General features: G+C 49.5%; 12 protein-coding genes and 4 long non-coding RNA genes across 47 annotated transcripts in view; 7 read left to right on the plus strand and 9 right to left on the minus strand.

The window, feature by feature from the left end:
* Positions 1-789: 789 nt before the first annotated feature.
* On the minus strand, positions 790-11,984 carry GIPC1 (GIPC PDZ domain containing family member 1). 7 transcript variants are annotated; one of them, XM_045492267.1, is made up of 9 exons: positions 10,731-10,836; positions 8,465-8,555; positions 6,717-6,804; positions 4,210-4,530; positions 3,267-3,452; positions 2,987-3,167; positions 2,123-2,235; positions 1,722-1,803; positions 790-1,591 (listed from the first exon to the last, which is right to left on the minus strand). In XM_045492267.1, exons 4-9 carry the CDS (start codon positions 4,495-4,497, stop codon positions 1,440-1,442), a joined length of 1,002 nt encoding a protein of 333 aa, XP_045348223.1. In that variant the 5' UTR covers positions 4,498-4,530; positions 6,717-6,804; positions 8,465-8,555; positions 10,731-10,836; the 3' UTR covers positions 790-1,439. The 7 variants fall into 7 exon arrangements, with proteins under 7 accessions (XP_045348223.1, XP_045348225.1, XP_045348222.1 ...); XM_045492269.1 differs by having other exon boundaries at positions 6,721-6,804; positions 8,465-8,588; positions 10,731-10,829; XM_045492266.1 differs by having other exon boundaries at positions 8,465-8,588; positions 10,731-10,829.
* Positions 10,967-15,903, plus strand: LOC123605410. The gene is made up of 3 exons (XR_006715753.1): positions 10,967-11,223; positions 11,820-11,998; positions 14,685-15,903. It is a non-coding gene; the product is annotated as an uncharacterized LOC123605410 (long non-coding RNA).
* Positions 15,904-23,204: 7,301 nt separating this feature from the next.
* Positions 23,205-26,957, minus strand: DNAJB1 (DnaJ heat shock protein family (Hsp40) member B1). 3 transcript variants are annotated; one of them, XM_045492262.1, is made up of 3 exons: positions 26,624-26,957; positions 24,854-25,434; positions 23,205-24,619 (listed from the first exon to the last, which is right to left on the minus strand). In XM_045492262.1, exons 1-3 carry the CDS (start codon positions 26,832-26,834, stop codon positions 24,389-24,391), a joined length of 1,023 nt encoding a protein of 340 aa, XP_045348218.1. In that variant the 5' UTR covers positions 26,835-26,957; the 3' UTR covers positions 23,205-24,388. The 3 variants fall into 3 exon arrangements, with proteins under 3 accessions (XP_045348218.1, XP_045348220.1, XP_045348219.1); XM_045492264.1 differs by lacking the exon at positions 26,624-26,957 and adding an exon at positions 26,412-26,598; XM_045492263.1 differs by lacking the exon at positions 26,624-26,957 and adding an exon at positions 26,129-26,261.
* On the plus strand, positions 26,923-33,338 carry LOC123605412. The gene is made up of 2 exons (XR_006715756.1): positions 26,923-27,733; positions 31,529-33,338. It is a non-coding gene; the product is annotated as an uncharacterized LOC123605412 (long non-coding RNA).
* A 674-nt stretch (positions 33,339-34,012) lies between these two features.
* Positions 34,013-59,002, plus strand: TECR (trans-2,3-enoyl-CoA reductase). 6 transcript variants are annotated; one of them, XM_045492259.1, is made up of 13 exons: positions 34,013-34,160; positions 55,869-55,919; positions 56,547-56,598; positions 56,933-56,977; positions 57,072-57,175; positions 57,253-57,368; positions 57,460-57,565; positions 57,705-57,777; positions 57,869-57,912; positions 57,986-58,043; positions 58,126-58,214; positions 58,558-58,603; positions 58,690-58,948. In XM_045492259.1, exons 1-13 carry the CDS (start codon positions 34,146-34,148, stop codon positions 58,815-58,817), a joined length of 927 nt encoding a protein of 308 aa, XP_045348215.1. In that variant the 5' UTR covers positions 34,013-34,145; the 3' UTR covers positions 58,818-58,948. The 6 variants fall into 6 exon arrangements, with proteins under 6 accessions (XP_045348215.1, XP_045348212.1, XP_045348213.1 ...); XM_045492258.1 differs by lacking the exon at positions 34,013-34,160 and adding an exon at positions 38,063-38,098; XM_045492254.1 differs by lacking the exon at positions 34,013-34,160 and adding an exon at positions 48,295-48,759.
* On the minus strand, positions 43,848-45,517 carry LOC123605413. Its single transcript, XR_006715757.1, has 2 exons — positions 45,473-45,517; positions 43,848-45,068 (listed from the first exon to the last, which is right to left on the minus strand). It is a non-coding gene; the product is annotated as an uncharacterized LOC123605413 (long non-coding RNA).
* On the minus strand, positions 46,193-53,790 carry LOC123605411. Its single transcript, XR_006715755.1, has 3 exons — positions 53,417-53,790; positions 52,065-52,229; positions 46,193-46,788 (listed from the first exon to the last, which is right to left on the minus strand). It is a non-coding gene; the product is annotated as an uncharacterized LOC123605411 (long non-coding RNA).
* Positions 59,003-59,026: 24 nt separating the features above from the next.
* Positions 59,027-63,410, minus strand: NDUFB7 (NADH:ubiquinone oxidoreductase subunit B7). Its single transcript, XM_045492272.1, has 3 exons — positions 63,224-63,410; positions 59,646-59,814; positions 59,027-59,222 (listed from the first exon to the last, which is right to left on the minus strand). The coding sequence occupies exons 1-3, from the start codon at positions 63,333-63,335 to the stop codon at positions 59,090-59,092; spliced, it is 414 nt and encodes a 137-aa protein (XP_045348228.1). The 5' UTR covers positions 63,336-63,410; the 3' UTR covers positions 59,027-59,089.
* A 10,267-nt stretch (positions 63,411-73,677) lies between these two features.
* Positions 73,678-85,605, plus strand: CLEC17A (C-type lectin domain containing 17A). 4 transcript variants are annotated; one of them, XR_006715759.1, is made up of 13 exons: positions 73,678-73,787; positions 73,934-74,011; positions 75,317-75,349; positions 75,439-75,489; positions 75,573-75,614; positions 75,774-75,836; positions 76,602-76,742; positions 76,828-76,890; positions 78,909-79,004; positions 79,215-79,366; positions 80,777-80,886; positions 82,667-83,112; positions 83,359-83,678. XR_006715759.1 is itself a non-coding variant. In XM_045492273.1 (12 exons), exons 1-12 carry the CDS (start codon positions 73,754-73,756, stop codon positions 84,414-84,416), a joined length of 996 nt encoding a protein of 331 aa, XP_045348229.1. In that variant the 5' UTR covers positions 73,678-73,753; the 3' UTR covers positions 84,417-85,605. The 4 variants fall into 4 exon arrangements, 3 of the variants coding, with proteins under 3 accessions (XP_045348229.1, XP_045348230.1, XP_045348231.1); XM_045492273.1 differs by lacking the exons at positions 82,667-83,112; positions 83,359-83,678 and adding an exon at positions 84,284-85,605; XM_045492274.1 differs by lacking the exons at positions 82,667-83,112; positions 83,359-83,678 and adding an exon at positions 84,284-85,605 and having other exon boundaries at positions 75,774-75,815.
* Positions 85,606-90,783: 5,178 nt separating this feature from the next.
* On the minus strand, positions 90,784-148,152 carry ADGRE3 (adhesion G protein-coupled receptor E3). The gene is made up of 17 exons (XM_045492280.1): positions 148,048-148,152; positions 138,690-138,789; positions 132,059-132,109; positions 130,341-130,463; positions 126,182-126,337; positions 121,416-121,453; positions 114,532-114,715; positions 111,386-111,505; positions 105,332-105,516; positions 102,756-102,923; positions 99,522-99,719; positions 98,998-99,233; positions 98,639-98,705; positions 98,136-98,227; positions 97,123-97,291; positions 95,504-95,599; positions 90,784-91,139 (listed from the first exon to the last, which is right to left on the minus strand). The coding sequence occupies exons 2-17, from the start codon at positions 138,712-138,714 to the stop codon at positions 91,113-91,115; spliced, it is 1,935 nt and encodes a 644-aa protein (XP_045348236.1). The 5' UTR covers positions 138,715-138,789; positions 148,048-148,152; the 3' UTR covers positions 90,784-91,112.
* Positions 148,094-159,239, plus strand: LOC123605416 (zinc finger protein 333-like). Of its 7 annotated transcripts, none has more exons than XR_006715761.1 (6): positions 148,140-148,272; positions 151,085-151,128; positions 152,403-152,526; positions 155,059-155,141; positions 156,348-157,814; positions 159,005-159,239. XR_006715761.1 is itself a non-coding variant. In XM_045492279.1 (5 exons), the coding sequence occupies exons 2-5, from the start codon at positions 151,126-151,128 to the stop codon at positions 159,089-159,091; spliced, it is 297 nt and encodes a 98-aa protein (XP_045348235.1). In that variant the 5' UTR covers positions 148,140-148,272; positions 151,085-151,125; the 3' UTR covers positions 159,092-159,239. The 7 variants fall into 7 exon arrangements, 3 of the variants coding, with proteins under 3 accessions (XP_045348234.1, XP_045348233.1, XP_045348235.1); XR_006715762.1 differs by having other exon boundaries at positions 156,348-156,853; XR_006715763.1 differs by lacking the exon at positions 151,085-151,128.
* A 6,655-nt stretch (positions 159,240-165,894) lies between these two features.
* Positions 165,895-172,282, plus strand: LOC123605415 (zinc finger protein 333-like). The gene is made up of 5 exons (XM_045492276.1): positions 165,895-166,103; positions 166,718-166,844; positions 167,281-167,376; positions 167,879-167,952; positions 169,096-172,282. Exons 1-5 carry the CDS (start codon positions 165,903-165,905, stop codon positions 170,191-170,193), a joined length of 1,596 nt encoding a protein of 531 aa, XP_045348232.1. The 5' UTR covers positions 165,895-165,902; the 3' UTR covers positions 170,194-172,282.
* A 13,410-nt stretch (positions 172,283-185,692) lies between these two features.
* ADGRE2 (adhesion G protein-coupled receptor E2) lies at positions 185,693-218,353 on the plus strand. Of its 7 annotated transcripts, none has more exons than XM_045492281.1 (20): positions 185,695-185,760; positions 189,476-189,529; positions 189,844-189,963; positions 192,153-192,308; positions 195,408-195,539; positions 196,112-196,258; positions 196,718-196,864; positions 196,953-196,999; positions 197,144-197,221; positions 197,610-197,787; positions 200,715-200,822; positions 200,987-201,207; positions 201,399-201,578; positions 202,137-202,334; positions 202,619-202,854; positions 211,091-211,157; positions 211,435-211,526; positions 212,553-212,721; positions 212,807-212,917; positions 214,745-214,868. In XM_045492281.1, the coding sequence occupies exons 1-20, from the start codon at positions 185,730-185,732 to the stop codon at positions 214,850-214,852; spliced, it is 2,580 nt and encodes an 859-aa protein (XP_045348237.1). In that variant the 5' UTR covers positions 185,695-185,729; the 3' UTR covers positions 214,853-214,868. The 7 variants fall into 7 exon arrangements, with proteins under 7 accessions (XP_045348241.1, XP_045348243.1, XP_045348237.1 ...); XM_045492282.1 differs by having other exon boundaries at positions 202,140-202,334; XM_045492283.1 differs by having other exon boundaries at positions 201,020-201,207.
* Positions 218,354-236,488: 18,135 nt separating this feature from the next.
* Positions 236,489-262,183, minus strand: LOC123605422 (adhesion G protein-coupled receptor E2-like). The gene is made up of 20 exons (XM_045492293.1): positions 262,058-262,183; positions 259,757-259,810; positions 253,631-253,780; positions 251,656-251,706; positions 251,225-251,359; positions 247,362-247,517; positions 246,617-246,793; positions 246,065-246,111; positions 245,845-245,922; positions 245,562-245,739; positions 242,631-242,738; positions 242,246-242,466; positions 241,875-242,054; positions 241,119-241,316; positions 240,599-240,834; positions 240,240-240,306; positions 239,734-239,825; positions 238,721-238,889; positions 238,525-238,635; positions 236,489-237,810 (listed from the first exon to the last, which is right to left on the minus strand). Exons 1-20 carry the CDS (start codon positions 262,083-262,085, stop codon positions 237,769-237,771), a joined length of 2,478 nt encoding a protein of 825 aa, XP_045348249.1. The 5' UTR covers positions 262,086-262,183; the 3' UTR covers positions 236,489-237,768.
* Positions 256,166-256,583, minus strand: LOC123605421 (BBSome-interacting protein 1-like). The gene has a single exon (XM_045492292.1). It carries the CDS (start codon positions 256,495-256,497, stop codon positions 256,285-256,287), a length of 213 nt encoding a protein of 70 aa, XP_045348248.1. The 5' UTR covers positions 256,498-256,583; the 3' UTR covers positions 256,166-256,284.
* A 9,192-nt stretch (positions 262,184-271,375) lies between the features above and the next one.
* Positions 271,376-278,630, minus strand: part of LOC123605420 (adhesion G protein-coupled receptor E2-like) — a 23,806-nt gene continuing 16,551 nt past the window's right edge. For 3 of the 4 annotated variants that reach the window (XM_045492290.1, XM_045492288.1, XM_045492291.1), the window contains 7 exons: positions 277,106-277,303; positions 276,584-276,819; positions 276,225-276,291; positions 275,717-275,808; positions 274,704-274,872; positions 274,508-274,618; positions 271,376-271,924 (listed from right to left, as the gene is read on the minus strand). In XM_045492290.1, the coding sequence (XP_045348246.1) occupies positions 271,838-271,924; positions 274,508-274,618; positions 274,704-274,872; positions 275,717-275,808; positions 276,225-276,291; positions 276,584-276,819; positions 277,106-277,303 (960 nt within the window). In that variant the 3' untranslated portion in view covers positions 271,376-271,837. The remainder of the gene's footprint in view (positions 271,925-274,507; positions 274,619-274,703; positions 274,873-275,716; positions 275,809-276,224; positions 276,292-276,583; positions 276,820-277,105; positions 277,304-278,630) is intronic. The other variant, XM_045492289.1, reaches the window with a different exon arrangement.

Consider the following 278,630-nt stretch of genomic DNA (forward strand, 5'->3'; position numbering starts at 1 on the left):
CCGCGCGCACACCCCAGGCCCAGCCGGTCCTCCCAGCTGCCCTTTCCTGGGCAGGCCCCTCACCCTCTTGTTGGAAATAGGGATGGAAGAGGGGAGCGGGCTGAGCTCACACATTCCTGCCGGGACCTCTGGCCTGGCCCCCCTTGCTTCAATTCCTGCCCTTCCCTCCAGGTCTGGCCAGGGTCCCACCCCCCTTCCTTGATCCCCACTCAAATCCTTGAGGATGAAGTGGGTTGTCAAAACATGCACGCGGGGTTTATGACCAGTGCAAAACATGGTGCGCTGTGGACGCCAGCGGACCCCACACGTCCAGAGCGGGCAGGAGTGGGGGCTCCGTCATGACTGCTCCCCTCGGTCTTGGGGGGCAGGGCTCTTGCCCACAGCATTTGCCCTGGCAGGCCTCCATCTTGGGCCCGCCATCTTTCTTTTCCCAAGCCAGGCTTCCACACCCCTCCGGGCCCTGGTGCTCCCCACGGCCCCGGGCTGGGACGGGCTGTAACCCACAGTCTTGCGCCCACGGTTCGCCTCAGGCTTGAGGTGGCGGGAGCTTCGTTCAAGAGGGAGCAAGACTTGAACCCCGGTAGGCCGAGAAGCTCCGGCCTTTGACAGGAAGCCTGGTGGCCCACGGCCAGAAACCTCGTCAGGCAGAACGGGTGTGGGGGGCGGGGGGAGGGTGGCCCAGGCAGGCTCCTAATTCAATTTGGAGCCTGAAGGGGATGGATTTCAGCTGCTACATTCTTTCCCAGCCTTGGCTCACCCCCTTCTCCCACCCCGAAGCCGCCACACAGGTCCAACGGCAGATAGACTCTTTATGTTCAAGACAGCAAATTCAGATACAAAAGCCCACCGCCATCCTCCCTCCTGCCCCTTCTGTCCGGGGCTGGGCTGAGGGAGACACAGGGGGCAGGGGAGGGAGGGAGGTTGGGGGATTCACAGCAGACTAGTATTTCAAATGCAGAGGTAACAGACTCCACAGCGAGGGGGTTCCTCTGGGGGGGGGGGTGCGGAGGGGGAGGGCGTTATTGCATTTGCTGAGGGGGGATGCCCCCCTTCTGCATTCCCTGCAGCAGGAAACTAGGGAGGTCACGACCCCCAAAACAGGCCCCAGGGAGACAGAGGGACCAGTTTGGCAGCTGATGCGGAAAGTGTTGCGGGTGGGGGGTGGACGCCCAATCTGGCTGGTCCCTCCCCGCGCCCGGCCCGGCTGAGGTAGGTGGGGAACAGGGCAAGGGGGGACCGGGGACCCCACCCAGGGCGGGAGCTGGGGAGGGGTGGTACCGATTGGAGTGGGGCAGGGGCCTGGCCCCACCTCCACTCTGCATCATCCTCGGGCTGCTGAGCCAGGTCCAAGCCGGATGCTGGGGTCCAGGCCACGGTGTCCCTCCCATAGGGGGCTCTCACCAAGCGGAGCCAGGTCACTGAGAGGTCTGGAGGCAGGCCTAGAAGCGGCCGACCTTGGCATCCCCAATGGCACCCCAGACGTCAAAGACAAACTCATCAGGGAAGGCAAAGTCACCAAGCCGTTCGTCCAGGGCCTCCGCCAGCTCATCCGGGTTCCTCTTGTCCTTTCCGAGCTCCACCATGGTGGCCGCTGGACAAGGGTAGGGGGCGGAACGGAAGCACAGATGGCAGAGGTACCCAGGAGACACCCAGCCCCGCAGGACCTAGAAGCCCCTCCCCCAAACTCGCACCCATCCCCAGAGCCAGGTGTCCCCACTCACCCAACTCCGTGTCCCGGATGCCCATGTAACTCTCCAGAAGGTCATCTACCTTCTCAATGGCCTTCTCCTCAAAGGCTGAGGGCTGGGGGGTGGGTAGAAGGAGGGACAGCGACACCACAGCGATGTGAATACGTTTACCGTCGTACTTACTGAGTGCCGCACGATCTTTTCACCACTTCCCGTGTATTGAGCCACAGCTCATCCTCACCACAACCCCGGGTGTTATCGTCCCATTTTACACACAAGGAAACTGAGGCCCACTTGCCCAGCGAAAGTCCCAGAGCTGGGATGTGGCAGAGGGAGAGGATACATCTAGTGCTCCGAGGTCCTCAGCTAACAAAGGATGCGGCCACCTACGGGTGCGCGGGGAAGGAGGGAGCGGGCTGGGCTAGAGCACTCACCACATCCTCTACTGTGGCGGGGCCGCGGGATCTGAGCCGGAGGGTCCCTCGGCCAGTGCCCAGCTGGGGGCCAGAGCCAGGGCGGCCACCCCCTGAGCGTACGCTGATCATGTCTGTGGGAGGCAGGCGAGGGGCGAGTGAGGGTCGGGGAAGCCCAACTCCAGCATGCCCTGGGCGGGACCCCAGGCATCCTGGCCTCAGTTACCCTCTTCTACCTTCTCGAAGCTTCTGCAGGCTCTGGGGAGATGGGGCCTGAGGTGACCCCAGGAGGGCAGGACTCCCGACCCAGGCTTGGCATGGACTGGGGAGGGACAGCCAGGGGCTGAGAATGGAAAAGGCTGGAGGGGAGACAGAAGGGGGCCCTGTTCCCAGGGCAAGAGGGACAGGAAGGGGGTGGGGCCTGGGTCTTGAGCTGCTCTCCCCAAGGCCAAGGAGATATAGCTGCTGGGCCAAGGACCAGCCCTGTCTGCCGGGGGAAGCATTTGAGAGTCCCCCACCCCCAACCTCGGGGGCCTCAGGCCCATTCCAGAGAGTTAGTGAAGCCAGGCGAAAAAGAGGGGGTACTGGCACAGGGCAGCCAACCCTGGCCTCTCCAGGCTGGGGGGGGGGCTCGCCAGGGTTGGGGGCGCTTGGCTGGGCTAATGGTTCCGGGAAGCTGGGTGCGGGGGCAACTTCCTCCTTGCTCTGGCCCTCCGGGGCTGGGCAGAGAGCCAGCACCCCTCCCCAGGGCAGGGCGGGGCTACCCCTCCATTCCGCCGCAGCTGGCTGGGTTTGGGCGCCACCTGCTGGTGGCTCCCTGCCACTGTAGCCTGAACCCAAGAGAATAGGGCGACGACAGGGGTTCCGGGGGGGCAGCCCCCTCACCAAAAGCTTTGCGGGGCTCTGTGAGCTTCAGCGTGAAGGTGCGGCCTCGGGGTAACTCCTTGAGCAGACGGGCCACCTCGTAGTGGCGGCAGCCCAGCAGGCTCTGCCCATTGATGGCCTCAATCATGTCCCCCACGCTGATGAGCTGGATGTGGTCGATCACGCTTCCCTCCTTAATGCGCTGTGGGGAAAGGAGCCGTGAGTCCCCTTGGCTCGGCCCTTGGGTCCTACGGCCAATCTTTACCCTTAGGACCCAGGTGTCCCCATCCACCCCAGGCACCTTGATGAAGGCATAGCCGGCCCCATTGTCGGTAATGGTGAGTCCCAGCGCCTCCTCGGACTTGAACACCTCTACCTCCTTGCGCTGCCCCTTGATGTGGGCGAAGATGAAGTCCTCCAGCCCGATCTGGCCCCCCAAGAGTTTGTCCATGTCCACTTTGTGGGTGTTGAGGGTACAGAACATCACCTGCATGGGGGGAGACACTCAACCCTCACCTTCATCCCTCGCCCTTTGCTAACCATAACCCGGGGGGATAAAGGGAGCCGGGAAAGGGCTGGGGGTCCCCACCCCGGGGCCTGACCACCCCCAGACTGGCCTCCACTGGGATGCAGCTCTTCTAGAGCCGGGATTTCTGTCCTAGCAAAAACTCTCTGCTGGTTCCAGGGCACAGAGCCTGGCACACAGTGGGTGCTCAGTAAAGGGCTTGTGGAATGAATGAAGGGGCACCAAATACCCGCCACCCCTACTGAGACCCCTGCATCTACTTCCTGCTCGGTCCCACTGCGGCCCTTCTTGTCCCCCTGCCTTCAGCCCCCCAAGTCCTTGGGGTCAGGCCTCCCAATGCATCCCAGAGAAACGAACCTCACATCTGACCGCCAGACCCCATAATCAACTGGGGCGCAAGCCTCCCGATGCATCATGGGAAGGTAGCATCCAGCCCTGGCCATCCATCTCCGCAGTCCACTGGGGCACAGGCCTCCCAATGCTTAATGGGAACTCAGCACCCAGCCCTACTCTCCAGTTCCCCACAGTTTGCTGGGGTGCAGGCGCCCTAATGACTGATGGGAACTCAGCACCCAGTGTGACCCCACCAGTTCCTCCAGTAGGGAGCTGGTGTCGGCGTATGCACCTTCAGCAACTGAGCCGCAGCTCACGGACAGGACGCACGCCCAGGCCTCAGCCCGCCGTCAGGGACCCTGGTGCCCGGCTCCCCGGTGGGTACCTCGGCAGCCGGCAGCCGGAAGGCCTCGGCGATCTTGCCATACAGCTCCTTGACGTTGGTGAAACCCTCGATGCGGCCAGTGGGACTGCCGTGGGCCAGCTGGGTGTGGAACACGAGGCGGGGCCGCAGGGCCGGGGGAGGGGGGGGCAACCCCATTTGGGGCCCCCCCGCCCCACCCCCACCCAGGGGCCCCGGCTCCCCCATGCCCAGCCCCCCACGGCCTGGCTCAGCCTCCTCATTCTCCACCAGAGGCGGCGCCTTTTTCCGCCGCCCCAGTCCCAGCGGCATGAGCGGTGAGAAGCAGGGGCACACTCAGGAGATCTGCAGGGCGGGAAAGCGGGCTCAGGGCCTGGGCGGTGGCCTCGGGTCGCCTCTCCCCCACTAGGAGCACACTGCTGACCCGATGAACAGACTGGCCTCGGTTCAAAACCCAGTCCCAGCGTTTCTGTACTGGTACAGAAGTCACCACAGCAGCTAACACCTACTACGACCCCGTGCAAAGTGCTCTGTGACCTTACTTAATCCTCACACGACGTCGTGATATGGGGACAATATTTTGCTACGAATACGCCCACTTAACGAGAAAGTGGAGGCTCAAAGCGGTTACGTTTCTCTTCATTCTTCTAGGTATTTATTCATTACTATTTTTTTAAAGTAGGTTTCGCGCCCAGTGCGGAGCCCAACACGGGGCTTGAGCCCACGACCCTGAGATCAAGACCTGAGCTGAAATCAAGAGGCAGATGCTTCACTGACTGAGCTGCCCAGGCGCCTCCAGTTTCTCCTTCTTTTTCTACTGGTTGCAGTCACTAGTGCTGTGCACAAAAAGTTTCCGACTCTCCCTTCAAAGCACACAGCCAGGTGACATTTACTGACCTCCCTGTGACGGGGCAGGCATATGACTAGTTCTGGCCAATGAGCTGTGAGAGGAGGGGACACGTGGCATTTCTGGGCTGAAGCATTTCAGTACCAGATCAAGAGCCTCCGGGGGTCTGCATCTCCCAGGCAGGGTGACCTGACACATTTGTCCAGGTGGCAGCGCCATCAGCCTGGCCCCGAGTGACAACGGACTATGACGAATGGAACCCCCTACTGAGCTGCAATGGAGATGTAGCAGGACTAAAAAAATAAACCTTTGTGGAATTCAGCCACTAAGATTTTGGAGGTTGTCGGTTACTGTAGCAAAACTTGTCCTGATACACTTTCTTTCTTTCTCCTACTGCTATTCTCTCAGTTTCTCTCTCCCACCCTCCTTTCAAATACGTATCTTTCGCATACTTACTATATGCCATGCACCATTTTAGATACTGCCTTCAGTAAGATGACCAAGGTCCCTGACTAGGGGCACTGTATGCAGTTCCACAGGTTGTTCACTGTGCAAAAGCACCCGACCAAGGTGGCGAGTGGGACTGAAACTCAGCCTCTGCTCTGGCTCGTCGAGCTACATGCCAAGCTGATGTGTTTGCTGGGAGGAAGGCCTGCCTCTTTCTAACTCTCTCCTGGGTGCCATATACGCCAGCTGGGGTTCTGTTCACGCTTTTCCGAAGCATATAGTCCAGAGGAAATGCGCAGTGAGCAAGCCAATGTGTAAAAGCCTAGTATAATTTCTAAGGGTGCTATGAAGACAATAAAACAAGTGCTTCTACCGACAAAATGAAGGAGGGCCTCTCTGAGCAGGTGAAGCTGAACTTGAGACTCGAATGACAGGAAGAAGCCTCCATATAACGACGTGAGGCAAGACAGCTCCAGGCAGAGGGAACCGCCAGTGCAAAGGCCCTGAGATGGGGACACGCTTGGCATGTGTTTGAGGGACAGCAAGTGGGCCTGCACGGTTGGAACAGAGTGGTGAGGGGGACAGCAGGAGGAGGTGAGGGCAGGGAGGGATAGGGCAGAGCGGGCAGGGCCCTCAGGGCCCAGGCAGGACTTAGGCTTTCGCTCTGAGCGAGGGGGCAGCCGCGGGAGGGCTCTGAGCAGACTCGCGGACTCTGCTCACAGAGCAGCAAGGGGCCAGTGTAACTGGAACAGAGAGAGCGATGCGTGAAGGGGGGGGTGGTTAAAGAAGTGCTGGGTGTAGGAGGGGTCGACCGTGCCGGCTTCCCAGAACGGGAAGGAGGTCAGGTTTCATTTTCAAGCCACGCACCCTAAGCCACAGAAGCCGCCCTAAGCCACAGAAGCCGGCAGCACTCTCGGGTCTGTCTGCCCCCCACGTGCAAAGTGGTTCCCTAGGCCACTCGCTCTCCCTGGGCCTCAGATGCCTGTTCTGCAGACGGGGACACTCACCTGGCCAGGCTGTGCTGAGGATCACATCATGCCAAACGATATTCTTCTGTGTAAAGGGGACTTCCCGCTCCCTCCCTTCAACTCTCCTCTTCCAGGGAGCCCTCCCGGATTCCGCCAAGCCCAGTGCGCTGCACTCACACTCACGCATCCGTTCATTCGCTCCCGCATTCATTCATCTGCTCTCCACCGCCTCCTCTAGGGGCACCTGGTCCAGCCCCATCATCTCTCACCTACACTAGTGCGGTTGCCTCCTCTGAGTCTCCCGGCTTCTGCCCTCACCCTCCACGGTCTCCGGTCAACACGGCAGCCAGAATGCTCCTGTAAAACACAAGTCCCGTCTCACCTCTGTCCTCTGCTTCGACCCCTCCCGGGGCTCCCACCTCATTCAGAGTAAAAGTCACCGTCCTCCCCTCCACCCACACGCCCCAAAAGACCTGCCCCCATCGCCTCCCTGCCCCCACCTTCTCCCGCTCTCCCCCTTGCTCGGTCCTCCCAGGCACACGGGCCCGGTCCCTGCCCCTCTAACACACCAGGTACAATCGAGTGTCCGAGCTTTTGCACTTGACTGTGCCCTGTGGCATCCACACAGAGACTGTCACATTTCTTTCAGGTGGGATGTGGATTTCATCCACTGTTCTCGTTCACTGTCTTGGGAAAGGGCAAGGCATTCTGTCTGCCTTGCTCATCCCTATATTCTTAGCACAGAAAACAGTGCCCAGGGGTGTAGCAGGTGTTCAGTACGCATTTGTCGAATGAATGAAGGGATGGATGAAGGAATGATCCTAATAGTCATTAGCCCACCAGTCCCCGTGCCTGGCTCTGTAGTCCCTGCCCTCGAGGGGGTACTGTCTCCCCAGCAAACACGCAAGCCCCACCTCTGTGATCCTCAGCCCTCACTTCCCAGCATGGTGCTGGGTGCAGGGGACTCCCTTCATCATCAGTGATGCCGAACAACTGTTAACACGTTCATGAACTGGTTGCATTTGTCCTGTTGCAAACTGCCTGTTTAAGTCTTTGCCCGCTTTTAAAAATCGCATTCAGTTTGTTTTTTATCGTAATGCCTATCTTTTCTTGATTTGCGGGCACTCTTTAGACATTTCAAGTGACTGGTCTTTTTTTTTTCTTTAATTTTTTTTTAATGTTTTTATTTATTTTTGAGAGACAGAGAGTGACAGAGCACAAGCGGGGCAGGGGCAGAGAGAGAGGGAGACACGGAATCTGAAGCAGGCTCCAGGCTCTGAGCTGTCAGCGCAGAGCCCGATGTGGGGCTCGAACTCATGAACCGTGAGATCACGACCTGAGCCGAAGTGGGACGCTTAACTGACCGAGCCACCCAGGCGCCCAAGAGACCAGCCTTTCATCGGTTATCCGTCTCTCTATCTCCAGCACCCATCTCAGAAGGTGCTCACAGAACATTTGACAAAAAAGAAAATTCTGAATGAACCAAAACTTTTGCCTCGGGGTATGAAGGTATTTCATCACACTCAATGATGCTTAAACAAACAAAACCACCACGAATCCTCATCATCCCCTCCCCTGGTTCTCCTGCTGCTGCTCCTCATACATTTTAGCAGGAGGCCGAGAACATGAGTCTGGAACCTGGCTTTTCCACTTACTAGCTGTGTGACCCTGGGCAAGTGTCTTAACTTCTCTGAGCTCCAAGGAAATCACGCATGTGGGCGCACAATAAGGGTTCCATAAAGGGTGATTTTTCCTACTGGTTCCATCTGTCCCATCATTTTTCAGTCAGTTGCTAAGATTCGAACTTCCCCCTTTTCCCAGGGCCCCCACATCCAGATCACCAGTTCCCAGCCTCCTCACTCTGCCTACATTTGCTGCCCTGGTTCAGGCTAGTTTCCATGGCCTTACCTGTGAGGAGGGAATAGTGGTGGTGAAGAAAGTGAGTGATTAATGAGGTTGCCTTCCAGGCTACAAGAGTCAGGATGGCCTGGGTTCAGATCCCACCCCTGCCACTTACCAGCTGTGTGGCCGTGGGCAAGTCACTTCATGTGATGGGGCCTCAGTTTTCTCATCCGAAAAAATGGGCAGAATTCCTGTTTCTCAAGGTGCTTATGGGAGTCCAAAGAGATCACGCATACAACCTGATTAGCATTAACAAGCATTTTGCCTGACATTCAATTTAAGGAAACCGTTACTATGACTGTCATTATGACTATTGCCTCCTCCCCTGCCCTGCCCGGGAACATCCCAGTCCTCTCTGCCTGCCTGCCGAGGCCTATGCTAAGCCACCTCCTCCAGGCAGCCTCCCTGGCTTGCCCCAGCCAGTAGGAACCGCCCCTGTGGTCCAGACAGCTCAGGCCCATGAACTTAATTACACGTTGCCCTGGCAGAACTCTTGTCTTCCAGTCTTAGGCTGCTATTTAACTTCGTGTCTCTATTTTAAAATGTAAACCCGATCGCGTCACTACCCGGCTTCCAATTTTACAACAGGTTCCCACCTCACAGGGGAAAAGCTCTGAGCTCCTTAATATGAGCCACAGACCCCTGCGGAACTGCCACTGTGGCCTTATCCCGTGCCCCAGCCACACTATTCCAAGCTCGGTCTAGCCTCAGAGCCTTTGCCCTGGCCGTGCCCCCTGCCCGATCTTCCCATGGCTGCCTACTTTTTGTCATTCAGACCCTGTCTCTGAAGTCACCTCCTCCAAGAGCCCCCCCCCCCCGCCTTGCCCAACAGATTCTACCAAGCCACCCCCTCATATTTTATTCATAGCACTTTTATTCGTAGCACGGAGCACGTCTCCCGTCTGCAGGGATCTTTATTTCCTTGTTAACTTGGTTGTGTCCACGAGAATGGCAGCTCCCACAGAGCTGGGAGTTTTGTCTTGTTCACTATTGTGTTCTCTGTCCCAACAACAGTGCCTGGCACATGGTAGGTGCTCAGTAAGTGTGGAATGAATGGATGTGCCTTATGCCCTCGTCCCGCCTACTCTGAGCCCTCCTATCCTCGGAACATGCCTGCCGTGCAGTTGCTAACGGCCACCCCCTCCCTACGTTCCCGGTCTCCCCTCAAACCTGAACATAGGGATGGAGGAAAAGAGCGTCAGCTTGGGCGCCAAGCACATTGGCTGGAATCCCAGCATTCCCACCCTCTCTTCCCTGGGAAGGGCCTGAAACTTAGCAACGCCACAACCACGCAGAAGTGCAGTGGGGGCAGCAGGAAGCAGGGAAGGGGGTTCCTGGGGGCTGACAGAAACTGGGGGAGGGGGGGACACCACACCCAGCCTCCCCTTTCCAGTAGGATATTGCTTTGGAGAGGAGGAGGGAGGGGGAGGCCTCTGATTCAGTCTTGAAAAACCGGCTCCCGGGTGTTTCCGGGAGAACGCCTACTGCCCAGGGCCTCAGCCCAGGCTTCCCAGAGGGGCCTGGGGGGCAAAGGACCCCAACATCCAGGCCCCCTATGTCCCCCACAGAGGTCACTCTCTTCTTTGGACCTTGGCATTCAGACCTTGCCTTTCCAGCTCAGGGGAGGCAAAGTAGGGCTGATGTCTGGTGACCTCTTAGGGGGAAAGCAGAAACTGTGGCCAGATGTGTATGGTTGGGGGCTGGGGATAGCAGGAAGCAGACAGGCCACGGAGCCATGTGGTCTAGTGGCTGAGACTCCAGATCTGGACTCTGCAGCACGAGTTCGAGTTCCAGATCTGCCAGTTACTGGCTAGCTGTGTCACCCTGGGCAAGTCACTCTACCTCCTGGGTCTGTTGCTTCACCTCTAAAAGAAGTAAGCGTACCTTCCATGAGGTGTTTAGACCCACTGATACGCATGGTAAATGCCTGACATGGAAGCGTTCAGCAAGTGCCAGCCGGGGTGATTTTTTTCATTATTATTGTCGGGACCTCGGTCCTCCCCAGGTTCCTCTAGGCCCTGGAGGATGGGGACGAGGCCACCTCCAGGAAGATGCCCAGGCAGGGCTCAGAAATACCGACCCCGCGCCTGTCCCTGCCGGGAGGGGGCTTGTCCAGAGGAGCGCAGGGGGCAGGGTGGCCTGTCGGCCCCGTTTGAGCGGCGGGAAGCGTCTGACCCTGCCCCCAGCGGAAAGACAGGCGCCCCTCTGGGAAGGGGCCTCGGGCATCCTGGCGCCCAACCTAGACTTCCAGCCATGTCCCTGGGGCCGGCCCCGCCCCGCTCGATCCGCCGGATCCCCGCGCGTCTGCGGCCCCGCAGGCCCGCGCTGGGGTCCCCGGAGCGGCCGCGCCGCGCCGCGCCCCGTCCGCGGGGGGCACTCACCTGCGCCGCCGCCGCCACCCTGCGCGCGCCCCGCTCGGCCCTCCGCAAACTCCCGGCCGGGCCTCTCCCGCAGCCGCGGCCAGGGGGGCGGGGCCGGCGCCCGCGCCCCGCCAATCAGAAGCGGCCGTCCGACGCTCGTGGCCAATCCGCGCCGTGCCGCCCCGCCCCGGGTGGTTTCGACGGAAACATTCCAAAGGGATCCCTCCGCCTCGCCCGGCTCTTCCCGACCCACTCCCCCCGCGCCGCGGCGCAGTGGACCTTCCCACCCCGCCTAAGCCACGGCAGGCTGTACCACCGTAGGGCGCGGAGGGGGGACCTGAGGCTGGGCCCCTGCCAATCGCGGGGAAGGAAGGCGACGAGCAGCCAATGGGAAGCTGGGGCCCCTGGACCACGTGCTGGTGGCTGAGTATCGGTCTGGGGTGTCCTGGGTGGTAAGGGGCGGGAGGGACTGGGGGCTGGTCATCAGGTGGCCGAGGCTGAGTTTCGCCAAGAGGTAAACTCTCCACGTCCGGGAAAGCTGACCCTTTAGGAGACCCGGGAGGGGGCCCAGGGCAGCCCCCGATCCCCTCCTCCTCCCGGTCTGCTCCCGACCCGGCCCGGCCATCCTCGGAGCGGATAAAAGGGAGGCATTCATTCCAGGCCGGCGAGCGGGCGGAGGATCGAGATGAATAGGGAGGGTCCCGAGTGTCCCTGCTTCCTGGGATGGACAATGGACAAGGGCATTCATTCATTCATTCATTCACTCGTCAAATATTTAATGTGCTGCTGCTCCGTGCCAGGCTCTGGCCTATCTCTACAGACACACCAACGGGGAAGCTGAGGGTGCTTCTGGTAGACGTAACAGCGCGTGCAAAAGGCCTGGAGGCCGGACAGAGAGATACAGCACATTTCAGGGCAGTGCCGTATCCTAGGAGCTGGCAAAACTGGGGGAAATGGTGTAATGGAAGGGAAGACAAGGGAGAGATAGACTGTCTGCTTGTTGGTTAGGCCAGCGGATATTTACTGAGCACGTAATAGGTGCTAGACTATAAGGGGTACCCAACCAGCCCAAGCCATTGCTCTTTCATGAGGCTGTCTCCTCCATCTCAGTGCTCCCCACCTACGCCCGGGTCCTGAGACTGGCACAGAGCAGGGTGACAGCACACATGTGTGCATCTCACTGTCGCCAGGTTTGGCTTGTAACCGAGAGTTCTCAGGCAGGAGGAGGTCCAAGAAACACAGACACGAACGCACCTCATGCAGACCAGGACGCTGAGTTCCCAGGACAGGTGAGATTTCCTTGTTCTACTTCAAAGCCGGGCCGCTGGGGCAGTTGGGGCTGGGCCAGGGGCTTGCTGTGTGTTCTGGGAATTGTAGTTCTTGGAGGCCCCTAACGGCTGCGACTCTGCTCAAGCTTCATTAAATAACTGGGTCTCTGCAGTCCCCAGGGTGAGTTGTTGCACATCCCAGCCCCGCCAGGGCCTACCGAGGGGAGAAGTGGAAGAGGAGAGTGGGGCCTGGGCTTAGCCGCTGATGGCTTCGAGCAAGACTGGCCCCACCCAGCTGGCAAACACTGCCACTGCCGTGGCAACAGGCACAGCTATTGTCCTTCTCTTCCTGTTCTGCTGACCTCTGCCATCCCCACTGAGTGATCGGTTGCTGTGGCTGGGCCAGTGTCCTCTGTGGGACTGTACCCACTGCCCTGCTTGTGCCTGGCATCTGAGCTGCCTCCCACACACCTGAAGAGGACAGTATGTGGGGCCACGGGGACAGCAGAGTCCTGAGCAGAATCCACCTGGATCCACCTGTTGACTGATGAGGCGCCCAGGGAGGGGTGTGGGGGTTGTCCAAGGGCGCAGAGGTGGCCACCTCTTTACCCAGTGTTACAGCTCAAGAGGCTGGGGGGCCCAGCTGCTAAGGAGCTTAGACCTGAGTGCTACCTCTGCCCCTTTGGGGGGAGGAAAAAGTCTGGAGTGCCAGCTAAAATGTGCCAAAGGAAAGATTGAGTGAGAAAATCCCCATTTTGCAGCCAGTAGAGGAATAATTAATTCAGGCTAGGCTCCTCAGTGGGGGAGTAGATATTCACACAGTCTCAAAGGACCAGCCCACAAATTACTTGTTAATTACAGTGGGAAAAAGATACCTCAGAAAATTCACCATGGAGAAAGTTGGCAGTCACCACTTTAACCAAATGATCAAAATTAACATCATCAGGGATGGGACAGGCTAACCTCACATGCATCTTGCTGTGATGTACTGAGAAGGACACCTGCAAAGTACTTGGTCCTGTCCAAAGTGTTTAACCTGAGTCTAATCATAAGGACACAACCAGATACTTCCCGATTAAGGGGCATTCTGTCGACAAATAAACAAACAAAAAAACCCCAAACCAAAAAACAAAAACCAAAAGTGCCTGGACTCTTCAAACAGATCTATGTCATGAAAGGGAAAATCAATCTATTCATCGAATGAATGAAGGAGTGAATGAATGAAATGCCGGGAAACTGTTCTAGACTGAAGGAAACAAAGAGATGACCGCCAAAATCAATGTATAATCCTTGACTGGATCCTTGATAAAAATTTCAAAAAGAGAAGGATGAAACAGCTACGAAAGATATTCTGGGGATAATCGAGGATATTTGAATGTGGGTGGATCTTAGATAATATCATATCCAGGTTAAATTTCCTGAATGTGGGCATTGCACCGTGGTTGGATAAGAGAATGTTCTTATTTGTGGGAGAAACACACTGAATTCTTTAGTGGTAAATTTGTGATGGTTGCGACTGCCAAATAGCTCAGAAGAAAACCATATGTGTATATATCTTATATGCAACATCGTAACATGGTATACATTAGTATTAATATAGAGGAGGGGAGGAGAGAGAGCATGAGCAAATGTGGCAAAATAGTAACAATTGTCGCTGAAGCCAGGAGAGTAAGTAAGCATATGGGTATTATTTTACTGTTCTTGTGAGTTTTCTTTTTTTTTTCCCCATACATTTTTTTATTCTCTATTTTTGAGAGAGAGAGAGACGGTGAGACAGAGCGCAAGTGGGGAAGGAACAGAGAGAGAGGGAGGCACAGAATTCGAAGCAAGATCCAGGCTCTGAGCTGTCAGCACAGAACTCGACGTAGGGCTCAAAGTCATGAACCGCGAGATCATGACCTGAGCCGAAGTCGGACGCTTAACCGACTGCGCCACCCAGGCGCCCCAAGTTTTCTTTTTTTTAATGTTTATTTATTTTTGAGAGAGAGAGTGAGTGGGGGAGGGGCAGAGAGAGAGAGAAAGAGAGAGAGGATCCGAAGCAGACTCCAGGCTCTGAGCTGTCAGCACAGAGCCTGATGCAGGGCTTGAACTCACGAGCCGTGAGATCATGACCCAAGCGAAAGTCGGTCCCTCAACCGACTGAGCCATCCAGGGGCCCCTCTTTTTTTTTTTTTTTTTAAGTTTATTTATTTATTTTGAGAGAGAGCAAAAGAGCGAGCAGGAGCAGGGGAGGGGCAGAAAGAAAGAAAGAAAGGGAGAGAGAGAGAGGATCCCAAGCAGGTTCCGCACTGTCAGCGCAGAACCTGACTCGGGGCTTGAACTCACGAACCTCGAGATCGTGACCTGAGCTGAAACCAAACATTGGATGCTAACCAACTGAGTCACCCAGGTGCCCCTTCTTGTGAGTTTTCTATACCTTTGGAAATTTGAAAATAAACATTAGGGAAAAATACCCCCCAATTCCCTCCCATCTCTGGTGCAATACTGCCGTGGGCTTATGTGCACCTTTCTGTTTGTATGTTTCCTTGAAAATGTGCCTTGTTTTATGTGAGTATTCTGTTACATTTGGCTTCTTACTTTCCTTTTCCAGTTAGCACTGTATTGCTTGCTTGCTTGTTTGCTTGTCTTGCAGTAGGACTTCAGTATTCATCCGTATTGCCAGTCTCTTGCGTCTGTTTTCTTCTGATTTCTACTTGATGTTCCACAGATGCATCCCTCACGTCTTACGACTCTGTCCCCTGGGGATGGACATCAGGCAGCCTCCAGCTCCCAGCCACTGCAGCCTTGGACATGTCCCTTCAGAGACCTGTGTGGAAATCTCCCTAGGAGAGAGACCTGGTTGCAGAGATGCTGGATCGCAGGGCACAGTCCGTTGCTGTGTGGCCTCCTGGACTAGCTGCCCCCAGCCACACCTTCTGTCAGTGCAGAGGGTCCCATGTACCCACATCTCCACCAGCTGTTAGCTTTATCCAGCTTCTGATTTTTACCACTCTGACTCGATGTCAAGTGACATCACCATTGCTATCTTTCACATTTCTCTGATTTCGGATCACTTTGAGCATCTCCTCATTTGCTTGATCGCCTTCAGTTTCTCCTCTTTTGTAAATTGCCTGTTCGTATTCTTTGCCCTGTTTGCACTTGGGTTGCTGTCTTTTACTCATTGATTTGCATGTGCTCCTCATAGAATCTAGCTGTGCCCTGTCGCATCCGATCTGTCCTACACGAAATCTCTGCTCTCCATATGTAGGTATGAGCACTTGAAATACGGCAAATACAAATTGCAATGTGCCGTAAGTGTAAAATACACACCAGATTTCGGAAACTTAGTACAAAGAAAAGGTGTAAAACGATGTAAAAGATGTAAAATATCTCATTAACTCATTTTTATTCTGTCTACGTTATAATAATAATAATGTGGATGTATTGGGCTGCATAAAATGTACTACTCAAATTACTTTCACCTATTTGTTTTTTATTATTTAAAATTTTTTTAATGTTTATTTATTTTTGAGAGAGAGAGAGATAGAGACAGAGAGAGAGAGAGACAGCAGGAGCCTGGGAGGGGCATAGATAGGGAGACACAGAATCCGAAGCAGGCTCCAGGCTCGGAGCTGTCAGCACGGAGCCCGACACGGGGCTTGAGCTCATAAACTGTGAGATCGTGACTGGAGCCGAAGTCGCACGCTTCACCTACTGAGCCACCCAGGTGCTCCTGAGCCGTGTAACTCTCTTAACAGCCCTGTGAGGTAGGTGCAGTATGAGGCATTGCGAACATATTCTCCCATTCTGCCATGTGATGATTCGTGTCACCATTATATCCTTTCTTGGAAGAAAATTCTCAGCTGCAATACAACAGGACTTACCCGCTTGTGGTTTCCACCCATGATGTTTCATTAAAGGGGCTCTTCTCTTAAGTCACAAAGTCATTCTTCTGTATTTTCTTCTATTCGTTCTATGGTTTTGCCTTGCTTGTGTCTTTTATTCCATCTCTCGTCCACCTCAGGTTGTGGAGTAGGATACAGTCTTTTTTCTCCATCACCTCTACTGGTCGCTGGCTGTGTGGCCCTGGGCAAGCCCCTTCGCCCTGTGTGCCTCAGTCTCCTCCTCTCTAAAATGGGAATAATAATAGGACCCACCTCCTAAAGCTGTTATGATTATGTTAGAATAAAATGAGCTCTTCTTTTTTCAACGTTTATTTATTTTTGGGACAGAGAGAGACAAAGCATGAACGGGGGAGGGGCAGAGAGAGAGGGAGACACAGAATCGGAAACAGGCTCCAGGCTCTGAGCCATCAGCCCATAGCCTGACGCGGGGCTCGAACTCACAGACCGTGAGATCGTGACCTGGCTGAAGTCGGACGCTTAACCGACTGCGCCACCCAGGCGCCCCTAAAATGAGCTCTTCTGTGTCAAGTGCCCATAGTCGTGATGGGCAGATAGTAAATGCTCAATGAACACCAGCTGCTATTACCGAATGGTGTTGCGGTCACAGAGATGACCTCAGTATGTCATGATAGAAACATGATAGAAATAGACACCTTTATTAAGCTCTTACTATGTGCCAGGGTCTATGCTGCCTGCTTTTCATGAATAATCCCACTGGATATCACCCCTATTCTACAGAGGAGGAGGCTGAGGCTCAGAGAGGGGCAGCCACTAGCTCGAAGTTGAACAGTGACTCATAGGTGTGGTGTTTTCAACCCCAAGATACCCCTCTGGGTGGGTGGGGCCTGCTCTGAGCCAGGGGGGACAGGGAGGACTAAGGAGGGACAATGCCCTGGCCACAGTGATCTTGGGAATTTGATGGCCTGTGCTTGGGGGCCCCCTATCAGCCTGGCAGGAGTGGTCTCAGTGGGACGGGCCTGGAGGGGAAGCAAAGGAGGTGGCCCTTCCCAGGTTGGGTCCTCTGGCCCCAGGTCTCTCAGACTCTGCGCGAGCACCTGCCTTTTGCTGCTGGATTCTAGGATGTCATGATAAAACCCGGAAGCAGCACTGTTTCTGGAGGGCCAATGGGCAGCTCTCTTTTTGAAATGCATCGCTGGTGATTTCCCACCACCGCCTTGGCCCCTTGCCTCGTCCAGCCCCCCAAGCAGCTGACTTGTGGCATCTCTCCCAGCTCCGTCCTCTCTCCATTCCCGGACCTACAACCCCAACAGCGGCCAGAGGGCGTCTGAGAGCTCGTAAGTCAGGTCCTGTCCCCTCCTCTGCTGAAGGCCCCCCCCCCCCCAAAAGGCCATCTGCCCACAAAACAACCTTTGCTGAAGTAGCCCATCTGGAGTCAGGCCCAGCCGTACTGATGTACACCAATACCTTCCCAAGGAAAGCTGGGCCCCCACTGAGACAAAACACCCAGGGCCTCAGCCAGGACTTCCAGCAAAGGCAAACCAGGCCCTGTCCCTCCTGACTCAGACTCTTTCAACAGGCTTCTCTTCTGCCTCAGGCTTGTAGGCCTGCCTCAGCAGGGCTCTGGCACCCGGCCTGTCTCACCCAGGCCAGGCCCCGCCCTACCCTGTCCTACCCTCTCTGTTCCAGGCACCCGAGGGCCTCACTCCTCAGCCCAGCCTTTGTCAGCTCACACCCCTTGCGTGCCTAAGAGACTCAAGGGGTGGGGGCTTCGGCTCCCATGGCCCATCCTCGAGCTCTGACAGACTCCTGTCCCCTGGCCTGTTCCCCCAGGGCCAGGCCTCTTCCCTCCAAGCCTTAGGGTCATGGGCAGTGCCTTGCCCAATGTAGTGGGCTGAATGGTGGCCTCCCAAAGATACGTCCGTGTCTCTGAAACTGTCAGTGTGACCCAATTTGGAATAAGGAAGGGTCTTTGCAGAGGTAATTAAGTTAAGGATCTTGAGATGAGATCAGCCGGGATTAGGGCGGGCCCCTGAATCCAACCAGCGTCCTTATAAGAGACAGAAGAGAGGACCCAGAGACAGGCAGGGGGAGGAGGGCCCTGGGAGGGGGAGGCAGGGACTGGGGCAGAGAGGCACAGGACGGATCTTCCTCACAGCCTCCAGAAGGAACCAACCTTGCTCACACCTTGGTTTCGGACTTGTGGCCTCCTGTCCTGTGGAAGAATGAATTACCGTCGTTTCAAGCCACATGGTCTGTGGCACCTCGTTACAGCAGCCCCAGGAACCTAAAACTTCTGACTTGGTAAGGGTTCGGGAACGAACCGCCTCCCCCACCCCCCGCCGCTGGGTCTCTGAGTCTCCTAGGGCTTAGTGTTGAGCTGCCACTTAGGAACTGTGCCTGATGACTAAGCCATGAATCACGAAGTGGGGAAAGGACCCCAGGAAAGAGCGGCTTTTCCTGGAGCCCAAGAGAACAGCCATTTCTACCAGGTGGGAGCTGGGGCAAGTGGGGCACGGGGGGGGGGGGGGACCCTTCCCAGGGCTGGGTTGTCTTTCCTCTGCACACGCCCTAACATCAGTGGTCACAGGATAGATGTGGCCAGTCCTCTTGTCTGAATCAGTTTGTCACTCAATTACTCATTTGACAAACGCTCAGAGGGCAGTTTCTGGGCCAGGCACTGCTGTGAGCACCGGCGATGGAAAGATTGTTAGGGCATGGTTTGTGACCTCCAGGAAACTAGGGTTGGTGGGGGGAGGCAGGGGGGTGTGTGGCAGGGGCTTGAGGCTCTTTCCTGAGGTTGTGTCTCCTCCCTTCATGAGGGAAGATGTCTGACCGAATAATCGTAGTTTGAGAACTCAGAAATCAGACGCCCCACCTCCACCCCTCCTCGGGCAAGTGTGGGATCAGCAGACCAGGGGAGCATGCTCAGGTCGGTGCGAGAGAGCATGATGAGCACATGTACTTTAAGAACTAGATTGTAATAGAAAACACAGATACTTATTGTTTGCGCTGTGCTCTTTTCAGACAAAAGGTTGGTGCGTTGAAGTTTCGAGAGTCTGATGATCTGTCTCAGGGACTCGAAGTTATACAATCAAATGACACGCCCCACCCTCCACCCGAACAGAGGAAAATTAGGACAAAGCAAAAACCAAAATGCAAGTTCCTACCTCACTCAGGAAACGCTGAAGTCCTCCCAGTGGCCCCAGGTCCTGCACCACTGCCTCGTCACCCCCTGCCCTCGCTTCCTCCCACTCACCCCTCACTTACTCTGCTCCAGCCTCACTGGGCTCCTGGCTGCCCCTTAAATATCTCAGACACACCCCTGCCTCAGGGCCTTTGCACAGGCTGCTCCCTCTGCCTGGAACACCCTTCCCTCCATATCCACCTGAAGAAGTGACCTCCTTCAAGTCTTTGCTCAAATATCACCTTCTCGAGGAGGCGTTCGCTAACTGTGTTTTAAAAAAAAATAACCCCAAGGGCACCTGGGTGGCTCATTCGGTTGAGCGTCCGACTTCGGCTCAGGTCACGATCTCACAGCTCGTGAGTTCAAGCCCCACGTCGGGCTCTGTGCTGACAGCTTGGAGCCTGGAGCCTGCTTCGGATTCTGTGCCTCCCACTCTCTGCCCCTAACCCACTTGCATTCTGTCTGTGTCTCTCTCAAAAATAAACGTTAAAAAAAAGTTTTAAAAATACCCCAAACTCTCTACCCCCATGTTTCATAATTTCATCACTCTCCCCATTATCTAGTACATTAGTTGTTTTATTTATTTATCCTTATTCCCCCCCCCCCCCCCCCCCCCCGCTCCTCCCACTCAACTGTTAGCTCTGCCAAAGGCAGGAAGTTTTGCCGGATTTGTTCACTGCTGTGTCCCCAGCATTAAGCACAGGGGCTGGGTCCACAGTAGGTGGTCAATAAATGTTGATGGAATGAACAATACTTATGGCGTGTCAGGTGCTATGCTGTGTACCTCAATAATTAATAACTAATAAGAATAATATTTAAGGCGTGGGACATGGGGCGCCTGGCTGGCTCAGTCAGAACATGGGACTCATGATCTCTGGGTCGTGAGTTCAAGCCCAATGTTGGGTGTAGAGCCTACATAAAAAAAAAGAAAAAGAAAGAAAGAAAAGAAAAGAAAAGAAAAACGGAAAGAAAGAAAAGAAAGAAAGAAGGAAAGAAAGAAAGAGAAAGAAAGAAAGAAAGAAAGAAAGAAAGAAAGAAAAAGAAAGAAAGAAAGAAAGAAAGAAAATTGAAGAAAAAGACGACCCGGGACAGGCTTTCAACTAAGTGCTTTAGAAATATTTGCTCATGTTAATTGCACACTTGCTCTGTGCCAGGTCTGTGGCACAGAGACCTCAGGGGTTAACTGAGTTTTGGCCTGGGGGCAGTGAGAAGGGAGAGCTAGCTGGGATCGTCTTGTTTTACAAGGGAGGAAACTGAGGCTTTGAGAGGTTTTGCCATTTTCTCACAGGAACGCAGCGAGCAGAACTTGAACTCAGCACCCCCTTGAGTGTGCACAGAAGCCAAGTTCATAATTTCATGTGCTCTTCTTTCCTGCTGCATTAACTTACCCACTTTTCACTTGGAACGTTATGAAGTCTGTGCCTCGTTTGTGTCGTTTTTTTAAAGGAGGCCACTGAGACTCCGAGCGGTAAAGTCATGTGCCCAGGGATACACAACAGCAGAGTGACAGAGTTGGGATTCAAGGGGCGAGGGGGCTGCTCCGCTCTGGAGCCTGGTGCTCTGCATCTTTCGAGTGAGCTGGTTGTCACATTGAGATTGCAATGGGAGTGATCCTGCTTCAGGTACAGCTTCCTCAGGGTGCGCTGAATGTCTCAGGGGATCCCCCTGGCAAGTGGGTTCCTGGAGCTCAGCTGAGAGCACTCACCCCCAAAGGCTTTTGGGGTTTCCAGCTGTGGAATAAGAAACCTTCACATAATAACTGGCACACAGTGCTTATTCTTTTTATTTTTAATATTTATCTTTTGAGAGAAAGAGCAGGGGAGGGGCAGAGAGAGGAGGACAGAGGATCCGAAGCAAGCTCCTCACCAACAGCAGCGAGCGAGCCCGATGTGGGGCTTGAACTCACGAATCGCGAGAGCCAAAGTCTGACGCTCAAACGACTGAGCCACCCAGGCGTCCCTCATATGGTGCTTCTTCTATGCTGGGTCCTGGTGTGTGTGTGTTTGTGTGTGTGGGGGGGTGGGTGTATTATCTCCATATCCAGAAAACCCTTACAATCCTAGAAGAGGTACTGTTATTATGCCTGTTTTACAGTTGAAGAAACAGAGGCACAGAGAGGCTGAGTCACCTGACCAAGGTCACACAGCTAGCAAGTGGTTGTCCCGGACTCGAATCTGGAAGCAAGAACAATGGCTAGGGGAGAGGTAGGGGCCACCGAACACCGGTCTGGATCTTCACATCCAGCTAGGTAGTCCTGGCAGGATAAAGGCACACTCTAACAGGAATGAGGAAGCTCGCTATTTCCACCACACGTGAGGGGGAAAATGCAGAGTGCACAGTATATACCCTTTGTGTAAAAGGAAAAATTGATTTGTGCAGCGACTCAGGGAAGGTACCTGAGAAATTGGGGACATTCGTTGGGGGTGGACTCGAATAGCAGGGTGGAGGGGAGGATTTTCATTCTGTCCCCTCCAGAGTCTAGTACTGTCATTGATTATCTGGGCAAAAACAGACTGACATCTTAGAAATTATGCTTAAACAGCCTCTGGAGAGAATGCGCACACAAAAATCGTTTTTCTTTTTCTAAAGGGAAAGCTCTCATGATGCCGTGGCCAGTCTGTACAGGGACAGCAGCTAAGGGAACTGCAGGCCCGGAGGAGGGAGGGGACTCTGCTTCTGTCCACAGGCCAAACGTGCATCTTGGGTTTTGCACTGTTTAAGTGATGTTAAAACATGACTGCTGGGCCGGTGGCTTAAGACGCAGCTCCACACGGACTGACACGGAAGTTCTGGAATGTGCTCAGAGTCCGCGTGGGAAAGAAGAAATCCCCTAAAGGGAAGCCAAGGAAGCGAGGGAGGAGTCTCTTGGGAGATACACCAAACCTCGGGACACACACACACACACACACACACACACACACACACAGAGGCGTGCGCCAGGCCCCCTGTGGCAAAACAACACAGTGTCAGAGGGGCCGGTTTTCTGTCTACCTGGGTCCTTTTGGTCCTTTTCACCACGAACACGTTCCTAAAGAATCCCACTGCCCCACCCACTGTGCCGGGTAGGTGATTTCTAGAAGTTCCCAGAACTGTGTGCACTTTGAGGTTTTGTGTGCTTTTGTGTCGGTGACTTTGACAGGAAGGTTGCAGGGACCTGCCACCTAATAGTGACGGGCACAGGGATGGCACTCCGGGGGAGGGGTGGCCTACGACCCAAGGCCAGGGCCAATTCTGCAGGAAGGGTCATCTTGGTGCCTGAGGTAGCTCAGTAAACATCTGTGACAAGCTCCCTTATGGCTCTGACACGCAGGGTTGCCTCCCAACCGGGACGGCGTCCTCTGGGCTCACTGAGAGCCCCATCTTAGGTTTGGGGGGCAAGCCCTCTGATCTGTGCTGTCCAGCACTTGCCACTAGCTGTGTGTGACTGCTGCCGAGCCCTGGAAATGTGACTGGAACAACGGAGAGGCTGAATGTATTTTGTTGCATCTTAAAGCAGTCCCATTTAAAGAAGACCTAAAACATTCCCATTGCTTGCAGAAACTTCCCTTGGACAACCCGGCCCCCAGTGGTCACCTTTCAGTCGGAAGGGAAAGCCACTCCTTGATTGATTTTAAACGCTGTTTTTAAGACATCTCATAGCAAAGTAGCAATACCACTGTTTTAAGCCTCTGTAATTACTTACTGTGTAATAAAACCAGTTTTCTTAAAAAAAAAAAAAAAAAGTTACAAAGCAAAAGCAACTTCAGCAGCCTGCGAATGAAGCCAGAGCAGGAAATGTGTCTTCTCCAGGAGGAGCTCAGCCCTGGGCTGGAATTCGGGTCTGGTTTGGCCAGGGCCTGCCTGCCACTCTGCCTGTTCCAGCAAGAAAGGAGTGCACGGGGATCACAGGGCAGGCCCTACACCACCCCTTGGCCCCAGCAACCAGGCCCTGCCTGGAACACGGGAAAGTGAACTGCTTAACTCCAGCCCCAACCTTCACAAAACAAAGCTTCAAATCCATTGGGCTCTCTGGATGCCTGGATCGCGTCCATGTAGGTGGTGTGGATGGACGTTTTCTGCTCCCCACGTAGCCCTGGGAGACTTCTCTCCCTCTCGCAGGGGACTCCTGCCTCCTCCCTGACTGCATCTGAGGGATGCCCAGCCACCGCCCCAGCCCCAGCCAGCAAAGCCCTCAAACAGAGTCGCAGGACTGCCCCCCTGAGGTTTAGCATCGGTCTTTAATGCTGTCGTGCTGCACATTGACAAGTCACACGCTTTGGTCTCGTGCTGGCAGTGGCAGCTTACAATGAGTCCCAATGTCTGAGCACCAGACTGGCCTGCAGGGAACAGACACTTTGTTCCCTCCCTGCCCCCCTCCCCGACTCCCAAGGTTCCTTTGGAGTTCCATCATGGCCCGATACAGAAAGCAGCAGTTGCCGGGGGCCGGTTTCCTGTGAGTGCACACCAACGTTACACAGAATTATAAAAACATATTTACAAGCGTTCCACAGTGCTCCTGTAATCAGAAGCAAAGACCCTTTTATCAAAAGGGATTATAGCCAGGGCTGTGCAAAATCAAAAGGATCAGATCCTTTTGAAAGAGTCCAGAGTCCATTAAACACAAAATTACCCGGGTCGCCGGTAAGTCCCAGGTGTGCCTAAAGATTGCCTTACAGAAAAAAGAAAGAGTATGACCCCTAAGTGAGTGCACTTGGCCTCGGAGTCAGGGGTCGAGAAGGCCCCCAGCTCTGTCCAGGGCCCTAGGCCCTCCAGGGAGAAGCGTCTGTGCAGCTCATTCACACGAGGCCGGCGCCCTTAGTCCTGCTGGAACGAGAGGTATTGCTTGTGGGTGCCGGCCAGGCAGTTTTGCAAAAACAGTCTAGGTCAGTTCTCAATTTGAGATGGCGAAAGAGAAAATAGGATTCTTCAGAGGAACAGCAAGACGTGGGAGACAAATACAGAATAAAACACGAACTGATCACACAACAAAAACTGAGGAGCGTACAGGGCCTGGGAACCGAGACGGCAGGCTGATACCAACTAATGGCCACACAAGCAAAGGGCTACAGACGGATCAAGTCCAGCTGTGGGTCTGCCTCTCACCCACAGGCAGGGCCTGGAGGAGGGCGTGGGCCCATGCGAGGAGGGCTGCAGGACCCAGTGGGACAGACTGGAAGGCCTTTTCCTGCGGTCCCCACCACCTGCCGCCCTATCGCTCGAAAAACCACTTAAGTCTAGTGCACGACTTTGAAAGATTGTAATATATTCTCTGGAAAACATTCAGCAGTACGAAAGCCCTCCCTGGGCCCTCCCGCCCTCTCATGGGTCCACAACTGGTGGAACAGTCTGGAAATCCTTGAGCTCTGGAAAGGTCCCCGGTCAGTCCTTGGGAAACCCTGGTGACTATATCGGAAGAACCTGCTCCAGTACGGTTCTTGATGTCTGGGGGATCCTTTCAGGGAAGATCACTTCGAACTCAATAATAAGGTCCCCGCGTTTCTCGGGCGTTTTGGGGAGGGGGAGGCCTTCTCCAGGAACTTTTCGCCTCATGCCAGGCCTGATGACATCTTTGAACACGACGGGTATGGTCCTGCCGTCCAGAGTGGGTACGTTCACCGTGCAGCCACACAGAGCCTTGGGAGAGCAAAGAGAGAACGTTAGACGGAAGGCGGCTTAGGGCGCTCGACTCCTGCCCGGACGCTGTTTGATGTAGGATAAGCGCCACCAGGTCCCTATCGCTAAAACCAGGTCCCAGGATCAGTCTTGCCCGGTCCCCTGAGTGCTCAGAAGTATCTGTCATGAAGTCGAACGGCTTCAAAAACCAACCCCCCCCCCCCCCCCCACATACCACCCTACTTAGCATCCTACCTCCCGAAGGCTGATCCTGGCTGGGTAAATGACGTCAGAGCCATCTCTCTTAAAGATATTGTGTGGCTTGTCCTTTAAAACAAAGACAATGTCAGCTGGAATGTTGTTGGAGGTCTGGTCGCCTTCCTTGGGGAAGGTGATTTTGGTCCCTTCTTTCCAGCCCCGCTTTACTTCGATGGTCAAGATCTTGTCTTCGTTGCGAATGCTCTTTCCATCGGGGTTCAGCCGCTTATGGGAGATTTTCATCTTCTTGGTACAGCCGCTATAGATCTCTTCAAGCGAGACCCTGAGGTCGTGTGTGACGGGGGGATCTTGCTTCTTTCGGGTGGGCTCTTGGGCAGGACGGGAGCGGACAAAGTTCAGGTTGGTGAAGCCACCCATGCCCATGGGTAAGCCAGAGAACGGGTCGTCAATGTCCATGCCTTCCTCCCCATTCCGCTGCCCAAAAAAGTTGTCAAAGGGATTGCGGCCACCGAAGAACTCAGCGAACATGGCATGAGGGTCTCCGTGGAACGTGTAGCTGAAAGAGGTACCGTTAGCACCACCGCTGCTCCCGCCACTGGGGCCACCACCCTTGAGGCCTGAAAGGCAAAGTCAGAAGAAATCAGATGGTTGGCGGGGAGCCTCTCCCCCGTTAAGACCTTTCGCTAAGGGGAAAAAGCTTGGGAGCCATGGGGCGGGGGGGTGGAAAATTCTTTTAGCCTCCCTTCTCTGTCACAGAAGATCAAGGAAGAACCCTAAGCTTTTACCGCCCCTCCTCCAGGTACTTCAGGGTGCCAGGACAGTGGCAAGGGGCCCAAGCGCCCTCTCTGAGGGCCACCCAACTCCTGCCACTTCTTGACTGCCTATCCTCCCTGCGTGGAGGTGAAAACTTACAAAAAACCCATTAAGAGATCAGACGAAAAAGACATGATCCAGGGTCCACCTTCAGTAAGCGCTTCCTCTTAAAAATACTTTAGAGCTGGTCAAGTGTGAAGTGCAGAAGTGGAAGCAAAACAATAAACACAGCTTTTCAAAATCTCACACCCTGACACCAATTGTCACCATCCTTACATAAGAAGCCACTTCATTTCTTAAGACCCAGCGCAGAAACCAGTCTGAGTCATCAACGGGCAACTGGACAACAAGAAAGCTTCCTCCTCCTGCCCGAAGAGGCCTACGCCGAGGAAGCCGGGCAGAGGCGGGCCCCGCCGCTCCCCGCACCTGGACTGCTCCGGCGCCCGCTGCCATCTACGTGCCTGGCACCAGGTTAGGTAAGCACTTTACAGGGATTACCTCACTCCGCCCTCACAGGGGCCCCGGAGCGAGGTCGGCGCTAATCGGCGCGCTCGTCGCAGGCTCGCGGCTCGCAGGTCGTGCCCGGCGCGCAGCCAGAGGCCCCGCCCTGCGCCCCTGGACGCCAGCGCCTGCCACCTCGGCCCAGGTGAGCCCCGGACCCCCGGGGCCCTAGCGCCACCGGTCCGGCTAAGGCTGTCCTCCTTGCCGCCCGCACCCGCACCCCCGGCGCCGCTCGGGGACGTGGGCGGAGGCGCCTAGGGAGGGGCAGCCCCAGACTTGCTAGAAGCTTCTGGGCAAGCACAGCGGCCAGGACTCCTCCTCCCATCGGGCGGCCGCCAATCCGAGGGCGGAGGCCCGCGTGGCCGGAGGGCGGGGGCTGCTCGCCCACCGGGACCCGGGCGTCCCCCGGGGACGCCGCAGCCTGGCCACCGAGCCTCGGTTTCCCCTTCAGTCAAACGGCGGGGGCGCGCCCCTAGCCGCGCGCGCACGCACCTTCTTCCCCGTAGCGGTCGAAGATCTCGCGCTTGCGCGGGTCGCTGAGCACGTCGTAGGCCTCGGCGATCTCCTTGAACTTCTCCTCGGCGCCGGGCTCCTTGTTCTTGTCTGGGTGGTAGCGCAGCGCCTGGCGGCGATAAGCCCGCTTGATTTCCTCGTCCGAAGCGCCGCGGGCCAGGCCCAGCGTCTGATAATAGTCCTTGCCCATAGCCCTCGCCTGCGGCCCGCCGCCCAGCTGTCGCCGTACCCCGGCTTCGCCGCCGCCCCGTCCCGGACTCTATATACCCGTCCGGCGGAAGCTTCCAGAGCCCGCCAGCCCCCTCCAGAACCTTCCGCCCCGCCCCCTGCGCCGCTCCGACCAATCGCCGCCGCCCGGTCCGCGACGCGCGACATCCGGGGCGGGGCCACGCTGCCAACGGCCGCCCGCCCACGGCCACGCCCCTTCCCGCTACATCCCCGGCAACGCATCCCGGCGGCGCGCGCACCGAGCGAAGGAGGCCCCGCCCACTCTCTGCGGGGAGCCAATCGCGACCTTCTTTGACTGCCTTTGCTGACCCGGCCTGCGGCGAGTCCCGTTCGAAGCCTGGGTCGATCGGTTACGACACTGCCCTCCGGCAAGGGGCAGGGCTGGAGGTGGCCACGCCCATCAGAGCTGCCCCGCCCTGCCCCAGGTGACAGTAGAGGTGGTCGCACACATCTCACCGGGCTCCGGGGGTGGGTTCCCCTCCGGGTGACTCTGAGCAAGTTGACTAATCTTTCCTTGCCCCAGGTTTCCCCCCCTACGCCGACTTATGTAACAGGGGAATAAAAACACCCACCGTTCTCTTGGCTGTGGGGAGAATGCAATTAGGAGCCCCAGGACTGTCCCTGTCCTCACCATAAAGCAGGGTGAGGCTCCAGGACCAAAGCTCACTTCTCCGGAGTAATCTTCCCTCCGGGGGAAAAAGGCTCCTCCTCGTGCCTTTCGCTTTACCTGCCATTGAAATCTGAAGTTATCTCGTTCTTTGACTTTTCGTGTTCAATTCACCTCCCTCCCGGCCTGCAGTTGTCAGTGCTGGGTCTCCAGTGCCTGGAACAGTATCTGGTGCCCGGTCACAGTGGACGCTCGTAAGTATTCCTGCCTGTTTCTAATGCATCTGCTTCATTTTTCTCCCCACTACATTTATGATTTGGGGGGACATGGACGTGTCATACACCCCACAGGGCCTCTGTTTCCTCCTCTGTGGGCAACATGATCCCCTTTGGCTCTGACAGTCTGGGGTGCCTGTGGTCAAAGACAGGGCTGATGGCGAAAGGAGGCTCAGAAAGGGGTACCACCTGAGAAGGCCGTAGGGAAAAAGCGGTCGGCAGTGATGGTGGCTGAGGCGGAATGTTCCTGGAAGAACTGCTTGGGAGGTCAGGGTGGTGTGCAGCTGGCTCTGGAGCCAGACAGCAGGTTTCATTTCCAGTTCCAGTATTTCCTGGCTGCACCATCTTGGGCTGGTTACTGAGCCATGTGGGGCCTCAGTTTCCTCATCTGTACAATGGGGGCAGCAGTTAGTTGTACCCTCCTCACAGGGCTTTGAAACTGACATGAGTTGGGGCACCTGGGTGGCTCAGTGGGCTGAGTATCTGACTTCAGCTCAGGTCACGATCTCACAGTTCGTGAGTTCGAGTCCTGCGTTGGGCTCTGTGCTGACAGCTCAGAGCCTGGAGCCTGCTTCGGATTCTGTGTCTCCCTCTCTCTCTGCCCCTCCCCTGCTTGCTCTCTGTCTCTCTGTCTCTCTCTCAAAAATAAATAAACATGGAAAAAAAAAAAAAAAGAAATTGACATGAGTCAACATTTGTAAAGTGCCCAGGACAGACCCGGCACAGAGGAAGCACTATCAAAGGGGTGACTAACTGTCTTGTTGAATGATGGGCTGCTGAGCCACCCCCTTCCTGGCAGCGTCACAGCAAAAAGCTTCTAGAGACTGCCACCCCTGTGCAAGCTGAAACTCCTGAGAAGGAAGACCATGGCTTTCCGCTAATTTCCAGCTGGGGGATTCCGGCCATCCTTGGCCACTCACTGACCCCACCAAGGGTAACTGTGTCAGTAAGGACTGGATTAGTACACACACTGGTCAACCCAGGAGGATGGATCTGGGCTGGGCACCCGTGAGTACACACAGCAGGGTCCTGAACCATCATAGGGGGGAAATAATTCAATTTTTCAAAAAGTTACATAAATAGCTGGAGAGTCATCATCAGGAAGGAAAATCCAGCGCTTGTGGGTTTCATGCTTACATGCTAGTATTTTATAGTATGAATTTAATTTATTAAAACAAAAATTTTTAACATTTATTTATTTTTGAGAGAGACAGAGACAGAATGCGAGTGGGTTAGGGGCAGAGGGGGAGGGAGACACAGAATCGAAAGCAGGCTCCAGGCTCTGAGTTGTCAACACAGATCCCAACGTGGGGCTTGAACTCACCAGCTGTGAGATCATGACCTGAGCCGAAGTCGGATGCTCAACCGACTGAGCCACCCAGGCGCCCCTAGTATGAATTTAGAGTTACAAATATGGCAGCCTCCAAAGGTCTTTACATGACTTTGGGTGTCTTTGTATTTGGGGGCAAACTTAGGGCTGGAGACTCGCTCTTCCTTGTGTGAGTCTGGGTCACGTTCAGGAATTTTTGTTTAACGCCAATGTATGCAAAATAACCCCAACACCTCTCCTTAGGATTTTTTTTTTTTAAACTTTTTTTTTTTTTTTAACGTTTATTTATTTTTGGGACAGAGAGAGACAGAGCATGAACGGGGGAGGGGCAGAGAGAGAGGGAGACACAGAATCGGAAACAAGCTCCAGGCTCTGAGCCATCAGCCCAGAGACTGACGCGGGGCTCGAACTCACGGACCGCGAGATCGTGACCTGGCTGAAGTCGGACGCTCAACCGACTGCGCCACCCAGGCGCCCCTCCTTAGGATTTTTTGACCTGGACACTCATTGGACACTTCAAAATGTTACTGGGACAGTAGCCTCTGCAGAAACCTCAGCCGATCTTGAGCTCTCAACTCTGAGAAGATGGGGTGGTTAATTTTATGCATCAGTTTAGTTGGGCTATAGTCCCCAGATGCTCAAGTAAACAGTAATGTAAGTGTTGATGTGGTTAACATTTATAGTCAGTTGATTTAAGTACAGGAGATGACCCTGGATAATGTGGGTGGGCCTTGTCCCATCAGTTGAAAGGCTTTAAAAGCAAATAATACTTAGGTTTCCCTGAGGAAGAAGCATCAGCTCCTGGCCAAGAGTTTCTAGCCTGCTGGTCAGCCCTACAGATTTCAGACTTGCCTAGGTAGTGCCCACAATCGTGTAAACCAATGCCTTGAAATACATGTCTTATATATATATTTTTTTTTTTGAAAAATTTCTTTAAATGTTTATTTTTGAAAGAGAGAGAGAGAGAGAGAGAGAGAGAGAGAGAGAGCGCACAAAGAGGGGAGGGGCAGAGAGCAAGGGAGACACAGAATCTGAAGCAGGCTCCAGGCTCTGAGCTGTCAGCCCAGAGCCTGATGTGGGGCTGGAACTTGACCTGAGCCAATATGATGTCAGATACTTAAATGACTGAGCCCCCCAGGCACCCCGAAATACATCTCTTAACACACACACACACACACACACACACACACACACACACACACACAATCCTGGTTCTGTTTCTTTGGGAGAACACTTGTGAATATAGGAACAAAGCAGGTGAGCCTAGAGTCAGTCAGCCTCAGCTGAAATCTTGGACCCACTATTTACTTATTTACTGACTGTGTGATCTTGTAAAACTTGCTTGATCATTATAGGTGTGTTTCCTATAAAATGGAGGTAAGAGTGAGATCTTACCTCCCAGGGTTGCTATAAGGATGAAATTGAAAGGGGCCAGGAAATAAACATTATAATGGCTATACTATTGACATGGCCTTACTATGTGCCAAGCCAGCTCCAAATGCTCCATAACTCATTTAATCCTCGCAATAATCCAATGGGGTTGGCCTAATATTACCTGCACGTTGCAGTGGAAAAACTGAGGCTCTGAGAGGTCATGTCACTTGCCTACGGTCACCCAGTGACTGAAATGCTGAAGTATAAAGTGTTCAGCACACTCAGTGTTTATAGGTAAGCCCTCAGCTTGTGTAAAATGTGATTCAGATGATGACAAAGCCTTAATTTTTAAGGAATGCATCACCACTTTTTCAACATTGCTTCTCTTCGTTAAAAAGACCTTCAAAAGCACTACCACCATATGAGCCAACAGTCTCACCCCTAGTGGAATACCCATGTGAAATAAAAACCCAAGTTCCCATAAAATCCCACGAGCGAATGTTTATCAAAGCTTGATGTGTAATTATCAACAGCCATCAAAACCTAAATTTCCTTCAGTGGGAGAATGGATACATAAACTGTGGTCGAGCCACATGATGGAATGCTATTCAGCCATTAAAAAGGACCGAGCTATTGGTACAGACCACACGGCAGATGAATCTCAAATGCCTTATGTTAGTCAAAGGAGCCAGATTCAAAAGACTGTTTGAACCCTACTGCTGTGATGCCATTTTATAAGGCATTCTGGGAAAGGTAAACGTATTGGGGCAGAAAGCAGATCAGTGGCTTCCAGGGGCTGGGATTTGCTACAAAGGGATACGGGGGAATTTGGGGGGGGGGTGATGGAAAATTTTCTACATCTTGAGTGTGATGATGGTGACACAGCTGCTTATATTCTGAGCTGTACCCTCTAAAAGGTAAATTCTACTGTATGTAAATGATAGCTGAATAAAAAGAAAAAAAATTCTACGGACTTAAAGAAGGCAAGACGGGTAGGACTTTGGAAGCCTCTCTCTGGGATTCCTGACACAATGGCAAGTTGCTAACCAGCCCTGGCTTGTCTGCTCTAGGATTCACCTCTCCCACAACTCTGAACCAGCTCCATCACATACACCAAAACAAGCCAAGCCAGGTTCCCAGAGAAATCAAGATCCTACCTACTTGCATGTGGGAAATACAAAAGGAGGCTGTGAGATAGACAGACACACCAGAGTTTCATCATCCAAATGACCCTGGGTTCCACCAGATCCGAGATCAAAGGAGCCCTCGCTCAGCCTTCAGTGCTGCCACTGCACCAGGCTTTTCTGCAATTTCCCCTTTGGAAATCGCCTGAAGGGGCTTGTCATAGTTGGCTCAGCAAACGTGAACTGTGACTGTTGCGAATTAGCCACTGTGCTGGGGATGCTGGGGACAGAAGGAGGGTCTAGCTGTCCCTAACTGACAGGCACAGTGAGAGCCTCAGTAGAGTATCGTGAATGGTTCGAACAAAGTGGCCAGTCTTCATTCTGAAGGTGGATATTATTTCTGACAGCCTGGTTAGTGGAAGCCAGATGAGGCCAATAAGGGGTCCTTGCATCTGCAATATCCATTTAAAAAAAAAAAAAAAAAGGAGGAATTCTTCTTTCTGGGCTAGATCCTGCCTTTTTATGAGCTTCTTGTGGATGAAAAGAGGGTGGAAATTATTTGTGTGCCCTTGCTGGCACACGATATCGTAGGATCACAGAATGATTTTGTGCCTTTTGAGTATAAGGCTCAGGAAAGCAGTCTCAAAAGGTACATTCCAGGATGTTCTGAGTCCGTAGGAATGTACATGGACTCTCTCCAAAATGACATCTGTTTGGACCCCACACACCTTATTGGCTGCAACGCAGCATGACAGAAGACACACAGACCCAGCCCACATTAGAGAAGCTGGAAACTGACGGGCAAAGTAGCAAAACGTGGCTAGATTTTAGCAGTTCAAATGTGCCCCTCAACGCTGCACCATTAAGATGTTTCAAGTAACTCAACTTGGGAGGGTTTTAACTTTTGGTTTCTAGGTGATTACTCCTCTTGTCCCCCCTCAGTGAGGGCAGGGAGTGAAGGCTGTCAGGACACAAAGGATCTCAAGATACTGTGAGCCCTCAATTGCCAATCGAGAAAGACCTGTGTTTTTGAAAGCACAATTATAAAACACATTTAGGTTTTCACCTCTTTTGCCCAGATAGACCTGGGCAAGAAACATCGTGTGTTTCTGAAGACCACAACGTTGGCTTTCTTCACTGGGAGTCACTGGTCCCCGAAAGCTGTAGCTTCAGAAGTTTCCAGAACTGAACCTGGATGACTAAGTGCTAAGCACTGACTCACCTTGCCCCACCCTGCTCCCCGGTGAATCAGTGATCTACCTTTGAGGACTTCTCACCACTGTCTCTGATGTCAGGCCTGTAAATTCCAAAGGGTTCAACGGTTGATGAAGGCTCAGGGGCAGGGTCCGGAACCAGGAGAAAGGAGAGAAGGTAGGTGAGGGCGTGTGCCAGGTGCTACTCACTCCTTACCCTGTCCTGTAATCTTGCGTGGTGTGTGTGTGTGTGTGTGTGTGTGTGTGTGTGTGTGCATGTGCTTGTGTGTGCGTGTATGAGGTGGTGCCCAACTTTCCCAGCCTGCTCATGACAAAGGAGCAAAAGCATGGCATAACCCCAGACCAGCATTGTCCAGTAAAGGCACAACTACCAGCCACAAATGCAAGCCAGGTCTGTGATTCTAAATGTTCCAACAGGCATGTTGAAAAAGGTAAAGAGGAACAGGGGAACTTAATTTTAATAATCTATTTTAATCCAATATATCCAAAATACTATCATTTCAACTTGTAATTAACATTAAAGGTTATTAGTGAGATTTTTATTTTACATTCTCTTCAATACTAAGTCTTTGAAGTCAGTGTGTGTTTTACATTTACAACACATCTCAATTTGCACCAACCAGCCACATTTCAAGGGCACACTAGCTACATATGACCAGTGGTGACCATGCTGGACAGCACAGGTGGACAAGTGTGGGCCCTCCGCCTATGGGGCCGGACAAGGTGGGGCGGTGGGGCTTGCATTGAAAAGGGCAGTGAAGGCATTCCCCCCTCCGATTCATGACAGATTGGGGGGCGGTCCCCTCGCTGGAGAGGCTTCTCCATCCAGGAGCCCAAGCACACGCCCCCAGCTCCTATCCCTTTCAGGTTGCTCCCCTTTACCCAGGGGACTGCCCACCTGGGAGTTCACAGGGAGTTCACATGATGCTCCCCCTGTCACTCAACTTTTTGCTCCCGCCCCCTGCTTTACGGTAACCGTTGCTTCCCTCGGTTTCCACAGCGACGCCACCGAGAGGTGGGCAAGGGGCGCGCGGCGCCGAGGCCTTATTTTGATTGGTGGGTGGCCAAGCACCTTTTAGCTCTTCCCTGTGTTCCGCAAGCTGATTGGCCAGCCTCGTGGCGAGAGCTGCTAGTCCTCGCTCAAGACCTGCCCCGCGGGGCGGGGTCGAAGGTGAGCGCCCCGCGCGCTGATTGGCTGTAGGGGCGCTCGTGGCAGGGAGGGGCGGGGCGGACGCGGAACCGATGTTAGTCTCGCGCGGCGGTCGCGAGCGCGTGAGGGAGCCTGTTCCTTGTCGCGCGCAGGTAGGCAGCAGCGGCAGCAGGGTTAGTAGCGGTCGTGTGAAGAAGCCATGAAACACTATGAGGTAAGGAACGAGGAAACCGGGACCTAGCGGCCGCCGCAGACTCATTCGTTTTTCTTCTTCGTGGGACCCTGGGATCCCCCCCCCCCTTTCTGGTCCTGTGCCCCAAAGGGCGAGCGGGACGGCGCAGGCGCAATGGGCGCGCGTCGTGTCCCGGGGCCACTCGTAAATCGCACCGCGCATGTGCAGGGGGGTATTTCTAATTCTGCAACCTAGGCTGTTGTGGGGTTGCCTTTTCTTGGGGTCTCTGCAGGATGTGGGAAGCTTGCAGGTTCCTAGCAGCTCCCCCAGCGGGCCGGGGCAGAGTTGGCAAGGGGAGGAACAAAGGTGCGGGACCCTGGCTCCCGATCCGAGGGTGTCTTGCATAAGTGTTGCACTATGCTACCTCCTTCGGTTTAGGAAAGGGCTTTGCAATCAGCCTCTGGCAAGATCTTTGGACCCCTTCCCTCGTCCGGGACGTCCGCGAGGAGATTAGGCGGTGAGGGAGGTGCAGTTCCAGGCCTGGCTCCCGCCGAGTAGCAAAGCTGATCTTGCTTTTTGGTAATCTAAGAGATCGTCTCAGTCAATCCCTGCGTGTCACCTGGGAGAAATCTCACGCCCACAGCCATTCTTGAAGCCTAGGTCCCCTGACTCCTAACTTGGGCTGCTGCTTCCCTTAAAACGAAGTCTGATGCGCTTATCGATCTAGCTGATAATAGAATATTAATAATTTAATTATTTGATCAGTACTGACTTTCAAATAACATTAAATAATAAACTAATTTATTCTAAAAACGCATAATAACTTAGCGTGTGATTACTCTTGTGCTATGAGATTATGTTCTCTTATTTTTTATCCTCATAGGCCTATGAGGTTGGGGACTATTATTATTATTCCCATTTTTACAGATGAAGAAATAGTCTCAGAGATGTCAAATGACTTACCCAAAGCCCGCCCCCCCCCTCCCCCCCCGAGGGTAAATGCAGAACCGAGAGAGAAACTCAGGACTCGGGTCTTAGTTGCCAGCCCCTAGGCCATGCTGGTCCCCAAATGAAAACTAGCAGGTAGAGATGTCTTTTTTTTTTTTTTTTCTTTCTCCTCAGTTTAAAAAATTGTGGCAAAATACACATAACATAAAATTTATCATGTAACCATTTGTAAGTGGCATTAAGTACATTTACATTATTGTGCACCCATCACCACCGTCCATCTCCAGAACTCTTTTCTTTTGAATTTATAAAACTGAAACACTGTCCGCATTGAACACTAACTCCCTGCTCCCCATTCTGTCCAGCCCCTAGCAACTGCCATTCTACTTTCTGTCTCTATGAATTTGACTACGTTAGGTACTTCACATATAAGTGAAAGGAGAGATTTCTTGTTTTTTTGTTTTTTTTTTAATTAAAAAAAACCCCTTTTTTTAACGTTTATTTATTTTTTTTATTTAAAAAAAAAATTTTTTTTTCAACGTTTATTTATTTTTGGGACAGAGAGAGACAGAGCATGAACGGGGGAGGGGCAGAGAGAGAGGGAGACACAGAATCGGAAACAGGCTCCAGGCTCTGAGCCATCAGCCCAGAGCCCGACGCGGGGCTCGAACTCACGGACCGCGAGATCGTGACCTGGCTGAAGTCGGGCGCTTAACCGACTGCGCCACCCAGGCGCCCCTTTAACGTTTATTTATTATTGAGAGGCAGAGACACAGCATGAGAGGGGCAGAGACAGGGGGAGATACAGAATCTGAAGCAGGCTCCAGGATCCAGCGGTCAGCACACAGCCCAACGCGGGGCTGGAAATCACAAACCGAGAGATCATGATCTGAGCCGAAGTCAAGACACTGAACTAACTGAGCCACCCAGGCGCCCCGAGATTTCTTTTTTTTTTTTTTTTAACGTTTTATTCATTTTTGAGACAGAGAGAGACAGAGCATGAACGGGTGAGGGGCAGAGAGAGAGGGAGACACAGAATTGGAAGCAGGCTCCAGGCTCTGAGCCGTCAGCCCAGAGCCCGACACGGGGCTCGAACTCACGGACCGCGAGATCGTGACCTGAGCCGAAGTCGGCCGCCCAACCGACTGAGCCACCCAGGCGCCCTAAGATTTCTTGTTTTTATTCTCGGGTTGCATACATACCATTACCTGTGTCTGCCCCCTTTATTGTTATTATTATTTTGCTAATTATTTTTTTAATTTGAAACCTAGAAGTCCTCGCTCATTTTTGACACAGTACCAGGAATGAGGAGGTAGGATTCAACGATCTCTCATGCCCCATTCAACTTTATGATTATAGAATAAAGTTCTAATACGGTTTTCCCTCTCAAACCCTTTTACACTCCCGGAGAAAAAGCCACAGTTTGAAAGATGCGGGAAGGAAGATCCATATGGCATTTTGCAAAATGGAGTTTTAGTTTCCTTAGTTAGCAGTCAGATAAAGTAGGCCTCTGAGGACCCTTGGGGTGAGCACATTTGTTCCAGAAACGGTGCAGGCTGAGGCCTGTGGCTTGCACTGGAGAACCTGCTCTACCTTATGGAAATAAGTCTTTTTCCTGCCAGAAGGAAGGGGGGAGCTTCAAACCCACTGTTCAAAGTGACCTTGGAAGGAAAAAAATTATTTTGCTGTGTTCTCTATTCTCATTTTCTGCTAACATTTGCCAAGTACCCTCCAAGGTGATAGCTACACTTTCCGTGTGGGAGGATCCCTTGTCTCCCAGCAAGCAGAATAGTTTTACTCCAAGTGTCTGTTGCAGAACAGTAAAAATAGCACGGATACTACTTCCCCTCCCATTTAACAAACTTTGAGTAAAGGTTTCGGTTATCTTCATCAAAGAATATATTTCTATTTGAAACTAAGCCCATCCTTCACCCCCAAGTGAGCCCCTGTCCACCGAGGGGTTCACCTCCCTCCAAAGACCTTTGTGGCTCCGAGAGAGACCTCGAGATAATGAAGTGGAGTTTACAAACGATAGAAGTGATGTTCAGAAAAATGTGATCTGCGTGGAGTGTCACACAGGGCGCTGATGGAGGCTGAGGTCTGATGTCATGGCGGTTGGGATTCCAGCTGGAGGGGAGATTTGTTGCTGTTTCAGTAACAGTTTACCATCACTGCCAGTGTCCCCTCTGTGATCTGGGAGGAAAAAGTATCCCTTCAGTGGACTAGTTGAGATGAAGCAGATAGAACGGGTCCCCTTGGGTCCTGGCTGAAGCTGGTTTCTTGGAAGGCAAAGGAGGCCTTGGGATTGTCTTGGGGTCGGATCAGGGTTGATAAGAGAGCTGCTTATCTTACGCTACAGGATTCTTTCCTTTTCTTTTCTTTTCTTTTTTCTTTTCCTTCCTTCCTTCCATTTTTTTTATTGCTGTTTTTGCCATTGCAGATGAGAGCTCAAAGTAATGATCCCAGGCGTAACTGGAAAAACGGCTGTTGTGTCTTGTAAATGAGTCTGTTAATTCCCAGGAAGATCGGGGCCTCTCAGTCTTCTGAGCCCTTCACTGCCCGTCATTGCCCGTTTCCTCTAGATGGGTACCTGGAGACGAGGAAGCCTCATCCTCTTGGGGTCCCCACTGCCCTTATGTAGGATCTTCCACCCCCCCCCCCCCAAAAAAAAGGGTAGCTCTGTTGGTGCTCATTTTGCGAATAATCCTAGACCAACACAGTACCTTGCCTCAGGCAAGTTTTGCTTCCACTAACGCCACAGGAATAAGCATGTGAAAGTTCTGGAAGGTAGAGTTCTGGTCAAATGGCAGTTGTTTAGAGCCAGAAAACTGGGCTGGAAGGCAAAAATTAAGGAGAAAGTAGACCCATGGTTAATGGTGTCTTAAGTGTGTGGGCTTTGGGCAGGGGTGGGGCTGAATCCTGGTTCTGCCACTCAGTACATAACTGTGTCACTGACCAGAGCAGCTTGATTAACTACTTTGAGCCTTTCTGTGACTGCTCATTGGGGACAAATGCAACCTGTGAAGGCAAAGGTCAGTATGAAAGAACATTAGGAAGTTGATGGAAATATATCATCAGAGGGTGCTACAGGTAGCCCTGGTTCATTCATTTTAACTGTTGTGCACAGTTCCATTTTATGAAAAAAAAAATCTACTTTGGCTTCCCAGTCCTTTTGTAAATCTCCAGATATCCTGTTGAGTGGAAAAAAGCAAGCTGCAAAAGATGCTGTGTATTTCAAAAAGTACCAAATGAGAGAGATTTATCTGTACTGCTTATGGATATGTACATAATAAGTGGATATGTTGTGATTAGAGGTTAGAAGTATGTGGGAATCACACAGAGGAACCGTTGCTTGGGGAGAGGGAGTGGGGAGAAAAGGGGTGTGGAAGGCTTTCAGCTATGTCTGTTTTATTAAAAAAAAAGGAATCTGATGTAAATAATTCTTGAATCTGGGAGGTGGGATCTTGGGTGTCTGCTGGGTTTTTTTGTACTTTTTTTTTCTGAATTCTTGTGGCCTTTTGGAATAGGTGAGGGATATTTTGGGTTTCTCTGACTGTTGAGCCCGTTTTATGTGTGGGTCTCCGACTTTCGTACCTTAAATGTGGCGCCTGTTTGCAGAAAGGTGTTGGTGTTCTGAAATGGGGACTGCTTGACCTCTTTACTCTCACACCCTTCTGCATGCTGCATCGAAAGAAAAGGCCTTCCAAAAATGTCTTTGGGACTGGTTTTGCATTTGCAGACAGGCTGGGATGCTGGTTGTGATCCCCTCTTCTTGGGCCGGATAATCAATCCTGCTGGATTAATAGCAGGGACAGGTCACATTTATTGTATCCGAAAACCTGAGAGGTGTGTCCTCTTTGCTCACATTTGTGGATAAGGAACACGAGGCTCAGGTGAAGGAACTTGCCCAACTTACCCAAGGTCATGTTGTGGCAGAGAGGGGATCCAGACTCAGGTCTGTCTGATTGCCCATCCGTAGAAGAGGAATGTGGGGGGGGGGCACCAACAAGCACAGGTGATCGGGTGGGCACGAGTATTACTTCTACTTTGCACATAAGGAAACTGAGGCTCAGAGAAGCAAATTAAGTTGCGGAAGGTCACAGAGTCAGGAAGCCGTGTAGCTGGGCTTGAGCCCTGGGTTTGCGCCTTTCCAGTTTCTGTCCCTGCTGATGCTTCCAAAGGCTGCTGGTGGCCAGGCTGTGCTTGCCGCTCCGCGCCATTGTTCTGAGGACAAAGCGTCCCTGGAGGGAGAGTGGGAGAGGCTCTGTGGGTCGGTGTGGAGTGCTGGCCGAGGGTTCTCTTGGCCCTAAAGTCGGATAGGCTGTCCCTCGGAGTTCTAGAGGGGGGAGCCGGATTGGGATTGGCAGGCCGGGAAAGCCGCCGTGAGGTTTAAAGACCTTCCTTGTGTTGGTGTGCCTTGGCCCAAGAGCCTTGGGTCGGGTTGCGTGGGAAGGGCGGGGCTTAAGTCTGGGAGGTGGGGCCGAGGCGGGGAGGGCGGGGCCTAGGCAGCGGAGGTGGGGCCGAGGGGGGCGGGGCCTAGGTAGGAGAGGTGGGGCCTAGCCGGGGAGGGCGGGGCCTAGGCAGGGGAGGCGGGGCGGGGGCGGGGCTGAGGTTGGGAGGTGAGGGGGAGGATCGGAGTGGTGGGCGGGGTGGGCCTAGGTGAGCCTGGGTGGGACCGGAGCCGCGCAGAGCCTCTGGAATAACCAGTTCCTGAGGAGAGGTAAGTGGCGAGTGGACAGACAGCCCTGAGTGGGGACTGTGCTAGGAAGGGACTCAGCCCTTGAGTTTGGTTGGCAGTCCGTGCGCTTTCACCGACAGATTTGGCCAGACCTTGGGCTGGGTGGCGGTGGCAGCAGAGGATGTTTTAATACCTGGGGACAGCCAGGGAATCCTCCTCCTCACAACGCCTCTACCAGCTTGGTACTCACTCTGAGCGCTTTTAGCTGATAACTCATTTAATCCTGGTAACGAACCCATGGGGTAGGGACCGTTCTTCTCTCTGTTTGACAGATGGGGAAACTGGGGCACAGAGGAGTGAAGCGACGGGCCCTTAGTCCCTCAGCGAGTGGCAGAGCCAGGATTCTGGTGGGCCATGGGGGGCTTCACTGTGGGTGGGCCCGGGCGGTTGTGCGTTGAGGGGGGGATGTCTTTGGAGGCCACCGGCTCTGCCCTTGGGACAGACAGTTCTCCCTGCTTGAGCTTCGGTTTTCTCTCCCATGAATCCAGGGTAAGGACACCTGTCTCGGAGGGCCGCTGGGGAGTGTGACGTGTCCAGCACACTTCCTGGCCCGCAGTCAGGGTACAGAGCGTTAGGTGGTTCAGGACAAATCATTGGATGGATCGGGAGAGCCGCATCGGTCAGGTCTCGGAAATGCTTTCTGCACGTGGCCTCTCTTGAAAGCCTTACGACTTGCCAGTGAACCGGGCCATGGAGGCCTCCTTCACGGAAGCTGCTGGAGATGGGTTCATGCTAAATGGTATGCCCAGAAGAGGGAGGAAGCAGCCGGTGGTCAGTCTTGATACACTGTCACACACGGTGGAGGTCACATTTGGGGACGACCTCTTTCCCTGGGCCAAGTGGAAGCACAGTCAGAACCCACTTTTTGGACTTAGTGGGACAGAGAGCTATCCCAGGAAGTGGGTGCTTCGGGTGGGTCTGCCCATCTGATGGCCGTCGAACCTGCTCCCTTGGAAGCTGGGCAGCTTCTGGCATGTTCCGCACCCTGCAGCGGCTGCAGGGGCTTCTCCCGTGTAAATGGGAGGATCTTAGCACCCGGGCCTCAGAACCGTCTCTCGGGCTCCTCGTCGTCCTCTGTCCCCTGCCTTCCTCACCCTCTACACTTCTGTCTTTCGTCTCCTCAAACACCCGCAGCCCCATTCCAGCCCTGAGCATCTGCCTGTTTCCTCATCCAGAAGGCTCTTCCTCTGTGTTTCCCCGGCCGCTACTTACTGAGAGCTCAGCTTCCACGTCCTGCAGAGAGAGGCCTTCCTGGACCATCTTACCTGGAGGATGACCCCCGCCCCACCCCCTGGCACCCTGCTCCCGTCCATCGGGCCCACCTTGGGCTGTGGTTGCATTTTCACTTGGGTTCTACACGGTCAGACTGTGAGCTTGGTGACGGCAGGGAGGGACTCTGTGTCTTGTCCCTGCAGCTTCCCCGGCGCCTGGCCGGCGCCTCCTTACTGACTGACAAGATGCACGAATGCGTCTTCTCCTGGTGGTCAGGCTCCCGGGGTGCAGAGGGGCGAGTGTGGGGCTGCTGCAGGGACCTGGCTGAGAACTGCATCTCCCGCCTTGGGCCGAGTCAGTCCTTACTGATCATGACCCAGGGAAGCTGGCTTCTTACGGCCCGTTGTCCGCGAGCCCCGGGTCCAGCGCCGCCGCGGCCAGCCAGCCTGTTCCGCATCATCCTCTCCTCCCCATGCTTGGGCCTCACCACGAGCTGCCAGCTCCGCGCCTGGGCCTGTCCCCGGCCACACGGGATGCCTGCGGTCGTCCTGGTCTGAGCGGTCTCCTGTCGTGGGCCTCCACTTATCTGTTTCCTTCTGCCATTTATTCATTCGTTCATTCACTCCAGTGCATTTCTCTGTGCCTGCCACTCTCCAGGAAGATGGACTAACCGCAGCCTCTGCCCTCCAGGTCTTTTCACCGAGCCGAGGCCCTAAGGGGAATGTTTTCAGGGAAGGGGAGGGGACAGCATGTGCAGAGGCCCGGAAGCCTGACTTTGTGGATGGCCCATGTCGAGTGATGAGGCCGACTGGCCAGAGACCTGTGGACTTTATCCCGAGAGTGACGAAGTCCCTTCTCTGTTGATTTTGCCTAAAAGGTCAACTTTAAGAGGGCGGTTTATTTTTTAAGTCCTGGGACGGGGGGGGGGGGGGGGGGGGGGGGTCCTCGCGTTCTGCTGTGTGTTGCATAAATGGGCAGAGTAGTTGTTCCTTATTACTGACTGGCGGGTGTGGATGGTGTTTGGGGCTCCCCCCGCTCCCCCGACCGCCACCGCCCCGCCAGTCTCGTGGTTAGTTAGAGATGGGCCACGAGCCTTTCCCAGCTCTCTGAGGGATAAAGAGCCTCTCAGTAGGTCACGGTGACTGGCAGGCTGGCACGGCCCTGGCCCTGTCCCTGCTCGAACCAGGCTCTTATGTAAGCAGAGTCCCCAGGCCATTCAGTTGGCCCCATAGACTGCAGGGTTTGTGCCATTGTCCGGGTCCTTCTGAACTCTGTTTTTCCTTTTTAAAGGGACCAGGGAGCACTGGCCGGGGCCATGCCAATTTTGTGGTGGGGCCCGTGGGAACAGTGCCTGTCCTCAGGGTGAGGGCGGGCCGGCCGAGTTTGGGGGAGGGCGGTTTCGCACTGGCACTGGGGCATCCTGGAACATCAGGAGGCAGGTCACAGACCCGGAGCCTCCACTCTTGGGGGAAGCTGTTCCCCAGGACCCCTCAAGAGTCTGACTCAGGAGAAGGGTGGGTGAGTGGGAGGAGGGAAGGTTGGGGAAACATACTCTTTGTGGGGAGTGAGGGGAGTATCAGAATTCTTGGGGAGATACGTGTAGTCCGAAAGAGTATGTTGTGGAATATTATTTCCACCAGAGAATAAAGTCTAACAGAATCTCCTGGCTGGGGATGGGGATCCATCCACCATCCACCATCCACCCCAGGGCTGGGTTGAGTCGTGCAACCCCTGTGCTAAATACCAGTGTTTCAGGAGAGATGGCTTTGCCCTTCCTGTCTGGGAATCCCGTCATTCAGGGCTCAGCATGAATGTCACCTCCTCTTGAGAGGTTCCCCCCACCCTGATCCACTCAGGCCACACTCGCCACCTGTCGCCTCTCCTGTTTTAGTTCTCTGCACAGCACTTAGCACCTTCTGATAGTTTGTGTGTTTGAGCTCCTCGCTCGCTGTAAGCCCTGGCCCCTGGCGGAACAGGCGATCATGTGCACATCTGTTAGAGACACTGGCTTGCAGAGCAAGGCACCGGGCACGCTCAGGCAGTTAGCCGCATCGCTGATGCCCCCCACCCCCAAAGACACTGCAATCGGATGAGGAGGAAGGACCCTCACATCGTTGTGGGGTACACGGCTGCCCCTCGGGGCTGGCAGTCCTGACCCTGAGCTCCTGCCTTTCCGTCATGAAGCTGGTCACGGCTCATCTTTTGGCACTTTGGAGTTTGGCCCTCCCCCTCCCCCCAACTTTTTGACCCAAAAGTTACCTGAACTCTGAGTTTTCATGTGCGGATGAGGTGGGGATCCCGTGGGTAGTGCTAAGCCACGATCACCAGACCCTAAGAATGTTTCCTGCCAGGCCCCTCCAGGCGCGGTCTGAGGAGTGGGCCTGGGAACTGCATCTTCTGCCACATTCCGGCTCACCTGGGGTGTCGTGGACGCCACATGGAAGTGAACTCATTGCCAGCCTCCCCGGCTGGTCCTGGGAACGTGCATCACGTGGGGAGAAGGCACGGGGAAGCACGTGCATGTAAAACTCTCGGTTCCTTCTCCCTCGCTTCATTTTGCTGTCGACCAGAGGGGCTGAGCGGAGCCAGAGAGGCCTGCGGGGCTCAGGGTGCTGCTCACAGGTAATGCTGCAGGTGGGAAGACAGCCAAGGGCATCTTCCTGGACCCCTCTGTCAACGGCGAGAGCCACCTCTTAATTCACCTCTCCCTTTAAAGATGCAGGGAGGCCTGTTAAACCTTCCAGAAGCCCTGCCCTCCTCTGCTGAAATCCTCTTGTTAGTGTTCTCCTTCTATCCCAGAATGCAGTTTTCACCTTAAGTTGGGCTGTGTCTTATGATTGATATATATACATGTCATGTTTATATAGAAAGTTCTCCACTCCCCGACCCCCCCCCCCCCCCCCAAATTGGCAGCTTGGTCTCAATCAGTGGTGTCTCAGGATCCAGGAACTAGAGTGTCTTTTTTACCACTTGTCACCTCTGCCCTAGTCCAAGCCCCACTGAGGTCTCTGGCCTGGGTTGTTTCTGAGACTCACTGCTGTGTCTGCTTCCATGCTTGCTCCCAGCAGTGGCAGCGGGAGGGCTCTTTCTCAAAACCAAAGCAGGTGGTGGCACTCCAGCGACTTCCCAAAGTGCTGGTCTGGGCCTCCGTGCACTCCAGCCTCCTCAGCTGCTCAAGACCATTCTGTTCCCGCTGGATGTTCCAGAGCACTGCCAAACTCACTGCTGCCTCAGGGCCTTTGCACTTCCCACAGGGAGCCTCAGGCCGGTCCTCCCTTCGGCTTCTTTCTGGCTATGGCTCAGATAATACTTCCTTAGAGTGGCTTTCCCTGACCACTTCCTCTGGTGCTCTGGGTCCCCTGCCAGGCTCTCTTCACAGCACCTGGTATGTCCCAACCTCATGTTACGTGATAGGTGCTTTGCCCACGTTCCCCTTGAGTGTGAACAGGACCAGTCGAGGAGCATGGCCTCTCTCAGCTGTGCTCACCATTCTGTCCCAGCACTGGGAACACTGCCCGGCACACTACTGTCACACATAGGTCTCTCTATTCATCAAGCCCAGCCCCTAGCAAGGGCCCAGCACGTCGAGGGGCTCGGTAAGCACTTCCCGAGAGAATGAACGGGAACTTCTCAGTCAGCAGAACAGGCTTGTGAAGGTTCCACGTCGCCCCCGGCCCCCCCACCTTATGTGGTCTCTCAGTGAGCTGGAGCTCTCCGTGGGGCCGTTTAATGGGCATTTCAGACTTAATAATGTCCTGACCCGAGCTCCAGACTGCCCTCAAACCGCGTGTCCCCCCTCCGGTTAACGGCACTTCCCGCCTTCTCATCACCGAGCCCCGAGGCTCTGGCTCTGCGTGTTCTCTCACGTCTCGTGTCCAAGTCAGCGAACCTTGCGGCTCAGCCTTCGCGGTACGGCTGGAATGCGGCCACTTGTCATCAGCCCCCCACCATCACCGGGCCCAGGCCAGGGGTCGGCAGGCTTTATCCGTGAAGGGCCAGATGGGAAATACTGTGGGCTTGGTGGGCCATACAGCCCCGTGACATCTTCTCAACTCGATAGTTGTAAAAAAAAAAAAACAAAGCAGCCGTAGATGATACATTAACAATCAGCGAGCCATGGCCTTGTTCCTGTGATGCAGCTTTGTGGATCCTGAAGTTTGAATTTCACGTCACGTCCTTGTGCTGCGCGATAGGCTTCTGATTTTTTTTCCCAACCATTTAAAAGTATAAGGACGATTTTAGTTTGTACAGAAACAGGCGGTGGACCAGAATTGGCCTCTGGGCCATAGTTGGCCGACCCTTTGGTCTCAGACATCTTTTATCCTGACAGAATTATTCCCGTAGCTTCTTACTCGGCTCCCTGCTTCCACCCTTACTCCCCTGTAGTCCAGGTGGATCCTTTAGGAACTTGTCAGGTCATATCCCTGCTCTGCCCAGAATCCCCCAGGGTTCTCACCTCACTTGGAATAGAAGCCAGGGGCGCCTGGGTGGCTCCGTCAGTTGAGCGTCCGACTTCAGCTCAGGTCACGACGTCACGGTCAGCGTTGGAGCCCCACGTCGGGCTCTGTGCGGAAAGCTCGGAGCCTGGAGCCTGCTTCGGATTCTGTGTCTCCCTCTCTCCCTGCCCCTCCCCTGCTCACACTCTGTCTTTCTCTCTCTCAAAAATAAACATTAAAAAAAAAGGGGGGGGGAATAGAAGCCATAGTCTTCGTCTGGAGGGTGAGACCCTGCACAACCTGTTACCTCCCCCCAGCCCCCTCCTTGCTCACTCTCTCCAGCCACACAGTCCTCTGCACTGTTGCTTGAACACACCAAGAATGCCGAAACTCAGGGCCTTTGCACAGGCCATTTCTCTGCCTGGATGCTTTCCCCAGATTTCTCAACAGCTCTTTCCTCCACTGCATTCAGGGCTTGTCCCAAGGTCTCCTCCGGAGGCCTTTCTTTTCTTAAAAACATTTTTTTTTCAACGTTTATTTATTTTTGGGACAGAGAGAGACAGAGCATGAACGGGGGAGGGGCAGAGAGAGAGGGAGACACAGAATCAGAAACAGGCTCCAGGCTCTGAGCCATCAGCCCAGAGCCCGACGCGGGGCTCGAACTCGCGGACCGCGAGATCGTGACCTGGCTGAAGTCGGACGCTTAACCGACTGCGCCACCCAGGCGCCCCTCCGGAGGCCTTTCTTGACCAGTTTGTTTAAAACTGCACACCCCCTCTTCACCTTCCACTCCCTGTCCCCTTTCCCTGCTCTGCTTTTCCTATGGCACATGACATCTTCTAATGTTATGTGCAACTTTATTTGATGGTCTTTGTCCCCCCCCTGCTAAAACGTCAGCTGCACATGGGCAAAGATTTCTGTCTCTCTTTCCACAGCTGAATTCCCAGAGCTTTTAACAGTGCCTGGCATGTAGCAGTTAGTAGATGTTCAATCAGTATTTATGTGGTGAACGAATGAGCCTCAGTTTCCTCATCTGTGAAAGGGGATTAATAGTAAAAGGTAATTTGTGTTGAGAATGTGCCTCTGTGTCTGGCACCTTGTGAGCATGTGGGAGGTGTTAGCTGTTGCTGTGTATGAAGCTGGCCATGGGGGTCCCAGAGCGGGCGATTCCGGAAGTTTCTGGGGTGAACTAACCTGCCTGCCGCACTGGGCCAGATGTGCTGGACGCAGGTGGGGGGTCATCCTGGATGGGCTCCTCCTGCTGCTCCCATCAGCCTGTGTTTGCAGGGCTCGGTGTCTCCTGCCTCTTCCAGCTTCTTGGCCTGATGGCACCTTCCTGCTCAGAGATGCAGAGACCAGACACGGTCACTACCCTTGATCTGGCCAGGGGGTGCCGGGGTGCAGATCTGGGCCGTCCCCCAAGGTCTGGGGCCGGGGACAGCCCTGGAGGAAGAGCATTCAGTTCTAAGGAGCAAATATAGACGGGGTCTTGCCACTGGAGCTCGTAGCCGGGTGCTGTTGGGCTGGTGACTTGTGTTCCTCAGCCTCAGCCTCCTTGTCTGTAAAATGGGGTAACAGTGCCAATCTGGTAGGATCAGTGTGAGCTGGTGGTGGCTGGGTACTCAGGACTCACACCCTGCAGGGGGCAAGGCAAGGAAGGGGTGGGTTGCACCTGCAGGGAATGGTTGAGGCCCCACTGGGAGGGGTTTTGGGCTTCCAGAGGCAGCCTGGGTCGAGGTGGCTGTTCCCATCTGTCACCTGGGAGCTTTTGAAGCTGTGGGCGCCGGCTCCCCCTTCAGAGACCCCGGTCCCCCGCCTCGGCTGCCCAGTCCAGGGCTCTTCAGCGGAGTCACATGAGCAGGCAGGGTTCGGGACCACGGGTGGGACTTCTGCCACGTGTGCCACGAGAACCCTGTTAGGTCTTCTTTCAAACGTTCCCATCGACCAGAGGGAGACGCTGAGGCTCAGGCTGGGAGACTGGGCTGACTCTGGCCTCTGCTGAGGCACTGCTGTGGGGACTCCCTCCACCCCTCCCCCTGGGGCCTGACAGGAAACCATGCAGGAAGCGTTAAGACAGCCGCTGAGCCTGCCTGGACACCTCTGTGTGGTGTCAGGAGGTGACGGGTCTTTCTCCCTTGGGACCCTGAGTGTGCTGGGGCCACGGGAGCCTGAGGCCTGCGAGGAGCGGGCTCAGTCCCTGGGCTCCCTGGTAGTGACATGTTCTGCAGAGTCTGGACCTTCCAAGACGAGTGTGCTGGAGTTGGAGCATCGGGAGGGAAGGGGGTGCCTTCCAGATGATCAGATCCCGGGGCCCCTCCCACCTTTTTTCCCCCGTTGGCATCTAACCCCACTCTTCGGAGCGGTGGTGGTGGTGTGGCAGGGGCTGTGGGCCCAAGCGGGTGCGTCGGCGCCGGCCGCGGCACTTCCTGGCTGTGTGCCCTGGGCGAGGGCCCCCTCGTTTCTGAGCTGCGTAACTGGGGTCACAGTCCTTAGCTTACAGGCCCCGGTGAGGCTAGGTGAGTTAGGCAGGCGAAGGTCTCAGCACGGCCCTTGGCACGAGGTAAGCATCCGACAGATGTTTCTTGGGGAGGCGCTTCCCAGTGGCACAGGCCCCAGGGGCAGCCCTGCTCTGGGTGGGACAGCGCCCTCTGGAGTCCCGGAAGGTGCAGCCTGTGCCAGCCCAGGGAGGTGCGGGGGCTGCGGGTGCCAGTGGGCAGCTGGTCAACGGGCCCGAGACCCAGAGTCCCCGCTGTGTTGGTTCGGTGTCCCCTTCAGGTTGTGCTCTGTGTGGTTGCTGCCACCAACCCGGGGTCACCTGAGCACCTGAAGAATGTTCTCCAGGACGCCGCTGGGGTGTATGGGGCTCCTGCAGCGTCTCCTGGCCCCCATCCCAGAGCCCAGGGACATTGGCACTCAGACCCTGGCTCTTGTTGTCTGGCCAGCGGGGGCAGGAGGTGGGAACTGGCTGGTTGAGGGCCTGGGAGTGGGTGGTCAGCGTCTCCCCGCCCTTGCCAGCCTTGGTGACGTTCTGCCCCCGTGGTGGCACGTCGGGGAGGCTGGTGCAAGCCCGCTGGGCACCTCAGAGAAATGGGGTCACGAGCTGAGGCCACTGGGGAAGGAGGTATTTCTGGCGGAGCAGGTGCGGCCTGTGCTGGCCTCCTGGCAGCTGAGCCCAAGGTCTTTTCAGCCACCCTGGCGCGAGCGGTGTGACTTCGATATTTCTGGAAAGTGGAAGGGAAAGGGAGCTGCAAGTGCTGAGTCGCCGAGTCCAGGCGAACGTGCCCGAGCCTCTGCATCTGTGAAGCGGGTGAGCCGGCCGGGTGCTGTGCCGCTCGCGGCCAGGCCTCCCTCCTCTGGGTGCGGCAGCTCTTATGCCCCGAGCGGGGCCCGTGGGGGCCGCGAGGGCCTGGGCCAGCCGGCGGAAGGACCTGTCAAGGTCTTTGCATCTTTGTCTGGAGTCCCAGGTTGCCCTGAGCAGGGCTTGCACCCACAGCGGGCCTCTCGTGCCCCAGGCCCAGGAGAAGACGTCACCACCAGGGCGCACTTGTCCCTCACAAGGTGGCCTAGTTGCAGGGCCCTTTACTGGCCGGCAGACCCACGTGGGGTCTCAGAGAGCCCGCCCGAGGCTGAGTGTGCTGCCTGTGCCGTCTCTGCGCGGGGCCTCCGCAGAGCCTGCGCCGGCTGGGGGTGCGGCCCCAGAGGCCTGTGTGGGCGGGGCGGGGGGTGGGGGAGCTGGCCTTTCTCAGCACACACGAGCGCGCGTCTGGGCTCAAGTGTTTGCTGTGTGACCCGGGAGCGTCCCTCACCCTTTGGAACACGGCTTCCTTATCTGAGAAGTGGAGCCAAGAGCTCCTGCCCTCTCGGCTGCTGGGCAGGTGAAAGGGGAGGACGAGGAGAGGGGCCTGGGAAGCCGCCGCAGCTCCAGGCCTGCTGTTTTCCACGCGTGCCCATTGGGCGGGTCCGCCTGAGGATGCACAGAGGTTCCAGGGGCATCATCGGGAGCTGGTGAGGGTGACCTGGAATCCGGGCCGACCCGCGGGCCTGTGCCTACCCCTTGTCCCAAGGGGCCCTGGGATGTGGACTCCGCTGCGAGGCCACGGAGTCTTGTTGGCAGATGGGAGGGGCCTGGAGAGCACTGGGCCCTGCGGTGTTTATAAGGTTGGGGGGACACTGAGGCTCGAGAGGGGCCCGGGCCCCCGGCTTGCAGGCCTCGTGGGCGCTGGTGCCCGGGCCCCTGTGTGCTGCGCCTGGTGCAGCCAGGTGTAGCAGATGCAAGTGTGGCTCTTCACACCTGGGCTCAGATGGCTCCTACTCCTCCTGCCGCCTTTTTTTCTGGCGCTCCTTCCTCCTGGGGCTCAGGTCGGACCCCCCGGGCCCCCCAGACCATCATCAGCAGAGCCCGTGGTCCTGCCCTTAGTCTGTCCAGAATGCCACCACTTTCCACTCCTCCGTGGCCACCTCCCTGTTCCGTCCGCATCGTTGCCCTGGTCTCCCAGTTCCCAGGGGAACCTGCCCACTTCCCTCGGGGTAAGAGCCAGAGCCCTCACCTGTGCCGTCTGCCCGCTCTGTGCTGGCCACCTGGGCCTTCTGCTCCTCAGAGCCGCTGAGCGCATCCAGCCACAGGGCCCTTGTACTTGGCCTTCCCTCTGCCTCATGTGCACGCTTGTTGCCTGGCGTCTCACTGGCCATTGCCCGGATGCCCCCCGCTCAGGGAGGCTTTCCCTGACCACTGTCCCGAAAATGGCCTTCCTCCCCACCCCGGACTCCCCCGCCCAGTTCTGTTTTTCTCCACCACGCTTGGTGACAGACGGGTCGCTGTTGTCCCCCGCCTCGCCCCCGCCCCCCTCCCCCACAGCACGCACAGGGTGGGGTGCGGTCCTGAAGGCTGGGATGGGTCTTGTTCACTGCAGTGCCTGAGATGGGGGAGGAGGGGAGGCGGGAGCGGGCGAGGGGCCGAAAGAGGGAACGTGGGGCAGTGGCTCCCGAGGCCTCTTGGCTGGTAAGTGGCGGAGCCCGAGCCAGTACTCGCTCTTGGTCCTGCACTGGCGTTTTCTGCCTGACGGGTCTTCGTCCTCCCGCAGTTGGGAGTGGAGTCCACGGCCACAAGGGGGCAGTGGAGCGCAGGGCAGCCGCCGCAGCCTGGCAGCGAACCGTAGTAGGGACTTCGCTGCAGCCCCGCCCCTCCCACCCACACGTGTCTTGCTATTGTTAGGGTTCGGGCGCATTGTCACCGGCTGGATGGAGCGTCACCACATCACCTCCCTGACCTTGGTGTCTTCATGGCCAGGATTTGGGGAGAAAGGGCCTGGCTGTACTGCCAGTACTGTTTTGCCAGTGTTGGTCTGATGATAGTTAACTCCATGCAGGATCTCTTCTAGGCTGGGTGTGTTTATCTCCTGTTTTTGGGTGTCATTATCTCTGTAAATCTTACGGTAATTCTGCGAGATGGCAGGTGGGGGCAGCCCACATTATAGATGAGAAAATGGAGGCTCAGAGAGGTTGAGTAACTTGTCCAGGGCCACACAGCCAGGAAGTAGGTGAGTCTTCTTGATCTTAGAGCCTAGGTAATGTGCACACAGCCGAGGAGGCCCTTGAGCCCTCCTTGTGTGGGGACCACGGGGCCTGTGGTAGTGCCTCTGAGGGCCCAGGCTCCATAGAGCCGGTCAGCATGGAGCCCCTCTTCTGTGTTGGGCTTTTGCTGGTGCAGAAAGTCAACAAGCTTTCCCTGGAGTTGGGAGCTGGCTTGGTCACTGGCCCTTTCCCCCAGTGAGTGGTGCTCCAGAGCCTGGGAGGAGGGTCTGGCTGCCAGAATGCTGGGCCCCACAGGGTCACAGGAGCCTGGCGGGCATGTGTGGGGGCCTCACAGAGGCTTCCCTGGCACTAGGTCCCTGGCCCAGGGTACAGAGAACTCCAGGCAGCAGCTTCCACCCTGCCGCCACCCTGGGGTTGGGCGAGGTGGGCAGGGCCCCCTGGGGTGTGGTGAAGGGAAAGGCCTGGGCTCAGAGGCCGGTGGTGGGGCCTTAGGCAAGCCCAGGTGCCTCATGCAGGTGCTTGCGGAGCACAGCTCCTTGTTGGGGAGGTCTGTGTGCTGGGAAATGGTCAAGAACGGGGCAGTCCTTGTCCTTGGGAGCTGGTATCTGGGAGTTGCTATTTTAAGTCAGGAAGGACCTCACCGAACATTTGTCTGAAGACCCAAGGAGGTGAAGGGAGGAGCCCTGAGGGGTCTGGGGGAGAGTGGTCCAGGCAGTGGGAACAGCATGTGCAAAGGCCCTGAGCCTCTCCTACAGATGCATAACTGCTCTGCTTTCCCACTGCTCTGGTGTTTCTCATCTACTAGGTGGGGTTCACCCCTGGAGCTTTGCTCTGGGCGCCGACACTAGCTCAGAACGGTGCTCAGAAAACAGCACCCCTGTTTCCACTGTGACTACCTTGATCAGCAGCTTCTTTGTTTCCATGAAGACCATGAAGGCCCTGGGCCCTGCTGCTCAGCAGTGGCTCTGGGTGTTCCCCTTCAAGCTGGGGAAGGCTGCAGCCTGACCCCCGCCCCTCTTTCAGGGTGGCCTGTGGCCCCATCCTTCATCCTGCCCCCTCCCCCAACCCCCATGCCCTGACCTCGTGGTGCCACGAGTTGCTGTTGGCCGGATCCTGGAATCTCAGGCGCCTGGGTGAGAATTCCTCCCGGGCTAGTGGAACTGTCATCGCAGAGCCGTGCTCCCGTGTCCCAGGCCAGGGTGTCCGCCCCGTCCTTGTCCTCTGTATCCATTGTGCCGGAGCCTGCTGTGCCACACCCCCTAGCTATGGTCAGCGGCTGGGACCTCCGGTCAGTGACCCCCCTCCCAGCCCTTCACCTGCCTCCAGCTCCCTTAGGAGGGCTGACCTCTCCTCCCTTCCCCAGGCCCGTCTTCTCCCCAGGGATGGGGCCTGGGCCTGCTGCCTACCCTTCTGTGCTCAGGAACCCTGCCTAAGGGCTGTGCTTGGCAGCTGCCTGCACCGTCTGACCTGGCGTAGGCCTACCCTGGGTCCCCACCCTAGGCTGGCATCAGGCCTGGGCAGCGACACAGAGAGAGAGAGAGAGAGAGAGAGAGAAAGACAGGGCATGGGAGGTATGCTCAGCACAGAGCAGGGGCTGGGGTCGCAGCGGGGTGGGAAGGGGTGCAGTGGGTGGGTAAGCTGAGGGACTGAAGAATGGGAAGCATATGACCATGTCCCCTCCCCTCTGTTTAGGCCCTCAGTGTTGGGAGGTGGATGGGGGTGGGGTACCCTTGCTGCTCCCTGCCCTGGGGCATTTTCTTTTGATGGGTAATTGGGGCCTGCTTCTTAGCGCATCCCCCCCCCCCTTAAAAATAATTTATTCAAGTGCAGTTCGCATAAAATGAACCATTAAAAACGAATCGTGCGGTGGCATTTGGTAGAGTCACGGTGTTGTCTGTCCCACTGCAGCCACCACCTCGTTTGAGTTTTAGAATGTTTCCGTCACCCCTAAAAGACACCAGGTTCCCATCAGGCAACATTCCCCATCCCCCCTCCGCAGCCCCCTGGCAACCCAGTCTTTCTGGCTCTTTGGGTTTGCCGATTCTGAACACTTTACATAATATGGTGAGTCTTTGTGTCTGGCCTCTTTTACTTAGCATAACTTTCTTTCTTTCTTTCTTTCTTTCTTTCTTTCTTTCTTTCTTTCTTTCTTTCTTTCTTTCTTTCTGCCACTTAGCGTAAACTTTTATTTCACTTTTCAGTTTGCAGTAATGATAAAGTCGTACGGAGAGGTCCTGGGTCCTACATTCCCCTCACTCCTCAGGGCCTCTGAGACCTCTCTCAGCATGAAAGCTGCTGGGTCCTGGGATGAGGGGGTGAGAAGTGGGAAATGACCGGCCCAGCCCCAGATCCAGCCGCAGCAGCCCTGAGCTGAGGCAACCCCCACCCCAGTGGGCTGGGCCCCAGGGTGCTGCCCGGAGGGCCAGGCTTACCTCTGTGAGGGTGCGGGCTCCCGTCCTCCAGCTTGGGACTGACCCCGGCGCGGCCGCTGGGAGTGTGCCCCTCGCCCGGCCACCCCTCCTGCCACCCAGCTTCCTCTCCGGCAGCCAGTCGGGGCCCCCGACTCTCCCCGGACCCTGGTCTGGTGCCCAGGCTGGGGGAGAGGGGTAGGATTTCAGCCCTCCCCCAGCAGCTGGCCGGCAGGGAGAGGGGCTGCTTATATTTTAAGCTATTGAGTGGCTCAGCAGGAACTTGGAGGCCTCCTCTCCCAGTGGGCCTGGTGCTGCCTTCCTGCCCCACACGGGCTCCGAAGGCATGTGGGCACCGCCCTGCTGGGACCCAGGAACTATTAATATACCTGCAGCCACAGGGCAGGCCCTATGCCTGCCCACGGCCCTGCTATTCTAGCCCTTTCTGGCACGTTCCAAGTGTGCCCCTTCCCTCTCCCACAAGTCCCCTGGGTGGGACCAGACACCCTGGGCGGTATGACCAGCTTCTTTTTTGGCCCCATCTGTTTGGCCCGTGGCTCAGAGGGGCTCAGTAGGCTGTCCCCCAAGGCCACACGGCTGGCAGTCCCCAGCAGGCTCACTCCAGTGCAGCACCAACAGGCAGCATGGGCCAGGGCTTCTGGGTGTAGGGCCCTCTCGTGTCCCTGATGTGGGGCGGGCGTAGCATACGTGGGCAAACAGGCCTGCAGGCCGCCAGGATCTGCACCCAGGCCTGTGCCCTTCCCACCGGGCCTCCTCACGCCCAGCCTCGTGGCCCCAGGTTTTGGGGCACTTCCTGTCAGGCCCCATGCTGGTGCTCCACTCACATTGTCTCATGACCCCTTATAACCCCTTGAGGCCCACGCCTTCCTACCTGCCTCCTGGACGAGGCTCAGAGAGAAGTGAGGGGCTGGTCACGGGCGACCTTGTGGCATGGCCAGACTCAGTCCCCACATCTTCCGTGTTGTTGGGGGATGTGTGAGGGGATCCCTTTCCCTCTAGGGGGTGCTGGTTGCGGTGGACCATCTGCCGGGCTGTGGGTGGCCGGCTTTGCCCTCAGAGAGCCCTGGCTGGGGCCCTCCCTGGGGTTTCTTGACCGGCTCCTTTCTCCACACTGCCTCTGACCGAGGTCCGCCAGGGGTGGGAAGGATTCTCAGCGCCTGCTTTGCTAGCGGCTGACCTGAGGTCAGACCTAGGCCTTCTTGCCACGACCCACGTCAGTAGCATCTGTGCCAAGCCCCCCATGGGAGCACCTGGGCCTTTGGGGATCCACTGGCCACTGCTGGGCCTCCCTCCAGCTTCAGCAGTTCACATGCTCACGGCCCCTCCCGGCGCCTTCTCTGACCTGCTTGGGATGGGTGGGCCAGACCCCCACCGCCACCCCCCGGGGGGCTCTCTCCCTCCCAGCTCTGCCCACTGCTCTGCCACTGTCTGGGGGCGGCTCTGGGAGAAGGGTGGGGTTGGGGGTGGCCAGGCTTTGGGCTTTGTGGGCTCAGGGCCTAGGCAAGGGCACTGTGTTGGGCTGACGTGGTGGGAAGACTGCCCCGGAGGTGGCCTTGGACAGGCCCGGCTGGACCTAGTGAGAAATGAGTGGAGAAGGGAGGTCAGGGAGGCAGGGGCCGGGGCCAGGGCCTCATCCATCCAGGCTGGGGATGCTAGCTGGAAACTTCTCCGTTTCCTGACCCTTTCCACACTTAGAGAGAGGCTCTCTGCACCAATAACTTCGGAATCTGTCACCTCCCTGGGAACACAAATGCCCAAGGAAAATAATCCGCAGTGTCTCTTACAGCTCAGAAGGGGAAGTGGATGATCTGTCTCTGGGATTCTCAAAATAGCTGGGATTTCTCCAAGCCCCGTGAGCCCTGCGGGCCTGAGCCGGCCGAGGCTTGGGCCGCCCTCGGCCTCTCTCGCCCTCCTCCCGAGGCCCGCCCCGCCCTGCACTGGGCCAGGCGGGAGGTGCCTCCCTGCCTGCCTCCGAGGGTCTCCCTGCCCCCAGTGCTGTCCAGGCGCTGTGTCCACTCAAAAGCCTGTTTTGGGGGACCCAGCCCCCAGGGGTCGCCCCCAGGAGGTCTGTGGCATGGCTCCTGGGGGGCTCGGTCTGGGGCAGTTTTATATTTAGCTGGGCCGTGGCTGTGGGGCACTCGGGTTACATCTGCACAGAAGGTGGCGGTGCCAGGGCAGGCGCGGGCTCCTCTCCAGCACCGCGGCAGAATTTGATCTCGCCCGCCCGGCCCAGAGCCGCTCCGCCTGGGGAGGTCCGAGGTGGGGGCTGACGGCCGGCAGCTGGGGCCGCTGGCCGCAGCGGGCAGAGCAGGGCAGCATGGACCTGAACATGGGCATGGTGGCCCGGGAGGCCGGCCCAGGCCCGGGCCCCGGCCTCGGCCTTGGCCTCAACGGCCTCCCCCGAATCGCCCCCGCCAAGACCAAAAAACCTAAAAAGGCCGTCCTCTTTTTCGAGGTGGAGATTCTGGACGCGAAGACGCGAGAGAAGCTGTGCTTCCTGGACAAGGTACGACCGTGGCGTCGGCGGCCCTGGGCCAAGGACATGGGGTCTGGGCCCGTTACTTCCTGGGGCTCCTGCTTCTGAGGAGGCGGACTCCTTGCGTCCCCCCAACCTGTGTCCTGACACCCCACCTACTCCTCGGGCGGATGAGGGGTACCGTCCCCGGGCCTGCCCCTGCCGGCATGGGGTGGGGTGGGCAGCGCTGGCCCTTGGGTGTGGCCAGGAGCCGGCCCCCTGGTGGGAGGAGGTGAGGCAACCTCTGTGGACCCTGCAGGGCTTTGCGGCCTGGGAAGAAGGTGGGGGTTCGGAGAGCTGCCCCCTGCAGACGCCAGGCAGCGGGGAAGGGGCTTCCGCCCCAGTGAGTTCTGGCCCTGACCGAGGGCCGTCACTGCGGGCAGCTGTGTGGGGGTGAGCACAGGCAGGGAAGCAGGCCCAGCTTCGCAGGCTCATACCGTCTCCACTCTGGGGGGGCCGTTGCTGTGCTGTTCAGCCATGTAGGCAGGGGGGCCTGAACTCCGGCCTTCCCCCTCCCGTAGCAGCGGCCCAGGCCCCCTGTCCGACCCCCCTCCCCAGGAGGGGGCCCTGACCAGGCTCCCCTACCCCCGACTTCTTTGCGGCCTCTGCTTCCCCCAGGTGGAGCCCCATGCCACCATTGCCGAGATCAAGAACCTCTTCACCAAGACCCGTAAGTCCAGGGCCCAGCTGTGCTACCCCTGTGACCTCTGGGCAGGGGCCTCTGGGTGGGACCCTGTCCTGTACATCTGTCCTCCCAGGTCCCGCAGAGATGCCCCCAGTGTGGCCCAGGCTTCTCTTGGCTTGCCTGGGGCAGATGTCCCTGCGTGGCCTTCAGCAGGAATGTCGTTGCCGGGCCTTCGGAAGGATAACATCCCTCTCCTGCCTGGGTTGTTCCCGGCTGGGTCCTAGCACGGGCCTGAGAGGCCTTGTCCTGGGGCTGGAGGAGGCGTGGGGTCCCTGGGCTCCACCGTGCTGTGCGCTGTGATGCCCTGCTCTCCCCGCAGATCCACAGTGGTACCCTGCCCGCCAGTCCCTCCGCCTGGACCCCAGTGAGTACAGCTGTCTGCTCGGCCGCCCCTGGCTCCTGGGTGGCAGTGGGCGAAGTCCTGGGCAGCTCTGAGCCCCGGCCTGGTCTCTCTGCAGAGGGCAAGTCCCTGAAGGATGAGGACGTCCTGCAGAAGCTGCCTGTGGGCACCACGGCCACACTCTACTTCCGGGACCTGGGGGCCCAGATCAGCTGGGTGACGGTGAGCCGCAGCCCTGTCCGTGGCCTCCTTTCCCAGCAGCCACACTGGGGTGACTCACCTGCTCCCCGTACCCCCAGGTCTTCCTGACCGAGTACGCAGGGCCCCTTTTCATCTACCTGCTCTTCTACTTCCGGGTGCCCTTCATCTACGGCCACAAGTATGACTTCACGTCCAGCCGGCACACGGTGGTGCAGTGAGTGGGGCCAGGGGGAGGGGCGGTGGGGGGGGGGGGAGGCCTGCTGGACCCGCCCTAGCTGAGCCTGCCCCCGCCCCTCCCCCCCCAGCCTCGCCTGCATCTGCCACTCATTCCACTACATCAAGCGTCTGCTGGAGACGCTCTTCGTGCACCGCTTCTCCCACGGCACCATGCCCCTGCGCAACATCTTCAAGGTGAGCGCCCCGGGGGTGTGTCCAGCCAGACCCTGGCCTCCTCCCGGCCCCACCCACCCGGACCCCGGGGCCCAGACCCCGCCCGTCCCCGGCCCCACCCACTGCCGGCCCGACTCACCGCAGCCCCGCTCCCTTTCAGAACTGCACCTACTACTGGGGCTTCGCCGCTTGGATGGCCTATTACATTAACCACCCTCTCTACACACCCCCCAGTAAGTGGCCTTGGACCCTGCCCCTCCCCCCCCCCCCCCCCCCCCCCCCCGGGTTCTCCCCTCACAGGCCACCCCTCTGCTTCCTCTTCAGCCTATGGAGCTCAGCAGGTGAAACTGGCCCTCGCCATCTTCGTGGTAAGCAGGCTGGGGAGGAGGGGTCTGGGGTGGGGAGTCTGGGGGCTCCCGGCTGACCCTGCTGCTCTGACAGATCTGCCAGCTTGGCAACTTTTCCATCCACATGGCCCTGCGGGACCTGCGGCCAGCTGGTGAGTGGCCTGCCCCAGGCGAGGGGGTGGGGGTCGGGCCGGGTGAGGGGGTCTCACTTGCCCCTCCTGTCCTGCCCTGCAGGGTCCAAGACCAGGAAGATCCCATACCCCACCAAGAACCCCTTCACCTGGCTCTTCCTGCTGGTATCCTGCCCCAACTATACGTACGAGGTGCGGCTCTGCCCCGCTCTCCTCCCCTCTGCCTCCTGGGGCTGGGGTCCCACACGGAGGGACCGGCCCCTGATAGGGGTCCCTGGCTCACCAGCTGCCTTGGCAGTTTGTAGCATCTGGAGACGGAAAAGCTGGCCTTTCTGGGAGGTGGGAGGTGTGCAAGGCCAGGCTCGCAGCCACAAGGAAGCGGGGGGCGCCTTCATCAGGTCATCCTGTCTACTCGAGGCCTCTCTGGCATCGGCATTTGGATAGTAAGGGTTGGGGGGAGGTGGGCGAGGCCTCCGTGGAGCGGCCGGCACTGCCCTGTCCTGCCCACCCTGATCCCTGACCCCTCTCCCCACAGGTGGGATCCTGGATTGGCTTTGCCATCATGACACAGTGTCTCCCAGGTGAACCCACTGCTCCTCCCTCCATGCCTCCCCCCCCCGCGGCCCGGGCTCTGCGGCCCCCCTGACGCCCCCGCTCTGCCCCACAGTGGCCCTCTTCTCCCTGGTGGGCTTCACTCAGATGACCATCTGGGCCAAGGGCAAGCACCGCAGCTACCTGAAGGAGTTCCGGGACTACCCGCCTCTGCGCATGCCCATCATCCCCTTCCTGCTCTGAGCCGCCGCCGGCTCCCAGGCTCCACCAAGCCAGGCTCTTCCTCTGTCCCAGCAGCATTCCAGGGGAGGAGGGGGGGGGGGCACCAGTGTCCGGCGCTTGGAATAAAACCTGCCTGCCCCTGCCAGACTTGGGCTCAGGCTCTGCGTGTTTCTTTCGGGGGAGGGGGGTGAGGGCGGGGTTGGGGAGCCAGCACATCACAGGAGGCAGGGTTCCGGCTGAGGGGCCCGGAGGCTTTTATTTATCGACTGGTCCACAGGGTGGGGGCAGGTCCGCTACAGGGCTACCTCGGGGGCCACCTCGCCGGGCCCCTGGCCTTGGGCCACGTCTGCCGCCCGCTGCTCCCGCCGCTTCTTCCGCTGGAGCAGCCTCCGTTCCCGCTCAAACTCCTTCATGCGCATCACGTAGCTGCGAGCAGAGCAGAGCACGTGAACGGGTGTCAGGGCCCCTGGCCAGGTCCTCCCAAGCCCCAGGAAGTGGAAGGGCCCGGAATGGGCGTCCCACGGCTTTCTGGGAGGCCTGAGTAGGAAAGACCTACCGGCGAGTGGCTGCTTTAAGTCTGGGGTCTGCCGAGCGGGTGCTGGCTGGTTGACAGCGAGCCCTGGGGCGGAAGCTGGGCCTCCCACCAGGAAGCCTGGCCTGGCCATTCCTCCAGGTGGCCTCGAGACCACCCGTCCACCCATCAGGGCCCTTGAGAGTCCTCCTTCCACCAAGGTGGGGCCGGGCCAGGCTGGGGCGTGGGCCGGGGTTGAGGCCAGGCCAGGGGCTGGGGCCGGGCTGGGGTGCGGGGTGGAGGCCAGGCCAGGGGCTGGGGCCGGGGCCAGGGCTCACTCGAGGTGCTCGCAGTGGTCCCAGTCGTGCTGCTCGTGCTTGCAGGCCAGGAAGTTGGGGAAGCTGTCACGCTTGCACTTGAGCAGCCGGATGAGGTAGTGGGCGCAGTAGTCTCGCTGCTGGAGCACCAGCTGCGCGTCATTCATCTGCTGCTGTGTGGCCACCATCTCTGCAAGGAGCGGGCGGGCTCGTCGGGGTCTCGCTGCTAGACACCCGTCCCCACCATCACACCTGATGCCAGGCGGACCCAGCGGGCAACGTGCAGCTGGCGGCCACGGATCAGGGTCCGTCTCTTCCCTTCACCCCGGGGCACCTCGACATCTGTGCTGGATCCTCACCTCCCTTCCCTGGGTCTCCTTCCACCCGCCCCCCCCCTCGACCCTGGGCTCACTCTCTGGACAGGCCCACCCTGCAGGGCCCACGCTCAGAAACACTTTCTCCCAGCGTGTCCCTCTGCGGGGCGCACCCCGGCGTGGGGCGTGTTGCCTGGCGGACCCGGACCTCAGCTTTGCCCTCTGGGCCGGCCTCCGCTTCCTCCGCTAAGAAATGGAGTCATGGTCCCCCGCCCCAGAGTCCACAGTGAGTGCTGCCTGAGCGAACACATGGGAAGTGCCCAGGCTCGTGACTCAGAGCTGAACACTAGCTCCAGGGTCCTGGTGGGTGAATCCCCTTTCGGGGGGCCCAGTGGGGCTGTTAGGAACTGGCCACATACCCCAGCCTGTGCCCACCGTGCCTGGTGACCTGCGTTCCTTTCTCGGCCTCCGAGAGGGCTCAGGGCAGCATGGGCGCCCAGGACCCAGCCTGCCGGCACCCTCAGGGGCCACCTCCGCTCCCCTCGACATCTTTCTCGGTCCGGCTCCTTCCCATCAGCACCAAAAGGCGTCCCCGGCAATCTCACGCTCTTCCCCTGGCTGGCTTCCCTCCCCTCTGCCTGTCTCTCCGGCCCAGGCCCTCACCTCCTGCCCCTGCACCCCGCTCTCCTCCAGCTTCCACACCCCACCCCAGCACTGCTCACACGGGGCTCTCACCAGGGCCTCCCAAGATGCCAGGACCCCGTGCGTGTGTGTTTCCTTCTCGAACCTCATCCCCACAGCTCCCTGGGGACCACCCCCTCTTCACGTGCCCTCCCGCTCCGCGGCTGCCCAGACATTAAATGTTGGCTTCCAGTGGTCCTTGCTAGGAGCCCTCTGCGCATTCCAGTCGGCGGCTTCGATCGCTACTCCCTGGGGATGAGCCCCAACCTGCTCCCCCCACTCCCTTCATCTGAGCCCCAGGCGGGGGTATCCACCTGCTGGCTTCCACGGCAACGCGGCGCACCCGGGGCTCCGGCATCATCCCTCAGCAGCCAGGATTTACAGAGTGCCTACCATGTGCCGGGTGTTGGGGGTACAGTAGGAACCATGCCAGACAGGGACGCACGCCCTTGAAGGCAGACGCAGACCACACAGATAGAACTACAGCATTGCAGAATGTCCGGCAACGGTCTGGAGTAGGGAGAACAGTAAAGCAAGGGAGGGAGGAGCGGGGTTGGGGGCTGCGTCACAGCTTTACGTGGAGGGGGTCCCTCAGGACTGGCATCCGAAGGCGGGGGAGTGAGTCACACACACACCTGGGGGAAGAGCACTGCCAGCCGTGGAACAGCAGGTGCAAAGGCCCTGATATTCAGGATGCCCCAGGGATCAGCCTGAGCATGCCGTCGGAGCTGGAGGCAGGGGCCCGCTTGGTGGGGGCGGGGAGGGTGTCACAAACTCTGTTTCGGACCTGCTGAGTGGGAGATGCCATACAGGTAGTGCACCTGTGAGCCCGGAGTTCAGGGTCCAGGCCCGGCCTGAGATGAAAACTTGGGAGCATCACAAGGCGTGTGAAACAGGGGGTCTAGCAGACACACCCCCAGGGATTGGCGGGAGTGAGTGGAGACAGAAGGCCCAAGCAGCGAGGCACCTCAACAGTCACAAGACAGGGACGTGGGCAAGAATCCTGAGGGAGCGTCAGCGAGGTGGGTGGGCGTGTGGGGGCCCGGGTGACGAGGGGTTTCCAGGAGGCGACCGCGGCGGGTCGGTGAGAAGTGACAACTGACAACGGGGTCCAGTGGTACGCGCGGCGTGGGGGTGGGAGGGAAGCGGGACAGCAGCCCCTTCAGTGAGGTGGCAGGAGACCGCTGGAGGGGATTTTGAAACGGCAGGAGCAACAGCGTGTTTGCACATTGACGGGAAAACCAATGCCGCGAGAGGGGAGAACGGCTGGGGCAGCCCTCTCATAGGTGAGGGGGCACAAAAGGGTTCCTCTGGAGCGGGGGCGGGGGGTGCTTAGCTAGAGCACGGGCAGATCGTGCAGAGTAACGGGAGAGAAGGCCAAGGCCCAGGGACGCAGGGAGGCCAGGTGAGCTCTTCTGGTTGCTTCTGGCTCCTTGACGGGTGGATGTAAAGTGACCAGCCGACGGAAGTGGGAGGGAGGTGGGAGAAGGTGCCAGAGTCACAGAGAAGGTGGGGGACAGTGGTCTAGGAAGGCACAAGGGCCACCCGAGTGCCAGGGAATGTGGCGGGAAAACCAGTAACATGAAGGGTCCGCCGAGGGGAGCAAAGGGGAGACCAGTCAGCGAGGTTGGGGGTTTCTCTCCCGTGATACTCAGCTGCACCTCCTGCCAGGAGGGAGAGCCGAGTTTCCGCAGGTCAGTGGAGCACAGGCCCGTGGGATTATGGGCAACGCCAGGGGCGACGGGCAGTGGATCAGGAGGTGGGGGGACTGATGGACTGCAGGTGCAGGCGGGGCTGCAGGACTCTCAGGATTCGGGGCACCGGAGGCGTCCGCCTCCTGGTTCTCTCGAACCCAGACCTCTCTGCACACCACCGGCTTCGGTCGCCCTGCCTGTGGCCCGCCCAGCAGCCAGCACAACCTTTTGGCAAAGCAAATCTGGTCAGAAGCACCGACCCTCCCCTCTCCTTGTATGTCATCTGGCCGATTCCTACGTATCCCTCTCAGATCTCGCCTCCAGCCACCGACTCCTGGGAGCCTGCCTTGATATCCCCCAGGGGCGGCGCCCGAGATAATGCCTGGCTCCGCTGTCTCTCCCACGGGGCTGGGGCTCTCTTTAGTCACTGCCTGATGTATGCGCGGTGCCCGACCCGAGACCCGGCCAGGTTGGCCCTCGATGTGCTTGACATTACTCATTTAAAAAAAGAAGCAACGAGCGGGACAGCATGTGCGGCGCGAGCCCCCGTTTCGCTTTGTGTACACCCCCAAACAGCAGCGATATCTGGATAGAGGTACGGTGGACACGCCCCTTCCGTGCTAAGCCCTCCCCTGGCTCCCCAGTGATTCCGGGACTGAGCTCAGCTCCGACCGCCTCATTAGGCCCCCGACTGTCACTCTCGCCCCCGGGCTTTTCGCTCACACCGTGACTTCTGCCTGGGATGCCTCCACACTCAGGCAGGCTCACGCGTGTCCTCCGGACTCTTCCGGGCCGAGACCAGGGCTGAGCCCAGACACAGCACGAGAAGCCCGAACCCAACCCCGGGGACCCCGGGATTCGGGGGTTCGCGCCCCGAGCCCGCCGGCCGCGCCTGCGCACTGGGCCTCACCGCGCTCCTTGCGCCCCGGGAAGCCGTAGTCGGGGGGGAAGGTGGGCATCCGCTGGGGGTCGGGTTCCCCCGACGGATCGGTCACATAGCGCCGGGCGAGATGCGCCCCCATGGCTGCAGTAGCCGCAGGTTCCTGCAGCCGCCGGGGTCACCTCGCTCCTGCCCGGAAGCACTGCCCCTTCGCCAGCCACGGCTTCCGGGTTGTGCAGGCCGCAGCCGGGATCAGGGAGATGAACGACTCCGGAGGACTTCCGTTTTCTCTGGCTCCACCTGGCGGTCAGGCGGAGACAGCACAGGCACAGCGCGTCCTTTCTAGGGATCAGGTGGATTCCAGAAGGGGGGCTTCCTGCTTCTGGAAACCAGCGGGGCAGGCGATGAGGGACAGTGGGGCCAGGGGCCAGGGGCCTTTCCCTCCCCTCCCTGGGCGCCTCTGGTCTCCCGGGGCTAGAGCATAAATGAAAGTTATTTTTCATAGTGTACAGTATTTCCCCCCAAAAACGTTTTTCCTCTAGAACTTTTTGACTTTGTCTTAAAAAACAAAACGAAACAAAAACAAAACCCTGCACAGTACTGGTAATATAATTAGCAAACATCAAAAGTTTAAATACAGTTACTCACAATCAATATTTTAATTGATTAAATTGAATTCAAATAATCAAATAAAGTTATTTATAAATAAAAGTATTTCAAGCTGACATTTTAAATAAATCCCATTGGATACTTCTGTAAAAATAAAATAAGATGCAATTGTAGATGCATTTCTACATGCATAAAATAAGATGCATTTCTACCCTGGTCATGATCCCAGCGCCGTGGGATAGAGCCCTGAGACTGGCTCCGCGCGGAGCGTGGAGCCTGCTCAAGATTCTCTTTTTCCCTCCCTCCTTCTCCCCCCACACTTTCTCTCTCTCTCTCTCTCAAATAATAATAAAAAAAAAAATCTAGGGGCGTCTGGGTGACTCAGTTGGTTAAGCGTCTAACTGTTGATTTCGGGTCAGGTCATGATCTCACAGTTTGTGGGTTGGAGCCCCACCTCGGCCTCTGTGCTGTGCCCAAGGGCCTGCCTGGGATTCTCTCTCTCCTTCCCTCTCTCTCTGCCCCTCCCTTGCTTGTTTGCTTTCTCTCTCAGAATACGTAAGTATTTTATTTAAATAAATATTTTAAATATTTCTCTCTCAGAATAAATAAATACTTTAACTACACTTTAAACAAAGTAATAGCTTTATAAAGAAAAAAGATGCAATTCTACTAGTCCTCTCATGGCCACTCTAAAGAATTGGTATTACACTTCACGCTTGTTACATTAGGGCTTGCATGTATGAAAATTTAAGAGTACAGAACACAGTTTAATGCCGCCGGATACGCTTCTTGGCCTCAGCGTTCAACTGTACCAAATGCTGTGCAAATTTGTTACTGTCCGGAAACCCGCACAGGCTCACAAAGAGGAGTCGTTCAATGGGGGCTTGGCAGTGTCTCGTGCACCTGACAGAAAGGAAGTTAGATCGTGTCATTCCTCGGCTGCAACCCTCTCCTCGTCCCTCATTTCATACGGAGTAAAAGCTGGACCCAGCCCCAAAGGGTCGGACTCAGGAGGTATGGGGTGGGTTCCCAGAATCTGCATTTCTAACAAGTTTCCGGGTGATGGCGATGTTGCTGGTCTGAAAACCACCCTTGGGGGAATTGCTGAGCTGACTTTCACGTGCTGACACGGAGAAGTGGCCTCAATACGTTATTAGGTGGAGAAAACAGGCTCTCGAGGATGGACCCACGGTGTCTGAGACTTCCTTTCCAGGGCTACTTGGGACCTGACCCAGGAGCATGACATAGAGTTGTGATTCTTGTGCTCTTTCGGACTCCAGGGGGCAGCATTCACACTGCAGTCTTTCTGAACGGCGCTCCTGGAATTGTGCAGTGCACCATCTGCACAGCTGTACCAGGCAGCCCAACCTTGTTCTGGATGTCTCTCCTCCCCCTCCCTTTCTCTGGGCTTCAGCTGCTTACCCAGAGGTGACGGGCTGCGTAAGCGTCTATGCGGTCAACAGATGAATAACCGGAGAGCGTGGTTTGGAGGAGTCAGTTAGGTGGTCGCACGAAAAGCGCTCACTGCCTGGTATACAGTAGGCGCCCAGTACTTGCTTCCCACGATTACTCGTGTCTGGGCTGCACCCTAACTGGAAGGCAGGAGGCGGGGAAAAGGAAGCCGCGTTGCAAACGGAGCGGGGCGGCCAGGAGGGGGCGCTCTCGCGCCCTACCGCCCTCCTCCATAGCCGACCCTGCAGGAGAAGAGGTGCCTTGCTGAGCTTTGCTCCCTCCGCAGGGAGGGTGAAAGAGTTCCTTCTTGGAGGCGACGGCCCAGCGGATGAGACAAGGTCACGACTCAGCCAGTGAGAAGCCAGCACACTTGCAACTCCAGATTTGTTCCAGCGGACTTTTTGTATATAAGAGGCCCTCCGACCCCCTCTTTCCTTTATAGAAGAGCGGGCCTCCCCTTGGTTCTCTGGTCTCGCCTGTGGTTTGGCCGCACCTTGCTCATCCCGGGGTGCGATTCTCTGCTTTTTCCAAACACACTCATTTTGCTGGTCAAATAATTGACTGTTTTATTTTTTTTTTTTTTCCGGGTTAACAAAGGGCAACCAGAGAGAAAGCTCCCGGACCAGTCATTTCACTAGAGGCTGAAGGGTGGGGGGAAGGGGCCCATTTTTGTCCCGAGGGCCGTGGACTCGAATATCTCAGTGTGGCCTGTGCATACTCAGAGTTGGGACCTGGGGGAGATGGTGTCAGGGGGACGGTGATATGACGCAGCCTGTGGCGGGGTGAGGAAGGGGCCGGGCCTTGGCCAACGGTGCCACGCAATCTTCCTGTTTTTCTCCACTAACCATTTGACAAAGAGACTTTCCGGTGTCCCCTGCCCACCACCCCCGTCCCCTCTCCCCCCCTTCCCCTCTCCCCCCCCCCCCCCATACGCTGGTTCACTGCTCACAGCCCCCCACCCCTCCTTCCTGCTTCCCTCGCCACCCTCTCCTGCCTCCTGTGGCCTGCCCCAGGCAGGTGCTGTCTTAACATTTCGCGAGCAGAACAGTCTCAGAGGCCCAAGTGGGCCCCCGGGGTGGAGAAGGAAATTCTGGGCGGTGTCTACGCCTTGCCACGGTCTGCTGGATGGGAGATAGGAAGCTTTGGGTAATTCGGTTCAGGGGGAGGAGGAAAAACAAGGTCAGCGAGGCCTAGAAAGCCCCTGGGGCAGGCCTTAATCTGCCCACGGGGCAGAAAAGATGGCATTTGTGATCTGGCCCTGGAGCCGCCCTGGGATTGCGGCTGCCTGCGGGGAGGTTGGCTGGTTGGTGTTGGAGGGATGAGTGAGGGGCTTGGCCTCCTGGGTGGCCTTCGTCAGGGCTGGGCAGGTAGGCCAGTCACTCATTCATTCAACAAACACCCATTGGACACCTACTGTGTGCGGTGTAGCGGAGCTGAGCTGTTAATGGGGGGCAGACAGGCAACGGACAAGAGAAAGAACTGAGGGATATGGAATGTCAGATGGTGACAACGATCACGGAGAATTATAAAGAAGGAGGGTTGGGAGGAGGGTCGGTTGTTAAAGAAACGCTCACGGAGAAGGGGGACATTTCCTGTTTTTTTGAACACACCTCAGGGCCTTTGCACAGCCTGGATTCCTCTTCCACCAGATAGCCAGCCATTATCCGTGGCCTTCCTCCATGTCCTCCAGTCTATTCCAGTTTCAGGCTTTTCCCCGATCACCTTTTTATTTAATTTATTTTATTTTATTTTATTTATTTTTAACATTTTTTTAAAAGTTTATTTCTGATAGAGCAAGCGAGCATGAGCAGGGGAGGAGCAGAGAGAGGGAGACACAGAATCCAAAGCAGGCTCCAGGCGCTGAGCTGTCAGGACAGAGCCCGACGTGGGGCTCGAACCCACGAGCTGTGAGATCATGACCTGAGCTGAAGTTGGACGCTCAGGCGCCCCACCTTTTTCTTCTTTTTAAAAATTGAGATATAAATGACACATGACATCATATTAGTGTCAGATGCGCAACAAAATGCTTCTACATATGTGTATATGGCAAAGTTATTGCCACAGTAAGTCTAGTTTGCATCCACTCAGAGTTACAATTTTTTTCTTGTGATGAGAACTTTATTTATGTACTTATTTGAGAGTGAGCGAGCGAGCGAGCGAGAGAATTCCAAGCAGGCTCCACGCTCCGTGCAGAGCCCAACGTGGGGCTCAGTCTCGTGAACCCCGAGGCCATGCCCTGAGCCACTATCAAGAGTTGGATGCTTAACCGATGAGTCACCCAGGCGCCCCGAGAAAGACGGATCTTTATGAGTGTTCCCTATTTGGCTTCTTGTGAACAGTGTTAGTGAATGGATGGGTAGGCAACCCTGTAAAGAACGTAGAGAATTGCCTAGAAAGATGTTTCCAAGAGTGTTACTCGGGGGAAAAAAAAAAAACGGCCAAAAAAAAAAAAAAAAAAAAGGACTCTCAGCAACTTTCAAATATACCCCATCCCCTGCTTCAACATAAGCATCCGTGCCCTGTGTCGCCCCCCCTTAGCCCTGCTTTCGCTGCACCCCCCGCAGTTTGATATGGCATCCTTTCACTTTTCGTCAGTTAAAAATATTTTTAATTTTCAACTTCCTCTTTGACCTGTGGGCGTGATTTAATTTCCAAACACTTGCGGGTTTTCCAGATACCGTTCTGCGAGTTCTAGTTTAATTCGCGTCCGGTCTGAGAACATGCTTTGTGAGATTTCCATTCTGTGATCTTCCTTTGTGTTGTGTTGTTGTTGAACAAGGTATCCCAGTACCCTGGAATATAGCGTAACACATGGGGAGTTGTCAACACGTATCTGCTGAATGGATGAAATGGACAACTGAATCCCCGATCCCCATTGGGCCTATCAGAAGACTTTTGCTCAGAGATGTTGTTCTACTCCCCTGGGGTCACGCAGCAAGACTGGGGCAGAGCTGGGGTCAGCCTGGGCCCGTGGCCTTATGTATGCCCAGTTGATGGGACTGGATTCCTCTACCAGGTCCTGAGCACCCACTGTGTGGCCGGCCCTGAAGGATGGCCTTGGCCGTGTGGCCATTACCAGCTCCCAGCGAGACCATCTGGCCTTCGCCGCCCTGATCTTGCCCCAGATCCGCTCACCTCAAGGGGCGCCCTTGGTGGGGCAGAGATGCTATCAGTCCTCTTGGCTGGTGCAACCTCACCTTCGTCCCCTCCCTTCCCTCTGACCTCACACATCCTTCTGGAGCCTTGTGGTCCAGGGTATGCTCAGCAGACAGGCTCCTTTTCTCAGGCGAGTCTCTATTTCCCCATCTGTAGAATGGGAACGGCTGTACCTACGCCTCAGGCAGGTTGGGGAAGTTTTGCACGTTACTTCTTGCAGTGTTACGGGGAAAGCCCAGCCCTTGGGGTGAGCTTTCCCTGGAGAGGGAGGCTGGTCTGCTGCAGCCCCCCCCCCCCCCGCCCCAACTTCAGCACACACCTTCCCCATGTGCTGGCAAAGATTTTCCGCTTGTGGAGACTGTGGGTTGCTTATATTGATCTGTGAGGCAAGCAATTCTATTTTAAGTTGATGTTGTTCTGAATGTCTGTTACAGCAACCCAACCTAATATCCTACCCTAGCACACGCCGGGTGGGATTTCCTTGTTGCTTAAGCCTTAAGCCAGTTTGCGTTTCAATGCCTTTTACTTTCAGCAGAAAGCCCTTATGAGGGGGGGGAATTGGGGTCTTGCCCCTTGCGGTATGGAATGGTTTCCTATGGTTACCATGGCAAATCCCCCCAAATTTAGTGGCTTCGCACGACAGGAACGGGCTCTTTTACAGTTCTCGAGGTCTGAAGTTCAAATTGTTGGATGGGGGCTGAACCCAGGTGTCAGCAGAGGATCCCGTGGGAGAATCTGTTTGTTTGGTTTTTAAAAATATTTTTATTTTATTTATTTTTTTAAATGTTTATTTTTGAGAGAGACAGAGCATGAGCAGGGGAGGGGCAGAGAGAGAGGGAGACGCAGAATCCGAAGCGGGCTCCAGGCTCCGAGCTGTCAGCCCGGAGCGTGACGCAGGGCTCGGACTCACGGACTGTGAGATCATGACCTGAGCCAAAGTCAGACGCTTAAGCGACTGGGCCACCTTTTTTTTTTTTTTTTTTTTTTTTTGCCTTTTCAAGCTTCTAGACCTGCATTCCTTGGCTCATGGCCCCTTCCTGCGTCTTCAAAGCCACCAGCATGGTGTAAAGCTTCAGAGGAAGGAGAGAGACACTTGAGGCACAGACACACAGGGAGAGGCCGGGTGACCACGGAGGCAGACACTGGGGGACGCGGCCGCAGCCAGGGAGCATCAGGAGCCCCAGATGCTGGAAGAGGCAGGAGAGGGTACCCCCCTAGAGCTTCTGGAAAGAGCATGGCTGTGCCAAAACCTTGAGTTCAGACTTCTTTCCCGCCAACGCTGAGATAAAATAGATGTTTCGTGTATATTCAGGGTGTGCAAACTGATGATCTGATGTACGTGTACATTGTGAAATAGTTACCATAACATATCCAGCACCTTCCAGACCCATTCTATGAAGCCAGCGTTACCTTGGTTCCCAAACCAGACAAAGACCCACTCAAAAGGAGAATTATGGGCCAATATCCCCGATGAGCCTGGATGCACAAGTTCTGGACAAGATACTAGCAAACTGAATTCAACAGTACATTAACAGAATTTTTCAACCTGATCAAGTGGGAGTCATTCCTGGGCTTCAGGGCTGCTTCGAGATCTGTGAATCAATCTGTGTGATACACCACATTGATAAAAGAAAGGACAAGAACCAGATGATCCTCTCACTAGATGCAGAAAAAGCATGTGACAAACCACGGCATCCTTTCTTGAGAAAAATCCCCAAGAAAGTAGGGATAGAGGGATCTCACCACTCTCACCACTGTTGTTCAACACAGCGTTGGAAGTCCCAGCCTCAGCAGACAACACAAAGAAATAAAAGGCATCCAGATTGCCAAGGAAGGAGTCGAACTTTCACTCTTTGCAGATAACACGATACTCTAGGTGGAAAACCTGACAGGCTCCACCAAAAACTGCTAGAACTGTTACCTTACAGTTACTAGTTCCCTTTCTTTCCCTTTCTTTCTTTCTTTTCTTTCTTTCTTTCTCTTTCTTTCTTTCTTTCTCTTTCCTTTTTTTCTTTCCTCCTTCCTTCCTTCCTTTCTTTTTTTTCTTTTTTCTTTTTCTTTCTTTCTTTCTTTCTCTTTCCTTTTTTCTTTCCTCCTTCCTTCCTTCCTTTCTTTTTTCTTTTTTCTCTTTCTTTCTTTCTTTCTTTCCTTCCTTCTTTCTTTCTTTCCTCCTTCCTTCCTTTCTTTTTTCTTTTTTTCTTTTTCTTTTTCTTTCTTTCTTCCTTCCTTTCTTTTCTTTCTTTCTTTCTTTTTCTTTCTTTCTTTCTCTTTCTTTCTTTCCTCCTTCCTTTATTTTTTCTTTTTCTTTCTTTCTTTCTTCCTTTCTTTCTTTTTTCTTTTTCTTTCTTTCTTTCTTCCTTTTTTCTTTTTCTTTCTTTCCTCCTTCCTTCCTTTCTTTTTTTCTCTTTCTTTCTTTCTTTCTTTCTTTCTTTCTCTTTTTTCCTTCCTTCCTTCCTTCCTTCCTAGAAGATCCAAGATCTACCCTTATAGCAAATTTCAACTACACAGTACAACATCATCAATTATAGTCACATCATTGTACACTGATTCCCCAGAACTCATTTATCTTACATAACTGAAACTCTGCTCCCCTTAACCAACACCTACCCAATTTTTGCCTCCTCCAGCCCCTGGCAACCACCTGTCTGCCTCTATGAGTTCCACTCTATGGAGGGCAAGGGCAGAAGGCAGGCAGACCAGAAGGAGGCTGTTACTGTAATCCGAGCAGACGGCTTAGACTGGGAGGTCAGACCGGCTCAGAAGCTGGTTATGTTGTGAAGGTACAGCCACCCAGGATTCCTAACAGATTTGCCAGATTTCCAATATCTAGGGTATCTAACAAACCAGCCCAAACTTAGTGGCTAAGAGTCACTTCAGTGACAGTCACAGATTCTAGGGGACAGGGCATGGTAGGGACAGCTGGTTTCTGCTCCACAACGTCCGGGGCCTCAGATAGGAAGATTCAATGGGCGGGAGGTTGAATCTACTCTACAGTGACTCTACTGTCCTGGGGGGCTGCAAACATCAGGAGGTGTCTTCACATGCATGTCTGGCACCTGGGTGGGGACAGCTTGAAGTCTGGCCTCAGCTGGGACTGTTGAGCAAACACCTCCATACGGCTTGGGTTTCCTCGCAACATGGCGGCAGGGAGCACGTGTTCTGACACAGCCAGGTGGAGGCTGCATGGCAGCTGTCAGTCACACCACATTCTGTGGTCAGAAGAGAGTCACTGCCACCGTCCCAGATTCAAGGGGAGCGTTGGACTCCTGCGCGGACTGGCGAGGTCACGTTGCATGAGCACATGTAGGACAGATACTGTTGCAGCCATCTTTTGAAAATTCAACTTGCCAGAGCCATGAAATGAGAGAAGAGAGGAGTCATGGGTGATTCTCAGGCCGTTGGCCCCAAAGGCTGATGGCAGGCCTTTGGAGAAACACAAGGCAGGCTGCCCACTTGGGCAGAGCACTCCAAATGGCTCCAGCCTGGTTACCCCACTGTCTTCACTTGGCTCTCAGGGAACTCCCACGTCTGTGCTGAACCCAAAGATGCGGCCACTCCTCCTGCAGCCCCTTCCCACAGGTCCCTGGTTTGGGATCAGAGTCAAAACCTCATCCCTTGCTTTACCAATGAGGTGGACAGACTTCTCTCTTCAACTCTCACTTTTTAATTTTTTTTTTTTTTCAACGTTTATTTATTTTTGGGACAGAGAGAGACAGAGCATGAACGGGGGAGGGGCAGAGAGAGAGGGAGACACAGAATCGGAAACAGGCTCCAGGCTCTGAGCCATCAGCTCAGAGCCTGACGCGGGGCTCGAACTCACGGACCGCGAGATCGTGACCTGGCTGAAGTCGGACGCTTAACCGACTGCGCCACCCAGGCGCCCCATCAACTCTCACTTTTTAAATAACTTCCAGTCCATGTCAAGCTCAGGGTGAAAAACCATCCTTTGCAAGTTCTGTGCATGTGATGGTGGTGACCAGCCTTCAGGATGGCCCCTGATGATCCTCACATCTCGGTGTTCACGCTCTCATGGCGTCTCCTCCCACGACGACTCGGAACCGGTTGGGGTGAAAAAGATAGCAGCGGTCACAGCTTGTGACTTGTGCGGCCAAAGCATCCAAGGGGGCATGGCTTCCACCCTGGCCCGTGCCACATTGGGAGGACGCTCCATCGGCCCTTTGGAGAGAGCGCCCCATCTTGGAAGCAGATCTCCCAGCTTCAGCACAGAGACCTTGGCCCCAGGGAGCCTCTTGACGGGATATGCGAGATCCCGGGGAAGAACCAGTCACCCAGCCAAGCTGCTCTTGAACTCAGCGCCACGGAAACTGCGAGCTAATAAATGCTTGTTGTCGTTTACGAAGCTTTGGGGTAATTTGTGATGCAGCCAGAGATAACTGAGCCAGGAACGTGGAACATGGAACGTTCGCTGTGGGACGTGGGAGTACTTAGCACCTATCACTTTAGCATTTTGTCACAATTGTCACTTCCAGGAGGCCTTCCCTCTTTATCTCTCTACACTAGCCTCTATCCTATCCCTCACTCTGTTTTATTGTATTTTATTGTCATTAAAAAAAAAAAGGTTTGTTTAAGTGATCTCTGCTCCCCACGTGGGGCTCGAACTCACGACCCTGAGATCAAAAGCTTCATGCTCTTCTGACTGAGCCAGCCAGGTGCCCCTGTTTTATGTCACTTTTTAAATGTTTGTACATTTTTGAGAAAGAGAGCATGAGCGGGGGGCGGGGGCAGAGAGAGAGGGAGACACAGAATCCGAAACAGGCTCCAGGCTCTGAGCTGTCAGCAGAGAGCCCAATATGGGGCTCGAACCCACGAACCGTGAGATCATGACCTGAGCCGAAGCTGGATGCTTGACCGACGGAGCCACCCAGGCGCCCCTACGTGATTTTATTTTAATAATACTTGGTGACTATTGGAGATAAAATAAAAAACCGAACCACTTATTTCTATATTTATTTCCTAGGTCCGTGTCTGTTGTGTCTTGATGGCAAGTTCCACGAAGGAAGGAGCTTATCCGTTTTTTCCACCCAGGGCTTGGTGCTCAGATGCAGGCGTTGCCACTTCTGTGCGTGAATCCAAACTGGGGCAAAGGATGTGTGCGTCTGTGTGTGTGTGTGTGTGTGTGTGTGTGTGTGTGTGTGCATGTGTGCGTGCGCACGTGTGTGTGTGGGGGTTTGGGTGGTTCCCCCAAAGGTGGATTTGCATGTGCTTGAATTTTAATGAAAAAGGGAACTGAGAGAAACCTCAGGCACCTGAGCAGGAGGCGTCAGAGGCAGATAGCATCCGGGCCTCTCTTCTCAGGCTCTCGTGCTAGCCGTGGCCGTGCACATGTATACCAACTCTGGATGCCAGGACCTGCCAGGTATGGCCCTGGCCGGGCTGGAGCTGGGGGCCAGCCAGGGATGGTCGGGACCCAGATTACGGCATCCCCACCCTGCGGCTAGAAACCGGGGCCCGAGGGACAGAGGAGGGGCTGGGCTGGGCTCTCACTTGCCTCTCGTCTGGAAGGGACCAGAGAGGAGGAGGAGGATGGTGATGATTACGAGAACATGGCACCCCCCTACAAGGATCTCCCTCCCAAGCCAGGTAAGAGGACTCCTCAGAGGCCGGGTGCAGAAAATGTGTGGCCTGTGGCCCGAGGGAAGCAGCGGCCGGGGGGCATTAGCTGGGCGTTGTAGACGCACGGTCAGCCTCCTGTGTGCCCAGCCAGATGCCGTGATGACAGGTGTCTCTGTGCCTCTGCCCTGCCCCGGAAGGTCTCCCTGTCCACTGGGAGGGGCGGTTCTGGGCACAGCCCCCGGTGAGCAGGTCCACGAAGGGATGGCCCGAGAGAACGGGGGAAATCTCCAGGGGGAATTGAGGGCTCCGCTTGTAGTCGTGGGGAGACTGGGGTCAGAGGGGGGGATATTGGGATGGGGCTTAACGCATGAGCCGGAGTTCGTTCGGCAGAGGAGCCTGGTAGAGAACTGGTGGGTGCATAGGTCCTGAGACACGAAAGCTGGTGCTTCATAAGCAGTGAGTGGACCCTCGACTCCCAGCCTCCTCACATCCACACTCTGGGAACCAGATTTGCCTTTAGGCTCCGTGCCTGGCCCGGGTCTCGAGAAGAGTCTGCTAAGTGGGTATAAAAGGGAAGGCTTCGAGGCTCCCCCGAGGGTCGACTGCGCTGTGCTGGTGTCCTTGGACGCGGCCGGTCCCTGTAGGGCGGGGCGCTGCACCCACCGCTTCTTAGTCCAGTGAGAGGCTGACCCGGGAGGTGCCCGGGGCTCCGAATGAGGCAGGAGGGGCCCTGGGCTCTGCGGCGAGTCGGCTCCCAGCTCCCACTTGGTCTCGACACAATCCTCAAGCCCACCTCCAACATGGACCCCTCGGTGCTGCCGAAGGGTCCTTCCCCGAAGGCGGCCCCTTCCCCATTTCCGATTGCAGTCCGATTTCCAGCTTTATTTCCAAAGCCGCAGTCGTCCCCCTTTCTTCCACAGAACCACGACCTAAACGGGGTTTCCTCCCCATCCCCTGGTGCAGTGATAGTCCCACCCTTCACCCGGACCACATCTCGCCCGCAACCCCGCTCCCGTGTCCGTCACCGTCCCCCCACCCCATCCTCAACCCAGCCTTAGCCCAGACTCAGCTGTGTCTTTAACTGAGGGCGAACAACTGTCCCAGGTTTTCCCAGGGCTGAGTGATTTCCTGGAACGTGGGACTTCGAGGTTTAAAACTGGGCAAGTCCCGGGCGATCCAGGACGGCTGGTCGCTGTAGCTCAACCCGGATTCCGTTCTCATGCTCAACCCTGTCCCTCACCCTCCGCCTGAGCCTCGGCCCTGGCTCCATCACTGCCTCTGATCTTTTTCCGGGCCTCACACCGGCTCTAACTCTGAACTTCTCTTCTACAGATTCGATGGCCCCACCTAGGCCTCCGAGGGCAGGTGAGTTGGGGCTGGGGGTACAGGAAACTCAAGTGCTGCCTTTGTGCTGCTCTGGGCCTAACCATTCCTTTCCCTCCCTCCCCTCCCAGGAAAGAAAACAGAGAACCCCCCACTGCCTTGCAAGTCCCCAAAGATCAAAGGTGAGAATCTGGGGCTGGGACCTTTCAGTTTACCTGGCTGAAGTCCTTCTCTGCATAACCACTGTCTTTCTGGCCCCTTCCAGGCCCGGACCTCACCCCTGTCGTCTGCACATCTCCTCCACTGGGTGAGCGGTGGGGAGAGCCTTCCAGAAGCCTGCGAGGGGACACCGGGAAGCCCTCCAGTTCCCTAGAGAACAAATCGGATGGGAGGGGGGAGGTGTTGATCTTGGGATGTAGAGTCTTGCAGCAACTTGCGAATAAACGCTTCTCTCCCTTTCTCCCAGGTGGCAATCCAGAGTGCCCTCCGTTCCAGCCGTCCCTAGCTGGTAAGTCCACATGCCCCCCAGGTGTGCCCCTCTCTTCCCTCTCATGGTAGCAAGTACCCTTGAGTCAGACCTATAGCTCCAGAGGGAGACCCTGGGGCAGAGAAGTGTGTCCTTTCAGAAGGTTCTCCTCCCTGAGTCTAAGCCAGACTCGAGGGACCCAGGGTCTCTGCCTGATTCTCCTCAGGCCCCACCTCCTACTTGCATAAAGCACGGGAAACCTTCTCTGCCCCTGGTGCAAAGGTCCATAAGCTTCCTAGAAGGGGGGGAGCAGCTTGGGCAGGGGCTGCTGGAGAGTATAGGGTAATGCATCGCAAACGTTCGGAGCTGCGCTGGGTCCAACTCATGCACGACCTCGCCAAGCCCTCCGTGTACTTATTTGCAAACCGAGAATAATGGTGACATCTACGTGATAAGGGTAAGGATCCAGTAATAAGGGTGACAGGATGCTTTGGCACACGGCACGTTCTCTCCCGTGTTCTGGGTTATGTCGTAGTCGTGTTAGGTTGCGGTGATGGTGTTGGATTTGAAAATGGAGATGGGATGGGGGTGGGGCTTCATTTGGAGATGGGGAGGGGGCTCCATTTGGGGAAGCGATGGCCCTGAAGCACAGCATGTGCTCTTCTGGGCTCCTTCAGGGTTCTCTTCCCCTGACCCTCTCTCGCCGATGCCCTCTGGTGAGCCAGTCATGACCACGGGTCTCTGTCCCCCCGCTCTTGGAGAGAGGCTCGAGTGTCTCTTCCTCACTCTATGAGCACTGGTCTCTGTGTCCCCACTCTCTTCCCCCAGCCACCCCGGGGTCCCAGCTCAGTCAGAAGTCCAGATGTCCTGGGTGCTCCCAGGAGGAGAGACTGGTGGTGTTCCTGTGTCTGCTGGTGGTGGTGTCACTGCTCCTGGGCTGCACTGGTCTGGCTGTGACCCTTATCAAGTGTGAGTAGGAAGGGGATGGGGCCTGGGAAGACGCTGAGCATGGGGCGTGGGAGGGCCTGGGCTCAAGATGGACTCTTCCTCATAGACCAGGAGGTGGTGGGAGAGCTGAGAATGTTGACCTTTCAGCAGACGGCATGGCAAGCAAGTGGTGAGTGCTTTGTTCCCTTCATGTTATGCATATCGAACGCCCAACATGACCCCTCAAATGCGACCCCAAGGCCACTTCCGATCCTGCCTTTGCCGGGAATTGTGTAGGTATTGGGGGACGGGTGGGGTAGGGAGCACATCAGGCACCGTTCCTGTCCTTGCACAGCGTGTGCGTGAGCGTGTGTTTACGTGCATGTGTGCGTCTAGATCGCCACTGTCCAATATGGCGGCCATGAGCCACTGTGGCTTTGGGACAAGTAGGTTATTGGACACTGTGGCTATGGGACACTTGCAGTGTGGTCATTCTGAATGGAGATGACCTGTGAGTGTAAAACACACACCAAGGTCAAAGACTTGCTCCCCCCCCCAAAAAAAAGAATGTAAAATATCTCAACAATATCAAGAATAATAATCTTTAATACTGGTTACCCATTAAAATATTTTGGATACATTGGCATAAGTAAAAAAAAATAATACTCAAATTATTTTTGCCTGCTTTCCTCTGACTTTTAAAAAATGAGGCCAGGGCACCTGGGTGGCTCAGTCGGTTAAGCGTCCGACTTCGGCCCGGGTCACGATCTCGCGGTCCGTGAGTTCGAGCCCCGCGTCGGGCTCTGGGCTGATGGCCCAGAGCCTGGAGCCTGCTTCCGATTCTGTGTCTCCCTCTCTCTCTCCCCTCCCCCGTTCACGCTCTGTCTCTCTCTGTCTCAAAAATAAATAAACGTTAAAAAAAAAAAATTAAAAAAAAAAATGGGGCCATTAGGGACGCCTGGGTGGCTCAGTCGGTTTAGTGCCTGACCTCGGCTTAGGTCATGATCTCGCGGTTCGTGGGTGCAAGCCCTGCGTCCCCCTGAAGCCTGCTTCGGATTCTGTGTCTCCCTCTCTCTCTGCCTCTCCTCAGCTAGTGCTCTGTCTCTTTCTCTCTCAAAAATGAATAAACATTAAAAAAAAATTTTTTTAAATGGGGCCATTCGAAAATTCAAAATTATGTATGTGGTTTATATTCTACTTCTGTTGGACAGCACAGGTATTAAGAAGCATTTACCAAATTATCACCCAAATGAGTATAAAATCCCAAATTTCAGCGAATCGTCCAAAGGATGCTGATTCTATGAAAAAAAATATAATAAAGGATCTTTGACCTTATCTTTGGGAAGGTCATATAGGGCTTTCCTAGGGAAAGAGTGCTGTAGCTGAGTGAGGGAAGGGAAAGAATTAACCACATGAGGGGCGGAGTGTGTGCAAAGGCCCTGTGGCAGGAGGCAATGTCGTAAGTACAAGGGAGGAGTATGAGGCAGCTGGATGGGTGAGAGGTGATGGTGGCTTGGATGAGGGTGGAGAGAGGTGGGTGGAGTAGAAAAGCTTTAGTGGGTAGAGAGACGGAAGGGTGTCCAGCTAGAAGTGGGCAAGTGTGGCATGGGAGTAGTGGGAATACTTAGTTGTAGAAGAATCTCATGGGCTAGCACGGCCTTCGCCATGTTTGCTGAAGCCCGACAATTGTCGCATGTTGCATTCAAGCCACTCTTCTGCTCGAAACCCACTGGTGGCGTCTCACTGCCCAGAGTCCAAGGCGAAACTCCAGGCTTAGCACTCGAGGACTTGGACATTGGCCCTCACCCTACTTTGAGCTCTGGCTCCTGTGAGGTTCACCTTGACCTCTACCGCTGTGGCCTGCCCCAACATGTCTGCTTCTGTAAAGGTGGCCCCAGCCTGCTGAGCCTCCCTCCCTCTCTCTCTCGCGGATACTGAGTCACTATCTTCCTGCAAAACCCACCTCCTCCAGGAAGTCCACCATCCCCACTCTTCCCCAAGCCCCAGAGCTCAGTCCCTCCTCTGAGCCACTCTAAGACTCTCTCTGGGCACTGAGCACGTCAGTTTTGAGTTCTAGCACCACCTGCTAGAAAGAGGGTGCAGTGAGGAGCGTGGCTCTCGCTTCTTTCTGGTGTTTGCAGTCAGCGGTGGGTGGATGGGTAAATGGACGTTTGCGTTACTAACCTTCCAGCCCATCCTTGCTGACAGTGACTGGCATGGCAGGGCTGGCTGGCCTGAAGAAGGATATTGACCACATAAGAACTAACACCAACCAGTCCCTGGTAGAACTTCGGGGCTTATTAGGTGAGTGGGACTTGGGGAACTGCCCTGAGATGGGGGATGTGACCGTGCTGGCATGTTGCACAAATCCCCAGGGGGGTGATTCTCAGTGCAGTTAACCCGAACGATGCCCCCTGGAGATGAGCAGTGTGCAACCGCACAACTGTGTATGGCACACCGTGTACATGACCCCGGCTCTGGGGCCATGCTGAGAGCATACTATTCTGTCCCTAGACTGTACCAGGATCACCTGCCCTGAGGGCTGGCTCCCCTTTGAGGGCAAGTGTTACTACTTCTCCCCAAGGACCAAGTCATGGGATGAAGCCCGGAAGTTCTGCCAGGAGAATTACTCTCACTTGGTCATCATCAGTAGCTTCGCCGAACAGGTGAGCTATCCCCTCCAAGCCCTCAAGAGCCAGCAGGTTTCACATATCCTTCCTGGATGGAGAGAAATTGGAAGTGCTTTTGAGCCACGAAGACTTTTTCTATTTTAAAAATGTTTATTTATTTTGTGAGAGAGAGAGGGAGAGAGCAGGGGAGGGGCAGAGAGAATCTCAAGCAATGTCAGAACAGAGCCTGATGTGGGGCTTGATCCCACGAACCATGAGACCATGACCTGAGCCAAATTCAAGAGTTAGATGCTTAGTCGACTGAGTCGCTTCGATGCTCTTAGCCCCTAAAGCTTTTTTTTTTAATTGTTTATTACTTTTGAGAGAGAGAGAGAGAGAGAGAAAAAGCAGGGAAGGGGCAGGGAGAGAGGGAGACACAGAACCGAAAGCAGGCTCCGGGCTCTGAGCTGTCAGCACAGAGCCCCATGGGGGGCTCGAACCCTCGGACCTCGAGATCGTGACCTGAGCTGTAGTCGGCCGCCCAACCGACTGAGCCACCCAGGTGCCCCCGCTGCTAAGGCTTCAAATAACAAGGTTAAGAGGACAGGCTCTCCTTGGGTTCAAATCCGAAGTCTCGGCATTCTCTCTAACCCGGAGATATCGTCACGGCTATTATATTCCTTCCGTTCTCCAGGCTGTGTTCCAAACACCTCGCGTCTTACATTAACGTCCTCACAACACCCTTGTGAATTAGCGTGCGAGTCAGGAGGGGTCACGTGATGCCCAAATAACCGTCCCCGTAGCTCGATGACGGACGCGTGGGTCCTGCTGCGCTTTGAGGTGGTAGGAAAGCAGTTTCACCGGCGAAGGAAAACTGGCTTTTCGTAAGCATCTGCGATGATTTGGTGCTACGACGGTTAGAGGGCCAAACCATTTGCACACGGTAGACATTGCTTGTACTTCGCAGATGGGGAAACCGAGGCACCGTACGTTTAAGAGACTTGCCCGTGGCCATGGACAACTAGCAAGTGTCAGAGCTGGGATTTGAGCCCGGGGGTCTGCATGGTCTTTTTCCATCCTTTACCTGTGTCATTATTTTCAAGCAGATTTCTTGTAGACAACATACAGTTGGGTCTTTTTTTTTTTTAACTGTTCTTTATTTTTGAGAGAGAGTGTGCGAGCGAGGGAGGGGCAGAGAGAGAGAGAGAGAGAGAGAGAGAGAGGGACAGAGGATCTGAAGCAGGCTCTGGGCTGACAGCAGTGAGCCGAACGCGGGACTCGAACTCACAAATTGTGAGATCATGTCCCGAGCTGAAGGTGGACGCTCAACCGACTGAGCCGCCCGGCCGCCCCGGATCTTGTTTTTTAAATTCAGTCTGACAATTTCTGGCTCTTAATGGGTGTTTTTAGACCACTTACATTTGATGTAATTAAGCTGATGGCTCAATGGAGTTTGTACTTTTGCAGAAGTTTGTGGCCAAGGCTCATGGCTCTCCACGGATCTACTGGCTGGGGCTGAGTGACAGGGACCATGAAGGGGACTGGAAGTGGCTGGATGGGTCACCTGTCACTCTGAGGCAAGTATTGAGGGCCCTTGGGGTCTCTGCCCGCCATGGTCTTTGTGCAGTCCAAGCCAGAAGATTCTTTAGAACCCCAGGCCAGGCTGGATAAAGGAGGCCCAAGGGTGCTTTTTTACTCACAGGGAATCTGGTCCCTGTACCTTTAAAATTTTTCTCCATTGCGGGGAGCCTGGGTGGCTCAGGTCATGATCTCACACTCCGTGAGTTCGAGCCCTGTGTCGGGCTCTGTGCTGACGGCTCAGAGCCTGGAGCCTGCTTCCAATTCTGTGTCTCCCTGTCTCTGCCCCCTTTCCACTCACGCTTTGTCTCTCTCTGTCTCTGAAAAGTGAATAAACCTAAAAAAGGTGAAACATTTTTCTCCATTGCAACATATTTGCTTTTTAGCACAACTATAAGGTCAGGTCCTCAGGCCAGTGGTTGGGCCGGGGGCGGGGGAGGGAAGGAGGAGTGGTTACAGGGTGGGAGGGAGAGGCAGCTTCCAAAAGCTTCATCCTTTTGGATGAGCGGGATCTCTCTATCTCTAGCTCTCTGTCTGTCTGCACTCTACGTATATTAACCCATTGATTTAATCTTTTTAATAATCCTATAAAGAAGGTATAATTGTTCCCATCTTTAAAAATTTTTTCTTATCATCTCCACTTTAAAGATGAGGAAACTGAGGCACAGAGAGGTTGAACAACCACCTAAGGTTGGAGAGCTGGCAGGTGGCTGTGCCAGCCAGTCTAGCTTTAAAGCCTATATTCTCAGCCTGTATACTTACTTTCTCAAGGGGTGTATGTATTTGTATTTTAAACAAATATTCACCGATTGTCCCTCATAGTGGTTATACCAGTTTATGCTTTCACTGGCTCGACGATACTTTTCTTCATTAAGCGTTCATCAAACTTTTGTAATTTTGTTGGTTTAATTGTAGATGAAATGGAATCCCAATTTGGTATTAATTTGCATTCTCTTATAATGACTGGAGTTGGATATGTTATTTTTTTTATCACTTGTATGTTTTTTAAAGTTTATTTTGAGAGAGAGCGTGACCAGGGGAGCAGGGACGGGGCAGAGAGAGGGAGAGAGAGACAATCCCAAGTAGGCTCGGGCTGCCAGTGCAGAGCTCGATGTGGGGCTCGGACCCACAAGCCATGAGATCATGACCTGAGCTGAAATCGAGTTGGACGCTTCACCGACTGGGCCCCCCAGGTGCTCCTGGGTATCTTCTCATATGTTTAATAGACACAGGTATTAACTTTTCTGTGAAGTGTTTATTATATCATTGGTATATTTTTACACTGGGATTTTAGCTTCTTTCTTTCTTTCTTTCTTTCTTTCTTTCTTTCTTTCTTCCTTTAAATGTTTGTTTATTTTTGAGAGAACATGAGCAGGGGAGGGACAGAGAGAGAGGGAGACATAGAATTTAAAGCAGGCTCCAGGCTCCAGGCTCCAGGCTGTCAGCAGAGAGCCCACAGAGTCCGATGCAGGGCTCGAACCCATGAACTGTGAGATCATGACCTGAGCCAAAGTCGGAAGCCTAACCGACTGAGCCACCCAGGTGGCCCTTCTTCTTTATTTCTAAGAGCTCTTTATATATTAGAAATATTAGTGTCCTGACAGGGGTTCTCATTTTTTGTTAAAGATTCCTGGAGGAGGGCACCGCTCTATAAATAGCAAAGACATGGCATAGTGGGGTGCTGTGAGGGCCCAGCTGAGACACCCTCATGGGGCTGGTGCAGCCCTCCCCTGGCAGAGGGAACTGACTGCTAAAGGCTCACGGATGTGCTTTCTCTAGAGAGTTGTCCTCAGCTGAACGGAGGCCAGCTCCCCTAGGAGGTTACTTCAGCCCACAGCCAACGAGTGGCTAAGAGAAGCCGGGACGCTTTGTCACAAGTCGAGAGAACTCTGTGGTGCTGTTCACACTCCAGAGCTCCCTCTTGGATCAGGCTGAGGCAAGACCAGGCTGAACCCACATCCGGGCTCAAGGTCTCCCCCGCACCATTCTGCTTCTCGCACTCCTCTCCTGAGAGCATCCCTTAGTAAATCCCATGCACCCGAATTGCCAAATCAGGCTCTGCCTTAATGGAAGAGACTTGAGATACTACAATACCTGGGAGGTTGGAAGGATTCCGAGAAGCGTTCTTTGTAAGAGGCAGAAACTGACCAGATGTAGGAAACGGACTCAGGAGCAGGAGACCGTCCTGGTGAGCAGGGAGGTGGGGCTGAATTAAGACAGACAAGGTGGGGGCGCCTGGGTGGCGCAGTCGGTTAAGCGTCCGACTTCAGCCAGGTCACGATCTTGCGGTCCGTGAGTTCGAGCCCCGCGTCGGGCTCTGGGCTGATGGCTCAGAGCCTGGAGCCTGTTTCCGATTCTGTGTCTCCCTCTCTCTCTGCCCCTCCCCCGTTCATGCTCTGTCTCTCTCTGTCCCAAAAATAAATAAACGTTGAAAAAAAAAATTAAAAAAAAAAAAAAAAAAGACAGACAAGGTGGGGGTGAAGGGGACAACGTGGTGGCTTCAGGTAATTCTGGAAAGCTGAAGAAATGGCTAGCATGCAAGAAAGAGCCTTGAACCGTGAGGGCCTTTCCTCCCCCCTCCCCCCGACTCCCTGATATTCTTTCTTTAATCAATAGACTTTCTTTTTTGCCAAACAATTGAGCAGAAGGTACACAGTTTCCTCTGTCATTACCATCTTGCATTTTTGGGGTGGCACGTTTGTTACAGACGATGAACCAATATGGATACATTATGATGACTTGAAGTCCTCGGTTCACATTAGGCTTCGCTCCAAATGTTGTGCATTCTGTGGGTTTTTTTTTTTTTTTTAATTTTTTTTTTCAACGTTTATTCATTTTTGGGACAGAGAGAGACAGAGCATGAACGGGGGAGGGTCAGAGAGAGAGGGAGACACAGAATCGGAAACAGGCTCCAGGCTCCGAGCCATCAGCCCAGAGCCCGACGCGGGGCTCGAACTCCCGGACCGCGAGATCGTGACCTGGCTGAAGTCGGACGCTTAATCGACTGCGCCACCCAGGCGCCCCTGTAGTTAGTTATTTTTTATTTTTTATTTTTTTCTTTTTCAACGTTTATTTATTTTTGGGACAGAGAGAGACAGAGCATGAACGGGGGAGGGGCAGAGAGAGAGAGGGAGACACAGAATCGGAAACAGGCTCCAGGCTCTGAGCCATCAGCCCAGAGCCCGACGCGGGGCTCGAACTCCTGGACCGCGAGATCGTGACCTGGCTGAAGTCGGCCGCTTCACCGACTGCGCCACCCAGGCGCCCCACTGTGGGTTTTGACGCGTGTATGTTGTCACGTATCCACCGTCACAGCATCGCATAGAGTGCCCTGAAAAAAATCCCCTGGGCCCCACCTGTTCGTCCCTCCCCAATGCCTGCTTTTCCTCTCTGCAGCTTTTGGGACCCAGAGGAGCCCAACAACATCAACGATGAGGACTGTGCCAGCATGAACAAAGGTGGCACCTGGAATGACCTCTCTTGTGACAAAACGACCTACTGGATTTGTGAGCGGAAATGTTCCTGTTGAACTCCACGGCTGAGGGTGGGGGGGGGGGTCCCTACTCGAGTGCCCCTTGGCTCTTGGGGATGAGAACCTCCCGCCCTTCCACGGAAGACTCTGCCAGTCTGTGAACCAACATGGATGGACCTACGATGGAACCAGCAGCTTGGATGGAGCCGGTCCCCTTGGGTGCAAGTGAGAGCATCTCTAGGGCAACGAGAGGGCTTGTGCAATTGGATGATGTCCTAGTCTATTCAGGCCGCTGTACCAGAATACTGGAAACTGGATGGCTTACAGGCAATAGAGACTTACTTGTTGAATTTCTGGAAGCCGGGAAGTCCAAGGTGACAGTGCAGTGCCTGGTGAGGGCCCACTTTCTGATTCGCAGAGGGCCATCTTGCTGTGTTCTGTTATGCTGCAAGGGAGGGGGAGAACTCTCTGGGGTTCCTGTTATAAGGACCAAAGAGTTCCACCCTTATGACCTGATCGCCCCCCAAAGGCCCTTATCGCCTTGAACCATCACATTGAGGGTTAGGGTTTAAGATACGAATTGGGCGGGGGACACACAATTCAGTCTGTAGCAGGTGGCCAGCTGGCAGGAGACCAGGTCTTAGACATTGTCTCCCAGCTCTGGGGGCTGGAGGAAACTCACCAAGTCCTTGCTCCCGGCTCCGCGGAAGCTATCCTGGCCGCGGGGGGCTCCGGGTCTGATAATGACTGAGCTGGAGCGGAAAACTCCCTGGCTCTTCTGAACCCTGGGGTGCTGGCCCAGGGCTCCCTTACTGCCTACCTGATGTGGAACAGCTTCTGGGAAAGCAGGCAGGGAAAAATTGTCCTTGACAAAGCAACTTTCTCAATGTCCCAGGTGAGGTTTGCCTGACCTAGGGGGCAGAATCAGGCCTCTGCCAAGACTTGGCCTGTGAAGCTTCCAGAAAGGCAGACCACCTGAGAGGCAAGCCCGCCCCCTCCCCCAATGTGTGGTCAGATTCCCAGGACAGCGGCGGCCTGCACCTGCCTTCAGGCCGTTGGTGGTTTGTAAAGATCTTCGATGAATGATTCACTTTTACTTGCCGTGGACCTTCCTGGACTATTAGCTCTTGCCGTGTGAGAGCTTCTCAAAATGTCAGTTCGACGTGTGGCCCTTGCCCAAGGTGACGGTCTGCTGTGGGGGAGGGCGTGTTCCACAATAAAGCACCGTAGACTGGCTTAAATGCGAGAAGTTTACTGTCTCCTCGTTCTGGAGGCTGAAGTCTAAGACTGGCGGGTCGAAGTCGTTGGTTTCTGGGGAGGTGTCTCTCCTTGAGTTGTATCTGGCCCTCGGCTCCCCATGTCTCCACATGGACTTGTCCTTGTGCGTATCTGTGTCCTAATCTCTTCTTCTTATGGAGACATAGGTCATATTGGATCAGGGCCCCTTGCAATGACTTCGTTTTCATGAATTACCTCTTCAAATACAGTCACATTCCGACGTCCTGGGGGTTGGCACTTGAACACGTGAATTCTGGGGGAAAGCAGGACAGCCTGCAATACCCTTTAATGGACCGGTGCTCCGCCCAGTGATTCTGACCATCAGAAACACCCTCGAGGGGAGGCTGGTACTACCCACAGCTGAACACAACGCAACGGGGCAGACCCTTTGGACAATCCCCCAATTGTATCCAAAGGGTTGTGGGCATTCTCCAAACTGATCAATTGCTTGATCAACAACTACCCTTGGTGAGTAGCTGAATCCTTGTGTTGACTGACAGCAGGGGATCGAGGCAAGGAGGCTCTGGGCAGAGGGGCAGTGGGGGAGGTTAGCGTTCACTTCCCTTCCAGCCCCCCTCTCTCCTTGTCTCCTCCCCCGTCTACACCTGTCCCCAACTCACCAGGACTGAAACCAGCCCCCCCATACAGCCCATAGACTATAGCGTGGGTGGGTATCCAACCCCAGGGGGCCGTTGGTCCAAGTGACTGTTTATCTGGGGTCAGGGGAAGTTCCTGCATCTCAGAAGAGGAAATGTGAGCCTCCTGCAATGTGTTGAAAAATGGAGAAGCAGGGGCTGTGGTCACATCTTTGGGTCATGCTGGGGTGTTCCACAGTGGGGCTGGCTCAAACCTATCTCCCTCCCACATCTCTCATGATTGTCTAGTTTTAGGTAGAGAGATAAGTGTGAAGGAGGTCCCCTTTACCACTTTGGGCGTAAGGGAGCAAAGGCTGGGCATTTTTGGTGCATAAAAATAACAAAAGTCACCGTTTATCAAGCATGTACTGTGTGCTAGACAGACACAACGACTCTGTGAAGTTGGAACAACTACCAGCCCCATTTTATAGCTGGGGAAACTGAGGCTTGTCCATTGTCATCTAGTGGCACAGCTCATATTTGGACTCAGTCTGTGCCTCCAGTGGTTGATCTCTTTCTGCAGCACCTGCCACCTTTCAAGGGACTGTCTGTAACCTCGAATTATCCCTGAGACCCCAACCTTGCAGCTCTTGTCTCAGCTGGCAGTCACGGGAAGGGAACAGTGTGGCGTGATGGAACAGACATCCTGGGCTGAGGCAGGACGCTAGGAATTGAGTTCTGGGTCTGTTGATAATAACCTGTGCGGCTCTCCTGGGGCTATGATGAAAATGCGGATGAGAGGAAGGGTAGGAAGAAAATTAATCTATTCTGAAGAGAAAACTAATGGGATTTGCTGATGGAGTGAATGTGGGGTGTGAGAGAAAGAGAAGAGTAAAGAATTACTCCAAAATTTTCAACTAAAGGAACAGGAAAGATGGAGTTATTATTACCTAGAGCTGAGGAAGAAAATAATGCTTGTGGACACATTTATTTTTGTTTTAATTAAAAAAACTTTAAGTTTATTTATTTACGGAGACTCGATAACACATCTTTGAACACAGCTTGGACTGGCTGCCTTTCTTTCTCTGACTCCCGTCTTCACATTCCTGCTGGTGTTTCCTGGGATCACCTCCAAAATAAAGTACTTATGCTTGAATCCTTGTCTCAGAGTTTGCTCTTGGGGGAATCCAAATCGAGACACCCTGGGACAGGAGAAGACAAGCCTGTGGCGTGGTTCTGGCTTGCCTGGGCTGGAGGGGTTTCTGGGATGTGGGATGCTCAGTGCTAAGGCAGGGAAAGTACTGGGCAAACTGGGATGAGTTGACCCCTCTTATAGGACGATCGTGCCAGAGAAGCCAAGAAGACAGAGCTTAAGAAGCAAAGGGGACAATGCATCTGTAGATCAAACCATCATGGACAATTTACGTAGATCAAACCATCATGGACAATTTATGTAGATCAAACCATCATGGACAATTTTTATGTGTTAATTATACCTCAATAAAGCTGGAAGAAATTGAGATACTTGATTATGAAAAGGAAAAAGAAAAGAAGACCCGTGCAATTAAGGGTGACCCAAAGGTCAAGTTAGAAAAGATTGGGAAGTCTCCATGCTTTAGCACAGAGGAAGCATTTGGGACATTGAGCCGTTCTTGGGTGTGTTGGAGGCAGAAATCAGACTGCAGTGGTTGAGCAGTGAGGGGGCGGCAGGAAGTGGGGATAACAGAGCGTAAACAACTTTTCTAGAATGTTGGGTGGAGAGAGAGAAAGGGAGAGAGAGAGAAGTTAATGCAGCAGAGAGGATTTTTTTTTTTTTTTTAATTACATCAAATGGACCTGAATGCCTCCCCCCTACTCTTCCAAAACCCCCTATCATTCCCATGTCAGATCTCCTGGGCATCTCAGGCTAATTCTTCTCCTTCGCAATTTTCATCAATTGGCATTTTGATCTGTGCTTTGAGATATTTCTTCCACGTGTTCTTCTAAGCCACTAATTTGGCTCTTGACGGTGACCGTACTCTTCTCTCGTTGATCCAGAAAAGTCTCTTGTTTATTTATCCCATTTTTATTTAGTTCCAAAGGGCATTTTGGTTCTGTACTCGAATCTCCTTACATTCTTATTTGATTGTGTTCAGTTCTTATTGGAATTATTCTCGTGTTAAGTTGTCTGTCTACTCCAGCAGGTCTGTTGGGAGGGCGTCAGTTACATCGGACCATCCTCTTTGCAGCTGCCAGGACCTGTCAGTGTTGTCATTTCTTCTTGGGGCTCAGACCTGGGGGCTGAGAACTCTAAGCAGGGGCAGTTTCCCAAGCGATGGGAGGAGGCGGATTCTTCGCCCCAAGAGGTGCATGTGCACACCAGGCAGGTAAGCAGAGACACCTCCTTGCTCCCCGGTCTCTGCTTCCTCCTAGATTCAGGAGCAGGGCTCCTCTTGGAGTTCTTGGGGGCCAGAGGGATCTCATACACACACATACACACACACAGACACACACACATGGGAGTGATGCGGGCCTATCCCTGGACCCCTGTGGGCCAGACTCTTCCTGGGATGGGCAGTGTCTGATCTTCAGCCTGGAGTGTTCTTCAGCTTATCTTGGGACTCTCCACCTGGTGCATGGGGGAGACATTTCACCCCCAGATTTCCCTTTGGGGATTCCCCTAGAGACACCACCCTCATCTCTACCCAGATGCCATTGGTCCCAGCAGACTCTGGGTTTAAAGAAGCAGATATATTAGTGTAGGGGATGGAGAGGAGTTGAGAAATGTACAAGTGGCCATTTCTCTTCCTTTAGCACGAGGGCCAGCAAATTATAGCTTGGTGGGTGGGGGGGGGCTGTCAAATCCTGAGTGCAGCCTGTTTTTGTATGGCCAGTGAGTTAGAAATGGTTTTTATATTTCTAATAAACACACACACACACACACACAGATCCTGAAAAGTCTAAAATATTTATTTGGCCATTGGCAGAAAAAGTTTGCTAACCTCTTTTTAGTTTCTTTCTTTATTAAAGCTTATTTATTTATTTTGAGAAAGAGAGAGTGGGGGGGTGGTGCAGAGAGAAAGAGGGAGAGAGAGAGAATCCCAAGCAGATTCCACACCGTCAGCACAGAGCCCGATGAGGGGCGCAAACTCCTCAACTGCGCAATCATGACCTAAGCTGAAACCAACAGTTGGATACTTTGACTGAACCACCCAGCGGCCCCTTTAGTATATTTAAATACCGCTGGGGGAAGAACCAGGAGACAGGAGGTCGGAGAGGTGGGAGACTCAAGACAGAGAGAGGAGATATCTGTGGAGAAAAGTCCCCAGAGAGGCCGGAGGGGATAAGCAAAGCACAGAGGGAGGGGTTAGCCTTGAACCAGAGGAAGGATCCCTTTGCTGTTGTGGAAGAATGGAAGAAGGGACGAAGGGCACCAGTGAGGGAAGGAAGCAAGGGTAGGCATGGATGTGGATGTATTTGTAAAGGACGTCAGGAAGTTGGGGTAGTTTCTGTCAGCTGGTGTTTGTTATCTCTGAAGGAGTCGACAAGGTCTCCTGCCTCATGTAAGGGGAAAGGTGATGGGGACAGAGGAAGGAAGTGAAAAGCTACAACTTTTCTCGGGGGGAAGCTGACTACAGACAGGAAGAACAAATTCCGGGTAGCATGGAGAGTCTGGTGTATATCAGAAAGCACATACTTGTAATGACTCCAAACCGAGTGATTCTGGGATCTCACTGCCCTGATGGAGAAGTGGTTTGTTCACAAGGAGGGATGCTTTGGACTCCAAATAACATTACCCGACCCAAAGTGGCTTAGCAATAGGGTCAAACCAGGACGTCATGGGAAGGCTGCCCTTGAATTTGTCTTTGTTTCTATCAAGGAGAAGAAGTATTTTCCAGTAGGTGTTTCTTATATCTCATTGCCCGGAACTGGTCCAGATGCACCCATCCTAAACCAGTCTCTAGCAGATGGGAACACAATCGCTACGGCTAGTTTAAGCTGGGGTTTCTTGACCTCAGCGCTACTGACATTTAGGGATTGATAATCCTTGGTTGTGTGGATGTGGGGGCTGTCTTGTTCATTATGGGACGTTTAGCAGCATCCCTGCCCTTTACCACATACATGCCAGTAGCATTCCCCTGCCTTTCCCCAGTCATGACAACAAAAAATGGCCTCCAGACTTTGTCAACTGTCCTATGGGGTGGGGAATCACCTCTGGTTGAGAATAAGTGGGCTCAGACCAGTCTCAGCTGGCCCCCTGCGTCCAGGCACACTGCTGTCCCACACCTGCAAATAACCAAGGTTGTGTTGATAAGGAGCATATGATATGGTGACGGCTGCTGAGTTAGCAATCTGTAGTGACTGCCATTGTTGGACTGGTCCTGGATCAAGGTGTCCCCAGGAATCAGAATGGAATCAGAATGAGGGAGTAAGGTGTCACAATTAGGGGAGAAAATCTTTCGACATGGTTGACCATGAGCTTTAGCCTGGATAAGAAAGGAGGTACAGCTGACAGTTTGGGAGAAGCTGAGGGACTGAAGGACTCATCTGAAGGACTGGATGAGTTTCAAGAGCAAGGTTAGGACGAATGAGTGTAAGAATTTGAGGAAAGGCCTTTAAAGGGGCCTTCTTTGTTTACAAAATGTCCAGGGACTATTTGCAATGGTCATGATTGGGGTCCCCAGTGACAAGCACTGGCTGAGCCCACGACAGCGAAGAGAAACCCAATGCAACACCCATTTACTGGGGGCCCGTTATGCAGAACAAACACTTCAGGAAGTAAAGGCTGAACATTTCCTCTCCAAGGAGGTCAAAGGTAATGGTCCCCCTGGTCTCCAGCTCTGTTCTTCACGATGCCAACCAAATCCGTGGCTGTGACTTTCCATGTGGGGTCGAATGTTCTAGTTCGAATATTTTCTCTTCAGTTGCTCTGGGAAAACACCCCCCCCTCCCCCGACAAGCAAAAGACGTTTAGATTAAAGGTAGACGTAAGGATGAAACAGAACAAAGCAACCATCACCCCCACCCCCACCCCCACCAATAAAACAGAAAGAAAGTGCAGAAGTAGGTCCTTTGCCTCCTCAATATACCATTTGTCGAATGGCCAAACACCAAAACAGTATTTGATGGTAAGCTGGTAATTTATTCAATGGCCAGAGAACAGAGACGGGGAGCTTGTGTTCGTTTTTAAAAATTTATTTTTAAAATTAATCTTTTTTTAAAAAAATTTTTTGGGGGGGGGAGAGGCAGAGAGAGAGAGAGAGAGAGGTGGGGGGGGGGACCTCAAGCAGACTCCACGCTCAGGGCAGAGCCTGAAATGGGGCTCAATCCAATGACGTCATGACCTGAGCCGAAATCAAGATTCGGGCGCTCAACTGACTGAGCCACCCAGGCACCCCAGGGAGCTCATATTCTAAAGGCACCTTCTCCCTGGTTAGGTCTCATGGTCAGGGTTTTATGGGGTTAGGCTAATTAAGGGGCTGATAAGCAAAGCTGACATGGGGGTTTTTCAGGCAAGGGGGAGGGGGCTTCTAGGAATCAAAGTGCCACCTCTTTTCTTCCCCCACGTGGACACAGTTGGATCTGTCATGGTGCCGGTAGGTGTGTGTGTTTTTTAAATTCTTTTAACATTTAATTCATTTTTGAGAGAGACAGAGCATGAGCAGGGAAGTACAGAGAGAGAGAGGGAGACACAGAATCGGAAGCAGGCTCCAGGCTCTGGGCTGTCAGCACAGAGCCCAACGGGGGGCTCGAACCCACGAACTGTGAGATCATGACCTGCGCTGAAGTCGGATGCCCAACTGAGCCACCCAGACGCCCCTAGGTGTGCTTTTTTAAAAAAAATCACAGTTGGATGGAAATGATATTGAGGTCATCTGGATGGTTAGCCTGGTGTCTGAACTGGATCAAACTGGTCAAAAACTGGGTTATTGTGGCTTTTTCAGAGCCTGTTAGCAAGTCCTTGGCGACAAGAGCTCCATCCAGCAGGAAAGAATGACATGATCGCCTAGCATTTTGGAATCTTAGGACAGGTGTGGCCTTCTTCAGCTTAAATGGGAGGACTTCTTGGGGCGCCTGGGCGGCTCAGTCGGTTGAGCATCTGACTTCGGCTCAGGTCATGATCTCGCAGTCCGTGAGTTCGATCCCCACGTCGGGCTCTGTGCTGACAGCTCGGAGCCTGGAGCCTGCTTCGGATTCTGTGTCTCCCTCTCTCTCTGCCCCTCCCCTGCTTATGCTCTCTCTCTCTTTCTTTCTCTCAAAAATAAACATTAAAAAAAATTTTAAGAAGTGGGAGAATTAAAAAATCCCAAATGAAGAATTCTTTCTTTTTTTTTTAGTTTAAAAAAATGTTTATTTACTTATTTTGAGAGGGGGGAGAAGCTGAGAGAGAGAGAGAGAGACAGAGACAGAGAATCTCAAGCAGGCTCTGCCCTGTCAGCACAGAGCCCAATAGGGGGCTCGATCTCACGAATCTGGGATCACGACCTGAGCTGAAATCAAGAGTCAGATGCTTTGACCTGAGTTGAAGTCGGACACTCAACCGACTGACCACCCAGGCGCCCGACGTCTTTTTCCTTTTGTATGTCTCTTGCCCACTGCAGCACCTTGACACGTTGCAGAACTCAACAAATATCACGTTTACCACCTACAAGTTACAGTCTGGTTTAAAAGCTGCACAAGAAAAGCAATACCTCCTGTAGCAGCCCGTGAGGACAGGGGTTCCTGGCCTCGTTATATGAGTCATTGTATGCAGGAAGTTCAAAGCTACCATTTCCCTCCTGTTATTTACGGTTCATTCACAGAACTCTCTGTCTAGTCAGACATGACTTTTTCCACAAACAATATTGCCTGGTTGCAGAACTGACCTTCCAATGTTAGCAAGTTTCTAGAGAGCACAGCTAGGAATTTAACCCAAGGGTAAATTTGTCCATGGAGAAAGAGGAAGGATTTAAAAAAAATTTGTTTTAGAGAGAGTGCACGAGCAGGGGAAAGGGGGAGGGAGAGAGAGAGAGAGAGAGAGAGAGAGAGAGAGAGAACCTTAAGCAGGCTCCACAGTTAGCACAGGGCTCAAACCCACAACCCAGGGATCATGACCAGAGTCGAAATCAAGAGTCAGACACTCAACTGACTGAGCCACTCACGCGCCCTGGATTTTTTTTTCTTAGCTTTTTAATCATACTCTGTGCCTAGAAAAGTAAAAGCTTCAGAGATTCTTTTAATTAAAGTGAATGTATTTCCTACAGGGAGCTAATATATATATATATATATATATATATATATATATATATACACACACACACATATATATATAGTCCCCTATATATATTCCTATATATATATTCCTATATATATATATTCCTATATATTCCTATATATATATATTCCTATATATTCCTATATATATATATATTCCTATATATATATTCTTATATATATATATATACACCTATATATATTCCTATATATATTCCTATATATATTCCCATATATATATTCCTATATATATATATTCCTATATATATATATTCCTATATATATATATATTCCTATATATATATTCCTATATATATATATTCCTATATATATATTCCTATATATATATATTCCTATATATATATATTCCTATATATATATATTCCTATATATATATATATTCCTATATATATATATTCCTATATATATATATATTCCTATATATATATATTCCTATATATATATATTCCTATATATATATATTCCTATATATATATATTCCTATATATATATATTCCTATATATATATATATATTCCTATATATATATTCCTATATATATATATATTCCTATATATATATATATTCCTATATATATATATATTCCTATATATATATATTCCTATATATATATATATTCCTATATATATATATTCCTATATATATATATTCCTATATATATATATTCCTATATATATATATTCCTATATATATATTCCTATATATATATATTCCTATATATATATTCCTATATATATTCCTATGTATATATTCCTATATATATAGTCCTATATATATATATATATTCCTATATATGTATATATATTCCCCTATATATATTCCCCTTTCAAAGATACACTCATCTTACTCAATTTCCACAATGTTACAGAACAATAATAAAAAAAAAATTCCTTATTTATTGTAGGAAACCAGTTACTGGAGTGCTGGAAGCTTTGAAAATTATTCTGGATTATCAAGGAAGTCTTTTAATGGTCACAGCCAGCAGTCAGTCCCTTTTACAATTTACTCTCATTGGGAATGATTTAAATCTGATACTCACAGTTTTGTTTTGTTTTCTGATCACTTGACTTGCCCTAAGATTTTTTTTTTTTTTTTTTTGGTCTTGTTTTCCTTTTAGACCTTTTGGAGAGATTTTGAATGAATTCACCTCCAGTTAGGGATAGATGCTTCTTTAGTGACTCAATATTTCCAGCGCTGAGAATATCACATATTAGCTCAAAGAATGTGGAAAACTATGTGTCTCAATTCTGTTTATTTTAAAAATAACACATTCGAAGGCTCGTTGGCTAGCAGATGTGGTGGGTGTATGGGAGCACACAAATGAGACTGGGAAAAATTTTTTGGATTACGACTTTTGGAGCCCTTCTTGCCTACCTAGGGGCATGCCTTCTTGGAGAAGTATGTTCTCTCATCTCTCCAAAAAGGCAAATAAGGGACAGCTACAGAGAGGTCCAAGGTAGTGCTGGAAACTCATTCCTTGGTGCATCGAGTCTGAGTTAAGTCAATGGAGGAACAGTTGAATACCAGCTATCAAGTTCCACGGAGGTCCTCTTTCTAACAAGACCATTTCCTCTCCCTGGATGGTCCCATTATTCCATATGCTCCTCTCCTATAATTATGTAGAGCAGCTGGGGTGAGGTGCCTCTCCTGGAGCCCTTTCTGCCAACACCACTGGGCTTACGTCCACCTCTCCAAGGGATAGCGGGATTTCAGAGGATGATGACCACTGCTCTATGTCTGTGATTCTAAGCCTCCCCCTCCAAGGATTCTACATTAGATGGTAGTTATGTTGGTGACACGTTTGACCCTTACTCGTTTGTATGATGAGAATACAGACACAAGCCAGCTTAAGCACTGTCAGTAATCAGGGAAGGTTCAACTGAGGAACGATACGGTAAGAATGAGAAATGCAAACCAGGTCATCAGGAAAAGAGCTCTCCGTCATACCCTCCAGGGAAGGGACCTCATACTAAGACGCGGAGAGGGGGCTTTGGGTGTCAAGGGAGGAAACATTAGAATAAATCACAAGTCCTCTTACCTCACTGGGTCTTGAGTTTGCGCCAAACCTGGTGGAAAGTGTGTAAGTCTCAGACTCAGGTTTAGATTTCATGATCTCTCTGAACCATTTTCGGACCTGGAATATCAAAGACAAGACTGGAATGGTTTCTGTTAACATTGGTGGGTGAAGAGAGAAACCAGTGAGTCAGGAATAGAACAAGTTTTAAAAAACTTCAACAACACGTGGCATATGCGGACAATGAAACATTATTCATTGAGCCTTAAAAAGGAATGGTATTCTGATACAGGCTGCAACGTGGATGGACCTTGAAGGCATTACGCTCAGTGAAACAAGCCTGGAACAAAGGACAAATATCGTCTGGTTCCACATACCTGAGATCCTTATAATAGTCGAAGTAATTGAGCCACAAAGTAGAATAGGGGTTACCAGGGACTTAGTGGTGGAGAATGGGTAAAAGAATGGATATGTGGACAGACAATGTGGCAAAACAAATATAGCACAAAGATAATTGAAGTGATTGGTATATATGTGTCCATTGCATAATTGTTTTAACCTTTTTGTGTGTTTGAAAATGTTCATAATAACATATTGGAAAGATTAACTTATTATTTAATGCCGTCATAGAACTATTAAAACGTATTAGTATGGAAACTATCCCATCACATGGAAATGTGATTAAGAATTCATGTGTGTAAGTGGTGTGGTGGCTTGCATTAGAGATTTCAATTATTCACTCCTCTGTCACAGTATTACACCCTGTCTTAGCCTCCTGGTGGCTAGAGGGTTCTTTTCCCTTGACTTTGGGCTTGGACATATGACTTTCTTTGGCCAAGGCAATATCAGTGGAAGTGATTCAAGCAGGACCACAAGGCTTGAAATGGCCCCTGTCCAACAGGACTTGTCTTCTTGTGATTTTGCCATTGTCATCAGAAGAACAGATCCTAGGGAGCTTCTCGCTCTCCGCTAAGCCTCAGGAGGAGTCTCAAGGAGAAGACCTGAACATAATCTACATTCTAGAACCAAGCCAAGCTGAGCCCAGACAAGATCGGCTGAACTGCAATCAGACTTGAGAATGAGAAAAGCAAACGTTTGGGGCGCCTGGGTGGCGCAGTCGGTTGGGCGTCCGACTTCAGCCAGGTCACGATCTCGCGGTCCGGGAGTTCGAGCCCCGCGTCGGGCTCTGGGCGATGGCTCAGAGCCTGGAGCCTGTTTCCAATTCTGTGTCTCCCTCTCTCTCTGCCCCTCCCCCGTTCATGCTCTCTCTCTGTCCCAAAAATAAATAAACGTTGAAAAAAAAATTAAAAAAAAAAAAAAAAAAAAAAGAAAAGCAAACGTTTGTGTTTCGGCTTCGGAGATTTTTGAGGTCGTTTGTTACACAGCAATAGCTGACTATTACAAATGGGAAAACTGAAGAAAAACATATTTCCTTGATGTAGCAACTATTTATTTTCTGAAAGCTGTTAATAAATTCATGTATCTTATAATCAAGCATATCTTGAAGTAGAGAGAACATAGATAGTGTTTACACATGGCTCACAGCTTATATGAAAATTCAGAGAACATACATTGAAATGATTCAAGGGTTCGTTACACTATGTCCTAACTTTATGACAATAAAAAAAGGGGTTGGTGTTTACCTGCTGGCTGAGGAGGCAGTACACCAGGAAGATGAACGCTCCCTGCAGGCTGTTGATGATGGTGAAGAGGTAAGCCATGACGCGGGCAGCTGGCCCCACCTGCAGGACGCCCAGACACCACGTGCAGCCCAGGATGAGGAGCTGAGCCGTCGCTTTGAATGTCAGCATCCTGGGTAGGAGGCGAGAGGAGGCTCGTGATGCACCGGGAGCAACAGCCCCCTCCCCACCCCACCTGTTTTCAAGTCCACTCCACGGATGCTTCCTACTGAGTAGCGATCAACTTGGATCTTTATCGTCAATGATTCCATAAAAAGAAATGGTGTTTGGGTCAGGGATGACAGTTTGACTAGGACTAGGGATGGTAGTGACACTCCAGCATGTGAGTTTCAAAAAGGTCACGATGTTTCAGGAAGACCCCTAATTTTGTTCAGCTGACATTGTCGAGAACATTCTGTGCCCCTGGCCCTAGGCTGGGGCTTGGGCATTCAGAACAACCAAGACAAGACTTCTGTTTCCACAGCCCTTAGAGTCTGGTGGCAAGACAAAAACAAATGATCACTTATAACATTTGCAAAGTGAGGTACTTCTGCCCAGATCCCATCCAGGGCTGTTCCTGTCCCCACCTTCTCCATGACCTGACCCAGAATGTGCTTTGCCCAGAATAGAGGCCACTGATTCTGTGCAAAGTTGAGGAAAGGAAAGGACATTCCCAAACTCTTAGACGAAGTGACATGTGGTTGATGAACCTGCGTTCACATGGGGCAAGAGAAGGGGAAGGCAGGGGGCCTAAAACACATGAAGGCATGACCATGAAAGGGTGCGCTGGGTTCTGGGAACTGTTATGTGATGTTTTGAGTGTGTTGTAAGGGTAGAAATGTTCTCAGGACCTACTAGGTAAGGCATGGAAGCAATCCCTGTGTATCAGGGCAAAGTCCATTCTCTCTGGACATCAGATCCTTGGAGCTCTGAGGATAATGCTCTGGATGGGGGATATTCCTCTGACTCATCCTCACCTGGTGTTTTGGAGGGTGGACACATCTCTGTTGAGGGAGGAGAGCTTGTTTTTCACTATCCAGAAGGTCACCAGAAAGAAGGCCAGATTAATCTGCAGAAAGCCCACAGGTGTATTAAATTCACTCCACATCTGGTAAGCATCCTCCCAGCTCATCCAACACCTAACCCGGCAGGTAAGAAGCTTTGCCTTTTGTAGGAGTCCTAGAAGACTAGACCAACCACCCTGTAACTCAGGCATGTGTTTGTCCTGTAACTTTGGCAAGCACTTCGATGCAGTTCACATGGAAACTCCAAATTTTAGCACTGAAAGTCCCAGGTCTCAGGAAACATGTTAGTCCTGTTGTTACAATGGAAATTCCTGCATCCTGGGGGGGGGGTCTCTCATCAGTCCTGGGCCAACTGGAATGATTGCTCCCGCTGCCTGTAACCCTCCTGGTACACCTGGTCTTTGAATGACCGTCACTTTGGCAGGCAGGATGCTCTGATGTCATGTGTTACTCACGGAGAAGATGGTGCAGACGGGGCCCAGGAAGGTCCATACAAATCCTTTGTCTGTGTGGAGCCAGCATCTAAGAGAGAGAGGAGAAGTGAGTCAAGAGAACATTGGCCTTTGTGGATAAAGAATCACTAGAATGTATAATATATAATGATTAAATACTTCATAATGAACATTTAAAATAATTAAATCTTAAGGACTTAAAAACAGTTCAATGAACACAATATTCCATCAGAGAGATGTCTTTGGAGTGGGCACCGACCTTTCCTCTGCCTATCATGTTCGGGGGAAATTAAATCGCTATTGGTTCTATGATGGCCACAGTTGTGCTGGAGAAGATAGGAGCAGTGGGAATTGGCACTTACCTGGTGGGTGTTCCATAAAGGGAAGGTCTGGATGCAGCAGAAATGGCCACGATTAGAGCCGGGACTCCATAGCCCACAGGGAACATGAGCCACTTCATGAACCTGCTCACACTGGAGTAGTTGACCACCGTCAGGTTGCGTGCCGTGAGGAAGAGGTGTAGACCGTCCAACAGCATCCAGGTGAAGGAGGCCAGGTAGAGATAGTGTAAGGCCCCTGCGATGATGGCGCACAGCAGCTGGGGGAGGAGGAAGGAGTCACCAGGAGGGACTGTCAGGGAGGAGGGTGGCCCCAGGACCCCTCCCATACCTTGCCAGTGGGGAGAACTCATATATATATATATATAGGGTCGAGTTGTTGAGAGAGGATTGTCTTCTGCTTCATCAGTCAACGTGAAATAGGCTATTTACCCCTCCAGCCTCCCTGTCGCCCAACGATATTGTGTTAAGGTATCAGTGCAACAGGGCTCCACGAACTGAGCATCCCGTGGCTCAGGGCAGGGGGTCCTCTGGGACAGTGTCCGTACCTTGATCTTGGTCTGGTCGATGGCCGTGAGGAAGAGCAGGTGGGCCAGGAAGAGGCAGATCGAGAGCTGCAGGTGGAGCGAGGTGCTGGTGTTCTGGATGGCTTTGCACAGGAGGAAGGTGAGGGCTGCCAGGAGGAGGCACAGCAGAGAGAGGCCCAGCCCCACGTAGGTGATGACAGCCAGCACGGGATCCTCCTCCTGGGACCCACCGAGGAGGACATCACAGTCAGTCTCCAGGATTAATTTTCCCCCCTTTGGAATGCGGCATCCCAAACATAGGCATGAAGCCAGTTGATAAGAGTTTAAGAAGCGTCTGTCAGACTAAGTCGTCTTCTTCCCGGCTTTACTGAGGTATACGTAACATACAAAATATTGCACACGTTGAATGCACACATTTTGATGAGTTTGGGCACAGGCACAGACCTATGATGCCATCACCACAGTCAAGGTAATAAACTCTCCATCACCTCCACGATCCTGTGTCCCCCTTGCTTTTTTCTTTCTGGGGTAAGAAACAACACGAGACCGACGCTCTTGCCAAGTTTTTAAGTGCACAATACTGTGTTAACCATAGGCTCTATGTTGTACAGCAGATTCACGTGGAAATGAAAGAATGTGCTAGGCTAAGTCTTGCACTCAAGAGATAAAGGAAGCCCTGTGTCGCGGAGGCCCCTCACGCTCTCTGCTACCTGCCCTTTGGCCGTTTTCTGGGAAATCCAGTGACCCTGCCCGAGACTATTTCTCCTGCCACAGGAGCATGCCTGGACATGCCAGAGGGGTCACAAGTACCAGGATGTTAATACCCCTAGAAGCTGCCCTCAAACAATACAAGTTACGGCATTGGTGGATAAATATCCCAGCTCCCTCACCTTTATGTGGGAAGGCTCTGAAATGCATGTTCTAGGATATCTCCCAGGAGTACCCAATGGGATTGAGTCCCAGTTGTCCATGTTGGTAACTTTCTCTCTCCCCCTCCCTCTCCCCGCCTCTCTCTTTTAGAGGGAAGGGAAGGGACGCAGGGAGAGGGAGAGAGAGAGTCCTAAGTAGGCTGCCTTCCCGGTGGGGAGTGCGATGTGGGACTCGATCTCACGACCCTGAGATCATGACCTGAGCAGAAATCAAACTGACTGAGCCACCCAGGTGCCCCAGTAACTTCCTCTTTAACACACCGCTTACTGGCTGCCTTCTCTTCTCTGTCTCACCTCCCTACTGTCCTACTGATGTGTCTTGGGGTCACCTCCCAGAGAAACTACTTGCCCTCAAATTTTTTGTCTCAGGATCTGCTTACAGGAGATCCCAAACTAAGGCATCTGTATAATTCAGCTCTTGGGGCTCATCTCCTTAAAGACAGGAGCCACAAGTCTGATGAGCCACGCAGACTCAAGTGAGACTCACCGGTGGGAAATGACAGTTGCCGTCTCTTATAATCACATGGGGATTTTCACTTATTTCAATGTCACTTTATAGAATTTCTTAATCCTCTGTGTTTTTTTTAACCTTAAAAATTGTGAAATATAATGCATATATAGAAAAGAGCACACACACACATGTATCACATGATCCATAATTATTAAATGGTTGGTGAGATCATTAGTCTGTAATTAAATGGTTGGTGAGATCATTAGTCTGTAGACGTTATCCCAGAAGCTCTTTCCAATTGCAAACCACCTTCTCCCCCAGAGGTAACCGTGATCCTTTTAGGATAAGCAATTCCTGATTATCTTTATAGTTTTACCACCTAAGTATGCAACCCCTGAGAACATGGTTTAGTCGTGTCTGTTTTTAGATTTTTTAAAGTTTATTTATTTTGAGAGAGAGAGAGTGCAGGCAGGGGAGGAGCAGAGAGAGAGAGGGAGAGAGACTCCCAAGCACTGCCAGTGCAGAGCCTGATGCAGGGCTTGAACTCCCAAACTGGGAGGTCATGATGGGAGCTGAAAAAAAGGGTTGGGCGATTAACTGACTGAGCCACCCAGGTGCCCCAGTTGTGTCTGTTTAAAAAAAATTTTTTTTAATGTTTATTTATTTTTGAGGGGGGCAGAGAGAGGGGGAGACACAGAATCCAAAGCAGGCTCCAGGCTCTGAGGTGTCAGCACAGAGCCCAAGGTGGGGCTGGAACTCACGAACCGTGAGATCATGACCTGAGCCAAACTCAGGCGCTTAACAGACTGAGCCACCCAGGCGCCCCAAGTTGTGTCTGTTTTTAAACTTGATATAGATGGAACCACATTCTATTCCACACCTTCACTCCGGAAGCTATGATAACAGAGGCTTCACCACCTCGTAGCTACACCTTCTGGAGTATGTTGCTTCCTCATCACCCTGGAAGATCCCAACATGGGATTTTCTATGCCTCATCCCAGAAAAGTAGCGTTGCTTTTAATGACCCCTCAGTGGGAAAAACCTCGATATGCATTAACCGTACGAGAATGGAGAAGTCAAGTGTAGAACAGTCACGCAAGAGAATATTATACAGCAATGAAAGTAAGGTCTGACTCATAGATGCAATGATGAATGAAAGAAAGACGTGTTTCATGTTTTCAAACCCATTCTACCTTGCCTTCTGCCATCTTTAAATAGGAGAGGTCACAGATTTCCACCCGGTGTTATTTTCATCAACCCCAAATGGAACCCCCATGCCCATTAAGCACTTACCCCCCCCTTCTTTGTACGGAATCTTACAGCATGTAGCCCTTTGGGTCTGACCTCTTTCACTCAGTGCCATGTTTTCGAGGCTCACCCATGTTGCAACACCACAGAGTCGGTATTCAGATTTCAGCTCAAACACTGAATTCTTAGAGGCCACCCTGACCTTTCCGTGTAAAGCAACAAGCTTTCTGCCATCGCTTACTTCCATCACTTGAGTTTATTTTTCCCATTGCAAAAAAAAAAAATTTTTTTTTAATGTTCATTTTTGAGAGACAGAGAGACAGAGCATGAGCAAGGGGAGGGGCAGAGAGAGAGAGAGAGAGAGAGAGAGAGAGACACAGAATCGGAAGCAGGTTCCAGGCTCCGAGCTGCCAGCACGGAGCCCGATGCGGGGCTCGAACCCACCAAACTTGAGATCATGACCTGAGCCGACGTCGGACGCTCAACCGACTGAGCCACCCAGGCACCCCTCCCATTTTTTTAAAGAGTATTTATCATCCCCCCAGAGGGGCTGACACAGGGCTGACTGGAGGAATTAAATGTACCTGGTTGGTTAGGGCCAACCAGGTTGGCCCTGGTTGGTTGTACCTGGTTGGTTAGGGCCACGAGGACAGCAAAACTGGACAGGTGGGTGGAGTTGCATATGGTGTGACTTTTGTTCGCTTGTATCAGGAAACAGCCGTCGCTGGACCACTGGCCGCCCTCGTTCGTGCTTTTCCAGTAGACGCAGATGGCCTTTTCACTGCTGGGCTTCATCTGAAAGTAGAAGGGGTCGTCACGTTCTTCCTTGGGATGGACAACTCTCAGCGTGTGGGTCTACACTGGGGTGGCAAGTGAACAGACACGTGGCCGCTTAGAAGTGACTCAGGCGATTTTTATTCTAACTGAAGAGGACGCCTGCCAGGACGCCTGTTCCCATAGTCGCAGTGCTGTTGGGGTTCCATGTGACATGAAACAAAGTCAAGGCTCTCTGGGAGGCCAGAATTTTACAGGACGTCATTGGTTTCAGGACTTTATCTGCCACCAGGAAGTCAAAGAAACAAACAAAAGTAAATAAAAGAGGGGCGCCTGGATGGCTCCGTGGGTTAAGCGTTTGACTCTTGATCCCAGCTCAGGTCTTGATCTCACAGTTGGTGAGTTTGAGCCCACGTCGGGCTCTGTGTTGACATCAGAGCCGGCTTGGGATTCTCTCTGTCCCTCTCTCTCTCAAAATAAATACATAAACTTTAAAATAAAATAAAATAAAATAAAATAAAATAAAATAAAATAAAATAAAATCAAGTATCTATGGCTCATAGAGTTTTCTCCTAAACACTCCCGAAGGCAAATTTCCATGATGCCTTCATACCAGTTCTGTCCCTGACCCCTCATAAAACAACAACTGCTCATGCAATGAGACAGGGAAGTTTAGGAAAGAAATGTCGCCAGGAGAGAGAGAACAGAATCAGCCTTCCACCTCTTCTTTTTCTCCCAAGGGTTTCCAGAGCATCACTTCATGGGGCCAAGGAGACGAGGCAAATGCTCTCCTGTTGGGAGGCTGTATCTCCTTTGATAATTCGCTAGACCATCTCTAGATGCCATATATCAAAAATTCCATACTTAGATTTTAGGCCTCGGGTAGGCGAAACCGACATGTCCCCACTTTCTCCCCCTCAATTCTTATTTTCTTTAAAATTAAAAAATAAGTTTATGGGGCGCCTGGGTGGCGCAGTCGGTTAAGCGTCCGACTTCAGCCAGGTCACGATCTCGCGGTCTGTGAGTTCGAGCCCCGTGTCGGGCTTTGGGCTGATGGCTCAGAGCCTGGAGCCTGTTTCCGATTCTGTGTCTCCCTCTCTCTCTGCCCCTCCCCCGTTCATGCTCTGTCTCTCTCTGTCCCAAAATAAATAAATAAATAAATAAACGTTGAAAAAAAAAAAATAAGTTTATATATCTTTGCCAGCTTTCTTGAGATATAATTGACATATAAATTACGTAAGTGTAAGGTATTCAACACAATTATTTGATCTATGCATACGCCGCCCAACAAAGTTAATTAACATCCATCACCTCACGTAGTTGTAATTTTTATTTTGTGGTGAGGACTTAAAATCTACTGTCTTAGCAACTTTTTTTTTTTTTACATTGATTTATTTTTGAGAAGAGAGAGACAGAACATGAGCGGGGGAGAAGAGAGAAAGAGGGAGACACAGAATTTGAAACAGGCTCCAGGCTCTGAGCTGTCAGCACAGAGCCCGATGCGGGGCTCGAACTCACGAACTGTGAAATCACGACCTGAGCCGAAGTCGGACGCTTAACTGACTGTACCACCCAGGTGCCCCATGAGAGACTCTTAAATACAAAGAATCAACTGAGGGTGGCTGGAGGGGTTGTGGGTGGGGGTGGGCTAAATGGGTAAGGGGCATTAGGGAAGACACTTGTTGGGATGAGCACTGGGTGTTATACATGGGGGGTGAATCACTAGAATCTACTAAAATCATTACAGCACTCTGTGCTAACTAACTTGCATGTAAATTCAAAAATAAAATAAAATAAAATTCCAAGTCCTATGCTTAACCAACTGAGCCACCCAGGCACCCCCAAATTATTATTATTATTTTTTCAGATTAAAAAAAAGGAGGGGTGCCTGGGTGGCTCAGCCGGTTAAGTGTCTGACTTCGGCTCAGGTCATGATCTCACGGTTCGTGGGTTCAAGCCCCGCATCGGGCTCTGTGCTGAACGCTTGCTCAGAGCCTGGAGCCTGTTTTGGATTCTGTGTCTCCTTCTCTCTCTGCCCCTCCTCCACTCCCACTCTGTCTCTCAAAAATAAATAAATGTAAAAAAAAAAAAAGTAATCTCTACCCTGAACGTGGGGTTCAGACCCACAACCCCGAGATCAAGAGGCGTAGGCTACACCAACTGAGCCAGCCAGCAGCCCCCGAAAAATTATTAATGAGCTGCTTTGCATGGTGGTTTTCTTAGGACGGGTTCAAACTCTGGAAATACCGAGTCTAAATCCAGAAATACTGCATCTTCTGAATCTCAATTCAGACCCACCACGTTTCACGAGGCTCCTGGCTACGGTATTCGACGGCACAGTCCAGAAGCCCAGACCGGGGAGGGAGTGCACATTGTTTGATCCACCTCCAAGACCCCCTAAGCACGCTCAAAGAGCAGCTCTGACCCACCTTCACGTGCTGAAAACTCAGAATCACAGACTTGGGGAGAGATGTATTCCTTTCGGGTCCAATAGCGGCACTCACTACCTGAGAGTTCAGGTAAACTCGGTCTTTGCCATTTGCCTCTTCAAAGAACGTTGCGTTTATGATGTTTCCAAGAGAAGAGTATGAAATAAAGGCAATTGCGGTGGGACCTGAGGAATCGGAGAAATGAGAGTCTGAAAAAAAATGCCACCGTTCCTTCCCCACACCTATGATGCACGCGCACACACACGCACGTGTGCATATACACAGGTATACGTGTGCACGCATAGTCACATACCTGAGCGCGAGTGCAATAGAGATGCTCACTGTCTCTCGCTTTTCCACCTCTGACACAGACTTCGTGTTTTTGGCCCTGAACCCTTTTTCTGGACTGAACAGGGGAAAACTTGGGGGAAGAACTGGATGGACCGAGAGAGGTTAAGCTGATTTGTGTAAGAGAGGACACTGCTGACCTTAGGAGAAAATGATATCAAAGTTGGGGGGAGGGCCAAGAAGAGGCTGATGGGATTTTGAGGGAGGAGGAGAGGAGAGAGGTGGGTCAGCCTCGAAGAGGAGGAAACTCAGCAAGTTGGGTAGGTCTTATGTGATGTCATTCCACTTCCTCTGCCGCCTCCTGGAGACTTCCAGAAAGACTGGCTTATTTTTCAAGACTTGGAGCATTTGCTTTGCATTCCTTTTGGATGAAGAATAATGTTGAGACTGGACTTAAGGAAATCCGTTAATAGTTGGGTTACACGTATGTCTATCTCTTTGTATGCATGAATGTAATCATCTCCTTCCGTATATTATATACGTAAACCAGATCTGGAAATAGTGTCTATAGAAATCATAATATGGGGAGCCTGGGAGGCTCAGTCAGTTGAGTGTCCGACTTTGGCTCAGGTCATGATCTCGCAGTCCATGAGTTCGAGCCCCGCGTCGGGCTCTGTGCGGACAGCTCAGAGCCTGGAGCCTGCTTCGGGTTCTGTGTCTCCCTCTCTCTCTGCTCCTCCCCTGCTTGTCTCTGTCTTTGTTTCTCTCTCAAAGATAAATAAATATTGAAAAAAAAAAAGAGATCATAATATACCTATACCTCTATCTATTCACATATTCAGTTTTCTTTGATGGAATGCCTACTATGTTCCAGACACTATTCTGGAGATACAGTGGGGGACAGGATAAACCACTTCTTAGGGATCTTACTTTCTGGTCCAGGAGAGAAGCAAACAAACATAAACAAACCAATAAAAGCCTATGTCACAGGATGATCGGTCCTACGGAGAAAATTAAGTGAGGTGAGGGGACAGGCAGATTTGGCGGATGCTATTTCAGACAGTTTTCAGACAGTAGAGTGACGGCAGGGAGGGCCATGTGGGCATCGACAGAAGAGAACGTGCCCAGCTGGTTCAGGAAACAGGGAGGAGGTCAGTGTGGCTGAAGAGGGGTGTGTAGGGTGGAGAGTGTGTGGGGGGGAGGGGGGAGGGCAGGGGTGATGGGGGCAGATCCTGCAGGGCCTTATAAGCCTTGAGGAAGGCTTTTGCTTTTATTTTAAGACAGTGGTTGGGGCGGTTGGGTGGAGAAAAAAGTGGCTGACTCTTGATTTCAGCTCAGGTCATGATCTCAGGGTTCATGGGTTCGAGCCCTGTGTGGGGCTCTGCACTGGCAGGGTGGAGCCTGCTTGGGATTCTCTCTATCTCTGCCCTTCCCCCCCCCCCCACACACTCTCTCTCTCTAAAAGAAAAAAAAGATCTTTTATTTTAAGCTAGTGGAAAGGCACTAAAGGATGTTAAGCAAAAGAATGCCATAATTTAACATACTTTATTTAATAGGCTAAAAATCAAAATGCACATGATATATTTATATCATGTATTTATAACTATTATACAGTGGAAGGACATGTATATGGCATATATCAACAGGATGGGCCAAATTGTGTCCCCCCTACCCCCCAAATTCATTAAGTTCAAGTCCTTCAGAATGTGACTGTTTGAAGACAGGGCCTTTATAAAGATGGGGCCAAAGGAGGGAGGACCTGACTTTGGTGCCGTGATGGAAATAGGCAATCCTGGGAGGCATCACGGAGGGGGTGAGAGCTGAGCCGCATTGAAGAGTAAAGAAGGAGAACTCTGGACACGCAAAGAGAGACCGGAGACGTGCACTCACAGGGAAAAGACCGTGTGAAGACAGAGAAGGTGGCCATCTGCCAAGGAGAGAGGCCTCAGAAGAAACCCACCCTGCCTGCGCCTTGATCTCAGACTTGTAGCCTCCAGAACTGTGAGAAAATAAGTTTCTTTTGTTTATATAAAAGGAGAAAACAGGGGCGCCTGGGTGGCGCAGTCGGTTAAGCGTCCGACTTCAGCCAGGTCACGATCTCGCGGTCCGGGAGTTCGAGCCCGCGTCGGGCTCTGGGCTGATGGCTCAGAGCCTGGAGCCTGTTTCCGATTCTGTGTCTCCCTCTCTCTCTGCCCCTCCCCCGTTCATGCTCTGTCTCTCTCTGTCCCAAAAATAAATAAACGTTGAAAAAAAAAAATTTATAAAAAAAAAAAAAAAAAAGGAGAAAACAAATGCATTTGTAGTTAGCTTGAATATAAAGGATTACGGGCTATAGTATGGGTTATACAGAGTTACAGGATGCTATGACCATATTCCCATGTCCGTAAGTTTTCTTTTTTCTTTGTAGCCGCAGAGAAGTCCACACCGCAGAGGCCATCTATGTGGATGAGTGAGGATTGTAGGGACTGGAAACAGGTTAACAGGTTTCTGGATAAAAGTCCCTTACTAGCTCTGCAGTAAACTAAATTCCTGTTTGAATAAATTCTTCACACGCTTCTCTACTCAGGTTTCTCTGGTCTTGCCTGAGGGAACAGAAGCGATTCATTTCTGTTTCTCTGAGTTCATGACAGTTTTCCATTTGTCAGAGTGAAACAGCGGTAGGTGGACGGAAAAGACGGGCAGGTGATCTGTCCACCTGCTCTTGTGCTTGGAAACGGCTTAGTTTTGAGCAGAGGTATTCTGGTTACGAGCAAAATCGCAAGCAGAAAAGAGAAGGGTGGCTGTACTTTTCCAAGGTCAGCCTCTGTGGCCTGGGTTTGTTCTCTGAGATGTTTTACAGGGGAGCTGGTGTCATGTGACTGTCTGTCTCGAATTACCTGGGACAGTCCCGGCTCACCTCTGGTGGGTGTCTTCAGGGCGAGTTGGTAACACCTCCCTTCGATCTTAAAGTTGTTGCTCTTTGAAGGTCATTTATAAGGTCGCTCTAGATGAGCATTTCTCAGATGGCGGGGGCGGGGAGGGGGGGGAGTGGCAATTCTGCCCCCTCTTGGGACATTGGGCAATGTCTGGAGGCATGTTTGGTTGTCGCACTGGGTGACAGCTACTGACGTCTAGTGAATCAAGGTGGCTGCCATGACAAAGAATAGACACAGCCTGAGGGACAGAGAAATGTCCCTCTCTGAGCTTGTCACACATCTGTCAATGGGTTCTTTTCTCTCATTGGGAATGTTGAGGCATCGCCCTAAATGTGGATTTAATTCAGCGAACATTTGTCCCTGTCCTCCAGGTGATGTGCCCCTCGTGGTGACTATAGAAAGAAATCATTCATGATTTTGGTCCCTATGGGGATTCCAGCACAGTGGGGGAGACAAAGACATGTCAATCAAGACACAGCACAACACGTTAGATGCCAGGATGGGGTAGGTTTGAGATGCTGGGGGAACGTAGAGGAGGGAGGGTCAGTTTTTGGTGCCGTGATGGAAGCGCGCAGTCCTGGGAGGCCTCATGGAGGAGGTGAGGGCTAGGCTGTGTTGAAGAGTAACAGTTCACCCAGTGGAGTGGTGGTTGGCATTCCTGGCAGAGGAACAGATAATGCAAATGTCCAGAGATGAGACTATGGGGCATCACTGGGGGAGGGTGAATAGTCCCATACTGAGCACCTCTAGGCCAGGGGCTCCTTAAGGCCCATGCAATCACATTACGATGTCTGTAATTTACTTAAACAATTCAGCATAGGCAGCTGTTGTGGGCTGAGCTGTGTCCTCTCTGAATTCCTATGTGAAATCCTGACCCCCCACGACCCCAGGGCCACAGATGTGTTTTCGTCTGGCTTGCACTGGGAAGTCGTGCACACTCTCCACAAATCGTGAGTTTCAGAAGAACCTGGGGACAATGCCGGTGTGAATCACGTGGCTGGAGGTTGGCTTCTATCCTCCGCTTGGCCCGTTCTCGAACGGGGCAGATTCACGCGCTTATCTTTTTGGGGGAGGAGAGGAAGTAATAGGAACTAATTGCCTCGCTTCCTCAGTTCAGCATGTGGTTACTTGTCCACATTTTGTTGTCTTTCCTTTGGGACTTTTGCTGACATTACAGACCAGCTGTACCCACATTTACAGGATGGGATTTTAAGACCTCATTTATCATGTTACACCAGTTATAACGCCATGGCAGCTATCGTAAGACCAAATTTGAAAACTGAAGGTATTCGGGGCGCCTGGGTGGCTCAGTTGGTTAAGCATCTCCCTTGGGCTCAGGTCACGATCTCGCGGTTTGTGAGTTCGAGCCCTGTGTCGGGTTCTGTGCTGACGGCTCAGAGCCTGGAGCCTGCTTCGGATTCTGGGTCTCTCTCTCTCTCTCTCTGCCCCTCCCCTGCTCATGCTGTCTCTCTCTCTCTCTCTCAAAAATAAATAAACATTAAAAAAAAAATTGAAGGTATTCATGCAACCAACCTGATTTTTGGTTTCTCTTGAAACACCAGAAAGTCTGGCAACACTGGGACAGTTAATAGTTTAACAATCCATTCCTTTGTACACAGGATTAGCAGGTGCTGTAGGTGCCTTGACTATTCCCTGGGCCCTCTTGGGTTTGAGAGAGAGAGAGAGAGAGAGAGAGAGAGAGAGTGAGAGCACACGAGCAGGGGAGAGGGCAGAGAGAGGGAAGGAGAGATTCCCAAGCAGGCTCCATACTCAGCAGAGAGCCTGCTACAGGGCTTGATCCCATGACCCAGGGATCGTGACCTGAGCCGAATCAAGAGTCAGATGCTTAACTGACTGAGTCCCCCAGGCGCCCCGGGTTTCTTATCTCAGATGCTTAATTGACTGAGTCCCCCAGGCGCCCGGGGTTTCTTATCTGCTGATGGATTCTATTGCGAACAATTGTAACTCTCTGCCTGGGGGCATTCCCTGTAGGGAGTGTGTTTGATTTGTACACAGGGCAGAATGGGAGAGCTCGGCAGGGTGGGTCACAGTTACCACCTGCAGCAAATCTGCTCACTGACATACTGACACCTGTAGTGGCCGTCCCCTCTTCTCTGTCTCATTTCCTCTCTCCCCTACTGGGATGGTTAATTTTGTGTCAATGCGGCTAGGCCATGCTACCCAGCTGTTGGGTCAAACATGAGTCCGGGTGTTGCCGTAAAGGTATTTTTCAGATGAGGGTAACATTTCCATCAGGAGACTTTGAATAAAGTAGATTACCTTCCATCACCCAATCAGTTGCAGGCCTTAAGAAAAAGACTGACTTCTCCCAAACAAGAAGGTATTCTGTCTCTCGGCTGTCTTTGGTCTGCAGCTACGACATTAACTCTTCCCTGGGTCTCCGGCCTGCTGGCTAGAGTTTAGACTTGCTACCTTCCATAATCACATGAGCTAATTTCTTAAGATTTCTGTTTCTCTTTCTGCCCACACGCATATCCTATCGATTCTGTTTCTCTGGAGGGCGGTGACTAATCCGCCTCCCGATGCCTCCTGGAATCACATCCCAAATACACTCCTTACGCTTCTCTCAGGGACTGAATTTGGGTGAACCCCTTCGGAGACCTGGACAGAAAAGCCTGCAAATTGCAAAGAAGTGTCTTCCACACTGAAGAATAGGAAGCCTCCACTTTGGGGAGGTTTTTTTTTTTTTTTTTTTAAGGAAAAGACTCAAATGACAGTCTTCGGGTAACAAACCAATTAGGAAAGACCTTATTGGTGACTCTCCCAATGACTCCCATAATGATGCTGATCTGTGTGTCTTAGAGGTTCTGAATGCAGCCACTACATATACCTTTCACGTTGTCCTGCACGATGTCATTGCAACGGATGTCCACTGAGTTCATGTAGGCGTTCAAGCTGAAGACCTTTCCTTCTTCAGAGCAATTGTCTGTAACAACTAGAGTTTCAATAGCTGGTGAGAAAAACAACAGGCAAGTTTATCATTATTACAAGCTTTAAAAATGTGAATAGCAACATGAACAGGTCACATTTACTGAATGTCTAGAACGTTCCAGGCACTGTACATTGTCATATAACCCCATGAGGGACCATTATCCGAACGAGGAAACTGAAGTTAAGAAGTTAACTCCTTAACTCCTGAAAAACAAGTTCTTTTTTTTTTTTTTAATGTTTATTTCTGAGAGAGAGAGAGAGAGAGAGAGAAAACATGAGTGGGGGAAGGGCAGAAAAAGAGGGAGATACAGAATTCGAAGCAGGCTCCTAGCACAGAGACTGGGGGCTTGAACTCACAAACTGTGAGATCATGACCTGAGCTGAAGTCGGACGCTTAACTGACTGAGCCACCGAGGCACTCCCTGAAATACAAGTCTGTAACTAACGTTCTCTAGCGATCATCTTTGAAGCAACAATTCTGTTCCTAGGAATTTTATTCTCAGAAAACGACATGGATGGGAGGGAAGATTTAGTTATGAGAAAGTTCATAGCAGCATAGGTGATAGCGTGGAAAACAGGAAGTGATCTAAATGTTCAACAAAGAGGAACTGATTCAATAATTGATGGCTTATCTCTATAATGGGGAACCATGCTTCCGATGAAAATGAGGTCACAGGAGAATTGCCATCAAGAAAAAAGCTCATGGAAATATTTAACTTAAACATTAGCAGATGGTTAAGGGTGGCTGTGGGTTAGAAATTGTTGAAGCTGGGTGATGGATACAGTTGGGTTCTACCTGTATCTCCCCATTCATGGTATTATCCCCATTCACAGATGAGGGGAATGAAACCCATTGAGGTCAGGGCACTAGTTTCCCATCAGTTAGGACCTGGCCAGATCAGGAAAGGTGAGAGCTACTTGTAATGTGAAAAATGGTTTAATTTTGAATGAAATGAGTGAGCGAATGAATGAATGAACAAACAAATTAATAAATGAATCCTGATTCCAGTTTCCCAAGAAGGTGAGGCATTGGATTTTATTTTCTATTAAAAATTATTATTATTATTTTTATAGAGCATAAACTATCTCATCATGCAAATTGGTAAAACAGAATGTTTAGGTAGGCATACACAAATCCTTTGATATCCCTGAGCTGAATAAAAACACAGTAAACAGCATTTCTGAAGGCCAATGTGGTGATATGCATCAAAGTCTATAAAATGTTTCTTTTCTCCTTGACCTAATGATTCTTCGTCTATGAATTTATCCCAAGAAAATATCAAACAAATGTACACAGATAAATTTTCAATGGTCTTTTTCATGGGGTTCTTTGGCAACAACCCACATTTCCCAGAATAGGGAAATAAATATAGTACAAATAAATTATATACAGTGCAATTTGATAAGCCGTTGAAGATAATAATGTAGGTAATGATGACGTATACCATTTACATGGAAATATGTTAGTGATGTAATGAGTGAAAACTGCATGCACAAAATCACACACACAGGAAATATGTTTCTTCATCAGATGTGTACCTATGTGGCTATAGGATGGGAAGACCGGGCTGTGGACAGATTTGGCTGGCCTAAATTTAGTTTGTTTGTGTGTGTGTTTTTTTTTTTTTTCTATTTTTTAACAAATCTAATACTGGGTTTTGCTATGGTATTTTATAAAATAGTGAAATGATTGCTAAAGTCAAGCTATTTAACAATATCATCTCCTCACCTGGTTATAGTATACATATATATGACAAGGGTGATAAAAGTGTTTTTATTGAAAAAAATATGCAGTGAGATGTTCCTTCTGGGATGCTTTATATACTATCACTGTGACATGTGCCAGTAACTATTGGGCAAAAAAGCCCTACTTTTTGGGGTGCCTGGCTGGCTCCGTTGGTGGATGAAGCGTGTGTCTCGTGATCTCAGAGTCGTGAGTCAGAGTCCCACACTGGGTATGGAGAATACTTAAAAACAAAATCTTAGGGGCGCCTGGGTGGCTCAGTAGGTTAAGCGTCTGACTTGGTTCCAGCTCAGGTCATGATCTCACAGGTTTGCGAGTTCGAGCTTCCGTTGGGCTCCACACTGTTAGCGGGGAGCCTGCTTGGGATCCTTTCTCTCCCCCTTTATCTCTGCCCCGCCCCTGCTCATGCCTGTGCGTGCTCTCTCTCTCAAAATAAAGAAACACACTTAAAAAAACAACAACTAAACTACTTTTAAGCCAAAATCCTAGACTCAGGATTGGAAACCATTGACCATCTTTTCTTTTTTCTTTTCTTTTCCTTTCCTTTCTTTTTTCTTTTCCCTTCCCTTCCTTTCCTTTCTTTTCTTTTCCTTTCCTTTCTTTTTTCTCTCTTTTCTCTTTTCTTTCCTCCCTTCCTTTCCTTTCCTTTCTTTTCCCCTTCCCTTTCCCCTTCCCTTCCCTTCCCTTTCTTTTCTTTTCTTTCTTCCCTTCCTTTTCTTTTCTTTTCTTTTCTCTCTTTTCTCTTTTCTTTCCTCCCTTCCTTTCCCTTCCCTTCCCTTTCCTTTCCTTTCCTTTCCTTTCCTTTCCTTTCCTTTCCTTTCCTTTCTTTTCCCCTTCCCTTTCCCCTTCCCTTCCCTTTCCTTTCTTTTCTTTCTTCCCTTCCTTTTCTTTTCTTTTCTCTCTTTTCTCTTTTCTTTCCTCCCTTCCCTTCCCTTTCCCTTCGTTTCCTAAAAGTTCTATGGAGGTGTGATTAATGTGCAACAAATTGCATATAAAACAGTGTACAATTTGATGAGTTTCATAGAGTGTGTATACACCTGTGTGTATATGGTATGCACCTGTGATACTAACACCACAATCAAGGTACTGAACGTGCCTCTCATTCCCAACAGTCTCCTTAAATTGTCTCATGCTCTTTTACTCCTCTCTCCCCCTTCTCCTGTCACTATAGATTAGATTGTACTTTCTAGAATTCTATATAAATGGACTCAGGCAGCGTGTTTATTTACTTTTCTAACTGTGTAACCCAGACTCCAGCTTGTAATAGCCCCCGTGTGTATCAGGCCAGCTCCTCTTCTTACCCACAGTACTGTTGTGAATTTTCTGGATTTTTTGCTCTGGGGATTTCAAGGCAGTTTCTAGAACGCTCGATTCTACAGTCTGGAGAAGAGTTGTGGCCCAAGATGCGACTTCTCTCTTCTCTCCCATTGCCCATGGAGTGTCATTAGTGAGAAGTGACTCGAATTTCTCAACAACACGTTGCAGCTTTGGAGACACAAAGAATAAGAAAAAAAAATCCAATCTGATAGATCCCACTTCTGAGGGAAAGTAGAAAGCACGAGAAAGCAGGTTCTGGAGCCAGAGGACCCGGTTTGAATCTTGTCTCTGCCACTGACCAGCTGCATGAACTTGGAAAAGTAACTTGATTGCTCTGTGCCTTGGTCTCCTCCTATAAGGATGGGGACAGTAAAAGGACGCCCTAGAGTTTTGGGGAAGATTAAATGAATAAGAGATGCCATCTTCGAAGAACAGTGTCTGTGCCCAGATGAGGATAGTTATTATGAACGTCTTTTACCATCAGGGGAGTGGTAAGCTTGCGAGGAATAAAACAGTGGTGCTCCAGTAGGGCGATTTTGGCCTCCCAGTGACATTTGGTGATGTCTAGAGACATCTGGATTGTCACCACCGAGGGATGCTCAGTGGGTGGGGGCCAGAAAAGCCACTGAACGCCCTAGAAGGCACAGGACAGCCCTCCCCCACACCGTGGTAAAGAATGACTCAGGCCCAGATGTCAGTGGTGCCAAAGCTGAGGAAAAGTGAAGTTGTTGTAGCTCAAAAGACGTTCTAGGGGCACCTGGGTTCCCAGTCGGTTAAACTTCCCACTTCTGCTCAGGTCATGATCTCAAGGTTTGTGGGTTCAAGCCCCCGCATCAGGCTCTGCACTGACAGTGAGGGGCCTACTTGGGATTCTTTCTCTCGGCTCCTTCCCCCCACCCTCTCAAAACAAATAAATAAATAAGCTGTCAAAAAAAAAAAAAAAAAAAAGCCCTATGGGAATATGTCTTCTAGCAGTTTCTTTCCTTGTGCAAAAACGAACAAACAAGGGGCGCCTGGGTGGCTCAGTCGGTTGAGCGTCCGACTTCGGATCAGGTCATGATCTCGCGGTCTGTGAGTTCAAGCCCCGCGTCAGGCTCTGTGCCGACGGCTCAGAGCCTGGGGCCTGTTTCAGATTCTGTGTCTCCCTCTCTCTGACCCTCCCGTGTTCATGCTCTGTCTCTGTCTCAAAAATAAATAAAATGTTAAAAAAAAAACTAAAAAAAAAAAAAACCGAACAAAACAAAAAACAGAAAAACAAAAAGAAGAGGAAAAGAAAAGACATTCGTTCTAACTGGCCTTTTTAAATTTTTTTTTTTTTTCAACGTTTATTTATTTTTGGGACAGAGAGAGACACAGCATGAACGGGGGAGGGGCAGAGAGAGAGGGAGACACAGAATCGGAAACAGGCTCCAGGCTCTGAGCCATCAGCCCAGAGCCCGACGCGGGGCTCGAACTCACGGACGGCGAGATCGTGACCTGGCTGAAGTCGGACGCTTAACCGACTGCGCCACCCAGGCGCCCCATAACTGGCCTTTTTAAATCAAGAAATTCGAAGTGAAGCAAAGACATGAGACAGAGGGTGAAAAGAATGAAGGGCTGCGGTGGAATTTTATAAATATAGGTGTAACAAAATCGCAATATAGGCGGACTTGAAAGGCTATTTTTACGCGAATCCCCACATCCTTGTACTTGAAGCGTGGTCCTTGGACCAGCGGCATCAGCATCACCTGGCAGCCTGTTTGGAATGCAGACTCTTGCGGCATGAGTCCAAATCTGCATTTCACCCGGTTTCCCAGGGGATTTGTGGGTACGGACGCACCTCCGAGATTGCAGGTTTGGTTCCAGACCCCGGTAGTAAAGTGAATAGCACGGTAAAGCTATTCAAATAAACTTTTTGGTTTCCCAGTACCTATAAAAGTTTTGCTTACACTATACTGTAGTCTATGAAGTGTGCAATAGCAGCATGTCTAAAAAATGTACAAGCCTCACGTCACCCAGTGCTCACCGCAAGTGCACTCCTTAATCTCCATCACCTATTTAACCCATGACCACCAGCTGCTGTGTGGAATTGTCGAATGACTATCGTGTCCACCTAAAACTAATATAACACTGTATGTTAACTAACTGGCATTAAAATAAAAACTTTAAGGGCGCCCGGGTGGCTCAGTCAGTTAAGCATCTGACTTCAGCTCAGGTCATGATCTCGCGGTCCGTGGGTTCGAGCCCCGCTTTGGGCTCTGTGCTGACAGCTCAGAGCCTGGAGCCTGCTTCAGGTTCTGTGTCTCCTTCTCTCTCTGTCCCTCCCCCGCTCACACTCTGACTCTCTCTCTCTCTCTCTCTCTCAAAAATAAATAAACATTAAAAAAAAAAGCCAACCAATCAATCAACATAAAAAGTGTGCCTTAAGTAAAGGCACATTTTTTACCTTCAGTAAAAAATACTTTATTGCTAAAAAATGCTAATCGTCCCCTGAGCTTTCAGCAGCTCATGATCACTGATCACAGATCAACATAACAGATGTAATAACAATGAAAAAGTTTGAAATACTGTGAAAATGATCAAAATGTGACACAAAGACACGAAGTGAGCAAATGCTGTCGGAAAAATGACGCCAACAGGCTTGTTCTGTAGCGGGGAGGGGGAGGGACTCCACAAACTTTCAGTTGGTAAAAAACACGATACCTGCAAAGTGCAGTAAAATGAATCCCGACAACACGAGGTAGGCCTGCGTGTTCAGTTACTAGACAGTAAAACCCATCAGGACAGGGACTTTGTCTTCTTCACGAAACAGCATCTAGGACAGTCCCTGGCGGACGTAGGTGCTCAGAGTTCATGGGTGGCGTGGATGCTCTTAGGAGGAAAATGCAACCGCATTTAGAGTTATAAGCAGAGTGATATACAAAAAAGGGCTGCAGGAACATTCAGAACCAGGGTTCGAGCAAATCTTTTTAAGGTTTGGCTCTTTTGGTCTGAGCTTTGTGGAAATCCTGAGCTGAGTTTGCTAGTTTACAAGCAGCCTCCATAGAAAACATACCTCTGTCCACTAAATGACAGCTGAGATGTTCGTGGTTGAAACTCATTCGTACAGGGTAGGCACCAGAGCATCTGCCCTTCAGAATTGCTATTGTAGTGTCTGATCCAGCGAGAGGACTTTGCACCTTTTTCTGGCAATGCATTTTGTCAACCGGGATGTACTTTGGACAACACGAAATGCACCCTCTTAAAGTATACGATGCGGGGCAACTTAGTATGTGCACGAGGTGGTGCAACCACCACCTCTGTGTAGTTCCAAAACATTTCCAGCATCCTAAGATAAAACCCATGAAGCGATCACTCCCCACGCCCCCTCCCCCCAGCCTCTGGACACTGCTAATCTGCTTTAGTGGATTTGCCTGTCCCGGACGTTTCATAGAAATGGAACCTTACACTATGTGACCTTTCGTGCCTGGCTTCCTTCACCCCGCATCATGGTTTCAAGGTCTACCCATGTTGTAACGTGAATCAGAGCTTTACTCCTTTTTATGACTCAATCACATTCTACCCTGGGGATCTACTTTTTAAAAATCCATTTGTCTATTGATGGACTCTTGGGCTGTTTCTTCCTTTTGACTACTGTGAATAGTGTTGCTATGAACACAGGCGTGCAAGTGTCTGAGTCTCTGCCTTCAGTTCCCTTGGGTATATTCCTAGGAGTGGAATTGCTGGGTCATATGGTAATTCTATGTTTACCTTTTTTAAAATTTTATTTTAGAGAGAAAGAGAGAGAGAGAGAGAGAGAGCAAGCAGGGGAGAGAGGGAGAGGGAGACAGAGAATCTCAATCAGGGTGGAGCCCCCCACATGGGGTTCAGTCCCACAACCCTGCGATCATGACCTGAGCTGAAATCAAGAGTTGGATATTCAACTGATTGAGCCATCTAGGTGCCCCGCTATGTTTCACTGTTTGAGGAAACGGGCAATGAAACTTCATAACGAAATGTTCCTGTTACATGATAATTACACGATTATTTGTTCACTACTTCAGTGAACACTTGTTGTACTCCCAGTGAGGGCTTGGGCTGATCCCTGCCCTCAAGAAGCTCACTGTCTAGGTGGTGACAACACATGACTGTGACTGTTGTGGGCCCACCAGAGATAACAATGGAGAACCTGGACAGAATGTATACTATGGACCAGGCACTCTGCTAAGTACTGCACATGTATTATTTCATTTAACCTTTCCATCCTTCCAAGGAGGTAGAGGCCATTATTACCCCATCTTACAGATGAGTAAATCAGTCTTGGAGAGTGTGATGGTTAATTTTGTGTGTCAACTTGGCTGGGTCAGAGAGTACCCAGCTATATTTGGTCAAGCATGACCCTTGGTGTGTCTGTGAGAGTGTTTCTGGATGAAATGAACATTTGGATGGGTAGATGGACTGATTGCCCTCCCCAACGTGAGTGGGCCTCGTCCAATTGGTTGAGGGCCTGAATAGAACAAGATGTCTGAGCAAGAGGGAACTTTCTTCTGCCTGACTGCCTGCTTGACTGCCTTGAGCTGGGACAGAGGTTTTGTTTCCTTCATGCTTGCCTGAAACGTCAGCTCTTCTGGGTCTCAGGCCTCTGGGTTTGAAGTGGAACAACACCATTGGATGTCCTGAATCTCTGGCTTGTTTACTGCGTATCTTGGGACATGGGGAGCTCCATAATCGCATGAGCCAGTTCCTTATAACATATCTCTTTCTTCTGGGTCCCCTGTTGGTTCTGTTTCTCTGGAAATCCCTGGCTAATACAGAAAGGTTGTGTCATTTTGCCCATGTCACTTGCCACTGAAGTGCTGAGATTTGAACCTCTGACCGTACTTCTGACCTCCCCATCCCTCCAGCAGAAGAACCTGGGGAAGGGGGTATTAACTCATATGGGAGGGCTTAGAGAGGCCATCCAGGAGGATGTGATGCTTGAATTGAGTCTTGAGCAGAGAAGAGAGGAAGGAAGCCAGCCAGGTGAGGTACTGGGAACAGAGTTTCAGGTAGAGACAGCAGCATGTACCTGGAGGCCTGGAGCTTGGAGGTCAAGGTGTGAGCAGTCCCTCTGGAGTAGAGCAGGGTGAGGGTGGGGAGTGGGGAGAGGAAGGGACCAGCCCATTCTGCTAGACTATAGATTCTCAGAGACATGGGTCCTTCCTTTGTTAACATTCAGAGTCCATTTACAGACGCTAAGTGATTGCTACCTAAAAGGCACTTTCTTGGTCTGTCTCGTGTAATTGCCTACAGTATCCATTCCCCTCCCCCTTCCTTTTATTTAAAAATTTTTTTAAGTTTATTTATTTATATTGAGATTGAATGAGAGAGAGAGAGAGTGAGCAGGGGAGAGGCAGAGAGAGAGAGAGAGAGAGAGAGAGAGAGAGAATCCCAAGCAGGCTCTGCACTGTCATCACAGAGCCCTATGTGGACTGGAACTCATGAGGCGTGAGATCCTGACCTGAGCTGAAACCAAGAGCCAGATACTTAACTGACTGAGCCACCCAGGCGCCCCGCCCCTCCCCCTTCTTTTTAATAATTGAATGGATTCCTCAGATTTTTAAAAAAAAATTTTTTTTTCTCAACGTTTTTATTTATTTTTGGGACAGAGAGAGACAGAGCATGAATGGGGAAGGGGCAGAGAGAGAGAGGGAGACACAGAATCGGAAACAGGCTCCAGGCTCTGAGCCATCAGCCCAGAGCCTGACGCGGGGCTCGAACTCACGGACCGCGAGATCGTGACCTGGCTGAAGTCGGACGCTTAACCGACGGCGCCACCCAGGCACCCCGGATTCCTCAGATTTTATATGGACCATGTTCTCTGTCTGAAGGCCACGTTGTCCCAGCCTCCCTTGCAGCTAGTTTTTGGCCGGGCTACCTTCAGCTTCTGGATTGTTGCTTTCAGACAGCTCTCCAAGGAAATGATCACAACTTCATTAGCGTATTATAGAGTGAGTAGATGTATCCCTTTTCCCAACTCTTGCCTCTTCACCCTGTGCTCCAGACAAATTGCCCTGGACTCTATCTCCCCACCACCCACCAATACAAATGAAGCTTTGGAGCAACCTGTTTTAGGTCATATCATTGAGGACAAGGTGCTGGGGGATGGTGGAGCAGCAGTATGGGAAGAACGTGGGTACCCTGAAAGGCCTCACCGGCCTGGACTTAGTTAAGTCAGAAAGTAATAAAGACCGGGGCGCCCGGGTGGCTCAGTCAGTCAAGCGTCCGACTTCAGCTCAGGTCACGATCTCATGGTTTGTGGGTCCGAGCCCCGCGTCGGGCTCTGGGCTGATGGCTCAGAGCCTGGAGCCTGCTTCCGATTCTGTGTCTCCCTCTCTCTCTGCCCCTCCCCCACTCACCTCTGTGTCTCTCTCTCAAAAATAAATAAAAACATTTAAAGAAAGAAACTAATAAAGCCCCATCTTTTTAAAGCTATTGGATATTTGGGTCTCCGTACAGTTTCATTTAGTCCACCTTTCTCGGCCTGGGATAGATCCTATCTTTCGGGGGCAGTATACACACACAGACACACACACATCCATATGGACACACACACTCTATCTAACTCTGCCATGAGATACATAGGAATGTACGTATAGCGATAAACATGGCAACCCATATGCATATTTCAGTTATACATAATATAAATTACATATAATATCATACTATTATATCATAATTTCTATTATAATTAAAAACTATATTAAAATATATTATATACCTTAACATGTAATATGAAATATATATGACACATATATGTATGATATACAATGTCTAGCACACATATAGTATACGGTATCTACACCCACATGCTAATTTTGGGCTTTGTGGATACTTGCTATCTGGGTTCCAGGACTCAACTTCTACTCACCTCTTCCGTGTCTCTGGTCGTCTTTGAGGAAGTGGTTTCTGCAAAAGATATAAAGGGAAGTTACTGCTGGAACTGAGAGTGAAAGGGTGGAGAGGTGGACGGGCAGGGTGAAAACTTTGCACCTAGAAGGTCTAAACCCATGCTGTTTATTTTTTTTTATTTAAAAACATTTTTTTTTTGTTTATTTATTTTTCAGAGAGACAGAGCGCCAGCAGAGGAGGGGCAGAGAGGGAGGGAGACACAGAATCCGAAGCAGGCTCCAGGCTCTGAGCCATCAGCACAGAACCCGATGCCAGGCTCAAACTCACAAACTGTGAGATCATGACCTCAGCCGAAGTCGGACGCTTAACCGACTGAGCCACCCAGGCGGCCCTTCTTTATTTTTAAAAAATTTTTATTATTACCTGTTAAATTCCAGTATTGTTAACATATAGCATTACATTAGCTTCAGGTGTGCAGTATACCAACTTAACAATTCTGTACATTACTCAGTGCTCATTAGGATAAGCGTACTTTTCATCCCCATCACTTATTTCACTCATCCCCCCACCCACCTCCCCTCTGGCAACCCCTGGTTTGTTCTCTACAGTTAAGAGTCTGGTTTTTGTTCTTTTTTTTTTTTTTTCTTTTGAACTCAATTTTTTTATGTTCACGGACAAGGTTGTGCTCTTTTGAGAGATCAGAGTCAAGTTCCTTATCTTGGTGGAAAGCAGTGTTTTTTGATGGGCGGGGGGGTGTGATTTTGCCCCCAGGGGATGTTGGCAATGGCTGGAGACATTTTGGCCATCACAACTTGCGATGGGGAATGCTACTGGCACCTAGCGGTGGAGGCTTGGGGGTGCAAGTTGCCTCACAGCCTACGATGCACACAGTGGCTCCCCACCACAGAGAATTATTGGACCCCAAATATCACTATTGCTGGGGTAGAGATACTCTGGCATTGAGGAAGCAGGAAAACGTAAACTCTAGATTCTTTAATTCAGTGTTGGCTGGACAAAAATAACCGCAATGGCCGAGGGGACAGGAAATGAGATACTTCTGGTTTTAAAATTCAGGCTGGCTGCGAATGACAACTGAAACAAGAGTATCAGTTTTTGGTTATCAGCCCTTAATGAGACCTTTGTGCGGAGCTTCTTGGACTTTGTGAGGACCCCCATCTCTATTTTAGGAAAATGAGGAAAGGCCAACACATGCTGACATCCCAGTTAACCATTAGACTGAGGTTAAGTCTACCTAGTAGGATCAGAGAGTTTATATATATATTATGTATATACATATAAAAAATATATAAATATAAAATTTTATTATAAAATTTTATTATATATAAATATATTATATATTTATTATATAATTATACTATATATTATATAATTATATTTACATATAATTATATGTTATATAATATATATATATATTAGAACCAGATGAAATGTGAAACACATTAGCAAACCTTTGTAGGCATTGTCCTGAGTGCTCTGTATGGTAGTATTTCATTTAAGCCTTACTTAATCCTTGCAACACCCTGTGAAATCTATACCCTGTGAGGTGTATCTACTGATTCAACGAATTAGTGAATTTCTTTTTTTCTGGATGAGCCTGCCTACAGGTTTATCACGTGTTTATCTTTTCAAAGAACCCTCTCTTAGTTTCACTGATTTTTTTCTATTGTTTTTTTGAAGTCTTTAATTTATTTCTGCTCTGATTGTTTTTTTTTTTGGTAGGATATCATTTTATTTATTTATTTATTTATTTATTTATTTTTCAACGTTTATTTATTTTTGGGACAGAGAGAGACAGAGCATGAACGGGGGAGGGGCAGAGAGAGAGGGAGACACAGAATCGGAAACAGGCTCCAGGCTCTGAGCCATCAGCCCAGAGCCTGACGCAGGGCTCGAACTCACGGACCGCGAGATCGTGACCTGGCTGAAGTCAGACGCTTAACCGACTGCGCCACCCAGGCGCCCCTTATTTATTTTTTTAAATTAAATTTATTTGTTTAAATTCAAATTAGTCAACATATAGTGTAATATTGGTTTCAGGAGTAGAATTTAGCAATTCATCACTTACGTACGACACCCAGTGCTCATCCCAACAAGTGCCCTCCTTAATGGCCTCACCCATTTCACCCACACCCCACCTCCCCTCCAGCAACCCTCAGTTTGTTGTCTGTATCTAAGAGTCTCTTATAGTTTGCCTCCCTCTCTGTTTTTATCTTATTTTTCCTTCCCTTCTCCTGTGTTCATCTGCGGTGTTTCTTAAATTCTACATATGAGTGAAAGCATATATTTGTCTTTCTCTGATTGACTTATTTCGCTTAGAATAATACACTCTAGTTCCATCTACGGTTGTCACAAATGGCAAGGTTTCATTCTTTTTCATCGCCAAATAGTCTTCCATTGTATATATACACCACATCTTCTTTATCCATTCATCAGTTGATAAACATTTGGGTGCTTTCCATAATTTGGCTATTGCTGATAGCGCTGCTACAAACATTGGGGTGCAGGTACCTCTTTGAATCCGCATTTTTGGATCTTTTGGATAAATACCTGGTAGTACATCTGCTCTGATCTTTATTATTTTCGTCCTTCTACTAACTTTGAGCTCTTTTCTTTTTTTCCCTAATTCCTTTAGGTATAAGGTTTAGTGTTTGAGATCTTTTCTTTTTCTTTGTCTCTTGGGGTAGACCTGTATTACTATAAACTTCCTTCTTAGAACTGCTTTTGCTGTGTCCCTAAGATTTTGGGTCAGGGGCGCCTGGCTGGCTCGGTGGGCGGATCATGTGACTCTTGATCTTGATCTTGAAATCTGGAAGATTTCAATCTTCTTAAATGCACTAACTTGCGCTGTGGCCTCTAACATGAGAACTATCCGGAGACTGCTCTGTGTGCACTTGGAAAGAATGTGTATTCTGATGTTTTGGGAAGAAATGTTCTGAATATATCTGTTAAGTCCACCGGGTCTCATGTGTCATTCAAAGCCACTGTTCCGTTACTGATTTTTGGTCTGGATGATCTATCCAACGATGTAAGTGGGGTGTTAAAGCCCCCTACTATCGAGTATTACTGCCAATTTTCCCCTTTATGTCTGTTAATATTTGCTTCATATATTTAGGTGCTTCTATGTTGGGTGCATGCGTATTTGCCATTGTTATATCCTCTTATTGGATTGATCCCTTCATCATTATATAATGGCAGTCCTTATTTTAAAGTTTATCTAGTCTAAGTATCACTACCTCAGCTTTTGGTTGGCTGGTTTATTTACGTTTGCTTGAATATCTTTGTGCATCCCTTCATGTTCAATCTGCACGTGTCTTCATATTTTATTTTATTTTAATTTATTCCATTCTATTTTATTTTATTTTATTTTGGGGAGGGAAGAGAGAAGGGGACAGAAGATCTGAAGTGGGCTGCATACTGACAAGTTGATAGCAGCCAGCCTGATGTGGGGCTTGAACTCACGAACCACAAGATCATGACTTGAGCCGAAGTCAGTCACTCAACCGACTGAGCCACCCAGATGCCCCCGATCTGCATGTGTCTTTAGGTCTGAAGTGAGTCTCTTACAGGGAGCAGATAGATGCGTCTTGGTTTTTCATTCAGTCACCCTATGTCTTTTGATTGGAGCATTTACATTTAAAGTAATTATTGATAGATATGCCCTTTGATTTTCAAAGCCAGACATTCTGGGGGCTTGCCTTCCTGGCGCAGGTCTCCAGATGGGTGTTGCATGATGTGGAGCCTGAACGCCCTGCTGCTCAGGGAGAACCTTTGTACTGGTGACATCCCTCCAGCCTGTGGGTCACCGCAATGGGGGTTTTGGTTCCTGACCTGACCGTGTTTTGCTGCTGTTACCCTCCTTGATGTGGCTTTATTTCCGTGTCTTTACCTGTGGAAGAGCTGTTCGGCTAGTCTTCGGGTCGCTCTCAGAGAGAGTTGCTCTAATGTAGTTGCAGCTTTGGTGTCTTCATGGGGGGAGGTAAGTTCAGGATGTTCCTATCCTACCATCTACCCCTCGCTTCTTCTAGCTATCATCTCCCATATTTCTTGTGCAAAGGTTTCCCTGTCTATGTGGTTTCCGTGAGAGTGCTCATGCTTATACAAGATGGTGCCTCTCCTGGACAGAGATCCAAAGGTGGGCATATGACTCAAACTGGACTAATTGGTACATTTCCAAACAATTTGCAGTTAGATCCAAAAGAGAGTCAACTGATTGATCTTTGGGTGCTTGGATCATTAACCATGGTAAGATTTGGACTTGGCGGCCATATTTCCTGTCCTGCGGACTAAGAAGGCAGAGAAAGCCAGTTTGTGGTGAAAAAGAAGAAAGGGGCAGACCCAAAGAGTATCAGAGACTGAGGTGCCCTGATCGTGTGCACTAGAGTCCCCTGTTTCAGTTCATTCCAGAAGCCCAGCTGTATTTTTGTCCTCGAGTTCCAAGACACATCCAAGCATCCTTATCATAAATTCATCTTTTCTGCTTAAGTTAGCCTGAGTGAGTTCCTCTTTGCAATTCAAAGAATCCTATCTTAACACCTCATTACCCCCATTTCCAAAGGCCACTTGTCTTATTAACCCCATTATTTCTCTATACTTCCTTCTTTCCTTTTTTTCCTCCTCTTTCCATCATCCATTTACCTCCAGAAAATGGAAACATGTCCTAGCCTCACCACACACACACACACACACACACACACACACACACTTTCCGGCATTAGATTCAATGAAAAACAAAGAAGGGAGACAGGAAGACAAGACGTTTCTTACTTTGACAAGTGTTCTCATTGGAATTCTTGAATTGTGTGTCCCCAGAGAGGAGTTTGTACCCAGGATTACAGTGGCAGTGGAAACTTCCTTCGACATTCTGGCATGCAGCGTGAAGTCCACAATATATGCTAATGGGTGGTTTACATTCATCAATGTCTGCAACACAAAAGAGGAATTTAGACATTCATTTGACAAAGATTTATGGAGCATCTAATACGGGCCAGAGGCTATACCCGTTCCACCAGAGTCTGTCCTGGCTTTCCAGGACAACTCAGTCAAGGTAATGGGTTGTCTTTGTTCTTCCCTTTCCTCGTTGACTTTGGTTGGGTTCTCTGAGAGGCAGGCATTGAGATAAGAATTCATGGGTAAGTACTTCATGTGGGAGGGGATCTCAGAAAACACTGGAAGGGAGGTGGTGAAATGAGACAGGGAAAGGAAGGCAGAAAATAAAGAGGTAAGTTTCCATTGTGGGCGATAAGGACTCAATTCCCCTGGGAACCTCTGGGAGGTGGTGTAGAGCACACACTTCAGAGGCACTTTCCAAGGGGTGGGGGGCTGGGATATTTATCCGCGAAATCTTTTTCTCTTTTAAGTTTTTATTTAAATTGTAGCGCCTGGGTGGCGCAGTTGGTTGGGCGTCCGACTTCAGCCAGGTCACGATCTTGCAGTCCGTGAGTTTGAGCCCCGCGTCGGGCTCTGGGCAGATGGCTCAGAGCCTGGAGCCTGCTTCCGATTCTGTGTCTCCCTCTCTCTCTGCCCCTCCCCCGTTCATGCTCTGTCTCTCTGTCCCAAAAATAAATAAACGTTAAAAAAAATTAATTTTAAAAAAATAAATTGTAGTTAGTTAACATACAGTGTAATATTGGTTTCAGGAGTAGAATTTGGTGATTCGTCACTTCCACACATCACCCAGTGCTCATTGCAACACGTTACTCGGTGCACATCCCTCCTTAATGCCCATCACCCATCTAGCTTACCCCCTCCCACGTCCCTCCGTCAACCTTCGGTTTATTCTCTATAGCTAAGAATCTCCTATGGTTTGCCTCCCTTTCTCTCTCTCTTTCCCCCTTCCCCTGTGTTCATCTGTTTTGCTTCTTAAATTCCACATATGAACAAAATCATGGTATCTACGTCTTTCTGACTTATTTTCTTTTGCACAATACACACCAGTTTCATCCAAAGATTTCATTCTTTTTTATGGCGGAGTAACAGTCCGCTGTATAGATATACCACATCTTCTTTATCCCCTCATCAAGTGATGGACGCTTGGGCTCTTTCCATGCTCTGGCTACGGTTGATAATGCTTTTGTCTGCCCAATCTTACCATTTATCGGGAAAGCAGTGCTTGCAGGGATAGCTTACTCTCTGATACTCCCACCTGTCCTGAGCATGAGCTGAGGGGTCTCCGGTAGCCAGAGAGAGCCTTAGACTTGGCAAAAGAATGGCCAAGGCTGAGGGCATCTAAAGGGGAATACTGACCATGTCTGCTGTTAGGAATGTTTGTAGGTCTCCTCAATTCAATATGTTGAAATCCTAACTCCCGGTGTGGCTGTGTTTGGAAATGGGGTGTCTAAGGATGGAACGGGCTAAATGCGATCATGAGAATGGGGCCCCGATCTGATAGGTTAGTGTCTGTAGAAGAAGAGACGCGAGGGCTTCCTTCCCTGCCCGACCACTGTGTGTGTGCAGTGAGGAAAGGCCATGTGAAGAGACAGCAAGGAGACAGACACCTTCAAGCCAGGAAGAGAGGTTTTCCCCAGAAAAGAGAACTGCCAGAACCTCGACCGTGGGCTTCCCAGCCTCCAGAACGGCGAGAAAATAAACTTCTGTTGTTTAAGCCGCCTGGTCCGTGGTGTTTTGTTACAGCAACCCGGGCAGAGTCATACACCTGCTAGATTAACCGACTGAGGGAGAACGTCTTGATTAAGTCAACATGTCTCTAGTCCTGAGGGTCCCCGTAGCCCCTTTCCAAATGTCACGCGGGTAGTGAGGATGCCCCCATCCGATCTGGCAAACACGAAATGGGGAATTTTCAGACTGTGACATAGCGTGTCCCCCAGCCTCCCCGTGTCAGCTTTCAGGTCGCACCCCTAAGCCAATGGAAAGTAAGGATGTTCTCCCTGGGGAGCCGGCGAGGAACCTCAGTGAGCGTGAGACAGAAGTGGCCACAGAGGAATGAGCCTCAGATGGTACTGCGTTCCCTCTGCAGCCCCGCAAGCTTGAAGACAGTTCTGTGATCCGTGGGAGGGTCGCTGATGGATCACGTGGATAAGAGGACGGAACACTCCCCACCTGGGCAGGATAGAACCTTCTCGCGAAAGTGAACAGCGAGGAGAGCGCCCGGCACGAAGCAAGCACAGGAAAAAGTACCCCAAATAAAGGACAGATGGCAAGCGTGAAACCAGGGAGAAGAGAAACCTCAGCCTGTGGGCAAAGGCAGGGCAGGGGAAGCAGGGGCGAGCAGGGAACCCTGAGAAAATGTGAACTTCACGGGGATGTGGCAGGGGAGCTAAGGAGGGGGGTGAAACAACAGCGTTCTCCGGATCTCACTTCTTTCCTGGGGGAGGGGAAGCAAGGGTGAAATGAAGCAGCTTTCTTTTTTTTTTTTTTAAATTCCTGTATCGGTAACACACAGTGTCGTATTAGTTTCAGGTGCATAGCGCGGTGACCCTACGCTTGTTACGTGCCCATCACGGTGAGTTCGCTCTTCATTCCTTTACCTGAAACGAAGCGTCTTGCTGGGGAAAACAGTGCATCTTGGCGGGGGGAGTAACTGCTGAGTTTGGAAGGTGATGGCACAGACACGCATGTGTGATTATGAAATTAAGAGAAGAGGAGGTCGCCGTGAAGGGGATGGAAAAGTCTATCAGAACTTCCAAATAAATGAAAGAAGATGCTGATTTTGTGAATTTCTTCCTTCCTTCCTTTCTTTCTTTCTTTCTTTTCTTTTCTCCCTTTCCTCTTTTTCTTTCTTTCTTCCCTCCCTTCCTTCCTCCCTTCCCTCTTTTTCTCTTTCCTCCCTTTCTTTCTTTCCTCCCTTCCCTCTTTCTTTTTCTTTCTCTCTTTCTTCCCTCCCTCCCTTCATTCCTCCCTTCCCTCTCTCTCTTTTTCTTTCTTTCCTCCCTCCCTTCCTTTCTCCATTCCCTTTTTCTTTTTCTCTTTCCTCCCTCCCTTTCTTTCCTTTCTTTCTTCCTTTCTCTTTCCTCCCTCCCTTCCCTCTTTTTCTTTCTTTTCTTTTCTTTCTTTCTTTCCTTTTTCTCTCTTTCGTCTCTCCCTTCCTCCCTTCCCTTTTCTTTCTTTCTTTCTTTCCTTCTTTCCTTCCTTCCTTCCTTTCTTTTTTTCTCTTTCCTCCCTCCCTCCCTTCCCTCTTTCTCTTTCTTTCCTCTCTCCCTTCCCTCCTCCCTTCTCTCTTTCTTTTTCTTTCTTTCCTCCCTCCCTTCCTTCCTCCCTTTCCTCTTTCTTTCTCTCTTTCCTCCCTCCTTTCCTTCTTCCCTTCTTTCTTTTTCTTTCTTTTTCTCTTTCCTCCCTCCCTTTTTGTCTTTTCTTTGTTTGTTTCTTTCTTCTCTTTCCTCCCTCCCTTCCTCCCCTCTTTCTTTCCCTTTCTTTCTTTTCTTTCCCTTTCTTTCTTTTCATTCCCTTTCTTTCTTTCTTTCTTTCTTTCTTTCTTTCTTTCTTTCCTTTTTCTCTTTCATCCCTCCCTTCCTCCCTTCCTTTCTTTCTCTTTCTTTCTTTCTTTCTTTCTTTCTTTCTTTCTTTCTTTTCTTTTCTCCTTCCTCCTTTCCTTTCTCCCTCCTTTCCCCCATTCTTAAAGACATTACTTTTAAGTTTATTTAATTTTTGAGAGAGAGAGAGAGGAAAGAAAACACCCACGCCTGTGGGGGGATGGGCAGAGAGAGAGGGAGACAGAGGATCCCAAGCAGGTTCTGCGCTGACAGCAGAGAGCCCAATGCGGGGCTCAAACTCAGGAACCATGAAATCATGACCCGAGCCCAAGTCAGACACTTAACTGACTGAGCCATCGAGGTGCCCCGGAAGCATTTCTTTCTTGATGAGTGTTGAGCCAATAGATTTTTCCGCGTGGCAGTCGCCACCCACAACAGTCCCCATGCTGCCTCCCTTCCACTCCCGCCACCGGGTGGTTTGAAAATTACCCCTTTACCATTGCATGTCTCAAGGGGGAATGTGAAGAATTTCTTCCCAGAGTCAGAAGCGTATCCAGAGTCGCAGGTACAGTAAGTGCCGTGGACACAGAAAGCGTGTTGGGGGCACTGTGGACAGGTAGCTGCTGCAGGGAAAAGAGGGGGCAGGTCAGATGTCACCGGGGTTGAGAGATATCTGTTACCATTTGGCTTTGCCTCTCTGGGGCCTCTCCAGGATGAGGAAGGCTACACCCTTTTCCTCCTTTGAGATCTTAAGTACATTACAAAACGAGAGCTACGAAACCCAAGTTACAGAACAGAGTGAGGATTCGTTTGCATGACAGAGGTCTGGTGTTGGCATTAATTTTCACACAAAAATTTCAATGCAATATAATGGTGCTATTCTCAAGATCGGCACAGGATTTTTATTTTTACTTATTTAGTTACTTAAGTTTTTATTTACTTATTTTGAGAGAGAGGGAGAGAGGGGCAGAGAGAGAGAGAGAGAGAGAGAGAGAGAGAATCCCAAGCAGGTTCCGCACTGTCAGTGCAGAGCCCTCTGCAGGGCTGGGTCTCACCAACCGTGAGATCATGATGTGAGCCGAAATCAAGAGTCGCGCGCTTAACCCACTGAGCCACCCAGGCGCCCCCATTGCAGAATCTTTAAAAGGGGGGAATGGATTGGTTAAGACCCTGGGGTTGATCCTGGCTCCACAACTTATCAGCCGTGTGTCTGTGCATCTCTCTGTGCCTTGTACCCTCATCTGTAAAATGGATTATTGTGAAGAGTAAGTGAATTAATACATGTAAAGTGTGTTGGGCAGTGCCTGGCACACAAGACGTATCAGCTAGGATTATAAAAACTTGAAAGTGTAGGGACCCACAGGAGGTATATTCGGATACGGGTTCATATTATCTTTGCAAGTCTATGTATGACTCCAAATAGATAGAGATACGCTAATGATCTTAAGGTGGGCCCTCTTGGGAATGATTGGAGCCAAGGAAGTATCTTGAACACTCCCTATGCGGTGTTCACAGGGAGAGGGGACTGGGAACCTGATGGGGGCCACAATGCAGTCTGGCTACTCAGAATGCATCCCCCAGCAGTTGGTTAGAAATGCAGAAGCTCAGGCCCCACCCTTACACCTGCTGAATCAGAATCTAGTGAGATCTCTAGGGGATTAAAGTTAGCCTTAAATCATCTTGTTTATTTTTTTTTGTTTTTGTTTTGGTGCCTCACTTATTATCAGAATAAAATGATTACCGTCCTGCTCTGTCTCTCCCCTCTGGAGTGCTCACTTCACTTCCTTTGTGTGTTTTAGCCTCTGTTCTATTTCGACATTGGGCACATTGTGGTGACTGAAAACAAATGAACAAAGGACACTAAAGTAAAAAGATACATTAAGGGGGGCCTGGCCGACTCCGCTGGAAGAGCGTGTGACTCTTAATCCTGGGGTCGTGAGTTCGAGCTCCACATTGGGTGTAGAGATTACATAAATAAATAAAACCTGGGGCGCCTGGGTGGCTCGGTCGGTTAAAGGGTCTGACTTCGGCTCAGGTCCTGATCTCACGGTCCGTGGGTTCGAGCCCCGCGTCGGAGCAAGCATCCCCAAGTTCTACTCCCAGAACAAGCCTCTTTGCTCTAGCCCGTTGGAGGATGTGAGTGGTCCCAGATGTACCCTTGGTCTCCACCTTTCCTGGTCTCGGACTGTGGAGAAGTCAGGCGTTGAGCACTTACCTTTGGTCACCCGAGCCATGACTTCTGACAAACTCAGCAGAAAACAGAGTCCTGGAACAGGGAAGCAGAAGGGAGACCTGTGAGATGGTTGTGGAAAGATTCCCGGAAATTCTCCAAGGGCTGTGTACCCGCTATCCACTGCTACATAAAAACCATCACAAAATGTAGTGGCTTAAAACAGCAAGGTTCATTTTATCATCTCTCATGATTTCTGTGCTTTGGGAAGGGCTCAGCTGGGTGATTCTGGCTTGGGGTTTCTTATACGGTTGCAGTTAGGCAGCGGCTGGGGCTGGAGCAGCTGGGAACTGACTGTGCATTGTCACCCCTTTATGTAGCCTTAGACTTGGGGAGTTTGGCCTTCCTCCCAACATGGCAACCTTGGGCAGGCAGCTTCCATGGCAGTTCAGAACTCTAAGAAGGAGTTTCCCCGCCAACGGGCTATGTGTCCTGTTAAGATCCGGCCCTGGAAGCCATGAAACTCCACTCCTATCACATTCTCCTGGTTACAAGCAAGTCGCCAATCCACTCAGATTTACGTGGATAAGAATCAGTCTTCCTCTTGAGGGAAGATGGGCAAGGTTCTAGAAACACTTCTTAGAAGGGAAGTACTGTTTCTGCCTTCTTGGGAAATGTGGGCTGCCTCTACTGTGGCTGATCAAGTGCTCCTTCCTCTTCCCCAAACCTTCCCAGCGTCTGGTGGTGTCATCAGCATGTTCCCGCTCGGGTAAAGACCTGAAGACAATGGATAGATGGGTGGCTTCTCTTTCCCTTTCCTGAGAAATCCGACACCACTCTGATAGCTAGTTCTCCCCTCGCCTTCTTTTCATTCTTATTACATACCAATATCTAGAATTATTTTCCATTTGCAAGGATAGTACTAACAGCTGGTATGGTGCAGGAATCGGCCAATCAGAATGGACTCTGGGCCCCCTTCTCTACTCCAGCAGATGTTATTTTATTTTATTTAAAAAAAAATTTTTTTTTCAACGTTTATTTATTTTTTTGGGGACAGAGAGAGACAGAGCATGAACGGGGGAGGGGCAGAGAGAGAGGGAGACACGGAATTGGAAACAGGCTCCAGGCTCCGAGCCATCAGCCCAGAGCCCGACGCGGGGCTCGAACTCACGGACCGCGAGACCGTGACCTGGCTGAAGTCGGACGCTTAACCGACTGCGCCACCCAGGCGCCCCTCCAGCAGATGTTAATGTAGATGCCCAATTATGGGGAGGTGGGCTGGGTCCCAGGGCAGGATTTGGGTGGGCAGGAGTGTCGTGGGAGCTGGTCCTGGGCAATGATTGGTTACAAATGGTGTGGGAATCTTTCAATAGGAACAACCAACCAATGGCTCCTATAGTGCCCACTTGTTGAAGTTTAGCTCTGGTGACTAGTCACTTTATTTGCAACTCTGGTTACCCCTTGAGAAAGCGGCTTCTGCAAATGAATGGATACAGAAAATGTGATATATATAATGGAATATTAGTTGGCCTTAAAAAATAAGAAAGTCCTGTCACTCGTGGCAACATGGATACACTACAGGACATTATTCTGAGTGAAATAAGTCAAACACAGAAGGGCAAATACTGTATGACTTCACTTAACGTGAAATATCTAAAGGAGTCACACTCATGGTAGCAGAGAACAGATTGGTGGTTAGCAGGGGCTAGGGGGAGAAGGAAATGGGAAATTGCTTTTCAATGGATATAAAGTTTTTGTTATATAAGGTAAGTTCTGGAGACCTGCTGTAAAACCTAGTACCTGTAGTTAACCATAGAGTGTTGTGCAGTCCAAGATGCATTAAAAGAATGGATCTCATTTTATGTGTTCTTACCAAACACACACACACAGGGAAATTTTTGTAGGCGAAATGTTTGGTATCTTCATTGTGGTGATGGTATTATGGGTGTAAGGTGTATACATATGTACAAACTTATCAAGATGTATATACTAAATGTGTGCAATTTTTTGGTCTATCAATCATACCTCAATAAAGCTAAAATTAAAAAAGAAAGTGGGTCCTGGCAATGGAAGGGTCCCTGTTAACCAAGTTGGGCGACGGGTGTAGGTCAGGGTGGACCAGTTAGGTAGAGCTGGGGTGAACTTCAATTCCTGTACATAGAGGACTGAGATCAGGGGATTGAGAGAGTCTGAGGCCGACAGTCTGGAGAAGATGGGGGTGTGTGGCTTCCCTGGGGAGGTCCAGAACATGTATCAGCTGGTGGCTGTGAAACAACACTTACAGGGAATTTTTGGAGTCAAAGGCAGCATGCCCTGGGATGCAACCACTCCCTCCATCCTGCCTATAAACACGCCAGTGAAACCCCCTTGGAGAGAGATACCATGTCTTGGAGAGAGGATTTCTTTGGTGGGGGTGGGACAAAATTCTAAGGCCAGCCTCTACGACATCTAAGGGCAATTGAGTTCTCATTCCATGCCAGGCATTGTTCTAAGCACCCTAGGCACATGCCCTTAATCTAGCTTTGCAATGACTTCAGGAAATGAGTGCTGGTAGCATGATCCCAGTTGTGCAGATGAAGAAACAGAGACACAGAGGGGCGCCTGGGTGGCTCGGTTGGCTAAGCATCTGACTTCGGCTCAGGTCATGATCTCGTGGTTTGTGGGTTCGAGCTCCGCATCAGGCTCTGTGCTGACAGCTCGGAGCCTGGAGCCTGCTTCCGATTCTGTGTCTCCCTCTCTCCCTGCCCTTCCCCTGCTCACACTCTATGTCTCTCAAAAATGAATAAATACTAAAAAAAAAAAAAAAAAAAAAGAGAGGCACAGAGAGGCTAAGTAACTCGCTCCACTTCCCAGAGCTAGGCAGGGGCAGAGCTGAGATTCAACTCAGGCTCTGGGCTCCTGCTGATAACCTATCAACCCACATGACCTCTCTTTCAGAAATCCCACACATGCTGCATGCATGGAGGTGCCATTGACAGCGACAGGTTTACAGTGACAACGACTGGAGGAAAGGGTACCTTTTCTTCCAGTAGATGCTGCTCCCCAGATATGACAGTCCAGTAGAAGGGGTGATATGTTACTTGGTCATTTGGGGGGCAATCTAGACCGACTGCAGGATTTGGGAGACAAAGCCCTAGCGACAACCCTTTAAGAATGGGAGGGAGGGCAATGCTACCTCTTTTTGGGTTTCCCTTTATGAGTTTCTGGTGGTTGTGAAATTACCACGAATTTAGTGGCTTAAAAACAACAGAAGTGTATTCTCATATGCTTCCGTAGGCCAGACGTCCAAAGTTAGCCTCACTGGGCTACTATTAAGGTTATCAGTGGGGCTGCTTCCTTTTGGAAGTTCTAGGGGAGAATCCGTGCCCTTCCACTTCCGGCTGTCAGAGGTGACCCACATTCTGCGGCTGACGGTCTACCCTCAAAACGAGCAGTCAAGTATCTTCCTTCCCTTCTGGTCTCCTGCCACCCTCTTAAAAGGACGCCCATGATTATAAGAGGCTCACTTGTATAATCCAGGATAATCTCCCCATCTCAAGATCCTTAGCATAATCCGTATCTGTAAAGTCCCTTTGAGCATGTGACATTGCTTGGGACATGACACCTCAAAACATGCCGCTTTGGCATGTTGCTTATTTTATAGAGTGGAAGGCACTTGAGAAACAGCACTTGCAGGAAGGGCTTTCTGACCTACCTTTTCCTGCTTAGAATCAGGCGTAACATTTCCCCCGAGAGAGAGGTGCCCTCCCGGTGCCAGGAAGCGAGGGATGTCCTTACCACCAGACTGGGAATGCACGCTGAAATGGATCTGTATAAACACATTCATTGGAACGGCCCTTGGCTTCCCCCAGTTATTCCTCCAACAGACCTCCTAGTCACTTTCACACCATTCACCATCCCTAGCCCCAACCCCTCCGTCTTGACCCTTGACAAAGTCGTCATTTCTTTGTTGAAAAGGCACAAAAGCTTTGTGCTCTGGTGTCGCTTTCCTGGGTCTTTGTTCTCTTGCGAAGAGGCTCTCGTGTACATGTTGCAGGGTAATGAAACTTGTCTGCTTCTCTCCTGTTAATGTCTTATGTCAGCTTAATTCTTATTCTTGGCCAGAGACCCTAAGAGGGTAGAGGTGAAGTTTTTCCTCCCCTATGCTCATATGGTGACATATTCACAGGCTGCAGGGGATTAGGACGTTGACATCTTTGGGGGGCTGTCGTTCGTCCTTCCATGCTGCCTGCATTAAAGAGGGTGCTCGTTGTGATCAGTCACTTACACAACCGCATTCATGGACCATTTTGAATAGTTTTGTTTGTCCAACGAATATATTCTCAGCTGGGCTGTGGACTGCTTAGCAGCAGGGTCCTGGCATACTTCCTAATACATTTAAATTTCCCTTCCCCTGACTTTGGTATAATAATTACTTTGCAGAAGTGGCCTAACACTACACCTGCCCAAATGATGAATATAACTCACAGAGCCAAGTAGTAAAACATATAGGTTGAAAAGCATTTCCTAGTTCCTGAGGCTCAGGCAGCCGGGACACCACCACATTTTCTTTCTTTCTTTCTTTCTTTCTTTCTTTCTTTCTTTCTTTCTTTCTTTCTTTCTTTCATCTTTTTAACATTTATTTATTATTGAGAGACAGAGAGACACAGAGCATGAGCAGGGGAGGGGCAGACGGAGAGGGAGACACAGAATCGGAAGCAGGCTCCAGGCTCTGAGCTGTCAGCACAGAGCCCAACGCGGGGCTCGAACTCACAAACCGCGAGATCATGACCTGAGCCAAAGTTGGATGCCCAACCGACTGAGCCACCCAGGCGCCCCAACCACCACATTTTCTCAAGCCTAGTCCTCAGGGTCTCCTTCCAGTCCAGCCAGCAACCTGTGCTCAATACTATGCGCGTGCGTCTTAAAATTGGGGTTTCCCAAGAGTTATGAGCATGCCAGCATCACACAGTTCTAAGAAACTTTAGAAATTATCCACCGACTCTTTTTGTCAATGAGGAAACCGGTCTGGAGGTCAAGTGGCTTGGGCACTATTTGTGCAAGTTGTTTAATTGCTTTGATTCCTTATATGAAACAGGGAGACAGCATTGCCTACCTCCTGGGTTGGGGGTGATGACATAAACGAGGGCATGTGTGAAGTGTAATGTGTGGCAGAAATCACTCCGTAAATGCTAGCTGTCCCCACTATCATTTTGTTTGCACTAGAATCCAATTCTTCTTTAAAAAAAAATTTTTTTTAATGCTTATTTATTTTAGAGAGAGACGGACAGAGGGAGGGAGAGAGAGAGAGACAGAGACAGAGACAGAGAGACAGAGCATGAGAAGGTGAGAGGTAGAGAGGGAGACCCAGAATCTGAAGCAGGCTCCAGGCTCTGAGCTGTCAGCACAGAGTTCAACCCAGGGTTCGAACCCACGAACCGCGAGACCATGACCTGAGCCAAAGTCGGATGCTCAACCCACTGAGCCACCCAGGTGCCCCGAGAGCTTATATTATTTTGATAGACTTTATGATGTACCACCTGCCTCTGCAACTAAACAGCTGTGAGACTTGAACCAAGTCCCATAACCTCTCTGTGATGGTATTTTGTATCATTCACGTGAAGACTTTGGTACAATAATGCAGGTGAAACCATTTCAGCCTGATGTGAGACTAGAGTAAGTGCTCAATAAATGTCAGCTTTGGTTGATATTATGGCTATTGGTATGATTGATATTATGGCTATTGGTATTGCTATTTGATCTGGAGCCGGAAGGCTGGACGGGACTTCAGAGTTGGGAAACCGTCTACACAGAGGTGGCGACTGAAGCCACAGGATCAAGAGATTCCGGGAGCAGGAGCAGAAAGACGAGTCCCTGAGCAGAATCCTGTGGGAGGAGCATAATGGCAAAGAACTGGAGCCAGGCGGCTTGGGTTCGAGTCCTGACTGCCATTTACAAGCTGTGTGACCTTGGGCAGGTAACACAATCTCTCTGTGCTCGTTATTCTCATCCCTAAGATGAGGAAAATACCGGTACCCACCTCATCGGCCCATTGTGAGGACTGAATGGGTTAATACATACAAGGTGCATAGTGAGTGCTCGAAAATGTTGCTTGTTATTCATATTCTTGGCACAGGACAAAGAAAAAGGAGGCGGGGGGAGAGAATGGCAAGAGAGGTAGAGAAAAAGTCGGATCAGTGCCAGGTCACGCAATTATCACGGAGGAGAGGATGTCAAACAGAAAACCTGTGACGATGAATATGAACAAGTCCTTGGATTGGACCATCAGGAACATTTTAGGGATATTTGACAATGCAGTCTGAACAGGGTGGTGAGGAAAGAAACCATAAGCCAAGGGGAAGAAGAGAATTTTTTTTTTTTAATGTTTATTTATTTTTGAGAGAGACAGAGACAGAATGCAAGCGGGTTGGGGCAGAGAGAGAGGGAGACCCAGAATCCGAAGCAGGCTCCGGGCTCTGAGCTGTCAGCACAGAGCCCGCCGTGGGGCTTGAATTCATGAGCTGTGAGATCATGACCTGAGCCGAAGTTGGACGCTCAACCGACGGAGCCACCCAGGCGCCCCAGAAGAGAATGTTTAAAGCAGAGCAGAAGAAAGAGAAGGAAAAGACAGCTGATTGTTGAACCCGCTAGCTCGGTTCAATCCCAAGGTCACAGTCAATCCCAAGGTCACACATACCTGGAAGGAGTGATGGCCCTTGCATTCCTGCATGTAGGTAACCTTTGCCAGCCAGCTCTTGAAGCTCCTCACTGTGCTTTTAAGCTGACCACCTCTCTGACTGCAAGGAAATATTAGGAGACTTCATACACATACCTTAGGTTAGCTGACTAAGGAAATTTCTATCAGAAAAGGGAACTTGTTTTTATCTTTCACCACCAGACCCATGGTTCTGCTTTTTTGTTTATTTTCTGTACATTTTCTGCACTCATTTTCATATGCTCCTTTGGTGGTAGGTTTTCATAGCTATTGTTGATTGCCCTTGGGGCGACAGAATCAATTGACCCTAGGAGAGGAATGCCTTTTAGGTACAGAGCATTATCTGAGGAGTGGGAAGTGACTTTGGCGTCAAAATCAAGCTTAAATAACGCTGTGGTTTTGAGTTGGGTAAGCCAGAATTTAGGGTATCTCTGTTGGTATCTCAAGTTACTGGAGAAGTCATTTTCACAAATCTTGGTATTTTTACCTCCTTAGCAGATGGCACTCCACAGATCTGGCTGGAGTCTCAAAAATCCAGTCCAGGGTGATAACTTATTTGGTTATCTGGAGCAATCCAAACCAATTGCAGGATTTGGGAGAAAACCTTAAGTCCTTCCCTCCTCCGGCAAATATTTATCGAGACAAATATCACTAAGTGACAGGATCTGTGCTACTTTCTAGGGATACAGCAGTGAACAAAATTAACACAATCTTTTCTATTAAGAACTACAGAGGAAGGGAACTTGGAGGAAAAGCAGGTTTTTGCGGGGAGAGACAGGGTTAAGTTTTGGATAAGTTGATGTTGAGGTACTGTGATTTCAACATTCATTACACATACAGTCAATCTGGTTCATGCACAAAAAAGAGGGCTCTCCTCCCTGCTACCTATCAGACTGCTGTCTTTGCTACTGTTGACTTCATGACGGTTTGTTCATTTTCTTATGCTGATTCCTACCCCTGACACCCTGGCCCTAGATTCGGGTTGGAAAGGTTCTCTTTGCTTCCTCCTGGTCCATCTCAGCCTAGCTGTGATGTTTAATAAAGCTCTACTGAGGTCAAGAGTAATGTGATCCTATTAAATCTAAGTCAGATCCTGCTCCTCCTCTCCTGAGAGCCTTCGGGAGTCTCAGTTCACTTAGAATAAAAGCCAGGGTCCTCACCATGGCCCTTAGATGGTAAGCGTAGTCATGGTACTATATTAAATCGCTCAGGGAGAGAGAGTAGAGTAAGAAAAGAGTCCTGAGTAAGTAATTTAAAAAGCAGGGAGTGGAGGAGACAGGGCAAGAATGCCCAGGCAGATGGGGAGAAACGAACAGAGGGGCTTCCTTGGGCGAGTGGAGCATGGTGAAATTAGCTGACTCTTGGCCTTGTCAAGACCATAAGTCCTGCATGGTCAGTTCATTGGGCTCTCAACATACACTACCCCCCTCCCTCAACACACACACAATGGCCAAGCAGCCATGCAGGGGGGCTTCCTATTCTTCCTCCCCAGTGGTCCTCTGTGAGTGTGCTGATAGTTGGAGGCAAGAGTGGATCAAGAAAGACAGGGGGTGCCACCTGATGGTCAGGCATGTGCTATTACAGAGTGTTGATTCCACAGTCAGACCACTTGGGTTCAAATCTTAGCTCTGCCCCTTATTAGCTGTGTGACTTTGGGAAAGTCACTCAACTTCTCTGTCCCTCAGGCATGTCTGATCTGGGATCACTTCGATAGTCTCCTGACTAGTTGTCCTGCCATCCCATTTTTTGCCCCCCAGCTGGGATAGCTTTCTGAAATATGAATCTGAGCCTATCACACCTCTGCCTCACGGCCCCATGGATACTTTGCAGGCTAAATGTGCTGCTTAGGCTCATAAAGTCTACTTGATCTGGCCCGAGTCCACCTCTCCAGACTCCTCTCTCAGGCTGTCCACCTGCCCTGCTGGCTGGCTATTACCCCCACACCACTTCGTAGAGCACATAAATATAAACCAGAATGCCTCTAGTCTTTTACCTGTGATACAAAATGAGATTAGAATTCGTTTTTACTACCACGAAATTACAGCATAAAGCTCCAGGGGTTTTCTTGCTGAAAATAAGACCCTCTGAAAGTGTCTTCTCAGTTATTTCTGAGAGTCTCCTGCAGGTCGAGGTCCTAGACACTCTTTCTGTCCATCCATCCATCTGTCCATCCATCCATCCATCTGTCCGTCCATCCACCCATCTATCTGTCCGTCCATCCATCCATCTGTCCGTCCATCCACCTGTCCTTCCTTCCTTCCTTCCTTCCTTCCTTCCTTCCTTCCATCCATCCATCCCAGATTTTTCACCTTACTATCAGACTGCTGTCTTTGCTACTGTTGACTTCATGACAGTTTGTTCATTTTCTTATGCTGATTTCCTACCCCTGACACCCTGGCCCTAGATTCAGGTTGGAAAGGTTCTCTTTGCTTCCTCCTGGTCCATCTCAGCCTAGCTGTGATGTTTAATAAAGCTCTACTGAGGTCAAGAGTAATGTGATCCTATTAAATCTAAGTCAGATCCTGCTCCTCCTCTCCTGAGAGCCTTCGGGAGTCCCAGTTCACTTAGAATAAAAGCCAGGGTCCTCACCATGGCCCATAAGTCCCTGCACGATCTGTCTCAGTCATCTCCTCGCCCTCGTCTCCTCCCAATCTCCCCCATCCTGCACTCTGCTTTCTCTGCCTCAGCCACCCTGGCTCCTTGCCTTTCCTTGGACATGCCAGGCACACTCCTGCCTCTGGGCTTTTGTACTTCTTGTTTTCTAAACGCTTTCTGCCTAATGCTGTTCTACCTAAATGCTTTCGCCCAGATTCCTGCATGCGACCACTTGGCTCACTGGCTCGCTTCAAGTCATTGCTTACATGTCCCCTCTTTAGTGAGGTCTCCCCGATCTCCCTGTCTAAATCTTTCTCTGTCTCTTCTTCCCTTCTTCTGTCTCTGTCTCTCTCACACACCCCCTCCATCCACTTTCCCCACTCGTTTCTATCCAGTGCACTCACCACCTTCTTTTTTAAAAATTATTTATTTTGAGAGAGAGAGAGATAGAGACAGAGCATGAGAAGGGGAGGGGCAGAGAGAAGAGACACAGAAGCAGGCTCCAGACTCTGAGCGGTCACCACAGAGCCCGGTGCAGGGCTCGAACTCGTGAGCTGTGAGATCATGACCTGAACTGAAGTTGGCTGCTTAACTGACTGAGCCACCCGGGCACCCCATCACCACCTCCTACTATACAAAACAATTTATTTCCCTTATTCTGTTTACTATCTCTCTGCCCTACTAGCATGCCAGCTCTATAGGGCAAGTACTTTAGTTTGGTTTATTCATCGCTGTATTTCCTGCACCTCACACAGGGTCTGGGGCATAATAGGTGCTCAATCAATACTGATTTAATGACACAGAGATCTGGCTGGAGGGCAGTTATCAGTTACTCTCAGAAGTGGCTGCCCTTGGTGACTTCAAGTTCCTGACTATCCTGACTAGCCCTTGAGAGGTCTCTTGGTGGTGGCGGGGCTGGTAGCTTGGCTCTCAACAATGGGGATCTCCAGGTGTCTACAGACCTCAGAGTCCAGGCTTGACCTCCACCCTAACCCCAGATTGCACCGCTCTATTCTAGGCACAGGGGATAAAATAGTGAACAACAACAACAAAAAAAATCCCCATTCTCATAAAGTCTTTTTTCTTTGCACATGCTGTTCCCTCTACTTGGAATTCATTCCTCTCTAATGCTAGGTGCACTTCCTCAAGACCCAGAAGCACTTCCTCCCCACAAAACCTTCACAATTATCCCAAAGCTAGCCCATACTAACTGATAGAAAATTCCTCATAGTGTGGCTATCTCGGGCCAGTTGCCTGTAAGAACCCGAGGTAGGAATTGGGATCCACATGATGTGTTGGGGGACAGTAGGGGCTGGGGTGCCCATGAGTTTTTGGAGAACTCTCTCGGGAGAAGGATATTAAGGAAGCATGATAGGCAGGGGAAGGAGCTAAATGAGGTGGTCTCAGTAGGAGTCTTAGCCTCGGTTTCATTCCCTGGGGGAGCTCTGGAGGGTGCACCATGGCTTTGATCCATCTGGAGGCAAGGTCTTTTATCCCCTGGGTCCATCAGTCACTGGCTGTGGGCTGCCCCTTGGGGTGGCGTGGGGGACAGAACCTGACAGGCACAGTGATGGATGGGACCCGGGCAGAGTGCCAGAAACACCCACCCACAGCACCCAAACCTTTTTCTGTGTATACCCACTGTCTCAAATGTTGCTACTCTGCCGTAGCCTGCTTTCCTTATTCTCTTTCCTGAGCGCAGTCCCCAGTAAATCACAAGCCTAGGGAGCCTGACCTAATAGAATCCCTCCCTTATTTGGTTGTCACCAAAAGAAAGTAGGAAAAAATAATTCAAGGTTCCTAACTCTTTATGATTTTATCTGAAACAAGATTTAGAAATAATATTATGCCAAGGCATAAACAAGATCCCTCAGCAGTCTAATTTTATTGACGATGACGACGGTTAAATCCTATTTGGACCTAGATACAGAGTACTTAGTCCTTACACCATACTGCCACCTTCTGGGAAAACTAAGGAATAAGAAATTCAAAGTAGCTTCAAATGTTTGGTTTGTTAAGCAGGACTGAGGGTGAAGATTTAAACCTTTAGAGTGTAAGGAGCCGAGGCCAATCCTACAGAGTATTAACCAGTCCTTTTTTATGTTATCTTAAATATACTATTATATTCTTATTGCATTTGGAAATTGAGGTCCACAGATATTATTGAATTAATAAGCTAAATTTAGTAATAGGCATAGGAAATGGGGGTTAGGAACCTGGTCTTCATATTTATTCATCTATCCACCCTTCCATCCATCCATCCATCCATCCATCCTTCATTCATCATCCATCATCCATCCATCCACCTATCCATCTTCTTTCCTTCCTTCCTCCTGTCCATCCATCCATCATCCATACATCCATCCACCTATCCAACTTCCTTCCTCCCTTCTCTTTCCTTCCTTCCCTCCTTCTGTCCATCCATCCATCATCTATCATCCATCCATCCTTTCCTCCATCCATCTTCCTTCTTTCCTTCCTTCCTCCTGTCCATCCATCCATCATCCATTCATCATCCATACATCCATCCACCTATCCAACTTCCTTCCTCCCTTCTTTCTTTCCTTCCTTCCCTCCTTCTGTCCATCCATCCATCATCTATCATCCATCCATCCTTTCCTCCATCCATCTTCCTTCTTTCCTTCCTTCCTCCTGTCCATCCATCCATCATCCATTCATCATCCATACATCCATCCACCTATCCAACTTCCTTCCTCCCTTCTCTTTCCTTCCTTCCCTCCTTCTGTCCATCCATCCATCCATCATCTATCATCCATCCATCCTTTCTTCCATCCATCCACCCATCCATCTTCCTTCCTTCTCTCCTTCTGTCCATCCATCCATCCATCCATCCATCTATCCCTCCATCCATCCCACAAATGTTTAGGATATGCCTTCTCTGTGTTTGGTGATTTCATGTCAGATTGATAAATTTTACTCAACCCTAACTTTCTGACATTTAAAATCCTGCCAATCCATTTACTCTTCAGGAGAAAAAACACATCCATGGCATTAATAAAATTTGATTTTCTTCCCTTGGTTTTTAAAAAAAGTTTATTTATTTATTTGAAGAGAGACAGAGATAGCATGAGTGGGGGAAGGGCGGAGGGAGAGACATGGGAGGGGTGGAAAGAGAGGAAGAGAGAGAATCCCAAGCAGGCTCCATGCTGCCAGCACAGAGCCTGACTCAGGACTTGAACTCACCACACCATGAGATCATGACCTGAGCCGAAACCAAGAGCAGGACACTCAACCAACTGAGCCACCCAGGCACCCCATTATTCCCTTTAATTGCTAAAAAACATTCTTTTTTTTTTTTTTTTTTAAAGTTTATTTAGTATTTATTTTGAGAGAGACAGAGACAGCATGAGTGGGGGAGGGGCAGAGAGTGAGGGAGACAGAATCCCAAGCAGGTTCCGCACCGTCAGCTTGGAGCCCGATTCGGGGCTTGAACTCACGAAACCATGAGATCATGACTGAAATCAAGAGTTGGACGCCCAACTGACTGAGCCACCCAGAGCCACCCAGGAGCCCCCCAAATACATTCTTATGTAAGTAGTTCTAGGGAATAAAATCAGAGTTGGTGCAGGGCAAGTTTGGGAATAGGTAAATGCCACGGGAGACAAATAAGGATGTTGCCGTGTAATTAACTCCTAACGCTGATGTATTTTGAGTAGCTGTTGTAAGATACACTGTGAAATTATTTCTGCATCATTCAGTACTGTTTTACCACTGCACTTTTAATGACTTCACCATACTGCTCTACACGGAATTACTCAGTCCTTTACAGATGCACGGGTAGGCTGATTCCAGTTACCTCGTAACCCAAAATGCTGCAATGAACAGCCTTATGTTTTTAACACAGATCCTGTGTCAATGTTTCTTTTTTCTTTAACTTTTAAAAAATTTATTGAAGTGCTCTTTATACCCACTGCGGGGCTTGAACTCACAACCCCAAGATCAAGAGTCGCGTGCTCTTCTGACAGAGCCGGCTGGGCGCCCGGATCCCGCGTAAATATTTCTATGGGAAAACTCACTGGAACTGGGTCAAAGGGTAAACACGCCGGAAATTCTGATTATTTTGTCCCAGTGGTGCTTTAAAAAGATTTGTGATTTACATTCCCTCCTGCTTTGATGGACTTTTCTTCACCTCTTTGGCGAGGGAGGGATTCCTGCCTGGCAGTTGTGGGCATGACCTCCGACGCCAGAGGAGAGTCACCGTAGTTTATGAGTCACATATATTCATAGTTCAGGGGAGGAGGAATCCACACGCCACACAGGGCCCCAGAGGGCTGCACTCAGGAACACTGTGCACGGCTCCTAGGCAGGCTTTGTAGTAACAAGAGGGAGAGGGGTCTCCTGGTGCTGCTCCCCTCCCCCGACAGGAGGATGTGATGGGCTCGTCTGAATCATTCTGCAGGCTGGCAGGGCACTGAAGCCTGCTACTCAGGACCCAACAACAACTGTGCCTGGTCCCCAAGGTAAGGAGGATGGTTTCCACAGGGGATCTTTTCTGTGGGAGCAGACTGGGGAGGCAAACTTATGGTTGGGTCAATCCAGGCTATCCCAGTTTCCCCAGACACCAGGGCAGCACGTGATACCGGACCTTGGGGCACCTGGGTGGCTCTTGGGTCGAACATCTGAATTCGGCTCAGGTCGTGATCTCACAGGTCACGGATTCTAGCCCCGTGTCGGGCTCTCTGCGGTCAGCACAGAGCCTGCTTTGGATCCTCTGTCCCCCCTTCTCTCTCTGCCCCTCCCCCGCGCATCCTCTCCCAAAATAAGTAAATAAAAACCTTAAAAAAAAATACTAGACTTTACTTTTAGGCCTTATGCCAAACGTCCCAAATGCGTTCGTCTACCCTCACCTGTGGCTTTGCGTTTCACGGCCTCAGTTGCCCACGGTCCAGACGTGGTTACCAGCCTAGCGCTACGTCACTACACCTACGCCATTCAACTCACTTCATCTTTGCCCACAGGGAGGGCCTCGCAGAGGCATTTTGTCATCTCACGTCATCACAAGGAGAAAAGGGGTGAGTGCGGGGCAATCAGACATTTCGAGAGAGAGACTCTGATTCCGGGATACTGTTACAACCGCTCTATTGTATTATTGGTTGTTGTTGTGCAAGTAGACAGGTCACGCTGCATCTGGGGGCACGGGACCTTCGCACGCCTGGTCTCCTGCCCTCTGCCACTGATGTGACTGTGAGGATGGAGCTGAGGTTTGGGCAAGCGGCCCCCAGACCGAAGGACCAAGGACATATTCTTGCCCTGTTGGAGAGATGCGGGGGACGGTATACCTCGCCACAACCGTTAGCTTGCCAAGCAGTCTGCTCGACGGTCATGGCGTTTTTGGGCACAAGACACGGCCCAGACTGGTGCCGCTGACGGGTGGCTGAATGACGACCTCACAAACACTGAATGCTTGGTAGGCTTTGTATATATATGCAACACATCAGAGTATCTTTCTCTCAACCTTCCCTTCTTTCTATGTTCAACACACACACATGCACATCTACTTCCTTTTACTTAACACGTCTTCTGAATTTTACCTACGTGTTGGAATTGTTTACTAGAAACCTATCTATACTTAACACATCTGATGAGTTTCATGTCTTCCATTTGTATTCTTGTTTTCTACGGCAGAGATTGTCTCAATCTCTGGGACATTCCCGATTTTGACAATGTTAGCATTAGGGAGATACCATAGTGTCCTAACATAATTCTGGGAACAAAGAGACCTCTTTAAAAATTTTTTTCATATGTATTTTTTATTTTGAGAGAGAGAGAGAATATGGATAGGGTAGAGGGATAGAGGGAGGGGAGAGAGAGAGAGAGAGGAAGAGAATGAATGGGGTAGACAGAGGTAGGGAGGGAGAGAATCCAAAACAGCCTCCATGCTCAGTGTGGAGCCCAACATGGGGCTCGATCTCACAGCTCTGGGATCATGACCTGAGCCAAAATCAAGAGTCTGACCCTCAACCCACTGGGCCACCCAGGTGCCCCTCATCAGTTCTTTTTTTTAATTCTTCAGACATGAGCACATACTCTGCACGATGTGTTGAGTTAGTTTTACTGGAATGGATCAACCTCATCTCTCTCCACATCTCCCCTCCAATTCTCCACTGGAACGCCCCTGCAGAAAGGCGCTTTGTAACCCAGCACTTAGCATGTAGCAATCAACCGAAGCTGTCTCAGTATTTATTGAAATGAATAATACCCCTATGTGCCTGATACATAAAGAACATCAGGGAACTGGTTACAGTGGTTATTTCTGGAAAGTTTTAGAGAGGGATTGAGACCCCCATTTGAACTTTCCCTGTGTGTGTATCATCTATACTATATAACACATCAGTTAAAAAAACAAAAAGAAGAGTCAGATCTTTTATTGTCTTGAACATTTTTTCACATGTTATTTTCAGTGAGAAAGGTAAGCTGGAGGAGAAACAAAATATATAATCCTCATCTTGGAAGAAATTAGACTGAGAAAGAAATCCTACCTAGGGGTATGTTTTTGTAGGGGTGTGCGTTGACCCAAAGGATCAGAGCGGAGGTGGGAGAAGTTAAACACTGAGCGTCCCAACTAGCCGGCGAGATCCCTCCCGTTTCCCCGCCCACCAAGCCCGGGACCCGCCCAATCCCCGCCCATCAGCCGAAGCCACGCCCCCATCCCTGTCCGTCCGGCAAAGGCCCCACCTCTGCGTCCCCTCTCCAGGTCCAGTCCGACCCCACCCCACAGCCTAACCTTCACCCCGCGGGGAAGGAAACGAGGACTTCTCCTCCGAGGCTGGATGAAAAAGGAGTCAACACGTCTCTTACTGCCTGAAGCACCTCCGGCCCCGAGAGCCGCAGCGCCGGCCACTTCCGCTCCTGGCGTCCGGAAGCGGAAGTGCGCGGCTGAGGCCGACTGCGGCGGGTGTGCTGGGCCGCGCGGCGCGCCGCGGTGGGAGTGTCTCCGGCTGGTCTGCAGGTGCGGCCCGGCCCCTCGGGGAGGCGGGGAGGGCCCTGCGGGCGCGGGGAGGGGCCGAAGGGCCCAGGACAGCAGCCCCGGCCGCAGTGCATGCCCCCAGCGGTCGCCCCGGGGGCCCGGAGGGGGTCCCGCACAGCTCGGCCTCGCAGCCGTCGTCCCCGACCCCCCGGCTCGGGCCCCTTGCCCCGTGTCCCCGCGGGCGGGACTGTCGCCCCATCCATCGAAAGGGAAATCGCGGAGTTCCGTCCAGGTCCCGCAGCTCAGGAAGGTGGTGCCACCAGACGGCCCAGCCTTCTTCACCCGCCCTCCGGGATCTGTAGGGCCTTGCGGGATCTCCCCGGAGGCCAGGGAGCTGTTTATTAGTAATTCACGTTTCATTTCCTATGACGTTTCACGTCGTCTAGCTTTGCGACTGGAAAGTTAGGTCGGAGTCTGCACGTGCAGATTGGTGAGCGACTTGTCAAGCGAATGGAAAAGATGGATGATCCCTCTCTCAAGGGATGAATTAGATGACAGATTTTTGGTTTTGGTGATTGACGATTTGCAGTTCCTTAGCTTAGGGCTTGTTAGCTTTCCTTTCCTTTTTCCTTTCGTTTTTCTTTCCCTTTTCCTTCCCTTCCCCTTCCTCCCTTCCCCCCTTCCTTCCTTCCTTCCTTCCTTCCTTCCTTCCTTCCTTCCTTTGAAAAGAGCTTTTAATTTGCCTGTGAGCATTCACTGCGAGATGAGGGCATCTTAAGAAAAGCTATTTCCCAGTTATGTCGCAAGTCTTACTACCATCAAGGAAAAGTAAGATTCCTCACTTCTTTTCACGGCACCTCCCACCCGAGTTACCCCAAGCCTATGAATGAATAACCCCAAGGCTCAAAGACGTGGGATTCTTGGAAAGAGATGAGGTAGCTTTGTTAGTACTGAGAATTGAAATTAAGTGGACCATAAATGGGGTGTCTTTTTGAAATTTTAGGGTTAAAACTAACTTTCGAGACGTGAGGAAAAAATTCTGGAAGAAAATTGGACATCGGATTTCAATTTTACAGGAGAGGTGTTTGTTTTCAAAAAGAGCACAGGTCCTGCCTTGCCTTTCTGGAAAGACTTAACATCGTTTCTCAAAGACATCTGAAAACTAGTGTTGGTTTATGTTATGTGAACAGGCATCTTAAGTCATTTTTGTGTGGGATTTTGTGGTGTTCTGTCGTTGTTCTGTGTGTCCGTGCAGGTGCGTGCCTTCTTAGGCTAGCCATGCTGCATCGTTCTTGGGGAGTGTGGATTGTTTGGCACCTTTCCTTTGGGGTGCCCTCTGTGAACCGGGAGAAACAAAGTGACTGAAGTAGATACAGTACTTGCCCCTGTGGGCAAGTTTCTACTGTAATTATCTACTTTATTCTCCTTTAAATTAATCATGAGCTGGGTGCTGTGGAAACGTGGAGCGGGAGAAATTGGGGAGGAGGTCGGGAAAAATATCTTACAAGGCACAAATGTTTGAATCCCCACCCCCCCGGCCCCCATGAGCTAGCTGCGTGTGTAGCTAGGCAAGGGGTCGGCTGTGGGGTAGGAGTGGGGAGGAGATTTGAGAGAACATTCCAGATACACAGTTCCTCAGGCAGGACTCGGCCTGGTGTGTTCCAGGAGCTGAGAAAAGACAGGGACAGCTGAGGTAGAGGAAACAAAGTGTGGAATGGCGGAGCCCGGTCGGAGAGGAGAGCAGGCCCTGAAGGCCATGGTCAGAGCTGACCCAGTGCTGGTTTCCATAAAAAAGTTTTATTGGAACACATTTGTTGCTGTGTGGTCTATGGCTGCTGTTGTGCTATGACCACAGTCCAGTAGCTGCTTTAGAGGCCATTTGGCCCACAGCTGCCTAGATATTTACTGCCTGGACTTTTTAAGAAAACGTTTGCCAGCCCCTAATACATAAAGTACTTAGTATGCATCAAGTGCTGTGGTGGTGGCAGGAGTTGGAGTCCCGAAAAAAAGTGGACCCAGGTTCGTACTTTGGGAATGTATGTGGTAGCTGGAGAGGGAGAGGCAGAATCACCTAAACAAGTAAATTAAAAATCGCAACTTGATCACAGCCGTGGAAGAAAAGTAGAGTCTGTTGGAGGTATTTTGAGGGAATGTAACGAGAGGGGAAATAATCCTTTTTTAAAAAATGTTTACTTATTTATCTTGAGAGAGACAGAGAATGAGCACAAGCAGGGGAGGAGCAGAGAGAGAGAGAGACAGAGAGAGAGGGAGAGAATCCCAAGCAGGCTCCACACTGTCAGTGAAGAGCGCTGGATGTGGGGCTCGATCTCGCCCTGAGATCATGACCTGAGCCGAAGTCAAGGGTTGGATGTTTAACCGACTGAGCCACCGAGGTGCCCCTAATCCTTTTATTAATTTTTTTTTAATGTTTATTCATTTTTGAAAGAGAGAGACAGAGCACAAGCAGGGGTGGGGTGGAGAGAGAGGGGGAGACAGAATCCGAAGCAGGCTCCAGGCTCAGAGCTGTCAACACAGAGCCCGATGTGGGGCTCAAACTCACGAACTGCGAGATCACAACCCGAGCCGAAGTCAGACGCTCAACTGACTGAGCCACCCAGGCGCCCCTTTAATCCTTTTATTAGATGAGAGGAACCACCAGAAATGATCAGGGGCTGTGGCCTGGAAGGTGGGTCTGGGCCCAGTATGTTGCTTATTGGGGAAGATTCCGTGTAAGGGTTTTGCTGGGCCTCCCTGCTGGAGACCCATGGAGGTGGGAGCATCTGGGCCAAACCCCTGTTCACTGCCCTGCTTCCACCCTGACCCCTTTCTCTTACCTTGGTTTCTTTTATTGCAGGGAGGACACCTAATGAGACCTTAAATCCTGGCACTGGTGTCATGGTGAGGGGGCTGGGAGAGTTGGAATTGTTGAGGGGGGGATAATTCTGTCCTCTGGGCCCTGTCCCCTCTCTCCCCACCCCAAAATGAGGAAGAAAGGGGAGGGGTAGTGTGGAGCACCTTCTGCCTTGCCCCCGGGGACCTGGTGGCCTCTTTCAGTGCCTGGCCTCTGGAGGGATCTGGCTCGGGCGGAGGGTCCCCACAGTGACCCCGGGGGCTCTGAGCTGAACTCCAGACTCTGACTGCAGAATGAGGTTCACTTAAATTTTTAAAAAATGTTTATTCATTTTGTTTTGAGAGACAGAGCATGAGCAGGGGAGGGGGAGAGAGAGAGGGAGACACGGAATCCAAAGCAGGCTCCAGGCTCTGAGCCGTCAGCACGGAGCCCGACGCTGGGCTCGAACTCACGAACCGCAAGATCACGACCTGAGCCGAAGCCAGATGCCTAACCGACTGAGCCACCCAGGTGCCCCTGAATGAGGCTCATTTAGAGTCGGTAGCAGCAGAGCTCCACCGGGGCCATCCCTTGTGAGGCCTCCCCAAACCACGCGTGTCTGTATACATTTAAATTAATTGAAATTCAGTAAAATTAAAGGTCAGTTTCTCAGGGGCCTGAGTCACATTTCTCAAGTGCTCAGTAGCTACGCATGCTGGAGGCTGCTCTCTTGGAAAGCACAGACAGAGAACATTCCCACCATCGCAGAGAGCTCGACCAGACCATGCTGAGCTAGAGGATTCTGAAATTAAGAGGCCGTTGGGTTTCTCAGGCGCAACGGAAGTCCTGTTTTAGCAACTCGTAAAAGGATTACAAAGTGCTTATGTGAGTCTTGGGAGGGGTTCTAGGGATTCACGAAAATTATGTGATGGACCCCAAACTTTTGATGCCTTAAATAAGAAATGTAGGAAAAACTCTCCCTAGAGCCCAGAGATCGTCTATGCAGTCACTGGCGGCTGAAGTGGCGAAGAGAGCCAAAGCCCACTCTCTGGCATTTCTCCAAATGTTAGAAGCGAGGAAATGTCTGCTAGGGTGGCCATGTGATCCCTGTCCCGGTCACAGCAACGACTCACCGTCGTGGGTATGGCACAAAATGAGCCGTGGAGATGGCCAAACAGATGGGGCATGGCGGCGTGCCAATGAAACTTGAAAAGACAGGAGGCGGGCCGGGTTTGTGGAGCCCTGCTGTGGAGACAGTGTCCCGAACGTTCTCCCTTCCCCGGTGATAACCAGTTGTCCTGCAGGTGGGTTTTGCTGAGCCAGGATACGTGTGTTGTTGTAGGAGTCAGTCACCTTTGAGGATGTGGCGGTGGGGCTCCTCCGGGAGTGGGCATTACTGGACGGTGCGCGGACGAACCTGTGCCGATACGTGATACTGGACAAGTGCAGGACTCTGGCCCCCAAGGGTAAGGCTGGCATCGGGCTGGTCCTTTTTCTTCTTCTTCTTCTTCTTTTTTTTAAGTTTATTTTTTATTTATTTTGAGAGAGAAAGAGAGAGAGAGAGAGAGAGCAAGCAGGGGAAGGACAGAGAGAGCGGGAGAAAGGATCCCAAGCAGGCTCTGAGCTGTCAGCACAGAGCCCGATGCGGGGCTCGAGCCCACAAACGGCGATACCATGACCTGAGCCAAAGGCAAGAGTCAGATGCTCAGCTGACTGAGCCATCCAGGCGTCCCATGGCTGGTCCTTATACGCAGGTGCCTAATGCTTCTTAAGGGTTGGCTACGCGACCAAGGAAGGTTTGTGGGTATCTGCAGGATAAGAGCCTCATCCATGGCAGTGCATCCATTCTCCCCAGAGTCAGAACCGCGTGGGTCTCACTGAGCTTGGACTTGGGCTTCAGGGCTTCATCCCCATGGCGCAGAGAGGAGGGTATTTGCGGTTTGGGCCCTTGTGAAAGAGCTTCTCTGAGTTCATTGGAAATGGGGCGTGATCACTCTGCTACCCGTGCCCTCCCTGAGCACGGGTATCTTTGTCCAGGAGTGGGGACTCCACCACGCAAACCCAGTCTGGGCTCCCAGCTGGGGCCAGGGGCAGAGCTGAGGGCCCCATGGGTGTGGGTGAGTGTGTGTGCGGTGCCCGCCGTGTTGGGGGGCGGCGGCGTGCTGGGAAGTGTCAGCCTGAGAGCGTTTCAGAGGCCCAAGGGGGAACGAGGCTCTTTGGGGTGACGTTTCTCTAGTGAGCTCCTTCAGTGTTCCTTCCCTTCTGCTGGCCTTCCTCTCCTACCTGTCTTTGGTCTCAGAAAAAGATCTGTTTGAATCTCTCTCTTTTAGTTTTTTATTTATTTATTTTTTTTAATTTTTTTTCCACGTTTTTATTTATTTTTTTTGGGACAGAGAGAGACAGAACATGAACGGGGGAGGGGCAGAGAGAGAGGGAGACACAGAATCGGAAACAGGCTCCAGGCTCTGAGCCATCAGCCCAGAGCCTGACGCGGGGCTCGAACTCACGGACCGCGAGATCGTGACCTGGCCGAAGTCGGACGCTTAACCGACTGCGCCACCCAGGCGCCCCTCTCTTTTAGTTTTTTAAGTGGAAATACTCACAAACCATAAAATTCACCCTTTTAAAGTGTATGCAGTTCAGTGGTTTTTAGTATATTCACAACGTGCAGCCATCACCAGTATCCGCACCCCCCCTCCCCTCCCTGCCACCTCCATCTGCTTTCTGTCTCTGGATTTGCCTGTTCTGGACGTTTTGTACAAATAGGATCACGTAAATGTGGCCTTTGGTCTCTCTTCTTTCCCTAGTGTGACGTTTTCCACGTTTGTCCACACGTAGCATGTGTCCCAGCCTTGTTCCTTTTTACTGCTGAGTCCTGTTCCGTTGTACGGGTAGACCACGTTTTGTTTGTCCAGTTATCTGCTGATGGGCATTTGGTTTATTTTCACTTTTTTAGCTCTTGTGAGTAGTGTTGTGAACATTCACGTACCAGATTTTATGTTTCCAGTTCTGTTCGGTTGATACTTAGGAGTGGAGTGGCCGAGTCATTGACTTAACTTTTTTTTTTTTTTTTAATCTTTTTAAAATGTTTACTTATTTTTGAGAGAGGGAGAGAGAGAGCACAAGCTGGGGAAGGACAGAGAGAGGGAGACACAGGATCCGAAGCAGGCTCCAGGCTCCGAGCTGTCAGCACAGAGCCCGATGCGGGGCTCGAACTCACAGACCGTGAGATCATGACCTGAGTGGAAGTTGGACGCCTAACTGACTGAGCCACCCAAGCGCCCCGTATACTTAACTTTTTGAGGAACACCAAACTGCTCCCTCGGACAGGTGCACACACCATTTTACATTCCCACCAGTGGTGGTGGAGAGTTCTGACTTCTCCACGTTATACCCACACTTACTGTCCAATCCCTCTTTTTTTTTTGTTATTGTTTATTTATTTTGAGAGAGAGGGAGAGAGCATGAGCAGGGGAGGGGCAGAGAGAGGGAGAGAGAATCCCAAGCAGGCTCCACACTGCCAGTGCAGAGCCAGATGCGGGGCTCGATCCCACCACTGTGAGATCACGATCTGAGCCCAGATCAAGAGCCGGACGCTTAACCGACTGAACCACCCAGGCGCCCCTCCGGTTCCTCTTTAAATTGAACATTTCTGCTGTGTTCTTTGTCTAATTGCTTGCTACTTGTTTCTGTGATAATGCTGTCTTACTGGCGACATCTGTCTCCGTCTCCATGGGAAACAGCCTCTCATCCCGGCCCCCCGCCCTGGTCGCTGCCAAGTTCGTCACACGCCATAGTCCTCAAGAGCCTCCCTTTGCTCACTGATGCCTTCTTGCCTTTCGGTATTGTCCCCAGTTGAGAGTCAATACTTCAAAAACAGTATTTTAAAACAGTGAATAAATAAATAAATAAATACACAAGTATATATTTTGGTCAGTTTCATACCCCTATTTGTTTCTGAAAGAACTTAACTATTTTCCCCCCCCAATTCATTTTAGACTGGGACTCTCGACTCAAATCCCAAGCGTCTCCTCCCGTGCAGGATATTTTGGAGGGAAATTCATCCCCGGGTTTGCACATGGTAAGATTCACGGGGGCTTGTCCTTGTTCCCCCTCTCGGGAGAAGGTGAGGAGTACGTGGGTTGCAGGGCCAGGGGGCCGTTGGGGGGGCACTTCCTCAAGGATATTCCCGCGTAGTGTGAAACGGGTGCCCATGGCTCGTGAATTTGGACAAGCCCTGCCTGTCCCTCGAGACCCTTTCTTCCCGGAAGGTTCCCCTGAGTCAACATGTCCATTAGCGGGAGTCAGACATCGGTCGTGTGCAGTGCGGTTTGCTCCTCAACAGTCACGGGAAACTCCTGCCTGCTGGAGAGCCCCAAGGAAGTCGGGAACGGGAAAGAGCCCGCACTGCCCTGGAGCCTGCAGCCCGCCTGAGCGAGGCGCACGTCTGAGCACGCTGCAAATGTGCCTCGGCGGGGAGGGGAGCAGCCCTGGGTGCTTCACGGGTGTCAGCAAGGTTGCCCTCATCGCTCACCCGCTGCCAGGAGCAGACTCTGCCCGGAGAGCGGATTCGGCCACAGCCCGAGCGCCTTCAGGGGGAACTGTAACCTGGACCTGACTGAGACAGCCCTGGGGGACAGCCACCCTGACTTATGTAAAGGATGTGAGAGCGCTCTCGTGGATCGCTCCCCACTTAGGGGACACGTCGAGATCCCACGCTGGAAATCAGCCCTTGTCAAAGCGTGGAAAAGCCTTCAGAGCCGGCTGGCGTGCCCCAGTGCACCAGGGAACACACATCGGGCCCCCGACCCCCCACTTTGGCCCTGACTTCCTGCCTCCCCAAACTATAGGAATTTCCAAGGTTTGAGTCCCCAGACTTTTGGGGATTTCAAAGGTTAGGGTTCAGGTTTGGATAGAGGGACATACAGAGCCCAGTCCCCCCCACCCCCATCCAAGCCTGGGCCCGTTTGTGCCAGAGTCAGTGAGATCTCTGGGCTCCCTCAGTCTGAGCCCCTCCACCTCTGTCATGGCTGGTGTCAGTCTCACAGCGTCAGAGACGCCGGCTCAGTGGAGGGGGTGGCGTGGCCTGGGTGGTAGAGAGCTGCTTCATTCCTTTGCTCTGAGCGTGCAGAGCCTCAACCCTGCACAGCCTGGTGTGGGCTGCAGGGCAGTGGAAACCCTCAGCCCTGCACGGCTCGCATCAGACCCCAGAGCAGCTGAGACTACCCCCCCCCCCCCCCCCGCCCCGCCCAGGTCCTCCTCACCGTTGGTTCACGTTTTTGTTTAGGTGGAGAATGTCCTCCAGTAGCTGCTTGGGAAAGGGCGTGTTGCTTTTGAGGCCCTGAAAATATGTGAAAATATCTTACTGGAGCTGCCGGCTTGCAGGGGCCTCATCTGGCAGGATCGTTGTGGTAACCCCATGCAGAACATTCTGTGCATCGTTACAGAGCCCTGGACTAATGCTTGTGCAGGGAAAGAATGAACACGGGTACCCCAGGCCTTCACCCCCCACCCCCATGAGCAGATGGACCCTGTGAGGGAGGGAGCGAGGATGGCCCACATCTGTCCTTTCCAGTTTCTGTGGGCTCTTTCCTCTTAGTACGGGGTTCCAGCACCTTCCACAGAGCTCCACCTTCAGCTCAGAAGCGAGCACCGAGTGTGGGAGAGGAGGGGCTTCTGCTGCATCGAGCCCCGGGAAGCAGGCGGTCGCAGAACGTTCTGAGCGGGGAGAGGAGGGCCACTCGGACACGCACGTGCAGAAGTTGAGTGGTTCGTCATGAAGACACGTAGCCCGTAAGTGGTACGGCCACGTTTGGAGCTGGGAGTCCAATCCAGGCCTACCGCAGAGGTGCAGAGGTAGCCACCGGGACCTGCTGCCCGGGGGTCACACATCCTGCCACCTGGCTGAAGGCGCTGACTGTTGGGCTCGTCCTTCCGGGCTTCAGTGGGCCTTGTCCTGACGACTGAGGCCCCCATGGCGGCCCTGAGGCCTCCCCGTCATGGCTAGATAGGCCAGGGGAGGGCACGAGAGAGCTGGGGACTGCTCGTAGAAGAGTCCCAAGAGGAGGCTGCAGAAGGGGTGTCTCCGGGCTCAGTCCTTCTACCGTCCCAGCCGCCTCCCCCGTGCCGTGTCTCCTCCATGCTGTTTCAGGGCACGGGGATGTTAGCTTGTGCGAGCGCTGGAGAAGGGCAGCGTTCAGAGGACGGGCTCTGGATGGCAGGGCAGATGTAACCCAACTGTGGCCCGTAGGTAGGCCCCGCGATTGATGGATGTCAAATAGACAAACACAGGCTAAGAAAACACCGAACAACGTTCCTATTCAGAGCTAAGGGCTCCCAGCCTTCCTTGAGTGAAGCACGTTGCAGTGTCTCTGAGGGCCCGTGGCCTGACCTGCAGTCGGGCCCCCCACCCCAGAACCAGAAAGGGTCGGGTCCACCTTGGCGCCTATGGCATGATTGGTCCTTGAGACCCTTGGTGGCTGGCGCTCACCGTGGAATAGGGGGAGTCACCGGATCTGAAGCTGCCAGACCTGCACGCCTGACTTGTCACAGCACTGCCCCCAAACTGAGGGTCCCTCGGGCCCAGAACACACTCAGTGCCGCCTCTGTCCTGCTCCGTCCCCTCCGTGCCTTCTAGGGGCCGGGGCCAGACCTGAGGATGCACATCAGGCCCACAATTGGAGACAGAGAGACACCTTTGATTCCAGAGGACCGGCTATCTCTCTGGCTGCCACCTTGGTCTTCTGGATATGTAGTAAGCCTGGGAGGAGGTTTGCTGCGAGGGCCCAGCCCCAGCCAGAAAGGCCTGGGCCTTGAGACTTCTGCAGATGGGGTCGCGGGGGGAGAGGGAGGAATCTAGGACCAACTCTTGGAAACTGGGGACAGGCTGGAGGCGCAGGCTCAGCTCCCCGGTAGGAACTACCACGTGGGTCCTGGCGTTCCTGTGTCCCCAGGGTGGTGGTGGCCCAGAGCAGGCCTCCAGGAGGAGCAAGCACCCAGGGCCTTGGCCCTGCCTCCCCTGGCCCAGCCCTTCTTCCTCCATTCCTTCCACTTTCACTCCCACCCTGTGCATGACCGTGAAGCCTATAGGAATGAGTGATCGTGTGACCCCAGGGCTGGGTGGAGAGCCCAGGCTGGTGACTGAGCTCTTGGCTCAGGGTCCTGTGTTTCCACCCTAAGGTGGAGAGAGGATCAGAGGAGGACACTTTAAGGCGTGCTTTGATTCTTCCCCTGGGGAGAAGGGCTGCCCCCACCTGCCCAGGCCCCTCGCCTGTCCTGAGACACCTGCCACATTTTCTTCCCATTCACCACTAAGTCCTGGGAGTCCCCTCCCCGCCAAACGTAACTTATCTCTAACTGCTCCTGCTGTCCCCACTGCCACCACCCTGCCCAGAGCCCCTGTTAGTTTTCGGGAACCCCTGGAACTGCTCCCTACAGGCCCCTGTTCCCACTGGGCCCCACCTTGGACACAGAGTCTAGAGACATCCCTTAGACATACAAGTCAGATGAGACACCTTTCCTGGGGAAGCAGCCACCAGTGGAGGAGCGTTCAGATCCTTTCTCTCACAATAGGGCTGCCTTCCGAGAATAACTTACTAACCATTCCTCGCGTGTACAGGCCCACCTCCACATCACCCCCCCACCCCCACCCCAGCCTGCTGGTCATCTCCGCCCTTCTTTGCTCCAGCGTCTCCCCTGCTGCTGGAGGCAACTCCCCGAAGGCGGCCCCCTCTCCATCCCATTTTGAAGTTGAGATTCTACCACAGGGTTGAGTGTTGTACTCATGAATTGGATTGGTCTGGACAGGCTAAATTGGGCATTGTCCCAATTTTACCATCGTGTGGCTCGGAGCAGGGTCAGTCTTGCAAATTCAGTCAGGGCGAATGGCTGTGAGCAGATTCCATCGGCCGTGTGACCCTAATCTGTCCCTGTCACTGTGTCTAGGGGCGGAAGGCGGCCGCGCAGATTCAGAGGGTGGCTGTGCCGGTGCCTGCACTGAGTCTCCCTGAGCTGAGGATGGCTGGTGAGTGAGCACTGGCTGGAAATGGCAGCCCGAGGGCCTCCCATGTGCTGTGTTGTGTCTGGGAACTTGGATCTCCCGCCTTCATTTCTTGGGACAGCAGGCATTTCCCTGCCCCTTAAGGAGGATCCATAAAATCATGTCACCATTCTTTACGTATTCAAGGGGAAAGGCACTTTCTCAGGATCGTGAGCTGGGATTCTTTCTGTGTGTTGTTGTTGTTGTTGTTTTGGTCTTTGGTCTTTTTGTTCAGAAAGAGTAGACTCCATTCACCTGTGGCTAAGTCCAGACCTCTTTCTGGGCAAGGTTAAATTCTTCAGTCCACAATTATGTTGGTGCTGAATTGACAGTCAAATTTACTCTAAATTGAATATGTTTTAACTGAGCTTATAAAAAATGAGGTTGAAACAGGCCGCATGTCCTGAGGGGCGGGGGGGAGGGGGGGTGGAATTAATTCCGGAGGACAAATGATATCTTAGCTTTAATTTCAAGGGATTTGCTTCCTTCCATCGTGCCTTCTTTAAAAAAAAATTTTTTTTATACATTTATTTAATTTTGAGAGAGAGAGACAGAGCACTAGTCGGGGAGGGATAGAGAGAGAGGGAGACACAGAATCTGAAGCAGGCTCCAAGCTCCGAGCTGTTAGCACAGAGCCCGATGTGGGGCTTGAACTCCCAAACTGTGAGATCATGACCTGGGCCGGAGTCGGACGCTTAACCGACTGAGCCACCCAGGCACCCCTGCCTTGAAGTACTCTTAAGATACTTAGAGTACCTCATGCCTTTGAAGTACTCTTACAATTTTTTTTTAATGTTTATTTTTTTTTTTTTAATTTTTTTTTTTCAACGTTTTTATTTATTTTTGGTACAGAGAGAGACAGAGCATGAACGGGGGAGGGGCAGAGAGAGAGGGAGACACAGAATCGGAAACAGGCTCCAGGCTCTGAGCCATCAGCCCAGAGCCCGACGCGGGGCTCGAACTCCCGGACCGCGAGATCGTGACCTGGCTGAAGTCGGCCGCTTAACCGACTGCGCCACCCAGGCGCCCCTTTAATGTTTATTTTTGAGAGAGAGACAGAGACAGAGACAAGAGTGCGAGCAGGGGGCGGGCAGAGAGAGAGGGAGACCCAGAATCCGAAGCAGGCTCCAGGCTCCGAGCTGTCAGCACAGAGCCCAACGCGGGGCTCGAACTCACAAGCTGTGAGATCATGATCAGAGCCGAAGTCAGACGCTTAACTGACTGAGCCACCCAGGCGCCCCTCGAAGTGCTCTTAAAGTGCTTAGAGTACCCTGTACTTGAAGGACTCTTGAAACACTTGGAATACTCCATGCTCTTGAAGGACTCTTGAAGTGCTCTAGTTGGCCACCCTGTGGTGAGACGGGCCCTGCGAGAGAGTCTCAAACAAGACATTGACCCCTCCCCTGTGGAGCTCACTGTCTGCCTGGGCAGTCAGATGTTCCAGTGAAGACCAGAATATGATGGAAGCATGTAACACAAGGACTTTATCTCGAAGGCAGAGCGGAGTTTCGGGAAATTTGAAGTCAGACCATGGGTTCTCACCTGCGGCACTGGCGACCCTGGGACCAGATCATTCTCCTTGGGCGGGGGGGGGGGGGGGGCGCTTTCTGTGTGTTGTGGGGCCTCCACCCACTAGATGCCAGTAGCATGTCCTGCGTTAGCCAGCCAGGGCCGCCATAACACAAAGGGCCACAGACTGAGCAGCTCAAAGAAGAAACATTTGTTTTCTCACAGCTCTGGGGGCCAGAAGTCTGGGATCTAAGGGCTGTGATCTGTTCTGGGCATCTCTCCTTGGCTTGTAGATGGTTGTCTTGAGTTTTCTCTTTGTATGTGTCTGTGTTCAAGTTTTGTTCTTACAAGGACACCAGTCAGAGTGGATTAGGGCCCACCCAACTGGCCTCATTTTAGTTTGATTAGACCTCATGTCCGGATACGGTTATATTCTGAGGTACTGGGTAGCTGAAGTTTTGGAGGGGCACAAGGCCATAACAGGTCCTAGTCGTGACAGCTGAAAATGTCTCCAGAAGCTGTGACTGTCCCTGCCTCTGCCCCCCAAGATCATACGCTGAAGTCCTAACCTCCCATCTGACAGTGTTGGAGACTGGGCCTTTAAGGAGGTGGCTAAGATTAGTTGAGGTCATAAGGGTTAAGCTCCAATCCCATAGAACTGGTGTCCTTATAAGAAGAGGGAGAGACACCACATTCTGTGCTGTGTGAGGACACAGTGAGAAGGCAGTTGTGTACGAGCCAGAAAGACAGCTCTCACCAGAACCCGACCATGCTGGCACCCAGCCTTCAGAACTGGGAGGAAGTATTTTTTAAAAAATTTTTTAAATGTTTTTATTTATTTTTGAGAGACAGAGAGAGACAGAACACGAGCGGGGGAGGGGCAGAGAGAGAGGGAGACACAGAATCCCAAGCAGGCTCCAGGCTCTGAGCTGTCAGCACAGAGCCCGACGCGGGCTCGAACCCGTGAACTCCAAGATCATGACCTGAGCTGAAGTCGGACACTCAACCGACTGAGCCGCCCAGGTGCCCCAGTAATTTTTTTTTAAAGTTCATTTATTTTGAGAGAGTGCATAGGAGGGGCAGGAGAGAGAGAAAGAGACAGAGAGAGGGAATCCCAAGCACTGTCATTGTAGAGTCCAATGCAGGGCTCAAACTCATGAACTTCAAGACCATGACCTAAGCCAAAATCAAGAGTCAGACACGTAAATGACTGAGCCACCGAGGTGCCCCGGAAATAAATTTCTACTGTTTCAGCCCCCCTGTCTGTGGTATCTTGTTATGTAGCAGATCTGACCAAGATACCAGACTGCCATGTGTCCCCTGGGGGACGAGTATTGGCTTAGACCGTGATGCACGATTACTGTATCATTTAGGTTGGCAAGATGTTGGGCTGTTTGGAGAAGGTTTGGGGGGGAGGATTTCAGGCCTAGAAATGGCATCTGGAAAATTCCTTGGGGGGCAGAGAGGCCGGGGTGTCCAGGGGCCCACGGAAGGCTGTGCAAAGGGAGCAGAGGGAAGGGGAGTGTGGTGTGAGCTGACTAGAGAGGGTTGGGCTCTGGAACATTCAGGCCTGGAAGCATGAATCCTGGCCTGTGTCCTTAGGCTGCTGGGAGCCAGGGATGTGTTTGGGTGAGCAGTGCTGTGCATCTGTGGTTTTAGCAGAACCCTCCAGCACCTGGGGGTTGGCAGGGCCTCAGGGAGGGTTGGGGGGGGGGTGCGTGGAGGCAGTGAGGAACAGAGTGGTCGTGGCCTAGGCCCCAGGTGAGTGCAGAGTGGGTGTGGCGGGGTCCCTGAGACCGTACCCGGTCGTGGCCATTCGCTAAGAAACCCAGGCCTCGGCCTGCAGTCGTGCTCCAGGTGGTGATTTATCACAGCGAAGGGACACAGAGCTGAGTCCTTGGCGCATGAGGTGAAGTCTGGAGGAGTCCAGGCCCGAGCTTCCGGAATCCTCTCCCAGTGGAGTCACACAGGACGTGCTCAATACCCCCTGCAGCAAGCCGTGACAACACATGTGAGGTGATGTCTACCAGGGGAGCTCAGTAGAGGCTCAGAGCGCAGGTTTTCACTCGGGGCTGGTCACACAGGCACCCTTGACTCTGCCTTGAAGTACTCTTTAAGTCAGGCGTGCACCTGACTCTGGTCAGCATCTCCCAGCCTCCCGGAAGGAAAGCAGGCATTCAGCACAAACCCCAGTGTTCGTAGAAGGAATTTAAGCAGGGTGAGCCCCTCTTACCAATTAAGGTGCTGGGAACCCTCTCAAGATCCGTGTTCCCAAGGGCCGCCAGTCAGGCCTGTGGCGTTCGCTCTTGTCTACACGGTAGGGAATCGCAGAGTGATTTAAGGCCTGTGTGGGTGGTTGAGTTGAGATAATTTGCTGAGTCCCGTATACCTTCATTTACCAGACAATCTGGAGCATTCCTGTACCAAGTGGGGCGGGGGGCGGTGAAAGGAGAGGGGCCCAGGCTTGTTTTCGCGAAGCTTCCAATCCCACGAAGGTGGCAGAAAATACACACCGAAGGCAGCAGATAACCACGTGGTACAAATAGGTGAGGGCTGTGAGGAAAGGGGGACGGTCCTTCTAGAGAAAGGAAGGACACTGGGGAGGGGGAGGTGCTCTGAGGGAGTGACCTTTCAGTGGACTCAGAAAGGAAAGGCCTGATGTGGCATTAGCCACAGTGAGGACAGGGGTAGGAGGAAGGGGAGTGGCGGGGGGGGGGGTGCTCCCTGTAGAGATGGCGGCACTGATTTTCTTTTTTTGGATTACTTGTTGGGGCCTGGAGAGCGTCAGGGAGGGGTGAGAGGCATGGATATCACTTCCTGAGATCAGGGGCACTGGAAAGAGAACAGGCTTTGAGAATGAGGCGATGAGCACATATTTTGGGGAGGGAGGGCACGAGACAACAGAAATTCACGTCTCGCGGTTCTAGAGGCCAGAAGTCTGAGATCAGGGTGCTGGTGGGGCCGTGCTGCCTGCGAGGCCTGGAGGGAGGCTCCTTCCTGGCATCCAGTGGCGGCTGGCAGTCCCTTGGCCTGAAGTTACATGGCTCCGGTCTCGGCCTGCATCGTCACGTGGCCTTCTCCCCTCGTGTGTCCCTGCTTCTGTCTTTCCTCCTCTTACGACACCAGTCATACTGGGTTTGGGGCCCCCCCCGACTCCACTGTGACTTCGTCTTAGCTAATCACACCTGCCAAGACCCTCTTCCCAAGTAAGGTCACGTTTTGAGGTACTGGGGAGGTTACGACTCCATAACTCTGGGGGGTGGGCACAATTCAACCCATGACGGTCTGCCCTCTGTACCCCCCCCCCCAAAACCGAATTCATGTCCTCCCCAGATACCAAGTACACTCAGATGATCTTGACACCCCCAGAGTGGGTGTCTTGACACCCACTTCAGCATCGACTCCCAAGTCCCAAATCTCATCAGCTCAGAAAAGTCCTTGTGTCCTCATATGAATCATCCAAATCAGGCATGGGTGAGATTCAGGGTGTGGTCCGTCCGGGGGGCAAAATTCTTCATCTGTGAACCTGTGAACCCAGGAAACAAGTCCTCTGCTCCCATAATGCAGTGTGGGACACGCACCGGGCGCTCGTTCCCTCCCCCGAAGGGAGAGAAAGAAGAGATCATGGGTCCCAAGCAAGCTCCAAACCCAGAAGGGCAAGTTCAAGGCTTGATGGCAGTCCTCTGCTTGTGGTGGTGGGGGGGGGGGGGGTGAGGGGAGGAGGGGGGCAGTAGTCTCACCCCCCAGCTCACTGAGTCCCCAGGACAGATGAGTGGGGACACGAGCTGATGGTGTGGAGGTGGGTCTGGAGTTGAGGGGGGAGAGTCAGCCTGGGGTCTGGGCCTGGTCAGGCCGTGAGGCTGCCTGCTGAGGCAGAGGCTAAGGGGAGTGAGGACAGGGGTCACAGTCGCGTGAGGGACGGAGGAGGGTCTTGTACGGAGGAGGCTGGGGGCGTGGTCACTGAAGCCCCCGGGGTGGTGGGCTTCAGTGTGGAAGGATGGAGGGCCGAACACACGACTGGGTCCCCACTGCAGATGGGGGTCGCTGGTGGTCCGAGTGCGGTGCCTGTCCTTGTGATCATGAGTGAGCGGGAGGTGAGGAAAGGGACACAGAGGATTGGTTGCCCACGGCGGGGAAGCAAAAACATTATGCATTATGTAGAGGGAAAAGCAGAGTGTTGTGGCTTAAATTGCGGTGACCCCCAAAAGATCCATTGAAGTCCTAACCGCCGGTACCCGTGACCGGGACTGAGACCTTACTTGGAAATAGGGTCTGTGCAGCTGCAGGTTAAGATGAGGTCGTGATGCGGAGGCCCAGAGTGACTGGTGTCCTTTTAAGGAGAAAACACCAGGTGCAGACAGGGACACTCGGGAGAGGACGGCCACGTGATGACAGGTGCATAGATCAGAGGGACGCAGCTGCAGGCCAAGGAGCACCCAGGATTCTGGACAGTCGCCGCCAGAAGCCAGGAGGAGGCGAGGAGGGATTCTACCCAGAGTCTCAGAGGGAGTGAAGCCCTGCCGCCACCTTGGTCTTGGACTTGTGGCCTCTGGAGCTGAGACAGAAGATGTATCTGGGGTTTTGAGCCTCTCAGTTGGCAGTGCTTGGTTACAGCAGCCCCAGGAAAGGCATACATGGGGTCAGAGGTTGGACGTGGGTCAGGGTTCTGCGTTTTTGTTTTTTTTAATGATTAGATGCAATTAATTTTCTTCATTTGCATGATATGCTTTATTTTTCAGTTCAGGATTAGTTCCCAGGGGGAAAGGTCCCGTGGCAGGGGGAGGTGAGCAAGGGATGGTGGGGGAGGTCACTCGCTCACCTGTCACGGGCCCCGGGCGGATGGAGGGGTGTGGTGGATTTGAAGGCAGGAAGGGGAGATCCTTCCTTCTCGCAGGCAGACCCCTGGGGTGGTGGCCGCTTCTCTGGCCCCTGCTTGTGCTAAGTCCTGGGCTGCCCCTGGCCCTGCAGAGTGGGGCAGAGGAAGGAGCTGAGCAGCTTGGGAGGGAATGCTGACCCAGGGCTGAATCAAGGGGCAGTGGGGGTGCCCCAGAAACCCCAGAGTCTGTCGACTTGGGACTGTATAACTCCAGAGATTTGGAATAGAAGCAACATGTGCATATATGTGCGTGTTTGCACGTGTGTCCGTGTGTCTGTCTGTTTCTGTGCGTGTGTACTCGTCCGTGTGTGTCTGTGCGTCCGTGTCTCCATGCATACGTGTGTGAATGCATGCGCGTGTGTGTCCTCGTGTGTGTGCACGTGTGCCTCAGCATGCAAGTGTGTGTGTGTGTGTGTCGTATGTGCGTGTGCATACGTGTGTGCACCTGTGGTCACTTCACCGTTTTGGGGCGGGCAGCCCAGGGGTCCTGTGGGTGTGCTCACTGGGCCTCCTGGCTGCCCTCTCCTGTAGCTCTGCTTGCCCAGGACCCCGCCTGGCTCCGGAAGGAGAACACAGAGGGGGAGTCTGTGGCTCCTGGGATGCTGCTCAGCTGTCCGCAGGTGAGTAGGAAACCCCTGTTGCTCAGGCCCTGATTCTCCTCCCTTGGCCTGGAGCTTCTCGCCCCCACAGGGCTGGTGTCCAGGCTCCTAGGCCCTGGGCCTCTTATAGTGGCAGAATGGGGGCGGGGAGGGATGTGGGGGCAGCCCAGGTGGCGATCCCGCCCCTTCGTTCAGACCTTCCCTAGCCGAGGAGTGCCTGGTTCTACTGGGCACCAGGAGGGAAAACAGCAAGGTTGTGAGCTGTCCTTGTTCGCTAGTCCTCACGGTTTCCCGGGACAGATAGCGGTCATTTACCACGTGTTTCTCTCTTGTCTGCCACGTGCTCAGGCCTGTGGGACCCTGGAGCCGGAGGGGAATAAAACTGCCGTGGCTTCCCAGCTGGTAGCTAAGTCCTTCGATGCCCCACCTCTGGATGCTGTCCCTCGGGGACAAATGTGCAGATAGAGGAGAGTTCTAGTTCTGGGGCCTGAGCCAAGGGGCAGCCTCCGAGAGACCTCAGGGCCCCGTGTGACAATCCTCTGCACGGTCTTCCTTCCCTAGGCTGGCCCCTCACCAGCCTCTTGGGTACTGGTGGGGGTGCCCCCTGGCTGAGCCGGGACGGGTGTGTGTTTCAGGAACCAGTCACCTTCGAGGATGTGGCTGTGTTGTTCACTCCGGAAGAATGGATGTTTCTAGACTCTGCCCAGAGAAGCCTGTACAGAGATGTGATGCTGGAGAACTATAGGAACCTGGCCTCTGTGGGTAAGGCCAACCCCGTGGCTTCACCCACATACCCATGCAGCCCCTACGGGTTCCCGGAATTGTGCCGGTTTGGGAAATTGAGAGGTGAAAAAAGAGAAATCCTGCCCTCATGGTGCTTATGGTCTAGCAGCTTCCCTGTGGTGATGGAGGTCTCTGCTGCTTTCTGTTTCTCCACGGTTAAAAGTGTCTGGGCTTTTCTGGTGCTTCTCTGAGTCAGGCCCTGGGTTTTGGGGACTGGAGAATCCCATTATCCTTTGGGACCCAGTGAGGGAGCTTGTACTTTGGCCCCTAAGTGGAAGGGCCCGGCCGTGCCCATCGGAATTTAGGGGTGCTCATTTTGTTCTTCCCATCTCCGGTGCCCCCTAAAGACGTCAGGATACGGGCCCCGGTTTACTGGCAGGCACAGCTCACGCCCTGCGTATTTCCCCACGAGCAGGAGATCAGCTCGGCAAATTCAGTTCGTTTTCCCATTTGGAGCGAGGAGAAGAGTGGTGGCCGACGGAGAGAAGAGTCTTCCCGGGAAGCTGCCCAGGTGACGCTTTCAGTGACCTTGACGAAGCCGCTCTACTGGATGCTACCGCCTTCCCTTTTTATCCCGAATACTTTACTCTGGTTTCACAGGATGATTTGTCCTGCCTCCTCGTCACCTTGGTCACCTCCATGTGTCTGTTTTATCCTGTGTGTGTTTTCCGCGGACATAGCGTGTACATGTTTTATCTGGTGCCTCCCCACCCCCCGTATGATCTTGCTAACACTTTCTCTCAATTTCGGCCTCAACGTTCATAGGCTTCTTTCTCAGTAACTTATCTACCATTTCTAATCCTTGTTGCTGTGGTTACATAGCTCCTTACAGAGCCAGATGCCTTAACATTTCCTGGACAGTCTGATACATCCCTCCCCTTCCCAGTTTCTTCCCGTAGTTAGAATCAGTATTAAAAAAAACCAAAACCCCACATGCCCTGCTTATTCTTTTGGTTGCCCTGTTTGTACAGTTTTCTCTGTGCACTTACTTTTTCCTTCCTTGTCCATTTCAGAACCTTCGCTTCCACCCCAAGGTTCAATTCCTAACCAAGATATTTTTGCAGAGATTTCCGTTGGCATGGAAAGGGTAAGGCACCCAAGGAGCATTCTCGGTTCTGTTGTAGGACGAGTCTGGGGTTGCTGCAGGTTAGAAAAGCAGGGCTGCCTGGCTGGCTCATTCGGAGGAGCCTCCGACTCTTGACCTCGGGGTGGTGAGTTTGAGCCCCATGTTGGGTGTAGAGATTGCTTAAATAAATCAATCTTTTTTTATTTATTTATTTATTTATTTATTTATTTATTTATTTATTTATTTTTAAATTTTTTTTTTCAACGTTTATTTATTTTTGGGACAGAGAGAGACAGAGCATGAACGGGGGAGGGGCAGAGAGAGAGGGAGACACAGAATCGGAAACAGGCTCCAGGCTCCGAGCCATCAGCCCAGAGCCCGACGCGGGGCTCGAACTCCCGGACCGCGAGATCGTGACCTGGCTGAAGTCGGACGCTTAACCGACTGCGCCACCCAGGCGCCCCTTTAATTTTTTTTTTAATATTATTTATTATTGAGAGACAGAGCACGAGCAGGGAAGGGACAGAGAGAGAGGGAGACACAGAATCTGAAGCAGGCTCCAGGCTTTGAGCCGTCAGCACAGAGCCTGATGTGGGGCTCGAACTCCCAAACTGGGAGATCATGACCCAAGCTGAAGTCGGACGCTTAACTGACTGAACCCCCCGGGCACCCCAAATAAATCAATCTTAAGAAAGAAAGAAAGAAAGAAATAGCATGAGGCCAGAGAGAGAGAGAGAGAGATTGATTCAAGGTGAGTGGTGCTCACCCAGGAGAACAGTGTCCTGGGAGAGAGTCTGTGAAAGTCATGAATTGGGGAAAACTCTACGTGTAGATTAAGGCATGTGTCTTCGCAGAGTTCCCACAGGCAACCGCTTGCACCAATGAACAGGTACCAAGTGTTTAAGGCTCTGTGTGGCTTTAACTCGGCAAAACTCTGCATCTGAGAGGGCTCATGAAAGTAAAGACAGTGACAGTGCTTTGTGGGCAGCATCCCCCTTGAAGGGACTCGGGGCGGAAATGGTCCAGACTCACTAAGAGAGTAGATACTAAAAGGCATCTACGCCTCGGCTGTCGATACCTTTCCCTACGCCCAGTTGCCCCCTGGGGGAGAACGTCTGTGAACGTAATAAAGCCTCAGGTCTTCGTATTTTCCTCCATTGACAGGGGCGGCCTCAGACGGGAGAAAACCTCTACGAATGTAGTGAACTCGGAAAACCCTCGCCCGGCGTCCGACCGCTTTTTCAGTACCAGAGCATTCGTGCTGGAGGCGACCCCTGCGAATGCCCAGAGAGCGGAAGATCCTTCTTCCAGCCCGCTCGGCTCCTCGCGCCTGAGAAGATCCGCCGTGGGGACAGAACCTTCACATGTCGCCAGTGTGAGAAGTCCTTCAGATACAGCTCCGACCTGATCAGGCACGAGAAGACCCACACCGCGGAGAAGTGCTTTGAGTGTCAGGAATGTCGGCAGACCTTCAAGTACTCCTCGAATCTGCGGCGTCACCTGAGGACTCACACCGGAGAGAAGCCCTTCGAATGTGCCCAGTGTGGGAAAACCTTCACCAGGAACTTCAACCTGATTTTGCACCAGAGAAACCACACGGGCGAGAAGCCCTACGCATGTAAGGACTGTGGGAAGGCCTTCAACCAGCCGTCCTCCCTGCGGAGCCACGTGAGGACTCACACCGGCGAGAAGCCCTTCGGGTGCAGTCAGTGTGGGAAAGCCTTCAGGGAGCACTCGTCGCTGAAGACGCACCTGCGAACGCACACCCGGGAGAAGCCGTACGAATGCAGCCAGTGCGGGAAGCCCTTCCGGACGAGCACGCACCTGAACGTGCACAAGAGGATACACACCGGGGAGAAGCTGTACGAGTGCGCCACGTGCGGCCAGGTGCTGAGTCGCCTCTCGACCCTCAAGAGTCACATGCGAACCCACACCGGAGAGAAGCCCTACGCGTGCCAGGAGTGCGGGCGCGCCTTCAGTGAACCTTCGTCCCTCCGGAAACACGCGAGGACCCACACGGGCAAGAAGCCCTACGCGTGCCAGGAGTGCGGGCGCGCCTTTGGTCAGTCTTCACACCTTATCGTGCACGTGAGGACCCACACCGCAGGGAGGCCCTACGCGTGCAGTCAGTGTGAGAAGGCCTTCAGGCACAGCTCTTCGCTCGCCGTGCATAAAAGGGTTCATGCCGGAAGAGAAAGCGCTAAGAGCGGTGGCCTGCCTCTATCAGTGTCCCAGCCGTATGTCGGGCCCCTTGCTGATTAATGTTCGACTTTTATTTTTTTAATTTAATTTTTTAATTATCTGAGAGAGAGAGAGAGAGAGAGAGAGAGAGAGAGAGAGAGAGAATGCACGTGCATGGGGGAGGAGCAGAGAGAGACTCTTTTTTTTTTAGTATTTATTTATTTTTGAGGGAGAGAGAGACAGAGTGTGAGCGGAGGAGGGGCAGAGAGAGAGGGAGACACAGAATCCAAAGCAGGCTCCGGGCTCCGAGCCATCAGCACAGAGCCCGACATGGGGCTCGAACCCACGAGACGTGAGATCACCACCTGAGCCGAAATCGGTCGCTTAACCGACTGAGCCACCCAGGCGCTCTGGGAGAGAATCTCACGCAGGTGTGGAGCCCGATGCGGGACTCGATCCCACAACCCTGGGATCATGACCTGAGCCGAAACCAAGAGTCGGACGCTCAACCGACTGAGCCACCCAGGCACCCTCCAAGTTTTCTAAAAGTATAAACGTTCCAGGCTGTCATCCTCTCTCGTGGCACTCGTTTGGCCACATTCCATGTTTTGATGTGTAATATTTTCATTTTGGTTGAAATCTAAGTATTGTCTTAGTTTCTGTTACCACTTATTCTTTGGCCCGTGAGTGATCTGTAATTAGATTTTAAAACCATGGGATGTGGATATATTTTTCTAGAGGTATAATTACTCCTAGCGAAATGCATAAACCTTAAGTGTACAGCTGGAGGAGTCTGACAGGTTCGTACGTATGTTCACGTCACCTCACCAACCCGCCATTCAAGGTATACAACATTTCTGTCATTCCGGAAAGTTCCTGCATGTGTATGGGTGTTTTTTTTTTTTTTTAGTTGCCTTTTTGTTGTTGGTTTTTAATTTAATTACATTGTGAGCAGAAAATGTGGTCTTTATGTTATCGAATATTGGGTATCTGTTTTGTTTTTAACGTGGCATGTCCTGCTAGTTGCCTATCAAAATTGCCCCTTGTTCCTTGAAAAACAACTTAGGTTTCTCTCGTTCAGGTTGCTACGATGCGCTCTTGAAAAACCCCGTACCCCCCAGCCTCCTCCTTGCAGCCAGGGGACGCCACGGCCCCCCCCCAGTCCCGGCCATTCTAAGTATGAGAAGTCATCGGGTGTGATTCCGGGGAAGGATGTTGCAAAGGAACATTTAGCCAGATCCCTCCACTTCTTGCCCTTTGTACAAACAGACACGATGCCCAGCGCTCGAGAAGCCATCCCACGGCCATGAGGGTAAAGGCTGCAGCTGAAGAGAGTGTAGCCAGACCTCACGACCATCCTGGCTCCCCAGCTGGTATCTTTGTGTGGCTGCCCCGGACTGTTTGTTTCTGGATATCTTGTTACGTGGAAAAGGTGCACTTCTTCCTGGCACGGGACGTTGCTGTCTTGGGGAGGGGGCTGGGGAGGGGAGGGATGGGTTTATTACGGCCGAATGCTGATTCCAGCTCGTGCACTCAGTGTGTGGTCAGTTGTCATAAATGCTTCCTGTGTCGTTGAAGCCAATGTATTGTATTCCGCATATAGAATACAGTCCACTAGATCATATTATTTGTGTTTCAAAATCTTCTCCACATTTATAGGTATTGGCCTCTATCTTAGTCTGTTCGGGCCGCATAACAAAAATACCATAGACTGGATGGCTTATAAACAGCAGAACTTTCTTCTCAGAGTTCTGGGGGCTGGAGTCTGAGATCAGGATGCTGGCAGATTTGATGTCTGGTGAGGCCTGCTTCATGGTTCGTAGATGGCTGTCCTGTTGCCTGTGTCCTCACATGGCAGAAAGAGAGCAAGGGAGCTCGTGGGGGTGTCTTTTATAAAGGCACCAGTCCCATTTCTGAGGGCTGCACCCTTTTGATCTCATCACCTCCCTCCTTATACCATCACAGGGTGGGAATCAGGCTTCAGAATGTGAATGGAGGGTGGGGCACAGACATGAATTATTCAGTCCGTATCCGTATCCGTCTTTGATCTGTTTACCAGAAGGGCTATGTTAAACTCTCCCACCATGGTTGCTGAATAAATCTTGTAATGCTGTCAGTTTTGAAATTTATATATTTTGAAGCAGACAAATTAAATGAGAAGGTTTTTATATTTTATGTGTCAGCAAATTGTTCCTGTTATTCTTACAGTGACCATCCTTCTCCCTAGTGATGAATATTCAACTCTTCATTTTCATATTAGCAAGTCATTATTTGGAGCTTACTGGTAATAGATAGTAGATACTACCCTAAACTTTGAATCTTATTTAAAAAAAATTTTTTTTTTTAAATGTTTATTTATTTTTGAGAGAGACAGAGACAGAACGCGAGTGGGTTAGGGGCAGAGAGAGGGGGAGACACAGAATCGGAAGCAGGCTCCAGGCTCTGAGCTGTCAGCTCAGAGCCCAATGAGGGGCTCGAACTCACGAGCTGTGAGATCATGACCTGAGCCAAAGTCGGACGCTCAACCGACTGAGCCACCCAGGCGCCCCTGAATCTTATTTTAAGTTAACTTGTCACAATGACACTTTGAGGTAGATGCTATTATTATCCCCAATTTACAGGGCCAGTGGAGGTGAGTTAACCAAGATGAGACGTGGTAAGCAGTGGAGTCCGGCTCCAAAATCCATGGGCTGTCCACAGTACTTTACCCCAGCGGACTTTTAAAAAAATTTTTACTTGTACTTACAGGGATATGTTTTTGTATTTTAAAATTCTTTTTTTCCAAGTTTTTAAAAATTTATTTTTAAGGTAATCTCTACACCCAACATGGGGCTTGAACTCACGACCCCGAGATAAAGAGCCACACGCTCTTCCGACTGAGCCAGCCAGGTGCCCCTTGTGGTTTAAAATCCGGAGGTATAACTTATGTAAAAGTTCATAAATTTTGGCGCACACCTTGATGAAATCTATGTATGTCTATACCACCATAACAGCATGTGAACTATTTTATCTCCCCAGAAGGTACGCTTGGGCCCTACTCCAGTCCTAGTCAATAAGCCCCATGCAGAGGTAACAAGTATTTTGACTTGTCACCATAGATTTGTTTTTCTGTTCATAGAAATAGAACCACACAGAGGTGCCTGGGTGGCTCAGTCAGTTGAGTGGCTGACTTTGGCTCAGGTCGTGATCTCACAGCTCGAGGGCTTGTGAGTTCGAGCCCTGTGTCGGGCTCTGTGCTAACAGCTTAGAGAGCCTGGAGCCTGCTTCCAATTCTGTGTCTCCCTCTCTCTCTGCCCCTCCCCTGCTCGCTCACGTTCTGTCTCTCTCTCTTTCTCTCAAAAATAAATAAACATTAAAAAAAAAAAAAACTAAAAAAAAAAAAAAATAGAACCACACACTATTGCCTTCTTGTGGCTGGTGTTTCCCTTAATAGAACGCCTGTGAAATTTATCTTTAACCATTGCTGTGTAATATTCCGTTGTCTGAATATCCCACAGCCCCGACATTCCATTCTGTTTATGGACATTTGGGTCCTTTCCAGGTTTTGCTGTCGGGAATAAAGCTTCTGTGGATGTTCTTGTGCAAGTCTTACGGTGAACCAGTGTTCTAACTTCTCTTGGGTGCAAGCCTGGAGTGGAATCGCTGGGTCATCACGTAGGCAGACCTTGAGCTTTGGCGGATGCTGCCAAGAGGTCTCCAAAGTGGCCGAAACAATTTATGCCTCCGTCATCAGGAAAGTTTCGTTCGCTTCACATCCTGATAATGCACGCTCCTGTCAGTTTGATTTGAGCTACGTCACTGGATGTGTAAGTGGTTTCTTGTGTTTTACTTTGCACTGGGCGCGCGCGCGCGTGTGCGTAGATAACGATGTAGTAGATGGTGGCCACGATAATTCCTCCTATCTCTCAGCGTGCATCTCTTTTCAGGGTGGGTTTTGTTGTTCCCTCGCATCAAGAGGTGGAGTTTATTTCTCTACCCCTTGAAGATGTGCTTGATCGCACGACTTTTCTTTGGCCGATGGAACGTTATCAAACATGGCAGGAGCAGACGCTTGAAAAACACACGCCGGGGTTTGCCCACTTGTTGTTATGGTTCGAGTCGTAAGAGCAAAGTGTGAAGACACCTGGGCCAACCTCTCCCCTAGGATGCGAGGGTCCTTGCTGACAGCTGGCACCACCCACAGGCAGGCGAGTGAGGCCATCTTGGACCATCCAGCCCCAGGCAAGTCATCAGGTGACCTCAGTTGCACGAGTGACCCTAGGTGAGACCATCAGAAGAACTAACTGCCCAGCTGAGTTCAGCTCAGATTGCTGACTCACAGAATTAGGACAGAATTATGAGCATATAAGGTAACGGACACAGGAGTGAGCGATGGGGACAGGGTGCTGCTGTAGCAAACATTTAAAATGTGGCATTGACTTTGCAACCTGGCAGTAAGGCAGCAGCTGTAAAGGGGTGAGGAAATTTCAGCCGGAAGCATGAGGAAACTGCCAGACGTTAGGAAAAGGCTATGTGGTTATGTGGTATGAGAACCACTGGCAAAAGTGCTGTTGTGGTAACTTGGGGAAGATAGGCCGTGAACTTGTGGGTCTGGTTGAGAGTGGGGGGAGAGCTTCCCCCCATCTCTGGCCCTCCCCCCAGCCTTCCTCATGACCTCCTGAGCCCACGTTGGACGCCTAACCGACTGAGCCACCCAGGCGCCCTATCGAGGTTTATATTTTCAAAACGGTATTACACGAGCGGCCGTGAGACTGGAGGCAGACCGTACGACCAGGGGAGCTAAGCAGGGTAGGATTAAGTCACCTCCCAGGATTAGGAGGATAATTTTATTTTATTTTATTTTATTTTATTTTATTTTATTTTATTTATTTTTTGTTTTTATTTTTTCAATATATGAAGTTTATTGTCAAATTGGTTTCCATACAACACTCAGTGCTCATCCCAAAAGGTGCCCTCCTCGAACCCTCTTGCACTGTTGGTGGGAATGCAAATTGGTGCAGCCGCTCTGGAAAGCAGTGTGGAGGTTCCTCAGAAAATTAAAAATAGACCTACCCTATGACCCGGCAATAGCACTGCTAGGAATTTATCCAAGGGATACAGGAGTACCGATGCATAGGGGCACTTGTACCCCAATGTTTATAGCAGCACTCTCAACAATAGCCAAATTATGGAAAGAGCCTAAATGTCCATCAACTGATGAATGGATAAAGAAATTGTGGTTTATATACACAATGGAATACTATGTGGCAATGAGAAAAAATGAAATATGGTCTTTTGTAGCAACGTGGATGGAACTGGAGAGTGTGATGCTAAGTGAAATAAGCCATACAGAGAAAGACAGATACCATATGGTTTCACTCTTATGTGGATCCTGAGAAACTTAACAGAAACCCATGGGGGAGGGGAAGAAAAACAAAAAGAGGTTAGAGTGGAAGAGAGCCAAAGCATAAGAGACTCTTAAAAACTGAAAACAAACAGGGTTGAGGGAGGATGGGAGGGCGGGGAGGGGGGGTGATGGGCATTGAGGAGGGCACATTTTGGGATGAGCACTGCGTGTTGTATGGAAACCAATTTGATAATAAATTTCATATATTGAAAAAAAAACAAAACAAAAAAAACAAAAACAAAAGGTGCCCTCCTCAATACCCATCACCCACCCTCCCCTAGGAGGATAATTTTAATGAAAGTTTTGAATCCCCTGAAAGTTGAAAACCATCCTCCAGATAACTCCCCCCGGGGTTTTAACCGTTCCAGGTCTGGACGGGGACGGGAGCAATCCTTTTCATTTGATTTGTGATCTCTTGCATGATTTTTTTTTTTCTCATTATCTATTTGTAGGCAGCAGTTGCTTAGGTTAAACTTTTTACAAACTTTTCTCTCAGAAGCAAGCAGGTAATCTGAGGCCACGCGATTTTGATAATGGCACTGCACATTTTGGTTTGCTGCTTGCCTAGTAAGTTAAGAGCTCTGGCAGCTTCACTGGTTATAATTTTTATAACTGCTTGTAGTCTGATTATGCGGTTTAGCATGTAAATGGGAGCACGATGGCCCCAGGACCCGTCCTCTGTCCAGGTGGCAGGTCCATCATATTGGATTTATGCTCGGGGGGCCATTCATCATCTTTTTAGTTGCCAATTTGTAAGGCACACCGCTTTCTTTGAGTCTCCCTGTCCCTATACACTTGAACTCCCAAATGTTTCCTTCTGGCAAGTGGGAGCAGGAAGAAAGATGGACGAAGAGTTCCCACCATGTATGACCCTGACCAGACTGAGGGAAGTACTATATAGGCTTTCCTTCCACATATCCAGGCTAGTCCACCTGGGACCCGCCATTTGATGGCTGTGTGGACCTTGTCCCAGGCCTCTCGGAGATGAGAGAAGTTAGACAAGGGGTGGGGATCTGGCTCAAGGTGATCTGGGGTCTCCCACCATTGGGTTTTCCAGACCCAATGGTGAGTTATAAAGTTTCCAGACCCAGTTGAGTTATAAAATCTTTGGCTTATGCATGTATAGTTTTATTTATTTATTTTTTTAATTTTGTTTTTTAACGTTTATTCCTTTTTTAGAGACAGAGAGAAACAGAGCATGAGCGGGGAAGGGTCAGAGAGAGAGGGAGACACAGAATCCGAAGCAGGCTCCAGGCTCTGAGCTGTCAGCACAGAGCCCGATGTGGGGCTCGAACTCACGAACCGCGAGATCGTGACCTGAGCCGAACTCGGATGCTCAACTGACTGAGCCACCCAGGTGCCCCTCGCATGTTAAGTTTTCAACAGAGACGACAATGAGCTTTTTCCCCACCAGGCAAGACAGTTTTTCCCAACAACTGAACTTTTGAGAAGCCAAACCCTGGTAATAGGACTGGGGTATTTTGTTTTACTATAAGGTTTGTGGGGATCCAATTTTCTAGTCTCTATGGCCATTGTTTCCCCGTGTTGGTACCAGCGAAGTATCCGATCCACAAAGGGAGGGTGAGTGTTCACAGAAACCTCTCACCACATTTCCAGCTGGCCAGGGTGGCCTCGGCCAATCCTATGGCAAAGAGTAGAGCAAGAATCATGATAATAGTGAGAAACGAGGCATGACAGTGCATCACAACGAGGAAACATACAGAAAATAACGACGGTCTTTTGTTTCTCCAGACTGCCGATTCCTCAAGCTTCTGCCGTGTGTAGATCAGCTTCTGGAGTGACTAAAGCAGGGCTGCAGTCTCCTGGAGCCTCTGGTGTTGCAGAATCTTCCGTATGATCAGTCTGCACAGCATTGATGGGTCAGGAATGCACTCCCAGTTTTGAGATGCCGGCTTCACTCTGCTGTAGTGAATCCAGGGACCCACGTTGGCCACCTTTACTGCGGTAGGGGTGGACAAAATGACGTGAATGGGCCCCTCCCGAGGGGTTTTAGCGGTTGGACATTTCACTCCTTTATCCATATTGCATCTCCTGGTTTAAAGGGATGAGCGTCTGTGGTCAGATTCAGATAATCGCTCCCTGACCCAGGGGTGTAAGGTGGTTAGGGTAGAGCCAAGGGCTTGCATCTGTTGTCTCAGGGCTAGTTGGTCTATCTCATTTAGATCCCTCCCCCTATGCCCTTGATAATGGGGGAAGGGCGCCCATAAAGGATTTCATCCGCTTCTTTAGCCTCCCACCTGCAGCTGCCGTCTGCCTCCCTGAAAGTCCCTTCTCTCTCCCTGCCTAATGTTAACCCTTTCCCTATTTATTTCTCTGCTGGAACAGGGCCTGGAACCACTGTCAGGGAACAGGGACAACGACTGTTCTGGCTTCTTCAGGCTGATAAGGGATGGTGTGGGGGTACAGCAGTTGGAGTCTACCCAAGGGGTCGGTCGAGTGGCCCATAGTATGGTTCTTCAGGAAGGCTGGCAGGCATTAGCAGACACAGAGAAAAACACAAAGTAAAAATTATACCGACCAACAAGATGGCATCTTAAGATCATGTCTATGATGTCCAAACCTGTCAAACAACCTTTGTAAACAACACATGTCAGGGAATCTCTCATGACCCAGGTGATGGAGAAGCAGGAGTGGTAAGTAATCAACGGTGGCTCTATTTCCAAGAGTTTGGCCTTAACTGAATTACGAAAAATTTTTAAAGCATCTAATGCTTGTGAAGTGTTATCTAGAGTTTTGCTGAGTGTAAACAGACAGTCTGCTTTATTTTGAGATGCAAAACTTTTCCACGAGCCAGGAGTGCTACCAGAGAAAGAGTCAAGGCAGCTATTGACCATTATTAATTTGAAAAATTTTTAGGTAAGCCGAACCTGGTATTATTTGATAAAGCAGAACTTTTATTACTTTCTGTGCCTTTTTTGTCTTGCAGGAGAAGGCCTTTACTCAATTAGTAAAAGTATCACTCCATACCAACAGATGCTAGAATTCCCTTGACCTTGGAATACGAGTGAACCTAATTGTCAGTCTTTTCTGGACAGCCTCCAGTTTTTTGATTGCCTGGGAGAGCAAGTTTGTGGCTGAAAGGTTTGTTTCTAAGACATACTTCACAGGCTGATCCTGCTTGCAGAACTGTCCTTGACAAATTTTTTTTTTTTCCAGTAAACATCCTTTGGGCCATTTGAGAAGTTTTGTCCCTCCCAAAATGAAAGGCCTGATGCTGTGTTTTAATGCTCTCTTACCTCTGAGAGCTTGGTAAGAGTAATTGCCCTGCTCTGTTTGTAACCATTCCAAGGGCTGGAGACAATGTCTAGGAGTCAGACCCCAGTTCATTAACTTTTTGGGGGAGAGTAGGTCGGCTTGAGTCTCCTTTAATAATTGATATAGCAGCAAACTATTTTCCTGAACCCTGGTATCTGCAGCCTACAATATCCAGTAATTTTCAAAAACTCATACAATTCTTTACCTGTCCTGGAGTTAGTAGCACCATAATCTCTAATTTAGTTATAGTGTCCCTTTCTAGGAAGGGAGTAAAGCTCTCTGGCATTATCAGGAAAGAATGAGAAAAAATTAGGTTTCCCCATAGACATCCCAGGGGCTGAGGGAAACATTTAGTTAGAAGTTTTCCAGAGATGGCCCTAATCGTCCTGCTGCATTTGGATAGTTGGCCTGGAGTGGAAAGGAGGACAGAGAAGGTGGCTCTGGTGTCGAGAAGGAAATCAACCAGTTTTCCTTCCCTTCTATATTTAGGGTTACTCGAGGTTCTGGGTTTCTGATAGACAGTTGGGTTAGGGGGGCCACCGTGAAGAGCCCCAGGCCCCGGTTAATCCCTTCCAGGGACATTGTTATCTGAGCCCTCACAGATAGAGGTCCCCGTAGGGCATTCAGATCTCCAGTGATTGGCTCCACATAAGGGGCATGGCTTATGGGGCTTTCATTTGGTTGTCCCCTCTGAGGACATTCTCATTTTAGTGCTCTCAGTGGCCATATAAATGGCACTTGGTGCCAGGACCTCGGGAAGCCCGATCTCACATAGTACCTAAGGCCACAACTAAGGCCTCAGATTTTTTTAAGCTTCCTTTTCTGTTTTTTTTTTTTTTTTTTTTTTTTTTTTTATTCTTCTCTTGATCTTGGTTGTAATATACCCAATTGGCAGCTCGTAACAGCTCCTCCAGGGTCCCTTCAAGGCCAACAGCCAATTTTTGTATTTCCTCTGAATACGTAGGGCTGAGTGAGTGACAAATTTGTCCTTTAAATCATCTCAGCCTTAGGGTGTCAGGGGAGATAGCCATATATTTAATGAGAGCCTCCCTCAACCTCTCCAGGAAGGCCACTGGGTTCCCATTTTGTGTTTGTAAAATAGTGGCTAATTTAGCATAATTTAAGGGCCAAATCTAGATTTCCTTAGTTTTTTTTTTTTTTTTTTTTTAATTTTTTTTTTTTATAAAGCATCTGTCTCACTAAGAGTCTGGTTTAACAAAAGCATTATGTCTTTCCAGGTCAAGTCAAAAACATACGTAATATTCTGAAAAGGCTTTATATACTTATTCAATCAGAAAATGTACCTAGATCTCCTTTTATCTGTCTTAAACCTTGTAATGTAAAGGTTTTTTTCTTCTGGCATTCTAGCTTCTTGTAAGGGAAACGTGCCTGTTACATTATGGGGAGGGCCTGGATAAGGTGGGTAGCAGGGAGCAGAATTGCATTATTATTATTATATGTAGATTAAAGACCTGAGGAGGAGGAAGAGGAGGGAGAGAGGGAGGAGGAGGAGGAGGGAGGCTTCCCTTCCTCCTTCTCTAGGTCTGTTTTTGGTACTGGTACAGGTGAGGGGCCCTTAATTGTGTCCCCTCCTGATTGCTGGGCTCTAGAAAGGGTCGCCATTAAATGAGGATCCACTTTACGTTGCTTACATATATCTCAATTTTTTCCTTAAGACCCAGGAACAATGAACATAGGGGAATTCTCCCCACTTCCCTTCACATTTGCAAAACCTGTCCACTTGTAGGATAGTATTGTCATTGATACTTCTCTCTGGCGTTGACTGAGGCCAGGGTCCCTCTTCCAATTGGTATCGGGGCCAAGCCTTTGTGCAAAAGAAAATGAACCATAATGCATTCCAGAGGGGTAATGGCCTTGGTTGGGGAATTACCCGTGTATAGGAAAAAGGAGGAAAGTTGTCCCTTGTCTCAATTTCCTATAGCTGGCCAGGAGAAACCTCATCTCCTGGCCCCGCGTTTTGGCTGGCCCTGTCTTGCAAGGTGCTGGGAGTAGTCATTCTTACCCAGGCTTGACTCTACCTCCAGAAGCTGGCCTGGTCTTTCTTGTTCTTTCTCACCCTTTCGTTGCCTGCCTGTAGGACCTTTGGGTATGGACTGTGACCAAGCAAGACTTTCCTGGTTGTCGTAGGACGCACTAATTTCATTTTGGCCCAACAGTAACTTACATATTGATCACTGGCTGTTGAGGGCCAAAGTCAAGGTCTGTTCCCCTGCCCTTTCTCAACAAAGCCCACATAAATATGTTTCAGCTGTGTGGGCATCCATTTTTGGCATACCATGGGCTAAGTTTGGTAAAACGGCCCCCATGTATCTTAGTAAAAGCCCTTTATATATCACCCATCCCTCATATGGCAGAGGCATCCAGTCCTCTGCTGAACAGGAACAACACAAATGTGGAGGATTTGGAAGCTGGCACGAAGGGTATTGCTATCATTTTCTCAGCCTTTGGATCGAAGGAGGAGGAAGTTTAATCTTAACCCTGAGTACTTTCTTTTTTTTTTTTTTTTTTTAATTTTTTTTTTTCAACGTTTATTTATTTTTGGGACACAGAGAGACAGAGCATGAACGGGGGAGGGACAGAGAGAGAGGGAGACACAGAATCGGAAACAGGCTCCAGGCTCTGAGCCATCAGCCCAGAGCCTGACACGGGGCTCGAACTCACGGACCGCGAGATCGTGACCTGGCTGAAGTCGGACGCCTAACCGACTGCGCCACCCAGGCGCCCCAACCCTGAGTACTTTCAAAATCCATTTATTTTAATCTTAGTCCGTCCTGACCACACCTAAAATTTCTTTTTAAAGACTTTCCTTCGCGAACCTTCTACAACTTTTCTTTGCATTTAGATTTTGTCCCAAGCCATTTTTCTCCAAACAACCAGTCTCATTGAGGACAAAATTACTTTTTTTTTTTTATTACCTTCAACAAAAATGTATTTCCATTTCTTGTATCTTTCTTTCGTCTCTCCCGCTTATCTATATACAGAGTTGCTTTTGTTATTTTTATTAGTTTTAATTACATCTGGCAGAAGTTTAACTCTTAGAAACTTTAGTCTCCAGTGAAAACTAAGTGGTAACCAGTTGGGAACTGTTACATTAGACTTTTTTCAGATGGCAAACTTAGGAATCAATTAAGCACAAAGCATGTTTTTCAACAGATCCAAATATCCTTGGTTTTTCTCTGACACGTCAAAAAGCACAGACCTGGGGCGCCTGGGTGGCGCCGTCGGTGAAGCGTCCGACTTCAGCCAGGTCACGATCTCGCGGTCCGTGAGTTCGAGCCCCGTGTCGGGCTCTGGGCTGATGGCTCAGAGCCTGGAGCCCGGTTCAGATTCTGTGTCTCCCTCTCTCTCTGCCCCTCCCCCGTTCATGCTCTGTCTCTCTCTGTCCCAAAAATAAATAAACGTTGAAAAAAAAATTTTTTTTTTAAAAGATAGGGGGGGGCGCCTGGGTGGCGCAGTCGGTTAAGCGTCCGACTTCAGCCAGGTCACGATCTCGCGGTCCGTGAGTTCGAGCCCCGCGTCGGGCTCTGGGCTGATGGCTCGGAGCCTGGAGCCTGTTTCCGATTCTGTGTCTCCCTCTCTCTCTGCCCCTCCCCCGTTCATGCTCTGTCTCTCTCTGTCCCAAAAATAAATAAACGTTGAAAAAAAATTAAAAAAAAAAAAAAAAAAAAGCACAGACCTACATCCAGTCATCAGTGCTTTAGACTCTTACCTCGTTAGGTATCCAATGAATTTAATCCCGATTTATTATGCAAGCAAAATCTTTCACGTTTTAGTTTACCAGAGACTTTCAAAGCTGTCTTAACAATTACCCATGAAAACTATGAGACAGACAAAGTTAACCATTACTTTAAATCACCCTTTTGTTAACAAATTGGAACAGAGATAGCAGGAGCTTATTTGACCTTCAGCAAATCTAGGTAGAATAAAAGTGGGTGTTTTTTGTTTTTGTTTTTGTTTTTTTTTTAATGCTGATAAACATTGTCTCTCTCAAACCAACAAATTCGCTTAAACACTGAATACCTTTTACTTGGGTCCTCGTAAGACAATTTGTTCCCCATGGTGAATGTTTACCTAGGACATTGGTGGGGAAATCTGACTTCGCTGGTCTTTGCTCCTTGACATGGGGGCGGGGGGAGTAGAGGCTGATTGTGCCTGAGGCATTGAGGAGCCAGTTATGCAGGCTGCCCCCCTCCCCACCCTGGGGGTGCAGAAAAGGGGGGGGGGAGGGAAGGCAGAAGAGGAGAGGTGCCAGCAGAAGGCAGAGAAAGAGAATTCCCAGTTTTAAATCTTGTCGGCTCAGACAGAGAGGCAGACTCCAGATTTCTTTTGTTTTGTTTCGTTCTCCACCAGTGGAATTAGGCAGTTCATGTCGGTCCAGAGAGGACAGGGAATTTCCCCCAAACAAAAGGAATTTCGGCAGCTGCTTGGGAATATTTCTTAAAGTCCCTGTTCTGAGGGAGACTAACCAGACTCCAACCTGCCGCCCAGCGCCTTAGAGTTGCAGCTTCGTTCCCTGTCCCTTGTGGAACTTCTAGGGCAACTCTGGGAGGTGATCGGGCTCCCTTCTGCTTCTTAGGGGCAGGTGTGCCCAAATGAACCCAGGTTCTTACCCGTCTGTCGGGCCGTGCTCCCTGAGTTGGCTCCTGGGCCCCATGGGTTCCGTTGGTGCACCGGAGGGCTAGTCTCCTGCGGATCAAGTGGTCTGCTGGTACCAGGCGAGGCCCCTCTCCCGGCGCCCTGAGGCTCGAGGTTCGAGGTTCGTATCCCCGGTGGAAAAGAGGGTGGAAATGCACCGTCTCCGAATCCCGGAGGACCCTCCCCAGGTAATGTAGTGGGAATCTCGCACAGAGAGTCGTGACACTGAGGCTTTTCTTTCCAGGAAGCGACTTCATTCCTGCCGGCACTGCTCTGTTGCATTCGTACCCGAAGAACTGAGCCCCGAACGCCATGTGGCGTAGTTTTAAATGTATCTTTTACTTCCTTGTCTCCCATATATGGTAACATACATAAACATGTAGTCTGATTAGGTAGTCTCAGTTTACAAGGTCACGAGGAATGTTGTCATGCAGGTGCATAGCCAGGTACCTTGAAGTTTTGCTTTTTCTTTTCTCTCCCTTTTTTTTTTTTTTTTTTTTTCCCCTCTCCTTAGGGAGAGGATCCTACCACAGTGCTGCTGCTGTTGCCTTTGAGGGCGCAGCCCTGAACCCTGGAGGTGCACCTGCACAGCTAGCCCCATCAGTGATGGAGTGCATGCCAGCCCCAGGGGGACTGGGTTCCTTCACTGACAAGGGGGGGGGGCCGGGGAGACGGGGCTTATTCTGTGAATGACCCTCAGAAACAGACTTCCTCTGGACATAAGAGAAACTGTTTCCTCCTCCTCAACTACCTAGAATCTCCCTCCTCCAACAGCAGCCAACCCTCCCCTCCTCTACTCTCTGGTCCCCAGCTGGCAGCAGGCGTCGTCCATTCCCTGGGGCTTCTGACCACCGTCTCCACCCCCACGGTGTCGTGCCTGGAGGTGCCCTTCGTCCTCCAGATCTTTCAGTGGCTCTGCTTGTTGCCGTTATCCTGACTCCTATTTCCATCAGGGGAGGCCTTCGGCTATCCCACGATGGGTTGTTAAGGTCCAGAGGCCTGAAGACAGTGGAGGGGCACATCCAAGACTGTGAGGCATCTGGAGCTCTCAGACCTGAGAGCAGCACAGAAGCCCTTTGTGAAGGGAATACAGGCTGAAAGAAAAGTGAAGGGGAACAAGGCAGGGCTGGCATCGTGGCCAAGAGACGCAGAGAGAGAAGTGTTCCGGCTTTGGAACTAGAAGACACCAGGGATCTCTCTCCCTCCCTTCCTCCCCTCCCCTCTCTATCTCCACACACAAAGAAAGGTCCTATGTGGACACAGGGGGCAGGTGGCCGTTTACAAGCCAAGAGAGAGCTCTCACTAGAAACCAACCCTCCCGGCACCTTCAGCTTGGAATCCAGCCTCCAGAACTGAGAAAATAGATTTCTGTGGTTTACACCGCCCAGCTGATACTATGTTATTACGGCAGGGCTGGCAGACTAATAATATGCATGGCCAGGTAGAAAACAAAGGAAATGTAACATTTGGGGACGTTTTTCTCATCTTTTAAAACCTATCAGGAATATTTTCCTTCATCAATACATAGGAGTCTAAGGCTGCGTTGAGTGTTGCTGAAGAATAAAAACACCTTAGTTCTAGACCAGCCAGGGATTAGGGATGTTGGGGTTGTATGAGGGTGATGGGATATTTATGTATCTTTATTGTAGTGATAGTTACAGGAACCTGTCTACGTAACACGGTGTCACAGAACTATACATGCACATTGTACTGATGCAATTTCTTGGTTTAGATATTTGATGATTGTTAAACACATAAAAATACTTAAATACAAAAAAACGTATCTTTGGCAGGAAACTGGGTGAAGGGCCTCTCTATATTAATTTTGAAACTTCCCGTCAGTCTACATTTGTTTCAGAATAAGAACTTAAAAATAAAGAAGTACACAAGTAGATAATAAATAGATTAAAAAGTCTGTTCACTCTCAACCACAGTCCTCAGAGGGGCCAAAAAAGCCAGGACAATGATTCTCCATAATTGGGAGGTCTTCCTAGATGAAAAAGATATAAAAACCGTCAAAGAGGCTTTCAGCACAAATACTGGAAATGCTAAACAAATACTTAAAAATGGAAGTGTGAGTTTCAGAGATGGTCATCACAGGGAAATATGAGGGGCGGGGTGTGGGAAACAGCAGATTGCTGTTTCATCTAAGTTCATCCAATGATGAGCTTTCTATCTGAAGTCAGACTTAAAACAGGAAGTCTTTTTAGCACCCACCCACACACACACACACACACACACACACACACCCCAAGACTGGGCAGCATCCTCTGTGGTTGGGCTTGCTGGTATCTTCACCATGAGAAACAGCCATCTAAGTTTGCTGCCGGGTAGGTAGAATTATAACAGTGGGGACAGGCCACGAAAGCTATTGGAGAACTCTATCCGGGCTGAGAATTTTCTCTCTTCCTTGCTTTATTCCTGGGTTTTGCTCTGTTTCTGATTTTTGCACTATCTTTGTAGGGAAGAGTGGGGAAGAAATTTTAAGAATGGTACTAGCTCAATTATATTAATGTCTCAAAGAAGAAATTTGGTGAAACTTATTTCTAGGGCAGACTGAGGGACTTATCAGAGCTTTCTCATTTTACAGCCTATATTACACCAGGTTCTCTAGAGAAACAGAAACAGTAGTTTCCGTATGTGTATACAAGCATATGTACATATATGATAGAGATGTATATATGTGTGTGTATATATATATATATATATATAGAGAGAGAGAGAGAGAGAGAGAGATGAGAGAGAATGTGTTAGTTTAAGAAATTAGTTTAGGGGTGCCTGGGTGGCTCAGTCGGTTGAGTGTCCGACTTCGGCTCAGGTCATGATCTCGCAGTCTGTGAGTTCGAGCCCCGCATCGGGCTCTGGGCTGACAGCTCAGAGCCTGGAGCCTGCTTCGGATTCTGTGTCTCCCTCTCTCTCTGACCCTCCCCCGTTCATGCTCTGTCTCTCTCTGTCTCAAAAATATATAAACGTTAAAAAATAATTAAAAAATAAAAGAAATCAGTTTATGAGATTTTTGAGGTTGGAAAGTCCAAAATCTGTAGGGCAGGTGGGAAACCTAGGGATGTTTCCAGAGATGTTGATGTTATATCTCAAGTCCAAAGTCAGTCTGGAAAAAGAATTTGCTCTTCCTGGTGGGGGGTGGTCAGCCTTTTTTTCTTGTAAGGTCTTCAACCGATGAGGCCCACCCAGATTATGAAGAGTAATCTGCTTTATTTTTATTTTATTTTATTTTTAAATATAATTTATTGTCAAGTTAGCTAGCATACAGGGTATACAGTGTGCTTGCTTCAGGAGTAGATTCCCATGATTCATCGCTTACATACAACACCCAGTGCTCATCCCAAGTGTCCTCCTCAATGCCCATCACCCATTTTCCTTCCCTCCCTCCCCCCATCAACCCTCAGTTTGTTCTCTGTATTTAAGAGTCTCTTATGTTTGCCTCCCTCTTTGTTTGTAACTATTCTTCCCCTTCCCTTCTCCCTCTTAAGTTTCTCAAGATCCACATGAGTGAAAACATATGATATCTGTCTTTCTCTGACTGATTTCATTCAGCATAATACCCTCCAGTTCCATCCACATTGCTGCAAATGGCAGGGTTTCATTCTTTCTCATTGCCATGTAGTATTCCATCGTATATATAAACCACAACTTCTTTATCCATTCACCAGTTGGTGGACATTTAGGCTCTTGCCATAGTTTGGCTATTGTTGAAAGTGCTGCTATAAACATTGGGTACATGTGCTCCTATGAATCAGCACTCCTGTATCCTTTGGATAAATTCCTAGCAGTGCTATTGCTGGGTTGTAGGGTGATTCTATTTTTAATTTTTTGAGGAACCTCCACACTGTTTTCCAGAGTGGCTGCACCAGTTTGCATTCCCACCAACAGTGCAAGGGGGTTCCCGTTTCTCCACATCCTCACCAACACCTGTTGTTGCCTGAGTTGTTAATTTTAGCCACTCCAACCCATGTGAGGTGGTATCTCAGTGTGGTTTTGATTTGTATTTCCCTGATGAGGGGTGACGTTGAGCATTTTTTTGTGTGTCGATTGGCCATCTGGATGTCTTCTTTGGAAGAGTGTCTTTTTATGTCTTCTGCCTATTTCTTCACTGGGTTATTTGCTTTTAGGGTGTTGAACTTGGTAAGTTCGTTATAGATTTTGGATACTAACCCTTTATCCAATATGTCATTTGCAAATATCTTCTCCCATTCTGTTGGTTGCCTTTTAGTTTTGCTGATTGTTTCTTCATTGTGGTGAAGCTTTTTTTTTTTTTTTTTATCTTGATGAGGTCCCAATAGTTCATTTTTTCTTTTATTTCCCTTTCCTTCTGAGATGTGTTGAATAAGAAGTTGCTGTGGCTGAGGTCCAAGAGGTTGTTGCCTGTTTTCTCCTTTAGGGTTTTGATGGTTTTCAGTCTCACATTTAGGTCTTTCATCCATTTTGAGTTTATTTTTGTGTCTGGTGTGAGAAAGTGGTCCAGGTTCATTTTTCTGCATGTCGCTGTCTGGTTTTCCCAGCACCACTTGCTGAAGAGACTGTCTTTTTTCCGTTGGATACTCTTTCCTGCGTTGTCAAAGATTAGTTGGCCATACATTTGTGGGTTCAGTTCTGGGTTCTCTATTCAATTCCATTGATCTATGTGTCTGTTTTTGTGCCAGGACCATACTGTCTTGATGATTACAGCTTTGTACTACAGGCGGAAGTCCTGGATTGTGATGCCTCCAGCTTTGGTTTTCTTTTTTCAACATTACTTTGACTCTTTGGGGTCTTTTGTGGTCCCATACAAATTTTAGGATTGTTTGTTCTAGCTCTGAGAAGAATGCTGGTGCAATTTTGATTGGGATTGCATTGAATGTGTAGATTGTTTTGGGTAATATTGACATTTTAACAATATTTGTTCTTCCAACCCATGAGCATGGGATGTTTTTCCATTTCTTTGTGTCTTCAATTTCTTTCATAAGTATCCAGCATACAGATCTTTTACCTTTTTGGCTAGGTTTATTGCTAGGTATTTTATGGTTCTTGGTGCAATTGTAAATGGGATTGATTCCTTGATTTCCCTTTCTGTTGCTTCATTATTGGTGTATAGGAATGCAACCAATTTCCGTACATTGATTTTATGTCCCGCGACTTTGCGGAATTCCTGTATCAGCTCTAGCAGTTTTTTTTGGTGGAATCCTTCAAGTTTTCCATGTAGAGTATCATGTCATCTGCGAAAAGTGAAAGTTTGACTTCTTCTTTGCCAAGAGAGTAATCTGCTTTAATCAGAGTCTACTGATTTCACTGTTAATCTCATTAAAAACAAAACAAAACACCATCATAGCAGCATCATGCCTCCCGTGAATGGAAGGACAGACTCTAACAGGTGACCCAGTGATTGCCTGTAGGGTAGATTCCTTCGCACCTGCAGCCGTTTTCATACCACAAAGCCTGTCCAGTGACCCATCGCTCCTGGTACTTCACCTGGAGAGGCCTCTTAACCAGGAGACGGTGGCTGTACCTGACGGTGCCCTTAGTTGTCATCAGCTCCCCCCCTCTCTTGACTCCAGGGCTCCCTGCCCTGCTGATACTGCTGTGAGCTAGGGCTCAGACCTGGGGCTGTCTGACGCCCAAACCCACGTTCTTCTCGTGTGCCCCAAAACATGTATGTCAAAGAGGGGACAGTGACCCTGGGAGAGAAATCCTCAGGGTAGATTTCTGCCATTGCCAGAGAACTAAGAACCTGGCCAATCTGAGGACTTTGTGCTTCAAGATTCACTCCCTCCACCAGGAAAGGTTGGAATTTCTACCTTGTGTCCCTGACGTCACCTGTGTATATTCTGTCCCCTTACCTATAGCACTGAGGCTCCACAAGGTCTATGTCTGTTAGTGACGGACTCCTCGGGGAGTCCAGGGAGACGGAAGGAAAGGGACTGGTCTTCAAAACTTCGTAAGTTACAAGAGCCTTGGGAGAGCCATGGACTGTAGCATCAGAACCCCCTCCCGGGAACAATGACCACGTGGACAAGGGTTGAAACTGCATCTCTGTTTTTTCTGCCCCAGGACTCTTGACACAGCTGCTGTTGCCACTGGAAGCTGCTGCCCAGAAGACTAGTGGTGAGTCTGCCCAGCCAGCCCCATGGGTAGCATACACGGGGCAGTGCATGCTGGGGTCTGGGTCCCCTCACCGACAAGCGGGCAAAGGGGGGCATATTCTTCAAGTGAGGCTCTGGTCTTCTGGAGATAAGAGAAACCGTTTCTACCTCCACAAATGTCCAGAGTTTTCTGTGTTTTCTTCTTCCAATGGCAGCCATCCCTCTTGCTCCTCCGCCTCTCTTCCTCTGCTCCTCACCCCCAGCTGGTGGCTGGCTCCCTCCATTCCTTGAAGCTTCTGACTCTGGTCTCTGTCCTCTCACCCTTTGCACCCACAGACTGTGCACGGTGGTGCCCTCTGAACTCCAGATGTGTCAACGCCACGGCCTGTCGCTGCTCTCCGGGGTTCACTTCTTCATCCGGGGACGTCTTCACCAACCACTTGGAGAATTGTGATGGTACAGGGGCCTGGGGGGGTGGTGGTGGGCGCATGGAGATGTTGGGGGAAGTGGTAGGGGGAAGATGTTCTCCTCTCTATGCCTCAGTTTGCTTGTCTGTAAATTGGGGATCATCATTGTACCCACCCCACACGGATGGAGTGAGATTTAAAATCTGCCCGTGTGGAGAACCGATAAAGACGAGTAAAGAGCGGACGGTCCAACACAAGCTCTTATCGTGGCTACTGCTGTTATTACTATGATCGTGCTCATTGCACAAGGAAAGGGGGGAAAGGATGGAAGCAACGGGAGGAAAGAAACACAGGACTTGAAAGCCCAGGCTCTCCTCCTGGCGTGAGCTCACCGGGAACTCCCGACCCCTCAAGGTCATGGAGGGGTCTCACTGTTCACAGCAGACCCATGAGGAAGCAGGGCTACTTGGTTTTTTAAATGATCAAATTTGGGCTTAGGGAGATTGAGGAACTTGTCCCAAAGTCCCACAATTAGTAATATTATGTGAGTGTTACGATAAAAATGAAGAAAAAGGAAATTATCCCCATTCTACACTGAGAAATACTCCTCATGTACCGAAATAGACTTAGATGCATATTTTTTAAAAACGAAGGAAAATATTCCTAGCATGTTTGAAAAGATAAAAGAAAGAAAAAGCTCTAAAATTTCCCAGTAGTCCGTGTAGTGAACTTATGGGCGATTCTCTTGGTTTTCGTTGTTTTACATTTGCTTTGTCTTCCAAACGTCCGTGTGTCATTTAATATTTGGGGGAAAGTGAATTTCATCACGGAAAAAAAAGGTGGTATGACTCCTGCCCAGCCGCCCTCTCCCGATGCCCTGAGAGGCGCCCCTCGCGGACCCCCTGTACGTCTGTGCGCGCGGCTCACGGAGACTCCGGCCCGGGAGAGCGCGACCAGGGGGCCTGCGGCTGGTGTGGCTGGACCCCCGCTCCCTCCTGGGAGCACGGTTGCCGGTTGAGAGTTTCTCCTCGTCGTGTCTTCCCCTCCCGCGCGCCTCATTACCACCCATGCCCCGCTGGACCCCACCCCCATCCCACGACCCCGGAGACGGGTGTCCAGCCATCGCCCCCACCTGAGAAGACAGGAGGGCGGTCCCATGGCCCAGACGGGGCCGTGCCTCTTCCCGCCTGCTGTCCCGTCCTGGGGCTGACGCCCACAGCCTGGGCCCGGGGCCTCGGAAGGAAGTCCTCGAGTTCGGGTAGGAGACTCTGCTCTGGGGGAGACCAGCTGCCTGCCAGACCCCCACTCAGCACGAGGTCATGAGCCCTTGCAGGCTCTGAAAGTCTCTGGTCCCCCAATGGGAGTGTCTGGGACCCAACGTTCTGTCCCTGCCCTTTGATTCACCTGATCAAGTTGTTGAGGTCGTCGATAGCTGACGGTGTCCAGCCTTGCTCTGTGGGTCCCCGAGCTACTCCGAGGGGCCAGGGTCGTGGCCATCTTTCCCCTCATGTTTAGAGAACAGGAAGAGCTAGGAGACCAGGAACCCACCTTGCGATAACTCAGCTGTGAGCAACTTCTTGGTGCTTCCTCATTTCGTATCTGCGATAGGCTCTGATAAGAGTCACTTCCTCCAGGGTTGGCGGTAGTAAGACTCTTCCAGAGACACCCTGGGGCATCTTGAAAACGCCTGACACCAGAGACGGGGTGGGGGGGGGGATGGGCCCTGTGAGGTGTACTTGGGCCACTGTGAGTAATGGGAGGTGAAAGCTGTCAACGGGCAGGGGCTTTTAGCCTCAGGTGTGAGTGCTGACTGTCACCCAGCCACGACTCCCCCCACTGTCAGCATTGAGAGTGGCCTCCAGTGCCACCGTCCCTCTGACTGGAGCCCACCCCCAGCTTCCCGATGGTGCAAACGGTCTCAGAGGAGAGGGTCTGGAGCCCAAGTCAGGGCCTCCATCTGGCCCACGAGGCCCGCAGAGGGGGATGCAGACCTCCTTCTAGCCCCCGTCACGACACAGCAGAGTGTATGGATCTAGGTGCCGTCAGGCCCGGCCAGAGAGCAGAGGTGAGCAGATCAGTCGGCAGGCTTTCTGGAGCGGCTGGCTCCAGCTCGGTCCAACGAACTGTGAACTGAGTTCTCTCTGGGCCCCCATGGCAGAGGAGGGCTGGAGGCCACAGCCTCTGCCCTGTGGGAACTCACTCTTTTGGCTGGTGACCCTTTGTTCTCTTGTGTTCCAAACATCGATGAGTGTGGGCCACCCTTGGCAGTGTCCTGTGGAAAATTTGCAGACTGCCAGAACACAGAGGGGAGCTTCTACTGCAAATGCATCCCCGGATACCTGCTTGTTTCTGGGGCAAAAGCGTTCAGGAATGAGAGTGAGAACACGTGTCAAAGTAAGAATCACCCCACACCTTCCATCTCCCCGTCTACGAGGTTTGGGGTGACCAGAGCCATTGCTAAAGCATCCCGGGGGCGGGATGAGTCGGGACAGGTATGTCTGTTCCTGGGCCACCAGCACAGAGAGGCAGGGTAGCGGGAGGGACAAGGGCCTGAATCCTGGCTTTGCCACTTGATAGCTGTGTGTGTGACCCTGGCCAGGATACTTACTCAGAAATCACCGTTAATGTGCAAGATGTGATATTATTGTGATTTTGTGTTAAGAAAAAAAAAAAAGAATCTCTAGTTTTTACAGATAAAAACAAAAGCAGCTTTGCCTTTTGTTAACTGGGGGACCCTGGACAAGTGATCCCGCCTCTCTGTGCCTCAGTTTACCCATCTGTAAAAAAAAAAAAAGGGGGGGTGACAATGGTGCTTACTTCATGGAATTGCCAGGAAGGGAGGCAGCAAAGCACAGAACAGTGGTGGCTGCTGGGTTTTATGATCTGATGCACCCTCTCCGGGATGGGCGTCCCAGGGCCTGTGCCCAGGGTGGGCACTGAGACCCCACTGTAATCCCATCTCTTGCCGTGGTCTTGCGCAGTGAGGACACCGTTCAGGCCCAGAAGCCAGCCTCCGCGCATCACCAGGCTTTGCCCCCCTTCCAGGGAGAACAGCAGGCAGCGGAAGGGGCTTCGGGTATCCTCAGGGGGCTGGGGGTGGGGGGCAGCAGTGGCCACAGGAGGTTAGTGTAGAATACAGAGAGAGGAGAGGAGGAGAGCAGAAGTGAGGTGAGGACGGGGCAGAGCTGAGGGTCCAGAGGACTCTAAGGAGGGTCCAAGGCTCCCCCCGCCAGCCACTGTGGAGAGAAGAGCCCACAGCCTTGGTCCCAGCCCCTTCCTGCCCTGCAAGCAGACAGAGGGCTGCAGAGCCTCCCTGGTGGGAGGGAAGGGGGCACCTGCACTTCCGTGGAGCCCAGCAATGCTGGTCCCGAGGGGCCCCTGTGGGTCAGTCTTGTGGCCCAGACATGTGGCCTCGCCAGAGGACAGAGCGTGAAATGGAAATGGAAATGGAAAAAGGTCCCTCATTTCCAGGTGAATATAGCACGTTTGGGGAATGGAGAGCGGGCCGGGTTTCAACTCCCACTTGCCTCCCGGGCCAGATGCCCGTGTGCACCGAGCAACCTGCACAACTGCACATGGTGACCATGGATCCCACCCAGTGTGCCTGGACAGGCAACGCCACCCACCCACTGTTGTGGTGCTTGTGGTTATCGAGGGGCTGCATTGCCGTGTTACAACAGGCCAGGGCTGAGAGACGGGGACTCTGTCAGGCGGCTGGGTAGACACATAACAAGAGACGGGAGAGGGACCGCCACGGACCTCAAGCTGGGTGACAGGGAAGGGATAGTCTCCGCTGGTTTGGCCCAGGACCTGCCACCTGAAGACCCAGCTCTGTGAAGGGCTCAGCCTCTGTCGCAGCCGAGGACGCATCACCCATGTCGTGGCAGTGCGTCTGGCCACAGGCAGGGGAGACCCAGGCTGCTCTGCGGGCCCCTTGCCCCGCCCTCCCCAGGCATCAAAGGATGTCCTTGACACCTACCTGGCGACCCGCACCTCTCTGAACCCCCCGGCTCAGACCCCTCCACAGAGGGTCACCTCTGGATGTTTGGAACGTACCCCCTGCCTCCCTGGCACCTTATTTGCATAAAACAAGAGGCAGGTGGCATTCGAGATACTTCACAGGAGGTGCGTTCCAGGGCAAGATCTGTCCTCTTTGCCACCATCAGGAACTGCCCGGCCAAGACCTGCCCCCACCAGAGCCCTCACGGGCTTGGCCATATCAGCAGCCCTCTCAGACCCTTGGCCATGATGGACCCAGGGACCCCATCCGAAAAGGCGGGAGGATGGAGATTTGAGGGCAGGCCCACAGCCCCTGGCCAGCCCTGCCCTAGCCAGCATCCTGCCTGGAGAAGGCCCCTCCTGATGCCCTGACCACCCCCACCCCTTCTCAACCATGGGGCCTTCCTCTATTTCCCTGAATAAGGCTCCGTCCCCACCCTCCCCAGTAACTTTGGTTCAGGGGCCTGAGGGCAGCCCGGCTGACCAGGACCCGGAGGATGTTGTGTCTGGGTGGGCCAGGTGACAGCAACCCTCCCCCACCCCCCACCATTTGCACACTTGGAGAGTCAGGTGAACCAAGAGGCTCCCCCTCTGGACCAGATGACAAGGGAGACTGTCATCCAGGACCATTGCCCCAGGCCCAGCCCTCTCCTGAGGGACAGAAGATAGAGGCTGAGCCCCATTCGGCTGGGCCCAGTGTCTGCCCCCCTGGGGGGAGCCCAAGGGCCGAGAAGACACAATCATCTGCCATGCCTCGCCCATCAGCACCTGCTCCCTTCTCCAGTCCTCGCCTGCTGCTGGCCTCCCTCAGACGTGGATCCTCACCGCTTCCTGCCAGTCTAGGGAATGCCCTCATGGGAAAAAGGCATCTTCACTGCCCCAAGGCCGCCCGACTGGACATCAGCAACACCGTCCACCCCAGCCTGGCGCCCACCGTCCATCCTTACTCTCCCTGCCCCTGCCCAAAAGCCTCGTCTTTTAAAGGCCTGGCTTGGGTGTGGGACCTGTCCATCTCCGTGGAGCTGGAGTCTCAGAGTTAGCGTGGATGGGAGCGTGCCGTCTGTCCCCTGAGGGTGACCAGGATTCCAAGGGGAATTCAGCCAGCAAGCGGCCACCCTGGCGGAGTCAGGGTAAAGGCCATGGCTGGGAGCCCTGACAGGTCCTGGTCTGGTGTGCAGCATTTCCCTGGCACTCGGCTCCCAGGAAGGCCCACCCTGGACTTGTCCAAGTCCTCAGGCTGGGACACAGGTGGTCATGTGTCCCTGCCCCAGCTGGGAACCACCCAGAGAGGCAGACGGGAGGACTCAGGCTGCTTCCTGCCACATCTGGACAACCGAACATCTGGGCCACCATGCTTCGCCCCTAGGACGCCTCCATGTGAATTAGAAAAGGCACCCCCGCTCGCTGAGGAAGAGACGGCGGGGCCTTCCAGATGCTTCTGTCCCAGGAAACAGCTGCAGGCAGCCCTCCAACACCCTCTCCTTCCCCCTGCAGACGTGGACAAATGTCAGCGGAAACCCAGACTCTGTAAAGGCCGCAGCATCTGCATCAACACCCAGGGCAACTACACCTGCAGATGCCCACCTGGCTTGGAGCTCAACCTGAGCGACCCGAACGTGTGCTCAGGTAGAGGCCCCGGAAGACGCTGTGAGGCTGCGCCGGAGCTGGGGCGGGGCCAAGGCGGACCCCGCAGCCCACAGAGCAGGGAGAAGAGCCTTGGGTTCCTGAAACACTAGGGCTTTGCTCTGCCCAAGGATCTGCCTCCCCAGAAGGCCCACCACAGAGCAGGGAGGTAGCAGGGCCTTCCGGGCCTGGGGTTCCCTTGTGGAGCCCCCCGCCTCTGTGAGCATCCCCTGGTCTCGCCCCTTCCTCACCTGCCTCTTGGGAGCAGGGGGAGGGTGTCGCTTCCAGTTCCTGGAAAGGGAGCCTGGGCCAGAGCTGGGGAGGGAGTAGCTGAGAGTCCTTGGAAAGTCCGGTCCCCATGACTCAGTTTTCCCCCTGGTTTCACAGCCTGTAAACTGGGGACCATGGTCCCTGCCACGCCCATCTTGCAGGGAGGCCATCATAAAGTGCACTGAGATTGAGGTTGAAGGTCACCAGGGGGCAGCACATGCAATAACAGCAGGGTCCCTGATGCTGGGCAGTGAGAGGTGGGTGCAGCCAGTGGAGGGGACCCTGACCTCTGGCTTTGTCCTCAGATGTGAATGAATGTACCTCGGGGCAAAACCCGTGCCACAACACCACCCACTGCCTCAACAACATTGGGAGCTATGAGTGTCGCTGCCTCCCTGGCTGGAAGCCCATTCCTGGGTCCCCCAATGGCCCAAACAACACTGTCTGTGAAGGTCCAGAGCTCAGATGCCACGTCCTGGAGACCCACACTCAGAACAGCTGATTGCATGCGTATTCAGTGGCACCCACACCACCCAAGCAGAATGAATGCTGGCGGTGCCCTGCTGTGCCAAGCGTTAATTCTCTTGAGGCTCAATGGGAAAAGATCTGGGGGGGGGGGCGGGGATCCTGGGGAAGGAGCCAGGGTACTGAGGAGCAGACTCCTTAGAGACCCCAGGTGGCAGCTAATTACCAACTGGGACAAAGGTGTTTCAATAGTTCACAACCTGCACATCTGTACAGGGCTCACGTGCTATGTGTCAGGCCTCCCCACACCTCCCATAACTCCTGCATCACCAGGATGTGGGGTCGGCAGGGGACGTCACCTCCGGCCAAGGTGGGAGGTACTAATATGGGGAAAGGGGGCGGGACACAGAAGGAGAAGGGCCTGAGTCCCCTCTTTGTGTCCCCAGATGTGGACGAGTGCAGCTCCCGGCCGCCTGTGTGCCACAACTCCACCGTCTGCGTCAACACCGTGGGCTCATACAGGTGCCGCTGCCGCCGTGGCTGGGAGCTCAAACCCGGATTCCAGAATAAGCAAATGAACACCACCTGTCAAGGTACCTGGTCTGACCTGACCCCAGCCGCCATCCCAACACACACACAGACACTCTCACACCTAATAAATGGCTGTTTTATCGCCTGCAGAGATGTCCTTCCCTACCTGGACCGAACCCCCTGGAATCAAGAGCCAGGTGGGTGGCCCCAGCAGGGACCAGGAGGCAGGAATCCCTCTGTGCCGCCCGCCTAATTCCCCCAGTTTCCCCAAGCTCCCCCCACCCCCACCCCAGCACACATTCGCGAGGCTCTCTGACCCGCCCCTTCTCCTCTCTTCCCAGGGACTCTCCCACTTCTTTAAAAAAGTCCAAGTTCTGCGCAGGGACTTCAAGCCGGCCTTGGCTCAGGGCACCATCCAGGTAAGAGCACAACTCAGGAGAAGAAAGAGAACCTGGGCATCCCATAGAGGCCTGGGAGGAGGCCGCCCCATCACCATGACAGCTTCTCTGAGACCCTGCCCCTCCCAGGGTGGGTGGGAGAGCAGACACGCCAGTATTCACACTGCTGGGCACCCACCTGCACCCACAAATGACTTTTCTTCTCGCTGTTTCTGGACATTGGGCTTTATGTCATTCTTGGCATTTGTGAACAGGGTTGACCATGAGCGCTGGATTCCAGGGGCCAAGACCCAGGGAATCAGCCCCAGGACCACCTTTATCTACCAATCAGTTTCTAGGGGCTGTTCTCCGGGGCTGAGTGGGCAGGGTCTTCATGGCTCACTGGCTCCATTCTCTCATCCCCACCCAGGGCCTCATAGAGGGGGTGGATAAGTTGTTGCAGACCCCACAAGACCTGGAGGCGCTGCCCCGCTCAGAGCAGCACCGTGTGGCCACGAACCTGCTCGCTGGCCTGGAGGACGTCCTGAGAAACATAAGCCAGGCCCTGCCCAATGGGACATTGACCTTCAGTGCATCTGCAGGCACAGGCAAGTACTGGGATCTGACCCTGGCACCTGCCCTGCCCTTCCCCAGCTCGTTTATCCCCCAGCCTCACTGGAGCCAGTGACCACGCTTGTATCTCAGTGTTACACTCCCTAAACCAATTAAAAGGTTGAAAAGAAACGAATAAAACTGTAAATCGTATACATTTTCATTGTAATATACATTATCAGCAGAGGAAATCATTCTAATCAAGAATTTAAGATACAAAATGGAAACATCTTCAAAAGAAGACAATTTATTAAATTTTTCAGAATGTAAATTTTGTATTATTTGATATTTAAGTTCATCACCATTTTATTACTTAATTTTAGTTTTTAAGGTTTATTTATTTTTGGGAGCGAGAGAGACAGAGCTTGAGTGGGGAAGGGGCAGAGAGAGAGGGAGACACAGAATCGGAAGCAGGCTCCAGGCTCTGAGCTGTCAGCACAGAGCCCAGTGGGGCTCGAACTCACTGACCACCTTTTGTGTAGCCATTCATTCACTGTTGGACATTTGGGTTGTTGACACCTTTTGACTATTTTGAATAGCGTTACTATGAATATTTCTGGATGAGTTTTTGCTTGAATAACTGTTTTCGGCTCAATGTATATAGACGTAGGGGTGGAATTTTTCAGTGATATGGTAACTCTGTGTTCCATTTTTTGAGGAATGACCAAACTAGTCTTCCAAAATGGCAGTGCCATTTTACATCCCCATTGGTAACAGCAATGGTTCCAATATCCATATTCTCAGCCACACTTGGTGCTTACATTTTGTTTTCTGATAGCAACTTCAGTGTATGTCAGGTAATATCTCATTGTGGGTTTGATTTGCATTTCCCAAGTGACTAATGATATTTAATACCTTTTCACATGATTGTTGCATATTTGTATATAATATATATATATGAACTTATATATGTGTGTATATATATATATATATATATATATATATATATATATGTATATATATATATGAGCTTATATACTTTTTTTTTTGGAGACATCTATGCAAGTCCTTTGCCTATTTTTAAATCAGGTTGTTTGGCTTTTGGCTGTTGAGTTGGGAGAGTTCTTTATGTGCTCTAACGGTAGACTCTATGAGACATGTGATTTGCTAATTTTTTCTCCCATTCCACAGATTGTCTTTTTACTTTCACGAACAGATGCTTCTGTCGGATGAAACCCATTTTCTCTACTTTCTCTTTTTTTGCGTGTGCACTGGTGTCTTATCTGAGACTCCATTGCCAAATCCAAGGCTGTGAAGATTTACACCCGTGTTTCCTTCTAACGGTTCTAGTTTTAGCCCATAAATGTAGGTCTTTGTCCCATTTTGAGTTAATTTTTGTGTGTTGTGTGAGGTGGGGTCCCTTCTACTGCAAGTGGAGATCCAGATGTGCGAGCACCATTTGCTGAAGAGATTTTCTTTTTCCATTGAATAGTCTTGGCATCCCTTGTTGAAGAAAATCAGTTCACCACAGATGTATGGGTTTATTTCTGGGCTTTCAATTTTATTTTATAGGTCTGTATGTCTATCTTTGTGCTAGTACCCTACTGTTCTGATTACTATAGATTAGTAGTAAGTTTTGAAATCAGGAGGTGTAAGTACTCCAATTTTTTTTTCATTTTCAAGATTATTTTGGGTATTAGGGCCCCTTGCAATGTCCAATGAATGTTAGGATGCACTGTTCCATTTCTGAAAAAAAAAAAAAAAGGTGGAATTTTGGTATGGGTTGCATTGAATCTATAGATCTCTTGGGAAATATTGCCATCTTAACAATATTATGCCTTTTATTTTTTTATTATTTTAAAAGATATTTATTTATTTTGAGAGGGAGAGAATGGGAGAAAGAGAGAGATAATGAGACAGAGAGACAGAGAGAGAGGGAGAGAGAGAAAGGGAGAGAAAGGCAGAAAGAGAGAGAGAATCACAAGCAGGTTCCACAACTCAGCACAGAGCCCAATGTGGGTTTCAATCTCACAAACTGTGAGATCACCATCTGAGCTAATATCAAGATGTTCAACTGACTGAGCCACTAAGGTGCCCCAGTATTAAGCCTTTTAATCCACTGATATAGAATGTTTTCCTAGTTATTCAAGGTCTTTCATTTATTTCAAAAAATATTTTTGTACTTTTCTCTGATAAAAGTCTTGAACCTCCTTGGGTAAATTTATTCCTAATATTTTGTTGAAGATTCTTTTACATCTGTGTTCATAAGAAATATTGGTCTATTGTTTTCTTTAATGGCTTTATGTGTTTTTTTTTTAAATCAGAGTGATGGTGGCTTCATAACATTATTTAGGTAGTATTCCTTCCTCTTTCATTTTTGGATGAGTTTATAAAGGATTCTTGTTGGGGCGCCTGGGTGGCGCAGCCGGTTAAGCGTCCGACTTCAGCCAGGTCACGATCTCGCGGTCCGTGAGTTCGAGCCCCGCATCACGCTCTGGGCTGATGGCTCAGAGCCTGGAGCCTGTTTCCGATTCTGTGTCTCCCTCTCTCTCTGCCCCTCCCCCGTTCATGCTCTGTCTCTCTCTGTCCCAAAAATAAATAAACGTTGAAAAAAAAAAAATAAAGGATTCTTGTTAATTCTTACTTAAATGGTTGGCAGAATTCACCGGTAAAGCCATCTGGTTGAGGCTTTTCATTTTGGGGAATTTTTGATTACTGATTTGTTCTTTTTGCCTGTTATAGGTCTGTTTGGACTTTAGTTATTTTTCAGTTACTTTTGTAGTTTGTGTGTCTCTAGGAATTTGTTAATTTCATCTAGGTTATCCAATTTGTTGGTGTATAGTTGCTCATAGAATTTTCTTACAATCCTTTATAAATTCAGTGTGTGTGTGTGTGTAAACACACATATAAATGATAGTATTATTGCAACCTCTACAGCCACAAATACTATCCTAACTCCCTTAATAACTCTGACGTCTCATAGACCTGTCCCTGAAGGTGCAAGAACAAGGAGACAGAAATGTCACCTTGAGTCTGAACCAGGCAAAGATGCTGCTGAGCTTGGATGAGGTGCATGAATCTAGTGACTCAGGTAACGGCCGAGATGGGAGGTCACAAGACGCCCAAGGACGTGACACACAGGGACCTGAAGCTTACGGGGAGGTAGGGGGCAGAGTGGGGCCACAAAGGGTCCATCCGAGGAAGAAGGGGCCCTGGTGGGCACCCCGAGGTATCCACATTGGCCTTGTCCTGCAGGTCCTGCTGTGGTGGGCCTCATCTCCACTCCAGGGATGGCCAAGTTACTGGCCGGGGCGCCCCTGATCCTGGACCCTAAGCAGCAGGCAGTTCTGCGTGAACACAAGGAATTGCTGGGAGAGGTCTCCCCTGTCCTGCTCTCAGTTGTCGTCTCTGCCTTTGTGAGCAACAAGGACACCCAGAACCTCAGCTCCCCCGTCACCTTCATCTTCTCCCACCACGTGAGTCCTGGTGGAATGGGGCTGTGGCTGGGCAAGGAACGGGTCTGGGTCCGGGGCTCAGCCTCACTGTCGAGATCACCCTTTGTGTCCTGGGGGCCTCCTCCGTGGGCGCCTCCTTCCCTCAGGAAAGCCCTTTGCAAACCAGCTTTGGATAAGAGTCTCCAGCTCCCACCGACGCTCTCTTCCTACAGTCGGTGACGCCCGGGCCAAGGCAGAAGGTGTTCTGTGTCTTCTGGGAGCACAGTCAGGATGGAGGCGGTCATTGGTCCACCAGAGGCTGCAGGACGGCGGCCACCGGAGATGCCAACACCACCTGCCAGTGCTCCCACCTCAGCAGCTTTGCCGTCCTCATGGCCCACAGCCACGTGCAGGTGAGATCCCTGAGAGAGGCTGCTTTCCACGTCTGTCGCTCTCGAACATGTTTCCCCACATGTAGGAGCTTAAAGAAACATAAATTTATGGCTCGTGGTTTCTGTGGGACGAGAATCGGGCGTAGTGTAGTTGAGTTGCCTGCTCTGGGTCTTACAAGGTTGAGACCATTGAGTCAGCCAAAGCTGCATTCTCGTCGGAGGCTTGGGGTCCTCCTGTGAGCTCCCTGGTTGCTGGCAGAATTCCGTTCCTTGCAGTTGTAGGACTGGGGTTCCACTTTCTTTCCGGCTGCGAGCAGGGGACCCTGCTCAGCAACTAGGGGCTATCTGCATTCCTTCTCTCTAGGCCCTCACACAGTGTATCAGCATTTCTGTCCAGAGGCCAGCAGGAGAAGCTCCCTCACCTCAAACGCCCTCAAACTTTGAATCCTTTTCTCTAGGAAGAGCCTAGAGCTTTGAGAGCTCACTGATTAGGCCAGGCCCACCCAGGGTGATGAAATTCCTCTTAAAGTCAACTGATATAGGACCTGTGACTGTGATGTCCTTTTTGCTGGGTCCCAGGAGGAGGATCCCGTGCTGGCTGTCATCACCTACGTGGGGCTGGGCCTCTCTCTGCTGTGCCTCCTCCTGGCAGCCCTCACCTTCCTCCTGTGCAAAGCCATCCAGAACACCAGCACCTCGCTCCACCTGCAGCTCTCGATCTGCCTCTTCCTGGCCCACCTGCTCTTCCTCACAGCCATCGACCAGACCAAGATCAAGGTACTGACACTGTCCCAGAGGACCCCCTGCCCTGAGCCACGGGATGCTCAGTTGGTGGAGCCCTGCTGCACTGATACCTTAACACAGTATCGTTGGGCGACAGGGAGGCTGGAGGGGTAAATAGCCTATTTCACGTTGACTGATGAAGCAGAAGACAATCCTCTCTCAACAACTCGACCCTATATATATATATGAGTTCTCCCCGCTGGCAAGGTATGGGAGGGGTCCTGGGGCCACCCTCCTCCCTGACAGTCCCTCCTGGTGACTCCTTCCTCCTCCCCCAGCTGCTGTGCGCCATCATCGCAGGGGCCTTACACTATCTCTACCTGGCCTCCTTCACCTGGATGCTGTTGGACGGTCTACACCTCTTCCTCACGGCACGCAACCTGATGGTGGTCAACTACTCCAGTGTGAGCAGGCTCATGAAGAGACTCATGTTCCCTGTGGGCTATGGAGTCCCGGCTCTAATCGTGGCCATTTCTGCTGCATCCAGACCTTCCCTTTATGGAACACCCACCAGGTAAGTGCCAATTCCCACTGCCCCTATCTTCTCCAGCAGGATCATGGCCACCACCAGAACCAGAGGAGTATTTTTTATTATGCCCAAGCAGAACACAGAGAAGACATGCTAAGTAATCATCCTTAGGACATCTTTCTGGTGGGAAGTTATAAGTTAAGCAGAATGTCTTTAAAGTTCTGTCCTTTGAATAGCACGACTGAAATCAAAAGACGCGCTTAGGACATCATTAAAAAAATAGAATCTACTTCTTTATCCAAATCCTTTAAGATGTTCCAGTTTTTTTTTTTTTTTAATTTTTTTTTTTTCAACGTTTATTTATTTTTGGGACAGAGAGAGACAGAGCATGAACGGGGGAGGGGCAGAGAGAGAGGGAGACACAGAATCGGAAACAGGCTCCAGGCTCTGAGCCATCAGCCCAGAGCCCGACGCGGGGCTCGAACTCACGGACCGCGAGATCACGACCTGAGCCGAAGTCGGACGCTTAACCGACTGCGCCACCCAGGCGCCCCAAGATGTTCCAGTTTTTTAAAAATTTGGAGCTAGAGCTGATTTATGTAATCAAGTAATAGATTTTTATATCACGGTTAAGATATACAAGGTACTTACTTTATGCCATGAATTTTTCTAACCATTTTTGTACGCATTAACTCGGTGAATACTCACACTAAAACTATGAAGTAGGCAGAGCCATTTGTCCCATATTACAGGTGAGTAAACCGAGCCACACGTAATCTCATTAAATGCCCCAAGGGGAATGGCTAATAAGTGGCAGAACTAGGATTCAAATCCAGCGAGTCAAGCTTTAGAGTTTGTATTCTGACATTTCCACCGTTAATGCTTGGTTTCACATTTTTACATTTTTCTTGAAGTATATTTCACATACCCTAAAATTGACTCTTGGAAAGTGTACAGATTAGTGTTTTTTAGAATGATCATAGAGTTATGTATGCATCACCAGAACATGCAGACGTGACTGGAACACCTTCAACCCCCTAGAAGAAACCTCACACACATTAACATTCCCTCCTCAGTCCTGTTACCCTCTTGTACCCCAACCCCCTGGGCCACCACCAATCTACCTTCTGTCTCTAGGGATCTGCCTTTTCTGGAAATTTGACTTAAGTGAAATCATACCTGTGGTCTCTTGCGACTGGATTCTTTCACTTCGTAGGATGCTTTCAAGGCTCATCCCTGTTGTAGCAAGTATCATGACTTCATTCCTTGTGGTTCCTTGCTGCTGCTGCTGGTGTTTTGTAAATAATATTCCACTATACAGATATACTGCATTTTTTCAATCTATCATTTGATAGGCTCTTGGATTGTTTCCTTTTTTTTTTTTTTTTTTTAAAAGGAGGCTTCATGCCCAGAGCAGGGCTTGAACTCACGACCCGGAAATCAAGACCTGAGCTGAGATCAAGAGTCGGACGCTTAGCCGACTGAGCCACTCAGGCGCCCCAGGTTGTTTCCATTTTTTGCCATTATGAGTGATGCTGCTATAAATATATATGTGTAAGTTTTGGTGTCAACATGTGTTTTGTTTTGGATATATATCCATTTGTGGAACTGTGGGATCACATTGCAGATCTATGTTTAGCACTTTGACAAACTGTCATCTGTTTCTCCAAGTGTCTGCCCCAGTTTCTATTCACACAAGCCATGTGTGAGGGTTCTAATTGCTCTGCATTGTCATAGACCCTGGGTCTGGAGTTCTCGCTTGTCCAGCAAGAGAGTGGATGCAGGATTAAAATGCGAGAGAGGCTAATGTCCGGGAGGAGACAAGAGCCCCAAGTAAGGGTCCTTGCTCTGTTTTTATTAGGATCAGAAGGCTTACAGGCGTGATGGACGTGCACAAAGAAATGAAACTGTGAACATTAACTCATGGGCGTGAGGAAAAGGGGGTTTTGAAGATATGCGGTGGTAGGGGTTTGGATCAATACAACACAAAGTCCAGGAGCCAAGCAGATGGTTGTTTACAGCAGACATGAAACGCCACATCTGTTTACCTAAACTTGCCTAGGGCACAAGAAAGAAAGAGCATGCTACCTCAGGGTCAACGAGGCATGTTTCTTTTGCTAATTAGCTCCATTCTGGGCAACTTAGCCTTACTGAGGTCTATAGCCCTGTTTACCTGTTTACCTATTTGGGTCCTTCCTTTCTGGGAAAGCAGCTTTCTGCTATTGTACTAAGTTGGGAGGCATTTCCACTCTGAATACCTAATCTTGTTTACCTAATCTTGGATGCATTCATCCTCTGGCTTTCTATTTCCTTATGCCTTGTTAACCCATCGGTGCAAGCTCAGGGATTCTTAAGCTTATTCCCCACACTCTGCCTCATCAACACTTATTTTCTGCATTTTTAATTTTAGCCTTCTGCATGAGTTTTAAGTGTTATTTCATTGTGGTTCAGACTTGCAATTCCCTAATAACTAGTGATGCTGAGTGGCTTTTCAGGTGTTTATTGACCATTTGCATATCTTCTTTGGAGAAACGCCTTTTCAAACCTTTTGTCCATTTAAAAAAAAACATTTTTTTAAAGTTTATTTTTATTTTCGAGACAGAGAAAGACAGAGCATGAACGGGGGAGGGTCAGAGAAAGGGAGACACAGAATCTGAAGCAGGCTCCAGGCTCTGAGCTGTCAGCACAGAGCCCGACGCGGGGCTCAAACTCACAGACTGTGAGATCATGACCTGAGCTGAAGTCGGATGCTTAACCGACTGAGCCACCCAGGTGCCCCACCTTTTGTCCATTTTTAAATTCGGTTATTTGTCATCTTGCTGAGTTTTTGAGTTCTTAGTATATTCCGGATGGTAGTGCCTCATCAATTTGTGATTTGCAAATATTTTCTACCTCTCCATGTCTTTTCACTTTCTTGCAAAGTGAAAAGTTTAAAGCAGAGAAGTTTTTTAATTTTGATGAAATCCACTTAATTTTTCTTTTGTTGTTTGTGCTTAGGATTTTGTATCTAAAAAAACATTGTGCAACCTAATATCCCTACATTCCTTTCCTCCTCCTTTTTATTATTGCTGTCATAAAAATTATATCTTTGTACCTTACAAGCCCATTGACACAGTTTTAAAAGTATTGCTTTGCGTGGTTATCTTTTAACACAGAAGAAGAAAAGGATTACAAACAAAAATATACTTCAGTGTCTTTCATAATACCCACATAGTTACTTTTATTGGTGCTCATTATTTCTTTGTTTGGATTGAAGTTACTCTCTAGTCTCCTTTCATATCAGCCTGACTTATTTAGGGTTTCTTGTGACCACTTAGCAAACAAGAATGATCTTATTTTTATCTTGAGATGCCCTAATTTCTTCATTTCTCAAGGAGAATTTAGCTGGATACAGAAGTCTTGGTTGACCATCATTTTTTTTTTGATACCTTGAAGATGATATTCCACTGCCTTCTCCATGATCTCAGGCAAGAAGTCACTTGTTAATCTTATTGAGGATCCCTTGTACATGAAAAATCAACTGTCTCCTGCCACTTTAAAGATTTTGTCTTTGCCTTTTTTCAGTAGGTCTATGATGCGTTTCAGTGTGGATCTCTTTGAATGTATTCCAGTTATAGTTCCTTGAGCTTCACATTTGGGAAGTTTTTAGCCATTCATTCTTTAAGTATTTTTCTGCCCTTTTTGCTTTGTCTTCTGGGATTCCAACTGTGTATGTGTTGGAGCACTTGTCCTATGCCATAAATCTCTTGAGGTTCTGTTCATTTTTCTTCATCCTATTTTCTTTCTGTTCCTCAGACTGCATAGTTTCTGTCGATGTATATTCAAATTTATTTATTTATTTTCTTTCACCAGCTCAAATCTGTTGTTGAGCCCTTCTGGTGAATTTCTCACTTCAGTTTTTGTATTTCTCAACTCTAGAGTTTCTTTTTGGTTCCATACAGAATATCTATTTCTTTATTCATATCCCTTATTTGGTGAAACATTGTTTTCCTACTTTTCTTTCATTTTTCAGAAATGGTTTCGTGTTTTTAATATATTTGTAATAATTGATGTAAAGACTTTATCTACAAGATTCGAAGTCTGTGCCTTCTCAGAGATGCTTTCTTTTGACTGATTTTTTTCCTCTGTGTATGTTGCACATTTTCCTGTTTCTTTGGGTATATTATACTTTTTTGTGAAAACTCAATATTTTAGATAATATATTGTAATCCTGCTGTTTCAGTTTCCTCCACCCTTCAAGATATGATGTTATTTCTGGTTTGTTGGTGTCTTTGTTTGTTTGTTTAGTGACTTTCCTGGATTAATTCCGTAGATTGGCCATTTCTTGCAGTGTGTGTCCCCTGAGTTCTCTGCTAGCTTTTTTAAAGTTCTTATTTTTGTTTTTAATCATGGGTTCGTAGGGTGTTGGTCGCACCTGGGTCAGTTTATTTAGTGGCCACCAACTGTTTGTTCCGGGAGATTTCCTTAAATGCTTTGCCTGTATACTTTGCATTCTTCTAAAAAGGTATCTGTGTGAGAAGACCGCACCTTCAAACTTCAGGAAGTTTACATAACAGTCTTAGCTTTCACTTTATGATTGCACAAAGCCTCAAGGTCAGACAGAGATGAGAGACTAGTGCTTTCTTTTCTCCCCTTGCCTTTTTTGAGTGGAGCCATACCCTTATGCATCCTCAGATTTGCAGGAATATTTCAGAGATTTTCAAAAAATTTTCATCGTCCTTGAGTGGTCCAGTATTTCCTTTTAAATTCCCGGAAAAGTTCTTTTGATCCCACCTGAAATCACAGCCTTAGGCAGCTGGGAATGGGGCCATAATTTGTTATTGTATTGATAATGCCCCAGAGTCAGCTCCCGCTCCCCCATGATTTCTCAGTCGAATCAAATAGGCACCAAATTTAGAGAATAAAGAGTTAGGAAACTACAGAGTTAGAAAAAAACTTGGTTGTGTTCTGGGGGTGATGATGATGTTTTCCATGGAGCTTCCAAAATAGTCAGATCTCTCTGCTGTCTTCAACGTTGTCAACTTCTGGCTGCTGCACCACTAAGCTGGGGAGAGACAGAACTGAGATAGCTCTGAGTTAAAACATCCCAGACTCCTTTCTCCCCACAATCTTATTGAGGTTCAGTAGCGTCTCTTGGTTAGACTATTTTTCAACTTGTTCTGTGGTGCTGGGTAATTGCCACAGTTCCGAAGTGGTTGGTTTTAGTTGTTTTGCTTGTATTTTTGCTGTTTTAGAAGGAGAACAAGTTCATCAAGGTCCTTACTCCTCCACTCAGGAGGTCAGTTCCCAGAATGTGCACTATTAACCACAACGTGCTGCTAAAACTTATGCTCACCTGATTCACCTGAGCTGTCTCCAGGTGTCTTTCTTGGACACTGCAGTTCTTTCTTGCTTATATTCTTTTTAGTCTATACTTCAGTTGTCCTGAAATGGCCTAGCAAACTGTCCATTGCTCTTTTCATTTTTTAAAATTTTTTCATGCTTTTTAAAGTTTATTTTTGAGACAGAGAGGGACAGAGCATGAGTGAGGGAGGGACAGAGAAAGAGGGAGACGTGGAATCTGAAGCAGGCTCCGGGCTCTGAGCTGTCAGCACAGAGCCCAATGTGGGGCTCGAACTCATGGACCATGAGATCACGACCTGAGCCGGAGGTGGTCGCTTACTGAACTGAGCCACCCAGGTGCACCTGTCCACTGTTCTGAAATGCCCTGCTCACTCTCTACTTTACCCTAATGTAGGATCAAAAGTGAATTCTGTCACTATCAGTAAAATCTTCAGCAATAGGCCTAAGCTCTCTATGCATTAATTACCAATCTGTGGTCATAAGAGAATATCTGTTTTGTGCTGGGGTTAAAATTAAATCAAATAACTCACCAACAAAACGCAAATAGCTCAAGTTAAAAATGGTCAAAATAGGGGCCCTTGGCTGGCTCCGTTGGAAAAGCATGCGACTCTTGATCTTGAGGTCATGAATTCAAGCCCCCGTGGTGGGCTATAGAGATTATTTGAATAAACAAATAAACTCAAAGGTGGACAACATATTTTAATAGACATTTCTCCAAAGATAGGTAAATGGCCAATAAGTACACAAAAAGATGCTCACTAGCCTTAGTCATCAGGAAAATGCAAGTCAGAAACTGTAAATGAGATATTACTTTATACCTATTAGTTGAAATGGTTAAAAAAAAAGACAATAAAAACTACTTGCAAGGATGTGGAAAATTCGGAACACTCCTACATTGCTAGTTGGAATGTAAATGGTGCGGTCACTTTGGAACACAGTTTGACAGTTTCTCACAGGGTTAAATATAAAGCTACCACATGACCAACCAACACCACTCCTGGGTACATACCCCAAACAAATGAAAACATATGTTCACACACGGGGCGTCTCAGTGGCTCATTTGGTTAAGCAGGTCAGGTCGTCATCTCCCACTTTGTGAGGCTGAGCCTTGTGTTGGGCTCTGTGCTGACAGCAGAGGGCCTGCTCGGGATTCTCTCTCTCTCTCTCTCTCTCTCAAAAGAAATAAACTTAAAAAAATCAACCTTGTACGAGACGCCTGGGTGGCTCAGTCGGTTAAGCCTCTGACTTCAGCTGAGGTCATGATCTCACGGTTCGTGAGTTCAAGCCCCGCATCAGGCTCTGTGCTGACAGCTCAGAGCCTGGAGCCTGCTTCCGATTCTTTGTCTCCCTCTCTCTCTCTGCCCCTCCCCCGCTCGTGCTCTGTCTCTCTCTGTCTCTCAAAAGCAAATAAATGTAAAAAGCCCCACCAAACCCTTGTACACGAATGCTCATGACAGCAGTATTCAAAATTGGAGACAACTGAAAACAACCGAATGCCCCTCAACTGATGAATGGATAGGCCAAGTATGATCTGGCCACACACAGAATATCATTTAGCCGTGAGAAAAAGAATGAGACATATTTTTTTCAGCCATAAAAATGTGCTGTGATGTGAATGGACTTTGAAAACACGGTGCTGAATGAAAGAATTCAGTCACGAAAGGCCACATATCGCATGATACTATTTATGTAAAGTGTTCACAGTAGGCAAATCCATTAGGTGAGAAGGCAGATTAACAGTGCCCTGGGGCTCCGGTGGGAGTGGAGTACGAACACAGTGACTGCTTCTGTGCATGAAATGTCTTTTTTTAAACGATTTTGGCTGAAGTCCTCACGCTTTATTTTTTACTTATTTAAAAAAAAATGTGTATTTTTGAGAGAGAGAGAGCACAAAAGCAGGGGAGAGGGCGGAGAGAGAGGGGGACAGAGGATCTGAAGCCGGGGCTCAGCCTCACAAACCTGGAGGTCACGACCTGAGCCGAAGTCAGACACTCAGCCCATTGAGCCACCCAGGCGCCCCGGGAACGAAATTTCTCTTAAGGAGTCGCAAATGTCCTCGAGTTAGATTTTGGTGCTGGTCGCACAACTCTGTGAGTATTCTAAGGATCACTGAACTGTGTGGTTTAAATGGGTGAATTTTATGGTATGTAAAATGTATCTCCATAAAGCCATGAAAAAAAAATTAAAATAAGTTGATGGGTTTTGCAGCAGGATGAAAAAAAATTAGATTGAACAGTGCAAGAAAGGCCCCTAAAACCATGTTAGGGATGGCTCACACGACTCTCCCGAACTGTTAACATGTTTGTGGGCCTCTCCCTTGCTCCAACACTGTTTATCTCAGTAACATCATTCACCATTAATATCTCAGCTAAGGGGCGCCTGGGTGGCTCAGTTGAGTGTCTGACTCCTGGTTTCGTCTTAGGTCACGATCCTGGGGTGGTGGGATTGAGCCCCAAATCGGGCTCTGTGCTGAGCGCAGAACCTGCTTAAGATTCTCTCTCTCTCTCTCTCTCTCTCTCTCTCTCTCTCCTTCCACACCTCTCCCTTGCTTGCGCTCTATCTAAAACAAAACAAAACAAAACAAAACAAAACAAAACAAAACAACAGAAAAAAAAACAACTCAGCTAAACATATAATTTCCTTAGGGAATCTTCCTTCACCATCCAAATCCCTCAGATTCCAAACTAAGCATGACATCCAATGATACATTCTTATAGCTGCACATTTTTATTGTTACAGTATGTTTAATTATGTGTCTCCTACTCCACGTGAGATTTGTGGGTCTTAAGACTGTTTATTTTCTTTGTCAATGACAGAGCCTGTCACGGAAGAGTCAATATTTGTTGATGAATGAATGAATGAATGAATGAACGAATTTATATAATTGTTCTACATACCTCAGGATGAATGCATTTTTTACTCTCTCTCTCTTGCTCAGCTGCTGGCTCCATCCAGAAAAGATGTTTATATGGAGCTTCCTGGGACCAGTCTGTGTCATTATCTCTGTGAGTGATGATGTCAGAGCATCCTTAATGCTCAGCTGAGGGTCATTAGAAGAGCAGAATTATAAGGGGGGGGGGGCAGTGACAGGGGCAGGAATGTCCCTGGATTGTCATTTTTTTTTGGGGGGGTTTGGTTTTCTAAGACTGCTCCTAAAACTATGAGCTCTAACACGGTTACTTAATATGAAAATGACTTAAATGTGGGATTGATGTGGGGCAGGCTGGGAGACAGATAACCAATTGAAATTGTACTCAATAAACCTTCTGTGGTTTCCTGAAGGTCAATTTAGTGTTGTTTTTCATGACCCTCTGGATTTTGCAAAGCAAGCTGTCTTCCCTCAACAGCGACGTATCCACCCTCCAGAACACAAGGTAAGGTGGAGGAGAGAGTGACAACCCCACGGGCATAGGTGGTCCAAAGGGCAAAGCTGTGTGCCTCGGTGGTCCTTAGTGTTTCTTCTGAGAGGACCCAGAGTAAAGAGGTGTAGTTAACCTTCTCAGTCAGAAGAGCTGGCACTCTGGCCGAAATGTTCTGTCCATTTCTAGCCCCAGCTTGTTGCTTCCCTCAGCAACAGGAAGAATTGACCTTGGTCACTAAACATTCTTTGGACTTTTGCCAGGGAATCCTAGGACGAAGGTGCAGGGAACATTTATGTTTCCACGAAGCACTTAGAAAAACCTGTGGCTGTTTCCACAGCCCAGCCTCCACCTGCTGCCCCGCTCAGTGCAGGCTCCTTCTCACCCCTATTCCCGTCCTTTCTCTGGAGAAAATCCTAGCCAGTGTCGAATCTTCTGGGAGGCGAGGGCAATCCTTGTTCCAGCGACCTTTGTGCAGATTTAATGCTATTTCTTCCACGTTCCTACCGTTATCCTTTCCAAATGAAAAGAGAAATCTTGCCTTCATTTTTTTTTTTTTAAGTTTATTTATTTATTTTGAGAGAGAGAGAGAGAGAAAGAATCCCAAGCAGGCTCCACACTCACAGTGTGGGGCTCGAACTCACAAACCACGAGATCACGACCTGAGCCTAAGTCAGCCACTCAACGGGGTCACCCAGGTGGCCCCTTGCCTTTGTTATTTTTAATGCCCAGGTCCCAGCACAGAGCCTCCTCGGTGGTGTTGGTTGAATGAATTTCAGGATCTCCAGGGAGCACCGTAAAACTTTTGAAACTTACATTGTGAGGTATCCCTATCCTCCTCAATGCAAATCAAGACACTCTCCTGGTCCCAAGTGGCATTTTGGCTGTGGGGAATCACTGACAGTAAAGATCAGAGCCGATCACAAGTCAGTCTGAGAACTCGTCACCGACAGGGGGTGACAGCAGCCTCCGTGGGGCGGGGAGGAGAATGGCTTGTGTTGCTCACGGTGCATCACGAGCCTCCTCTCTCCTCCTACCCAGGATGCTGACATTCAAAGCGACGGCTCAGCTTGTCATCCTGGGCTGCACGTGGTGTCTGGGCATCCTGCAGGTGGGGCCAGCTGCCCGCGTCATGGCTTACCTCTTCACCATCATCAACAGCCTGCAGGGAGCGTTCATCTTCCTGGTGTACTGCCTCCTCAGCCAGCAGGTACCACGGCCCGGCCCCCATCCAGGACTCTTCCTGTCCCCACCCCGCCCAGTGAGCTGACCCAGAGCGTGCTTCGCCCCTGCAGGTCCGGGAGCAGTACCGGAAATGGTTCAGAGGGGTCAGGAAAGCCAAAGCTGAGTCTGAGAAGTACACACTGTCCAGCAGGGCCGTGTCTGATGCCTCCACCCCCAACACGGTAGGATCGCGTTCTGCTCCCACAGCCCTTCCCTAACTGATCCGCTTGAGTACCGTCCTTGTCCAAGTACAGCGCTTGTCACACTGAACAACTTTATATGCAGTAGATAGATGACGCTCTAGGGTGGTTCCCCCTTGGTTTGCGTTTGACTCATGGACTATTACCCACGGTAAGGTTTGTTTAAGACTATATGTTGTTCTTAGTCCTCAGGGAACCATGTTCCTCTTAGCTCTTACACACCAACACTCTTATTACACACCTGCCGTGTGGCAGGCATGGCTACCCAACAAACAAGAATCAATGATCTGAAGGGGTGATGCGCGTTCTCGTCAGAGCCGCATTATCCTTATCCTTTTTCTCTACACCCACCCGTATCGCACAGTCACTGAGCAGAAAAGGCAAAGGCCCAGATAGGCAACCATGGGGAAGGTTGGTGTGCGTATTTATGAATTAAACAGAAAGAAGTGTTGGCTGGCATTTTTGACTTTCTCACCAGACCGCCTGATATTTTCCGCACCCTCTACCCACTGCAGAGCCAAGAAGGAACAACAGCAATGGCATAGGATAATTTGTGGTGATGGCTACCAAGAGCCAACACCTACTGGTTTAGACTTAACCAAGTTCTTTTAAAAAAGTTTTTAAGTGTTTATTTACTTTTGAGAGAGAGACAGAGACAGAGCGTGAGCAGGGCAGGGACACAGAAGGAGACACAGGATCCGAAGCAGGCTCCAGACTCTGAGCCGTCAGCCCAGAGCCCGACGCGGGGCTCGAACTCGCGAACCGTGAGATCATGACCTGAGCGGAAGTCGGATGCCCAACCGACTGAGCCACCCAGGCGCCCCCTTAACCAAGTTCTTTACCTACGTTTTCTCACCTCTTCCACTTTCTGTGAAATCCCTTGGGTCTTCCTTCCCATCTAAAGGAGCCCCCTATGCTGTCAGGAAGTCCTTCTGTGTTTCTCTCTTTACCTTGTTCACCCAACCTCCACTACCACTGGTTCTGCCCCTGAATCTTCTGTCTCTTCTCCCTTTTGCAGCAAATGCTCTCACCACCTGTTTCACAGGGAAAATCAGAGCCCTCACGATGACACCTTGTGAACTCCATGCCGTTGCCTATTCCAACCAAACTTCCTCGTGCATCCTTTTCACATCCCTGTATCACGGATGCAGTCTCTCTCCTGCTCAGTAGAGACTGCTCCCACCTGCTCTTTGGATCCCATCGTCATGCCTTATCAGTTATCTTTAAGTTACTGTTCACACGTTCTCCCTCTCTCCTTCCCCTTCCCTCTGTTACCATCTGGGAATATTCCTCCCGTAGCCAAGGAAACATGTTTGGTTCTCTTCTATCTTAAAAACAGGTACCACTGGGGTGCCTGGGTGGCACAGTCGGTTGAGCGTCCGACTTCAGCTCAGGTCATGATCTCACAGTTTGTGGGTTCGAGCCCCATGTCAGGCTCTGTGCTGACAGCTCGGAGCCCGGAGCCTGCTTCGGATTCTGTGTCTCCCTCGCTCTCTGTCCCTCCCCCGCTCGTGCCCTGTCTCTCTCTGTCTCTCAAAAATAAGTAAAAAATGTTAAAAAAAATTAAAAGCATGTACTACTTACCTTTTTTTAGCCACAGGCTAAGAGCTGACTTTTCTGTCTGTCTCCATTTCCTTGCCTTAAACTCACTCCCTCAACCTAGCAAATATGGTGTCTTTTCCCCGTCATGCCCGGAAACAAACATCTTTTAGACCCACGATGATCTCCATGGCCGTACGTTTTCTCAGAAACTTGTGACACTGATTCTCAGTCCTTTCTCATGAAACACTCTATCCTTATCCCCTCTAGATTCTACTCACATGCCCTTCTCTCTCTATGAGAGAGAGACAGAGTGCGAGCGGAGGAGGGACAGAGAGAGAGGGAGACACAGAATTGGAAGCAGGCTCCAGGCTCTGAAACATCAGCACAGAGCCTGACGCGGGGCTCGACCTTGTGAACCGTGAGATCATGACCTGAGCTGAAGTCATTCGCCTAACCAAATGAGCCACCCAGGCGCCCCCTCACTGTGCCTCTTTGGAACAAAGGCTTTGCATATATTTCCTCTCCTTGAAACACTCTTTTGTTTTCCTTGACACAAAACTATGGAAGCCCTGAGATCTTAGCTCATGTGTCTATTCCTCTGAGAAGCCTTCTCTTCTCACTCAGATTAGGTCACATTTTCTTGTTTTCCACTCTCATAGCCCCTAGGCTTTTCCTGCCGAGCATTTGTCAGAGTCATTTTACTCTTGGTGTTTGCTCTTTGATTAGTGTCTGTCCTCCCTCTAGATTTCAGCCCCAGCAGGCACCGTGTTGGTTTTCTCTCTAATGTATCCCCAACATTTCACACAGCGTCAGGCATACAGAAATGCTCTGCACATAATTGCTGTGTGGCTGATTAAATTAAATTAAATGAACACACCACAGCTGCAGAAGGGGCAGGAACTTGCTTAGTCATCAATCTCTTACCAACTTTCCAAGTGCTCAATAATTATCCAATGAGCAAACAAATGAATGAACAAATGAGTGAATGAACTGCCTGACCAGGAGGGGAGTAAAATATTAGAACAAACTACTGATTAGTTTATGATGCCTTTCTCTCAGGAATTTCAAGACAATTCTCTGCCCCCCCCCCCTTTTTTTTTTAAAACGTTTATTGATTTTTGAGACAGAGAGAGACAGAGCATGAACAGGGGAGGGTCAGAGAGAGAGAGGGAGACACAGAATCCGAAACAGGCTCCAGGCTCTGAGTTGTCAGCACAGAGCCCGACTCGGGGCTCGAACTCACGGACCGCGAGATCATGACCTGAGCCGAAGTCGGCCGCTCAACCGACTGGGCCACCCAGGTGCCCCTCTGCCCTGTTGTTTTATTATTGACCATCATGTCTCCCTATTGACACCCAAGTATTTCCTTATGACCCAAGAGCATCATGTAGATCTTAGTTCTCCAACTGAAACAGGTCTGGAGTGAAATACCAGCTCTATCAAGGGCTTGCTATGTGAACTTGGTCAAATCGGTAAATCTTTCACTGCCTCCTTCCTCTCTTCCATACACACGAGACAGTTTTCTTGGGTTCACTCAACTGGAACGAATTACTTTCTTCCACTTGCAGGCTTTCAGGTGGCTCTTGCTTTGGTGGAAGGGGGCTGAACATCCCCCCCGCCCACCCACCCACCCACACACACTGTGAACGCTTTTTCAGCCAAGGATGTGGAGTGTAACCAGGCAGGACCAATGCAGCATCCCTCAGTGCAGCTGATGTCATCTGTTCAAGGGAAGGGTCCCAAAGATCTGAGATGCTCCATTCTGGCTGTATCGCAGCCCTGTCCCACTCGGGGCTTGAGCTTACTCAGGAAGAATGTGATACTCAGCCCACACCTTTCTGTTTAGGGCATGCTAACAGTACTTAACCCTTCATGTTCTTGAATTAGCTCAGCATCAGCAAGGCATGTTCCCATCCCTGGGAGCTAGCTCCTAGGATCCCCTGACTAGGACCTGAGCTTCCCTTGCTCCAGAGCCCCAGAAGATGGATATTTCCATTCCTATACTTTGATTGTATTAGTATCTTACCGCTGTTGTAAACAAGCTATCACAGACGTACTGCTAAAAACCACACAAAAATTTATCTTACAGATTTAGAAGTTCAAAGTTTTAAATGGGTCTTAGGGGACTAAAATCAAGGTGTCAGCCGAGCTGAATTCCTTCTGGAGACTATGGGGGAGTTTTGTTTTCTCATCTTTTCCAGCATCTAGAGGCTGCTTGTATTCTTTAGCTAGTGGCCCATTGTTCCATTCACTTTTCTTTCTTTCTTTCTTTCTTTCTTTCTTTCTTTCTTTCTTTCTTTCTTTCTTAGAGAGAGAGAGAGAGAGAGAGAGAGAGAGAGAGAAACAGAGCACAAGCAGGGGAGGGGCAGAGAGAGAGGGAGACACAGAATCTGAAGCAGGCTCCAGGCTCTGAGCTGTCAGCACCAGAGCCCGATATGGGGCTCGAACTCATGAACTGTGACATCATGACCTGAGCCGAAGTCGGATGCTTAACAGACTGAGCCACCCAGGCGCCCCACCTATTGTATGTAGGTGTGGTTTGCCTATGGTAGAACCACCAAAAATCTGCCTTATCTTATAGTTTTTGAGTAAATATCTACTCCCTACCCTGAGATCATATACCCAGCGAAGGAAAGAAACATACTTTCTGTGAGAAAACTAGCATCAGATAACCAATGAAGGTGTCTAAAATGTAAGTAATCTGATCAGCTGTTTCTACTATCTGTGGGCAAAGAACCAAGCAATTCCATTGCTTAATGTGACTTTATCTTCAGCTGTCTCCTAAAACTTGGTGCCTCTAGTGTTTGAAGATACAGGAGGGCCTCATCCTGGCATCTTTTCTGTGGCTTCCTGAAGCCTCGTTCAAGAAAAACAAAATATTTGCTCTTGTGTTCAGTTCTGAATAATTTCATGAAGCACAATTTTTATCAACTTATTGTATAGAGATTAGCATGGGAGCCTGCCCCACTCAAACACCAGAAATTACAGTGATCTTCCTGTAGACCCGGGAAGAAGCAACTTATATTGGGAATGGAAAGGATAAGGGGGAACAAGACGAAATCCATGTTTTTGACTTTACATCTTAGGTGATTGACAACACACAGTATTTCCAGCCTTGCATTAATTTCCCTCCCCACTCTCTTTTATTTCTCCATGTGTGAAGCAACATTTTACAAACTCACAAGCAGAGAGACCAGGGCATATATCTTGAAACAGATCATTTTTTTTTCTGTAGCGCATTTCATTGTTCTTGTCTTTTATACCTTGGGGGTTAGGAAATGCAGGGAGATGGGACTTTTGAGGAAGACCAGTGTTTCTCAAAGTACTTTGTGATATGGCCTTTATGATGATCCTCTGACATAACCATCTGGCAAGGAAATTTGATGATTGAAACTCACAAAAAAATTGAAGGCTCCTTAAATTTCTTATTTGTTTTTTTCAATGGAAACTTTAAAATTATCTTTCTGTGGTCTTAGACATAATTTGTAAAATATTATTTTTTCTAGGTTAATTAAAACAACCTTTTGAATTATATATTCTTAAATCCATGGAAAACTGGAACTGTTATTCTCTGAGCCCCTGACAGAGGACAAGTAAGACTTTGTTGTGTGTGTTTCAAGAAATTCATCGTGTCGGCAATGTGAAAGACGCCAACCATGCTTGACATTCAGTTCCTGCAAAATCTGGAATTTGTATGTGCCTTTAAGTGTGCTTAGAAAACTTCCAACATAGAAAGGGCCAGCTGTGGCTCAATTTCTTGGTCACTCTGGGTTAAGCCCTTCACCGAAGCCTCTCCTTCCTACAAAGACACGTCCAGATGTTGACAATCTATGAGCCAGAAAACTCACCTCAACGGATTTTCCTACGTACAACATTCATGGCGGGGGGGGGGGGGGGGGGGGGGGGGGGAGGGGAGGGAGGGCGGTTAGGGAATTTACATATGCATTGGGTAGGAGGGCACAAACATTCAGTCCACAACAATCTGTAAGATGGAAAACCAGAAGAAAGGAGTACTGTGGTCTAGGGGATCCTGTGCCTGTGGGGTCATGGTAGGCATGGGACAAACCCTCGTTGGGGAGGGCAGGTGGGAGAGAGCTTGAGGGTTATCTGATAGCAGCATCCCTAGATGGTGACGGTTTGGGGGCAGATCTCAGCATTTGTCCCTTTATCTTCACTTTTAAAGCCTATCAAATCTTGTCTCCTTATTTATAATGGGAATAACAATGTTAATTTCCTGATGGGTCATTTTTGAATGTTAAGTGAGAAAATAAAGACTAAGTTCTGGTAGGAAACCCAAAGACAAGAGTTAACTGGGGCAAGTGGGCATGGCTGTTTTCTAGCTGATTTCCCCAGAATTCTGTCCTCAAGTTAGACACTGCCATGATGCAAGTCTCTGAAGTGAGATTCCACTTCTCACACTAGAGCTCCAGTACAAGACCCATCCATCAAAGGTGGCAGCGAGGGACAAAGAGACAAGGTTGAAGAGGTCTTTCCCTTCAGCTCTCTGCTTTGGGGGGCGGCTGTGAGCAGCTTACGTCACCACTTGCCCCCATTCCTTGATCTGATGGCTATTGTGTGGACGAGGAAGCAGGGACTCAGTCAGGATTTAGCACCTTGGTAGAGAACGTAGAATCTGGACACCAGAAGTATGTTCCAAGAAGCTTTCAGAAGCTGAAAGTTAAGGAGCCCATGTGTCATGGAACCAGTAAGTTTAAAAGTCAGGGACCACAAAACCACAAACAGCAGAACATGCAGACTTAGAGTCATCAAGTCCCAGGGACGACTTTGATATCCAGAGGTTGGGCGCTTGGGTCCTAGCCATGTAAGATTGCGAGAGAGAGCATCTGGGATATGGAAGTTCCCAGGGATTCAGAGGGGGGCTTTAAAAAATGTTTATTTATTTATTTTTGAGAGAGAGAGAGAGAACGAACAAGCAGGGAAGGGGCAAAGAGAGAGGGAGACATAGAATCCGAAGCAGCCTCCAGGCTCTGAGCTGTAGCACAGAGCCTGATGTGGGGCTTGAACCCATGAACCACGAGATCATGACCTGAGCTGACGTAGGCTGCTTAACCAACTGAGCCACCCAGGTGCCCCAGAAAGGTGGGCTTAAGAAGTGAAATAGAAGCCAGGGCATTGGGGGAAGGAGTAGTAAAATAGAATGCATGGAGGGGACCAACCACTGGGGAATGCTAGGGGCTGAGCTAGATCAGTCATCCTTCCTTTGGGGCATTCTGGGCTAGGAGTTCCAAAGACTGATAGGTAGGGATAGGGGCCTGGGAAGAACTAAGTGAGATATTTTGTGAGTGAAGATGGGAAGATCAGGGATGGTGAGGGGGCTTGATAGGAATTGGGTTGTTTTGAGAGAAGCTGGTGTTAGGGGAACTGGGGAGACAGCAGGTGGTGTGTAGGGGCTGGGGGGAAGTGGGAGCAACAGGGATTTGGAGAGAGACTGCATCAGGGGTGAGTACGGCCGTAGACAGGGGGTAGGGGATGGATGGGAGAGACTAGGAGGGACAGGGGATAGATAGAGGGAGACATGGGGGAATGGTGGCTAGAGGGTGCAGGAAGGTGCAGGAGTGGAGCCCCTTAGAGGGCTTGCAGGGATTCAGGACGGTGGGCTGAATAGGTCTGAGGTGGTGTAACAACTGGGGGAACAGGAAGGGAGGGGGTGGGAAAATGGGGGAGGTTTGGGGACCTGAGGAAAAATGAGGTGAGCTGGTGGGACTGGAGCACCCAGGACACTCTGGGGATTATTGACCTGGCGATCTGGGATGGACAGAAGTCCAATGGTTCTCAGGTGGCTGGAACCATTGAGTACAAGCAGGGTGGATGGAGGGGAGAACAAGGGGAAACAAGAATGTGTGGTTGTAAAAGAAGGCAGTGAAGTACAGGAGCCCTGGAAGCATGGGAAGGAGTGAGAACTTTGGGAGAAATTATAATAAATTTAATATGGGGCCAAGTATTTGGTAGAGACAGAGGAAGGCTAGAAGTGTTTGCATCCCTGATAGGGCTCAGGGTGCCAGGTGAGGGCTGAAAGGCTGCTGTTGAAATAGGGATATAGGAAAAGTGTGAGAAGAATGGGAAAGGTTGGGCAGATATATGAGACCAGGGAAGGAAATAGGTGATGGGTGTTTGAATGGAATCAGAATGTTCTTGGTGTTCTTTGCCATTGGGCGCAGGGTGACTCTGGACTTGGTGGAGGTTACTGGACTAGGGAGATTGGAATGGGAGAGAAAATGGGATGATGAAGGGGTGGGCAATGGTTTGTAGAAGGTGGGGGCGGGGTTTGCAGACTTAGGGAAGACTAGGTGGTTAGAGGTAGGGGAATATAGTGATGCTGGCAGACCAAGATGGGAAGGGAGGTGGAGAAATGGACTAGAAGTAGTGAGGAAAGGGGAGAGCCTGGGGAAGCCTGGTGAAGAGATCTGTCTGAGGAGTTTCTTCAAGAGAAGAAAAAGGAGGAGCGGTGCCCACACCTCTCTTCTCTGCCCCCTCATCCATGGGCAGGTGTGCCATATAATGTCTTCGAGCAGTTATAGCTCAGACTTTGAGTCCGGAGTTCTCGTCCAGCAAGAGAGCAGATGCAGAAATGAAAACGAGAGAGGCTAATGTCTGGGAGGAGACAAGGGCCCCGAATAGGGGTTGTGTCTCCGTAGGTATTGAGCTCTCAAGATTCTACATACGCGGGGAACATGCAGAAGAAAACAATCAGATACTAGCCATTAACTTGTGTGCGTAAGAAGCAAAGGGTTTGGGGGGCAGGTGGCATTTGAAGTTGTGATCAAAGCACAATGATATACTGGCGCCAGATGGAAAGTGTTTTCCTGTAGGCGATATAACTAATTAGCTGCTATCTTTAAAGTTTAAGATTGATGGAGCATGCAGCTTTAAGGATAACAATTTACTTGTCTCGCTAACTAACCTTGGGTGCTTTCGCCCTGCGGGGGGCTTTCCATCCTATGCTTTGTTAACCCTTAAGTGTAAGTTAGAGAATTCTTAAACTTATTTCCCACACAACTATTGTTAAGATTATGAGTACAGCACTGACTTCCTATTCAGAGAGAACATTACAGGGTTTTCTGATTTCCAAAGGAATGCGAGAAAAATGCAGAACATTTGGAAAGTTTTGAAAAGCATGATGGAAAACTAAATGTTAGGGATCCCACGCTGAGAAAAAGTTCATGGTTGACCTGATGGGCATTTTTCTCTCTGTGTCCATCTCTCATTCTTTGACTTTCTGTCATCCACACCCTGGTGGGTAATCCATTCCTTTGGGGCACACGTGACTTTTTTTTTTTTTTTTTTTTTTTTTTTTTTTTACCTCGTCCATGTTGGTCTAAACCCAAAGACCAAGACTTGGAGCTGGTCCAGGGGGCTCCCACTCATGACAACCACCATTCGGAAGTAACCACTGGGAATGGGAAACCCTTTAGACCAGTGTCCCCCAACTTCAGACACTCCTCTGACACCACTATGATTTTTGCTATATGTGGTGTCCACGGTCACGTTTATCTTTATCTTGACTCTAGTTTTTCAGCATCCTAACTAATCATAAGTTTTTCTCCCATTATGCCTTCAAATAAGCCAAATTTATAAAGACTTGGAAAAAACATTCATTGATACATCAATCAACATCTCAAGAGTTATATTTTGGAAAGAATTTTCAGGATGCTCATTTTATTCATAGCACTTGCCTCAATTTGCACGGAGGCCCATTCATTTGTGCACTTGCCTGTTAGATATCCAGCGCTAAGCACATAGCGTATTGCCAGACACACAAGAGAAAACACGTTATTAGTTAAGTGACCAAATAGATTATTTCATACATCTTTTTTATACCCATTCTAGGGATGAAGAAATTAAGACTTATGGACACGAACTAATTGGTCCATGGTCACACAGTTAGCAAGCAGCTGAGCTAGGACATGTTCCCAGTTGGAGATAAACTTAAAAAAATCAATGTTCGCACATGGGACTATCTTGAGACAGTGCCTGAAGGGGGTCGGTAAGAGGTGGACTTGGAAAGTCTCTTTGAAATGGTATTTGGAAGGAATCTGCATTTTGGGAAGAGAATGAGAGGAGAAGGAATTATGCCATGTGCCTTGTAAAGCGATTGGAAGCTTTCAGACAAGCAAGTGACTTCTCTCCCTTCCAAAAATGTTTATGCGTTTGGAATATGGTTGTATTTGTGAAGAGAGAGATTTGAGTAAAATAGAGTCCAGAAAATATGAAAATATTTTTCTATTCCCCAAATCCAGAGATGAAGGCATTTTGTAGGGGTGAGAATCGTGAAAGTCAGGTGTGAAGCTCATCAGCCCTAGACAGAAGTAATAATCTGCTTACCTGGGTTTTTCTTTTCTTTTTTCTTTTTGTAATAAATTAAGATTTTAATGGTTCTACTTTTCTTTTTTTCTGACGTAAACAAGGATTTATTTCATACTGAAACATTAAGAAACGTCTATTAATTATGTAGGAATTGGTAGTTCAGTTTACTCTAGCAATATTCATCTTCAAAATTCTTTGGGGGCATTAATATTCTATTTCTCGTGATTAATGCAGGGTCATTCTCTTCTTGAATACACAATATGTTATATTATTTACATTACTGTACCTCATAACTTATTACCACTTTTAGGCACGTTAGCAATGGAGTTTAGAAACATCTATGAAGACTCGTTTTCTGGATCTCTTCAGCTGTTTCAATTTTAACAGAATTGTTTGGTAATGTCTGGAGCTGCAAATAGAAACTTTATGAATAATTATGTCTGAGACTATGGTGGTAGCTTACAAAGTACTATTTAGATACCAACTTTTCTTCTCCATCACCTAATAGTCTAAATTCCTCTGTCCGCAGACCAAACCCATCCATATCTTGATATAACCATAGCCTTCCACAATTGAAGCTTTCTCTCTAGCACAATACACGTGCTACTTTTCACTCCCATCAGCCTCCAGTTTTCTCCTTCCATTTTATATTATGTAAGATGGATTGCTTTTCCTCAACTCCTCTTTTTTTCTCAGGTCAAAGTCCCATGGATCTTTTAAGATAAGACTTAGTTTCTAGATTCATCTCTCCTCTGTGGCACTTTGTAAGACTTCCCCAAAGAGTAAATTTCTCGCTTAAACAGAAGGGTTAATGTACATATTTTTTATTCACAAAGAAATTGTCAATACCCTTACAGAAGTAAAAGAAAGTAGCAAAAATATGTCCGAAAGACCATAAAAACTCCTGTAATCCTACCTACCTAGAAATCATTTCCTTTCTTATGCATCCTCCCATATGTACATAATGGTTCTACTTTTTGTTGCACAAGAAATCTATATTTTTTCTTGTTATAATTCCTTTAAATGCTGTAGGAATCCATACATTGAAAGTTTCCCCTTACGTCCCATTTACACCCCCTTACATCACAGACACATGCCCACAATCATTCTTTCTATAGGCATCTACTGTTTATAGTTTTGTTAAAAAATTTTTTCCTTCCAACTAAAACTTTTATTTTATTTTATTAATATAATTTATTGTCAAATTGGCTAACATAGAGTGTGTAAAGTGTGCTAATTTTTCTTAAATTTTATTTATTTTTGAGAGAGAGACAGAGGGAGTGAGCAGGGGAGGGGCAGAGAGAGAAGGAGAGAGAGAATGTCAAGCAGGTTCTGTGCTGTCAGCATGGAGCCTGATGTGGAACTCAACTCACAAGCCATGAGGTCATGCCCTGAGCTGAAACTAAGAGTCAGATGCTTAACGGACTGAGCCACCCAGGTGCCCCTACTGTGTATAGTTTTGTATTCATCTTTCTTATCATTATTTCTATGCATGTACATATATATTTATATATCTCCATGCATGTTATTTTTGTTTTTTTTTTTTTTTTTTTTTTTCAACGTTTATTTATTTTTGGGACAGAGAGAGAGACAGAGCATGAACGGGGGAGGGGCAGAGAGAGAGGGAGACACAGAATCGGAAACAGGCTCCAGGCTCCGAGCCATCAGCCCAGAGCCCGACGCGGGGCTCGAACTCCCGGACCGCGAGATCGTGACCTGGCTGAAGTCGGACGCTCAACCGACTGCGCCACCCAGGCGCCCCTCCATGCATGTTATAGAAATGGGTTCATATTATGTGTACCATCGTGGAATTCATTTTTCACATATAGCTTTTACACAGTTGTAGAGTATTCCCTAGTATGACTATCATGTTTAACTACTTCTTATGAATGAACATTTGGGTTACCTCCTAGCAGTGAAATACTTTCTGCTTTGTGAGCTATGTGGGCTCGGTCACAATGACACAAACCTTCTGTAAAGGCTCAGACAGGAAATATTTCGGCTTTGTGAGCCATATGGTCTCTGTTACGATGACTCAACTCCATGGTTGTCCCCGCCAAACTCAGGCACAGACAAAACATCAACGAACGGGCACGACTGTGCCAATAAAACTTCATTTACAAACACAAGCAGCCAGCCCACGAGCTGTAGTTTGCCAAACCGGATTATGAGCAGACGTAAGTCTTGGGGTCAGAGTCAGAATTCAGGGACCTGCATGTCTGAGAGGACAGAGGAGAAATTGAATGGTATAAGGACAGAATGCTCATATGTAAGTGGCCCTCCTTGCAGCCCTGTCTACATCAGCACAACCCTACCCCTGAAGCAGGGCTGGCTGGATATGATGGCACACCTGATCCAGTGAGTCCCTGTGTTCCAACTGCTACTGCCATTCATTCATTCATTCATTCATTCATTCATTCATTCATTCATGTAATTTTTAAGTAGGGGTCACACCCAGTGTGGAGCCCAACGCAAGACTTGAACTCACGACTCAGAGACCAAGACCTGAGCTGAGATCCAAGAGTTGGGTGCTTAACCGACTGAGCCGCTCAGGCATCCCTGCTTCGGCTCCTTAACATTACACTGTTCTCTGCCTGCAGTTGTTCCTTTGTTTTTTTTTTTAAATGTTTATTTATTTTTGAGAGAGAGACACAGTGTGAATGGGGGAGGGGCAGAGAGAGAGAGGGAGACACAGAATCCAAGGCAGGCTCCAGGCTCTGAGCTGTCAGCACAGAGCCTGATGCGGGGCTCGAACTCAAGAGCTGCGAGATCATGACCTGAGCGGAAGTCAGACGCTTAACCCCCGGAGCCTCCTAGGCGCCCCAGGCCGCAGTTGTTTCTGATACGAAATCAAGAAAAATTTATGTTGCTGTTTCCCTTTTATGTAAGGTGTCATTTCTCTTTAGCTGCATTTAGGATTGTCTTTTTATCTTTGGTTTTTAGCAGTTTGATTACGATATGCCTAGGTGTGCTTTTCTTTTCTTTGTATTTGTTCTGCTTAGAATTTACAGAACTTCTTGAATCAAGAAATTACGTCTTTCAACAAATTTGGGGAGTTTTTGGCCATTATTTAAATATCTTCCTGCTCCAGGAGTGCCTGGGTGGTTCAGTGAGTTAAGCATCTGACTTTTGATTTCAGCTCAGGTTGTGATCTCAGTTTGTGAGACTGAGCCCCGCATCGGGCAGCACGGGACCTACTTGGAATTCTCTTTCCCTCTCTCTCTGCCCCTCCCTTACTTGCATCTATCCTCTCTCAAAATGAATCAATAAACATAAAAAATATTTTCTGGCTCCATTTCTCTCCTATCCTTCTTGAATTCCAGATACTGAGAGTCCTCAGAAAATTCTAAAAAACAAAGCAGGTTTCACACCCAGTGCAGAGCCCGATTTGGGGCTTGATCTTACCACCATGAGGTCATGGCCTGAGCTGAAATTAAGAGTTGGACACTTAACCGACTGAGCCGCCCAGGTGCCCTGAAATTGCTCTGCTTATTTTCTTAAAATATTTTTTTTTTGAAGTTTATTTATTTTGAGATGGAGCTTTCATGCACATGTGCCTGTGTGAGCAGGGGAGGGGCAGAGAGAGGGAGAGAGAATCCCAAGCAGGCTCAGCATGTCAGTGCAGAGCCCAATGAGGGGCTCAAATTCACCAACCGTGAGATCATGACCTGAGTGAAAATCAAGAGTCAGACGCTTAACTGACTGAACCACCCGGTGCCCTTGCTCTATGTTTTTAAAGACCAATTTTTTTTAGGGGCGCCTGGGTGGCTCAGTTGGTTAAGCGACTTTGGCTCAGGTCACGATCTCACAGTCCATGAGTTCAAGCCCCGCGTCAGGCTCTGTGCTGATAGCTCAGAGCCTGGAGCCTGTTTCAGATTCTGTGTCTCCCTCTCTTTGACCCTCCCCCGTTCATGCTCTGTCTCTCTCTGTCTCAAAAATAAACGTTAAAAAAAAGAGACTAATTTTTTAAAGAGCAATTATAGGTACAAGGCAACATTAACAGGAAAGAGCAGTGATTTCCCCATATAGCCCTTGTCCAAACACTCATACCCCACGTGTACCCCAGCAGGGACATCAACATCACTCACCAGAAGGTACATTTGTTACAATTGATGTATCTAGACTGACACATCATCATCGTGCAAAGTCCATAGTTCAAGTTAGGGTTCACTCTTGGTGTTGTGCATTCTGTTGCTGGCACATTTTTCAATATTTCATTCTTGCGGATGTAATCCAAACAACCTTCTTGTAAATATCGTCCTACGAATATGGTAGTGTTTTTCTGAGAAACACTGGAAAGAAGTGGGATTGCTGGGGCCTAGGGGTATGTTCAATTTTCATAGCTATTAACAAATTGCTGAATGAAGTGTTTATATCAGTTTATGCTAATGCCATATGGGAATATCTCTTTCACCCTGGTCTAACCGATATTGAATGCTGTCCAACTTTGAGGATTTTTTTTCAATCTAATGCTTGACAGTATTAGCTCCTTGTTGTAGTAACTTCAATATCCTTGATTACTATGTGTTTTTTTTCCTCTTTAAGTATTTTATTTACTTTGCTATTTGTTCAGATAGTGCACACAGAGTTAGGTTAGATTTTTTTTGTTTTCTTTTTCTTTTTTTTTTTTTTGGTAAAAGTAATTTAACTTTATTTTTTATTTTTTAAAAATTTACATCCAAATTAGTTAGTATATAGTGAAGCAATGATTTCAGGAGTAGATTCCTTAGTGCCCCTTCCCCATTTAGCCCATCCTCCTCCCACAACCCCTCCAGCAACCTTCAGTTTGTTCTCCATATTTATGAGTCTCTTCTGTTTTGTCCCCTTCCCTGTTTTTATATTACTTTTGTTTCCCTTCCCTTATGTTCATCTGTTTTGTCCCTTAAAGTCCTCATAGGAGTGAAGTCATATGATTTTTGTCTTTTTCTGACTGACTAATTTCACTCAGCATAATACCCTCCAGTTCCATCCACGTAGTTGCAAATGGCAAGATTTCATTCTTTTTGATTGCCGAGTAAGACTCCATTGTATACATATACCACATCTTCTTTATCCATTCATCCATCGATGGACATTTGGGCTCTTTCCATACTTTGGCTATTGTTGATAGTGCTGCTATAAACATGGGGGTGCATGTGTCCCTTCAAAAGAGCACACCTGTATCCCTAGAAGATAAATGCCTAGTAGTGCAATTTCTGGGTCATAGGGTAGTTCTATTTTTAGTTTTTTGAGAAACCTCCATACCGTTTTCCAGAGTGGCTGCACCAGTTTGCATTCCCACCAACAGTGCAAAAGAGATCCTCTTTCTCTGCATCCTCGCCAACATCTGTTGTTGCCTGCGTTGTTAACGTTAGCCATTCTGACAGGTGTCAGGTGGTATCTCATTGTGGTTTTGCTTTGTATTTCCCTGATGATGAGTGATGTGGAGCATTTTTTCATGTGTTGGTTGGCCATCTGGATGTCTTCTTTGGAAAAGCGTCTGTTCCTGTCTTTTGCCCGTTTCTTCACTGGATTATTTGTTTTTTGGGTGTTGAGTTTAATAAGTTCTTTGTAGATTTTGGATACTAACCCTTTATCTGATATGTCATTTGCAAATATCTTCTCCCATTCTGTCGGTTGCCTTTTAGTTTTGCTGATTGTTTCCTTCGCTGTGCAGAAACTTTTCATTTTGATGAGGTCCCAGTAGCTCATTTTTGCTTTTGTTTCCCTTGCCTCTGGAGACATGTTGAGTAAGAAGTTGCTGAGGGCAAGATCAAAGACATTTTTGCCTGCTTTCTCCTCGAGGATTTTGATGGCTTCCTGTCTTACATTGAGGTCTTTCATCCACTTTGAATTTATTTTTGTGTATGGTGTAAGAAAGTAGTCCAGGTTCATTCTTCTGCAGGTCGCTGTCCAGTTTTCCCAGCACCACTTGCTGAAGAGACTGTCTTTATTCCGTTGGATATTTTTTCATCCTTTGTCAAAGATGAGTTGGCCACACGTTTGTGGATCCATTTCTGGGTTCTCTATTCTGTTCCATTGATCTGAGTGTCTGTTCTTGTGCCAGTACCATACTGTCTTGATGATTACAGCTTTGTAGTATAGCTTGAAGTCTGAATTGTGATGCCTCCTGCTTTGGTTTTCTTTTTCAAGACTGCTTTGGCTATTCAGGGTCTTTTCTGGTTCCATACAAATTTTAGGATTATTTGTTCTAGCTCTGTGAAGAATGCTGGTGTTACTTTGATAGGGATTGCATTGAATATGTACATTGCTTTGGGTAGTATCAACATTTTAACAATATTTGTTCTTCCTATCCAGGAGCATAGAATCTTTTTCCATTTTTTTTGGTGTCTTCTTCAATTTCTTTCATAAGCTTTCTATACATTTTAGTGTATAGATTTTTCACCTCTTTGATTAGATTTATTTCTAGGTATTTTATGGTTTTTTGTGCAATTGTAAATGGATCAATTCCTTGATTTCTCTTTCTGTTGCTTCATTGTTGGTGTATAGGAATGCAACTGATTTCTGTGCATTGATTTTATATCCTGCAACTTTGCTGAATTCATGAATCAGTTGTTGCAGTTTTTTGGTGGAATCTTTCAGGTTTTCCATATAGAGTATCATGTCATCTTCGAAGAGTGAAAGTTTGACCTCCTCCTGGCTGATTTGGATGACTTTTATTTATTTGTGTTGTCTGATTGCAGAGGCTAAGACTTCCAATACTATGTTGAATAACAGTGGCGAGAGTGGACATCCCTGTCTTGTTCCTGACCTTAGGGGGAAAGCTCTCAGTTTTTCCCCATTGAGGATATTAGTGTTGGGTTGTTCATATGTGGCTTTTATGATCTAGAGGTATGCTCCTTCTATCCCTACTTTCTTGAGGGTTTTTATCAAGAAAGGATGCTGTATTTTGTCAAATGCTTTCTCTGCATCTATTGAGAGGATCATATGGTTCTTGTCCTTTCTTTTATTGATGTGATGAATCATGTCAATTGTTTTGTAGATATTGAACCAGCCCTGCATCCCAGGTACAAACCCCACTTGGTCCTGGTGAATAATTTTTTTTTAATGTATTGTTGGATCCAGCTGGCTAATATCTTGTTGAGGATTTTGCATCCATGTTCATCAGGGAAATTGGTGTATAGTTCTCCTTTTTAGTGGGGTCTCTGGTTTTGGAATCAAGGTGATGCTGGCTTCATAGAAAGAGTTTGGAAGTTTTCCTTCCATTTCTATTTTTTGGAACAGTTTCAAGAAAATAGGTATTAACTCTTCCTTAAATGTTTGGTAGAATTCCCCTGGAAAGCCATCTGGCCCTGACTCTTGTTTTTTGGCAGATTTTTGATTACTAAGTCTATTTCCCTACTGGTTGTGGGTCTGTTTAAATTTTCTATTTCTTCCTGTTTCATTTTTGGTAGTGTATATGTTTCTAGGAATTTGTCCATTTCTCCCAGATTGCCCATTTTATTGGCATTGCTCATAATATTCTCTTGTTATTGTTTTTATTTTTGGTGTGTTGTTTGTGATCTTTCCTCTTTCATTCTTGATTTTACTTTTTTGGGTCCTTTCCTTTTTCTTCTTGATCAAACTGGCTAGGGTTTATCAGTTTTGTCAATTATTTCACAGAACCAGCTTCCGGTTTCATTGATCTGTTCTACTGTTTTTTTGGTTTTGATAGCATTAATTTCTGTTGTAATCTTTATTATTTCCTGTCTTCTGCTGGTTTTGGGTTTTATTTGCTGTTTTTTTTTTCCAGCTCCTTAAGGTGTAAGGTTAGATTGTGTATCTGAGATCTTTCTTCCTTCTTTAGGAAGGCCTGGATTGCTGTATACTTTCCTCTTATGACCGCCTTTGCTGTCCCAGAGGTTTTGGGTTGTGGTGCTATCATTTTCATTGACTTCCATATACTTTTTAATTTCTTCTTTAACTGTTTGGTTAGCCCATTCATTCTTTAGTAGGATGTTCTTCAGTCTCCAAGTATTTGTTTACTCTCCAAATTTTTTCTTGTGGTTGATTTCAAGTTTCATAGCATTGTGGTCTGTGAATATGCACGGTATGATCTTGATCTTTTTGTATTGACTTAGGGCTGATTTGTGTCTCAGTATATGGTCTATTCTGGAGAACGTTCCATGTGCATTGGAGAAGAATGCATATTCTGCTACTTTAGGATGAAATGTTCTGAATATATCTGTGAAGTCCATCTGGTCCAACGTGTCATTCAAAGCCATTGTTTCCTTGTTGATATTTTGGTTAGATGATCTGTCCATTGTTGTGAGTGGGGTGTTGAAGTCTCCTACTATTATGGTATTACTATCGATGAGTTTCTTTATGTTTGTGATTAACTGATTTATATATTTGGGTGTTTTCACATTTGTTGCATAAATGTTTACAATTGTTAGGTCTTCTTGGTGGATAGACCCCTTGATTATGATATAATGCCCTTCTGCATCTCTTTTTTAAAATTTTTTTTTTCAGCATTTTTTTTTTTTTGGGACAGAGAGAGACAGAGCATGAACGGGGGAGGGGCAGAGAGAGGGAGACACAGAATCGGAAACAGGCTCCAGGCTCTGAGCCATCAGCCCAGAGCCTGACGCGGGGCTCGAACTCACGGACCGCGAGATCGTGACCTGGCTGAAGTCGGACGCTTAACCGACTGCGCCACCCAGGCGCCCCAACCCTTCTGCATCTCTTGATACAGTCTTTATTTTAAAGTCTAGATTGTCTGATATAAGTATGGCTACTCCGGCTTTCTTTTGTTGACCATTAACATGATAGATGGTTCTCCATCCCCTTATTTTCAATCTGAAGGTGTCTTTAGGTCTAAAGTGGGTCAATTGTAAACAGCATATAGATAGATCTTGTTTTCTTATCCATTCTGTTACCCTATGTCTTTTGATTGGAGCATTGAGTCCACTGATGTTTAGAGTGAGTACTGAAAGATATGAATTTATTACCATTATGATGCTTGTAGAGTTGGAGTTTCTGGTGGTGTTCTCTGGTCCTTTCTAATCTTTTGTTGCTTTTGGTATGTATATATATATACATATATACACACATATATATGTATATGTATATATATATATACACATATGTATGTATGTATGTATGTATATATACATATGTATACATATACACGTGTGTGTGTGTGTGTGTGTATATATATATATATATATATATATATATATTTTTTTTTTTTTTTTTTTCATCTTTTCTCCCCTCAGAGAGTCCCCCTTAAAATTTCTTGCAGGGCTGGTTTAGTGGTCACAAACTCATTTAACTTTTGTTTGTCTGGGAAACTTTTTATCTCTCCTTCTATTTTGAATGACCTTGCTGGATAAAGAATTCTTGGCTGCATATTTTTTCTGATTCAGCACACTGAATATATCTCTCCACTCCTTTCTGGCCTGCCAAGGTTCTGTGGATAGTTCTGCTGCAAACCTGATCTGTCTTTTCTTGTAGGTTAGGGACTTATTTTCCCTTGCTGCTTTCATGATTCTCTCCTTGCCTGAGTATTTTGTGAATTTGACTATTATATGCCTTGTTGATGGTCGGTTTTTGTTGAATCTAATGGGAGTCCTCTGTGCTTCCTGGATTTTGATGTCTGTGTCTTTCCAGGTTAGGAAAGTTTTCTGCTAAGATTTGCTCACATAACCCTTCTACCCCTATTTCTCTCTCTTCCTCCTCTGGGACCCTATGATTTTGATGTTGTTCCTTTTGAATGAGTCACTGATTTCTCTAAGTCTTAAATCGTGCTCTTTTGCCTTAATCTCCCTCTTTTTTTCTGCTTCGTTATTCTCTATAAGTTTGTCCTGTATATCTCTGATTCTCTGTTCTGCCTCATCCATCCTTGCTGTCGCTGCATCCATCCACGATTGCAGCTCAGTTATAGCATTTTTAATTTCATTCTGGCTATTTTTTTACTTCCTTTATCTCTGCAGAAAGGGATTCTAATCTATTTTCGACTCCAGCTAGTATTCTTATTATCGTGATTCTAAATTCTGGTTCAGACATCTTGCTTGTGTCTGTGTTGGTTAAATCCCTGGCTGTCGTTTCTTCGTGCTCTTTCTTTTGGGGTGAATTCCTTCATTTTGTCATTTTGAAGGCAGAAAAGGAATTAATGAGGTAGAAAAATTGAAATTAAAAAAATTAAAATTAAAAAAATATTAAAATTAAAAATTAAAAACACACCCACACAAAAATTGAATAGGTGATGCTAGATCCTAGGTGTGTTTTGGTCTGGGTGTAGAAAGTGGTTTGACAGATTAGAGAAACAAACAAAAAAAAAGGGGGGAGAGAAAAAAAAGGAAATCATTTGAGAATTTGAAAAAATGAATACACTAAAGTAGATAAAATACACAAATGTAGAGAATATAGTAGGAAAAAATTATAGAAAAATATTTTTAATAAAAATAAAAAAGAAATATGAATTTTTTCATTTTCTGTATTTAAGAAAAAAGAAAAGAAACAAAAGAGAAAAAAGGTAAAAAAAGAAAAAAAAGAAGAAAAAAAAGAAATCGTTTGAAAATTTGAAAAAGTGAATACACTGTAGTAGACTGAAATAAAATGATGGGAGTGAGATAGAATTTGAAAAGATTTACACAAAAGCAAAAAATATAGTTATAAAAATTAAATGAAAATATTTTTAAAAGAGACTGAAAATAAAAATGAAGTTTTTCTCTTTCTGCATTCAAGGAAAAGAATAGAAATGAAAAAGAGAAAAAAAGAAGAAAGAAAAAAAGGCAATTGTTTGAAAATTTGAAAAGGCGGGTACACTGAAGTAGACTAAAATAAAATGATGGAAGTTAAGTAGAAGTTGAAAAAATTTACACCAAAGTAAAAAATATAGTAATAAAATTTAAAGACAGATATTTTTAAGAAAAATTGAAAATAAAAATGAATTTTTTCTCTCTCTGTATTCAAGAAAAAGAAAAGAATTGTAAAAGAGAAAAAGAAAGAGAAAAAAAAAGGAAAAAAATTGACTAGATGAACCTGCTAACAGATTGAAGTAGGACTGAAATTGCTTCGTTTTCCCCTAGAATCAGTCCATGTAGCTCTTTATAGTCCAGAAATGAAGCCGGCGGTGAGGTTTGTGCTCTTGAAGAGCGAAGTTGGCCCAGTCGGGCAGAGCTCGGTGTAAAAACTCCGCTCTCCACTAGATGGCGCTGCTAGCCTACTGGGGTGGATTGTTGCAGGGCTTGTCGGTGCGCAGGCGCATGGGCAGGAGCGGTGAAAAATGGCGCCACCCAGCCAGCCAGTCTGTTCTCCCGGATCAGCAATTGCGCGCCGGTCCTCCGTTTTCAGCTCTCATCCACTCCCTGCTTTTCCATTTTCTGTGACCAGGCCCCAGGCAGTACCTCTCTCCCAAGTTTTGTCTCAGATGTGGCTGTTTTCCCCGGCCCCTTACTTCCGAAGGACTGTGGCTTTGACCCGCTCCGCCCCTCTGGGGGAGGGTCTCACCGAGCAGTGGCCGAATGAGCAATGGCTGAATGTCGGCTGCACCCAGGTACGCCCGCTGGACCCTGCTGGTGCCGGTGCCCCGAGACTGCGGCCAGGCGTCAGCCCGCCCCCCAAAAAGATCGCGAGACGGTGTAGCCTCAGCGTTTTAGGGACTGTGAAAAATCACAACACACATCTGGCACCAGGCTTCACCCTCAACGACCTCGTCCCAGCACCAGCGAATGTGGCCGCCTTCCGGGGTCGGCTGGGACCAGGTGGCCTCAACAGTCTCTACCGAATGTCCTTCCGGCAGTGGAACTGCTTTTCCCCGTGTGGCCCGAGAACCTCCCGGACCCCACTCTGTTCCTGGGGATTCACCTTCCCACCAGCGCACCGCCAGGTAGGGAGCTGCGGAGTTGCAGCCTTTGCGCTCCCCTTGTTTACAGTCTGAATGGAATTTAAACCCTCTCCTTTCTCCTTTCTCCCTTTGTAATTTCGTCCCTGCGGCTGTTTCCAATTTTCCACTTTCTCTCCAGCTGCGTTTGGGGAGGGGTGCTTTTCCTGTATGCTCCCCCCCCCCAGTCTCCATCCTCTCTCCGCCTGCAAAAGGGGTTCCCTACCTTCGGGGCTTCTTGCTCCCCAAGTTCACCTCTTCGTGTCGCGTACCTGCTGAATTCTGTGGTTCAGGTTGCGCAGATTGTTGTGTTAATCTTCCAATCGGTTTTCTAGGTGTGTAGGATGGTTTAGTGTTGGTCTGCCTGTACTTCATGGACGCGAGACACACAAAAAGCTTCCAGGCTGTTCCGCCATCTTGGCTCCTCCCCGATTAACTATGCGTTTGTTAGCAATTTGCTTTTCTTTTTCTGTTAATTACCTATCAATTTCTTTTTCTAATATTTCATTAACCTTTTTATTATTGAATTTTACAAGTTCTTTGCACATGTTTTTGCCACTCCTTCAGAGTTTCTACACTCTCATGACTGCCCATACTTGGCCCTGAGCAATTCATTCAGAAATGTAGGTTCTCTTTTTTTTTTTTTTTAATTTTTTTTTCAACGTTTATTTATTTTTGGGACAGAGAGAGACAGAACATGAATGGGGGAGGGTCAGAGAGAGAGGGAGACACAGAATCGGAAACAGGCTCCAGGCTCTGAGCCATCAGCCCAGAGCCTGACGCGGGGCTCGAACTCAAGGACCGCGAGATCGTGACCTGGCTGAAGTCGGACGCTTAACCGACTGCGCCACCCAGGCGCCCCTGTAGGTTCTCTTTTAAGCATTTCTATGGCACCCGGATCTCTTCCTTTTGTGCTTCCCATAGGTCTGCCTATGTGTGGATAATCCTGTCTTTCCTTAGACTTTAGGCCACTTTGTTGTCCTTACCTACCTTCTGTTATAGGTAAGAGAGTTTGAGAAACCGAATGATTTTGTAGTTTATGTGGATTTTTCCTATTGTTATGTTGAAAGCAATACTCGTTTCCGTTTTTTATTTTGTAGGCAGAAGTGGAGATCCCCCCTATTTTCTCGTAATATTTTAATGATTTTGTTTTTTTTAAAAATTTTGATTTCAAATCCATCACCATTAGCTGTGCAAATTCATAGTTTTAGAAAAGATCCATTCACAGAATTAGTTTTGTGTGGAGAAAAAGACATTTTTATTGGACGTCTAGAAATCTATGATGGTATATAACTTTTAATGAATTAATAACTAGTATATGTATTTACTTTTCTGACACCTTTTTATTATTTTTTCTGACAGCTTTGATTGACCATTTTTAAATTTAGAATTTGGAAGAATGATACAATGAATGAACACTCACATACTCTTCATCTAGAGTCAACAATTGTTAACATAGTGCCACATTGAAAGATCTTTCTCAATTCATTTCCACACATGGATCATGGATACATTTTCTTGCTAAAACATCTGATAGTCAGTGGCAGACATTATGACACTTCATTCCTCAATACTTCTTCAGCAGATATTTCGGAACTCAAGGAATATTCTCTGCATAACCACAATACTATTATTATGCCCAAGAAAATGAACAATATCATAATAACTTTTAATGTCTGGTACATATTCAAATTATCCTCATTGTCTCCAGAATGTCATCTAGAGCTGTATATCTGAGCCAGAGGCTCCCTAAGATTGATGCCGAATTTGTGATGTCACTTTTGTCTCTTTTAATTTACAGCAGCCTCTAGCCACTTTTAAAAATGATACTGATTTCTCAACTCTGACGTTGTAGCCTGAAAGCAGCCATAGACAATACGTCAATGTTCCAATAAAACTTTATTAACAAAAACAGGCAGTTCCCTGGATTTGGCCTGCATGCTATAGTTTGGTTACCTTCTCTCTAAAGGCTGGGTTAGATTTCAATTTTTTATGTACTAAAAATGGGATGTCGTAACTTCAACAATGGGATGTATGTATCTCCTGATATTCCTAATGTCAGTTTGCCCACCATCGATGATATTAAGTGTGGGCATTAATTCAGATGGTGGCTGTCAGATCTCCACGTTGCAAATGTGCACTTTGGCCCTTGTAATTAATCGGTGATCCAAGAGGTGATTCTTTGGTGCTCTGGTCCCAGCCTGTTCTCCAACACCCTTTCACTCAATGCTTTTAGTGACTATTTATGGGATATTGAAAGAATCATGCTCTTCTAATTCTATCGTATTTTCTGCATCTATTAACTGAGCTTCTAAGTATCACTATGGACTCATGAATATGTTTATCTAAAATATTATACTCATGTACAGTCATTTGATGTTCAAATTGTTACAAAATTGGTCAGTGGGAGCCTCCAGGGAATGTCTTGGAGGGGGAACCACTCTGGGTTTAGATCTTGCCTAGATGCATGGTAAGGATGAAATATTATGTTACGTATAAATGTGCTGTAGCAATATACACCTTTCCCCACAGCTCAACTTATAAAATGTAAAGATGCAGAGACTCGAGTCTCATAGTTCTGATTTTACTCCATCAGATGAAACTTTTTTTCCCCCACATTTAAACTCTGTGAACTCGGGAACTGGATCTCCTTGATCCAGCGCACATTTTTGGAAGGAATTAATCAGTAGGGCTTCAGGAATGGAGAGTGAGTAAGTTGAGGCATGTATGTATAAATGGAGACCAACTGGTCTACTTTGCCTATAACCAAAATGTTTCCTGGGGAGAAATACTGTCAGCTCTAAAATCAGGCAAGTCTTGGGCAACTGGCATTAGTTGTTTACTCTACAGGCAGGTATTTGAATATTACTTTCCTCTCCTGTGTTATTTTAGGGAAGTCCTTTGAGGCTGGTTTTCCTTGTTATGTATCATCAACCTGAGGAAGAATCTTTTTGGAAAAAGAGGTTTCTACTGGGGTATTGGGTTAGAGCTCCTGATTATACTGGGAAGGAGATGATGAGAATGCTTGTATGTACCAGAAAACCCAAATTCGCCAGCAGCTGAATGACAAACGTTTCCCGCATACTTTTCTCCTACAGTGGTGCCAAGGAGAGTTATTTTTAATACTCTTTGCCCCAAAGAGGACGGTTCAGTGTTTTCTTCACTGTCTAAGAGACAAGTTCGCCAGTTCATTATAATTCTCCTAAAAAAAGAAGGTGTAAAAACGATTCTGTGTTAGAAAGTGCAATGTTTGTGTACAGAAAACTATAAAATATTGTCAAAAGAAGTCTAAGAAGAGAAAAAGTTTTGTGGACCCGAACGTACAAATGCTTGGGACAATTCACATTGCCAGAATGTCTCCCCTTGCCCTCTGTGATTGTCTAATGAGGTTTTACAGTGTCTGTATCTTTGGAAATACTAGGAATGATTGCAGACTTTTATGGGAGTTTCAATGCAACTTAATCCTTATTTCACTTTTATGACTATATACACACCAGGTGTTTATTGTTCATTATATACAGGGACAGCATGGAATGATTTGGGATACAGGATATGCAGTGACCCTGTACAGCTGGGTCATCTCTGCTCCAGATTATTACTTACCAATTACTTAGCTGACCACAGCATCTTTCTCTGTTTCTGAGTGTTTTCTATCTTGTCGATTTTAAGTATTGTTAAAAAGTGGATGCACCATATCATGAAAAGAGGACAGTCATGTGCAAGAGGGCACAGAAGCTCAGCGAGTGAAAGTATAGGAAGAGCTCGTTTCAAGACAGGGAAGTGCCTTCAAGTGAGTCCAGGCATGAGCCTTCCTAGGGCATCGCCTGCTCTCTGCCCAGGTTGTCCAGTGAGGCAGGCATGAGACGCCCAAGCGGATCGGCTAGGGAAGTGCTCTGGGAACACTGCATAATCTTACCGCACTGTGCTTGGAGGCATCAGACACGGTCCCGCTTGAGAGCGTGTAATTCTCAGGCTCGGCTTTGGCTTTCCTGACCCCTCTGAACCATTTCCGGTACTGCTCCCGGACCTGCAGGGGCGAAGCACGCTCTGGGTCAGCTCACTGGGCGGGGTGGGGACAGGAAGAGTCCTGGATGGGGGCCGGACCTTGGTACCTGCTGGCTGAGGAGGCAGTACACCAGAAAGATGAACGCTCCCTGCAGGCTGTTGATGATGGTGAAGAGGTAAGCCATGACGCGGGCAGCTGGCCCCACCTGCAGGATGCCCAGACACCACGTGCAGCCCAGGATGAGGAGCTGAGCCGTCGCTTTGAATGTCAGCATCCTGGGTAGGAGGCGAGAGGAGGCTCGTGATGCACCGGGAGCAACAGCCCCCTCCCCACCCCACCTGTTTTCAAGTCCACTCCACGGATGCTTCCTACTGAGTAGCGATCAACTTGGATCTTTATCGTCAATGATTCCATAAAAAGAAATGGTGTTTGGGTCAGGGATGACAGTTTGACTAGGACTAGGGATGGTAGTGACACTCCAGCATGTGAGTTTCAAAAAGGTCACGATGTTTCAGGAAGACCCCTAATTTTGTTCAGCTGACATTGTCGAGAACATTCTGTGCCCCTGGCCCTAGGCCGGGGCTTGGGCATTCAGAACAACCAAGACAAGACTTCTGTTTCCACAGCCCTTAGAGTCTGGTGGCAAGACAAAAACAAATGATCACTTATAACATTTGCAAAGTGAGGTACTTCTGCCTAGATCCCATCCAGGGATGTTCCTGTCCCCACCTTCTCCATGACCTGACCCAGAATGTGCTTTGCCCAGAATAGAGGCCACTGATTCTGTGCAAAGTTGAGGAAAGGAAAGGACATTCCCAAACTCTTAGACGAAGTGACATGTGGTTGATGAACCTGCGTTCACGTGGGGCAAGAGAAGGGGAAGGCAGGGGGCCTAAAACACATGAAGGCATGACCATGAAAGGGTGCGCTGGGTTCTGGGAACTGTTATGTGATGTTTTGAGTGTGTTGTAAGGATAGAAATGTTCTCAGGACCTACTAGGTAAGGCATGGAAGCAATCCCTGTGTATCAGGGCAAAGTCCATTCTCTCTGGACATCAGATCCTTGGAGCTCTGAGGATAATGCTCTGGATGGGGGATATTCCTCTGACTCATCCTCACCTGGTGTTCTGGAGGGTGGACACATCTCTGTTGAGGGAGGAGAGCTTGTTTTTCACAATCCAGAAGGTCATCAGAAAGAAGGCCAGATTAATCTGCAGAAAGCCCACAGGTGTATTAAATTCACTCCACATCTGGTAAGCATCCTCCCAGCTCATCCAACACCTAACCCGGCAGGTAAGAAGCTTTGCCTTTTGTAGGAGTCCTAGAAGACTAGACCAACCACCCTGTAACTCAGGCATGTGTTTGTCCTGTAACTTTGGCAAGCACTTCGATGCAGTTCACATGGAAACTCCAAATTTTAGCACTGAAAGTCCCAGGTCTCAGGAAACATGTTAGTCCTGTTGTTACAATGGAAATTCCTGCATCCCGGGGGGGGGGGGGTCTCTCATCAGTCCTGGGCCAACTGGAATGATTGCTCCCGCTGCCTGTAACCCTCCTGGTACACCTGGTCTTTGAATGACCGTCACTTTGGCAGGCAGGATGCTCTGATGTCATGTGTTACTCACGGAGAAGATGGTGCAGACGGGGCCCAGGAAGGTCCATACAAATCCTTTGTCTGTGTGGAGCCAGCATCTAAGAGAGCGAGGAGAAGTGAGTCAAGAGAACATTGGCCTTTGTGGATAAAGAATCACTAGAATGTATAATATATAATGATTAAATACTTCATAATGAACATTTAAAATAATTAAATCTTAAGGACTTAAAAACAGTTCAATGAACACAATATTCCATCAGAGAGATGTCTTTGGAGTGGGCACTGACCTTTCCTCTGCCTATCATGTTCGGGGGAAATTAAATCGCTATTGGTTCTATGATGGCCACAGTTGTGCTGGAGAAGATAGGGGCAGTGGGAATTGGCACTTACCTGGTGGGTGTTCCATAAAGGGAAGGTCTGGATGCAGCAGAAACGGCCACGATTAGAGCCGGGACTCCATAGCCCACAGGGAACATGAATCTCTTCATGAGCCTGCTCACACTGGAGTAGTTGACCACCATCAGGTTGCGTGCCGTGAGGAAGAGGTGTAGACCGTCCAACAGCATCCAGGTGAAGGAGGCCAGGTAGAGATAGTGTAAGGCCCCTGCGATGATGGCGCACAGCAGCTGGGGGAGGAGGAAGGAGTCACCAGGAGGGACTGTCAGGGAGGAGGGTGGCCCCAGGACCCCTCCCATACCTTGCCAGCGGGGAGAACTCGTATATATATATAGGGTCGAGTTGTTGAGAGAGGATTGTCTTCTGCTTCATCAGTCAACGTGAAATAGGCTATTTACCCCTCCAGCCTCCCTGTCGCCCAACGATACTGTGTTAAGGTATCAGTGCAGCAGGGCTCCACCAACTGAGCATCCTGTGGCTCAGGGCAGGGGGTCCTCTGGGACAGTGTCAGTACCTTGATCTTGGTCTGGTCGATGGCCGTGAGGAAGAGCAGGTGGGCCAGGAAGAGGCAGATCGAGAGCTGCAGGTGGAGCGAGGTGCTGGTGTTCTGGATGGCTTTGCACAGGAGGAAGGTGAGGGCTGCCAGGAGGAGGCACAGCAGAGAGAGGCCCAGCCCCACGTAGGTGATGACAGCCAGCACGGGATCCTCCTCCTGGGACCCAGCAAAAAGGACATCACAGTCACAGGTCCTATATCAGTTGACTTTAAGAGGAATTTCATCACCCTGGGTGGGCCTGGCCTAATCAGTGAGCTCTCAAAGCTCTAGGCTCTTCCTAGAGAAAAGGATTCAAAGTTTGAGGGCGTTTGAGGTGAGGGAGCTTCTCCTGCTGGCCTCTGGACAGAAATGCTGATACACTGTGTGAGGGCCTAGAGAGAAGGAATGCAGATAGCCCCTAGTTGCTGAGCAGGGTCCCCTGCTCGCAGCCGGAAAGAAAGTGGAACCCCAGTCCTACAACTGCAAGGAACGGAATTCTGCCAGCAACCAGGGAGCTCACAGGAGGACCCCAAGCCTCCGACGAGAATGCAGCTTTGGCTGACTCAATGGTCTCAACCTTGTAAGACCCAGAGCAGGCAACTCAGCTACACTACGCCCGATTCTCGTCCCACAGAAACCACGAGCCATAAATTTATGTTTCTTTAAGCTCCTACATGTGGGGAAACATGTTCGAGAGCGACAGACATGGAAAGCAGCCTCTCTCAGGGATCTCACCTGCACGTGGCTGTGGGCCATGAGGACGGCAAAGCTGCTGAGGTGGGAGCACTGGCAGGTGGTGTTGGCATCTCCGGTGGCCGCCGTCCTGCAGCCTCTGGTGGACCAATGACCGCCTCCATCCTGACTGTGCTCCCAGAAGACACAGAACACCTTCTGCCTTGGCCCGGGCGTCACCGGCTGTAGGAAGAGAGCGTCGGTGGGAGCTGGAGACTCTTATCCAAAGCTGGTTTGCAAAGGGCTTTCCTGAGGGAAGGAGGCGCCCACGGAGGAGGCCCCCAGGACACAAAGGGTGATCTCGACAGTGAGGCTGAGCCCCAGACCCAGACCCGTTCCTTGTCCAGCCACAGCCCCATTCCACCAGGACTCACGTGGTGGGAGAAGATGAAGGTGATGGGGGAGCTGAGGTTCTGGGTGTCCTTGTTGCTCACAAAGGCAGAGACGACATCTGAGAGCAGGACAGGGGAGACCTCTCCCAGCAATTCCTTGTGTTCACGCAGAACTGCCTGCTGCTTAGGGTCCAGGATCAGGGGCGCCCCGACCAGTAACTTGGCCATCCCTGGAGTGGAGATGAGGCCCACCACAGCAGGACCTGCAGGACAAGGCCAATGTGGATACCTCGGGGTGCCCACCAGGGCCCCTTCTTCCTCAGATGGACCCTTTGTGGCCCCACTCTGCCCCCTACCTCCCCATAAGCTTCAGGTCCCCGTGTGTCACGTCCTTGGGCGTCTTGTGACCTCCCATCTCGGCCGTTACCTGAGTCACTAGATTCATGCACCTCATCCAAGCTCAGCAGCATCTTTGCCTGGTTCAGACTCAAGGTGACATTTCTGTCTCCTTGTTCTTGCACCTTCAGGGACAGGTCTATGAGATGTCAGAGTTATTAAGGGAGTTAGGATAGTATTTGTGGCTGTAGTGGTTACAATAATACTATCATTTATATGTGTGTTTACATACATCTGGCTATCCACACACGAAAGAACAGGAACTCTACCTCGTACAACACACAAAAATTAACTCAAAGTGGCATGCCAAATATAAGACATGCCTTGGTGGCTCAGTTGGTTGAGCATCTGACTTTTGATTTCAGCTCAGGTAATGACCCCAAGGTTGTGGGATCAAAGCCTGTGTTGGGCTCTGTGCTAAGCTTGGAGCCCGTTTGGATTCTCTCTCTCTCTCTATCTCTCTCTCTCCCTCTTTCCCTCTCTCTCTCTCTCAGTCTGCCCCTCCCCATCTCTCTCTTTCTCTCTCTAAAACAGACAAAGAAACAAACAAACAATCCTAAACTTAAGGGCTAAAAGTACAACAGTTGGAAGAAAACACAGATGTAAATCTTCCCAGCCTTGGATTTGACAATGGATTCTTAGATACAGCACCAAATGCACATGCAACTAAAGAAAAAAAGAGAAAATGAATTTCAAAACAGAAGCACCTGTTCATTAAAGCAAAAAAAAAAAAAAAAAAATTCACTCTTATGTGGATCCTGAGAAACTTAACAGAAACCCATGGGGGAGGGGAAGGAAAAAAAAAGAGGTTAGAGTGGGAGAGAGCCAAAGCATAAGAGACTCTTAAAAACTGAGAACAAACTGAGGGTTGACGGGGGGTGGGAGGGAGGGGAGGGTGGGTGATGGGTATTGAGGAGGGCACCTTTTGGGATGAACACTGGGTGTTGTATGGAAACCAATTTGACAATAAACTTCATATATTGAAAAAAATAAAAAAAATAAAAAAATAAAAAAAATAAAAAGTAAAAAAAATAATCTATGGAATGGGAGAAAAAAATTAGCAAGTCACATGTCTCACAGAGTGTACTATTAGAACATATAAAGAATTCTTCCAGCTCAACAACCAAAAGCCAAACAATGAATTAAAACAACAGGCAAAGGGACTTGCATAGACATCTCTCCAAAAAAGATACACACATGTTCAATAATTACACAAAAAGATGTGAGCCATCACTAGTCATCAGGGAAACGTAAATCAAAACCACAATGAGATATCACCAGACACATACTGAAAAGACTCTAATAAAAATAAAACAGGGGCACCAGGGTGGCTTAGTTGGTTGAGTGTCCAACTTCAACTCAAGTCATGATCTCATGGTTCGTGGGTTTGAGCCCCACATCAGGTTCCGTGCTGACAGCTTAGAGCCTACTTGGGATCCTCTCTCTCTACCTCTTTCTGCCCCTCCCTGGCTTGTGCTCTCTCTTTCAAAATAAATAAATACACTTAAAAACAACAACAACAACAACAACAAAAAAGTGAAAGTGCCAAGTGTTGCTGAGGGGGTAGAAATTGGGGTCCATTGCCGGTGAGGATACGAGATGGAAAAATAGCCTCTTTGGAAAATAGTTTGGTGGTTCTCAAAAAGTCGAACATAGAATCGCTGTATAACTCAGCAATTCCAGTCCTAAGTAAGTACCCCAAAGAACTGAGAACAGTTATTCAAACAAAAGCGTGTGAACCAATATTCACAGTAGCACCATGTGCAATAGTCAAAGGGTGGCAACACCTGAAATGTCCATCAGTGGATGAACGGGGACACAAGAAGTGCTGTGTCCATCTACAATTAAATGTTACTCAGCCGCAAAAGGGAATGAAACACTGATAGATGCTACAACGTGGATGAACCTAGAAAACATCCTGCTAGGTGAAAGAAACCACATAGTGTATGATTCTCTAGGTATGAGAAGTCCAGAATAGGCACATCCATAGAGACAGAAAACAGACCAGTGGTGGCCAGGGGCTGGGGGAGTGGAGGAATAGGGAGTGACTTCTGGGGGTGGGGTGGGGTACGGTATTTACTTCGAGGGCGATGAAAATAGTTTAGAAATAGAGGCAATGATCACAACTCTGTGAATGTACTAAATGCCACTGAATTGTATACTTTGTTTAAAATGGCGGATTTTATGTTATGTGAATTCTACCTCAAATGAAACAAATAAAATACTTAACCGTGAGAGAACATTAACTGAATATGATTCCAAATTAAGTAAATTGTTTTCTTGGGAAGCCATTTCTATTGTATTTTACGTTCTTCATTACCATTAACTCAACTGCTCATAATTTAGTTTCTATTAAGATGTATATTATTTATAGCTTTATTCATTTCTTCTTTTAATTGAGGTATGACGAACATAGAACATTATATTAGTTTCAGGTGTACATGGTGATGATTTGTTATTTGTCTGTGTTGCAAAATGATCACCACAGTGAGTGTGGTAAACACCTGTCCCCACATAGAGTTACATTTTTTTTCCTGTGATAAGAACTTTCAAGATTTACTCTTGTAGCAACTTGGAAACATGTAATATAGTGTTATTATCCTCGTGCTGTACATTACATCCCATGACTTAGTTATTTTATATTTTTTGACCCCCTTCACCCATTTAGCCCACTGCCCCACCCCACACACCTCACCCCTACCTCTGACACTCACTAATCTGTGTCTATAAGCTTGTGCCCTTTTTTTTTTTTTTTTTTTAGGATTCCACATATAAGTGAGACCAGATGGTATTTGGCCTTCTCTGACTTAGCATAATATATTCATTTCTTTTTAACCACTTTTAATTGGTTTAGGGAGTGTAGCACTGAGATACAAGTGTGGTCACTGGCTCCAGTGAGGCTGGGGGATAAATGAGCTGGGGAAGGGCAGGGCAGGTGCCAGGGTCAGATCCCAGTACTTGCCTGTGCCTGCAGATGCACTGAAGGTCAATGTCCCATTGGGCAGGGCCTGGCTTATGTTTCTCAGGACGTCCTCCAGGCCAGCGAGCAGGTTCGTGGCCACACGGCGCTGCTCTGAGCGGGGCAGTGCCTCCAGGTCTTGTGGGGTCTGCAACAACTCATCCACCTCCTCTATGAGGCCCTGGGGGAAAGCAGACCCAGAAGTCGTGAGCCGTGGGCCAGACTGCATGAAGAGGCTGTCCATTGAGCCTCAGAATAAAGATCCTGGAGAATAAAGTCTATTTACCTGGATGCTGTTCTGGGCAAAGGCCGGTATGAACTTTCTGGCCAGATCTTCGACTTTTTCAAAGAAGCGGGAGAGTCTCTGGGAAGAGGGCAAATGAGGAGGTCAGAGAGCCTCACGTGCGAGTGGGGAAGCTTGGGGAAAATGGTGGCCAGGGAGGGCGGGCAGCCCGTGCTTCAAGGAAGGATTTCCTGTCTCCTGGTCCCTGCTGGGGCCAACTCACCCGGCTCTTGATTCCACGGGGTGGGGTCCAGCTGGGGAAAAAGTTGCCTGCAAAAGACAAGAGTGCTTCATGAGGTGTGACAGCATCTATCTTTGTACGTGTTCGGGGGTAGGGGTCTGGGGTCAGGTCAGGCCAGGTACTTTCCCAGGCGGTCATTTGGTTATTCAGGGAGCCTGGTTTGGGCATAGAAGCATCGGGAAGGCCCCACTGTCTCCTCCCTGGTGAGTGAGTGCCTTTTCTTATTCACACAGAGGTGTGCTATGGGTGAATGTGGTGGCCTACATGCTCTGCTGCCCAGATATGGATGGAATCGGCCTGGGTCCTCCCTGTCTCCCAGCCCTGGCTGGGTGCCCTCGGCTTCCCCGGGCAGCTTTCAGCCAGGGTGGGGCATCATGGGCATCTGTGTCCCAGCCTGAGCATTTGGACAAAGGCCAGTGTGGGTCTTCTAGGGAACCAAGTGCAGGGAAAATGGTGCATTACCCAACAAGGATCCTGTTGGATCTGGCTCCCACTGACGGCCTTTGTTTTAATTCCCTCAGGGCAGCCGCTCACCTGCTGGTCCCCAATGATGCTGTCTGTTGCTATCTTGTCTCGACGGGAGCCCCTTCTGATCATGTAATTTTCTATGTGTGTATGGGGGTGGATCCGTGTAATTCTGCTTAGACTCCACACAGCATTCTTCTGGCTTCTGGTCATCTGGTTTGCTCTCAGGAATGTGAACTGAAATTACTGGGGAGAGTCAGGGTAAGCCTTGTGCAGGGAAGGAGACAGGGACTGAGCACCTGAGAAGGGGGGGGGGTGTCAGGATGCCAAAACTGTTGGCCAGGGAGACCACTGGCTCAGAAAAGCTCAGCTCTCGAATCTTCCCACTCCAGTGTTTCGGGGTGGGGTCCCTGAGTCCAGTGTGGCCCAAGAGGTCTGAGAGTTTTCCTGGTATGGCAGAGTCCAAGTGGGCTTTGGTGGGGAAAGGTCTCATCCTGGCAGTCACTGATGATGGTAAAGAGGAGGGATCCTGTGCTGGAAACAATATGCTGTGAGCTCCTTAAATATCTTGAGTGCCATCCTTCTCTCTTGTTTTACAAAAACAAGATGCCAGGGTGGGGGTGGGGGCGGGTGGGCAAGGGATACTCTGAACTTTCAGAAGTGACCCTCTGCAGAAGGTTCTGAGCCTTGGGGTTCAAAGAGGCGTGTGTGACCGGGTAGGTGCCGAGGACAGCTCTCTGATGCCTAGAGAAAGTGGAGCAAATGCCTTCCCACCGCATGGATGGGGAGATGGAAGGCGTGGGGTGGTTCTTACCTTGACACGTGTTCTCACTCTCACTCCTGAATGTTTTTGCCCCAGAAGCAAGCTCGTATCCTGGGCTGCACGTGCAGTGGTAGCTCCCCTCTGTGTTAAGGCAGTGTGCGAATTTTCCACAGGACACTCCGAGGGGTGGTCCACACTCGTTGATGTCTGAAAGCCAACAGGACAAAAGGTTACCTCCCAAAGGTGTGGGTTGGCCTCCAGCCAGACTCTACCCACGGAACGGGAGAGAACGCAGCTTGCAGATGGCATTTCAGGGGCTGGTCTGAGTGGGAGTCAGGTTGCTCCAGAAAGCTGCTGACGGCTCCGCTCATCTCTGCTCTCTGGCTGGGCCTGAGGGGCACCTAGGTTCAGATGCTACTGTTCCATGATGGGGGCTGGAAGGAGGTCCGCCTCCCCTTCTGCAGACCTCGTGGGGTGGGCAGAGGCACTGAGTCTGTCTGCGTGATTGGGAACCTGGGGGTGGGCTCCAGTCAGGGCAACAGTGGTACTGAAGGCCACTCTCCATAATGAGTCAGTGAAGGGAGTCATGGCTGGAGTCTGTTCAGGGTCACTCTTATTTGCACATGAAGGTAAAGCCAGGTGGTCAGGCCTCTGCCCATTGATAGCTTTCACTTCCATTATTCACAGTGGCCCAAGGACACCCACAGTCCTCATCATCCACTCCCCCAAGCTCCTAATGTCAGGCATTTCTTTTTAATGTTTATTTTATTTGAGAGAGAGAGAGAGAGAGAGAGAGAGAGAGAGAGAGACACGCAGAGAGAGAAGGGGACAGAGGATCCGAAGTGGGCCCTGCACTGACAGCAGAGAGCCTGAGTTAGGGCTCAAACTCATGAACCATGAGATCATGACCTGAGCTGGAGTTGGATGCTCAACTGACTGAGCCACCCAGGTGCCCCAGTCAGACATTTTAAAGATGCCCCAAGATGCCTCAGGGGGAGTCTTAATATCTCCACTCCTGAGGGAAGTCCCCTCTTGTCAGAGACACTGAGGATGTGACATGGAGAAGCTGCATAAAGTGTCTCACAGCTGAGTCACTGGGGATGTTTTCGGGCATCCTACATCTCCCTGTTCTTTAAACATGACAGGAAAGCTGTCCACCAGCCAGGTTCTCTCTGAGCAGCTCAGGGACCCACAGAGCAAGGCTGGACACCGTCAGCTATCGACGACCTCAACAACTTGATCAGGTGAATCAAAGGGCAGGGACAGAACGTTGGGTCCCCGCCACTCCCATCGGGGGACCAGAGACTTTCAGAGCCTGCAAGGGCTCATGACCTCGTGCTGAGTGGGGGTCTGGCAGGCAGCTGGTCTCCCCCAGAGCAGAGTCTCCTACCCGAACTCGAGGACTTCCTTCCGAGGCCCCGGGCCCAGGCTGTGGGCGTCGGGCCCAGGACGGGACAGCAGGCGGGAAGAGGCACGGCCCCGTCTGGGCCATGGGACCGCCCTCCTGTCTTCTCAGATGGGGGCGATGGCTGGACACCCGTCTCCGGGGTCGTGGGATGGGGTGGAGTCAAGTGGGGGATGGTTGAGAATGAGGTCCAAGGTGTGGAAAGCATGAGGCCTCCTCAACCAGACAGATGTGCTTCCAGAAAGGAGCTGGGGTCCAGTTACATTACTGGTAGGATCTCCTCGTCATGGTCACCCAGCCATGAATCTTCATGAGACCCGTGTGCAAATGCACAAAGGCCGGGCAATGGTCACAACAACACCTTTTTTTCTCTGATAAAATATTTTCCTCAAGCACCAAATGACACATGGGTACTTAGAAAACAAAGAAAATGTGAAAAATGAGAACAAAGAAAATCAACTGTAAGTCCACTCTATGAGCTATTGGAAGATTTAAGATAGTTTTCCCCAGGGCGCCTGGGTGGCGCAGTCGGTTAAGCGTCCGACTTCAGCCAGGTCACGATCTCGCGGTCCGTGAGTTCGAGCCCCGCGTCGGGCTCTGGGCTGATGGCTCAGAGCCTGGAGCCTGTTTCCAATTCTGCGTCTCCCTCTCTCTCTGCCCCTCCCCCGTTCATGCTCTGTCTCTCTCTGTCCCAAAAATAAATAAACGTTGAAAAAAAAAAAAAAAGATAGTTTTCCCCTCAGCTTTTCAAACATATTAGGAACACTTTCCTTTATTATCAATAAATTTGCATCTAAGATGATTTTGAGTAGATGGAGAATATTTCTTGGTGTGAGAGCTGCTCATATCCTCCTTTCCCCATTATTTTTTTTATTGTGGTAGAATGCCCTTAACATGAAATTTACCATGTTAACCATATTTAAGTAATATAATTTTCTTTTATGATTTTGCATTGTTGAAGAATAAAAATGCTTCAGTTTTGTTATTTTTTATTTTTTTAAAACACTTTAGTTTTAGATCTTCATCTAGGCTCTACATCCTTATTAATTGTGACTTTGGCTCATTCAATCTCTTTGAGCCCAATTATTATCATTTAAAAAAATGAAGCCATAAAATTTATAGAAAAAACATAGGGAATAAGCTCTTTGAAATTGGTCTTGGCACAGATTTTTTTGGATTTGACTCCAAAAAACAAAGATAAGTTAGTGGGAACATATCAAACTAAAAAACTTCTGCACAGCGAAAGAAACCATCAAAAAATGAAAAAGCAACCCATAGTTTAGTAGAAAATATTTGCAAATCATAAAGCCGAGAAGTGGCTAACATCCAAAATACAGAACTCATTCAACACAACAGAAAAAAGAAAACTAAACAATCCAACTTAAAAAATGGGCTGCAGATCTGAAAAGACATTTTCCAAAGAGGACATCCAAATGGCCAACAGGTACATGAAAAGGTACCCCACATCACTCATCGTCAGAGAAGTGCAAAGCCAAACTGTAATGAGATATCATCTCGCGCCTGTTGGAATGGCTATTATAAAAAAGATAAGAAATGACAAGTGTTGGTGAGGACGTGGGAGAAAGGGAACCTTGGGCACCGTGGGTGGGAATGCAAACTGGCGCAGCCACTGTGGGGAAACGTATTCAAAAAATTAAAAATGGAATACCACGTGATGCAGGAGTTCTACTTCTGGGTATTTATTTGAAGGAAACAAAAACACTAACTTGAAAGTTGGCATGCTCGTGTTTGTTGCAGCTTTATTTGTCACGGGCAAGGTAGGGAAACAACCTTAGTTTTTATCGGTGCCTGAGTGGATAATGAAAAAGTGTTGTATGTGTCTGGGGGAGTATCACTTAACCATACAAGGGAAGACAGTCCTGCCATTTGCAACAGCATGGATGGACCTTGAGGGCATGACGCTAAGCGAGTTAAGTTGCACAGAGAAAGACAAATACCGTTCGATTTCAATATATGTGGAATCTAAAAACAAACCCACACACAAGACAGAAGTCATACAGAGAACAGATGCGTGGGTGCCAGAGGTGGGGAGGGATTGGTAGGGGTGCAAGTAGGCAGGGAGGAAAACTGGTGCTAGATTTGCTTCCTCATGGGTCTGCTGTGAACAGCGAGGCGGGAAACCATGACCTTGAGGGGTCGGGAGTTCCCGGTGAGCTCACGCCAGGAGAAGACCCTGGGCTTTCAAGTCCTGTGTTTCTTTCCTCCCGTTGCTTCCATCCTTTCCCCCCTTTCCTTGTGCAATGAGCACGATCATAGTAATAACAGCAGTAGCCACGATAAGAGCTTGTGTTGGACCGTCCGCTCTTTACTCGTCTTTATCGGTTCTCCACACGGGCAGATTTTAAATCTCCATCCGTGTGGGGTAGGTACAACGATGATCCCCAATTTACAGACAAGCAAACTGAGGCATAGAGAGGAGAACATCTTCCCCCTACCACCTCCCTCAACATCTCCATGTGCCCCCCAGCAACCCCCCAGGCCCCTGTACCATCACAATTCTCCAAGCGGTTGGTGAAGATGTCCCCAGATAAAGAAGTGAACCCTGGAGAGCAGCGACAGGCCGTGGCGTTGACACATCTGGAGTTCAGAGGGCACCACCGTGCACAGTCTGTGGGGGCAGAAGCTGTGGGGACCAAGACCACAGTCAGAAGGCTCAAGAAATGGAGGGAGCCAGCTGCCCGCTGGAGGTCCAGGAGTAGAGCAGGGGAGGAAAGAGAAGGATGGCTGCCATTGGAAGAGCTCAGAAAACTCTGCACATGTAGGGAGGAAGAAACAGCTTCTTTATACCCAGAAGACCATCCGTGAGCCTCATTTGTGCAATAAGCTCCCTTCCTGTACCCCCTTATCGGTGAGAGAACCCGGACCCCAGCATGCACTCCCCAGCTTATGTCACCAATGGGGCTGGCTGGGCAGACTTACCACTCAGTTTCTGTACAGGCCCCAGTGTCAACAGCAGCAGCACCAAGAGCCCTGGGGCAGAAAAACAGAGAGATGACAGAGGAGAGTCAAGGTCCAGTTTCAACCCCTGTCTGCCTGGTCATTGCCCCCTGGAGGGAGGCTCTCGTACCTTACACAGAACCAAGAGACGGCCTGTGTGTCCCTCTCCCTGGACTCCCCCAGGAGTCAGTCAAGGACAACCACAGCCTTCGTGGAGCCTCGGGTGCTCTAGGTGAGGGGACAGAGTACACACAGGCAGCTGACGTCAGGGATACAACATAGAAACCCCAACCTCTCCCAGTGGAGGGGAGTAAACCTTGAAGTAGAAAATCTTCAAATCCAGTGCCTTCCCCATAGGCAGGTTCTTTGTTCTCTGGTGACGGCAGAAATCTGCTTGGAGAAGGCCCTGCTCTCTCCTCTCTGGTGAGCGGGTGCCTTTTCTATTTCACATGGGGCACCCTACGGGAGGATGGTGTGGCCGGATGCTCTGTTCCCCACGTGTGGATGGCAGTGGCCCAAACCCTCTCTGTCTGTCAGCTCTGGTGCCCTCAGCTTTCCTGGGTGGCTCCCAGTTGGAGCAGGGACATCACGGCCACCTGAGTCCCAGCCTGAGGACTTGGACAAGTCCAGGGTGGGCCTTCCTGGGAGCCGAGTGCAGGGGAAATGCTGCGTTCCTGACCAGGACCTGTCATGGCATCCGGCGATGGCCTTTGTCCTGACTTCCCCAGGGTGGATCTCACTGCCTGCATAACCTTTAGAATCCTGGTGACCCTTGCAGGACATGACGCTCCCTCTGAGACTCCAGCTCTATGGACATGGACAGGTCCCACACTCGAGCCAGGACCTTCAAGCCAGGCTTGAGGGAAAGGGTCAGGAGAATGAAGGTCCTGCTGGATAGGCAGGGTCACCAGGACGGTGAGGACCAGGCTGAGGTGGACGGTGGGGCTGACATCCAGCCAGGCAGCTTTGGGGCCGTGAAGTTGCCTTTTCTGATCCCCACGAAGGAATTCTCCAGACTAAAAGAAAGTGGTGAGATATCTGAGCAGGGCCAGTGGTGGGTGATGGCTGGGTGGCTGGAGAGGGGGGCAGGCGCCCATGGGTGACGGATGGCAGATGATTCTGTCTTCTCTGCCCTTGGCCTCCCACCAGGGGGGCAGACCTGTGTGCCCTACCAAGTGGGACTCAGCCTCCACCTTCTGTCTGAGTGTCTGGGTCAACGTGGGGCCTCGGGTTGACCTCTTTGGAAGAAGGTCACGCCTCTGGCAATGATCCCCTCTGTTTTCATCCAGCCCAGACGGCAGCCTCTTTCATTCGCCTCAATCTTAGAGCGTGTGTGGTGTGACCCATTTCGCTCTTCCCACCTTCTCCCAGCATCCTCCACATCCCAGTCACCTGAGTTGCCCACTGGCCTGTGAACTAAAATTACAGGCGAGGTTCAGGGCAGAGCCCGGCATGGGCAATTAGAGCCTGGAGGCCAAGAAGCCCGTTAGAGTGCTAGGAGGCGTCTTTTCCAGGCCGGGTTGTGGGTCAGGGAAGGTAGGCCCACCCTGGGATCGCCCCCCTCCCACATTTATGGGCAGGGCTCCTGGGTCCATCGTGATGCTGGGGGGCTGACAGGGGTCCTGGTGTGGCTGAGCCCGTGTGGATCTCGGGGGAGCAGGGGGAAAGTCTCATCTTGGCTGCCACTGATGAAGAAGAAGAGGGTGGATATTGCTCCGGAACATAACATGCCGTGAGCTTGTGAAGTATGTCGGATGCCATCCCTCTGGTTTTCTGAAAGTACAATGCCAAAATCGAGTTCAGTGCCAGTCTGCAGAGGGATCGGAGTCTGGGGCTTTGGGGAGGGCTGGGACACAGGTATAGGTGCCCAGAGCGGCTCTCTGACGCCTGGACAGAGTGGGGTCAGTGACCTCAAACCTCGAGGATGAGGAGACAGAAGGTGCAAAGCCCTTCTTACCTTGACACATGTTTTCACTCTCATTCCTGAACGTCATCTCGGGAATCAGCTCCTGCCCTGGGCCGCACACGCAGTATCTCCCATCCACGCCCTGGCAGTCAACGTATGGTACACAGGGCGTCCTCCAGGGTCGCTCACACATGTTGATGTCTGGAATACAACAACGTAAGCTTATTCCTTCCACTTTCAAAGGAGTAAGTTCCCACAGGCAGAGAGCCCGGTCACCAGCCTGACCCGACAATGAAGGCTGGACAGACGCAGCTCCCGGGTAGCACTCCCCAGGCTGGACTGAGCAGGGCCGGCTGCTCCAGAAAGCCTGCTGACGGCCGTCTCTGCTCTCTGGCTGGGCCTGAGGGCCACCTAGATTCAGATGCTACTGTTCCAGGATGGGGGCTGGAAGGAGGCCTGCATCCCCTTCTGTAGACCTTGTGGGATAAACAGAGGCACTGAGTCAGGGTCCAGACCCTTCCCTGTGGTGTTATTTGTGCCACTGGAGACGTGGGGTGGGCTCTCAGGGTGCCAGTAGCATGGAAGGCCACCCTCGATGCTGAGAGGTGGAGCCAGTCACGGCCTGGGGGCTGTCTAGGGTGACACATGACACTCAGCATTCACACCTGAGGATAGAAGCCGATGGCCAGGTCCCTGAGCGTTGATGGTTTCTACCCGCTTTACTCACAGTGGCCTAAGTACACCTCATAATTCTCATCAGGCCCTCCCCCAAATCCCAATGTCAGGCCAGGAACACAGTCAATGCTATTGTAATAGCAGCGTATTGCTTCATGGGGACAGATAACAGCTACACTTACGGTAAACATAGTACAATGTATAAATTTGTCAAATCATTATGTTGTACATCTGAAACTAATGTAACGCTATGTATCAACTATACTCAAAATAAGAAAAGACTATAGAAATGTTTCCTCCCTCCTTCCTTCCTCCCTCCCTCCCTCCCTTCCTTCCTTCCTTCCTTCCTTCCTTCCTTCCTTCCTTCCTTCCTTCCTTTTTGAGAGAGAGTGAGAATGAGAGTATGTGAATGGGGGAGAGGGGCAGTGGAAGATAGAGAGAGAATCTTAAAGAGGCTTCAAGCCCAACGTGGCTGATGAGGGGCTCCATCCCACGACTGTGAGACCATGACCTGAGCTGCAATCAAGAATTGGATGCTTAGGAATGACATATCAGACAAAGGGCTAGTATCCAAAATCTATAAAGAGCTCACCAAACTCCACACCCAAAAAACAAATAACCCAGTGAAGAAATGGGCAGAAAACATGAATAGACACTTCTCTAAAGAAGACATCCGGATGGCCAACAGGCACAGGAAAAGATGCTCAACGTCGCTCCTCATCAGGGAAATACAAATCAAAACCACACTCAGATATCACCTCACGCCAGTCAGAGTGGCCAAAACGAACAAATCAGGAGACTATAGATGCTGGAGAGGATGTGGAGAAACGGGAACCCTCTTGCACTGTTGGTGGGAATGCAAACTGGTACAGCCACTCTGGAAAACAGTGTGGAGGTTCCTCAAAAAATTAAAAATAGACCTACCCTATGACCCAGCAGTAGCACTGCTAGGAATTTACCCAAGGGATACAGGAGTGCTGATGCAGAGGGGCACTTGTACCCCAATGTTTATAGCAGCACTCTGAACAATAGCCAAATTATGGAAAGAGCCTAAATGTCCATCAGCTGATGAATGGATAAAAAAATTGTGGTTTATGTACACAATGCAGTACTACGTGGCAATGAGAAAGAATGAAATATGGCCTTTTGTATCAATGTGGATGGAACTGGAGAGTGTGATGCTAAGTGAAATAAGCCATACAGAGAAAGACAGATACCATATGTTTTCACTCTTATGTGGATCCTGAGAAACTTAACAGAAACCCATGGGGGAGGGGAAGAAAAACAAAAAGAGGTTAGAGTGGAAGAGAGCCAAAGCATAAGAGACTCTTAAAAACTGAGAACAAACTGAGGGTTGAGGGAGGGTGGGAGGGTGGGGAGGGTGGGGGTGATGGGCATTGAGGAGGGCACCTGTTGGGATGAGCCCTGGGTGTTGTATGGCAACCAATTTGACAATAAATTTCAAAAAAAAAAAAAAAAAGAATTGGATGCTTAGGGGCGCCTGGGTGGCTCAGTCAGTTAAGCCTCCGACTTCAGCTCAGGTCATGATCTCGCGGTCCGTGAGTTCGAGCCCCACGTCGGGCTCTGCGCTGACAGCTCAGAGCCGGGAACCTGCTTCGGATTCTGTGTCTCCCTCTCTCTCTCTGACCCTCCCCAATTCATGCTCTGTCTCTCTCTGTCTCAAAAATAAACATTAAAAAAAAAATAAAAAAAAAAGAATTGGATGCTTAACTGACTGAGCCACTCAGGCACTCCTGTATTCTTTATTTTTTATTTTTATTTTTATTTTTATTTTATTTTATTTTATTTTATTTTTTTGGGTTCAAAGTTTTTTTAATTGCTTATGTTCAATACAAACCACAGTGTCTAAATTCACAATACAAGTTTCATTAGTCTTGGGTATTTTTATATTATTTATAAGCACTATCAGTTTTATTAACACACACTGTTCTCAGCATACAGGTGCAAATTATTTTCTAGCTATTGTTAATACTAAGGTAGGGTATTCTGCAGAAGTGCTAAGTTATCATTCAGTGAGTTATTTGCCGTTGTTCCTTTTCTGCCATTTCTTGCCGGCGAATCGTGTCCTGGGCTGCTTGCTGCATTTTCTCCAATTTTTCCAGAGTCAGAGATTTTAAGGGTAAAAGTTTGGGTTTACACAGCACCACTGTGGTTATATCTTCCACAGACAGCTGCCCTTGTTTTGGAAGAACTTCCCGGAACATTGACTTCACTTCCACCATATCTGAATTGTTGGATACAGCTAAGTTTTTTCCTGGGATGACTGGTCACCTTTGGTCCTTTTTCGGGCCTACTTACAGACTCCTCTCTATTCTTTCTTTTTTAAAATATATTTTCATTGAAGTATACAATGAAAATACAGTGTTACATTAATTTCAGGTGCACAACATAATGATCTAGCAATTCTAAACATTACTCAGCGCTCACCATAATAAGTGTAGCTACTGTCTGTCACCATACACGATTATTACATATTATTGTCTATATTCCCTATGCTGTACTTTTCATCTCTGTGACTTATTTATTTGATAGCTGGAGCTTGGTACCTTCTAATCCCCTTAATCTATTTTGCCCATCCCCCTGTTACCACCCTTCTGGCAACCACCAGTTTGCTCTCTGTATTGAGGAGTCCGGTGTTGGGGGTGCCTGGGTGACTCCGTTGGTTAAGCGTCCGACTTCAGCTCAGGTCATGATCTCACGGTTCATGAGTTCAAACCCCGTGTTGGACTCTGTGCTCACAAGCATGGAGGCTGCTTGGGATTCTCTTCCTCTCCCTCTCTATGCCCCTCCCCCTCTCACACACATGCTCTCTCCCTCTCTGTCTCTCTCTCTCCTTCTCTCTCTGTCAAAAATAAATAAACACTAAAAAAAAGAGTCTGGTTTTGTTTGCCTTATATTTTAGATTCCACATATATATGAAATCTTTTGGGATTTGTCTTTCTTAGTCTGACGCATTTCACTTGGCATCATGCCTTCTAGGGCCATCTGTGTTGCAGATGGCAAGATCTCATTCTTTTTTATGGGTGGGTAAGATCATTGCTGACAGGTACACATCTTCTTTACCCATTCATCTATGGATGGACCCTTGGGTTGCTTCCTTATCTTGGCTATTGTAAATAATGTTGTAGTAAATGTAGGAGAGGCATATCTCTTTTTGATGAGTGTTTTGATTTTCTTTGGGTAAGTGCTCAGTAGTGGAATTGCTGGGTCATATGGCATTTCTATTTTTAATTTTTTTTTGAGGAACCTCTATACTGTCTTCCACAGTGACTGCACCAGTTTGCATTCCCACCAGCAATGCCCAAGGGTTCCTTTTTCTCCACATCCTCATTAACACTTAAAAACTCCTTAGTTTTAGACCTGGGTGTGCTTTTACCAGTTTGTTAGTTGTATGACTTCGAATAAGTCACCTGATCTCTTTGAGCCCAAATTTGATAATTTGAAAAATGATGTTATCCTGAAATCATAAAATTCGTAGAAGAAGACATAGGGGGTAAGCTTTTTGACATTGGTGTGGGCAACAATTATTTGGACTTGACATCAAACGCAAAGGCAACAAAAGCAAAAACAGACAAGCGGGACCACATCAAACTGTACAGCAAGGGAAACCGTCAACCAAATGAAAAAAACAATCTACAGTTTGGGAGAAAGTAAATGCAAATCATATACAGTATCCGATAAGGATTAGCATCCAAAATATATAAGGAATTCATACACCTTCAATAGCAAAGACAAACAAGCAAACAACAAAAACCCCAAAGAGCATTATTAGTCAATTTAAAGATGGGTAGAGCCTCTGAATATACATTTTTCCAAAGAAGACATCCAGATGGCCAAGAGGTGCATGAAAACGTACTCAACACCACTAATCATCGGGGGAACGCAAATCAAAACCACACTGAGATATCACCTCACACCTGTCAGCGTGGCCACTATAAAAAAAGAAATAACAAGTGTTGGTGAGGATGTGGGAAAAGAGAACCTTGCACACTGTGGGAGGGAATGTAAGTTGGTGTGGCCACTATGGGAAAGAGTATGGAGATTTCTCACAAAAAGAAAAATAGAACTACTGTATGATCCAGTAATCCCACTCCCGGGCACCGACCTGAAGAAAATGAAATCACTTTCTGAAAGAGATATCTGCGCCCCCATGTTCCGTCCCACGTTATTTACAACAGTCAGGACATGGAAACAACCTAAACATCCGCCGATGGATGAATGGATAATGACAAAATGGTATGCGGATACAGAGGAATATTACTTGGCCATAAGAGAGAAGAGATCCTGTCACCTGTGACGGCATGGATGGGCCTTAAGGGCATTATGCTAAGTGAAATAGACAGAAAGAGAAAAATATTGTATGATCTCACTTTTTGGTGGAATTAAAAAAAAAAAACAACAACTGAACTCAGAGATACAGAGAACAGATCAGTGATTGCCAAGGTGGGGGTGGGGGTGGGGTGGGCAAAATGGGTTAAGGTGTGAAAAAACCCCCACCTTCAACTCTGCTTGCCTCATAGGTCGGCTGTGAACACTGAGGCAGGAGACCATGACCGTGAGGGGCCGAGAGCTCCCGGGGAGCTCACTCCAGAAAGACAGCCTGAGCTTCCACTATTTCTCCCCTTTCTTTCTTCTTTGAAAATAATAATGGCAACAGCAACAATGACAATAACTGACATTTGTTGACAATTTGCTCCATACTCATCTTTAGCTGTTCTTTACGCAGGTGAATTTTAAATCTCACTCTAACCACGTGGGGTAGGTACAACGATGATCCCCAATTTACAGACAAGCACCCTGAGGCACAGAGAAGGGAAATAATTTCTTGCGTGTCAGGTGTAGTCAGGGTGAATTAGACTTTGAAGCTGGGTAGCCCAGCTCTGCTGTGTGAGCTCTCAACACTCTACCCATTGATCACAAAAACCTGATGGTCCACTTGCCTCATACTCCCTCTGCCCTGTCACCTCTCTCTTTTCCTGGATGAAGGGCTGGGTGCTATTCTTCGGGCTGAGGGCTCGGGACATCTCACCACCTCCCCCCATATCTCCATGCCCCTCTGCCACCCACGTCCCTGTACCATCACAACTCTGCAAGGGGCTGGTGAAGCTATCCCCAGACGAGTACCCGAATCATGGAGGCATCGACCCGTGGAGAGTTCGGAGGGCACCAGTGAGCACCGGTGTGGGGGCCCTAGCAATGAGGACCACAGTCGGAAGGCTCAAGGAATGGTTGAAGCCAGCAGCTGCCAGCTAAGAGTCCCTGAGTCGAGCAGGGGAGGGTCGTGGAGGGATGGCTGCCTTTGGAAGAGGAAAAGACAGACGGCTGGACATTAAGGGAGGAAGAAACAGCTTCTCTTATCCCCAGAAGGCCATCTTGGAGCCTCGCTTGGAGAATAAACCTCCTTTCCTCTTTGTCGGTGACAGGATCCAGACCCCAGCATGTGCATACTTAGCTTATGTCACTAAATCTGGACGGACTCACCTCTAGTGTTCTGGGAAGCAGCTCTGAATATTAACAGCAGCAGCAGCAAGAGTCCTGAAGCAGAAAAAAACCAGTGAGAAGACAAAAAGAGGAGTGTGGAGCTCTGGTGTTAGTTCCTGGTGGCATGGTCATTGCCTCCTGGGGAGGTGGGTCTGGTCCTGCGGCCCACAGCTTTCCAGCAGCAGCCACAGGGCTCTCGGACCTCTCGTGGAACTGAGGGCTCAGTTTTTGCCCTTCACATCCCTTGACTCCCAGAGGAGTCCGTCACTAACAGACACATCCTCACGGAGCCTCAGTGCTGTAGGTAAGGGGACAGAATATACACAGGTGACGTCAGGGACACAAGGTAGAAATTCCAACCTTTCCTGGTGGAGGGAGTGAATCTTGAAGCACAAAGTCCTCAGATTGGCCAGGTTCTTAGTTCTCTGGCAATGGCAGAAACCTACCCTGAGGATTTCTCTCCCAGGGTCACTGTCCCCTCTTTGACATACATGTTTTGAGGCACACGAGAAGAACGTGGGTTTGGGCGTCAGACAGCCCCAGGTCTGAGCCCTAGCTCACAGCAGTATCAGCAGGGCAGGGAGCCCTGGAGTCAAGAGAGGGGGGGAGCTGATGACAACTAAGGGCACCGTCAGGTAGAGCCACCGTCTCCTGGTTAAGAGGCCTCTCCAGGTGCAACGCCCATGCCTTCTGTGGTTCCTTCCAAGCGAGCTCCTGGCCCTCCCATGGTGCATTGAGGGCACAGCCTTTCCCTTTATTCCCCAGTCTCGTCCTGAGCGATGGGTCACTGGACAGGCTCTGTGGTATACACACCATTGCAGACGCAAAGGAATCTACTCTACAGGCAACCACTGGGCCACCTGTTAGAGTCTCTCCTTCCATTTGTGGGAGGCAATGAACCCTGTGAAAATCTTTTCTTTTTTTTTTTTTTTTTTTTGCAACGTTTATTTATTTTTGTGAAAATCTTTTCATATCTGTGTGCCTTTATAGGATTTTCCTAGAATGTGCCCAGCATTAAAATCCTGTTCCACAAATCAGATGATAAGAAATGTGGCTATTTTCAAATTTTGTAAAGTTTATTCATTTTTGAGAGAGAGAGAGAGAGAGACAGAGTGTGAGCAAGGGAGGGGTAGAGAGAGAGAGATAGGGAGACACAGAATCCGAAGTAGGCTCCAGGCTCCGAGCTGTCAGCACAGAGCCTGACACGGAGCTTGTACCCATGAACCACAAGATCATGTCCTGAGCTGAAGTCGGACGCTCAACTGAGCCACTCAGACACCTCGAGATGTGGCTATTTTCATGACAACCAGGAAACAAAATTACAAGCAATAAAGACAATATGTAAGGAACGCTTAACTTACTGTGTAACAGGTATCATACTAAGCATTGAGGGAAAGAAAGACTAATCAGAATTAAGTTGACTTTGCTATTATGCACTGTTATTGTCCTTTAAACCATGCTGTGACCCACACAAAGCCTATGGCCTAAAGGATGATATTTTTCTTAGCTCATAGAGTTTTTAGAGAATTTGCTATATAGTCTTGTGAAAAAATATAGTATAGGTAACATGATGGTTAATTTCATGTAACAGATTTGGCTGGGCCACAGCACTCAGATATATGGTCAAACATTAGTCTAGATATCTCTGGGCAGGTGTTTTTTTTTCAGATGAGAGAAACAGTTAAATCAGTAGACTCTGAGTAAAGCAGATTATCTTCCATAATCTGGGTGGGCCTCATCCAATCAGTTGAAGTCCTTAGGAAAAACAAAAGAAGTCTGACCTCTTTCGAGGAAGAGGGAATTCTGCCTCCAGACTGACTTTGGACTTGAGATAGAACATCAAATCTCCCCTGGGTTTCCAGCCTGCTGGCCTGCCCTGCAGAATTTCAGCTTCCCAACCTGCACAATCTCATGAACCAACTCCTTAAAATGAATGAATCTCTCCCTCTTTCTCTCTCTCTCTTTCTCACTCTGTCTCTCTCTTTCACACAGACACAGACACACACACACACACACACACACACACATTGTATTGGCTCTGTTTTTCTGGAGAAACTGGGCTGATATAGGTAGTAAAAGGAGAAATCTTTGTTGGATTGGCCCTGGGAATAAGTTTCACTGATTATCTCCTTTGAGACTTAATACAAGTGAGCTAATATCCTTCTCAACATCTCCCCTTCGTCTTTGGTAGAGAAAGTGGGAAAAAAACCAGAGTCTCAGGAACACAGAATATTCTCTAACTGGTTAGAGAGTTCCCGGATAGCTTTAGTTATCTGTCACTATTGTTATAGTTCTACCTACCTGGCAGCAGTCGATATCTGTTCCTCATGGTGCGGACCTCTGCTCTTGGTCTGTGCGTGTTACAAAGACTTCCTATTTTAAGTCTGACTTGGGCCCTAGAGGAGCCGACTTAGGAAACTGCTTGTCTGGATCCTTTCTTTCCCCCTAATCTGTCCTGTGACTAACTTCCCAGAAACTCCACTTCTATTTTTTAAATATTTGCATAGCATTACTGGTATTTGTACTGAAAGCTTCCATGAAAGTGGTTTTTAAATGTTTGTGATACAGGAAGATGTGATCCTGTGTAATCCATGTCTGGTCTAGAACTAAGGTGTTTTTATTCTTCAGCAATACTCCACGCAGCCTTAGACTCATATGTCTTGGCGAAGGAAAATACTCCTGATAGGTTTCAAAAGATGAGAAAAACGTCCCCAAATGTTCCACTCGTCTGTGTGGTGGAACTATAGTGAGATTCTTTGTTTGCATTGTTTAAATCTCCTTTGTTTTCTACCTGGCCACGTGTGTGATTAGTCTGCTGGCCCTGCAGTAATAACAGAGTATCAACTGGGCGGCTCAAACCACAGAAATTTATCTTCTCAGTTCTGGAGGCTGGATCCCAAGATGAAGGTGCCGGGAGGGTTGGCTCCTGGTGAGAGCTCTCTCTTGGCTTGTGGATGGCCACCTACTCCTTGTGTCTGCATGTGACCTTTCCTTGTGTGTGGAGAGGGAGAGGGAGAGGGTGAGGGTGAGAGAGAGAGAGACAGAGACAGACAGAGAAAAAGAGAGAGGGAGAGGGAGAAGGAGAGGGAGAGAGATCACTGGTGTTTCTTCCTTTTCTTACAAGGACACTTTTAGAGCCCCACCCTTATAACCACATTTAACCTTAATTACTCCTAAAAAGTCCTGTCTGTAAATACAGTCTCACGTGCGCGTGTGTGTGTGTGTGTGGGGGGGGGGGGGGGGTGGTGGTGGTGGTGGTGGTGGTGGTGGTGGTTAGGGCTTCAACCTATGAATTTTGGGGGGATATGATTCAATCCACAAAACTGTGTGTTATTTAATATCTAGGAAAAAATAAATTTTAGTGAAGAAAAGATATCCTGGTTTCTCCCTAACTTCTGAAGGATTTTTTTTTTTTTTTTTTTTATGGATATAAGATTCTGGACTGACTCTAATCTTTTCTCTCGATACCTGAAAGATGTCCTACGTTCCACTGGCACCCATGATTTCTGATAAGAAATGAGCAGATATCTGAAATGTTTGTTCCCTTAGGGATGAGGTATCATTATCTCTCATTGCTTTCAAGGATTTTTTCTTTGCCTTTAGTTATCAAAAATTTGATTGTGATGTATCTTGGCCCTGATTTGTTTGAGTTGCTACTGTTTGGAGTTTCCTCAGCTTCTTCTTCTTTTTTTAAGTTTATTTCTTTATTTTGAGAGACAGAGCAAAAACAGGGGAGGGGCAGAGAGAGGGAGAGACAGAATCGCAAGCAGGCTCCGCACCTTAGCACAGAGGCCCGATGCGGGGCTCGAACTCACAAACTGTGAGATCATGACCTGAGCAGAGATTGAGAGTCGGACGCCTAACTGATTGAGCCACCAGACACACCATGGAGTTTCCTCAGCTTCTTGAATTTTTTAAATTTTTTTTTTTTTTTTCCAACGTTTATTTATTTTTGGGACAGAGAGAGACAGAGCATGAACGGGGGAGGGGCAGAGAGAGGGAGACACAGAATCGGAAACAGGCTCCAGGCTCTGAGCCATCAGCCCAGATGAGCCATCAGCCCAGAGCCTGACGCGGGGCTCGAACTCACGGACCGCGAGATCGTGACCTGGCTGAAGTCGGACGCTTAACCGACTGCGCCACCCAGGCGCCCCTCAGCTTCTTGAATTTATATGTTCTTGTCTTTTCGAAATTTGAGAAATTTTAGACATTTTTTTTCCCCTCTGAATAATTTTTCAGTTCTGTATTCTCTATCTCCCTCTGGAATTTAGTGACAGATATCTTAAACTTTTTTTTTTTTGTAGTCCCATAGGTCCCTGAGACTCTGCTAATTGTTTTGTAGTTTATTTTGTCTGTTTTGTTCAGATTGGGTAAATCATATTGTTTTGTCTTCAGTTCACTGATTTTTCCCCCCCTTTCTTCTGTCTCTATCCTGCTAGTAAGCCCATCCAGTAGAGTTTTTATTTCAGGTTTTGTATTTTTCAGGCCTCAGGTTTCTGTTATCTTTGACCTCCCACCCAACACCTCTCCAGAAACTCTTAGTTTGTGCTCTGTAGTATTCCATTGTACACACACACACACACACACACACACACACACACATATGTCCACATCGATGGCCATTTGGGCTCCTTCCATACCTTGGCTATTGTTGCTAGTGCTGCTATGAACATGGGGATGCACGTGCCCCTTTGAAAAAGCACACCTGTATCCCTTGGGTAAATGCCTAGTAGTGCAACTGCTGGGTCATGGGGTAGTTCTATTTGTAGTTTTTTGAGGAATCTCCACACTGTTTTCCAGAGTGGCTGCACCAGTTTGCCTTCCCGCCAACAACGCAAAAGAGATCCTCTTTCTCCGCATCCTCGCCAACATCTGTTGTTTCCTGAGATGTTAATTTTAGCCATTCGGACAGATGTGGGGTATATGTCATCTGTTTCTTCATCAAAGTTCTGTGTTTCTTTGCTAAGACTTTCTAGTTTTTCATTTGTTTCAGAAAAGTTTGTAATTGCTCATTAGAGCATTTTTTTATGATGGTTGCTTTAAAATATTTGTCAGATAATTCTAACCTCTGTGTCATCTCGAGTTGAGGTGTTCCTGGTTCTTGGGAGGACAGTGATTTTTAAAATGGTATCCTTGATATTTGTGGTATGTTTTGAAACTGGATTTTATTAAAGTCTTCTGTTTGGGCAGACTTCTCTGATATCATGCGAGGAGTCAAGGGAAGATTTGCTGGCAAGTGAGGGTGGAAATCCAAGCTGCCAGCGCAGAGCCTGACGTGGGGCTCGAACCCAAGAGCAGTGAGATCGTGACCTGAGCTGAAGTTGGACGCTTAACCACCTGAGCCACCCGGCCACCCCAGCTGTGTTTTGTTTTAACACAAAGGTTTTCCTACCATGTACTTTGCTCTCAACTTATTCTTCAGTCAGTGATGTTTTGGGAGAGTTTTTGGATGTCACTGAATAAAGGTCCACGCCTTTCTTTTTGGCCACTGTTCCAAATATACAGATTACAAAATACGTTATATTTGCCTTTCTCCTTTTTTAATGCACATGTAGATGGCCTCTCCTTTCCCATTGCTACAATAACGCTGCCCGTGAGTGTCTCAAAAATACCTGAAGGAGAACTTTTGTAAATTTCTTTAGCAGAGCTATCTGGTGGTTTACACACTGGGTTGCCAGAGCATATGTATTTTACATTATAATAAATTTTACAAGTCTTCTATTCGATGAGACTGTATCAAATTAACCCAGGTGCTATAGGAGAGGATCAACTTTCCACATGCAATCAAACCTACCCCTGTCATATCTTTTTTTTTTTTTTCATTTTTAACATGAAAAATTTGCTGATTGGTGGCTTACATGACCTCTCTGCTCATTTAGAAGGAAATTAACAGAAGAAAGTCACAGGAGCTTAAAATTGTCATGTCCATTATACACTTGTGGATAGGGGAAAAGTCAAAGACATCAAGAATATAAGCCAGTCTCTCTGAAGGATACACAGTTTCTTTCATTGATAGAAGGACATGGCCAGTCTGGGCGATCTGTAAAGGACAGTTCAATTTTACAATTCTGTTTCTACTTAACCATTAGGAGGCTTAGGGTTTACAGACGTCTTGGAATCTTTAAAAAAATTTTTTTTTAATTTTTTTTTTTTTCAACGCTTATTTATTTTTGGGACAGAGAGAGACAGAGCATGAACGGGGGAGGGGCAGAGAGAGAGGGAGACACAGAATCGGAAACAGGCTCCAGGCTCTGAGCCATCAGCCCAGAGCCCGACGCGGGGCTCGAACTCATGGACCGCGAGATCGTGACCTGGCTGAAGTCGGACGCTTAACCAACTGCGCCACCCAGGCGCCCCCAAAATTTTTTTATTTAAATTTTAATTGGCCAACATACAGTGCGGTGGTTTCAGGAGTAGAATTCAGTGATTCATCACTTACATATAACACTCAGTGCTCATCACAAGTGCCCTCCTTGGTACCTGTCAGCCATTTAGCTCATTCCTGACCCACCCCCATCCATCAACCCTCAGTTTGTGCTTTGTCGTTAAGAGTCTCTTATGGTTTGTTTCCCTCTCTTCTCCCCCTCCATATGTTCATCTGTTTTGTTTCTTTTTAAAAATTTTAAAAAATGTTTATTTATTTTTGAGAGACAGACAGAGCGTGAGCAGGGGAGGGGCAGAGAGACAGGGAGGCACAGAATCTGAAGCAGGATCCGGGCTCTGGGCTGTCAGCACAGAGCCCAACGTGGGGCTCGAACTCACAAGCTGCAAGATCATGACCTGAGTCAAAGTCAGCCGCCCAACCGACTGAGCCACACAGGCGCCCCTGTTTTATTTCTTAAATTCCACATATAAATGAAATCATATGGTGTTTGTATTTCTCTATTTGACTTATCTTGCTTAGCATAATACGTTCTAGCTCCATCCATGTCATTGCAAATGACAAGATTTCATTTTTTCTGATGGCCGAGTAATATTCCATTGTGTGTGTGTGTGTGTATGCCACATCTTTATCTGTTCATTGGTAGGAATCCTGAAATTATACATTATCAAATGTTTTCATCCCCCTGCTTTGTTGGGTAAACAATTTATCTTAATGTCATATGAATTTGTATCTTCATTAACAGTGTTTTTACAATTTTCACATCTTTGTATTTTCATGGTGCTTTCTGTGAATTATATACTCCTATCTTTTGCACACTCTATTTTAGTTATTGTATTTTTCTTATTGACTTTAAGGCGTTAAGAATATATTGTGTGTATGTTTGTATGTACTCCATCTAGATATCTTTTGTAAAATAATGCAAACGTTTTTATTATATAAAATGAGTTCAGACTCTGAATGTGGTGACTTATCAACATAACCTTTTTCCCCCTGAAAACCTTGTCACCTGCTTTATTTCTGGAGAAGGGTAAAGGAAGAAAATATTCACTTGAATTTGAGGGGCAGTTAAATTGGAAGCAAAACTAACAACAATTTTAGATTTTTAAGGTTATTCTTGTCAATAAAGGGAATACTGAAACTTCCTAGTTGAAAACTCAAGATATAAATATTTTCTCAAAGCAAGATCATCCATTTTCACAGGGATACAAGAATAAAGAACAACAAACCCAATAGCACCGGATGGGGTTTTAACACAGAAAATAAGGCCAAGTTTCTCCTTTCAAATGCAGATTGTTTAGAACAAACTGAGGGTTGATGGAACAAGGTGTGTGGGAGATGAGCTAGATGGGTGATGGGTATTAAGGAGGTCACTTGTGATGAGCCCTGGGTGTTGTAAGTGATGAATCACTGAATTCTACTCCTGAACAATATTGCACTAACATTCACTAAAATTTAAATAAATTTAAAAAAGAAAAAAAAACAAATGCATATATATATATATATATATATATATATTTTTTTTTTTTTTTTTTTTTTTTTTTTTTTCTTTTAAGTAGGCTTTAAGTCCAGCACAGAGCCCAGTGCAGGGTTTGATATGCCCACAGTCATGAGATCAAGACCTGAACTGAAATCAAGAGTTGGACACTTAAGCAACTGAGCTGCCCACGTGCCCGTCAATTGCAGATTTTAATTAACATATGCTTATCAATCACAGTTGTATTCCTTCTTTTTTTAAACATTATTTTTTTTAAGTGATCTCTACATCCAACGTGGGGCTTGGCCTCACCACCCCAAGATCAAGAGTCATGTACTTCACGGACTGAGCTAGTCAGGTGTCCCCGGAAGTAGTCTCTGTTAATTCAACTCTTCTCTCATCCTTAACAGGAACCCCAGGAACCTGAAGAGCATGTGTGTTAGTAACCAGATACAATCCGGCAGCTCCTTCCGAGCTGGAGTCTGACTACTAATAGACTGGCATAGCTCAGCACTGCTCCCAGAAACGGGAATCTGTAGCTAAGTTGGCAGGTGGGACAGATACTGAGGGTGCCACCAGGCAAACAGTGGACCACTGTGTAATGGGTCCAGGAGGATGTGCACTCTGTTTGCCGTATGGTTTTGGGCCACCATGGACAGGGGTACCCTGGAACACCAGCATCACTTGATGATTCTGTGTGTCCACGTTCACGCTGATAACAAACAGTGTAAGTGCCAATCCTATTACAATTGAAATAAAGAAGAAATTGAGAGTGGTGTCACCACAAACTTCTAATTTTGTTTTGGTCCAGGTTTTCAACTATTTACTGTATGAGTTTTGCTTTAATCTTGCCTGGGATGTTGTCCTTCATTTTCTAATATTTTAATAATCTTGGTAGATTTTGATGTGCCTGGAATTTGTTCATTCCTGAGTGGATAGCCTGTGGTCCTGACACCATTTATTGAGAGAATTTGTGACTTCCCTGACTTCACATTCAGTGTTTCAAATGTTGAATTGAAAGGCTATTTCTATGGAACGTCACATTGCTGTAGATGATGTATTCTTTCCTTTTTTTTTCTTCGACCCGTTTTCTATTCCTGGAACAATCCCACATGTTAAAAACTGCCACGGTTTCGTTTTTATAGATGTCAGGACACAAACCCCTGTGTTGTCTTTCGAATAACTTTAAATCTGGGCTTGAATAAGGAGAGACTTTACTTAGAAGGACTATTGTTGTAGGGAGAAGAGTCTCAGAAATCCATGAGTATCTCAAAATCATATGGAAAAATATTTTTATTTTATAGGGTAAAGGAAGAAGCAGGCGGAGATAAGCAGCGTCTTTGGAGGGGAAGCTGGACAAATAAGAGGAAATTATCAGTGTGTTGTGGCAAAAAGAGGGTCTTGCTGTGCTCCGCCAACTCCCAGGAGAGGCTGACGGCAAGGGTGTGTTCCACTTTTTGGGTACTTGCTCAGGCTTGAGGGTAAGCAGAAGTCAGGGGCCTGTAGGAAAGAGAGAAGCCTGATTAAAGCTCAGTCAAGAAAAAGCAAAGAGCAAGAAATGGCCCATTGTGAGCACCTAATTGCTTATTCTTCTTTGTAAGTGGCCTATCTCTTCTGTCACATTGTTTCTTCTAAATACACTTTGTAGCCAGTTTACTAAAGTCCGTGAAAATGTCTTGGGACTTTGACTGCTGTCGCATTGACTGTGTAGATGAACTTGGAGGTAGTAACTTTTTTACAGTATTAAGACTTTTCCATCACTACTAACACAACTCTCTCTCTTTGTGTAAGTTATGATTTCTTTCAGTTACACCTTACAGTTTTCTCCTTGAGAACTTCATGCGTTTCTTATGGGACTGTTCTTAGGTGCTGTTGAGGTTTTATTTTATTTTTTTAATTTTAAGTTTATTTATTCATTTTGAGAGAGACAGAGAGAGCAAGGCGGGGAGGGGCAGAGACAGAAGGAGAGAGAGAGAGAGAGAGAGAGAGAGAGAGAGAGAGAGAGAGAATCCCAAGCAGGCTCTGCATTGTCAGCACAGAGCCTGATGTGGGGCTTGAACTCATGAAATGCGAGACCATGACCTGAACCGAAATCAAGAGTCAGACGCTTAACCGACTAAGCCACCTGGGAGCTCCTGTTGAGGTTTTATTTTAAAATTTTATTTATTTATTTAGATGTTTGTTTATTTTGAGAGAGAGACAGACAGACAGAGAGACAGAGAGACAGAGAGAGTGCGAGCAGGGGGAGGGGCAGAGAGGGGGAGACACAGAATCTGAAACAGGTTCCAGGCTCCGAGCTGTCAGCACAGAGCCTATCACGGGGCTTGAACCCATGAACAATGAGATCATGACCTGAGCTGAAGCTGGACGTTCAACCGACTGAGCCACCCAGGCACCCATTATTTTTAAATTTAAACAGCTCTTTGTATTTTTATTTTATTTTTTTATTAAAATTTTTTCTTAATGTTTATTTTTGAGAGAGAGAGAGAGAGAGAGAGAGAATGAGCAGGGGAGGGGCAGAGAGAGAGGGAGACAGAATCTGAAGCAGGCTCCAGGCGCCGAGCTCTCCACCCTGTGCGGTGCTCAAATTCACAAACTGTGAGATCATGAGCTGAGCCGAAGTCGGACCCTTAACTGACTGAGTCACCAAGCGCCCCTCAGCTCTTTGTATTTTAAAATTTATTTTTCCTTTGGTAGAAAACCCATTGCATTTTGAATGTTGCCCTTGCTTTCAGCATGTTAGTGAACTCAGTATTTTCCAGTGAATTCTCTGAAGCTTTCTTGGCAGACAATTACACACTCTTTCTTTCCGCTCCGTTGGGTTGAACTTGGAGATAGCATAAAGAATTGTGAGCCGGTTCAGCTATTGAGTTTCAAAGTAGTTTGAAACGGGGGCACCTGGCTGGCTTGGTAGAACATGCAACTCTTGATCTCAGGGTCGTGAGTTCAAGCCCCACATTGGGTATGAAGCCTCCTTAAAAATAAAGGTAAAACAAATCATTTTGGAATCAGTAGTTAACATGGGGACCGTGTGATTGGTCCATAAGTCCTGCTTCCTAAGCAAAGGAGAAAGTCCAGCGATTCCTCAATCAGAATCTGCAGTTTAACAAAAGATACCAGACGTTCTGTAGACAAAAGGAATTTCAAGCATTGCGGGCAAAACACTAGTTAAGAATTAGGGTTGGGATATGTCATGCCTTATGCTTTGCTTTTCAGCAACTGTATTCTTGCCTGTACCTGGAGTGGGCACCTCATTTAAAACGTTAAAACATTTACTTTTGATAATAAGTAAGAACATGAATACAGTTTTGTTGTAAAAATACGACACCACAAAGCACAAGAGAGATCTGACTGATCCTCACCTGACCTAACCTCCCTTAAATAGGTTTTCTCTACTATTACTGAATTATAATTTGTTCTGCCAAACATAGGATCTATGACTTAATTATGAGAGTTAAACAAGACTCTATCCATGTAAACATTCAAATGTTAATACACTTAAGCTTTTAAAGTTATATAGCATTGTACTACAGACACCCAACAACTTGACCTCACTTTTTATCGTATGTGGAGATTTTTCTGTGTCAACACAGGTACCAGTGATTTGGTCTTTGTGTCTGTGGACTGGCATTCCTTAAAACTGAAATAATTTTTCATCTTGCCATGTATTTTATTTTGTTTTATTTTATTTTATTTTATTTTATTTTATTTTATTTTATTTTCAGAGAGGGAGAGAGAGAGAGAGAGCAGGGGAGAGGGGCAGAGGGAGAGAGAATATCTTTAGTAGGCTCTGCACTGACGCTGGGATCATGACCTGAGCCCAAATCAAGAGTTGGAGGCTCAACCAACTGAGCCCCCCAGTGCCCCAGCATCTTGCCCCTTCTTATTGATGGTTTACTTGAGTGGTTTGTGTTTTCCCGTCTTCCAATGCCACAGTGAACACGCTGGGGCCATCTTTTTCCTTGAGGTCCCTACTTCAGAGACTTTTAAGAACAGAGAAGACTGTGCTCCACTGGATGAAGAGGACCTTAGTTGGACTCAGCTCTTTGTGGCCGATTCCTGGAAGTTGGAATCCGCAGAATCTGGAAACGGGAAGTTTGTGCCTAGAGGAGCCTGGACACCAGAAACTCTTGTCTCCTGAATTGAAGACTGTGAATCTGCAGTAAATAGACTTGAAGTGTCAGTGTTGGGGGGCCAGCAATCCAGGAACATGATCAGGAACTCAAGGCTTGGGCACTGGGGATTCTGTGAAGCCGGGAAGTAGGCGTTCCGAATGTGGGGGATGTGAGGAGTTGGAAGAATGGAGAGCCTGGAAAGGAATTGGGGACAGTCAGACAATGGGAGAGACTGTGGTGGGCCAAAGGGATCGCCCATAGCGGCAGTCTCTGGTGCAGGGGTCCTGATGGGGGAATGCGAACCCGATGGAGGGGACGGGGGTAGGAGTCGGGGTGGAGTGGGAGGGCTGGGCTTCTGGAGGAGCCGGATGGGGAAAATCTGGGGCAGTGCCGGAAAGAGTCAGGGAGGATAGTGAGAGGGTTTTGAAATGAGGAAGCTAAGACATATGCTATAAAACAGTTGTCTAAAGTGAAAAAACCAGCAAATAGCTGAGCCAGCATTTAAACTCAGGTCGGTACAAACTGAATTTCCCAGCTGTAAACACCCTAAGAGTGTGGGAGAAGGTCAATCTGGGATTTCTGCTTGGGACTTTATTTTGTAGGGTTTTTTGTTTTTGTTTTTGTTTTGAGAGAGAGAGAGCGCATGACAGCACGAGTGGGGGAGGGGCAAAGAGAGAATCCCAAGCAGGCTCCAGGGAAGAAAGAGCCCATCTCAGGGTTCGATCCCACGACCCTGGGTTCATGTCCTGAGCTGAAATCAAGAGTCAAACACTCAACTGACCACCCAGAGGGAGAGAGAGAATCCCAAGCAGACATCACTTTCAGTGTGGAGCCTTCGGTGGGGTTTGATCCCGCGACTGTGAGATCATAACCTGAGCTGAAATCAAGAGTTGGGTGCTCAACAAACTGAGCCACCCAGGAACCCCTAGATGTGAGCACTTTAAAGTGAGAATGAGATAGTTATACACATCATGTGAATGTCTTTCTTTATGCTTTATGGCAGCTTTGAATTTTCTTTTTCTTTTTCAAATCACAAGTATGTGGATATTCTCTTTTTTAAAATAATGTTATCAACGTATATATACAGCAACGTAGGGAAAACCTCCCCTACCTCCCATGGCTGCCTCCTCCAATACCTAGGCACATGTGGCTGTGCATTTCCCCTCCTTTACAAAGCCACTCATGACCTACACTTTGAAATGTACCCAATAACTTTGCTAAATGCTAATATATATACATTTATGTATAAATATCTTAAAATCTTGTACCAAAACTATGAGAACAGAAGTGTTCTTAGGACCCAGCCCGGTGGAGTGGTTGAAATACGGAGGAGATGTAGCAAGCTCACGTAGAAAGAGCAATATTCCAGGGAGCGTGGACACATGGAGGCCAGAGACCAAGAGGAGTATTGTGACACGGAGGAAGCCAACACAGCATCCAGTACACCAAGAGTTCCAAATGCTGCTAAGACCGCTGAGAGGACCAAAAGATAGTCATAAGTAGAGACCATTGGTGGCCTAAGACAGAGGTCTTTTGGCGGAATGATGGAGGCAAAATCCAGGTTCGAACATCGAGAGGAAGAAGAAGAAGGAAGCATAAATAAAACATTAGTACTTCTTGGAGCGGCTTGGTGGCTCAGCTGGTTGAGCATCTGACTCTTGATTTCTGAATCAGGTCATGATCCCATGGTCGTGGGATCGAGCCCTGAGTCAGGCTCCACACTGAGCGTGGAGTCTGCTTAAGATTCTCTCCCTCTGCCCCTCTCCCCCACTCACACACACACACACACACTCTCTCTCTCTCTATAAAATAAAAAAAAATTAAAATAGATCAGAGTAAGTGAGACATGTAATGTGTTACAATGCAGCTGTTGAGAACATGAGAACCAATATACCAGAGAGAAAATGTGTGAACCGTAATGTTAAGTCACTGGGAAGTCAAGAGGGTCAAGAACCAAAGTACAGGTGGAGGGATTAGCCTTAAAAACTAGTAGGCATATTTTGTCTATGTGCGGTCACAAGAGGGAATGAGGACACAATGAACTAGATGCCAAATGGCTGGTGTTTTTGAGAGTGCAAAAGTAACCTTGGTTTCTTCCTGCTGACTTGTGTTTTCTCTATGCAGAAGTCAGTAGGCACATCTGCTGGGAGGAGGAAAGAGTTTGAAGGATGAGATTTTGATGAGTAGACCATTTGGGAAGGAACAGTTTTACAGGGAGGACAGGCAAGTTGGGGAGAGATGTGTAGATGACTTGCCAGGCAGGGTGAGGATGGGGGGTGGGGAATGAAGTTGGGAGAAAGTAGAATAGGCTGAAGACCTTGCATAATTTATATAAAGCCCGTGAGTCTCTCTGGAATGACCTGGGAGAAAAGATGTGCGTGGCTCTGTGCACTTTGAGCATTAACGATCTGCTCCACACCATTCATTTCTGATTAGTTAGCTGACCAAGCTTCCTTCCCTGCTTATAAGTATCTACATTTGTATCTTCTCACCAAGCACAATTAGAAACCCTATGCAACATTTTGCACAAAGTGGGTGCTCCACAAATGTGGGGAAAGAGGACAGTCGTGTGCAAGGGTCACTGTGAACATAGAAGCTCAGCGAGTGAAAGTATAGGAAGAGCTCGTTTCAAGACAGGGAAGTGCCTTCAAGTGAGTCCAGGCATGAGCCTTCCTAGGGCATCGCCTGCTCTCTGCCCAGGTTGTCCAGTGAGGCAGGCATGAGACGCCCAAGCGGATTGGCTAGGGAAGTGCTCTGGGAACACTGCATAATCTTACCGCACTGTGCCTGGAGGCATCAGACACGGTCCCGCTTGAGAGCGTGTAATTCTCAGGCTCGGCTTTGGCTTTCCTGACCCCTCTGAACCATTTCCGGTACTGCTCCCGGACCTGCAGGGGCGAAGCACGCTCTGGGTCAGCTCACTGGGCGGGGTGGGGACAGGAAGAGTCCTGGATGGGGGCCGGACCGTGGTACCTGCTGGCTGAGGAGGCAGTACACCAGGAAGATGAACGCTCCCTGCAGGCTGTTGATGATGGTGAAGAGGTAAGCCATGACGCGGGCAGCTGGCCCCACCTGCAGGACGCCCAGACACCACGTGCAGCCCAGGATGAGGAGCTGAGCCGTCGCTTTGAATGTCAGCATCCTGGGTAGGAGGCGAGAGGAGGCTCGTGATGCACCAGGAGCAACAGCCCCCTCTCCACCCCACCTGTTTTCAAGTCCACTCCACGGATGCTTCCTACTGAGTAGCGATCAACTTGGATCTTTATCGTCAATGATTCCATAAAAAGAAATGGTGTTTGGGTCAGGGATGACAGTTTGACTAGGACTAGGGATGGTAGTGACACTCCAGCATGTGAGTTTCAAAAAGGTCACGATGTTTCAGGAAGACCCCTAATTTTGTTCAGCTGACATTGTTGAGAACATTCTGTGCCCCTGGCCCTAGGCCGGGGCTTGGGCATTCAGAACAACCAAGACAAGACTTCTGTTTCCACAGCCCTTAGAGTCTGGTGGCAAGACAAAAACAAATGATCACTTATAACATTTGCAAAGTGAGGTACTTCTGCCCAGATCCCATCCAGGGCTGTTCCTGTCCCCACCTTCTCCATGACCTGACCCAGAATGTGCTTTACCCAGAATAGAGGCCACTGATTCTGTGCAAAGTTGAGGAAAGGAAAGGGCATCCCCAAACTCCTACATGATGTGACATGTGGTTGATGAACCTGCGTTCACGTGGGGCAAGAGAAGGGGAAGGCAGGGGGCCTAAAACGCATGAAGGCATGACCATGAAAGGGTGCGCTGGGTTCGGGGAACTGTTATGTGATGTTTTGAGTGTGTTGTAAGGATAGAAATGTTCTCAGGACCTACTAGGTAAGGCATGGAAGCAATCCCTGTGTATCAGGGCAAAGTCCATTCTCTCTGGACATCAGATCCTTGGAGCTCTGAGGATAATGCTCTGGATGGGGGATATTCCTCTGGCTCATCCTCACCTGGTGTTCTGGAGGGTGGACACATCTCTGTTGAGGGAGGAGAGCTTGTTTTTCACAATCCAGAAGGTCATCAGAAAGAAGGCCAGATTAATCTGCAGAAAGCCCACAGGTGTATTAAATTCACTCCACATCTGGTAAGCATCCTCCCAGCTCATCCAACACCTAACCCAGCAGGTAAGAAGCTTTTGCGTTTTGTAGAAGTCCTAGAAGACTAGACCAACCACCTTGTAACTCAGGCATGTGTTTGTCCTGTAACTTTGGCGAGCACTTCAATGCAGTTCACGTGGAAACTCCAAATTTTAGCACTGAAAGTCCCAGGTCTCAGGAAACATGTTAGTCCTGTTGTTACAATGGAAATTCCTGCATCCCGGGGGGGGGGGGGGTCTCTCATCAGTCCTGGGCCAACTGGAATGATTGCTCCCGCTGCCTGTAACCCTCCTGGTACACCTGGTCTTTGAATGACCGTCACTTTGGCAGGCAGGATGCTCTGATGTCATGTGTTACTCACGGAGAAGATGGTGCAGACGGGGCCCAGGAAGGTCCATACAAATCCTTTGTCTGTGTGGAGCCAGCATCTAAGAGAGCGAGGAGAAGTGAGTCAAGAGAACATTGGCCTTTGTGGATAAAGAATCACTAGAATGTATAATATATAATGATTAAATACTTCATAATGAACATTTAAAATAATTAAATCTTAAGGACTTAAAAACAGTTCAATGAACACAATATTCCATCAGAGAGATGTCTTTGGAGTGGGCACCGACCTTTCCTCTGCCTATCATGTTCGGGGGAAATTAAATCGCTATTGGTTCTATGATGGCCACAGTTGTGCTGGAGAAGATAGGGGCAGTGGGAATTGGCACTTACCTGGTGGGTGTTCCATAAAGGGAAGGTCTGGATGCAGCAGAAACGGCCACGATTAGAGCCGGGACTCCATAGCCCACAGGGAACATGAGCCACTTCATGAACCTGCTCACACTGGAGTAGTTGACCACCGTCAGGTTGCGTGCCGTGAGGAAGAGGTGTAGACCGTCCAACAGCATCCAGGTGAAGGAGGCCAGGTAGAGATAGTGTAAGGCCCCTGCGATGATGGCGCACAGCAGCTGGGGGAGGAGGAAGGAGTCACCAGGAGGGACTGTCAGGGAGGAGGGTGGCCCCAGGCCCCCTCCCATACCTTGCCAGCGGGGAGAACTCGTATATATATATATAGGGTTGAGTTGTTGAGAGAGGATTGTCTTCTGCTTCATCAGTCAACGTGAAATAGGCTATTTACCCCTCCAGCCTCCCTGTCGCCCAACGATATTGTGTTAAGGTATCAGTGCAGCAGGGCTCCACCAACTGAGCATCCCGTGGCTCAGGGCAGGGCGTCCTCTGGGACAGTGTCAGTACCTTGATCTTGGTCTGGTCGATGGCCGTGAGGAAGAGCAGGTGGGCCAGGAAGAGGCAGATCGAGAGCTGCAGGTGGAGCGAGGTGCTGGTGTTCTGGATGGCTTTGCACAGGAGGAAGGTGAGGGCTGCCAGGAGGAGGCACAGCAGAGAGAGGCCCAGCCCCATGTAGGTGATCACAGCCAGCACAGGATCCTCCTGCTCAGACCCGTGAATGAGATCACAATCACCTCTTTAAAAGCATAGACTAGAATGGTAAAACTTAAAAACACTGATAGAAATGTTGCAAAATGGAACTTTTGGAACTCTCATACACTCCTGTGTGAGAATGTAAATGGTAACAACTACTTTGGAATGGAGTTTGGGAGTTTTTTTTTTATAAAGTTTAACATACATTAATGTTAAACACACACTTACCATAGGACTCAGCAACTCCATTTCTGGGTATTTACCAAGAGAAATGAAAACGAATGTCCATAAGACCAACGTTTACGCATTTTCATAACAGCGCTATTCATAATAGCCCAAACTGGAAGAAATGCAAATGCCCATTAATTGGAGAACAGTTTGTGGTATAAAACAATCTGTGGTATAGTAATATGTTGGGATGCTATATAGCAATAAAAAGGAATGAATTATGTTTACACTCAGTAATATGAGAGAATCTCATAGAATGTTGAGCCGAAGAGCCAGGAACAAAAGAGAACAATTCCATTCTACTGAATGACTCTAGGACAGTCAAAATAAACTATAGCAACAAAATGAGATCTGTGGTTTTCTGGGGTTTGGGATGGGAGCACTGAGAGACTCCTGAGGGGCTTTCTGAGGTTACGGAAAAGTTCTACCAGCTCAGTGACCTTTAGAGCATGGGTTTTTTACAACTGTTAAAACTTACAAAGTGTATGCTTATAATCGGATTTCTATTGCAAATATATTGTATGCCAATAACATCAGTTAAAAAAATGAGTTACTTGAGTGAGTGATGCTAGAAGTAAAGCTTGTATAAATGCAGCTGTACCTATGTGATAGGATAACCCTCCTTCAAGACATCAAGCCTTTGAACCTACTAGGGTTGTATTTCGATGCTGAAATTTGTGTATCACTATGTTTATTAGCTTTACAGGTTGCTCTCCTGGAAATGATGCTTCAGTCCTACCCATCCCAGTGACCCGAGAGCACCTTCATGAGTATTTGTACCAGGTCAGCTAGAAAATAATCATATTCTTGGGCTGGGAAAAATAACACAGACCACAAAAACACAGAAAATTATCTGTTTCCCCCACTCCCCTCCCATCTCTCCCCATTGCTAAGGATTCATTACAAATTGTAGTACTTATCACGTTTAAAGGAAATCCTTGTTTGAAAGAAAAAGTCAATTGTTCTGGTATTGAAAATGGTGGCCCAAAGGTTACATGTGCACATGTGCTCACATGTACATGCATGCACACACACACACACACCTGTTCTTGGAAATAATTCAAATGCCACAAATGTAATAAAACCAAAACCAGCATTTCCACTTTCTCTA

The sequence above is a fragment of the Leopardus geoffroyi genome, chromosome A2 (assembly GCF_018350155.1).
Source record: "Leopardus geoffroyi isolate Oge1 chromosome A2, O.geoffroyi_Oge1_pat1.0, whole genome shotgun sequence".
Classification (NCBI taxonomy): Eukaryota; Metazoa; Chordata; class Mammalia; order Carnivora; family Felidae; genus Leopardus; species Leopardus geoffroyi.

Bases quoted from the DNA above. Each gene is read 5' to 3' on its own strand.
- LOC123605415 (XM_045492276.1), top strand. From the start codon at position 165,903: ATGTGCGTGTGCATACGTGTGTGCACCTGTGGTCACTTCACCGTTTTG. The intron at 166,845-167,280 runs GTAAGGCCAACC...CCCCACGAGCAG, and splicing joins TAGGAACCTGGCCTCTGTGG to GAGATCAGCTCGGCAAATTC. The intron at 167,953-169,095 runs GTAAGGCACCCA...CTCCATTGACAG, and splicing joins TTTCCGTTGGCATGGAAAGG to GGGCGGCCTCAGACGGGAGA.
- ADGRE3 (XM_045492280.1), bottom strand. From the start codon at position 138,714: ATGCAAGGGCCATCACTCCTTCCAG. The intron at 99,720-102,755 runs GTACAACCAACC...GGTGGGTCCCAG, and splicing joins TCGTGGCCCTAACCAACCAG to GAGGAGGATCCCGTGCTGGC. The intron at 95,600-97,122 runs GTAAACACCAAC...TTGATATTCCAG, and splicing joins ACTGCCTCCTCAGCCAGCAG to GTCCGAAAATGGTTCAGAGA.
- LOC123605422 (XM_045492293.1), bottom strand. From the start codon at position 262,085: ATGAGGAACAGATATCGACTGCTGCCAG. The intron at 253,781-259,756 runs GTGAGTCCGTCC...GTTGTATTCCAG, and splicing joins TGCTTCCCAGAACACTAGAG to ACATCAACATGTGTGAGCGA. The intron at 246,112-246,616 runs GTGAGCGGCTGC...TGTCTTTTGCAG, and splicing joins GCATCATTGGGGACCAGCAG to GCAACTTTTTCCCCAGCTGG.
- NDUFB7 (XM_045492272.1), bottom strand. From the start codon at position 63,335: ATGGGGGCGCATCTCGCCCGGCGCTATGTGACCGATCCGTCGGGGGAA. The intron at 59,815-63,223 runs GTGAGGCCCAGT...CGCTCCTTGCAG, and splicing joins CCCGGGGCGCAAGGAGCGCG to AGATGGTGGCCACACAGCAG. The intron at 59,223-59,645 runs GTGAGCCCTGGC...CTCTGCTCGCAG, and splicing joins GACCACTGCGAGCACCTCGA to CTACGTGATGCGCATGAAGG.
- LOC123605421 (XM_045492292.1), bottom strand. From the start codon at position 256,497: ATGGTGGAAGTGAAGTCAATGTTCCGGGAAGTTCTTCCAAAACAAGGG.
- DNAJB1 (XM_045492262.1), bottom strand. From the start codon at position 26,834: ATGGGCAAGGACTATTATCAGACGCTGGGCCTGGCCCGCGGCGCTTCG. The intron at 25,435-26,623 runs GTGCGTGCGCGC...TTTGCCTTTCAG, and splicing joins CGACCGCTACGGGGAAGAAG to GCCTCAAGGGTGGTGGCCCC. The intron at 24,620-24,853 runs GTAGGATGCTAA...TGCTCTCCCAAG, and splicing joins CCAGGATCAGCCTTCGGGAG to GCTCTGTGTGGCTGCACGGT.
- CLEC17A (XM_045492273.1), top strand. From the start codon at position 73,754: ATGTATACCAACTCTGGATGCCAGGACCTGCCAG. The intron at 75,350-75,438 runs GTGAGTTGGGGC...CTCCCCTCCCAG, and splicing joins ACCTAGGCCTCCGAGGGCAG to GAAAGAAAACAGAGAACCCC. The intron at 75,490-75,572 runs GTGAGAATCTGG...GGCCCCTTCCAG, and splicing joins CAAGTCCCCAAAGATCAAAG to GCCCGGACCTCACCCCTGTC.
- TECR (XM_045492254.1), top strand. From the start codon at position 48,310: ATGGGGCTCCTGCAGCGTCTCCTGGCCCCCATCCCAGAGCCCAGGGAC. The intron at 48,760-55,868 runs GTGAGCCGGCCG...CTCTTTTTCGAG, and splicing joins CCTCTGCATCTGTGAAGCGG to GTGGAGATTCTGGACGCGAA. The intron at 56,978-57,071 runs GTGAGTACAGCT...GTCTCTCTGCAG, and splicing joins GTCCCTCCGCCTGGACCCCA to AGGGCAAGTCCCTGAAGGAT.
- GIPC1 (XM_045492271.1), bottom strand. From the start codon at position 4,497: ATGCCGCTGGGACTGGGGCGGCGGAAAAAGGCGCCGCCTCTGGTGGAG. The intron at 3,168-3,266 runs GTGCCTGGGGTG...CTTTCCCCACAG, and splicing joins CCGGCTATGCCTTCATCAAG to CGCATTAAGGAGGGAAGCGT. The intron at 2,236-2,986 runs GTGAGGGGGCTG...TGCCTCCCACAG, and splicing joins AGAGCCCCGCAAAGCTTTTG to ACATGATCAGCGTACGCTCA.
- LOC123605416 (XM_045492277.1), top strand. From the start codon at position 148,094: ATGAAAAAGGAGTCAACACGTCTCTTACTGCCTGAAGCACCTCCGGCC. The intron at 148,273-155,058 runs GTGCGGCCCGGC...AATTCATTTTAG, and splicing joins TGTCTCCGGCTGGTCTGCAG to ACTGGGACTCTCGACTCAAA. The intron at 155,142-155,331 runs GTAAGATTCACG...TCTTCCCGGAAG, and splicing joins CATCCCCGGGTTTGCACATG to GTTCCCCTGAGTCAACATGT.
- ADGRE2 (XM_045492281.1), top strand. From the start codon at position 185,730: ATGAGAAACAGCCATCTAAGTTTGCTGCCGG. The intron at 197,788-200,714 runs GCAAGTACTGGG...GACGTCTCATAG, and splicing joins CAGTGCATCTGCAGGCACAG to ACCTGTCCCTGAAGGTGCAA. The intron at 200,823-200,986 runs GTAACGGCCGAG...CTTGTCCTGCAG, and splicing joins GCATGAATCTAGTGACTCAG to GTCCTGCTGTGGTGGGCCTC.